This window comes from Phasianus colchicus, chromosome 7 (assembly GCF_987193195.1).
Source record: "Phasianus colchicus chromosome 7, bPhaCol1.hap1.1, whole genome shotgun sequence".
Classification (NCBI taxonomy): domain Eukaryota; kingdom Metazoa; phylum Chordata; class Aves; order Galliformes; family Phasianidae; genus Phasianus; species Phasianus colchicus.
In genome coordinates, this window is record NC_143442.1 from 8593418 (window position 1) to 8873815 (window position 280398).

The 280398-nt window shown below is 45.0% G+C and overlaps 13 protein-coding genes and 7 long non-coding RNA genes across 52 annotated transcripts; 11 read left to right on the forward strand and 9 right to left on the reverse strand.

Annotated features, from left to right (window-relative positions):
* The first annotated feature begins 352 nt into the window (after positions 1-352).
* LOC149917208 (uncharacterized) lies at positions 353-3503 on the forward strand. Of its 2 annotated transcripts, XR_016467993.1 has the most exons (5): positions 353-390; positions 825-914; positions 1435-1549; positions 1686-1769; positions 2441-3503. It is a non-coding gene; the product is annotated as an uncharacterized LOC149917208 (long non-coding RNA). The 2 variants fall into 2 exon arrangements; XR_016467992.1 differs by having other exon boundaries at positions 825-1549.
* Positions 3504-4188: 685 nt separating this feature from the next.
* On the reverse strand, positions 4189-6187 carry C1QL2 (complement C1q like 2). The gene is made up of 3 exons (XM_031590487.2): positions 6067-6187; positions 5064-5825; positions 4189-4914 (listed from the first exon to the last, which is right to left on the reverse strand). Exons 2-3 carry the CDS (start codon positions 5700-5702, stop codon positions 4735-4737), a joined length of 819 nt encoding a protein of 272 aa, XP_031446347.1. The 5' UTR covers positions 5703-5825; positions 6067-6187; the 3' UTR covers positions 4189-4734.
* Positions 6188-21946: 15759 nt separating this feature from the next.
* On the forward strand, positions 21947-42670 carry STEAP3 (STEAP3 metalloreductase). Of its 2 annotated transcripts, none has more exons than XM_031590701.2 (5): positions 21947-22088; positions 31359-31842; positions 32300-32827; positions 34002-34166; positions 39368-42670. In XM_031590701.2, the coding sequence occupies exons 2-5, from the start codon at positions 31360-31362 to the stop codon at positions 39656-39658; spliced, it is 1467 nt and encodes a 488-aa protein (XP_031446561.1). In that variant the 5' UTR covers positions 21947-22088; position 31359; the 3' UTR covers positions 39659-42670. The 2 variants fall into 2 exon arrangements, with proteins under 2 accessions (XP_031446561.1, XP_089999737.1); XM_090143611.1 differs by lacking the exon at positions 21947-22088 and adding an exon at positions 22275-22393.
* A 5355-nt stretch (positions 42671-48025) lies between these two features.
* C7H2orf76 (chromosome 7 C2orf76 homolog) lies at positions 48026-58922 on the reverse strand. Of its 4 annotated transcripts, none has more exons than XM_090143613.1 (6): positions 58530-58673; positions 57655-57807; positions 55919-55969; positions 53225-53262; positions 53022-53103; positions 48026-50160 (listed from the first exon to the last, which is right to left on the reverse strand). In XM_090143613.1, the coding sequence occupies exons 2-6, from the start codon at positions 57785-57787 to the stop codon at positions 50084-50086; spliced, it is 381 nt and encodes a 126-aa protein (XP_089999739.1). In that variant the 5' UTR covers positions 57788-57807; positions 58530-58673; the 3' UTR covers positions 48026-50083. The 4 variants fall into 4 exon arrangements, with proteins under 4 accessions (XP_089999739.1, XP_089999740.1, XP_089999741.1 ...); XM_090143614.1 differs by having other exon boundaries at positions 58468-58545; XM_090143615.1 differs by lacking the exon at positions 55919-55969 and having other exon boundaries at positions 58530-58700.
* Positions 58806-62331, forward strand: DBI (diazepam binding inhibitor, acyl-CoA binding protein). The gene is made up of 4 exons (XM_031590700.2): positions 58806-58929; positions 59021-59138; positions 60601-60663; positions 62033-62331. Exons 1-4 carry the CDS (start codon positions 58921-58923, stop codon positions 62104-62106), a joined length of 264 nt encoding a protein of 87 aa, XP_031446560.1. The 5' UTR covers positions 58806-58920; the 3' UTR covers positions 62107-62331.
* A 7476-nt stretch (positions 62332-69807) lies between these two features.
* TMEM37 (transmembrane protein 37) lies at positions 69808-73344 on the forward strand. The gene is made up of 2 exons (XM_031590695.2): positions 69808-69939; positions 70493-73344. Exons 1-2 carry the CDS (start codon positions 69919-69921, stop codon positions 71063-71065), a joined length of 594 nt encoding a protein of 197 aa, XP_031446555.1. The 5' UTR covers positions 69808-69918; the 3' UTR covers positions 71066-73344.
* Positions 73345-76101: 2757 nt separating this feature from the next.
* On the reverse strand, positions 76102-93674 carry SCTR (secretin receptor). Of its 2 annotated transcripts, none has more exons than XM_031590474.2 (13): positions 91102-93674; positions 88385-88511; positions 86463-86573; positions 83406-83509; positions 83020-83117; positions 82156-82288; positions 81320-81473; positions 81168-81228; positions 80574-80643; positions 78649-78740; positions 78414-78552; positions 78194-78235; positions 76102-77182 (listed from the first exon to the last, which is right to left on the reverse strand). In XM_031590474.2, exons 1-13 carry the CDS (start codon positions 91327-91329, stop codon positions 77006-77008), a joined length of 1536 nt encoding a protein of 511 aa, XP_031446334.2. In that variant the 5' UTR covers positions 91330-93674; the 3' UTR covers positions 76102-77005. The 2 variants fall into 2 exon arrangements, with proteins under 2 accessions (XP_031446334.2, XP_089999742.1); XM_090143616.1 differs by having other exon boundaries at positions 88379-88511.
* A 95-nt stretch (positions 93675-93769) lies between these two features.
* On the forward strand, positions 93770-114999 carry CFAP221 (cilia and flagella associated protein 221). Of its 6 annotated transcripts, none has more exons than XM_090143618.1 (24): positions 93770-93824; positions 96359-96522; positions 96964-97064; positions 98006-98092; positions 98180-98275; positions 98763-98863; positions 100863-100969; positions 101522-101681; positions 102206-102329; positions 102416-102527; positions 102747-102855; positions 103401-103488; positions 104605-104694; positions 105920-106015; positions 106874-106964; positions 107737-107864; positions 108290-108370; positions 109385-109492; positions 109637-109783; positions 111157-111315; positions 111611-111705; positions 112429-112518; positions 112703-112819; positions 114537-114999. In XM_090143618.1, the coding sequence occupies exons 2-24, from the start codon at positions 96405-96407 to the stop codon at positions 114658-114660; spliced, it is 2529 nt and encodes an 842-aa protein (XP_089999744.1). In that variant the 5' UTR covers positions 93770-93824; positions 96359-96404; the 3' UTR covers positions 114661-114999. The 6 variants fall into 6 exon arrangements, with proteins under 6 accessions (XP_089999744.1, XP_089999743.1, XP_089999748.1 ...); XM_090143617.1 differs by having other exon boundaries at positions 93808-93858; XM_090143622.1 differs by having other exon boundaries at positions 93808-93858; positions 100863-100966.
* A 13244-nt stretch (positions 115000-128243) lies between these two features.
* On the reverse strand, positions 128244-130559 carry LOC149917209 (uncharacterized). The gene is made up of 3 exons (XR_016468144.1): positions 130483-130559; positions 129892-130001; positions 128244-128460 (listed from the first exon to the last, which is right to left on the reverse strand). It is a non-coding gene; the product is annotated as an uncharacterized LOC149917209 (long non-coding RNA).
* Positions 130254-161102, forward strand: ESYT3 (extended synaptotagmin 3). 6 transcript variants are annotated; one of them, XM_090143624.1, is made up of 24 exons: positions 130254-131099; positions 134216-134357; positions 136028-136069; positions 136904-137038; positions 139304-139380; positions 144432-144498; positions 145061-145150; positions 145956-146011; positions 147960-148080; positions 149044-149217; positions 149747-149829; positions 150807-150855; positions 151494-151583; positions 152070-152132; positions 152232-152300; positions 153567-153632; positions 154403-154489; positions 154799-154948; positions 155444-155886; positions 156496-156585; positions 157007-157138; positions 158586-158691; positions 159308-159357; positions 160241-161098. In XM_090143624.1, exons 4-24 carry the CDS (start codon positions 136940-136942, stop codon positions 160275-160277), a joined length of 2199 nt encoding a protein of 732 aa, XP_089999750.1. In that variant the 5' UTR covers positions 130254-131099; positions 134216-134357; positions 136028-136069; positions 136904-136939; the 3' UTR covers positions 160278-161098. The 6 variants fall into 6 exon arrangements, with proteins under 6 accessions (XP_089999750.1, XP_089999752.1, XP_089999753.1 ...); XM_090143625.1 differs by lacking the exon at positions 130254-131099 and adding an exon at positions 133914-134119; XM_090143626.1 differs by lacking the exon at positions 134216-134357 and having other exon boundaries at positions 130254-131116.
* A 522-nt stretch (positions 161103-161624) lies between these two features.
* CEP70 (centrosomal protein 70) lies at positions 161625-171369 on the reverse strand. Its single transcript, XM_031590689.2, has 15 exons — positions 171225-171369; positions 170951-171074; positions 170444-170624; positions 170006-170175; positions 168862-168921; positions 168062-168161; positions 167605-167693; positions 166970-167044; positions 166167-166266; positions 165366-165536; positions 165041-165187; positions 164406-164574; positions 163269-163383; positions 162245-162324; positions 161625-161839 (listed from the first exon to the last, which is right to left on the reverse strand). Exons 1-15 carry the CDS (start codon positions 171367-171369, stop codon positions 161778-161780), a joined length of 1788 nt encoding a protein of 595 aa, XP_031446549.2. The 3' UTR covers positions 161625-161777.
* Positions 171370-171502: 133 nt separating this feature from the next.
* Positions 171503-177784, forward strand: FAIM (Fas apoptotic inhibitory molecule). 2 transcript variants are annotated; one of them, XM_031590693.2, is made up of 5 exons: positions 171503-171699; positions 172872-173007; positions 173980-174208; positions 175538-175587; positions 176591-177784. In XM_031590693.2, the coding sequence occupies exons 1-5, from the start codon at positions 171503-171505 to the stop codon at positions 176738-176740; spliced, it is 762 nt and encodes a 253-aa protein (XP_031446553.2). In that variant the 3' UTR covers positions 176741-177784. The 2 variants fall into 2 exon arrangements, with proteins under 2 accessions (XP_031446553.2, XP_089999755.1); XM_090143629.1 differs by lacking the exon at positions 171503-171699 and adding an exon at positions 171715-172214.
* A 1510-nt stretch (positions 177785-179294) lies between these two features.
* PARP9 (poly(ADP-ribose) polymerase family member 9) lies at positions 179295-186494 on the reverse strand. 2 transcript variants are annotated; one of them, XM_031590684.2, is made up of 10 exons: positions 186426-186494; positions 186042-186081; positions 184227-185044; positions 183343-183570; positions 183045-183260; positions 182260-182329; positions 181009-181383; positions 180474-180622; positions 180017-180191; positions 179295-179599 (listed from the first exon to the last, which is right to left on the reverse strand). In XM_031590684.2, exons 1-10 carry the CDS (start codon positions 186438-186440, stop codon positions 179295-179297), a joined length of 2391 nt encoding a protein of 796 aa, XP_031446544.2. In that variant the 5' UTR covers positions 186441-186494. The 2 variants fall into 2 exon arrangements, with proteins under 2 accessions (XP_031446544.2, XP_031446546.2); XM_031590686.2 differs by lacking the exon at positions 186426-186494 and having other exon boundaries at positions 186042-186090.
* A 44-nt stretch (positions 186495-186538) lies between these two features.
* On the forward strand, positions 186539-192551 carry DTX3L (deltex E3 ubiquitin ligase 3L). Its single transcript, XM_031590687.2, has 5 exons — positions 186539-186725; positions 186838-187043; positions 187781-189313; positions 189721-189938; positions 191645-192551. The coding sequence occupies exons 1-5, from the start codon at positions 186539-186541 to the stop codon at positions 191712-191714; spliced, it is 2214 nt and encodes a 737-aa protein (XP_031446547.2). The 3' UTR covers positions 191715-192551.
* Positions 192552-194581: 2030 nt separating this feature from the next.
* LOC116227399 (protein mono-ADP-ribosyltransferase PARP14-like) lies at positions 194582-210591 on the forward strand. Of its 3 annotated transcripts, none has more exons than XM_031590680.2 (17): positions 194582-194810; positions 194902-195039; positions 195288-195404; positions 195685-195978; positions 197689-197925; positions 198362-200613; positions 201301-201537; positions 201802-202023; positions 202524-202587; positions 203423-203572; positions 203983-204045; positions 205030-205197; positions 205996-206202; positions 206271-206897; positions 207991-208142; positions 209474-209648; positions 209858-210591. In XM_031590680.2, the coding sequence occupies exons 1-17, from the start codon at positions 194624-194626 to the stop codon at positions 210145-210147; spliced, it is 5580 nt and encodes a 1859-aa protein (XP_031446540.2). In that variant the 5' UTR covers positions 194582-194623; the 3' UTR covers positions 210148-210591. The 3 variants fall into 3 exon arrangements, with proteins under 3 accessions (XP_031446540.2, XP_031446541.2, XP_031446542.2); XM_031590681.2 differs by having other exon boundaries at positions 206283-206897; XM_031590682.2 differs by having other exon boundaries at positions 206304-206897.
* A 4009-nt stretch (positions 210592-214600) lies between these two features.
* On the forward strand, positions 214601-217454 carry LOC149917210 (uncharacterized). The gene is made up of 3 exons (XR_016467994.1): positions 214601-214706; positions 215192-215415; positions 216058-217454. It is a non-coding gene; the product is annotated as an uncharacterized LOC149917210 (long non-coding RNA).
* Positions 217455-219883: 2429 nt separating this feature from the next.
* LOC149917211 (uncharacterized) lies at positions 219884-229836 on the forward strand. 13 transcript variants are annotated; one of them, XR_016468151.1, is made up of 10 exons: positions 219884-221798; positions 222166-222247; positions 223031-223622; positions 223823-223987; positions 224145-224498; positions 226297-226410; positions 226716-226956; positions 227041-227198; positions 227289-227431; positions 227597-229836. It is a non-coding gene; the product is annotated as an uncharacterized LOC149917211 (long non-coding RNA). The 13 variants fall into 13 exon arrangements; XR_016468156.1 differs by having other exon boundaries at positions 226807-226956; XR_016468155.1 differs by having other exon boundaries at positions 226807-226854; positions 226957-227198.
* On the reverse strand, positions 227098-235126 carry LOC149917212 (uncharacterized). Its single transcript, XR_016468158.1, has 2 exons — positions 234290-235126; positions 227098-227805 (listed from the first exon to the last, which is right to left on the reverse strand). It is a non-coding gene; the product is annotated as an uncharacterized LOC149917212 (long non-coding RNA).
* A 13444-nt stretch (positions 235127-248570) lies between these two features.
* LOC149917213 (uncharacterized) lies at positions 248571-252178 on the reverse strand. Its single transcript, XR_016468160.1, has 3 exons — positions 250933-252178; positions 248845-250745; positions 248571-248657 (listed from the first exon to the last, which is right to left on the reverse strand). It is a non-coding gene; the product is annotated as an uncharacterized LOC149917213 (long non-coding RNA).
* Positions 252179-252246: 68 nt separating this feature from the next.
* On the reverse strand, positions 252247-256353 carry LOC149917214 (uncharacterized). Its single transcript, XR_016468159.1, has 3 exons — positions 254608-256353; positions 252521-254418; positions 252247-252333 (listed from the first exon to the last, which is right to left on the reverse strand). It is a non-coding gene; the product is annotated as an uncharacterized LOC149917214 (long non-coding RNA).
* Positions 256354-280398: the final 24045 nt, after the last annotated feature.

Sequence of the window (280398 nt, forward strand, 5' to 3'; positions counted from 1 at the left end):
TATAGCAGTCAGCTCCTTCAGTTTGTGACCTTAAGCACCCAAAGGCTCTAGCTTGAACATGGAGAGAGAAAACACAATCAGGAAATCATAGAATGGTTGGGTTGGAAGGGACCTTAAAGCCCACTCAATCCAACTTCCTGCTGTGGGCTGATTGCCACTGTATGGGAATTGCTAAGTCAGGGCCTGAACCAATGATGGAGCACCTGGTAAAGGGATGCAGCCAGCCCTGGGAGCACAGGTGAATTGCTTCCACCTGTGCAACCAGAAGGGATGGAATCAGGTTCCACCCCTTCCTAAGCCTCATTTAAGGGCTGTCTGCCACAAGGAAAGGATACATACCTGGAGATCTTTTCTTTTGGAGTGTTTAGTAAGTGCTGATCCTTGGGATGGGTAAGTAAATCTTTCTTTCTTTAACTGGATTGTGACTATCACCCTTTTTTGAGTAATTTAGAACTGGCTGTCTGCCATTACCTTTTCCTCTAGCCACTCACTAGCTTAGGCTGCCTGGGGCCCCATCCAACCCAACTTTGAGCACTGCTAGGGATGGGGCACCACAGCTCTCTGGGCAGCCTGTGCCAGTGCCTCACCACCCTCTGATTAAAAAGTTTCTTCCCCACATCTAACCTGAATCTCTTGTTTTTTAGTTCAAAGCCATTCCCCCTTGTCTTATCACTATGAGATTTAAAAAAACAAACAGACAAAAAAACTAGTTTTCCTCCTGTTCGTAAGCTCCCCTCAAGTACTAGGAGGCCACAATGAGATCTCTATTGAGCTTTCTCTTTTCCATGCTGAAGAAGCTCACCTCCCTTCTCCTCTGTTTATAGGAATGGTGCTCCAGCCCTCTGATCATCTTTCTGGTCCTTCTCTGAGCCTGATCAAACAGCCCCTCATCCCTCCTGTGCTGAGAGCCCCAGGTCTGGACATAGTACTCCAGATAGGGCATTACAATAGGTATTCAAGTCTAGGCTACCAAATCGCACAGGGTGTTTGCAGGCAACCAGCATTGCCCTCTACTGGCCACCTCACAATACCTTGATGGCCAGTGACGAAAAAGCTGCCCAAGAGGATCAGGATAGAGCCTTGCATCAGTTCCTCTGGCTCACAGGGGGGAGTGTGGTGACCTCCAGAGAAAACTGAGAGGTGACCAAGGAACACAAATCTGAATCAGCATAGCCCTGGCCTGGAGAAACAGATCTCACTGAGAGAAGTAGACCGTGTTGGCACAGTAACCATAGCTTTCCATGAAGCTGCATATCTTGGAGCTCAGATACGGAACAACTTCAGAGGAGGCTCTCACCACTGTGCCAGTGCCCACGTGCCTGCCATTCATCTCCCATCATCAATCTTCCCCATCTCCATACAGCAGAAAGGCCCAAACCCTTTGGAGCCTCAAAGTCAGAGAAGATGCAGTTAGTCTTTATTTCATTCTGACAGGCTCCTTTATCCCAGAGACAATACAGAGACATGGGATCTTAGCTGGAATTCTTCCCAGAGTTCAATCCAATAAGAGCAAGGGGAAAAAATGTCACGTGTTGCTGAGAAAAAAAAGGTATTTACTAGGAACATAATAAATAGATTTACATGCTGTTTTGTATTAGTCCTACACAGACTTCTTTAATGTGTGAAAAGAAAGAGGCTGTGCAAGGGCTCAACAAACCCAGCCTCCCTGCTTTGTGTACTCACAGATTGAGCCCATCAGGCACTGGAAACCCTGAAGGAGACAAGCAAGGAGATGAGCAAGCATTAAATCACCAAGAAAAATGGCCACGGTGAGTTCCAACAGTGGGAAGCCTGAGAGCAATTTGTGGCTCAGTACATGTGTGTGTAAAGCCAGAAGGCACAAAAAGCAGCACCAGCAAACAGGAGGAAAGAGGAGCTGGATCAGGGGCTCTCCCATTCTGCTCTGCAAGAGGAGGAGGAGGAATCTGGGGAAACCTTCCCTTCCCCAGCTCATGGGCAGGGTAAAGGATTCCCGCCAAGGGTACAAAGATCCAGGATTTGTTGCTGCAATGTGTTGCTGTGAGGGCACAGATACCTACTTTTTTAATATTATCTGAACTGCTTTTATCATTATTTCGAGTACACAGCTGGTTACAAAATGAGAGGTAAGGGCCCCAAGTTATGCCAGGGAGGTTCAGGTAGAATATTAAGAAAAAAATTCTTCTCAGGAGGAGTGTTAAGACACTGGAGCAGGCTGCCCAGGGAGGTGGGGGAGTCACTGTCCCTGGAGGTGTTCAAGAACCGTAGAGATGTGGCACTGAGGGACGTAGCCAGTAGGTATGGTGGGGATGGGTTGAGGTTGGGGTTGAACCAGGTGATCTTGCAGGTCTTTTCCAGCCATAATGATTCTATAATTCTATGGGTGAAGCTGGGGGGGGGGGGGGGGGGAAACAAACAACCTGCACCCCAAGGTGCCATCAGGAGGACTCTGTCCCAACAGCCATGGTGGGAACAGCTCCCACACCCCCCAGCGCCAACTCAGAGCTCAGAGCCAGAAGGAGAGGAGCAGAAAATCACACGAGCAGCCAGGAGACGATCCTTCCATCGATTGTGTAAACTGTCAGTGGAGTGGCAAGGAGCATTTTTTTTGTTTCTATCCCAGGGAATAATCCAGCCCGATAATTAGTACATAAGAGATAAGTGGAAAATGAGACATCTAGCAAGGGTGGTTCGAGGCTCCTCATGACATTGATAATGTGCAGATACATAGATCACTGTCGGGGCAAACCGCCACCACGAGCCTGTGTCTTCCCATTGCCTCATCAATCCATCATCTGCTTAGCTACTGACACCTTGGCAGGCACACACCACCAGCCCCGCATTAGAATTGCAAGGAGCGGGCTCCACCGGGGAATACAGATTTAAAAATCTAAGATTCAAATTTGTTTAAGTATTGTGAACAGCAATTCCCTTGCAAGGCATCTTCATTGCCCTTTTGCCAAGGGGGAACAGTTGGGTCTTTGTTAGAAGTACAAATTGCTTCTTAATGCAAAGGATAAAGCGGAGCCCAGGCACCTCCTTAGAATTCCTCCTGGCTCCTGCTAATGCTGCTGCATGTCAATTTTAATTTTTTGAAATTTAAACCGAGGGCTTTGTGTCTAAGCTCCATTTCGTTGAGAGAGGGGGGGAGGAATAGTCAAAAAGGATTACAGATCCGGAGGGAATTGGGGATCCATAGCAATTATACTTCATTTGGGTCTGAGACACTGCTTTTAATCATATTCTAAATGGTACAAATCGACAAGGCGTTGGAGATTGATAATTGTTGAACGCATGTACCTGGTTATGAACTCTGCTCCCCTTGGCCAGGCGAGGCTGGAGGATGGGATGAAGGCGGGAACTGCCTTCTCCCTCCTGGAACAGGGCACACTGTGGCCCTCTGCACGGCCAATGAGGGGACACATCCCACCAAGGGCTGATAGGGGACAGTGAGAGCACAGCCATCACTGGGCTGCCTAGTGTGGGGCTGGAGTGAGCCCATCCCAGATGTGAGTCTGCACAGGGATGCTGCAGTTGGTGAAAGTGAGAGCAGACAGAGAACCAGCTTCTGTAACTCAATTAACTCCCTCGCAGTCAAGAAATCCCATTTTACCCAAACAGAGCAGTTCACCCATTGCTCATGGAAGAGCTCAGGGCTATGCACACCATCACACACACTTACAAAAACACACTGTGCCTGACATTCACAAAGGTAAGTGGTGTGAATTGGGTCCCATTGAGCTTCTCTTGTCCCTGTCCTGGAGCCGACTGCCAGCTGGAGCTCAGCCCCACATCTGCACTGAGCTGTAGGGGCTCACCTCTGTCCCCACACACTTCTGCACTTGTCTGCCACAGTACTGGAAAACAGGTTTCACTGCTGACAAAATTATTTTTGTGTTCTTCAGCACCTCTGGGTCAGGCTCTGTCCCATGGATGTTCAGGAGATCCACTCTGCACACCTATCTCCACCCCTTGCTGATGCTGTGCCTTCTTTACAAAACCACATAAAGGCAAAGGGCTTTTTCCTCTTCCTGCTTCTTTCCAGACCTCTTGAGCCCCAATCATGTCCTAGATAAGGTGTCCCATCTGAACTTTTAATGTCACTGAAAACCTAAAGGGCTGAAGCAACACCTCCCACCCCCTGCCACCAGCACAGGGCTTCTCTGCAGCACCAGAAGAGACACACAGCGAGAAGCCATTGTCTAAAAACATAATTTAATGTGATATTTTGGTGAGTGTGGTCAACGACTGAATTCTTTCGCAGACAGGAACAGGTTTGACGTTAGTGACATCATCGTTCACACGAGCATCGCATTGCACAGAAAAGTTTACATTTGACCCCATACAAATGAAGCAGCAGAGGAAAAAATATGGTCCAGTGCCACATCATGAATAATCCATCTGAAAATTCATCATTGTAGTTATTATTCATTGACCAAAAAAATAATATTCGAGCAGTTCAAATGCTGTGTATGGCACAGGCTGAACTCTGAATCTCTGATACAGCGCAGGAACCGCTTGGGTTCCTGGTGTGACACAGAACACTGACATGAGGACGGGGCTCAGGAAAAGGGGGCAGCCAGGGAGGGGTCGCGTTGTCCACATGTATTTTGTTTCCACGGGAAAAGAAAAAAAGAAAAACATAGAAACCGATAACGAAGCTGAAGTGACCCGCGGAGAGCAGCAGGGAACCGCGGCACAGCGGGGGTCAGAGGGGAAACGCGGGATCGGCTGGGCCACGTCGCTCACCGCGCTTTAATCGGGGTATAAAAGAAAGCCAGAGAAAGTGCTGTACTTATTGTTGTTGCCCCCGTGCGCCTTGCCTCCGTCCAGCTTGACGTACACCTCGTCGCCGGAGTCCAGGTGCAGCACCACGCTGTTGCTGGCGTAGTCGTAGTTCTGGTCGGCGTCCTGCGCGATGGCGCTGGCCCGCACCTGCGGCACAGCCCTGTCAGCCCCATCCGTGCCTGCACCGCTCCCCGCCCGCTTCCCCCTCCCCGCGATCGCGGTCGTCGGTGCGCGCCGGCTCCGACGGCGGGGGCCGCTCGGTGAGAGCGCGGCGGGGCCGGGACGCGAGCACCCACCTGCCCGTTCTTGCAGAGGTCGGCCCACATGCTGGTGCCGTCGCCGCCCCGCATGAGGATGTGGTAGGTGAAGAAGTAGATGCCGCGCACCTGGCAGGTGAACTTGCCGCTGGCCGGCTCGTAGTGATTGCCCAGGTTGGTCACCACGTCGTCGAACTTGAGCACCTCGTAGCCCTCGTGGGGGCTCTTCAGCCCCACGTAGAAGGCGATGCGCGGCCCCCCGAAGGCAGCGCTCAGCCCGCCCGCCGCCTCGCCGCCCGCCGCCGCTCCGCCGCCGCTGCCGCCGCCGCCCGTCCCCGCCAGCGGCAGCCCCGGCAGCCCCGGCTTCCCCGCGTCCCCCCGCTCCCCCGGCGGCCCCCGAGGGCCCGGCGGGCCCGGCTCCCCGGGGGGGCCGCGGGGTCCCGGCTTGCCCGGCCGGCCCGGCTCCCCCTTGGGTCCCTGCGCGAAGGGCGGCGGGGGGTTGGCCCCCAGGTCCTGCAGGGCCTCCACGGCGGCGGTGCTGCCGGGGCCGGGCGGGCGGGCGCCGCTGTAGGGGTCGCAGATCATGCGGCAGGTGCCCATCATCTCGTAGTGGGCACCGCTCTCGGCGGGCGCCTGCAGCAGCAGCAGGGGCACGGCGACGAGCAGAGCGACGGCCATGGCCAGGGCGAGCCCGGCGGCGGCCAGCAGCCGCCTCCTCCGCTGCCAGAGCCGGGCGGCGAGAGCGAGCAGGTCCTCCTTGCCTCCGTGCGAGGTAATGGTGGCGCGGGGACCGGCCGCTCCCTGCGGGGGGGGACGGCGAGAGAAGGCGGTGAGCCCCCCGCCGCCGGCGCCTCCCCGCTCAGCCCGCTCGCCCCGCCATTCCGAGAGCCGCCGCCCCGCTCCGCTCCGCTCCGTTCCTTCCGAGGGGGCGCGGAGTCCGGGGCGCCCGGCGGGGCAGGGCCGGAGCGGGGGCGTCGCGGAACGGCCGCCCCTCGTCGCTCGTCGCCGCCCCGACGTGCGGGGGGGAGCGGAGCGGACCCACCTGCGGGGCAGCGCCTTTCGCCGGGGCCGCGTGCGGTCAGCTGCCCCCGCGTGGGGCGGGCCGATGCAGGGGAGGGGCGGCGGGACGTTACCCGATGCCCCCCCGATCCCCCCGAATCCCTCTCTCGCCCGTCCCGTCCCGCCCGCCCCTCGCGGCGCGATTCGGGGATTCTCAGGCGCAGCCAACAAGCGGCCGTCTTACGCGCGGTGACATCGTCCCCTCGGCTCCCGCTGCTCCTCCCGTCCGGCCGCGGCCGTGCAGAGCCGCGCGGAGAGTAGCGGAGAGCAGCGCGGCGGCACCGCACGCCCCTTCCAGCTCAGCCCCCCCCCCTCCGGCTGCCAGGTGGGAGAGCGGCGTTGCGAGGAAATACCTTCCACAGAATTCACGTTGTGTGGGTTTCCCTTTGTGTGTTGGCTCCAAACCAAGCGCTCGTGAAATTTTTATTTTTTTTATTCCTCCCCCCATCCCATAAATTGTAATTCGTTGCCTTTGATGTTCCGGTTAAGTGGTGGTAGTGCAGCCGGAGCTCTCGCAGCGTTGTGTTCTTCCAGGGATCTGCCCCCGGAGTATACATTGTGCCCAGCAGCAGGGCTGGGGTGGGGGCACATGGACCGTGCGAGGTCCAGGGAGATCTCTGCACTTGGGTGGGAGATGGAGGAGTTCCGAATGGGTACTGCACAGCTGTACACAGCCCTGGGACCCTTCTGTGGGCTATCCTTGGAGTTAAAGAGGGGACAGCAGGGCTCTCCCAGCAGGCATGCACCTGAGAATCGTGTCTCACTTGCTCCGGTGTTATTCTGGAGTCACTCAGGTTTCGCTGCACTGCTGCTCGGGTCAGGATTCAGCCCAGGCCCTCCAGAACTGTCTGAATCTTTCATGTCTATGTATGTAAAGCTGGGAGGAGAATTAATCCCATAAATGCAAAGCCTTTCCCTGTGCGTCGTACTGGTAGTCACACTGGAGTAAGGGTGTCTATTACTCAGCACAATGCCGCTGAGTGTTTCAAGAGGTAAAGTTGTGACAAAGCTGTAAATCCTCTTCCTCTCTTCTGAATTAACAGTTGCATCCTGCAGTGTTATTATCCAAAGCCTTGTAATGTGCAATTTGTCCAAAGCCTCATAACATGATTTCTAATCACTGTTTCTGTTTCAGCCCTAGTATAATTTTCCATATATTAGCTGCATTAAATACAAATACATCTGCAAATAAATGATGCCACTTTGTTGATCATCCCTACTTACGCATGTGCTAATTTCCCTATTGTTCAGGAATTTGTCACTAGCTTAGCTCTCCCTGTGTATGTGAGTCCTCCCTATCCCCCCCTCTCTCTGCAGCCCTCACCACATCATCTCTAATCTCCTGTTTTCCAAAAGCAGCCACCACACCGTTGCTTTGCTAAACCTTTTTCTGAATAATTAAGTGCCCGTATTATTTGGGCTCTGGTGCAACTTCCCCGTTTCCATCGGCTCCCTCCTCTAATGAGGTGGCCAGTGCTGGGAACTTTATTCCGAGTGGAGCTCACAGGTCCCTCTGCAAAGCCACAGTAATTTGTAGAGCAGCGTCTGCTGTGCCCATGGATCAGCACAGGCAGAAGCAGAAGTGTGCTCCAACTTCCAGCAGAACAGTTCTTAATAAGGGAAGTTAAATGCTCGAACAAGCAGGCAGAGGAGATTACAGAGATATCGGCGCTGAGGTGTCCGATTCCAGCAGTTTTGGTTAGGAATAATTTAATCACTGCTCTGTAATGCAGTGAGAGGGATGGAGCGCCTCGTTAATCCCTCTGTCAGATTGCTTTAAGGTAAACAGAGTGATTTCAGCATTGTCTCCAGAAGGATCCGTGTTTCAGCCCTAACGCAGCGGATGCCCCCAAGGTAGCCCTGTGGTGGTGAGGTGGCTGCTCCCACCGATCCCATGCTGTGATATATCTGGGGCTCTGGGTTAAAGCACTCTGATCTGGAGATCGGGGCTGCTGCTTCATTGGGTTCATGTCCTCACCCCAGCAGCTGGCTTTCTTTGGCCATGATTGATGAAAGTTTTGGGTGGCATTGCCATCTGAGCCCCCGAAGTGCTTTGTTCTACCCCTTTCTCATATCACAAGACTCACAGGTTTTTATTACTGACGGAATAAACTACCTGAAACTTTGCATTCAACAGCTGGTAACACATAACATATGCACTCCTGATGCTAAAGTGCTCAGATCTCACTAAAACTAGGTGATATGATTTCCATTCACAGCATATAGAATATGAAGATACTAATTGTTTCTGCTTGATGACATGAATAAGCTTATCTATCACCTGCCACCCCACGAACATCACTCTCTTGGTTTTGACCCTGGGGTTTCTGGCAGGACTGAATGTGGAGGAACCCTTATGGGAGCTCCCGGTACCCATCCCCAGAGCAGGCTCTCAGAGTGAGGGTGAATCCTGCCCTCCTTCCCCAACCCTCTGCTTCTCAGTGTGCTCTCACAAACTGCTCGAGGAGAAGCAGGTTGGCCCTAGATTTGTCTTGTTCAATTTGTCTCCTTGGATAACTAACGCTTTTCCAGTGTGACTGCTGGGATAACTCCGCACTGGCGATACAACCAAGCATCTGTTTCTGTAATTGAGCTGGGGCCTTCCGTACAACATACAAATGATGAAAGCACATTTCTGTTAAACATCGGATTAACTCCAAGCGGTGAAGACTGACATTTTAGCAGGCAGTTGGATATCAGGAAATTTGGATATCTAGCAGGAGGCAGAGATCCTTCCTGTGCCTTCTGAATGTAACACGTGCACATTTGGTCAGTGTGGATGAGGACCAAACGCTTGGCAGAGTCTCCTGATGAGCACCATCGTTCGTCTCATGAGCCCTCTGCAATGCCTCAACCTCTGTGACTTCTGAAGAGGGAATGGGGAGGCTGGAAGGTCAGAGAGCTAAAATCAGCCCTGTTATGCATATCCCTTATCTTCATTTAGCAATGTTTCCACACCCAACAATTAGGCTAATTATTTCTATTCTGTGAAGGGAAAAATTGCTGCGGGGATTTGATGTGCAAGGGCAGCTGGTTTAACCAGGATGAAAGACAAACATTATAAACACTTCTGAAGTGCATTTGGGCTTCCCTCTGGGAGTCAACTAAACCTGCAGTCAGGTACCAGGGAGAATTCATCCCCTCAAGACAAAGACAAGAATAAAATCAGGAAGGAATAATAGCCAAATCTGCAGGTGTGACAGATGGCATTGAGCAGACATCTGTGGCATCGCAGCCATGATCAATTTTACCATACATGCCTCAAAAATTAAATGCATCCCTTTGTTAATCAGGTAGCATAAAGAGGGAGATGTGATGGTCGGAGAGTCAAAGCTAAGCATGTTGGGGCATATGCCTTTGGGATGCTCAGGCATCAATAACCAGGCTAACAGAGGTGGTTATTTTTGAAAAAGCCTGGTTAACCCAAGAGAAAGATTGACAAAGATGGCTCCGTAAGACTTAAAGAAGGTTTGATTATAACGTGGTAAAATTGTCCCTACATATTGGGACAATTGGTAGTCACCAATGATGATTGATCCAAAATGAACAAATTAAAAGCATGACAATGGGCTTTATTTAGAAGCATTCTGACCTTTCTCGTATGACTCGTGTCCTGCCGTCTCGTTACTTGTCACTCTCAGTCACTGTATCTCGCTTAAATGAGAAGTGTAAGCTCTCCAGGGCATAGGACTGCATCTTTTTTTCATCTGCTCTGTACAACAATGCAGCAGGGAGACTCCTAAAACTGTTACGCAAAACACAAACAAAACATTTTAGATCCAGTTTTGCACTTGAGTGAATTCTTTTGCCAGAAAAGAAAAATACAAATCTCCTGTGTGGATATCAGCAGGAAGTTCTTTGTTCACATAAGCCAAATGTAGACTAAACCACAACCATGGAAAAGCAGAGATCTCCTCAGCGATGAGGTTTATTAGATTGTGGTGTGTTTCCTGGGGGAGAGCAGTGGAGGCTGCAGTGTTTGGGGTTCAGAGGGCGAGGTTGGGCAGAGCCAGTGACTGCACTGCAGGGCTCCGTCCCTGCTGGCAGGAAGATGGATGCAAAGCCCAAACGGTCTTTTCTGTTTTGCTCCTCTATGATCCTTATAAGAGAGATTGATGCTGACAGCATCCAGGTGGCGCGCCCATGACTCAGCTGTCACGTCACCGCTTACAGCTTAAAGCCAGTGAGTCAAGGAATGAAAAACAGGTGGAAGGAGGAGGAGAGCCTTCCTAAAGTGCTCACCTCCAGCCATCTCTCATCGAGTGAACAGAGCCAATTGCAGACCACAGAGGCGAGGAAGAAGGAGAGGCAATGACAGAAGGAGCGGCTGGTCACCTTGCTGCAAGGGCAGCGAGCATCCTCCGTGCCCTGCGTGGTGTGGAAGATAAGCCTGGGGTGAGTTAATGTGCTTCTCTGAACCAGAAGTGTCCAAGTTACGTGGTAGGTCCGGGGCCTGCTGAGACTTGTGAACATGCTGTGGCTGAAACAAGTGTTAAATCCATCAAGTTCAGCTCGTGTTAGGCAGGAAAGGTAACCTCGTGGATGTCTGGCTATGTATCTTCATCAACACAAGGATTAATGCTACAGGTCTGACTTCAAATAACACCCCCAGTCCTTTCTGAGAATGTGTCCTCAATGCACTGGTGATAGCAATGACACTATTTATCCAAAAAGACAGCAACAAGACTAATTGGAAGCAAACTCCTAGTTTCAGGTGTGCTTCTGAGTGATCCTATGCCCAAGATCTATACATGGGCCTGATTTTTCAGTCCTGCCTTGTCTACAAGGCATCCCTCTTGTAATTCACGGCAGCAGAAGGTCATGACATCTCTAGAGGTGGGTACTCCACACTATCACTGCTGTGGGCATAATCAATGACTAACACATAGGAATCTCTGCAGGGATGGAAACTCCACAACTTCCCTAAACCATCTGTCCTCCCTCAAAAAGCCATTTCACAATGTTTGATCTTAATTTCTCCACTGCAGCTCAACCTCTAATTCCTTGTCTTATCTGTTATGGAGAGACAGCACAGGTGATTCCCTTCCTTCTCGTGGCAGACTTTCACATGCTTGACAGCTGCTACCTTGCTTTCCTGTCCTTGTGAAGCTGGGTAACCTCAGACCATTCCACTTTCCTTTATTGCTGGTGTTTTCATAGAATTGTTTGAGTTGGAAGGGACCCCTAAAGGCCACCTGGTCCAACTCCACTGCAATGAACAGGGACACCTACAGCTCCATCAGGTGCTGAGAGGCTCATCCAACCTGACCTCAGGTGTCTCCAGGTATGGGACATCCACTACCTCTCTGGACAATCTATGCCAGTGCTTCACAACCTTGTCATAAAAAAATACAAAAATGACAGCTCCTTCCATATTGAACTTCACGTTGAAGCATTCAGGAAAAGGAAAGTATTCACTCTGCAAACCCCTTTTATCACAAAACAAGGCAACCACTTCTTCCCGAGGAGCTGCAAATAAGTGAAGTATCGGATTCCTGGCATCATCAAGAGTCGTAGCTGCATCTCGATTTAACCACATTAAGCCTTGCTGGAGGCTAAAAGACATCATCTGTCTGCATGCCCCTTGCTGCCTGCTCACTCGCTGTCTGTGCCACCTAGGATGCAAGTCAGGCGGTTCTTTGGTTTTCAAACCTGACTGCTTCCAGTATGAATGACACATCTTGTGGTGACACAACTGCTACAGGGTCTGCAGGAATTGTCTGAAAGCCAAGAGCTCTGTCCAAAGGAAGGAAAAATGGCAAGGATATAGTTATGTGAAGTGAATGTGTAAAAGACATCAACTTCGAGTCTGCAAGGCGCAGGAACTGAAAATGTGTACATTTTGTACTGTCCCTGCCAAGTAAGCCCATTTTAAAAAGTGCTAAATCATGGCACTGGTTGTGGTGAGCAATGAATCTCGATCTTATTGTGCAGAGCTGTGATGTGCAGAGGCACAAGGAGGAGCACTTTCAGGCTCAGCTCAGTTTGCACGGCACTTGGGACAGCAAAATGTGAACCAAGACTTAGCACCAGTGAATGCTGCTTATAAATGCGGAGTGTTTGCAATCAATTACAGCTTCATTTTCTATTAAATGTATTTATAATTACTGTTTATTACCATAAAGTGGACCATCTTCTTTCCAGCAATTCGGAGGACATTCAGAATATCTGGAAACCAAGGTAATTCTTTGAATACAGGCTTATTAATGCAAATGTTAACACTTATAGAGAATATATCCCATGAGCAGCAGAAATATTTCGGGTAATGCCTGAGGCATCCAGCATGAAATGGATGACATGGGGACCTCAGTGCCATGAAAATGGCTTGACATGAACATCTCCCTTCTGCAGGCAGCCATGGTCTGCTGCTTGGCCTCATGTGTTTGCACACAGGTGCCCAGAGGCCCAAGTGGGCTCATGCTGACTGAATCAGGAAGTAAAATTGGATGCCAGTGATTTCTGGGGAGTGCAGGAGACTGCCCACTTTAATATATGGCACATATGGCATGAGAGTGTTAATTGAACATACAGTATAAAAAATTATCTCTGTACAGAGTATGGAATTACCTGAGAGGATTTATGCAACAGACATAAAATCCACTGGAAACAGTCTAACCTTTGTAAGGCTTAATAAGTTTTCTACTTATTTACAGAAATGTCTTAATTTATGCAAAATGAATGCCAGAGAAAATGCTATAGATTTAGTTGGACTCTATCTCTTGTTATTTATAGACCCACATGGCCTTATTCTGCTCTGGTTTACATCAGGAGTAAAATGATTTGATTGGGCCCCATTCAACCTCTTTTATATTCTTCATCCATCCACACATCTTACTTGGTGTGCCTACAACCCACACAACATCATCCTGTAGTTTTCCACAGCTGTATCACTGAAGCATCTCTGTTTCTGCCATACACTCATGAATGCAACCTTAAAATAGCCCCAGGACTCATGGAGGGTTGTTAAATGTAGGTGCTCAATAAATGGACTCCAGCAAATCTTGCTGGACACCTTTCAGATGTTGTCACCCCATTCATCTGCTTCACCCCAGCACCACAGAATCATAGAATCATTTGAGTTGGAAAGGTTAAAGGTCATCTGGTTCAACTCCTACCACACATTTGGCAGAGGGAAAATGGGGCTCCTCCAGTTCCCAGCCCACATCCCCCAAGCAGGCAAAATAACAAAACACCAAATCCTACTGCTTCTCCATAGATGGGTATATCTATTGTGCACCCCCACAGTGACCTGTGATGATGGGGAGGCTCAGGCCTGGCACTCAGGAAGGTCCTGAACCATCCAGCCATTCGCAACTATCTTTTTTGCTCTCCCTTCTTCATTCACTCATCACACACTTCTCAGCTTCCTGCACAAACCAGTGCTGCCGCTGTCTCAAAGGGTGACACAAAGGACTTCAAATGCTCCCTGGCAAGGAACAGCCCTCACTTCATGGGCAAGGAAAAGTACAAGGGTGGGGGCAGTAAGCAGGAGGGTGATTGGAGTTGTGGCCACCCCGGGTGGCAGCCAGCATAAAGCTGTCCTTGTGCAGCCCCTAGAGGGAGTCCCTGTCCCAAGCTTTCTCTGCCAAGAGACTCAAGATCAGCGCCAGTCTTTTGGAGGACTGTCATATACCACATTGTGGACTATCTCCTCACCTTCACCAGCATTTCTGCTTGCCTTTTTTTTTTTTTTTTTTTTTTTTTTTTTGCTGCTGGTGGCATTTTCCCCACCTGAGCTGTGTTTCATTCCTCCTGTCCTCCCTTCTCTCCATTCCCTCTTCCAGCTCCACCTGGGTTCCCTCACATCCTCAGATCCCATTCCTGCACTTCTGGGCACTGCTGAGTCCTCCTGGTGCTCAGCAGTGTGACTGTGATTTACCAGGGCTCAGAACTTGACCCAATCCAACTTTTGAAATAGGGCCTGGAGAGCTCTGCTATCAAATTAGAGCTTCACAATTAGAAGCGTGGTGCTTCTTCCACCCAAAACAATTTCTCTAATATAGAAAAATCATCTGCTTTTCTATAAAATTATTCCCGAGTGTAACTGCTTTCTTTGAGCTGAAAATTTGCATTGGTACATATGAGCAAATCTATGTGACCATCTGTACACATCAGCCACGAGATGGAAATTTTCAAAGCACTAATGTTTGACAAAGTCATCAAGTGAAAACTAGAATCTCATCATGAAAATCCTTCAGAAATCTCAACTGTAGACATCGCAGTCCATATTACTTAGGATGGTAAAAGGACTAATTTTGACATCGTTCTGTATTAGAGAAATTTGAAAACAATATTTCATTTACTCTTTACTCCACCAAAACTCCCTTTCAAAGCCAATCGATGTTGGCTGAAAGCAATATTTTATCACACAGTGAAAAAAAAAAAAAAAAGAAAGAAAAAGGATCTTTGGGTTTGTTCACTCAGCCACGTCCCAAATGGCTGTGTTTGGGAACTTCACCACACCAGAGCCCACCTATGCCCTGTGCAGCACTGGAGGATCACATTGTGCTTATGGGATAGCACCTACTGGGGCTGTATCCAAGTATTCAGGTACTTCCCTGTGCCCTCCTGCCAAACTGGCATTTGGGGACTGCAATATCAAGCTGTTTCAACACCGCCAATTTTATGCAGCATCTCAGTTATCCTTTAATGGTGTACTTACTTTTTCTCAGAAGAGAGTTGTGTCTAATCACGTCAGGATTTTCTTAAGCAATTCTGCCTCAGGGTGAAGACTGTTTTTTTGTACCACAGCAATGGATCTATATGGCTTTAAGAGGCAGATTCTCCCAACACTCAGGGCCTGGCTTAGAGGAGGCTCCTGAACTGATTCTGTCAAGAAGGGTTTGCATTTTCTCCAGGGCTAGTTAGGAAGGGGGAAAATCTAAATGCGTTTTGACATTTGTATTTCGAGTGTTATCTGTCAAATATGCCAAGGCTGGATCACAAATTTCCTGAAGATTGCTGTGGCTCTCCACAATATCAATAGCGACCTGGAGCTCGGGCATGACCCGAGCAGAGGGCACATTTGCAGAGTGCAGGGATGGATGCTCCCTGGATTGAATCCCCCAGGTTTGTTATTGATTCCGCCTGTGACATCAGGCAAAAGTCCTCATCGACCACAGAAGCACGGAGGAGGATTTCTGGTACTCCAGCAGCACCTGCTTAGATCTGCCTCGAGATCTGTCCACTCTGTAACACTGCCATTGCCAAAGCACTGTGCCCTAGCCTTCGGTTTAATGTCATGCAAAGTCCCAGTGTTATATGAAATTAAAATTCGTTGTGTCGGATGCGTTTCTAGGCTTAATGTATTGGCACTGCCAGCAAAGCAGAGAGCTCACTGAACAGAAGATGCGTTTAGCTACATTGTATTAGCTACATTGATTTGTAGACGGGGAGTGCACAAATTGATGGCACACTGTACTTGAGCGTTGTAACTAAAGCACCAATGAAATGTAATGCTGTGCAGAGCTGTGAGTTGTTACCAGTATATTAATAGCCAGGCTGGACTGGGGTGAAGAGGTTTTTGTGCTTGCTGCTGAACACTGTTGGGCTCCTGTGCAGTAAGGTGACACCGCCCTGTCCAACCAGGGGGGACCCAGTCCTCAGCTGATGTCTGCTCATCCCAGGGTTGTCCAAGGATCATCAGTTCCCTGACCCCTGTTGTAAATGCCGTCAGTCATTTAATTAGAGATAATTAGTCACTGCCAGGGGATCAGCCCCTGATCTCCTCTCAGTCTGTGTGGGCAGCAAAACCCATGTTTCCCAGCCTGTGCGGTGAGCTCCTGGGTAGCTTGGATTTCCCATAAAGTTCCCATGCCCAACGAATACCTTCACATCACATCCAGGTCTTCTCCCTCCTTACTTAATTTCAATCAGTCCCAGCACCTCCCACTCCCCAGCCTGTAATTTACCCTGCACACAAGCACTGAGCCGCTGTGATCCTTCCTCTCCAGGGGTCACAGCATTCATCACTGCCACTGCGAGCAGGAGGCATTGGCCACCACAAGATTGATGGAGTCTCTGGAGTGTAGGTGGGACAGTGAGGTGGCACACAGCATGACTCCGAAAACACGACTACCATCCATTTCATGGCACTGATGGATCTGAATACTGGCTGTGTTGCCGTTATGAATAGTTTACTAAATTTATGGGACTTTTAAGATCCATGTTTTAGCTATAATCCCACTTTCCTACCAAAATCAAATGCCTTCTGAATCCTCTGTCATTGCAGACATCACAAATAGCTAAAATAACCCATCAATAATAAGGAAATATAAGGGATAGATTCATTTTTTAGCATCAGCAGATTGCTGGGATGCAGAAGCAGCTGTGAGTGATATGCCATGACCCCATGCCTGCACTGCTGGAGGCTGGATTTCTAAACCCAGGATCAGAGGGTTTGTGCATCCCAGCCACTGCTGATGAGCCAAGAGGGACACAGGGGAGCAAGGGTGCAGGAACGCCCCTTGCAGAGCAGCAGGGATGCTCCTGGAGGCAGATCATCCCAGCATGCAGACCTGAAAATAAAACAAATAGCATTCCTACATCAGAAAGGTTCCAGCACAAGGCAGCACAGTCAGCAGCCCCTGCACAGCCCCATTTTCAGCCCAGGCTCATGAACAGACCTGAGATGGACGCATGTTCACTTCATAGAATCACCAAGTTTGGAAGAGCAGAGAAGTGTCTGCTATGGGGTGTGTACCAATAGACTGAAAGAAAATTAGGGCCAAGGGTTTGGGACTCTCAGTGTCATTGTATCCAAATACCATTTGCAGAAATTAACCTTCATCTGAGATCCTGGAATGCAAACTCTCAACTTCAGGCATTCCCCTCCATCAGGGTGTCCCCAAGCTAAAGTGAAGTCATCATCCCTGGAGGTGTTCAAGAAACCTTAGATGTGGCATTGGGGGACATGGTTAGTGAGCACGGCAGGGATGGGTTGGGGTTGGACTGAATGATCTTACTGGACTTTTCCAACCTTAATGATTCTATAATTCAAGTGCAGCTGGGATTTAACGCCTCCCTGTCAGGGTTTGTTATGCCCAAAGCCACAGTGCCTGGCATGGTGAGGGATGCTCAGCACCACTGGATCATCCCTGAGGGGCAGCTGGGATGTGGCAGGGACAGTTGGTACATGGCTGGGATATGGTGGGACATGATGGGGACATGGCTGGCACACAGCTGGCACACAACTGGGACACAGCTGGGATGTTCTGTGTTGGCTCCTTTGCTTCCACTGGCTACAGCCAGAGACTCACTGAGGAGTTTTGCTGTCTGCCTGTAAATACCTCAAAGCACTTCCCCTTGATGGACGCATTTGCGGTATAAATAGTCATGTCCTCTTTATTTCACTCCAAGGTTTAATTAATATATAAATCAAATGCTTATAAAACTCACAAATGCTCGGGAAGATGTAAAATTTAATTAGTTTGCCCACACAACTCCATATGTCAACTGTTAGCTCAATTACTCTTCGCCATGAAATACTGACTGCACTTTCCCATATTAGTAATTTCCTTCTATCTCAGAGTCATGGTTAATCAACACCCTGAACCCAACACACACACTCCTGTTAAATTAAATATTGAGCACAAGGAGCGAGAGCCTCCTTAATGAAATCACAGCTGGATTTTGCTCTGCAAACCGCTCACAATATTGGAGCAGATCATGGTCCTTAGGGCATAGGGCCTGTCCTCCCCAGCCCCAGCTCAAGTGCTCCCAAAGTCTCTTTCCCCTGAACACCACGGGACACTGTCCCACCTCCTGAGGGGCAAAGGGATGGGGATGGGGACAGACACAGGGATGGGGATGGAGATGGGGTTGAGAATGGGAATGGGAATGCGGATGGAGACAGGGATGGGAACAGATATGGGGATAGGAATGAGGACTGGGATGGGGACAGGGATGAGGATGGGTAGATAGGGACATGCCCATGGCCTTGTGGCCAGCAAGAGACACAGCCTGAGCCACTGGGAGAAGGACACTGGTCAGTGGATGTGCTGTAGAAAAGGGTGAAGCTGCCAAGTGGAAATTAGGAAACCTGGAGAAGGGAAGCACTTTAAGTTAAGCCCTTATATTTCATATGTGTGCTGTATATATGTATATTTCCATTTGTGCTATGAATAAGAACTATTCATTTTCCCTAAAACTATTCCTTTATCAACTGTGCTTTCAGTAGCTGATGCACAAGCTTCCAGCATCACCTGCCCCATGCACAGCACGGCAACCCCAGCCCCAGCCTGCTGCACCAGAACTCCCAATTCTGACACTTTTTGGACAAATCAATGTCCTTCTGTCACCAGCGATGATGCTGGGAATAGAAAAACACTTTATGAAGCTCTGTTTCCTGTACATGGGCTAAATCTCTCCTAAGCTTATCAGATTGTATCAGCACACTGTTTCGCTGTGGTTTGTGACCCTCTTCCAAAAAGGTTATACTTTCAATGGGAAATCATTTGGAGTAGTTGTTACTTTTTTTTTTTTTTAACTGTCCTGATATAAACAGAACTGGAACCCAGATACAAAATAATATGATTTTCATCCTCCAATTTCTTTCTCCAGGCAATCAGCTTGTTTCTTTAATCCAAATTAGCTCTTCATATTCGAGTCTCACTTTATTTAATCTTCTTTTTCAATTAAATTCAATTGTCTGTGATCTTCTTAACTTCCTATGCTTCCCTGCATTTCTAATACAGACAAATTCTGCATTTGTTCCTTTCACTTTCCTTTTTTTTTTTTTTTTTTTTTTTTTGCAGTTTTCTTTTGGCCTGGTGATGTGCTGCTGAACTGCTGAACAACAGCACTACATTACTTCCTCTTCCTGATGCCAGCCAGAGCAATAGCACATCCCACCCATGCCATCCACATGTATGAAATGGCTGCTACAGTGGAGGTGTTTGGAGGTGGAACACCTTTTCCACCAGACAAGCTCGTCTGACCCAACGTGGCACCAACACCAAAGGAGAAGACGTGTCCTACTGCTTCTTGAGGAGTCCCAGGCAAGTCCCCAGACTCAGTTGGTTGGCCAAGGGTGGATAAGGGATAAAATATGAGCTGGCTGCCTCTGTGAAAAGATACTGATGTTCTTTGCCTTTCTAGATGATAAATGGAAGTGTCTTATGTAAAGCATGGTTTGAACCATTGGTTACCAATACTGATGGACTTCAGGCAAGATGATGCTCCTGACCTCGGGTGTCCAATATATAAAGTGCTGCATGCTGAATGCATCACAGCACCTGCAGCAGAGCTCTGGACCATGTGTACTTCTTCTTAAGAAACCCTTTTCTTTGGAGTACTCCATGACAGACAGCACAGCCACCATCCCACATCAGCTCCACACCTCCTGCAACAATACACCACCCTACAGCCCCCAGGGATCCCCACAGCTGGGTCCTACCCTCGGGTGCTCAGGGAAACTATGACTATGACAAAAAGCTAGAAGCATCTCCCATGTGCATTTCAAAGACCAAAAGACAAGAAGGCAAAGAAACAAAGCCCCCAGTTTTATTATTTTGAATAAGCAGAGTTTAATAGGAGAGCAGATTCTGTCCATTGTTTGCTGCCATCAGGGATCCCAGATTTCCAATAAGAAATCCATGGGGGAATCAGACATCACTTTGGTGGTTCACAGGGATGCACCCACAGTCAGACTCATACTCTGAGCCACCACACTGCACAGGGAGCAGGAAATTTGGGTACATTGTGCAAATGTCTGCAAAAACCGGGTCTGCATGGGAAGAATAGCCCATTCATTACTGCAGCACTTTTGGAAACTCTGATAATAAGGAGGTTCTGGTGTTCTGGAAGTCAAAGTGATTTCTTTTCTTTTCTTTAATTAATTCAGGCTTTTATCTATGAAAGTGGAGATGAATCAAGGCTCCGCTCCAGGCAAAGAGCAGCAATGTGCTGTCCTGGGCAAGGGGATCCTGCCATAAAAAGAGCTGGTTCGAACACTGTGGTCCAAGCCATGTATTGCAATTCACCCATATAGATAATGAACCAACCCGACACTGTAGGCAAGGAGCCGCCTGGAAATGATGATCCTGAAAGTAAAGCTCCTTTCAACTTCCCCGTTTTAGTCTCTGTGTTTTCTACTTTCCCTACTAGATGGCGCCTGCAGACAGGCAGCTCCGGACTGAGCATCGCACCTGCTCCCCTCCGAAGAGCTGATTGATTTCATACATTTTTCTCCAAAAAGCCACACAGCTGCAATAGTGATAACTGGAGCGGAGCCGATTAGTGGCAGGAGTCCGTTCTCTGACAGCGCTGTCTTCATTAACTGCGTTCTCCCACTGACCTCTTCAAGAGATGCCAGCAGCCCCTGGCTGAGGATGGAGGGCGACCCAAAGCACAGCAGGGTAGGGATGGTGGCAGCACTTCTTAAGCTACAAAGTGGTGCCAAGGATGAATTAAGGGGCACCTAGGTGTGGGCACTTCTAGTCTAGGTATCCCCCCAGGTACCACTTGGGTGCACTCTGTGACGCTGCACCTCTGGGTGGTTCACCCAGAGGAAAAAGGACACCAAGAGCAAAATGAAGAGTGTGTCCCTGAGCAATGTGTTCATCAGTGCAAGCGCCCCTGGTCCTGGAGGCAGGGAGCAGTGGAGGGGAGGATGAAGCGTGCATTATCTCCTGCACGTGGATTTGGTGAAGGTGGAAAAGTGGATGATACCTGAGGGACATAAAGAAAAGAAAAAAAAAGAAGAAAAGTTTACTGTTTTATGAAAAGGGAGCAAAGTCACAGAAGTCAGCGGATCTCAGCACTTTGGGTAAAGGGATGTCAGAGGGGCGAGTGCTTCTAAAGGCAGAGATGGGAATTCACTGCAGCAGCTCATGGAGACTGCAAGAGCCCTGAGAGTAGAAAGGAACTGAATAAAGGGAATCTCAGTGACTGAGGGAGGGAATAGCATTGAGTGAGGGCTCTGTAAATAAACTAAAAGGGCAGGCAAAAGACAACCGTGTCCTTTACATGATCATAGAATCGTAGAATGGCCTGGGTTGAAAAGGACCATAATGATCAGCTAGTTTCAACCCCCCTACTACATGCAGGGTCACCAACCACCAGACCAGGCTGCCCAGAGCCACATCCAGCCTGGCCTTGAATGCCTCCAGGGATGGGGCATCCACAACCTCCTTGGGCAACCCTTTCCAGTTATGATGCAGGAGGACAGGTAACAAAATCCTGAAAGTGAAACCGAGTTCAGTGATTTCTTCCCTAGACTCCACACAGAACACCGTCTGTGGCACGGAAGTCACTTCACCAAGAAATGCACAGGGTGGCTGGATACCTTTATCAGCTGCTGGAGAGTCCCACAGCCCACACCGTCACCTGTGCCACCGTCCCGAGATCAGTTTGAAAAGCATCAGAGCGGCAGATAAAGCCATTCCCAAAGATGCTTTTGCAAAGAGCCTCCCAGAGAAGGGGTAGATGAGGTTCCAGAGGGGTCAGTGTTAAATCCCCGCGGCTCTGACCGCGTTATTCGCCCTCTCTCTCCCGGCAGCGTGGCACTGCGCTGCCACAGGGAGCTCTGCGCCGTCGGGACGAGGCCGCTTATCTGCCCCGCTCCCCGCTCACAGCCCCGCGAGCAGGTGCACGGCCCCTGATAGCACGGCCACGGCCGCACCGAGCCGCACCCTCCATTAAAACGAAACGCTCGCCGGCTCCGAAACGCCCATATACGTGGAGAATTAAGGGGGGACTTCTGCCCCGAACGGGTCTCACGTCCGCCGCGGTGCCCGGCGCTTAACCTCGGCGCGGGGGCTGCAGCGGGGACGGGGCCGGAGGGTGCGCGTTCCGCATCCCCCGCTGCTGTGCCGTGCTGCGGCACGCCGAGCCGTGCCTCCTGGGTGTGCCGTGCCACGCCGGGCCGGGCCGGGCCGGGCAGGCCGATCCGCGCCGCCGGCAGCACATGGGCAAGGAGGGCGGAGCCGCGGGCTGACATCAGCAAGCCTCGCTCGCCGCCAGCGGCCGCTCCGCTCGCCCTCCCGCTGCCCGCCCGGCGCAGAGGTGAGTGCGGCCGAGGGGCTGCGGCTCCGGGTCCCGCCGTGCGGCTCAGCTCGGCGAAGGGAGGGAGCGGCCCGAGGTCCGCGGGGCCTCCGCCGCTGTCGGTGCCGGAGGCGGGCGCCGGGTCGGGGCGGTGGGGCCGGGCTGGCGGCGTGCCGGGGCGGTGCGGGGCCGGGGGCTGTGCGCGCACAGGAGTGGTTGGGTGGAAGGGAACGGGGCTGCCGGTGGCTGCCAGAGCGGGAGCTTTGCAAACGCTTCGTGGAGATGAGTGATGACTTCTTCCGGCCCGGGAGAAATCGGGCAGTGAGGTATTAAAAGAGAAAACATCCTGGCCGGAGCCACGCGGGCCCGCAGGGGCGAGCAGCAAGCGGCTCTGCTGCTTCAGTGCCCCTGGGGGTTCCTATAAGGAAATAGGGTCGGATGCGCTGCGCTCCGTCTGCTCCGTGTCGCTGTGCCGCACAGTGATAGCTGTGACGGAGTTGGAGGGGTGACTTTGGAGCAGGGCTGCCCCATAGGCGGGGTGGTCCGGCTCGGTCTGTCCCCGTGCTGTGCCCATGGGTGGGACAGCTGCGGGCAGAGCACCGAGTGCCCCACAGCACCAGCCCAGCGCTGCAGGTAGAAGTGGTGCCTTGGAAAGTGCATCCCGGGGAGAGAAACCAGAGACAGCGAGAGGGGAACGTTGCTCCTCCGGTATCAGTGTTCCTGCAGGCTGAGGAGATGGAGGGCTAACAAGATTGAGCTACTTAAAATACTTTAGATTTGAAATCAGGCTTACGTTTTCTCCTCTTTTAAAATCCCATTTGCTATAAAACAAATGTACGGTAATGCAGGATCCAATACTCAGTGCACGGATTCGATTTCCTCCATAATTGTGGAGCTGAAAATGTTGGTGACTCAACAAGTCTTTGTTTAAAAAGAAAACGCAGCAAGCCCCAGGAAAATGTGCTTCTTGAAAGCAAAATTTGTGTTTGCTTTGCTTTTTACTTTTGCTTTTGTTTGGTTTGCATTTTATTATTAGGAGCTCTGCTTTGGCTGCAACCTTGCAGCGCTACACCCATAAATGAAAGCAGCTTCAGATTGAGGGGAAACACATTTTTTCCGGTGGTGGAAGAAGTAGGGCAGTGGAAGAGCTCTCAGGTCTGAGGGATGGCTGTGAGATGTTACATTATGGAATTGAAGCCCACCAATTTGTTATCCAGATGTTTACCATTGCTGATTACAATCAGGTTTCCTGTCAGTGTCACAACAGAGGACAGATTTCCAAACTTTAAGTTACTGCTTCTCCATAGGGTCATTTCCCCTGCGGTGGACTGCAGGGTGCTTCCCATCTTCATCTAAGTGGAATGTAGCTTAGTTGAATGGATAAAACATTTGGAAAGCAGTGATGTGGGAGCCAACATCCCATCTCAAAAGCCCTTGGGTACTCCAGAGCCCAAATCAATGGAAGATTTTTAAAAATTTGGCCAAGGTTTCAGGAATTCCTGAGCTTCTTCCATCTTCTTCCAGGTCCTCAGACTTCCAGCGAGTCTGAAGCCTGGATTTGGTAACACTTGCATTTCAGTTTAGTTCACAGAATCACAGAATGGCCTGGGTTGGAAGGGACCTAAAGGATCATGAATTTCTAAGCCCCTCACCACAGGCAGAGTCTCCAACCTCCAAATTTAATACTAGACCAGGCTGCCCAGGGCCCCATCCCACCTGGCTTTGAACACCTCCAGGGACAGGGCATCCACAACCTCTCTGGGCAGCCTGTTCCAGCAGCTCACCACTTTCACAGTGAAGAACTTATCCTTGATATCCAACCTAAATCTTTCCTTCCACTTAAAACCATTTCGCCTTGTCCTGCTACTGTCTATCCCTGTAAAGAGTTGACTCCCCTCCTGTTTGTAGGCTCCCTTTAGGTACTGAAAGGCTGCAATGAGGTCACCCTGCAGCCTCTTTTCTCCAGGCTGAACAAGCCCAGCTCTCTCAGCCTGTCTTCAAAGAGGAGGTGCTCCAGTCCCCTGATCATCTTTGTGGCCTTCCTCTGGACCCTCTCCAACAGCTTCCTGTATTTCTTGTATTGGAGGCCCCAGACCTGGACGCAGTGCTCTAGATGTGGCCTCTCAAGGGCAGAGTAGGGACAATCACCTCTGCAGCCTTTGCAAAAACTCCTGAGAGTTCCCCACAGACTGTGGTCTGCCAATATGGGTCTGTAGATAATGCACCCACAGCAGTGTGCTGATGTCAACCACTGGCCATCACTAACAGGTACCTGCTTGAGTAGGCAGCATCAATGAGCTCCTTACTGCAGGAATGGGAGACAGCTGGGGCCCTGTGCACACCGTGCATGCCTGGACCAGGTTTCTCTCATGCTGCAGAACTCACCAGGCATTTGTTGTGTGCTGCTGCCTTAACCGAAGGCGTTTCCTCCCAAGATACCTCTGCGCCCATTGCAGCTGCTCGGTAGAGAGGTGTGTCCGTGGCATAGCATGGATGTGCCTGAAGGGCACATAGTGTGTTCAGGCAAAGCAAAGGCTGCACTCACGAGGCAGCATGATGTCTGTAGGCACTGTCCTTCATGCTCCTTTCCCTGTGAAGCTGCTTGCCCTCTTCTCTTGCTTTTCCTTCAGCTCCTCCCAGGTCAGTAACACCTCTTCCGCCTTTCCTGTTGGCCTCAGCACCCACCTGAAGGACTGAGGGAAAATAAATGGAGATGTAAAACAGCTTACTGAAACTGCACGGGCAGCACTGATTCACAGCAGGATGTTAGCACTTCAGTGTCCCTAAAGAAAAAGCACCAAGGGATGACTGGCAAGACCCCACTTGCTTCTCCTGCCATTGCACAGGACAGGCTGTGCTCCCACAGGAGCGAGCTGGCACTGGCCTCATGCTGGAAATGTTCTCTCCCCTCCACCCCAAACCACCCCCTGGGCCACCCTCTGCCCCACAAAGCCCTCTGCATCCTCTGAGTTGCTGCGAGAGGCAAAACCAGAGGGCATGCTGATCTTGGAGGCCCTTCTAACAGGCAGCAGTAGCCAACCCAAATATTTTCATGTGCAGGCAGTGCAATTCCTCTGCGTCCTTATTGGAAAGAAAGAAGATTTTGAACAGCGGGGTCTGGCAGCTCCCTGGGGGGCTGCTGGGCTCAGGGCTCACCCTGCTGCTCTGCTGCAGGAAAGGGAGAGCTCAGAAGTGAGTGAGTGAGTGAGTCACTGTGAGGTAGTTGTTAGTGTGGTAAGAGCAGCAAGCAAGCAAAGATCCCAGAAGAAAGGAATAGAAGCCATGCAGGATTCCGCTATAGCACTTAAAGTTGTTGTCACTTGTCCCTTGATGGAGAAATAACCTTCTTATTCGGAGTCACATCTCTCGGGTAAAGTTGTGTGTGCTGTGTCAGCATCAGCACTGCTCCACCAGCACCTCATGATGCTTCAGGTTTGTGCTCCCCATGGCCTTAGAGTGAGACCTCTAGGCTTCCCAAACCTCAGATTCCTAGTTTATGAAGTTCTGTCCCAATCCAAGTCCCTGTCAGGCCTCTCCACACTGCATCAATGTGGCGGGCACCAGCAGAATGGTCTCTTGTACACCAAAAGTTTGTTTCCCAGTTTTGTCAAGCCCCAGCCAATACTGTGGATGGGTGATTTTTCTGCCCAGCATCAGTTTAACCTTACCAGATGCCCACAGGCTGGTGCATTTCTATAGGAAAACTGTGGCCAAAATGTCTGAGTTGGTGTGGGAAAAGCAGAGCATGGAAAATTCTGGGAAAGCCTCCGCTTTGCCCTGTTTTGAAACATGTTTTTGAGTTCTGGTCACGGTGAAGAACATCCTGTGGTCAGGGACGTGCCTTTGGCTTCCAAACCCAACATCCTCAGTATTTATCAATGATTAAACTGGAGGGGGTATGTAGGTATGTAGCGGAGGGGGTGGAGGAGGCTGGCAGCTGCGTTGTCATCAGCAGGCAGTGATGCAGGGAGGGACGTGCTTGCTTTGTGGGTGACATAGAGGAAATGTTTGAGAGAGGGGCTAATTAAAGAGTGGGACAAATTGGAGGGGAGGTCAGAAAGAGCAGAGCATGTGCTGTGTCCCATGTGGTTGGACTGAGTGACCGCATGGACAGCGGGTGAGGGACCGGCCAGGCAGCACAGGGATGGGGTTAGGGGCACAGCACAGAGAGTCAACAGTGCTGTGTGGTTGTGCAAAAGCAAACAGCGTGCTGGGAGGTGGGAACAGGAAGAGGGATGAGGGTGAAGCACAGTGTGATGGTGGGGGCATGCTGCAGCACTGGGACCCCTCAGCAGCTCTGTTCCCACCATGTGGCCGGGGACAGCCTCAGCACCCAGCAGTGCCCCAGCAGACAGGGATCTGGGGCTTCCTCAGGGCTCTGCTGCTGGCATTTCCTCATTCTCACAGCTTGGCTGGCATCCTGGGGGAGGTTTGCGACATTGCTGTTCTGGCTGAGGCAATACAGACGGTTGGTTTATTGTTTTTGCTGGTTCCTGGTTTGCACTGCTGGGAAGGGTAGCTAGCTCTGTCTGCTTTGGAAGGAGAGAAATGGAAAGAGGTAGCAAGCCTGTTTTCCACTTCTTCACTCATCTGTGAGCTGTCCACAGGGCAGACGTTATTTGCAGTCAGCCTGGACGAGGCTGGGAGAACTCCTGAAGTATGAGCAGAGCTGAGATTGACTGGCTTTGGATAAGCCCTTTTCGTACTTAAATCTGTGCTAATCTCAGCAGGTACGTGGTACTGGCTGTGCTCTTTGGAGGGCCTCTCTGGGTACGGCAGGGACTTACATGCTTTATTTCCCCTGGAAACAAAACAGCTGTAGCCAAGACATGAGTATTTCTATGCACAGCAAGACCTGAACAGAGACTTCAGGTGCTGAATGCATCTTTCCAGCAGCGACTTCTTGGTGCATCAACTCCATGGATAGCACCAGGCTCTGCAGACAGGAGCTGCAGGACTTCAGCATCATGGTCAGCACAGGAAGTGTGAAGGTCCCTGCGTGAAGATAGATGGCCTGGGGACAGAGATCACCCCCATCCCTAGAATACGGGGAGGGGACCATACTCTGTAGCATACAGGAACTGTCTTGGTGCAGACAAAGTGACATTCCCCTCATTCCACCCTGGTGCCCATCAAGGGATGCAGATAATCTTACCATCTATCTCAGATAAACTCCCAACACCGAAACTGAAGCCGTGATGTGGCTCTGTAAGGACGTGCACTGCATCTACTCAAGACTCAGTTGTGGTCAGTCTAACCAAAACCTGACCTCAGGGAAAGACACAGAAGTGGTTATTCGAGCCGAGGTGCTGCCTTCTAAGTCTGTATGTGAGCTGAGCTCAGAGATGAGGTTTTGGACAAACAGGAGCCAGTTTCATTGTGCTGCGCAGCACCATGGCAAGGAGCTCCTTATGAGATTGCTGCCATGTTCTTCAGCACAGTTTGACTCAGTGATATACTTAAGAAACTTCTGTTACTGGAGCTATTACAAAACCAACCTGTCTTTTAATGACAGGACAAGGGGGAATGGTTTTAAACTAAGACAGGAGAGGTTTAGGTTAGATATTAAGGAGAAGTTTTTTCTCTCAGAGGGTGGTGAAGCACTGGAACAGGTTGCCCAAGGAGACTGTGGATGCCCCATCCCTGGAGGCATTGAAGGCCAGGCTGGTTGTGGCTCTGGGCAGCCTGGTCTGGTGGTTGGAGACCCTGCACGTAGTAGGGGGGCTGAAACTAGATAATCATTGTGGTCCTTTTCAACCCAGGCCATTCCATGATTCTATGATTTTATCTGATAAACCTGAATACGAAGGCAGGGAAGTGGATCTTGATTATTTTTCTTTTGGTCCAGAACTGAAGCAGAATGCATGCATTGCCCCTGTAGGTTAGCCTTGTTCTGGGTTTACATGCCAAGCACTGACTGTGGGTTACAGGAACCACGAGGCTGTAGTCCCCTGCCCAGAATAACCGACAGGGTCCTGTAAAGATGGTCTCGTTGTTAAACAAGTGGTCAGGGATATCTGGGTCTTCCCAGGCAAACTTGCTGGAGCCCCGTTATCGCTGGTATCTCAGTCCCCATGTCTGTGGAAGGAGGATAACGATGGCACCAGCTTCCCAGATAATGCAGTGGGGCATTATCTGAGTGCAGATTGACGGCACAGGGAGTGCAGCCACACCTGGAGGGACTCCTGCAGCAGCTCAGCCCAGAACGGCCGTCCTGCTGGAAAGCATTCTGAAAGCTGTGTTTGCCTGGCACCCAGCCTAAGCTAACAGCCTGCCAAGCCTCAGGTGCAAAACATGTAGAGTTATCCCTGCTTTTCTTCTGCAGAGCCCTCCCACCCTCTGCCTGTGCAGCAGAGATTTGACTGCTTCGGTTCACCCAGCTTTTGTCTGTCTGATCCCATTCTGCCTTCTGTCCTGTTCTGGTGCCTGGTGGAGTGGAGCTCCTGATGTTGCTCACTGCTATTGTACTGCAAATAATACAGCCACTGAGATGCAATAGGTGAACCGCACACAACACTCTGGATGTAGGCACAGCATCCCCGTGCAGTGATATAAGGGTGTCATTAACCATCAATCTGTAGGGCAGCTTCACACTGCACTTGGTATTTAATTATGGAACTGCTGCCCTGTTAGGATTGAAGCTAGTTTACTTTCACTGTGCTGGGCTTTAAATCATCATGCTTCCTTGCTAAGACACCGCTCTCCTTGAACTTTGTGTGATGTAACTCAGCAGGGGTACAGTTTCCTTGACAGAGAAGATCAATAAATGAGGTTTATCCAAGACTGCAGTGCTCAGGCTGTGTCTGGCCTCTGCAGCCTTCCCCATGCTGGTGGCTGCTCTGCCTCAGGGTGACATGGCATTAGCATGGCCCCCTGGAGGGGCTGGTGGGGTTGTGGGGAACAAGTGGATGCCTTGGCCCTGGAGATACCCAAGTTGAGGCTGGTTGGGGCTCTGAGCACCTGATACAGCTGTAGGTGTCCCTGCTTATTGCAGGAGGGTTGGACCAGATGGTCTTTAAGGGTCTCTTCCAATGCAAAAGATTCCACGATTCTATGAAGTTCTGTCACCCTGAGCATTGCTTCCTGTTTCAGCGGCCAGGCACCAGAGACATGTCTTTATTGTTGGACAACATTTCATGCATGCAGGTTGCTGAAAAGCAGAGGGTTGCGTAGGCAGGAGAGGTGGTTAAGCTAAACAATAGTGTGAGTCCTAGAACAAATAGTTGTGGGCATGAATACACCTAGGTGGAGCAAGGAGGTTTCTTAAAAGTAGAGCAGTGAGTTTTCGATAAAGTGAGAGATAAGCAGGGGCCAAAAAAGAAAACCCAACATCTCTTGAGACAGCTGGAGTATTTACAGCAGGGTTTTGCAGCCTGGCTCTTCAGCCTGGCTGGGATGAGGGCACAAGGCTTGGCGTGGACCTGAGCTCCACCTGTGGGCTTGCTGCTCACTTCAGGAAATCCCAAGTGATCTCATCTCCAACCTCACCTATGTGTTTCTGTTCTGTGTTCAATTTGTGTGTTTACAGTGCTACACTCATGTTGTTTTGCAGCAACTGAGATCTGTATGGCCTATACCTAATGCAGGGGTGTGTGCACAGGTAGCAGCCTTGATTAGACCACTGACACAGGTGCAGAACAAAGTTTCAGCCTTTGGACACAAGCCCTTCCACAGGTCTGGAGCAGAAGCAGAAACCTTCAGGGTGAAATCTGAGTAATACTCTCTTACCAAGCCCATGAGATGAGTTACAGCTCATTAAAGTGTACTCACAGCACTTCTTTTGCCCATATGCAGCCCTTGGCATGTGCTGGTAGTGAGTTTTGGTGCCCAGGCACTTTGCATGAGGATTGCAAATTGCTTGCAATAAAGCTTGGCTGTCCTAAAGCAGCAGTTATCACACTCAAGCTTGATCTTCTCTTTGTCATTCCCAAATCACTTATGAGCATGTTGGAAAAACACAGATCTGTGGGGAAACCCCATGACAACCCATTCCCATTATGAAAATTACTTATTCTTACCCTTTGTTTCTCATTGGTAACTATTCATGCAGAAGTGCTCTTCCCTTATGCACCATTATTGCTCCAATCCCAGAAAAGCATTGGATAAAGAGCATTTCCAAAAGCCTATGATAAACAAAGCCCAGTGACCAGGTCAACTTGTCTGAATGGTCACCCTCACTCTGAAAGAACCGTGCCAGCTATAAAGCAAGACTGTACTCTGCCAAAACCAACCTCTCTCTTTCGCAAATGTATCACGAGTCTGTTAATTCTGGTCTTTACTACCATTTCTACCAGTGTGCCCAAATCAAAAGCCAAGTGTGCTGGTGTGCGAGCTCCCTGGGCCACCTCCTGAGCCCTTTAAAAGTCTGGTGTCCCTTTGGCCATCTGCATTCTTTAAGCAGGTTTGAGCTGTAGGTGACACGTCATGGGAACAGCCTGGCAGTTCCCTGATTGAGCTTCTCCAGACCTCCAGGCTCAGCTGGTGTGATGCTGTTCATTTTATTGATTTGCTTAAAGCCTCTTCGTGGCCTCAATATCTAATCTGCTATGGAGAGCAGAGTGTTACAAGGCAAAATTCATTAATATTTGTAAAGCTCATCAAGATCATTCATGAGCAAATCCCATCATATTTTAATACTTTTTTTTTTTTTAATGTCACAAGAAAGTTCTCCTTGTTCATTGAAGAAATAGAACAAATAGACCCAAATATTGGAACAGGCAAAGGCCGCAGCTCTCTTTACTTACCACTTGGAGGACACTTTCATTCCACCTCAAACTCTCTGCTTTGCTACTGCTCCCACAAATCAAAAGAAACCCCCGGCTCTCTCAGTTGTGTGCCCGGAGATCCCCATGGACACCAGGGCTTTTCAAACAATCTGCCCTGGTCCTATAGGGCTCCAAGAGCTCCCATTGCTGGCAGCTGTGAGGATTGTTCTGGCTTTGCAGCATGAGATGCAAGTAAGACCAGCAGAGGATGGCTGAGTGCAGGTGTTTGATCACCCAAACCGGGGAAACTTGTTCTTAAAACCATTTGTGTTGATGTCTTGTCCCCCTCCAACGGTGGCTGGATGTTACTGCACTCATGCTGGTGGGTTTAGTAGATGGGTCTGGGCTACAGGGACCCAGCCCTGTACATCTACAGTTAGGCATCAGGGAATCCCTTCCTTCCCAAAACCTCATGCACTTCTATTCATGTGGCATAACTGGCATTTTCCCCATGTCTGCAGATGTGGTCTAAGTTTCTGCGAGAACTTCACAATGAACTTGCATTTCCCCTTGTTTTTCCTGCCAGGATGCCTGGAGGAGACATGGCCAGGCCCCTCCTTGGCCACAGGAGCACAGAGGGTGACCCCAGCGTGGTGCCTGCAGCTGGCCGCACCATCGGCGTGCTGGGGAGCGGGGACTTTGCGCGCTCGTTGGCCATCCGCCTGGTGTGCTCCGGCTTCAAGGTGGTGGTGGGCAGCCGCAATCCAAAGCGCAAAGCCTGCCTCTTCCCTTCTGCAGCAGAGGTCACCTTCCAGGCTGAGGCGGTGAAGAAGACGGATGTCATTTTTGTGGCGGTTTTCAGAGAACATTACTCCACGCTCTGTGACCTGGCTGATGTGCTGGCGGGCAAGATCCTGGTGGATGTCAGTAACAACACTGAAATCAACCACCACAAAGAATCTAACGCTGAATACTTGGCCTCTCTGTTCCCAGCCTGCACTGTGGTCAAGGGCTTTAACGTGGTTTCTGCGTGGACGCTGCAGTCTGGTGCCAGGGATGGCAATAAGCAGGTACTGCTTTCTTCTGATATGTGCCACATCCCAGCTATTTCAGCAGCTGAGGTCTGACATCAGTAAATGGCCTTAGGCACACAGAGAAGGAGCATCAGTACTGGTTTTGGCATTCAGAAACCATCACACAGCTTGCACATTTCTTTGATCAGAAAAGAAATACACTGCTTACTCCATGCTTTGTAGTCCCTGGAGCCTCTGTGTAAGTGAAAAACATCATTTAATTGTCTCTCTATCTAAATACAGCCAGTAAAGCAAACTGGTGGTACACATAAGAAGGAAAACCTGTCCAGGAGAGAGGTCTTTGGCAACCACAGTAAATCCCCATCAGAAAGTCTGCCAGAACACACGATGCTCCATGATAATGTAGGCTTCCTTTAGTGCAGCATCCCTCCTGCCAAGCTCATTCCCACCACTTGATCTCTTTGCCCAATATGTATCTTTCCATTTGTTGCAGGTTCTGATCTGCTCCAATAGCCAAGAAGCCAAGCGTACTGTTGCAGAAATTGCTCAGGTCATGGGCTTCACCCCTGTGGACATGGGCTGCATGTCCTCAGCCTGCGAGATCGAGAACATTCCCCTGCGCCTTTTGCCAGCCTGGAAAATCCCCATCTTTTTGGCTCTGGGGCTTTTTCTTTGCTTTTTCACTTACAACCTGGTGCGGCAGGTCATCCACCCTTACATCAGGGAGCAGAAGAATAAGTTTTACAAGATCCCTGTCGAGGTGGTCAACACTACACTGCCATGCGTGGCCTACGTCATGCTGTCTCTGGTCTACCTGCCTGGTGTGCTGGCAGCCTGCTCGCAGCTCTACTATGGCACCAAATACAGGCGCTTTCCAGACTGGCTTGACCAGTGGCTGCAGCACAGAAAGCAGATCGGCCTCCTCAGCTTCTTCTGTGCAGCCCTGCACGCCGTGTACAGCCTGTGCCTGCCCATGCGCCGCTCCCACCGCTACCAGCTGATTGAGACGGCCGTCAAGCAGGTAATGTTGGCAACCTTCGGTTGGCACCTGTAATGATCTTGCAGGCACATTCAGAAGTTGGGTAAGAGGGCTTCATGGCCTTTGCGTTTGCTTTCCAAAGGATTTGTTTACATAGGAGGTGTGTCCTCATCACAGTGCACCTCCAGTGCTGTAACAAAATAATGCCGAAGAGCTGGGCATAGTCTAGGGGAACAAGGAAATGAGAAAGTACCCTACTGCCCTATCAAGGCTTTCAGCAGTGTTTATCCAGCGATTATATCCTGAGATTGCTACACCTTCAGGCAATTCAGCTCAGCAGTGCCATGGAAGAATGTGATTCTGCCATCCTTTGTCCCTGGCTTCTTGCTGCTCTTCCCTGTCTCCTACTGGGATGGTGCAAGAAGCTCTGTGCAGCTCAGAAGTGAACCAGATCAAGGAATTGCCCCGAAACCTGTCTGTTTTCTGTGCTGGGATGTTTCCCAAGTGCTTCTCACTGCAGCCACCCAAACACTTTGTCCAAGCACAGAGGCATGGAGGCAGCTGGGAGCAGGACAGCTGGTTTTGGGAGCAGTGCCTGCTCAAAGTATCCATCAGGTGACATCTCCAGCCTCTCTGTTCCATCCTGGCACAGCCCCTTTTCAATTGCTACAGTCACACATTAGTCTCGGGCAAGCATCCTGTGTCCATTTCCCCTCTACCTCCTGTTTTCTAGCAACATCTTTGTTTAGTAAATTAAGCCCATTTAATGGGCTAAAGAAGATGGTTCTAAATGTTGTTCTCTGCCATGAAGCATAAAACCCATCTTCCTTTCCATTAGCATGAACAATTTCCCCCACTAAATGCACTTAAAATGAAGGTTATTAGGAGACTACTGCATATTCAAGCATCTGTATTTGTTTTCGTGGCTTTAAACTGACTTCTCATTCCAATTATCTTTCCAAATGCAACTCTGGGGCTTGCTGCTGTGGTTACAGGCTATGGGAGCTGCGAGCATCAAGCAGTTCTTCCCAGCAGGCTGCAGATCTGATCCAACTGGGACAAATGGCAGTGGTACCTCCCACAGGCAGAGGCCAGTGGCACCAGGAACCAGTGTTCATCCAGGAAATCTTCTTCCAAAACCAAAGTGAATACACATAAAATTCAATTCCTCTATTCCTACGTGCTCCATTTTAACAAAACTTCATTGTCATGCCAGGCTATGGAGAAGAAGATGAATATCTGGGTAGAGGAGGAAGTCTGGAGGATGGAGATTTATATCTCTGTTGGAATAATTGCCCTGGGCTTGCTGTCGTTACTTGCCATCACCTCACTTCCATCCATCGCAAACTCTCTCAACTGGAGGGAATTCAGTTTCATCCAGGTAAGGTTGACATGTGACAATGCCGGAGAGTGGTTCTGCAGTCAGCTGGTGTTACGGGTGCTCTGCCACTCACCATAGAGGACATCTCAGGGCAGTGGGACAGTGGTGCTTCCAGGGAGTCATGCAGGACTCATGTGCTCCACTGTGGGTGCTGTGTCTCAGGGAAAGGAAAATGTCATCTGCATCCACGTGGAGCTTAGTGGCAAGTTTTGCATGAATGAGTCTTTAATGTGCTGGTGGAATTTCTTTCTCACCCTGCTTTTAACAGTGCTAGCTAGAGATCCTAAGAAGAATCAGCATGGGTTTGCCTGTGTGATGCCCCCTGCAAAATTCTCTGAGATCTTTCCTCCTCACATTGCACCCATGAGCAGTGCTGCATTCACTCCTGAAGTCACACAAGGTAAAAAGCTTTGCAGACATTTAGAGAAGACAGGGGAATACCCTTCTCTATGTGAATTGCTAAGTCAGGGCCTGAACCAGTGATGGAGCACCTGGAGAAGGGATGCAGCCAGCCCTGGAAGCACAGGTGAATTGCTTCCACCTGTGCAACCAGCAGGGATGGAATCAGGTTCCACCCCTTCCTAAGCCTCATTTAAGGGCTGGCTGCCACAGAGAAAGGATCTCTACCTGGGGATCTCTCCTTTTGGAGTATTTGGCAAGCCCTGCTCCCTGGGATTTTTTTTTATATTGTGAGCAAATTTTTTTTCTTTAACTGGATTGTGACCGTCACCTTTTTTTTAGTAATTTAGAACTGGTTATCTGCTATCGCTTTTCCCTATGCCTTCCATGTTGTGGGAATGCTGTGGGGAGTTTGCAGCAGGCTGCAGATGGATAACCCATAGGGACAGCCAGTGCAGGACACAGATCTGAATGATCAGTGAAGGGCATGTCTTCTAAAAAATGGGTTAGGAGTGTCTGGATAGCTTTTGTTTCTCTCAGGTTGCCCATTGGTTTAGGAGCCTTCTTCCCACTTGCAGGGATGTCCAGGCTCACGAGGCCAGATCTCCACAGTGACCCACGTAGGGATCCCAAACCCTCAACCCAAAGGTTGCCACTCTCAGTGATACAAATAGAGCAAGACTTCAGGCTAACAGGAACAGTAGGGGAAAAAACCTCAAGTAGTCCCTGTACTTCAGAGCTCATTTTAAGGCCAAATTCCCCGAAAGACGCTCACCTGTCGTATCACATAATCCTGAAATCCATCATTAACTGTGCTTCCTACACAGCTGCAGCTTAGCTTGCACCAGCCTCCCAGTGATGCTGCAGTGCCACCCAGCACGCACAAACCCCACAGGTCCCCCTCACACCTCCTTTGCAGAGCCCCTCTGCACACTCAGGGGTTGGAGTATGCAGAGTTAGGGCACGCAAAGGTGGATATCCATCATTCATTCTCCCTTGCTGAAGCTCTTCAGCTGCACATAAATAATTCAGTATTCATTAGAGCAGGAGTTTGAAGCCTGCTCTCCCACAGGTGCCCTGATCTCCAAGCTAGTAAGTCAGTTCATCTCTTTTTCTCCTCTCTTGCTGTGAGCTGTTGAGTAATTATTTACAATGCATAAAGTAGCCTCACCTAGAGAGCCTGACCTCAAGAGATTGTCCCTTGGGGAGAAGGGAGATCTGGCTTTAAATCCCTCTTTCTTATCAGACAGCAGGAGCAAATTAATTCTTAGCACTACATCTCAGGGGAGCACTGCAGCCATTGGGACACTGGATAAACTCTTGTCCTGGCTTAGGCATTTCATACCAGGAATTTGAGATGAAGGGAAATAATTCCTTATAGCCTGGAATGAGGCTCTGAAACCTCCCTGCATCTCCCTCTGCCTCCCTAGGCAGCTCTCCTGGGGTGCTGCTGTTGTGTTATGCAACGTGTACGGTATCTTCTACCAGCACACATTCCACAGCTGTCTCTTCTGCCCTTTGCTATCTTTCCCTGGGTCTTTCCAATGATATGTCAGCTCTGGCACCAGTACGTGATGCTCTGCTCCAAAATAGCTTCTGGCTGCCCCAGGCAGTCACTGGCTGGCTTAGAGCATGGAAAAATCACTCCTACCTATTTCTGTGGATGTGGGGAGAGGCATGGCAGCACGGCACCAGCTCCCAGTTGATGACATGCAGGAGATGTACGAATGGCAATGTGCCTGAGGAGGGGATTAGAGGCTCTTATCATGTTAGCTTCCAGGTTGGGCATTGCTTGTTTGGTTTTTAATGAGGAATGTATAGATGATTTTCTTCAATAAGTTGGTGATACCAACTTGAGGAAATGAGTAGCAGATATATCTGCCGTTCCCAGGTGCTAGAGGGTAACATTCACATACAGCAAGTCAACTCTCCCTATATTAATGCACAGTGACACTGTAATGTAAATACAAGGGGTGAAGAACAAGGCTTTACTCTCAAGCCCTGGGAATGTCCGACACTTGAACCTATTATGGTGCATGAGAGGCATTGTGGCTAGTTGTGAAAAAGGAAAGACCTGGAAAATACAAAGCACAGCAGTCTTTGCTGAGTGTCTCCCCAAAGTTGCAGCCATTTACTGCCATTTCTGTTGAGGTGGCTGCTGTTTTTGATAGGAGTTGCACTCACATTTGAGTGAGGGCTGGGGCTTGCTAAAAGCCAGGATCCACTCTGATCCACTCCTTACTTGGAGTTTCCCACACCTCACATTTTCCAGCAACACTGTGGGTGCCTCTCAGTACCACGGGGTACTGCCATTATCTTAAAATACACATCTGTTGCTTGATAGGCAAAAATCACACTTGGGCTGTTGCTAAGGATTTGGAATAAAATCACAGTCTTTTAGTAACTCCTGCACATACATGACTTTCAGCTAGCAAATACAGCTGCGTTGAATGTACAGCTTCCCTCTATATCCAGTTTTGACTAATAGAAAATATACAGGATCTAGGCACTAGATAACAGGAACAATTCAGATGCAATTCAACTCACAAGAGAGATTGTAAGATTGTAAGAGTGACTTACAAATCAAATCTAATTGGTGGAGAAGTGAAAATGCATATGATTCCCTTTATCTCCCCACCCTGAAAAATCCTCTTGGAATTTGAAGGTTGGGTTGACCTGATTTCCTTCTTAGCTCACATACTGCAGGACGCAAAGAATCTGTCATCAGGTGCCTGTAGCCCTCCTGATGATGAAGTGAGAGCCAGCTTCCACACAGCTAACAACTCTACAGGACTAATGGCAGCAGAAGTCAGAAACCTGTATGTGTTAGGAAGGTGCCTTTTGCCTTGGATGCTGCACAGGCATTTATAAATGATCCACTTGTGACAGAGTCACCTTCACTGATCTCAGCACATCTCCTGAACACTGAAGAGAGGTGGGAGAGAGAAAAATCAATCCAGAATGGGCAGTGCAAGCTAAACCTGCATTAGAAAGATCCCATCTTCTAGAGCCATCTCTCAGGGGGCTTTACCACCTTACCTTTGCAGCAGCCTCGCATTTCCCATGCTGTGACAGTGTAAAAGCTCTGCTGGCCCCAGGGAGCCCTGGTTTGTGTCACTGCTCTGCTCTGAGGAGCTGCCAGCACTGTGTCCAGCTGTCACCTGCTCACCTGCACATTTATTGCTAATTAGCTCTTTGTTCTGTGTGCCCTACTGCTGCGCACAAAGGTGGGTCACTGCACAGCTCTGATGTTTGGTCGTCTTTTGTCCTACTAATTTCCACTTCTGCTTTTCCCTGGTGCCAGCAGCAGTTGAAAGAGAAACTGTAGAGGAACAAACTAATTATCTCCAGCTCTGACACCTCTGCCATCCGTGGAGCCCCATCTGGACTGCACCTGAAGGCACCTTGCACCCAGTGCCAAAAGCACCTGCTGCCCTCAGCCATCACTCCTCACCTTTTTCCCAGCCCTGCCTTACAGCTGTGCTCTGCAGATCAGCCTCCCACTGGCACCTCTGGCCTCCTCCCATCTAGGGATGTTCTGCCTGTTGGAGGGGAGCTAAGATTTGATAAATGATGGGTGAGCCATGGGTCGGTGCCCACTGCTAAGAGCATTATCTCCTTCAGCTGCCTGGTGTATCCCAGCAAACACCTTCATTTTCCAAGTGAGGCAAATTTTGACTCCATTTGGGCTTGGTTTGGACTGAGGAATCAGATATGTGGGCTTCAGCTGATGGGGCTTTTTACAGAGAGAGTGGTGAGGTACTGGAACAGGCTGCCCAGGGAGGTTGTGGATGCCCCGTCCCTGGAGGTGTTCAAGGTCAGATTGGATGGGGCCCTGGGCAGTCTGGTCTAGCATTAGGTGGGATGGTTGGTGGCCCTGCGTGTGGCAGGGAGGTTGGAGATTCATGATCCTTGAGGTCCCTTCCAACCCTGGCAATTCTGTGATTCTGTGGGCTGCTGCTGGATCTGGGAATAACCTCGAGTGGTGCTGGTGCAACACAGAGAGAAGAGCTCCCTAATTTGGCAGGGCTTCCGGACACCCACATGATGGCTGGAGAGGTGCTGTAGAAGTGAAGTGCATAGATATGGGGCATACTTTAGAGATCTTTCAGTGTCTGCCCAGTCCACTCAGCTGCTTCAGTAATTCACTCTGAAGGGTAGAGGAGCCTTGATCTAGTTGTTATTAATGATACAGTACACATTAAAAAGTTATCTGGGTTTTAAAATGATTTGTCAGCCATCAAAACCAGAAAGAGATGTTCTGAAGGAAGTAGTTGTCCAGCTGACAATGTGGATGATAATGTACTACACCCATGCTGTTCTTTGAAAATACAGCTGGTGGCCCTTGGGGAGGGCTCGTGCCTGGGATGAGCTCAGAGCCACCACCTATGAGGCAGGTAGGAAACCACCAGCAAGGGGACTATAGTTTGAAATCCCCCTTGAGAACAATCCTCAGCATTCTTGGAATACTCAGGGAAAATGTTGTCTCTGTGGATGCTTGGGAACCACAGTCTCAGCTGAATATGGGGCATCTTCTGGTCTGCAGAGCAAGGCTACATCCTTGCTGCCTCCCTCAATGGCCAAAGGGCTCTTGACTCCCCATTCCAAGGACTTAGTCCATCATATAGCCTCATCTTGGCACACTGCAGTTTTCCTGTAGGTGACAGCTGGTTTCCAGTTGCATTTTATTCTATCAGAGAAACACAGGAATACTCACTTCTTTCTCTGTGCTGCATATTCTTACAGGGGAAAACAGGCACGAGATCCTCTGCTGACTGCTTTGTGTTTTCTCTTCCTTTTAGTCTACCCTGGGATTTATTGCCTTGGTCATCAGCACCCTGCACACCCTCACATATGGCTGGTCAAGGGCTTTTGATGAGAACCAATATAAGTTCTACCTGCCTCCCACCTATACCCTCACGCTGCTTGTCCCATGTACTGTGATCCTAGCAAAAGTTGCCTTCAGTTTGCCCTGCATCCAGCACAGACTCCTGCGAATCAGAAGAGGCTGGGAGAAGGGGAGGTACGTCAAGTTTGTCCTGCCCAGTGCAACAGGGGAGTATTCGAGTGGGGAGACCTCTAGCAACGTCTGATGGAACCCCAGCGGTGACAGAGGATTTCAAAGCACTATCAACATTTCTATAAAGGTGTTCCTTTTTCTTAAATATATGTATGTTTTGGTATAATTTTATTGTGGGTAAATAATAAAATCTGGTGACTTTAGAAAATGGACTACTATGAAACTAGTTTAGGCAGTGGTATTTAAATTATACTGCTGGTTTGCTAGCACAAATATTGCCTTAAAAATCACCGTGAAAGCTGAGCTAGCAACACTAATATACAGGGGAAAGTGATGGATTCTATCACTGGGGATGCTAGTTGGCAAATCTACAGCAGTACTTCTCTGTTGCTTCCTTATCTACTCTCATAAATGTCAATGTTTTTGTTCTTTTTTTTAAATATGAAGAAGCACAGATTTTCTGGGCTTTTTGATGGCAGAGACATCCTGCTTCTTGAGCGTCTGGATCAACCTAAGCAGTGAGCTTTAGAAACACAACTTGTCACTGGCTTTGGTCTCTTTAATGAAGTAGCCACAAGCAGAACAATATCCCTGTTATGTAGTGTCTGCATATTTTAGTAAAGGTATCCAAACCTGACAGCAAATCCAAGTATCTGCTTTCTCAAATACAGACAGCAGATCTGGTCCTGTAGGCTCTACCTGATGCATGTTTATAGGCCGCAGAAATAAACCAGCTTTGCTACTAGTGTGAAAGCATTTGAAGGGAGGAATGTCCCTAACACCCACACTCCCCATCTGCACTGCTGTCTCTGAGACGACAACTGCTGCTGTATGTTCTCTGTTTTACTAAATCCATTTCAGGCAGTATTTGATGGAAATAGAGTGAAGAAGAAAAATGTGCCGCTTCACAAAATTTCACAAAGAAAACCAAAGCCCTACATCAAATAATAGTTTGAAGCTCTTAGAAATCATTGTCATCTGAACATGCGTGCTTAGACAACAAAACAGCATCTCTAAAACTACTGGCTTCACCAGCAGCGCGATAAGGTCTTCGAACTGTCTTGCAAAGGGACTGGTGAGTCTTGATCACAGCATGAGAATACAGGAATAGCACATGTGGGGCACCATCCTGCACTGCCTTGCTCCCTAAAAAGTCACTTACTAGACCACAAAGCATGTATCAAATGCTTTTCTTTGGACTTCACACACACTTTGGATGAGGTCCAGGGCAAGAATTCTGCCCTACTTTCCTTTGCTACCTTTCACTTTCTGTTCCTTCAAGCTCTTGCTCTTTATCAGAAAAATTATTCAGGTTTTGGAGATCCAAGTCATTCATATAGAGAGTGGATAGCCATTCACAAAAACTCACTTAAAAGCAAGCAATTGAGATGACACAAAGAAGACTACCTCAGCAAGACCAGACACAAGGATGTGAGTGGGATAGCCTAATTTCCTTGCAGTTAAGTAAAAGGCACCACTCAGCATTCCACTTTGCTTTGAAAAACATGTCATGAAATGAGGTGTTCTTTGTGGGACCAGAAAGCAGCTTTTAAAAGACCAGTTAAAACAAATGGGAAAACATGGATCAACTTTGGTGTACTCAAGCCCTTCTATGAGCCAATACTGCTCTTGTAAACTGGATGATTTGTAGGAAGAGGAACTTCAGAATTTTCCCTGTTTAGCCTTAAATGACAATAGTGAGTAATACTCTGCAAGTACTGCTCAAGCTGCCAGTAATGATATCGAGGGGTTTTAGGTTTTGCATAAGGCTTACAGTAAAGTCTCCAACCACCACCTCTTTTCACTAAGCAAAAGGAAATCAACATGAGGGAAATGCCAAGTTTGCATAATCAGCTGATTGGGTTTTTTTTTAGCAACACATGGAAGGGACACTGTGAAAGTGTCCCTTTCAGAAAGCTGCTGTTAGTCAGGTTTACCCATCCACCTCCACAGCCTCACCCAGATCAGCACCTCATCGAATCACTCACCAAGCAGATTGATTGTGCAGTACTACTTAGTTGTGGATGAATGGTAGGCTAAGTTTCCACATGGATTTGAAGCACTTCCACATGAGTATAATTCCACCCACTCCAACATAACTCATGCTTGAGGGAAAATGGGATTCAGCAAGCTTCTGTTTCATCATCAAGCAAAGTCAACATAAAAGCACAAGTACGCACATTTTATGTTTACAATAAAGTGTTCCAATGTCTTTTTTTTTTTTTTTAAGCTAAGCTTTTCACATCCTTAGGTCAGGCAAGACAACTGCCTGTTGGCCAAACATAGAACAGGAAGGAACAAGCATTACACAGGCTTGCAGGCTTTGTATTCAAGGGGGAAGGTGTGGCTTCATTGTGGGATGCTTCAAGGCTAAAGACTCACCATTTTGCCCAGCAGAACAAGGGTTGCACTTTAGGCTTATATACACAACTTTCGCACCCACATGTCCTTCCTATTGATGGCAAAGGGACAATTTTCACAAGCAGAAGTAGAGATGGGCACTGGATATACTCATGAAGCAGCACAGTTCTTTCCAGTTTGATGCCAACCTGTGACAGATGAGCCAGCCCAATATCCCCACAGCTCCACAGCATCTATAAAAAGATCCATCACACTGCTCCAGGCGATGCCTGTGCCAACATACTGGCCAGCCAGTCACTGTATCTTTTGAAGTCTGAAACCAATTCCTCTAAACACAGAATCGCATTTCAGATGGTGCCCTCTGTACACATCTGGTCTCTCAAACCTTTGACATGGGAGTTTGGATCATTTGTTCTGATTCCAGAATACTGAAAAGTAATTTGAGGTGGTTTTGAATGTTCATTTCCCTACACAATTTTGTGGAGAGGGGATTCGGTGTGGTTAGCTTAAAATTTCTCAATGAATTGTTTTTATACTTAGAAATTCTCTGCATATATGCACACACGCAAATGTATATATTATTGCAGAGTATGTAACTGGAATGTAAATTCTTATATTTTTATTTTCTGTATTGCCTACAGTGCGTCTCTGTGATTTGTAAGAACCAATGAAGAGCTGTAAGGCCAGTTTTACTGACCTCTATAGTTACATAAAAGATATTCTGAACAAGCCTATAAAACTGAACTCATTTGGATATTTTCACGCCCTCCAACTAAACAACACTATGATTTCAGTGGCAGAGAATAGGAGGAGTATGTGCAATGTAACAACCCAGAGATAAGACACACCAGCAGGTAGGTTCTTGCTATCAAGCTAAGTGAAGATGATCCTTGCTGTGACCCAGCGTGCCAGGGTCTGTATTATAGAGCTGCTATGCGCATGGGAGGCCACAAGTGCATACATACACAAGGCTAGAGGTATTACACAGCAATTGCAGCACTGGAACAAAAATAACTTCATTCAGTAAACTGAAAGTGCCGTTGATAAAGAGTTCAAGGAAGAGGGAGGTCCCAATGAGGTTTATGGGACTGGAAAGAAAAAAAGGAGTTTTAACACTGTCATTTTGTTCTCCGTTTCTTAAATCACTTCCTCACAGAAGTGGGACGCCAGATCAACCAACTTCTGGATCTGCAGCATTGCATTTTAATGAGCTAATTTGTAAGTTGATTTTAATGAGTTCATTTAAATTCCTGTGCAAAGCTTAACCTCTGCAGGTACAGCTCCCTCACTCCTTCTGGTTTATAATGCAAGGCTTTTAACAGTGCAATTGGTTTCTTGCTCTTCAGGGATTTACTTACAAAGTGATATATCAAACTCCAGCTAAATCTTTAGAGGAATGCAGCTGCTTCAGCACCTCTGTACAATGTGCTTCCTCCAGGATCTCCAAGATGGCTGGCATCCCTGTGTGAGCTGCTATGAGCAGCGGCAAAAGACTGGTAAATCCCTGAGCTGAAAATGACCTGCACTGAGCTAGTGGGATCTGCAGACGGCGCTTCAGCTTTGAGATTTGTTAGAAGGGGGCAATTTTCTTTCACCTTTACTGTACCTTAATAAGAAGCATCAGTTTTTGAGAATTTCTGCACAGGCAGTCAGGTCCACTCTAAAGCTGAGCGGGCAGCGCACAGCAGGAAGGTGCCATCTGTGACAAGAGACAGCTCTTGTTGGCAGAGCGTGCAAAGGAGTTTCTTATTCAAAGCCTAAAAATAACTTGTGTACAGCCAGGCAGAAGGATCACATAATACAAGCCACAGTATTAGAGGAATCTTTCAAAGACTTGAAGTGAAACTACAGCCATTCCCCTAGAAAGATAATCTGCTTTAGATTTAGAAACCTCAGCAGTGGGAGATCTACCACAGCTGCTGTTCAGCTGGTTAGTTATTCTTGTTATCTGTTTCCCGTACGTGATCTGCAATTAGCTAGATTCAGCTGCTGGTGCTGCATGCCAGCCTGCTGGCTCACAGAGCTATCCACAACCAGAAGGTTGCTTTTACATAGGTGTTTCAAAAACAAAGATACTGTGTGAGATTCAAGTCTGAAGACCAGGTTCCTTCAATATGGGGATAGGGAAACATAGAGAAATTGCCATAAAACCGTTAGGATATGTGGCTGCCACTTCTAGATTGCTGCTTTGACTCTAAAAGCAACAGATGTGCTCCAGTTGGGTGGATGCCAAATGCATGCACAGAGCCAAAGGTGTGACCTCAAAGTCTGGTCTAAAACAGATTGTTGCCATACCTTCCACTTAAATCACCTCGATCCATAAAAGAAAAGAGGCTTCCCAAACTGGCCTTAAAGATTATGTTTGAAGCTTAGAAAAGAGAAAAGTAACACACTCTGAACATGATCGTTGGCCCTACTGACTCGCTGGAAAGCAGAATTAAACCTTCCTGTGATGTGAAATGAGAGCAGACAGACGTGCTCTTGCAGTCCTTGCTGACATTCCTAGTACACAGTGCTGTCACCTGCCAGAGGGCAGAATTGGACACACAGATAAATTCTATTCTTAACCTACACTGTCATACTGAGCTCTTGAATGTGTTCACCATCCGCAGAAACTCTCACTTCTGGCTTGCTTTTGGCCTACCAAAAAGAGAACAACCCATTGCTAGCAGAGAAAAAGGAAGTCAGCAAACAAAAAATACAACCCATTATCTGACCAGAAATATCCTACCTACTGGCAGACACGAGTTTTATGCTCCACTCTCGCCCCCTGCTGCTTCACCAGCCCAAACACCCACCCACTTCTGCTCTCAGCCATCTGCCGGGCTTCAGGGAGAGCTCTCAGCAAAGCACAACCAGGTGCTGTGCAGGAGGAGAAGTGGGAACAACACCTCCCAGGCACCCTGCAACGCACACACAGCAGGCACCCTTGCAACCAGGCAGCATCTATGCACACTTCAATCATTCAAAGCATAAAGCTCTGCACAGTGCTTGGGTTTGGGCTCCAAAACTCATCTCCCATCTCAGTTCATCACAGCAGAGAAAGCACAGCACAGTGTAAAGTTCTCTTCCTCCCTTACCTACAAGGAATAGTAGGAGCTTAGAGTCAGAAGCATGGAGGACGCATTTGTTGTGTGCTTAAGCTGTGTTGCTGAAGATTTTTTGGTCTGTTTTGCATGTGTGTCTGTTCCGGGTGGTTTTCCTTGTGTTTAAAAAAAAAAAAAAAATGGCATATTTAAAGTCTACTTTACAAAACCTCAGCAAATTAATGCTGATCTTTTCCAGACAATTCCTCAAATGAATGTTCAGCAAATGTCTCCTCACAGCATGCAAAGATTTAGACACGCTGGAACCGGCTCTGCAAAGGATGCTCTCTAACAAGAGGAATTTAAGCACTGATACCAGTTCAATTTGCCGCTCTTTGATTTTAATATAAAAAGAAACACTTTCCGCAAGGAAAGTCTCAGCTTTCATCACCCGAGCCCTAGCACAGACTTCTGCAGGCTAAACCAATTCACAGATAAGCAACTATTCCTAAATATTCACTATGTCTGGACTTACACAGGTTCTGGAGAATGAAAGAACAGGCTGTGCTGACATCTGGTGGCTTTCCCTGCAGTCAGAGATGGTTTATGGCAACAGCTCCTGGGTTTTCACTGGAGTTTTGCATCTCTCATGCAACCTGTCTCCTCTCTCCTTCTAACGTACAAAGCATTATAATAAAAACGTTTTTGTTTTCACTGACCAGTGGACAGTGCTGTCCTCTGCAAGTCCTTTCATAAGGCAACAAAGATCCTTTGTTGTGCACAATTGGCTACACCACAGAGAAGGACTTTTCTTTATTTCAAAGGATATTCCTTCACTAATTTAAAAATGGACATTCACTTCCACAGAAAACACTGCTATTGCATAGCACTAAACCACTAACATGCTGTAAATAAGCAGAGATGGCAGCACAAAGGAAGGGGATGTGGCAGGGAAAAAAACAAGGTGTGCCTGCTTCTCCAACATCATGGTTGGAAAGTAGATAGCAGGAAAAAAATCAGTGTCTTCTTAAGATGAAGAGTGGCAAAATTATCTGCTGATCATATTTGGTTGATTCATTACTCATTTGCAAATCCTTGCCCTGTAGTACTATGAGAAAGAAATCCTGGAAGGAAGATCTGGTGCCAACTGGTGCCAGTCAGCAAGGCTGAGCTCAGTCCAACAAACTGCTCAATAAGCAGAAGCGTGCACTTGCCTTAAGCATTTTTAATGCCTCCAGCCAGCTGCCAGTGCCTCTAAAGCCAAGATCGTATCAGTCTAACGAGACCAAGAATGAGTTTCAGATGTTCTGTTTTCTCATTCTTGTTCTTTGAACATTCAGGATTTCTTAGCTCCCAAGGACAGAGCCCACAAATGTCCTGTCACCACTGTGTCAAATGATGCGCTGTGACCTGCAAGTTCATTTTTAAGTGAACAATCCATGGGGATGTGCTGAATACTCAGAATGAAAAAGAAACATCACAGCTTACAGCTTATCTCTGGATCAACTCTAAGAACGTTTTCATCAGATAAAGCAGTTCACCAACTTTAATGGTGGTGATCTCTGAGGACTCTTCTGTGTCACTGGCAGCACTTCATTCAGCTGTGCCAACAAGTTCTTAGCTCTTGAATCTTCAAGGAGCAACTTGACTATATTCAGACAGAAAACTACACCAAAGCAGCGGCATGCAGAAATATATCAGAGCCAGAAAAAAAACAGCACACATCATACATCCATTTCTGCATTCAATTATAAAAAACAATTGAAATGCATAACGATATAAAAACACCATTTTTATACCTTACTGGTATAAAAATCAGCACTATTCCAGTGGCATATATAAGCCACTAGAGCTGTACATTCAAGATTTTCTGTGTTTACTCATTCACAGTTACCTCTTATTCCTCCTCATGGTAATTCGTTTCACGATTTCTTCTCATTTAGCAGCTATTCATCCATGCCTCCTAACCAAAACTCCACTCTCTAAAGCAGTTTTCATTCTCTGAGAAGCATTGTAGTTCCCCAACTCCCAGTTTGACCACTTTTCCCTGCTATACTTCTATAACCAAGGAGAAGATGCCTCTTAGTTCAGCATCCACATACTGCTCTTTTTGTTTATAAAAAGGGTGGTGAAATGTTCCAAGGATGTCCCATAGTGAGATGAACCCTTATTAACCCCACATTCTCTAAGAATAAGAGTAAAACCATATGATCTATCCCACTATACATTGCTGAGAAGTCACCTTTTATCAACAGTAATTGTGAACTAACACTGTTTATGGCCTCTGCCAGGTTAACAAAGCGTGGTATCAGCTACGTGGGTGGTTTCCTTTAATATACAGAGGATTTCATAACAACACAGGCAAAGACATCTCAGACTTGAGTAATTTATTAGCCCGTGTTCCCAGATTTCATTCGGTGTACAACAATCTTGGAATCAAACCAATTTTGAAACAAAGACACATATTGCTACACCATATCCCAACCACAGTGTTAGAACAGAATCTATCTTTAAAAGTTCTCTGTTATTATCTATGGTTTTGTGTTGGCTTGAGAGTATTTTGTTTTTGTTTGTTTGTTTATTTTGTAAAAAGTATTGTTAAAAAAAGTAGAAACTCACTTCAGGAAGAATCCAGATTACAAGTATGGTCATGGAGAACATTACAAAAGCTCTACTGTGCTGCTGCAGAAAGGAGCCAGCTAAGTGCCACTGCCAGAGTGAACAGAGCTCAGAGAGCACTGCTTTAACTCTTCCCTTGGAAAAAGAAACTCATCTAGAGCGACAGACACAATTCTTCATTTGCTTTAAGACATTCTTGCTGATGTTGTAGAATTGCTCCTTCACTGCAACATGCTCAGTGTCACACTGAACTCCTTTACTGTACAAACTGTAGCTACAGAAAGGACATTGACATTTGGTAACTTTTAAACATCGGTTCCTTAAAGAGAAGGGATCACAGAACCGATCCAAATCTGTTTGAGAGGGTTGGAGACCAAATTAAAATTCCCACAACAGAAGCAAAGGGTGGCAATCTTCATCAAAGAGCCTGGACATGCTGAAAGCCATCAAGATGCCCCGGTAGGACAGTCCAAGACACTGCTCTCTCTGGTATGCCATCTACTTCCCACACAGCTACAGTCAATACTGTAAATCTGTCAGATCAAAACTCATTAAGGGAGCAGGGACCAGCAAGAGAAAGGAGGCTTGGACTGAAAGATGACAGACGTGCTAAACTTTTTCCATAAATTCATCAGAGCATGCACATCAGCATTTAAATGTCAAGAGAACACAGTAACATAGGTGTGCTTACAAGATAAATATACTATCTCCTTTTTAATAGCAGACCTCTTTCACGGGAGAATAACACTGTTTGAAGCAGTACTGTTGGTTAGTGGAAATGCTAAGTCACAGCCTGAACCAGTGACTGAGCAGCTGGTGGGAAGGCAGGGCTGACCCAGGGGAACTCAGGTGCATGCAATGTACCTGAGTAACTGGAAGGGGTGGATCCTGGCCCCATACCTTCCAAGACGTCATTTAAGGGTTGGCAGAGGGAAAGATAAGTTTTGTCTGAAGATCTCTGCCTGCTTGAGGACCTTACAGACCTTCTGAAGGTAAGCAGCTCCTTTCTCTTATTTTTCTGTGCCCCCTGCTGTCGTGTTTGAGTGCATTGTCGCTTGCTATGGTCTGGGATCTTGCTGCTCTGCTGTCTTGTTGCACTTTCCATTGCTTTATAGTAAGTAATAGTAGCTATCTGAAAGGTCTCCAGTTTAAGCCACAGAGTTGTCAGGAAGGATGGAGAAAATGAGGTGGGAACAATGCATTGGCTCTACATCTAAAGCAAAAAGAACTTTTATTTAGAAGCTTTGGAAATCATACATCTGCTTTCACTATCATGTCAATAAAAAAATAACAATCACAGTTCTAGGAAACTGTAAGTTTACTTCTCTGGAGAGTCTCTAGTGGAGATGGTGTTGTCAGCTCTGACCCAGAACTGAGGGTAGATGTATGGGCCTAAAGCAATTGCACAAGGTCCCATTTGATTTAGCAGAGCAAAGGCAGAGAGCCAGAATCATTTCTATTTCAGTGAAAAAAGGCTTAAAGACACAGTCCCAACTTGGCAAACCCCTAGAAAGCAGTTTTGTAACTGTCTTTCTAAACCAAATGGATGATTATTTCTTCTTGTTCTTAATTTCGTTATTGTTCTTAATTTGGTTAATTCCAGGAAAGTCTGGAATTACCAAGAATTATCAGATAGTAACAGAGCATTTGGTGCTTGTAAAGCAGGAAAGAATCAATCCCAGTCTTACAGACATCTGTTGTGCAGACTGGGCCTCTCCTTGCAAAAATGCAATCATTTGGGTTTTATTCTTAAAACTAAAACCTTGATCCTTGAAGCTACTTGTAACAATGCCCAACTGCTATTTCTGCACAGTGAAGCCCTGGCAGAACTCGGGTTTCTACCTTGGATGAGAAGGTACTCTCACAAAGCAGTGTAGTAACAAGCAAGCTTGTCCTGGAACACAAAAACCTCTAAACAGTTATTTTCTGTTTCAGCATGCTAAAGAGTGCTGAGAGAAAGTATAAAAGAAAGCTTTCACCAGCAGAGAGCCTGAAACACTTGCCAGTCTGCACCATTCAAACAAAAGAGCCTAAACAAAGTGAGTGGAGTAAATCTGTTACTGGAAACACAGAGTTTCTCTTGTCAAGCTCTCTGAAACAGTCATAAAAAGATTCCATTTTCATTACAAGTTACTACTGAGAGGGGTTTTTACTGTGTGGTGTATAATCTGAATATGAAGCTGACATAATACTGCAGGATCATACTGGGAATGTGTGCCACAGGTCAAAGCGTTTGCAGTGCTTCCATTGTGAAAGGCAAGCAAAGGGAAAAGAAATGTGAGAGGAAGGAGGGAAAAAAAGCCATGCACGTCCCCCAGCCTTCCCTCTCTAAATCTCAGCATATTGGCAGAAATTAATTTCTATAGGAAGGGAATTGCACTGTTTGCAAAGCAATCCTCAAGGATTTATTGATCTTTTAAAGAAAAAGTCATTAAGCAGAGCAAGGAAGATTTACAACAAGTATGGGAAAACAAAACAATCTCTTGGGATCTTCACCAGGCCGAAACAGGATTAGCTTTGTAGTTTCTGTAATCTTCCTCACAGAAGAATGCTAATTCGGTCTCATTTGCTAGAACAAATAAAAAATTAAAGATTTAGCACACTGGGTAATGAACCACCACAAACAACAAGCAGCTATTTTGGAGCCTTAGAAGGCAACTGACAACTTGTTGGTCAAAGACAATTATAAATCACCAAACCACCACCTCATGTTTTTACTGAAGAGATTCCAGTACAAAATGCACAGCTTTGCTGTGTTAGAACAAGAACCTGAATACATACAAGTACATAAATAAGATTCCTAAAGATTTGTTTAATGTAGACTATAGAATTGTCTGTTTTGCATTCAGCAAATTAAGTGATTGCATTTCTAATGTCTTCAAATGCCATAAAAATAATGAAGTGTAACTCTCTCTTTTTTGTGCATTTGTCTTTTAGGGAAGAAAAAGAAACTATTTTCTTCCATGAAATTAGCCTGTAGGTATAATAATCTAATACTTAGAGGATCAGTAGAATATTTTACAGATCACTTTACATTCTCCCTCATGACCCATCAAAATATGTGTCTGAAGAAGTTAATTTTTTGCCCTGCTGATGATTAATTCATGAGGCTTCAACAATATGCAAAGTGAAAGACACAAATTGGCTTCTCCAGCAATACCTTCAAATACCTCTAATTATTCACAGGGGATATGGCAGAGCTAAAGGACCCACAAAGGTTCAGAGCAGTCACAATTCTTTCAACCCAGTAGGTCAAGGACTTCCTCTTCTAAAACAATAAGTCAGCAACATTACTAATTCAGAACAGAGACAAATCTGATGGAAAGCCTCCACAATTATTAAACATGGACTTCTTTAAGGTGCTGAGCCAATAAGTTCCATGCTCATTTTTTAAATTAAACCTGAAGTTAATGAAGACTGCTTGTCTTGTGTTTTTTTTTTTTAAAAAGGGGAATAGCAGAAGGGGTTTTAGAATCTCAACTAGAAAATAGACAAGACTGTTAGCAATGAATACTGAATGCTTTATTTACATACACTCTACTTTAAAAAAAAAAAAAAAAACAAATAGGCAAGCGCTAACTTTGCTGACTAGATCATAGCTGTAATAATAACCACAACCACAGAGGCTTTTACAAGAATATTTATCTCATGTCCTCAAACTTACAATTTTTCTAACCTAACCCTGTTAAGTGTCAAGGATGATCAAATGTAGCTTAGAAAAAACATCTGCCAGTCTCCAAACTTCCCAGGTTTTCTAACAAATTGTTTTATTCTAGAAAATCTTATCCAGACTAAATAATGGAAAAAAACATAATATGCCCATAGGAGGTTTCAAGTCTTCCTGATGCAGTGTATGAAATGACAATTAACAGTACATGCTATCATGTTTTACATTGTTGATTTCCCATCTTCCACTTGTCATGGAAGGATTGCTTCAAGATTTTACTACAAAGACTCCATGCCTAACTTGGCTAATTTTCTGGTCAAGACATGCTGGAACATATCAAAATTGTATAATACCCTAAATTAAGAAAAGGAAACAATAATCCACCAAACTCTTTATACATAAGCACAGAGCAGTCAGCTCTCTTCTAACCTCAATTTTCTGATGCTTGTTTTGAGATCATACTGAACTGTTTCAGCGCTGTAGCTACAATCTTAGTTGCAAAGGTGTGTACAAATATTTGTTAATGCCTTTTTGCATGTGGACAGCTCTGGATGATACCAGCTCCAATGTAACACTCAGTGCTGTCATCAGTCTCTCTTCTGAGCTGTATTGACTCTTGCATCTTAGGTAGATGAGAATCGTGCTTAAACAAAGCTCTTGCTAGCTAAGCTACAAATTATAAGGCTTGAGTGCCAATAATCCTCCTTCCTGAGGAATTACTTTTCCCCCACCTGAAAAGGTCTAGGTTAGTTTTAAAAAAGCCGAAGAAGACAATGACTTTTGGGAAAGGCATACTGAGGCAGCTGTGGTACATCCCAGAGAAAAGCAATAAAGAGACCCCTTCCTCCCATATCATCAAAAAGTAAATGGCCAAATGGCAGAAGCTCCACTCCTTGAAACCTTTCAGACTATATGAGACAAAAGAGCCAAGAAACCCATAAGGAAAAAAATATATATATTATTTCTGGGAAGCAATCAGAGGGCTTCAGGAGCAGGAGGGAGCTTTCTTTGACACCTCTGCACTTAGAGTGCAGGGAGTTATGCACCATAGCTAGGCAAAGCACAATCAAATGAGTGTGTGTCCATATCAAGGTGGAATGTGAATACATTCCCTGAAGTGCCCTGCTGCCACAAAGTCATTCAGCCACATTTATGAGAAGCCCAAAGGACATCCAGGGACCATCAATTTCATCATGACAGATATTTCTTTACATTATTACCAAATGACATGCCCTATATGCAATCCCCTGTCAAAATGTGAGAAATCAGGTCAAGCTTCAACTTCATGCTACGTTCAGCACATTCTCTAACTGACATTACTTGAGCTTTTTCATGCAATCTGACTATCAAGAACTGTATGTTGCACACTAAAACAAATCTAATCTTATTATTCCATATTGGTTCCACTACTTGCATTACTAACCAAAACATCCGTTTAAATGTTACTGATAAGACTAAGCAGGCATGGTACTAATAACCTATCTGCCAATCATTTAAAATTGCTCTCTGCAGAATTATAAGCATACCTTCTAAAATCACTATTTGTATTCTGAACATTTGGAGTGCAGATACCTGCTGCCCTCAGTTCAATGATTTGAATGTATATTATCCTGCCTTCTTCCCAGAATAATTATCAAGTAGTGTAAAGAGCATCAGGAATACCATTTACTTTTCAGCAGGCTATCCAAACATAATCAGCCAGTTATCAGTTTAATGACAACCACAATGAACAGCACCTTCAGTCAATACAAGTGTCCTCATACCTACTCCAGCTGCTTTCAATGTGCTGTCTTCTTTCAAAATCAGCTTGTCATCATCTTCCAAACTCACTACTAGATCACCAGTCTACAAATTAGAGAACCAGAACACAAAGAATTTACTGTCTCTGTTCGAGTCCTGTTTTACAGTGCAAAGGTCTGCCTGCATAAAAGCATGTAAAAGGGAAGAAAACAGCAAATAGCCATACCTTAGATTTGTGAGCTTGGTGAATAATCTTCATTGTATCTGAAAGAAAATACAATATTTTTCTAAAATAAGGCTTAATATGCAGGCAATGCTGGAAATTATACTTAGGGAAGAAAAAAGTAACAAAGGGCTATGATTGAAAAATTCTTTATTATTAACAATTGTCTGAAATTGTCTTTATTATTAACAACTCAGTCTGAAAGAGAAAATCTTTTGATTTCCCAATCTTGCAGCCAGCCTTACACCAGCCATTCCAGCATTAAGGCACTACAACTTAAGGAGTTTCTGTCTACTACCTGAATTACAATAACTAAGTAGCCATCCCAACTGCCAGTGAAATATACATATGTCAAAATACCAGTTAGGGTGTTCTAACCAAACTGGTTTTATACATGCAATTGGGGCAAGACAAACAGTATTAATATGCTGGCACCTAGTACAGATAAGTGGATAAGAAGCAAGTGATGAAGACACAGTAACCTGATCGCTTCAGATCATTCCTCAAAATCTTCCTTCCCATGAAGAAAGTACCCATGGTAGAAATTGTTGAGCAAGTTCTTTCTCCATTAACGTGCACAATTTCTCCTTTCTTTCTACACTTTCTTTGTATTTGCCTGTGATATTTTTATGCAGTGTTGCATTAAAGCTTTGGAACAAGACCAAGTAATCACGGCAAAAACATACAGTGATTGTGAAACCATTCTACCACAGCAAACGCAATCCTCCAAGTTTTAAGCTTCTAGGTCTACTTTACCACATTTCCTCTTTTACTGTTATTGGCACAGTTGTCCTCTGATCTATTGACTATATTTTACTTACATCTTTACCACTGGCATCCAATAATTTACTGTGATCTCATTTGAGCTATTAAATGCTTTCTCTAACTCTGTCACCAGAGGTGAAACTGCAGCTTCTTCTCATCATAGCTACGTCCTCTCAATTGCTTTTGCTGTTTCATCTCAATTTAGTTCCACTCATCCACTCATCGTGTTTCCAGGTTTGTTTTTTTTTTTTTTAATCTTTTCTGGTAGTGGATTCTTCGTGGCAATAGATCATAGTGGCTTCCTGTCTCTGAAATATCAACCATACTGTTCCATATTTATGGGAGGAAAAAGTAGAGAAGCTGTCTATGAGACAAGATGGCCCTCAGGCCAGCATTGTCAGCAAAAAGGAGGTAATGGCAGGGTAGAAAGTTGAGAAGATGGCCTAGAATTCTTCTCAGTCTAATGATGTGTAACTGCACTATTCATGCAGAAGTCTTCCTGTCCTTTCATCACCAAAATACAATAGAGATAATAGAACACACAAGAGATGCCAAAATCACAAACCTGGAGGTATGACTCACAGCCTATGGGGAAGGTGAGGAACTTGGGCTTGATTTTTTTTTTTTTTCCTGTGAAAATTTAAGCATAGCTAGCACCATCCCACAGAAATAGGCCTTCTCTGACTTGCCTAACAGGTTGTGAAGTTCTGTAATGTTTTCTACTCACATTATGCACAGTCCTACGCAGCACATTCGGGTGCTCAGCCACAGCATATGCTCTGGGCAAAACTGAAAGCGATGAAAGAACAGCAGGGATAGGCAGCATCAGGCATGTAACTGCAGTCCTAGATGGGACTCCGTCATCCATGCAAAGCAAGAGATATCAGGGGGAGGAAGGGCACCTCCAAATTCAAACTATTAGGACATCAAGTATTACATTAAAAACAATAATCTTCAACTCCTTGTTGCTCACAATTGTAAATCTTAACCCCTAACTTCTTCTGTTTTCATCTCACACCATCAGCTATCAGAATGCTTGGCCTTTTTTTTTTAATAGGCCAATAGAGTCAACTGCTATTTGCGTGTATTAAGTAGGTTTCTCAATCAGTTCTTAGAGTCACTGAAGAGAAAGAAGCCTGTAACTCCAGAACATGGGAAATAGGTGATTACTTACACTTAAGTGATCTCCAAGGGAACTTACAGAATTGTTAAACTGAGGAGAAAGTATGTGACTGACATGTAAGTTACCACACTCCAAGATTTGAAATAATTTAGTTTATTTTGAAAGTATGTTCCATCCCAAACCAATAATAGCACACAATCATGCAAAGCTTCATACAAAGAAACACAAACACTGTTTTACATTAGAAGACAGATTGAGCCTAAATTTGATACCAGGCTATTTCACTCTGTCAGCTGTTATTTAAGAGCTTTCTTACTTTGACTGATCTTCCCCTCCTCTTCTCATATTATGTGAATTATTTAAGAGTATGAGTTTTATGCATTTTCCTTCTACTGCCTTATGCTCCTGCTTCATGATCCTTATTGTCCTCACTATTAGTAAAAAGATACCCAAATACATATGCACAAATGGAACTACAATTTCAAAGTGTTTGAGGTCACAAGCTGTTCTGTAAAGTAAAAATAGAGCTGAAAGGTGCTTATAAAAGTAATAAAAATATCAAAAAATATTGTTACCAATTAGCACAGAACATATAATGTGCAGCCTAATTCAAAGATAAATACAGAAGCTCAAAACAATGGTCAGGTTCTTCAGGTCCTGGAGGTATAATCCCAACTGCAAGAGCTGCAAATATAGGCAGGCACTGCAACCAGCATGATTATGCTAAAAGCTGTCTCCTAAACTGTCTAAATTGGTATGAAAGATTACAGCTGCATTTTGCTAGAGATAAATTAAGAAAAAATACCTACCGTACTTGTAAGCTTTAAAAGGAGGAGGAAGTCCTGTTCTTGAAGGCACATCTGTTAACATAAAATCACAAAGCTAGAATGAAGTTATCTTTCTAAATTTCTAGTAATGCATGTGAGTGCATTGCATACACCCTGGACATCAAAATAAATCCTCGGCACAGGAGAGTCGTTAGAGTATTAAATACTGAAATATAGCCTTTGGCTCAGATTCTGCAGTTAGTCCATATTGGCTTAACATCACTCAAGCATGAAGTCCCTCTGAACTGAATGATCCATGCAGACAGCAATTCAGTGCAATTAGGTTATGATCACAGGAGTCTGATCCTTCAGAAATCTGCCAGAAACATCCTGTTAATGGTTTGTATGGTTCAAAGTTCAGCATCTCTCACTACCTTACACCTCCAGCATCCTAACAACCATCATTACTAACTGAATTGTTCAGTAAACACAGTTTTGCTAACCAGTCACAACAAGGAAGTCAAAAGTAGAAAATTAACTCTTTAGGCATACGCAGTACACAGCCTCCCTGGTGCCAGTGTCCCCAGTATTTTTATCTAGGTATTTACCCAGGCCTTGTTAGGCCCAGCTACTATCAGATACTTGGCAGCAATGTGGCTGAAAGCAAAAATCTAGTTTAGAAACTTATCTCAAACTCCTCCTTCAAAACAGATTACAGGAAAGGAAGTAAACATGGATTTTGGACCAGAACAGTACTACCCATCTGTGAAATACAGCTGGCACCAGTTTTGTCTCAACAATGAATTACAATACTGCACACATCAAAAGCGAGAGGTTTTGTTTGGTTTTTTTTTTTGCATTTTTTTATTTTCTTTTTCATAACTGCAGCTGTACCAGATGTTCTGAAAGTGCTTGTAGTTCTCTAAAAGCATCCTAAGATCTAGCCATGCCAATCACCGTCTACTAGAAAGGAAGTTGCTGAAAACACAGTACAGCTGTGATGCCCAGGGCAATATCCCAGAAGTTGCTCAAATGTGATCAGTTGCAACAGTTCCAGACTTGTTTAAGCTGACATCATGCAAAATAAATAAATCAAAGCCTGTTGATCTGCACACTTTGAATGTCTCTATTTAGATGTGAAGAAATACACCTGCAAGATTAGTTAACGCCCTACCTAATGAGTTGCTACATGGGCTGGTCTGCATCTATTAACCTTTAGATACACTGTCACTTTCAGACAGGTTCTGGAAATGCAAATCTGCACCATAAAGCTCAAGACGAGGACAGAAACTCAGAAGAGAGCAGGCAGATCTCACAGTGTCAAAAACAATTTTTCACAATCCCCTCTCCTTTCACAAATAGCAAACAGACTTTCATTCCCACATTCCACACAGTGGTGCAACTCCTATGGATCAAAAGCTCCTTAAAATCTATTGATTTCCCCCAGTTAATTTCTGAATAGCTGCCTGACAGCACCGCCCAAGGAGCCCGAGGCATGGAGCCAAGTGTAGCAATGCCCTTGTCTGGCAGTCAAAAAGGATGGAGCACTTGGAGGATTTAGGCAGACAGAGCAGTACACTCAAATGCAGGCATGGCACACCTACCATGGAAGCTCTCATTAGGTACAGACCTCTCATCCAAGGGAGGAGAGCACAGGGGACAAAATACAAATCTGGCATCTCTACCAAAGCCACAGAATTCCCACATTTTTTTCCACTTTGCTTTCTAGCGTAGGGATGACAACAAAAAGGACAAGCAAATAAATAACAATCCCTTACCCTTCTGCACAAAAGCAATGAACTGCTTCACTGTCTGATTCAAATTAACTCCATGATAAACCACAGGCCTGAAATTCCGGTGCTCAAAGGAGCGAACAAGGCGAACTGTGATGGTTGAGCTTTCTGCTGTCATGAGAATGAATTTTAAATAACCTGGAAAACATCAAGGAGAGGAACTATTGACTCTCCTCTGTGCATGGGCACAGCTGGAAAACAAGGTGTGGATAAACCTCAGTGATATAGACTCATACACACGGGGAGACATTTCATAGCAGTGTGCCCCTCAGGGCTTTGCTTTTAGTAGTTCTACAGAAGCAGCAATGGAATCACAAGCAGTTACCCAGGGTTTTATTGGCCCTACACATGAAGCAGCCAATGTGTGCACTGTGTACTGCAGCACCCGACTCCGTTAAACAGACAAGAACGTTATGGGTAAATGCAAGTGACCTATTTGTCGTTTGGGTCATTTTACCTGCTGTACCCTTGTGCTCTAAAAGAATGTTCTTGTGTGATCAAAAGCAAACCTTTTCAAATGTATTTACGTTGTACAGAGCCAAAAAAAATCCCAAAAAGGAGCACACAATGCTCCTCCTCACCTCCTTTCAGGGACTGAAAACTCCCCCCCACATACACGCAAATAATTCTCCTGGGATACTACAGCAGAATTAATGGGGTTAATTCGTAATGATATGAATGGAGAATGGCTCTACGTGCTTCACATTCCTTTGACAGAGAGCAGAACTTTCAACGGCTCTGTTTTACGAGCCCAAGCCCCTCTTTAAACAGGCCCACCGCCACCCTCCCTTCACGCACCCACGGACAAATGGCGACTGCCCAGACCCCGGAAGAGGAGCGTGAACAGCTCCCAAGCTTACCGCCAGCCCGCAGCCGTTACTTCCGGGTTTCGTCCCCCGCCCCGCCCCCTTGCACAGTCTCACCAAATCACATCCGAGGGGTGATACAGATCCTGAACAAACCGAGCTGCGGGATTGGCTGCGAGGCACCCTGTCCCCGCCCCTCAATCCTGGCCGCCTCGTTGTCGGGCAATGTCCAAGCCCCGTGCGGAGGTGGGCGGACTCCCCAGTGCGGCGCTGTTTTTCCATTGGCCCTTTGCCCGATTTTTCCCTCCCCCTGCGAGCGCCGATTGGCGCAGCGTTAGCCGCGGCGACGGGATTGGCCAGCGGGCTCGGTGGCGAGGGCTGAGGCGGCAGAGCGGCTGGGGCGGTGCGGCAGAGTTGCGGCGCGCGGCGTTGGGGGTTCGTCGCCATGTCTGAGGTAGGGGCGGCGGCGGGGCCGCGGGTCGGGCGTCCCTCGATCCCCTTCTCGGTGCTGACCCGTGTCCTGCTGTGGGGCCTTTTTCCCCCAGGCCGCGTTCCAGAAGGCAGCTGAGGAGGTGAAGCAGCTCAAGTCGCAGCCTACGGACCAGGAGATGCTCGATGTGTACAGCCACTACAAGCAGGCCACGGTGGGCGACGTGAACACGGGTACGTGCTGGGGGATTGCTGGGCACCTCCGTCGGGAAGGGACTGCTGAGGGCAGGGATGCTGCGTAGTGTGAGCACGTTTAGCCAGGCGCGGGCAGCGCGACACTAGGAGTGCAGGAGGAAGATTGGTAAACTAGAGTGCTGAAAGCAGTGCTGGAAAACTGAAGTGGAAAGATAACACAGGATGTGCATGCGAGGAAGAACGCTTAGAAAAGCTGCAGTTAAATATCAAGCTGCAATCAAATATCATGGAAGAACTGCAGCAGAAATACTTCTGCAGAAGCGCTGTGCCAAATCCCTGCTGCTGCTTGTGATGCCACTAAAGCTCAGACTGTGACCAGCATTTAAAATGAGCCCTGTCTCTGGTGACCTTGTGTAGCACTTGAGAAACCAGAGCTAGGAAGAAAAGGGGTGTTTGGTTGGAGCTCTGGCCTCCTGAACTGGTTGCTTCTGAAGGTTGCTGAGTGTTGATTGAATCCAGAGCAGGCAAGAAAATGTACTGGAAATGATAAGTGTGGGTGTACGTAGTTGTTTATTCCCCTTATGACAGACAGCACTGGGGGGTGAAAGAGCTGAGCTTGATTTCAAGATGTAATCCTTTTGGTGTGGTTGGAGCTCAGTGTTTTTGCTTACCAAAGTGAAGTGGTGCTGTAGAGCTGTTAATATACCAACATGTCTGTAAGTGGTTGCATCGCAGTGAAGCAATAGCTGAGTTGGCTGGGAAAGCAGTCTGAGTAAGAGTAAGCTGATAGGTTTTTGTGCTGGAGGGAAGTACAGCTGCCAGCTATTTCTCTGTGCAGCACAAAAGGACCACTGTGGCTAACGGTTAGGCTACTTACCAATCCTGTTTAATTGATAATCTCAGGAAGTGTATTTATTGAGACAGAGGAAGTAAAAACAGAATAGATGTCAAATGAAGACTGATCATACACACATCCACACCTAACCCTGTTCTCTGTTTGGCTACAGTGTGGCTTGTAATGAAATGAATTAGAATTCAATGCCTATACTCATAGGATGACAGAACAAAGGAAGTACTTCGTTAGAAACATAATATTAACTTGATGATAAGATGTTCTAAGCTGTATATTACTGGCTTTTGATTTCTTGTCTTTGGGCATTTCATGACCTTAGGACATTTCTACTTCACTTTAGAGCTGATGTTCTTTAATCAGCTTGTTTTTGTGCCGCAGTATTCTTTTTGAAAAGTGCAGTGAGAAACCAACTGGCACCATTTGATGCTCTTCTGTTCAAATGCTGCTGTCTTAAGGGAATTTGACAGAGAGCTCTTCTATTACTACCAGTAGCATGTGGGCTTCTGGCTGTAGGTTAGGAAGGGGTAGGCTGCTAAGGTGAACCAGTATTTTATCATGGTTGAGAGCTAAATAGCCTTCAGGAAAAGAGTCAGAATTGTCTACAGCCAGGCCACACAGACTAATTGTGCTGCTTATCCTTTCTCCTAGATCGCCCTGGTATGCTTGACTTCAAAGGCAAAGCAAAGTGGGATGCCTGGAATGCATTGAAAGGTAAGTGTCTTCTTAAAAATTAAAAGTGAATAAATAAAACCAAGGGAAACTACTCAGAAAACCACATGTGGTTCAGCAAGAAATCAAATGGTGTTGTAAGAGCTTTAGAAGTATAAAATCATAATTCTTATTCTCTGCGAGGGAGAAATAGTTCTGAAAAATGTAGATTTTCTACTGTCAGAAAAAGAATTAAGTTATAAATTGCCCAAATAGCTGAAAATGTTACACAAAGGCAAACTGTAGCAGTAGCAGAAACTTAAAACTCCTTTCTGAGTCCCAGCCTAGCAGTACCTCGCAGTGATCTGCCCCTCAAGTTCCTTCCAGTTGTTCTTCTAGAGTTTTTCTAATCGGAATATCTGGGATATTTGCTGAGGAGCATAACAAGTAGTCTAAGCTATGAAAATGAGGTTTTTGTAGTGTTTTAACCAAGCCAGCACTACATCTAAATGCAGTCTGAGCTGTTTGAATAGCTTTTCTACAGTAACTGGGAATTGAGTTAATAGTTAAACCACTGTTTAGTTGTTGTCCATACAAATATAGCTTTGCTGTGAAACACTGTTTTCTCATGACTGCTGAGCAATTTTATTCAAAACTTTGATAGTGGATTCGTAGCCAAGTGACCCTATTAAGCTTCTCTGCTTTGTGTTACTATGCTGTGAAGTAGTGTAGCAGGGAGCTGTGACTTGCATGTAAATAGTATCCCAATGCTGAAGACTATTTTAATTCCAGACTCAGAACTGAGTGACTCTACACTTGTGGAAAGTACTTTAACAAAGACTCAGGGATCTTTTATGTAATGCAATTGTACAGGTACAGGCTGAGATACTGAAAAAATGCCTGCTGAGGGAGTTATTCTATTGCTGATCACGTTTCTTCTGTCCAGCTACAGTAGGGAATTGTTTTATTGAATGTGCAGTACTTGGCAGTGATTCTAGCTGAGAGAAAGGCAAAACAGATGCACTACAGTAAGTAACATGTCAGAAAGTTGTTCCTTTAGTAGTAACTTGGGAATGCATATGTAAATCAGCAACATCCATATAGAACAGAGTCAAAACTGAAAACTGTTCAAAGATCTATCTCTGAATAGTCAACGGAACAGTGCATAAGAGAGCATTAAAACTGTCTGATCAGGCAAATAAACAGTGATGAATGTATTTGTAGATGAGCAGGCTCGTGAATCTTGTAGGGAAGAGGAACAGGAAATACAGCTGTCGTGAATCAAACTCTGAGCTGATGAAGCTGAGACACTGTTGTCACCAGGCTTCAGTTGTCTCTGCATTTGTGTGTCCCTGCTCAAAGAAAAGCTCCCTCAGAGCATTTTGTTTAGCCACTGTATGTATTTTGACTGCTTCCTCTGTTTGTCTTTCAGGAATGTCCAAAGAAGATGCAATGAAAGCTTATGTAGCAAAAGTGGAAGAGCTAAAGGGCAAATATGGTATCTGAGGACTGAATAGAGCGGCCGTTTGCACATCTGAAACATGCCTTATTTCTAATACTGTGGAAAACTGATTTATGATGATGATGGTTTTAAATATGAAGTATACTGTAGCCTGCTCTTGTGATGCCTGTAGTTCTGGGGGAAGTCACATACCTGCGTAATGTACTGACACCATTTGAATTTTGAGAACAAAATAATCTGGAACTCATTAAAGTGCATTTGATACTTTAGCTGTTGTGATGTTCATCCCCTAGGAATTATTCTGAGCTCATTCACGAGTGGCTGTGTCACAGCTTTTAAACTCTAAGGTTAAAGCAGTGGTTAGCGCTCACCTCTCCAGTCTTGCCACCAGGGGGCCTTAGTAATCTGTTTCACTTGTATCCAAACAGTCCGGTGGTGTCCGGTGCTGCTTTGGGAATGTCTTGTGGATAAATTGGAACTGACAAAAGCTGGAGCACAGAGATTATCACTGAGGCTGTGTCTCATGTTTTGTGTGCTTAGAACACGGTGCTTGGTCGTTGTTGCCTGAGGTGTTCAGATTGATTCAACAACTGCCAAATGATCTTTCATACAATGCTTCTTGGAGATGTTATCCCTGAACAGTGGTGTTAGATATGGCAGATTCTCAGGATCTGAACGCAAAGCCTCCTCTGGGAAAGAAAGAGTTCTGCAGACAGGTGAGCTGTTGATGACCTGTATGCCTTACCACTGTAGCTACAGAGCATTAGTGTTGCCATGTACTGCAGCTACAGTGAGGGGTGAATCACTGGTTTAACACTTATGTAGCTCTTCATGAAAAACTTCAAAATCAGCAAAAGTCTACAAAGCCCACAGCTGTAACAATCTGAAGGCTCCATAGCTAGTCTATCTGCATAGCATGATCTGGTGCAGTTGCAGCTGCCAGAAAGGGAGCTTAAAATGTGACAATGAATCACCTCAGCATAGAGCATGTAAGAATGAAGTCTACACCTTGTACAGGAATAAAGCATGTTAATTGCTGCTGTCCTGAATAACATCAGAATGGATGAAGATCTGAAATCATAGCACATTCAGGAAAGTGACTGGGTTTGTTCTCTGTTCTCCTGAGGATCACTCAGTTGAATTCCTGTTGTTGGTTTGTTGGTTTATTTTTCCCTGGGTAAGTGGTATAAACATTTGGGGGTTTTAACAACCTCTTGTATTCTCTGTTAGTTATTTGATGTAAGTGCAATATTCACCTTGCAGAACACAAGTGAAAGCAGACATTCAGCAGAAGAGATTCTTAGCTCCTTGCCAGCCCCGAATTTCACAGCAGGCTCTGTTCTGCAGCTGTATTTTGTCATGCTGGCTAGCAGTGGAAGATTCTGTCAGCTTGTAGCATAATGCAACTCAGAGTGGCAAATACTTTCACTTCTACTTGTTTGCTGGAAGCTTATGTGCTTGAACATGCTTTGCCAACATGTTTTCTATCAAAACTAGGATTTGATTTTTTTGGAAACACTTGACTTTTGAGGACAGTAACATCAGTGGTCTTCATATCTAGCCTGCCCATTGGTAATCAGCTGTACAAGTCTGAGTTGTTATAAAAGCTAGAGCTCTGCAATAAGAGGTGGAAGGTACTGATGACTGTAAGCAGTGTTGGGATGAGAATCAGCAACATAAATATTGATCGCATGGCCTTTAAATTACTGATTAAAGCGCTGAGTGCTGTTTGTGAGCTGACCTCCTGCTGGCGCTCTCTCTCCAGGAATGCTGCATTGTTCATGGATGCTACAGCTTGGAAAAGGCTGTGAACTCAATCAAGGTGCTGGTGGTTTGGCAGCAGGGTGAATGTCTTGTAAACGTGTGGGCTGTGTGGCTGTTCTGAATGTATTGCTGACTTATACAGGTTGCGTAGTGCATGCTGGCAGGGTGGAGTGAGATATAATGCCTTGGCAGTAGCAGTGCCACAGCAGGAGTGATCTCAGGACATTTGAAGACAAATTTGTAGGTAGAGGTAATTGCTTTTACTAAACTGAAAACAGTGGTAAAAATAGACAAGTGTAAAAGAATATAGCCCTTGATATTAAAACAGAAGCAGCAGCAAGTCTCAAACCAAAATATAACTTCAGAATCACTACTCTGCCTGAAATAAGACATGCTTGAAGGAGCAGATTTTTCTGGGCAGTGCTGCAAAACAGGAGGTTGTTCTGACACCCATTCAGGGAGTTGCTGCTATTTCATCTGTGTTAGATGAAAGAAAGGACAGCAACACCCCAATCCTTGCTGTGTTTGTGGAAGGAAAAGACATGCTCTGGAACAAGCCTAACACGCCACAGGTCAGAGGCCAGCTGGCATACATGCTCTCAGATCTGCTTTGCTGAGTTTGCAGTGTGTGCAGAACGGAATCTGGACTTTGGATAAGGCAATAATAAATGCTAACTTGCATGTGTGATAAGACTTCTGTCTATTGCACTTCTACTGTTAGTTCTTGCCTAGACTGGTACCCAGTGCAATTAAAGAAACTATGGCGGGGGGTTGTGTTTGTTTTCCACATTGTTTTTTTTCTCATGGGTTTTCCTTGCTCTTACCAAAAACTTGAAGGTGCAATCCTCCTTCTGTAGCTATAACAAATCCCTATCATTATGCTGCTTTAGGACCATAACAAATTGTTCCATACTGAGAAGCTGTTTCCTATTTGATTAAAAGGCAGTCTGAGGGGAACTGCAGAACGTGACCATCTTTCTATCAAAATTCTCCAGTCCTAAGCTGGAGTGACCATGTTTCCTAATACCACTGTTTTAACCTTTCAACTGATTTGACCCTGATGATAGTGCTTGCTAAAAATAAATGACAATTGTGTTTGCTGTTTAAAATACAGGCATCTATCTACAGAGTGCTCAGAGCTGGCAATACTGGGCAATGCCAGTTTGAAGTGAGTGAGCATCTGAGCTGTGTGGTGCATGTTGGTGGAATTGATTATTAATGGAAGGCTTGGATATGTTTCTGAATGCCACAGCTAATTCCAGAAGTTACTCTGTCTTGCAAGTTGTCAGAGCTGTGAACTAAGATGAGTTGATATCACATAGGCACAGCATGTTTGAAAGAGTTCAGTAATAAACTAGGAAGGGTAGAAGTTGATAGAACAGAATTACATCAAAAGAAGACTGTCTGATTTTTTTTTTTTTTTTCTCGTTCACAAGTATAAGCACCTTTAGACTCAGATAAGTGCTGTATAGATTAACTAGTATTCAGCTGTTGACTTAAAGAGCAAATAATGTCTCTCCATCTTAGGTGTGAGTCTGTCTCCTTTACAAAATGAGCTTATATTTCCACTGGAAGGGGCATATCTGTCAAAACGTTGTCAAAATGTTGAAACACAACATGGGTGGTTTTCTAGAATAGTAACGTAGAGCCTTTGTATGGAGTGTGGTTGCAGTAGCATTTTAGTTTTCATTTCCTTTTCTGTCTGTGGCTTCAGGATGTTTGTTTGTTCCCAGCACTTGTACATTTATTTGTCAAGGTCTGGCTCTCCTGCCACTCCGTAGAACTGATTCATCTCTTACAATCATGTTGCCATCCAGTTTTAGAGCAATCCTTTGTTCTATCAAGAGTACGTGACAGTGTACAGAAGTGTTTTGTAAATTTCAGTGTGTCCTGCCTCTGTTTGCAAACCTTCCAATACTTGAGACTGTTCAGAAAAACGGAGAAGCTGTTGAAAAGTATAGTGTGATCAATAAGCATGGGCCTGAGGAGATGATGAATATCTGAAGACTTGAAGACGCCTTGCAGTCCTGGTACCTCTGGTCCAAATAACCAGAGCTCGAGCTCAATAAGTCTATGAAAGCAGTGATATGAAAAACAGCCTGAACATGGAATTGGTGGCTCCGCAGCTCCCTTCTGCAATATTCCTTGTGTTAGCAAAGATTATTGTAGCTCCAAGTACTGCCACTGCAGTGAGAAGTTCCTTATTGTCATGAAGTAGAGCCCAAAGTCCTGACAAATTGGGATGTTGTATAATCTCTGCCCATTGGATTCTAAGTCACACGCTTTTTCTGTTTGCAAGTCTGGACTGCCTCGGGCAGGTGATTCCACACCCTGACAAGCATCAAAATGGCACTGCTTAGCTGCCATAGCCAGAGACACCTCATTCATCTCCACTCAAGAGTGCAAGACATGGTGTTCCCCACATAGCAGTGCTGGGAGGAGAAGGCACGCTGATCTTCTCAATTGAGCGCTGAATCAGAAACGTATGCCCACTACTTCAATGTACTTGGTATTTATAACTTTGAGTACGTAGCTGCAGTGAATTGAGTTTTGCAATGTGTCCTAAGCCAGCAAGTTCTTGGTAGAGATCCCCACAAAGAGCTGAGCCTTGATGTTGGGTCTTTGTAGTGCAATACTTCAGTAAGTCCAATAACCAATGAAAATGAGAAAAACTTTTTTGTTCCAGAACACAAAATGTACTCCTTCAAGTCTGTCCTTCTCTTTAAAGTATCTCCTCTTACTTTTAGCTAAATTTAGTCTGGGAGGGATGTGGGAGTTGCTGTGACGGGCAGCACACTAACAACATTTTTCTACAAGTTATGAGAACCTCAACAGCTGCTGCATCATTTGGATGAACGATCCCAAAGCTGTGCAGCAGGATATCGGCGATGCGTGATGCCCCTGGCCGAGTGTGTGCAGTAAGGACGTTGGCAGCAGGGAGGCGTGCAGCCAAGAGGCAAAGTGAAACCATCTGGCCCAGGAGCCATCTCCTCTTTACATGCTTCACTACGTCCCTGTGCGTGTAAGGGCTGCCCTGTCAGCTGCAGGGATTTACAGGCATGTGAGGAAAACCGTGAGCTGAAGCGTTTGTGACAAGGGGTTGGTGTGAGCTGTAGGGCCTTGGTACAGCCCCAAACCTCCTTCTGTTACTTCCATAGCCTGGGGCACGTTTTGCTGAGTATAACTGCTGAGTTCCCTGAAGCTGCCAGACTCAAGAACTTCTTGCCAGCATCTAGCTGACTTGTTACCCCATTCCAGAAGCTGGTTTTGCATTGAACCCAGCCTGAGCTGGACACAGCTTCTCAAGCTTGTATTTTCTATCTACTGGAAGGAAAGAAAAAAAAAAAAGAAAACAAAAACACAATGAGGCAAGACAGCTTCTTCCTCCTCATAAAACTGCCTACGTTCACATTTTTGGGCAGATAAAGGAAACCATCTTGTCCTTCATACAGCCCTTTGGCATCTCCCAAAGGGTCAGCCCACGAGGTGCCGAGGATCAGGTTGTCTCCAAGATCAGCTCAAGTTCTGGCTGGGAGCTTACCTTGAGATAGCCATCTGATAGACACAAAGATATAAATTCCCAGCCAGGTCAGTTGCCACCTCAAGAGTTATAAAGACATAATTGGAAAGAGTTTTTCTTTTTAACAGACAAATGAAATCTTAGAAGTAATTTTGAGCTGCAGTGTATGTTCTTTGTTCTTCCGCAGGAGAAAAGCTGGAGAAGGCTCTTCGATGTTGAAGTTATTAAGCTAACGGAGCCAGATAAAGCTATTCCCATGTTTTACAGTGAGCTCTGGTAATTTCCATTATTTATGAACACGTTTCCCTGAAAATTTTCTCTCCAGGGAGAGGATGTGAAATACCCACTCAAACAATGGAGAAATGGGACTTTATAAACAGAATAATGAAACTGGCACTGTCCCAAGCCCAAGTGAATTAACACAGCTGCAACAAAAATACATTGAAAGAGTTTTAAAGGTCGTTTGCCATACTGTTGTGATGTAGTTAACATCTCTGCAGGCAAAAATATCAATTTCTTATTTTTCCTTTTTAGGCATAGATCTCTTGTTATTTAAAACACTTTTCATACAGAACTTTCCAAAATAATCATCCTGAGATACTTTCCCACAATCTGTCTTTTGAGCAGCCCTGATGTTTTATCTGGAAAAGGCAGAAAGTAGAATTGGTTCCCTTTGTTTCAAGGGAAAATTTGTTCTGTGTGAGAAAGATGCACGGTTCCGGCAGGTTTATAAATCCCAATCTCTACCAGCAGGAATCTCCGGCCCAGCAATGAGGAGAGACACTGCTGGTAACTAATTAACACACCACTATTATCTGCGTCCTCCTTTTGGCAACTTCTGCAGAGAGCGAATCCGAAAGGTCGAATTACATCCCGGTGTTAATTGCATTGCAATTTCTGGTTTCCAGCTTGTATTTGGGGGAAACCAAATTAAAGGCAGGACTTGAAACTGACTTTGCGTTTGCACAGATGCCGCCCCCAGCCCATCCTTTTCCCTGCTGAACCAGCACGGCACGTAACTTTGTGTCTGCTCAGGAACCCAAGCGTGCAATGGAGCATTTTGGTTTCCAAAATAGTCACTGTAAGTTCCTCCTTCTGCAAAGCTGATGCACGTGTTTACTCACGTGCGCCTTCCCGCTGCTGCTCCCTGACGTGCCCTTGCTCAGCAGGACGTGCCTCTCATCACAAAATAGATGGCTGAAGCCATTAGGAAAACACAAGTGTTAAAGTTAGATCTACGCTTAATTATTTTGTTAATTAGGAGTCCAAGTGCTTTGCAGAACTGAGCCTATGGTACAGAAGCATCTGTCCTGCGAGGTTTTAGCCACTGAGTGTGGGTGCATTCTGACTGGCTGCACCTTCATGTGCAAGCAGGGTTTGTCCATTTCGTGCAGCAAAGCATGCAATGTCCTGAGTCAGAGGGGGCCCATAAGAATCATTGACTCCAACTCCAGGCTCCAGAATGGACCACCCAAAATTCAGGCCCTATGAGACAGCACAGCCTGTGTGAGATTCCAACCCACAGTAAGCGTTGTTAAATCTAGAACTCTAAAGCTGGAAATACAACTCGCTGTACCAGCGAGTCTCAGTACAGCTGTGGAAATACTGCTTAACTTGTATAACAAACAGCATGCTCATGGTGAACATGAAATGAAAGGGACATAGCAAGCATCAGCTTCGCTTGGAAACAAGTTCAGGAAGCAAAAACTGGCGCAGAACGCAAGGCCACAGAGGAAGCTTTAACAGCAGACCCTGCACAAATCCACCACGTGCTGCAGAAGAGGAAAATCCCAAAGCAGTGTTTGATAGAAATATAATGCAATCGTGTATGGCTTGGAAGAGAAACAAGTTAAAGCTTTTGCAGGACAAGAGGAAGAATAAGGTCAGAATTATCATTAAAATGTGAACTGCAAAACCCAACGTAAACATGTTTTTCAGAATGCTTTTCTCTAGAAGAAAAAATACTAGAAATAATGCTCCAGGAAACAGCCCAAGCCAAATCCTAGCAGTGAGAGATACCTTTTGCCCGTGTCCAGCTGCCATCAGTCTGCATGCAGACCATCAGCACAGGACGGCTGGCTTGCTCCAGCAAGGACCTGGAGCAGGGCTGTGGGCACAATCACTCCTACACCCATCGGTGTCGGAGCGGGCACAGCTGGTGCTATTGCTGCAGAAAGGGACCGGATTAATTCACAAGATAACAAACCACGAGCAAGAAAAAGAGCCAGGGCATAAAACTTTACGAGCAGAGCCTTTTTGCTGACAGCACAGGTGGAGATAGGTAACGAGGAGTGCACCGGGATCCGATAAGAGCGAGCACAGCCCCAGGTTGCGGTGGTGTCGGGGCGGCTCTCCGAGCGGGGACGCGGGACGCAGCCCGGAGCTGCGGTCCCGGAGCCCTGAGCTGAGCTCCGCCCGCCGCTGCCGCGCTGACTCAGCCGCGGGAGGGCCCGGAGGGCGCCCCGGCCCCGCGGGCGTGGCGGAGCGGGCGGGCAGCCCACCGCCCCCGGGGCCATAAAGAGCCGCGGCCGCAGCCCGCCCCAGCGACTTGGCGGCGAGCTGTGCCGGCAGCATGACGGCCATCGGGGCGCAGGTAGGGCAGGTTGGGGTGGAAAGCGGGTGGGCCGGCAGGGTGCTGCACTCGTTGCCCCGACGGGGGACTCTTGCTCCGGGCGGACCTTTCGGTGTTCCCCGGTCTCGGTACTGCTTCCCGTTGGTGCGGCTGCTTGGGGTCTTTAGCGGCGCCGTGGTAAACCCTTGGTGGGATTCGGTGAGCAATACTTTAGAGCAAAGCCCCGAACTCGGGGGTGCAGAGCCAGGCTTAGAGCTGCCAGCTCCAAGCCATCGCTGTCTGTCCTCCCCGAGGTTCTTTGCTCATCCAGTCCTACCGGGAGGCAGCTCAGTGTGGGACAAGGCAGGCAAAGCCGAGCCCTGGCGTGCAAGCACCCTTGGTGATGCCAGGGAGCTTGAAGGGCAATGCTGCCTTCTTATGCCTTAGGCACAACCTGTCACTGCATTGTGGCATGGTGTGGCCAACCTACGGCACTTTGACCATTGGCATCATTCCTATAAATCCCCAAACTTCAGCCTCATTTCAGCTTAACGCAGCTCTCATAACTCCCATTTTGCTCCTTCCTCCCACTCAGGCACAGAGGCTGCTGGCACACAGGAGACCCCAGAAAGCCTTCTTTGAGACCTTCATCCGGAGCCTGATCATCCTGTGCTTGGCCATCGCTGTGGTCCTCTCATCCATCTCTGTCTGTGACGGCCGCTGGCTCTTGGCGAAGGGAGAGCTCTTTGGGCTGTGGCACTTCTGTGCCATCGGCAATGACAGCGCCCCACGGTGCGTCACTGACCTGCGCCTGGCTCGTGTGGAGGGACTCAATGTGGGCATGATCCTCATCCGCAGCATGGTGTCCTCCGCCGTGGCCGTGGCTATCTTTGGCCTGGAGCTCCTGATGGTCTCCCAAGTCTGTGAAGATGCCAGCTCAAGAAGGAAGTGGTCCATGGGCTCGGTGCTCGTCCTCGGCTCGTTTCTGCTGTCGGCCACCGGAGTTCTGAGCTTCCTGATCCTCATGAAGGATCATCTCACCTTCACGGGCTTCACGCTGACGTACTGGTGTGAGTTCATTGCCGCCTTCCTCTTCTTCCTCAACGGGATCAGCGGGCTCCACATCAACAGCATAACGCACCCCCGGAACGGGGCAGGGAAGATTTAGGTGCAAAGGGTGTGCTCTGACTTTGCGTAATCAGCTTTGCCAATTAGACTGGAAGAAAAGGGAGCCTAATGAAGTTTGAAAAGGACACGATGCCTTATGTTGCATGAGCAGCATGGCAGGCACAGACTAGGGCTGGCTGCCGGCAGCACTCCCTGGCTCTCTGGAAGTGTGAACAGAGGAGGAAACCTCCACTGAGCATGCCGAGGGCAGCAGGCTGCAGCCTACACCAACAGGCTCAGCCCTGGGCCTTGCCCAGCCTGTGCTGCAGTGGTGCAGTACTGCTGGGCTTTTCCCCACACTCTGGAGCTCACATGTGATCCAACTCCAGTGTACCTCATGGCTTTCTTATACCTCAGGGATGGGTTACCTGTGCCTGGCTGTGCATACTGGCGCAGCTTACTGAAAATCTTTGCTGGTCCCTGCTCCTTCTTTTCCCTTTTGAAAGAGGAGGCATGCAGACCTCAATCTGATCCCACGTTGTGTTCTGCTGCTGCATTCCCTGCATCTGCCCCATCGTCTGTAGATTGGTGACCACCCCACAGCCTCATACATAGTTTGCTGTGATGGGACTTTGCTCATCCTGGGTTCTTTTCCATCCCCTTGGTTGGGTGGGCACCGTGGCTGGGCAGACCACATCCTGTCACACACTACTTTGCTGGGATGTTTCGATCATCAGAGTCAATGTGCAATGAGCTCATCCTCTAGGTGAGTCTCTTGTCATGTTTCTTCTGGGCAGAGAGAACTGTAGGTCCTCCTGGTCAGAACAAGCCCTTGATTAACCTGGGAGGAAGAGATGCTGGGAGGAGCTCTGACCTGCCACAGCTGGTGGAAGTCCATGGAGGCTGGTCACTCCCTGCCAGTGCCCCAGTTAACCTCTGAAACTTCTGCAGCTTTGAAGTTCCTCATGGTGTCTGATGAAGACCTCAGCAAAAGACCTCGTCGGTTGTTTGCCCTATATGCATCAAGCCCTTCCCACGTACACTGCTGTTGACTCTGAGATAAATGTGCTCAGAGTATTTGAGGGCCTCTGGTTGAATGACTTTTGTATCTGTTGCTAGAACAGCTTGTATTTCATTCTAGGACAAGTGATTCTATGTGTTTCATCTCTCTAGTTTGATAGCTATTGAGCAAGATTCTTACTTTCCATGCAGTTGAACCCATTTTTTTTACCTGAGACGAAAATATTACAGCAGGAAGGCCATGGGGGGCACAAATGAGCAGCTTCAAGCTGGAACTGTTTGTAAGCAGTCCTAAGCCTTAGGGCTCGGTCAGGGTTCTTGCCCCAAAGTTGGCAAGGTAAAGTCCCAGATGGCTGCACCCTGTGGTTATGGAGTGGCTGAGTGCCTGAAGTCACTGTGCACCAGTTCTGGGGTGGCCGTGCTGGGCAGGATAATCCCCCCCTTACCCAGAAACCTGGGTGTTTCCTCACTGAATGCCTTCCTGGTGGAATTTGCTATTGGAACTGAGCTGTCTGTGGGATGCTGCCTGCAGCCCTGATCCTGGGGAAGGGTGCAGTGTGCCCCGGCTGGTGCCTTCTGGCTCAGAGGGGGAGATAGATGTCAATTGGCCATTATGTTCTTGCAAGACTTTTTGCAATTGAGAGTGACTTGAAGATGCCCTCTGCTCCCTGCAGAAGAGCTTTTTTGTTGGGGGTAGGAGTCCTCAAGGGAAAATACCAAAACTTTTTTTCTGACTGGTTTTGTATAGTACTGCTTGACTTACCAATGCGGGGTGAATGTGCATTTTGGTGGCGAAACACTACAAAACAGGGCTGATTGTCTCGGAGCTGTCCTTACACACAGCAACCTGCAGAGCAGTTAGTGACTGTTCGTTTTCTGAAGCCTGTGGAAGCACCGAGCAATAATCCTGAACTTTGTTTAATAAATGTCTTTGAAATAACGGAATTGTCATTCCCTCTTTATAGCTAGAGGTTGGAATGCAGGTTTAAGGGGTTGGAGGGGTGAGCAGGGCTAATGTAGCACCCGGGCACAGTTCTGTGTGTTTACTCAGGAAACATGTCAGCCTGATGCTTTGCTGAGCTCCCCCAGAAGGAGATGTGGCTGCACGGCCATTGAACAGCCCTTTCCATTCCCCTCTGTCTCAAACACCAACCCACGCAGCCTGCTTGCTTGTATTATGAAACAAGGAGAGGTCAACTGTGTTTTGTGGGAAACAGAGATAACCTCACAGGCCTGAATGATTTCCTGCTGCATGTGGTATGTTTACCAGCTAAAGAGCTCCTTCCTGTGTCCTCCGTTTCCCTTTTCCCACACCGCACCCTGTGTCTGGAGCATCCTTCTTCTTTCTCCAGCTGTGCTCATTTGGCCCAGAGAAGTGGTGTCTGAGTACAGATGTATTTACACAGGTTTTATTTAAGGCTTGCAGTGCTACTAGGTTTAGCTAAATGCAAGGAACATAAGTTTCCAGTATCACTGGAACTGCTTTATGTAATCTCAAGCAAGTTAATTATCACCTGGTGCTGTCCTGATGGGAGAGGCCATTGATCTATCTTGTAAGGTTTAGTATCTCTTAAAAGCAAAGCAATGAACACTGCCTCCTGTTAATGAGGTGTTCTAACTTTCTGTGTTTCCAATTTTAATTGGAAACTTGTGCACAAACCATTGCGAATGGATAAGAATGAAGAAATAATGGTCTAGGCCGTACTAGCTAGGAACATATCCTGGACTGCTAGTGCCATTTTAATTTTCAGTTCACATCAGCTTTGTGGGCTGTGCATTGAGGGATGCCTGGTTTGTGGGCTGAGCATTGTTTGGCTTTGTGGCTCTGGAGAACAGCTGCTACCCTTGCCTGGATTTTTCTTTCCAGTGCTGAATAGGTAGAGGTCCTTCTAACCCGCCTCCTTCATGTGGTTTCACTTGTTTTCCAGCCAGGGCTGCAACCCCTGTGAACTAGCACAACCCCTCTTCTGAAACAGTTCACTGCAACTCCCTCAGTGCTCAGCAAAACGTTGTGCAACTCATTGCAAAGCAGTACTGCTTTTTGGCTTCTGACAGTTTTGTTGGGAACTTCCTTGTTTTGCTGTGTTGGGAGAAAAAAAAATCATCAATCACTTCCTCTTAAATTCAGCCTTTCGTTTCCCTGTGCTGCTGTTAGGGCTGAAGGAGCTGCTGTCTGCAGAGCTGCACAGCCTCTTGGGTGACTTGGAGTGAATAACCAGAAGTTGTTACAGGCTTTGCACCGACATCCTAGGAGGATGTTAAACTGCTTGTCTGAAAGAGGACACGCTGATAACAAAGCCTTCTGTGCACTGAATACTGAGGAGCAAGTGTTGAAAAGGGGAAAATTAGTGAATGCTGAATATGGAGTTCATGCTCAGCCTTTGTGTTGTAATTTCAGGGCATTGAATCTGGAGTCTTTGTGTTCTGAACCCAAATGAGTGGTTTTTATCTCTTGGTTTTTGCATTGCTCACTGCAATTTACTTCCCTGTTACTCTTTATTTATGTATAGGCATCTCAGAGATCCCATAGGTCAGTGCCTCTTTTCTTTTCTGTTCATAGAATCAAGGAAACTGGAAGAGACCTCTAAAATCACCCAGTCCAACTGCTGACCCATTGTAGCAGAAATGCTAAGTCACAGTTTGAAGCAGTGATTGAGCACCTGGTGGGAAGGCAGGGCCAACCCAGGGAAGCTCAGGTGCAAGCAATGCACTGAGTGACCAGAAGGGGTGGAGCCAGGATCCATCCCTTCCCAGACCTCATTTAAGGGTTGGCAGCAGAAGTAAGGGTATTTTGCTTTACATCACTGCCTGTTAAAGGCCTTGCAAAAGTAAGCTGATTTTTCTTCCTTTGTTTTTGCAGCTGCTGCATTTGGGTTTGTCCCCACTGGCTGTAGCCTAAGAATGCCACCCTACTATTATTGCTGTGCCTTCCATCACATGATAGCATTACACCCCCCACCCCCCTGCCCACTGACCATATCCCTCAGTGCCACATCTTCATGGTTCTTGAACACCTCCTGGGTCAGTGACTCCCCCACCTCCCTGGGCAGCCTTGTGCCAGTGCATCACCACCCTTTCTGAAAAGAAAGTTTTCCTAATAACCAACTTTGAGATTCTCTGGTACAACTTAAGACCATTACCACTCATCTATTAATGCAGCTCATCACAGAGATACCCAGTATGGGAGAGTGCTTTCACGTTGCCCATGCAGAAGGTTGGTGAGGTGCCACTACCTACCATGTGGTGCCAGGGATGGGGCCACCTGCTTCTGGCTCCTGCCCTCATGGATCTGCTCTTCCCAAAGTTCTGAGGGCTGCCAACGCCAGTTGATATCAGTGAGGTTTTACAGAGCAGCTCAGCTCTGCAGATCAGTCAGGCCTGTTCAGCCCAAGCTCCACCCAACCTTGTGCCATCACTGCTGGGCCAGGCTCTATGATAGCAAATAATTGCATCAGAATTGCTTAATTACACTTGATTAGATCTCTGGATATGTATTTCTTCATTCATTCCAGAAGAAGGCACTTATGTTTAAAATAAGCAGCTGCTTTGGCTTGAGTTGCAAACATTCAATTCTCAGACAGAGAATGTAGAGTTGTTTCACTCTTCTTGGTCATTTAGCAGCTTTTCTGGGCCAGTGAGAAAACAAGGCTAATGGTTGTCTCTTTTTGGACACATCTGTCTTACAAAATGACCTGGGACTGAGTAAAAGCCTCAAAACTTGAAGGGTTTACTTGGTTTCAGAAAGTCAGTGAGAAGAAGGAGCTTTTACCTTTAAATGGGCTCTCACTTCTCACTCACAGGACTGATCTAATTTCTGCTATTCCTTCCACTCATTTTGGCTGAATTTTAAAGGACAAAGTTGACACAAATCCTTGCTGTTTCCAAGCTTAAAATTAATTCCTGGAAACCAGTTCACCCCTTTATATTTGATTTTTTTTTCCCCTCTGCTTCTGAGGACTCAGAAGCTCAGCTCTCCCATTGCTGCAGGTGACCTGTTTTGGCAGAGCAGTTGGGGAATGCCTCTTGTCAGCACTTGGCAGAGCTGTGTCTGTTTTGACGGTGTCTTATGTGTGACCAGGAGCAGGGAGAAAGTGACAGATAGAATTTCGTTCAGTCATCGTTGCCCCCAAGGAATGCCTGGAAAGGACTGCCTCAAAGGGGTAAAAATACAGAAACAAATAGCAGACCTGACTGCATTGCTAGCCAAATTCTTTTATCTTTTTGAGACTCAAACAAGGGCAATTTTCATGGCCACTCTTGGACTTTGCTAAAATAGTTTTTTCTACCTTAAAAAACAAAAACAAACAAACAAACAAAAAACCACTGTATAAAAAAAACAGACAAACTGGACCACTGTTATTTTAAAGATCTCTATTGTTAGAAAAGAAAAAGGAAGAAAACTCCATCACTGGAATGTACCCAAGCAACGCATATGCAGTCACAGCTGAAGCAAAAGCTCGACCATGGTTTGAATTCACTGTGTCTGATATTGTCCACCACAACTGAAGGACTTGGAACCCTGGTAAATTCTAAGCATGAATTGGCTTGCATATCAAACCCATGGGCTTTATCAAAGAATGGTTTGTAACTACCATCTTGCAAAGCTGAATATTCTTCTAGCTTCAACAGCAGAAGAAAGGCAAAACATCTGAAACCCACCAGCCTGGCCTAGGATTGGAAGGGAGCCACACAGAAAATGAGGAGCTACATTTAAGGTACAAATAGCAACTTAAAAATATCAGCGTGGACAGAAACATAAATGACTATGGTCAGAAACCCAAAGAAGAGAATAATGTTTTGGCCCATTTTGCCTTGCAAAATAACTCTGGTGCTACACAAGATATAGGCGAACAGATGTGCTTCAAGAAGTGCTGGTCTACAGCCAAGTCCCGCTTGGGATATATACACAAGGCTCCCAGCACAGTCCATGACGTTTAACCACATGTATCTGAGCATGGAGATGTCCCTTAAGAGTGCAGTATTAAAGCATGCTTGATCTTTGGGAAGTTGCCTTCCTGTCCTGTGGTGGACTCGCTTTGGTCACCTGCATCTCTTGAGTTACACCGCTTCCTCCATTACTTGCTGAGGTGCTGAGCTGCTGGCGCAGGTGTTTGCTTAAGTGCCACTGCCTCCATTTTCTCTGAACTTCCAGCTGAACCTAGGTAGAAAGATCACAAAATGCTTGATTTGGTTGGTTTATCTTGGAGCCCTGCACCGAGGAGAGCAGTATAACAGGAAAGGGAGAGATTGTCACCTTTGCCAAGGTCTGGGTTTGTTTATTTAAGCCCCATTTAAGGGACGAGGGCAGGGCCTGTGTCTTGTCACTTCTGGAGATAGCACTGCTGCAGCTATGCAATTTTCTGTCAACCTTTTTTTCTGTTTAATTATTGGTGAAGCTGTTTACCCAGACTAGCTGGCTTTAGTTAAGTGTCTGGTTTGGATTTGTCAAGGATTCTTGTATTATTTATGAAACAGGACGTTTTGACACTAAGGGTAAAGAATAAGTGGAGATTTTCTTTTCTGAACCACTTTTTCTGAAACCATGTTAAAGCACCATTCAAAGCATTTCAAAGCCCTCATTCCTTTCAAAGAGACTTTTCCTTCTGACCTTCTAGGCACTAACAGTTTGGTTTTTTTCAATTCCCCTCCAACAACCTCAGGATCTCCCAGGTATGGATGACATTTCCCTCTGCCTCTACCAGCACCAGGAGCTGGGAATTTTGCAACTACAAAGGCTTTCTTTTCTCTTCTTCCAAAGGCTTTGCCTTATGAGAGTCCTAATAAATCTAGACCTGATACAGCTTTTTCTAAATTCCCTCCCCAAGGATCAAGCAGAGAAAACATGGTATGACAGATGATGACATCATACATGAGGATTGGGCTCTGATTTTCAGTGTGACAGTGTATGGGGTAGTACTCCCATCCTCCACTACCAGACAGTAATAATACCATCTGATTTAGGAAAGGGCTGCAGTAGTTGGGCAGTGAAGTTTGCATCTGGTATATGATGACCTAAGTTTGTCAGGTCTGGGAGGCATTTCAGGAGTGATGTGAAGTATCTGGGAAGAAAATCCCCAAATAAAATGTGTAACTCATGGAGGATCATATCCTACTAATTCATGAGATATACTTGAGCAACAGAAAAGAATGCTATCTATACAAAACTCACCTCACCATTAAGAAAACAATAAAGTACAGCCACGACAAAACCCTGAAAGATAAAAAGAACTGTGGTCACAGAATTAGAACTGCAGTTTCTGCTTTTAAATTTGGAGGAGATATCTGAAAGGAAATCAGGCAGCTTGTTATTGCCACTAGGGCCCTGTTCTGTGCAGAGCTATGCATTATTCCTCTTATTGCCTTAAAAAGAGTAGCATGTCAAACATTACCTGGAACGATCCAAGAGCCAACTCGAAAAACAGCTGGATTTCCATTGTGCCGCTACTTGCGTCTTCGGGGAAGAAAGCAAAGATGATGTAGTGAACCCCAAAGAGTGGGATGAGGAGAAGTGTTGACTTGGCAAGTCTCCTGAGAGCAGAAACAAAGGGGAAAGCTAGTGTAGAAAGGGGCAGAAGGAGCCAAGGAGGGCTGACATAGTGTAAAGTTGCAGTGTGCAGGACTTACTTGTACTGGTTGAAATCGCTGCTCCGTCCTTCAGGTGAGCTGAGCTTCCTCATCAAGATCCTTAAGATGTCGACAAAGAGAATGAAATTAACCTGGAGGGAAAAAAAAAAAAAAAAAAAAAAAAAACAAAAAAAAAAAACACAGAAGAAGAAAATGAAAGATATTATTAAAAAATCAAGTCAACAGGAATGTCCCATGAGTACAAGTGCAGCTGCCAGGGCTCAGCAGAGCCACTGGGAGTATTGTAGTTGAGCAGGGAGAATGAGGGGCTGGGGCTGACATGTAGGTTAGTAGCTGTCACTGTCTCCATCCTCGTCCCATGTCTCCCAGCCTTCCTGGTCTCTAGGGGCTTTCCTACTGTTTGCTAGCTGTGGCCACGAAGGAAAGGCAGGGTAATATAGTGGGGGTATTACAATAAATGGGGTTCAGGCCTGAGGATTCTGTTGTGTTGTTTGTTATTGGTTTGGTTTTTTTTTTTTTTTGTTTTTGGTTTGTTTTTTTTTTTGTTTGTTTTTGTTTTTTTTTTTAACTCAGAAGATCAGATCTCAGCCGTATCGGCTTTTTACTAATGAAAATCCGCTGGGAATGGGAAGATTCCCACTGGGAGGAATTGCCAGTGAGCAGCACAGCAACACACGTTAGTCAGGGAGCACAAAGGAGCTTATCAGTGTCGATTTTCTGCCCTTTGAACTGCTAAGGACCGTGTGCTGAGAGGAATAAAGAGATTAGATCTGAATTCTCAAGGACTGGCTGTTTGTTTGCCTATGTGGCTTATGGGCTTGAGAAAAGCCTCTGCTAGGTGAGCAGGCAGCAGCATGCAGACGGCTCCGCCCGAGGCAGATCAGGGCTTCCAGGAGATGGGGGTGAACTCTTAAAGATGAACGAGGACTGGGGTTTCACCTTGCAATCATTAGGAAAAGTGAATGCCAGCGCTTCTTTGACCCTGAATCCCTGTGTGCTTCGCAGCTTTTGTGAAGGTGAAGGGACTGCTTAGTGGTAAATGAGCGCAGGGTTAAACCTACCACCTCTGTTTGGGTGAGTGTGCAAGTGTTGCAGTTTGTGTTTTGAAAACATAATGGAGCCTGCTGGCAACATGGAAACCTCAGAAAACCCCTGGGTTCTGGCTTGGAGCGCCAGAAGGCTGCTACACTAGCAGCTCTCACCTTCCTCTACTGCAGCTTTAGATGAATCGTTGCAGACCCCCAGGGCACCACACTTGGGTGAACAACTACCTCCAAGCAGCAGTTCCAGGTCCTCGGTACCCGAAGCTACAAAGGTGAGCACAAGCAATTGCTCACACCATAGACGTAAAGTATTATTTGTGCCAAAGTGTTCTTTACATCAGCTCTGCCTTTCACCCAGCAGGTTCACACTGATTTTCAATGCCTATATCTCGTTTCAGTGAGTAATGCCTTAACAGTTTAATTGCAGTCTACTGACCTACAGTGTGTGAAACCTGTGAGCTGCTTTCATGGTTGAAAACAAAAGTTAATGGTCGTGTCAGGCAAGTTGTTTTTGGCTTTGCTAAGAGGGGCAGTGACCAGGAGACACAAAGGCTATTGTACTGAAATGTATAGCATCTCAGTTTCTCCTCCAAAGCCTTCCTTGAAACAGTCCAAAACAAGCTTCCACAAGCCAGCCAAGTTCATATGAAATCAACAGGATGTGGAAACCTGATCTTCAGGCTCTTGCTTCTTGGGAGAACGCTCTAGTGTTCCCTTGCAACTTAGCTTCAGGGCATTGGTTACTGACTAATCCCTGCTGTGCAGAAGTTGCTTAAGCAGTAATTCATGTGTCACACCAGTTCAGGCACATGTCTAAGACTGGTTCATTAACACGCTTCTAAAGTATGTTGAGTAGATAATGTCTAACTTGACAATATTTGGAAATACAGTTTGAATGTGCTTGTTCCAGAAAAGACTTACAAAAATAGACAGAACTACAGGGCCTCTAATGATCCACCAGGTATTGGCATTTGTGTTAATGTCCCAACACCTGCAAAAATAGAAGAGAAGGTGCATTCAGTTATCAAAACACTGGTCTGTTTTCAAAGAGATTTGGTCTGTATTGCACTTCAGGTGGGTCCCTACTTCCTCTTCTACAATATGAATTTCCTGTTCCCACCTATCTGGTGCAACATTTTTAGGAAAGCAGAAAACTGTCCACCTGCACTGGACAAGAAGTCTATGCTGAAGCAGGATGTTTTTCCCTCTTCAAAACTTTTCAAAACTTTGCAAGGGAGAAAAGAACAAAGCTTCACTGATCAAGTGCAGGTGTTTCAAACTTCACAAGATGAATTCATACTTGAAAGTCATCTCCCACCTCTAGAAATGATCAAATGAAATTTGAAGCTCCCTCTCAGCTTGCTTAGCTGGACTTTTCCTCTCCCCCTGTGCTTGGATCCAGTTGTGCACCACAATTAAGTGGCGATTGATTTGCTTGGCTGCCAGTGGTGTGGAATGAGCAGGAGGAAATCCCCGCAGCAATCCGCACAACTTGGCCCTTTCCAAGCAGCTTACCCAACATTTTCACTGAGCTGTCTTGCAGTCGCCCATGCAGCAACAAACACAGTTGGGGCACCTGCAAGTGAAAAACCCAGTTACTGCTCCACAAATCCACCCCAAAGGCACAACAGACTGTCAATTATTCTTACTAAAAGGAGAACCATTACCCCATCCAAGGGCGATGAACCACCAAAGGAACTTCCTTTCTGAGAAGAAGGAAATGACCAGGAGAGAGTGGAGGTACAGTCCCTCCACGAGGAGCCAGCTGTAGTTAGACATGATGCAGTACTGAAAGAAGACCATGGTAAGCTTACAGCCAGCCTGAGGAAACAGAGGGTAATTAACTTTTGCTGTCATCTGTATCTATTTTCAAGAGAGTTTAAAGCATTGAACATGTTTTCCAGGGCCCTGATCCCAAATATCTTCAAGATATTTTGTTGCCAATTAAAAGAAGAGGAAAAAAACGTTTCCAAATTTATGTGGTTCTTTTCCAGATCCTGAGGCTGCAAACTTACATCTTATTAGCAGCTTTCAAACTGTAGTACAAGTCAGCAGTATTTAATGCGTTCTCCTATTTTCCCTCTGAGCACCATTTACCACGATCTATGATTCATGTAAGAATCTTCACCCTGGTGGTTTATCCCATGTTCACAGACTGTGGCAGTCACATTTAGGTGCCTCTATGTCCATGTACTGAACACTGGGTGCCTTCTGTGGACACTAGTCACTGCTGGCCAGCAGATGATGCAGACACCTACTTCTGAGCAATGTGGATGCCCTCTGCTCCAACACTTGGTGGGATCGTAGATGCCTGCAAATGGGTATCTGTAGTCATGAGAAAGCACACCTGAGTTTCTGTGTGTTTGCTCCAGCTTGCTCCTTTATCATCCTCATACCTCCCTCAGTATAATAAATAGAAAGCTAGGACAGAGATTTCCTTCCCTGCACGATAACTTCAGCTGGGAAGCTGAAGCAAGGAGCAAGCTGGAAGGCAGAGGGTTACCGTGTATGCTTCACAGTAGTTTGTGTCTTCAGAGGAAAACAAAACATTATCTTTGATGAAATTTGATGAGGCTCGCAAAATGAATGATGTGAAGAGATGCATGTGGATGTAGTTCCTCGTACAGCGAAGTCTCCTGTAACAAAGACAGAACTCTTATGGAGTAACATTCCTATGAAATAACATTCCTAGACAAAACATGTCAGTTTTTTAATGCTGAGCTGACAAATTAAAACACAGGTTTTCTGTCTCTGGAAAGAAGATTTGTGCATTTCCAAAGAAGGACACCATAAAGAAGGCCTTGAAAAGCTGAAGTCACATCTGTTCCACTCAGATACTAAAAAAAGGCAAACGTTGCCAGAAGAACTAGGATTTCATGCCAATATGCTTGGTCTAGCATATTGGTCACTGAATAAGGACTAAAGTGCAAATTCCAGGTTATAAAGATGCAATAAGATAAGCTGTCTGTCAGGTCACTGCTGTAAACATGCAATGCTTTCCCAGAAGTCAACACAGCGGTGTTTAGAGCAAAGTTTTAGTCTCTAGTCAGGAGAAGAACAGCAGGAGGAAAGGGAGCCTGCCCCAGGGACACTGATCATGTCAAAATCTTAGCATGGAGCGGGTGCAAACCTCAGCCTGCAAACTATGTTTGGCTACATTTTGGAGAAGACAGGAGAACATAATATGAGGAAAATCTCTTACATTTTTGGGGAAACAGAACTCAGCTCATTCCTATCACTGATTTATGTGAAGCTTTTCAGAAATACTTACAATGTTTAACTTGCTGAGAAAGACAGCAGAAGTGTCTGTGTTTGCTGAGATGACCAGAGGTCCTGATCAAACCCAACCAGTGATGCTTCTCCTCACCTTAAAGAGGCCAGGACCACCAAGGCTATTGTTAGCGTCACCAGGGAGGTGCAGTACCCAATGGTGTACATAGTCTTCAGGGTCATGAAATAGGAACGCTGCAGGGGAATAGATATTCTCATCTTCACCTTTGATCATCTGTTAGAAATCAGCCCATAGCAAGAGAAGGCTGTCCCTTGTTTCTTAACAAGTAGATTTTCTTGTAAAATCAGCTGCTGGCGTTTTAATCTCAGCGAGCCTTTGAAGAAACATTTGTGCTGAAGAAAACCTATACACAACCCTGCTTGGGGTAAATCACATTATTCAGTCTCTATTTATCAGATTGAGCACATCCCTCCCCCAGGGCTCTAAAGAAGCAGTGCTAGATCACAGGCACTCAGACTCACTCTCGCCTCGTTTGTTGTGTCATTGACATTGTAGCCACAAGCAATATCTGGTCTTGGATATGGATCGGACCAACCCTCGATGGTGCAGTTTCGATAGACAAAACCTGTATGTTAACAACAACAAAAAGGGCAAAATCAGGTGTAAACATTTTAAATTGTACCTTTGTTAGTCAGTCACAAATGTGTAGGGTTGCTCCAAGAGCAATGGAACACTTTCTCCCCAGGCAGTGCGCTCTGCATAGCTGGAGGTGACATGCAGCTGAGCTGATTATGTTGATACTTGCCCAGTGTGTTTGTGTGGGTCATAATATTGCTTGCCAACTCAGGGATGACTGTGATGGATGTGTTTTTATTAATTGCAACATAAATAATACTGTTCAGTACATCTGGTGTTTCTTGGCCAGTGTTCCAAGATCAGCAAACATACAACTTGTTCAATCAAGGATTCATACTCCATACAAATTACTCAAATGTTCCCAACTCAGGTTTGTACCATGTTTTGTCACAGTCTGAAAAGAATGCAAAATGTTAGACCGGCACAGCTTTTATTGGTAGGTTTTAAATGGAAAATAAAAGGCTTGTCCCCACAGTCAGGTCAAGGCATTGTCTTACACTTATTGGAAATCAGAGGCTAGGCTAACTCAGTTAAGTTAGACTTCTGAAAGCAAAATGCGTAGGTTCATTGAGTCCTTTGTGTCTTCCCAGTCCCTAGAGAAAAAGAGGCTTTTGCAGAATTTATCTCATTTTCACACAGATGTCTACAGAGAGCAGTTTTCTCACCTATTTGGGCATCCAACTCCCCAAGTCAAGTGAGACTTGAGCCATCAAGACGCACATGGTTAAGCAGGACAGGTTTGAATGTGCTGACGTTCATGTCCTGCACTAACTGTGGAAGCAGGCAGTCACATCTTGCAAACATCTTGCAGTCTCACTGGCAGAAAATGGCCCTACCATGCAGGTATAGGCTATCGGCTGAAGAGAAGCTTTCACAAAGAAATAACACCACTGTCTGCTATCCTAATCACGTGCATCTGTCCAGAAGGAGACACCCTTTACAGTGTCCTGTTTCACCGCTGTTTGGAATGAAAACCTGAAATCGGCAGCCTTTCTTAGTGGAAACCTTGACGGAAGATGCTTTAAAAGTCTTCTTTTGTGTACACAACTAGCCACGGGAATTCTGAGGCATCCAGTTTCTGCAAAACATCCCTGCAGTGTTCAGAGAACAGAGGGAGATATGCACACAGTGGTGTCTGACAGTGGTTTACGTTTTCTGGAGCCCTGCTGGGGCTGTCAGGACAGTCAGGGGCTTCTGCTGCCTCTGAACTAATCCTAGTGACCTGAGAACGTGCCCTCACTTGCTTTGCACCCACCTCTGTTCAACTGCAAAGCACTGCAAACATGCTGAGATCGCCATGTGGGAAGAGCTCAGGGTGTGTCAGTACCACACTATTACTCTGATGCTTTTATGAACATCTTGTTCCAGCTTAGCATCACTGGAAGGGCCAGGATTGTTTTCAAACAGGTTTTCTGTACTCTGCTGCAGTACAGCAATAACAAAAGGAAGAGAAAGAGCTCTCCCAAACATCTCTCCTCACTGTTCTGTCTAACGTGGGGCCACAAAGATGATCAAGGGACAGGAGAACTTATTATATGAGAAATCTGGGACTGCTCAGCCGGGAGAAGTTCTGTTTTGAACGCTGTCACTTTGATTAGTGCTTATCAGAAGTGGCTCAGCTCTCAGCTTCTCAGTCAGGAGAGCAACTAAAGTTTAAAGCTGTTAGCCTATCTGTCTCCAAGATAATGCAGTGCTCATTTGACATGTAGCTATGACCTTTGGATGTCCAAATTCCTGTTTTCCTCCCGAGCTGATGCTAGCTGCTCGGGCAGAGGCAGGGAGCGGATCCCTCTAGTGGCTGCACCAGCATGGATTGCACTGCACACATTTAAAGCTCAGCATTGCTATGCTGAAGAATTGTGAGCACGTGCCCGACAGATGATTTTCTCAGCAATCTGTGACTTTGTATCGTGTTTCCTCTGTCCTTACACAAGATTACAGGATTCAGTGGGCAGCTGCTGTCTGTACGTACAGAAAGCGGCGTGGTATTTCTTTTGATGCAAACAGTTTGTGCCCGATTTTATTTAAAGAGTGCTAAATGCTTATCCTCCTAGTTATCTAATCCTTATTAGACAATCTGATATGTTGTCTTCTGTTTCTCCTCCCACAAAATCAATGCCTGCTTTTTTGTAAGCACTGGACCTCATTAATTCACATTCTATAACTAAAGAAAGCCAAGCTCTCCTGATTCGAATCATTAACTCACAGAGAGAAATGGAAGCACATTTCTCAGACATTGTTCAAAAGTAGAAATGAGCAGAAAACAGGTAGAAACTACTACTTAATGGCTCACGATTACTGTACTGTACTGAGAATAAATTTCACTTGATTTCTAACTGATAAATACATTAAATAAATAAATAAATAAATAAAGACAACAGTTGCTTGAGCCCATCTCTTTTTAAGCAAGGAGTTTGGTGAGCCATGGGGATCATGAAATCTGAGTTCTGTGCACTTTTGCCACTTCTATGTATGGAGACTGTCACAGCTAATGGGTGGACCCCAGAGCAGAGTTCCTCTTGAGGAAGGCACAAAAGAGGTCCTTTCCCCCTACGTGGCTGGTTGTTTCTGCCAAAGCACGCATGAGCTTAATGCTGTGTGAATTTTCACTCTCTTGTCAAGCTGGGTTGAGACCAGCCAAAGAGTTATTTGAAAGGAAAGACAGACTGACTGAAGAAAGCTCCTTTTCCTTAAGAAATTAAGTGAAAAAGCTGCTTTACATGACAGCATTTATTTCCTCCACTTTTCTTTGTCTGGCTAAGAAAAACAAACTCTTGAAACATCTTACTACTTTCTCACCTTTAGCTTAGTGATGAAAATGGAGCTGCTAAGAGGCCATTCGGCTTTAAAAGGACAGAATTTCCTTCAAGTTCAGACCTGAGGGTGACATCTCTCTGAACACCACATTGAACAAAAAACACTCAGTGTACTTTTAGTGTTACCTTGTTTCCCAGTCAGCATCTGGAAGAATTTGGGGCAGTGAGCACTGACAGTGTATCCCACAGCAGACGAAGGCCAGCAGCTCATGTTATCCCACATCCCAGCACATCTGCCTGGGGGCAACAACAAAACACCATGGAACTTCTCCCAGCAATGAGACACATATTTCACACCAATGAAACACCATGCAGCATCTCCCAAAAATGAAGCACCACACCACATCTCCCAGCAATGAAGCACTGTGCAGCATCACCCCAGGGGCTAAAGGGATGCTCTGCTGGGTGAGACAGAGCGAGTCCTTCTGGGTGCTGTTGAGAACTAGATGGGACAGAGCAGGTCCTGCTGGCTTCAGACCAACGCCAACATCCCATTCTGGTCCTTGACAGCTCTGATCTCTGGCAGCCACACACAGAGCAAACTGGGCTGTTCTGAGTCTTACATCAGGCCCTCCTCTGCTCCCAGTCCTCCCAGTTTGGGAACTACTGAATGGTGCTGGAAAGATAAAGGAAAGCAGAGGTGAAACATTTAGATCATATTTCAACTTTTCTAAAGCTTCCACTTTGAATCAGCCTGATGTTTTCTTTGCATAATCCTTGCGTAAACACAAAGAAGCACAACGTGACAAAGAGTTTAAATAGCTTCAGAATGATACTGGGAAAAGCTGCTCTCCTTCCCTGCGTGGTACACTGAGGACAGGCATGGGATCCCCAGAGCTTTGTTTTTCTTTTTCAGACTAAAGTCCTGCAGGATTATCTCCACGCAGAACTCAGACATGCAGATAATTAAAGGATGAGGAAATATGCAGACTAAAAGCATTATTTCCCGTAATAAAACCATTATTTTATAATTCACCAAGGTAACAAAACCCTCATTGAATAAAGACCAGCAGAAGGAAATTCCTGTGCTCTCTCTTCAGAAACCATTACGTGAGGACAGCTGTGCACCCTGTCCTTGTTTGTTTTGGAGGAGTTTCTCTGCCAGGAGGTGTGTTTGCAGAGCTACGGTGACATACACAGGCTGAGTCACTCTGCCCACTTTCAGTTTAATGCTTTCTGCTACATGGGTAGCCCTGAACTCACACCACTGTGCCATGTTTTGTCCCCTTTGCACAACAGAGTTTAAAGAGCTATTTTGATGGCAATTGGAAACGCATTCTCAGAGATTTAACACAGTCCTGTTCATTTAGCTTCTTTCTGTGTGGATTTAGGGAGTGCGCACAGAGGGTAGTGGTTTCCATTACAATACCAAGGCGGATACTTAAGATTTGGATACAACTGAAAACTAGATTAAGTCTCTTTTATATGCAATGAGACAGATCTGCATTTTGGAATATCTGCTGAACTGCTCTGAGTACTCCACTATCATCATGCCCCAAGGCAGAGGTCACACCCATCAATCTGCAAGGATCACAGGGATGGATAACACAGAAAAATGCAAGCTAAAAAATATGCAATAGACCTTCCCTTTGAGTCCTGCCTGTGGGCCAGGCGACAGTGAAACTCTCATGTGTCTTAACACCCTCAGCTAGAAAGGAAGGCTTTGAAACTAAGCAAAAGCCTCATGTCTTGCTCCAAACCCTGCGCAGAGCACGTCTCATGGAGCACCGTCACTTCTCGTGCTGATGAGGATCTTGCCACCTCATGGTCTACAGAAGTCATCCAGGATCAGATCAGTCTGCAAGATGTTATGGATGACACAAACCCACCCCCAGCGGTGATGGCTAATCAGACACAGCATCTGTTGCCTCCATCCTGATCCTGAGTGCTATGTGGGCTGCTGACCCAGCTGCTACCAGAGCTAACTCTTCAATAACAGGCAAGTTTAAATAACTGCTTGTGTGCCTCCTATTGGAGGAACATGGGAGTACTGAGCTACCCACCTGACCCGAGAACAGCTTTTAGCTTGCACATTCACCCACCTTCACCTGAGTTTAGGAGGAGATCATTTTCAGGCGTTCTGTTCCTTGCCTCCAGGGACAAAATCTCAGCACAGTTTTCTTCCTCCTTTTTCAAGACACTCAGGAGGTCGCAGACAGGAGGGACAGCCCTGATCTGAAAACAGAAAAGCAGAATTACTTTCCTGTTAAAACTTACTTAGCAGGACTTGCCTTCCTTATGCTCCTATTCTCCATCTGATGCAGTCAATTGGTTGTGGGCAGTATTTCCTTGAAATACAGTCAATTTTCTTAATTAAGTTCTGCTCTTTTCTGATAGCAGTAGGCAAGTACAGACTCAGTTCCTGCTTTCTCCCGTTTGTTGACATTGTTATTGAGAGAAATGAGTCTGTTACTTTGCTAAACAAAGTGCCTGAGCAAGATGCTCCTGGTAAGGACATTCGCAGAAACATTCAGGGCACTGCTGGACTCTCCTGGAGTACTTAATCAGCCACTTCTGGCAGTGTTAATCCACAGACCTTTGCTGTTCATTTTCCTAGGTGACATTCACTTGCACAACCAGCCCAAATATGTCCACTGGCTGCAGCCCACCCAAGCCTGTTCCCCTGCTACCCATCATGGAGCTGTAGGAGCCAAGCCAACAGCAGCACCTCACTGAGATTTCTTGCAAGAAAACTGATTGTAAATCATCCTGAGCTCATTCTTTCACAGCCCTCCTTCCCCATCCTCCTTTCTCACAAGGAAGGGTTAAAACATAAGTTTTAACTCAGTCCTGATGTAGTCATTGAATATGCAGTTTATGTTACATGCAGCTGGGCCAAAATTACCATACAAAACAGCTATCTATCATTAAAATGGCATGTATTGAAAATCATTGTAAGGTGATTTGTAGGACAAGATCCCAGTTTTTTCACCTTGCAGTATGCTTAATGATAACAAATCCTCCCACACAACAACATGATAGTCTGACTCCCATTTGTAACAGACCTGCTTGGTTCCCAGTGAGCAGGAAAATCTACGTGCACCACTTTTGCCTGTTTCCATCATTTTAAACAATGAAAATATTGGCTACACCCAGGTTCCCATTATGACAAATTGCATAGCTCCTTGTGAGCTATGAAATAAATAAAACCGAAATAAATCATTTTTTTGCATAGTGAAATGAATTTTCTTGAATTGCTTGTGCAAAGAATTCAGGTTAAATGAACTGTTCTCTAGTACCAGGATTTAAAAGCATTAAATCCCTTTGATCCTGGAAAAAAATGAGAGACTTCCAAATAGAGTAACACGTCCAAGGAAATGTAATTGCATTTAGCTGTTTCTTTTGCTGGCTGAAGGCTGAATTCGATCATTTCTAAACACTGACAGATCATTTAAACATTATTTACCACTCTCTGTTGCTGAACATTTGATTACCAATAGTAAAGCAATTAATGTTTTCATCACACAGAAGAACAAATGCAACTGTTCAGACCTAAAACTGACTTCTGTTGCATTATTCCCAGAAGCTACCTTGGAAATATGTTAAAAACCATACTGTTGAAGTGTTGAACATTTAAAGAGATCAACAGAACTGGCTTGGTCTGCATGCGGGTGGCTCGTTGCAGTAAAGCACATGTAAAACAAATGTTAGCCATCATGTTAGCTACACTTCTTATTTCATTAAAGAAAATGCAACATGTCAAAACAAATCAAATCATATCAAACCCATTCCAAGCAGAAATAGTTGTTCTAACTCGATGTCCAAAGTGCATTTCTTAACCTGTGAAGGAGTGGATCTAAATGCTATTTAATACAAAGAATATTTGCAGCCACTGAATTCCCAGACAGTTTAATTTGAAAGTAAGTTGTCCAAGCTTCACAAGTGGTTTAAGGGAGAACAGAGGATGCCAGGCTGTATGCCATAAACAAAATTTGTATTCTGAAGGACTGGAAAGAGAGCAAGCAGAAGGAGGTGCTCTCAGCAGCACCCTGAATAAAGACATCCATTTACATTTTGGTGGTACCTAAAAATAAGAAACCCAAATGGCAAGAAAACCAGCATAGTTGATACTTTAGTACAAAACACAATCAAAGCAATGCAGTCTGCATTCCCAATGCAATTAAAACATGTAGGCAGGTTTTATCAGAGAGCGAGCCAGATCCCCTGCTGGGACAAAGAGTGATTTTGCCAATGCAGCAGTGATTCTTCATACGGACTGAGGATTTGTCTCCTAAATTCTCACAACCTGGCTGGACAGATTTCGGCCTCAATTTTCTGTGCTTTTCAGAATTGGAAAGCACCTGAACAGCACTCAGAAATGACACTCCAGGTTCAGCTGTCTTTCTGATGGTGCTGGGTGCTTGGAGCACAGCAGCAATCTGCACATCAATTCCCAGAAAATGGGGAAAGCCAAAAGGAAAAACCAACACGTGTGAGGCAAATATCACTTTATATTCCTTCAGCCCCAGACAAGGGAGGCATTAGCAATGGTGGGCATTTCCCCTGAGGAGATTCCTCCCTGAGTTTATCAAAGCAGTAACACTATCCTCTTTATACAGGTGGGGAAACAGAGGCAGCCAGCATCTGGCTGTCTGAACGCTGTCAATTAGTGTGGGAAGTAGCAGAAGCAAGAATAAAAGAAAATAAATCCCAGATTACACACAGACCTTTAAAGGAAAGACCCGGCGACTTTGTGGGATAGAGGTGCACTTATTCATTCAACACTATTCCATGCAATCAGGAATAAATAGCTCCAAGCACCTACCAGAACAGCTGAAATCCCGAAGATGATCACCGAGATGGTCCACATGTTCAGCCACAGCCCACTTCCCGCATCCCTCATGCACCAGAAGTCACCGGGTGGCTGTCTGTGCTCTCCAGCCTGCCTCTCAGCTCCCCTCACTTTGTCCCTTTCCCTCCTCGCTTTTTCCTTTCCCAGCTTTAACCATCCTGAGCCAATGCTTTTCTTCAGCTGCAGAGCCCCAGCCAGCATCAGCAGTGACAGGACCCCCCCATCCACCCTCCAAGCTCTCCTCCTCCTCCGCAGTAGCCTCCTGTCCCAAGAATAACAGCACCTCTGTGGGGCATGTTCCTGCTATCGTCTGCCTGCCTTCCTGGCTTTTACTCACTGCTATTGATGGGTGTCAGTGGGGAACGATCATTCCTCACGCTCCCATGATAAGGGACCAAGCAGGGCTCCAGTGTAAGAAGTCAGCCCCACAATGGCGAGGGTAATTTATTAAGGGGAAATAGTCATTAGTGTAGAACGCAGCCAGGGGAGGACCCAGCCCTGGAATAAGTGCCCTGCTGGGAAACGGGGTTTGAGGAATGCAATCCAGGCTGGCTGTGCTGCTCCAGCTGCCGGCAGCTCTGCACATGCCTCCTACAGCGAGCATGCAGCCCTCAGCAGTGGGGGTAAAGGGGTGGCAGAGGTTGCTGTGGGGGAGCTGAGGGGCTGGAGGTGAGCTAGGGCTTGGGGTTAGGCATAAGGGAAAGGGCAGGAGGACCTGGTTCTTCCACACCTTCCAAAGAGGACTCTAAATGCTCCACTCCACCCTCTTACATAACATTCAGAGAATCAGCCTGTCTGTCTGCATTTGGTCCTGATGCTACAGAATGCAAGGTGCCACTGCATCTGTATCCTTGTGGTACTTTGTGGTGGGATGTAGATTTCAGCCTCCCTATAAGCATACCTGAGCAGCCCCCTTCCCTGCCAGCCGGCCACACTTTATTTTCACAGGTTTTGTTCCCTTCGCAAAACTATTGAAAAATTCTGCTTACATTGGCTGTGAGCTGAACCTTGGCTTGACAAGTCTCCTTCTAGCACAGTAATGAGCATGGCCTCAAGAAGAGCCAAACTTTGTTCCGTGCAGCAGTGCCCATTCTCAGACAGCTGCAGACCTCAGCTATGGTGAAGTGTCTCAAAACAACTTTTGCTACCTTTTCTGATTTGCCATCTCCCATCACCTAGGCACAGGTTAAACGTGATGAAGTTCTCCCAGACTGGAGGGGGTGCTCTGGATCTACCTGCCAAGACACTGACTGTGACCATGACATACTTTGCTTGTTACTGTGCACTGAAAATTCAGTCATTGTATTGAGCAATCCATCTCCTAAGCAGCATAATGGAGGAATAAGGGTTTCCTAAAGAGTATGGTGCCCTTCCCATGTCTGCTCTGACCACAGTAACTTCAGCTCATGCTTATCTGTGCTCCCTAAGGCAGCCAAATTGCAATGCTCCCTGGTTCTCCTACACACTACACACTACCCTCATCTCTCTCAGTGTCCCCAGGTTAGGAGCTGGGCAAGAAGCACCAAGCTATCGCTGTCCTCCCCAGCAGCTGCCCAGTGGGCATTGCAACAAAGTTACCACATGCTCAGCATTTCCCTTGCAAAGGGCCAATATTTCTGCATTCCTTCCCTCTATCCGCATAAAACTTGTAGGAACTTTTGCATAAGAACTCTGCTTGCTCACAGAATTTGATTGAAACTGGTCGAAGGGTTAAACAAGTTGTTAAAAGGGGGTCTGAGAGGCAGCCAAGCAATGTGGTTGCAGCAGTCTGCAGAAACCACATAGGCAGTGCTGCGTCACCTCAGTGGGAGCAAAGTCATTCTGCCTCTTCCCTTGGCTCAGAGTATTTTATTATTCTGTTCACATTGTCACAGCCTGTCCTGAAAGCCACTGCTCGTGCGTTTGTAGCACCAAGGGAACTTTGCTTCTGGAAGTGCTTCTGGGTGAGGGGTATTTGCTGACACAGGCAGTGGTTGCCCGGGGGGTTTTGGGGAGCTGATGTTGGATTTAGACACTGGTGGGTGAATGAACAACCTGGCACTGTGTGATCCTGGCATTATGTGCAGGCTGAGGGCTCGACAGGAGATGGATGCAAGATAAGACCTGGGAAACCATCACCTGTGCAAACCTTTGCGTCTGATATCCATAACACAGTTATGGAACTGAGGTGAGAATCACCTGTTTAAATCTCAGTTCCCAATCTTTATTTATCTCAACCATCCCAAGGAAGCCCGCAGCTCTGCTGGCCAACAAGCCTCTTTTCAGCCACCCTTTGCGTTTATGCGCTGCCTCTGCGGTAACCTTGCAGAGCGTTTTCCAGCCGTGTGCTGTGCTCAGCCCCTCTGACACGGAGGCAGATTCGCGTTTACACTCCATTAGGACCATGCAAACAGACGCACACACGCACCGCGTTTCCGTGGGAAGAGAACTATGTCAGCACACTGTTTGCCCCGCTATACTCCCACGGCCTTTTGCGTGGAAGCCCGACGTGGCTGAGCCCTACAACGGGCCGTTCCATTTGGGGCGCTAAAGGCGGGTTTTGCAGAAACACCTCCCCCCGCCCAGCCCCGCCAGCCGCCATCCCCTCAGCGCGGCGCCCCACGGAGGCGGGCGCCCCTCTGCCGGGCGGAAGTGGTGCAGCCCGCGTGGATGGATACCCGTTGCCCGGCAACCGGCGCGGGCTGCGCGGCGCGGAGGTGAGCGGGGCTGCGTGAGGGCTGGTGTGCTCGTGTGCGTGCTTCGTCTCGCAGGTTTTCCATTGCGCGTGGAAAGTGTGTGCTCGGGTTCGCGGAAATAACATTGAGGCTAGGGTAGTGGTAATGTGTTGTTAAGCTTCTGTCTTATTTGTTGATTAATACTGAGATTGTAAACCAGAACAACGTTATGAGCTTGGAAAACCACTCAACTTTTGTCTGCAAGACCTAAAGCAGTCTAGAAAAACAGAAAAATGCCAGGCTTGAGCCTACAGAAGTGCTGACCCAGGTGTGTGGGGCATTGCTTTGCCTCTGCCCTCCTTCCCTCACACCTGTATTGATCTGTGTTAATTACATATTGGGGCCCTTTAGGGCCATTCAAGCCTGCATGAGAGTGACAAAGCAAAACAAGAGTAATACTGCTCCTAGGTTTTGATTTTTAGTACTAGCAGTTGAGCTTTGGCAGCACTGGATCTTGAAGTACTGCTGTAGTGTAGATAATATAACCAGCACAGTTGTCCAAGCAGCTAATCGAGCCTCAATTCCTGAGTAAGTTCATAGGCTCATTAAGGTTGGAAGAGACCCCTAAGGTCACCCACCCATGCCCACCGTGCCCACTGACCACATCCCTCAGTGCCACATCTCCATGGTTCTTGAATGCCCCCAGGGATGGTGGCTGCACCACTCCCTGCACAGCTGTGCCACTGCATCACCACTCTTTCAGAGAAGAAAGTTGCCCCATGATGTGAGCCTGGCAGGAGGAGAGTTAGGTATAACAGAGTGCGCTCAGGTGTGCACTGATACTAACGTGGCATCATCCTGAGCTGGGCTCTCAGCTTCCCATTTGTGAAGAGCAGACATAAAATGAAGCATCTCAAAAGATGAAAAATCCATAATGGCTGCTGTTGAACTCAGAAGTATCTTTTCAGGGAGGTGGTGGAGTCACCACCCTTGGTGGTGTTTAGGAACTGTGGAGATAATGATACTGAGGGACATGGTTAGTGGGTGTGGTGGGGATGGGTCAGCAGTTGGACTTGTTTATCTTAGAGGTCTTTTCCAAACTTTATGATTCTCTGATTCTCCTTCTCTCCCTGCAGCTGTTCGCAGCTAAATACCTTAGAAGATCTTTCTTTACTATGAGAGTGGTGAGGTGCTGGAACAAGCTGCCCAAAGAGGCTGTGGATGCCCCATCCCTGGAGATATTCAAGGCCAGATTGGATGTGGCCCTGGGCAGTCTGGTCTAGCATTAAATGAGGAGGTTGGTGGCCCTGCATGTGGCAGGGGGTTGGAGATTCATGATCATTGAGGTCCCTTCCAACCCTGGCCATTCTGTGATTCTGTAGGAGAACCAATGACTGCGTGCTATATTTGGGAAGATAATTTCTTGTGGATGGGTAATATCTGGTGTTCTTATTGTGCAATGTTTGCTCTTTTCATTACATAAGTTTATGTTCTGATAACTGTGCTTACTTAAAACAAGATTTATAATATTCTTGGCCTTCTGGTTTTATAGTTATCATCACTAAAACAAATAACCCAATTGATGCTATCTAAACAAAAGATTCAAATGCCAATTTTCTTATCCCTCATATTAATATTTAAAAATTAAAAATGAATCTGCGAGTTAATAACCCAAACACTCAGGAGAGATTAGAAGAACATCCCTGCACAAGTTGGTTTGGATAGTGGTATCATTAGAAGGACCTTCTAATGTCCTACAGCCAGTGTCCCTTGTAAGGGCCCTAGAAAAGATGAAGTTCTGGAACTTGCCATGGGAGCGAGGCTCCTGGAATCACCCCATCTTGCACACATGCCCTTAGTACATGGTATTTCTGCAGCAGACCTTTTAGGGTGTGCTTTGGGAAGCTGGGATGAACCAAGTTTCCTTAAGTTCAGCTTAGTAGCTCAGAGGTGTCCTGCCCTTATTCCTTTTAGCCATGCTCTCTCCTGCAGTGGGATAGACTTTCTAGCTGTAAGCTTTCTTCAGAAGTAATTGCTGTCTGAAGCTATTATCCTTTGTACTGACTTCTGGAGTTTTGTAGACATGATCGAGCTTCGCGTATCTGACAACAAGACCCATGCATTGTGGCTGAGCATGGGTTCTCCAGTGTTCAGTGACCGTGTAACATCAGCAGTAACGCAGTGCTTGGATTCCTGAGGAGCAAGCCCTTGCCTCTGTACCACATGGACCTAATGTGAATAATCTCAAAATGAATAGCGATGTGAATCTGTTTGATTATTTGACACTTAGCTCTCTGAAGTGATTGGAAATTTACTGTATATTTATGTCCACCTTGGAAGATATTTGGCAATTAGCTATCTGGTATTTATGCTTACCAGTTACAGTCAAGAATGTTAGACAGTAAATCCATTGCTCGTGTAGGGGGAAGGATTTTAACTGGTCTTGGGATTTGTTGTATTCTGTAATCTACTTCAGAAGGAAAATTTAAAAAAAATTCTAAATGGTTTTAGGAGATTTTAGCCAACAGACATTACCAGTGGGAAGTTATCATTACGTTATTTTAATTTGACCCCAGGTGCTGATGAATTTTAGTACCATTCAGATTCCAATTGTGTCCTAAAATGGACGTGGTTGAATCAGCCTCCACAGAAATCTTCAAGAAAATACCCAGCATCCTGGACAGCCTGGTAGAGGAACCTAGAAAGAGACGTGCTGTCCCCAATCACCTGCTGGAATCAAGTAAGTTTGTGTTCTCAGACTGTTCCCCAACCTTCGGGCAATCCTAGAAGTTACTTAGAGGATATTACATTATTTTTCTCAACTCGTATGCCAAGGTCCCATCCTATGTCTCCCTAAGAGCCCAAATCATGAGAGATGGAGTCAGGAAAAAAATAACAGCTGTACTTATCCTGGCTGACCCGAAAGTTTTGTGGTGGCTTATTGAGGAAATAGATGCCATGAGATAAACTGGTGAAAGGATCATGGATCTGTTGGGGTAGTAGATGTCACCTTAACCCTCAACTTAAAAGAGTCATGCCTGCTTACCAAGACAAATAAGCTCTGTTTCCTTTTTCTCTCTTAATACATTGAGTTCAGCATGAATATATTTGCTAAATGTGTCAGTCTGTGTGTGTGTTAGTTGGTTGCCTGTTCTCCATGCTTTACTGTCTTTCTCTGTAGAGGTTTATTCAGAACATAAGAAGAGCAATGTTATGCAGGCAGAACCTGCTGTATTACACTATGGAGGGTATGAAGTTGGAAAACATCACCAGCAGACACTGGTAAGTGTCAGGGTGAGGATCCTCTTGGGGCTCATAAAAGGATAACAGAAGCTGGGCTTATGGTCACGAGGCCATTTGCTCTACAAGTACTCTAAAAGGCAGCACTTAAAATCAGTGGTTCTGCGGTAACAAAACAGACAAGTACCATGCTGTATGCACCACTCTCCTTTAGGGTCTCTGTTTTACTTATTTTTTTTCAATGTGTCTGTGTGTTAGAGTGGTGTATAATCAATGAAAATTATATAAAGGAATATTATATAATCAAATAATATTAAGATGTTATAATAATGAAATAAGCAAGAGAGTTAGGCACAGCGAGACAAAGAGAATAAATAGGATGCTTATCCATGTTGTGGGCTTGCTCAGGAAACTCCAGTGGAGTGGATCTTCCAAAAAGAGAGAGAGACTGACCCTTCCCTACTGGTAGTCAGCTCTTAAATGGGTCTAGGAGAGGTAGAGCCAGGCTCCACCCCTTCCTGCAGCACAGGTGAATTGCGTTCACCTGTTCTCCCAGGGCTGACTCATTGCTCACCTCAGGTGATTAATCAGAGGTTCAGGCCGTGACTCAGCAGTTCCCATACAAGTGGTATGTGAATTGCAAGTCATGGACAAAGAATTCTTGCTTTAACTTTGGAAAGGACTGTTATCAACACATACTTGAACAGACCATCACTGACTGTGTTCTCGGGTGCACGGATGTTTAAAGCAACCCTAGCCTTTCTAGGAGAAATATAATTTAAGAAACAAAAGTCAAGGCATAGATGTATTTTTTTTTTTCCTTTCTTGTGAACAGTTTGAGCATTTCCTCTTCATCTCTCTGCTTTCCCTTTGTCTGTCTCCTTTATTAATGTGCCTGTGGATGGTTTCATAAAATAAACAGTTGGCTTTCTCAGTTGATCTCTTATATTGTAACATCATTTTGGTATTTTTTTGTTTTACAGAAGCTGATAAATATTTCTGGCAACGTAATAAGCCCTCACATTATACCGCCCCAGACAAAGTATTTTCTGATCAAATACAACAAAACAGTAAGTGTCAGAAAGCCTTAACATGGCTGTTTGCAGGCAGCACTGTTTGTTTACACATCTTCTGTCTTATTTTGGGTCATTTTCTAGCATCGACTTGTCCCTGGCTTGTCATATGTGCTTACTGTTGATTTTTGTCCTGATGAGTGGCGTTATTACTATGACTGCATCCGAATTCACTGTCAGGTGAGGATTTATTGTGAGAAAATATGCCTAAAGTTCTAATGAAATGAAGAGACTATTCAAACTTGATGATTACAATAAATGTACAGTTAATCACCTAGAACTGTGTGGGTTTTTTTCCTACTGAGTCAGGATTTTAGTATTTGGGTTTAAAGCATCTATTTTTTTTTCTCTGTAAATATTCCAGAGCTACTGATACAATATAGTCCTTATTCTGTAATTTTTTTTCACCCAGACTTTATGCCACGCTGGTGCAATGTCTTAGCAGAGAAGTACTGGAGGTACTTTAGATAGTTACTGAAAGTGTGGTAAAACAGATGGATACTATGAACAAGCAGAATATCAAGATCCTAAGCATCCACAGAGATGATATTGAATGCCCTCCACGCTCACTTACCTACCAGCTATTACAGAAACTTTTATTTGGCATAACTTTTATTCATTACACTTAATAAATATTCACCCCCTTCTTTTTTTTTTTTTTTTCCAGGGAGAAGATACATTAGTCATTCCTGTGCATGCTTACCCTACTGTGAATGTGTTGGAATTTCCATCATTTATAAATATGTCTGATGTATCAATTGGTCAGAGGTGTGTTAAGGACAGAAGTCCTTACAGATGTTCCACTTCTTGTGGGACGTGCACCAAACCTGAAAAATCTCATTTTCCCCTGTTTGTACATCTTAAGGTCTTAGAAGCTTTAAGGAATTCAGCTACTATCTGGACTGCAAAACAGTTCCATATATGAACTGTTTCAGGCACTCATTCACAAACTAAACGTATACATAGTTGAAATGAGGCTGAGCTAGTCTACACTGATGCTGATTCACTTCATTCATCATATTATGAAGCAATATAACTGTTGTCTATAATCTGTACACTTCCAAGTGCTATGTCTTTTTAGCACTAGTAAACCCTAAAAAGAACAGATCTTCCGTGTCAAGAAGAATGGTTCTGGAAATTAAAGCATGGGTTGGTAATTTTACGTGTAATTCAGAGATAGCAAATAGCTAACCTCAGTCCAAAGATCAGTCAATCATTAGATTTGCTTCTTCTATTTGAAAATGTTTAACATGATCTTCTGATAGCATAGACTTCATCTTACTCTGTCTTTTTGGTAGATGTAACACTGACTGCTCTCATGAACAAATAAGTAGTGATTGTTAACAGAAACTGCAAATGGGAAGAGGAGAAAGGAGAATCTGTTGATTAGTGTCTAGTTGTGCTGTGTTTAAAATTATATTGATTTGTACTAATGTAAAGCTCTCTGAGATATCTGTTACTGTGCAGAATTGCATAGTAACTGTTGAGTCAAAGCCTGAACCACTGATTGAACACCTGGGGAAAGGACCAGGTCAGCCCTGGGAGCACAGGTGAAGGCAATTCAGCTGTGTGACTGGAAGGGGTGGAGCCTGGCTGCACCTCTCTTAGACCTCTTTTAAGGGCTGACTGCGTCTGTAGTAGGGTCTTTGGTTGGAGGTGCCTCCCCTGGGGAGCTTTCCCTGTGAGCCTGAGTCTTCAGAGATGGGTGAGCACTTTTCCTTTTTCTTTGTAACACCATTCCATTGTGCTTGTCCCTTTTGTCATTATGCCTACTGTGTCACCATTCCACATTCCATCTTTCTGATTGTTACAAGAATCCCTGGGACTATGATGTACAGCCCACTGATATCAATGGAAAAAATCTCTTTTACTTCCAGAAGTGGAAAATAAGTCCCACGTTCTACCACCTAGCTTTCTCTGTAGGCCAGAACATCCGTCTTTAGTCCAGAACATCCATTAGGCAAATAAAGGAATGATTGCTGTGATTTTAAAGCACTTTGGTTACTGTAGAAGCTGCACTACACCTTAAAACAACTTGCTTTCCCAATCTGCCATTACAACTTCGTGAACAGGTTATACTAAGACAGAGAAAAAAGACCTTGCTATTATTGTTTATTTCTCTAGCCATTTCAGAATGCACTTTACAAAAGAACACTGTCTATAACATGCATTCTTTGCTAATCAGCAGGGTAGGATTTCAGTCAGTTTACAAAAAACAGGAATAAGCCTGGGTAAATTGGACATAGTTCCTGGGTTGATGGATGGCATTACAACAATGTTTTTGTGTTTCTGTTTGATACTTAAAAACAGATGCACGCAAAAGCAAAGCAACTTGATAAGATATATGGTAATACCCCTCCAACAATCACTGTGAAACATAAAAGGCTTTAATGAAAATGAGGTCTTAGCATGATTATTTCTGGGGTGGTCCAGTCATTCTGATGTACTGGAATACTCAACCCTCTTGAAAACTGCACAGAGTTTCATATTGTTTTCATCTTCTTCCACAGGCAGGGCTATGGGATGAGACTGATTTCTGGTTCTGTATTTATTGTGGCTTCAGTTTGGATAGTTTGTACTGACTAGATATTGCAGAATGTAAGGATACACAAAAATAACTTCTGAAAAGTAAATTGTATGAATTTTTATGTGATCAGATTCTGTGTGGGTCAGAGGAAGTAAGTCAAGATGCAAAATAACGAGCAGGTATATCAAGATGTATATAAACTGTAGTTTAACTTTTATTTCTTTGTTATTCTCTTTTCAGTAAGGAGTATGTTATCCCGTTGCAGTGCAGCTGCCCAATAGATTTTGAATTCCACATTGATTTTATTCAGCCTCACAGAGCATTCACCGTTCAGCCGATATCTGGTAGCTTGCACCTATTTAAAATGGAAAATTATTTGAAATTACTGATGATAAGCTGACAAAGTGCTAAAAGTCAGTGTTCCTGTCCATGCTGACAGCTAAGTTGTTAACATTTAAATTAATATAGTTGCTCAAATAGTCTTCTGAGATTATAAAGCTTCTGATCTATTTCTTTTCCCCAGTGTGGGAAGTTTTTAAGTTTTCTGGTTTTTAGATGTGTCATCCCTCTTCAGAAGTAGTATTTGTACTCTGTCGGATATGTGGTTCACAAAGGTGAACTATGCTACTGCTTTGGTTTGGGGCATTCCTTCAGATTAATATTCCTTCTGACTGTATGTTTTAAATAGTTGCAATAAACCAAGGGAGGACAAGGGGTGGTGGTTTTAAGCTAACTGGTAGTACTGGAAAGACACTTTGAGACCTGAAATATTTTCTAGGTTTACTGCCATCAACTTAAACATTACTATTGTTTTTAAAATGTAGTACAGAATTCATTTGAGCATACTTAAGTGGGCTCATGTTAGATGAGCTCTTACTGTTTTTCTTCTTTAATCACAGGAATCATTCCAGGAAATGGGAAAGAGGAAGTAATTGTGAAATATTCCCCCCTTGAGTATGGAACAGCACAAATGAAAATGCAGTTACTGATCTCACAGTTCCACTCAAAGCCCTATGTATGTGTGTTCACAGGAACATCAACACCTCATCTGGGTCAAATGTATGTGTGGCAGACTGCTCTTTACCCAGTTCTAAAATATACCATGTAATAGGATTTAATGCTGTTGTGATATTATCATTTTAGGCATTTGGTGACTTAAAATGCACTGGTGTCATTTACAAGTTAATGTTAACAAGTGTTAATACTTCTACCTGCTTTCTTACATCATTCACTGAGAATGCACTTCCTCTGAATGAACTCAAACTGTTGCAAAATAATGTTAAATATCCTTAAGCATCTATTCTTAAGCATCTTCAGCTTATGATGCCTGATCTATGTTATTCTTATTGCTGAGGCCTTGCAAGATACAGTTTTGTTTTTTTTTTTAGCAATAAGGTTTTTTGAGTTTTACCTAATCTTTTTTGTGAACTGTGAAATTAGCAAGATTAGGAAGTTTGATTCCACTTGTAACTTTGGAAAGTATTTCCGGTGTCCTTGTATGTCTAGAAGGGATATAGATTCACGCAATAAGGTTAGATACCATTTACAGAGTACTTAGCAATGTTTTTCCTTCTGCTGCCTAGAAAAGAACAATATGAAAAACAACAAAGGCGTCCAGAGAAAAAAGCAGTGTCTGTTGGAAAATCACTGGTGTGGAGAAGAGACAAATTCAGTCTACCACGATCCAAGGCTATTCAAAAAGTAAAGGTGTGAAGAAGTAATAAGTGCAAGTTCTTTCCTGGGCTGAAAATCTTTCTTGCTTCTGTTTCCTCTTATTAATTTATTTCTCTTAGGAAATTGAATACCAGAACCTGAAATTCCCCACAGACTTGTCAAATCCATATGCGGTAGCTACTGTTTTGAATCAAGAACCAGGCAAATTGAAGATTAAGAACTTGAAAGAAGGTAACATAGTTAAGCAGCATAAGCTCTGTCTTATCAGTATTTCTAGGTTTCTGTTTAGAAACTTTTCTTTAGAATTGCTGAGGTTATGTGATTGTTATTTCTGTAAGAAATTCACTTTACCTGAGGTAGACTGTGCATTAATGAATTCAGTTATCACCATGGGTGTTATTTCCCAATTAAAAATTCAATCTAGTATGTGACTTTCTGATATTCTTGCAGTCCTTTGCCAAGGCAATGAGGGAATAAAAACAAGGCAGATGAAGGAAGCCGTGTTTGAGCTAAAAGTCAAACAAAACATTAAGGAAGAGGAAGCAAATAATCTGAAGTGGTAAGTGTTAATTAAAACACTGAGATTTGCTTGACTAAGGCCTCTGTGAATGATGTATGCAATATGCACACTGGTTTGTAATGCTGCCATTTCATGTCCTGGTAGACCTGTTTTACAGTTAAACTGTTGCTTCACTTTTCTTTTCATCCCTTCTGCTTAAGAGCAACACGAGTGTGTACCCAATGATACCTTTAATTTTATTACAGTTGCATTCAGAAACTTCCTGAAAAATTTGTTGATCTCACTTCACACATTCCATCCTGCTTTGTGCCTTTAAAGGTAAAGGGAGATTTTGTTATGGTTGTCAGTAAGTCAAAGCCAAAATATGTAATGGTGTGAATAAAATTGCACATCAAAAGGTGGAAAGCAAAATTCATAATCGTGCATAAGCATACTGAGGTTTCACTTGCAGTCAGATCTGCTCTTAAGCTGAATACTACAGATCCCTAAGTGCCTTAGGAACAGGAGAGTCAGCCTTTTAAATGTGCAATGAAACAAATAGTACATTAAGTAAAACGTTTTTCTTCCTTGTACTGGAAATACAGGCAAGTTCGTAGAGGCAAAGATCCAATATCTGCAGAATTTAAAAGAGAGGTTATTGAAAATCGACAGAGGGAAGAAGAGCAATATAAGGTTAGTCTTTGCTGTCTTTTCCATAAATTCAAAATCAAACTTGTACCTTCAGACTATGTGCAGTGCACTGGTGAATTGTACTATGCTCTCCACGTCTTCAGTTTTTCTTAATACACTGATATGAACCCGTGCTAGTTGAATTTCCTCATGCATTTATATCTTCATTATTTCTTTGTATCAGTGTTACTGAGGTTTTTTTTTCTTGGAGGTGAACAGAGGGAAGGATAAGCCACTAAGTTATTAATGGAAATTTAATTAGATATTTGCTCAACCTGGTAGGTTTCCATCTAGCTACATCACAGTGCAGCATTGCAGTAGTCCTTTCAGCGCTGTGGATGCAGCCAGCCTTCTGTTTATGCTGTACCTTTCTGAATGACTTACTATTGAAGAGATAAACCTAGTCAGTACTCTCATGCAGTGCCATAGGAAGATAATTCAGCATGTTCTTCTGCTATACCTTTGCTCTTATGGCCTTCTGATTTCTTCCAGTCACCCAGACTGCAGTCTGTCTTCTGTGGAGGTGACAGCAACAATAAGTAGTGACAGAAAATATTTGTCCGCATATGGCACGGCCCTCAGGGACTGGTGGGACTTCTCCCTCCTATCTTGCCTTGTAGACATACAGCTAGCTTCTGATTCCCACTGCGTTCCGAGGCACTGGTTATGGCAGTAAAATTATTTATAAACAGGGTCAAGGCTTAATTTATGCACTGAATTAAGCATGAATAAATTCAAACATTATTTTTAATAATAGCAAAGGAGGAAATAAGTAAAAAAAGAAACCCACAATCTAGAATGTTTGCTTGTTGTATCATTGTATTAAATATATATATTATATATATATTTATATGTATAATCATGTTGTTTAGAAACATTTTACATACTTATCTGTTGGCTGTAGTATCTGTGGTTATCTCTTGGTCCTAAAAGAACATTATTTTACTTTGTTTAATTTACTACAAGGTTGTAATAATCACTCACTGAAAGGGAGTGAAGTCTGTGTTTTGTGAAGTACTTGCAGAATGTTACATTGTGAATCTTCACTAATTGTAAATGAGGAAAAAAATCACTGAATACTTTGCACTAATGAGATTATTTTTCCTGGTGACAAATTAGATCCAAAGAGGGGATCCTATCATAGAAAAGGAGTTTCAAAGGAGCAAAGTAGAGGTTTCTTCCAGACGTGTTTTCCGGCTTGTTGAGCAGGTTTGTTTCTATGCTTTTATCATTTGCTAAGCTAAAAAACAGCCATAAATATTCATCACTCAATGCTTTTCCTTTTAATATGGCCATTTCTGAATCAACATCCTGTTTCCCATTTTACTGCCGTAAAGTCAGAAGTGAGCTGCATGCACAACTCATATTCTGATTCTGATGTTCTAATGTGAGAGACAACTAGAAATCTACAGATGTAATCTGAGGTTCATACTTGCTCATTCCTGAAAGCTTTCACAGGAGTAGCATTCTCATATTTTAACATAAAATTAAGCAAATCACAAGTTTCATGACCTTTATCTTGCAGGTTGAATTGACAAGAATTCTGGTAACTAGGGTTTTTTGTTTTTTTTTTTGGTCTCTGTGGTGCATGGTAATTGCTAGGATTCATTTCCTGGAATAACTGGGAACTTTGTTTAATAAATAGTCTGCTAAAGAATAATGGATGAATCATTTCTGCTTGCTTCTTACAGAACATCATAGCTGTGGTAGCTGGTCTGTTTCTGTTCTCTTATGCCTGTTAAGAAGTGTTGAAAATTGTTTGGCAAGTATGGTGTGGGGCTGTGTGCATTTCTGAGCATCTTCCTAATCTAAACTTTGGTTAAGTGGCTGTTCTCCTGTTGAGAAGTACTGTACCACAGCAATGATGGAGTCCCATCTGGTGCTACATTTTTCTGTCACATCAATCTAAAACTGAAAAGACTAATGAGTCAAAAAAAGATGTTGGGGAGTTATTTTGGTGAATTATCACTCTAGTTTTACCGTGATCTTTCACCCTCCTGTAAGTTTGTATTCCAAGCTATTATTGGAGAGAAATGCTGAATTTGCTGGGCCTTCATTCTGACCCCCTACTGTAATTCCAACTTCACGTTTGTGCAGGATGAAGTGTGTACTCACTAGAGACCTGGTCCATTCTTTCTACTATCTATCTGCTCATGTATTGGACTCCACTCTTAGTAGATGGCTGTTCTTTATGTGTGAATGCTACGTTACCTCTGTACTCACCATATTGTATCTGCAGTATTTGATTACCTCCCTTTAAGGCCTGCAGTGAAGAATTCTGCTTAAATGCAAGTAGGGTGACATGGACCTGGAATGAAGTAATTTGATGGAACATTTTTTGCTTAACTTAATTTCAGTATTAGGAGATAACATAGGAATTCTGCCAAGGATAGAGGAAATCCTTTTTTTTTTTTTCTTTTTAAATACCATGCAGCATCCAAATGTCCATCCCACATTTGATTTGCTCCGTAATGACCCTTGGGCTCACAGAAAGAGGATGTTGAGGAAATTCCAACAAGCAGCATACAAGGTAATGTGAACACCTAGAATACAATGTGATAGCATAGTGCCTTGGAAACAGCACAGAAGAGCATGCAAACCAGCACGTAAGAAGACTTCATAGCTAGCTATGGATTTGTTAATTGTCTCTGCTTCACTAGAAAATAAGGATCTGGAGTGATTATTGTCTTTAAGCGTTGGTTAAAGATTTAAAAAAAAAACAACAGCAACAACATTCAATACTAAGGAAATGTGGAAGAATTTAGATTTTTTTTAAGTAAAAAATACTTTTGAACAAAAAGAGAAGACTTCAAAATACATATAGAATACCATGCCCAGTTTTGGGACTCGGTATAAAAAATATATCAGTAAAATGGATTGACTTCAGTGTAAGTCTGTCAAGATGCCTGGAGTCTGGGTAGTGGGGAGACACTGAGATAACTGGACTTACTCAGCTGAAGAGGGAAAGTGATGGGAGTGGGCAGCAACTTTCAACTCCTTTGAGGAGGTTATTAAAGATGGAGCCAGCCTCTTTGCTGTGATGTATGGTGGGAACACAGGAAACAATGGGCATAAATTCTAATAAAAGAGGTATGGGCTGTTCATAAGGAAAGCCTTTTTCACTGAGAGAAGCTCTTAGAAGTAAATGGCCCAGATAGTTTGTACAGTCCATTTCTTCTGTGTAATGTTGCTGTGGAGTTAAATGTCTTTCAAAAGCTATTTTTCTCCATTTTATCCCTCCTGAACAGAAAACTATAGGAAAAATTCTGAAGCAGGTGGTCTGGGTGATGTTTGTTGTATACAGTTGTAATGTATGTGTATTGCTATGACTGTAAATTTTAGAATGTTAAGCTTAATATTATACTTAAATTTAAAATAATTCCTTCAGATTGTGATTCAGTCTCGTCTAAATCATTTACTACTTCTGTTCCGTGGGCTAACGAGGGAAGACAGAGGTTTGGAGGAAGGCTCTATATCTGGTAAGGAGCAGAAGAGAAGTTGATAGCTAGATTGACAATGAATTATTGATAATTTGTGTTAAGCTATGGTAGGTCAGGTGCATCAAATATATACTGATATATATACATAAATAGTCCCTACAAAGGGGTCTTCAAGCAAAAACCAGATGTGCGACACGGTGAAAATGGCTGTTGTAAAAAGACATATTTTTATATGTGCATGTTATACACGTTATTTGTGATATTTAAAAAATCTCGTTTTAAGAGCCTTGCAATTTATTCACTTAATAATAGAGCAGCCACAATTGGTAGTGGTGGAGACTGAAGAGAATTTGTGTTTCTTACGTCACGTCACCCCATACATGCACTGTTTAACAACTGTTGAAACACCTTTCCATGTCAGCCCTTCTGCCTCTGCCAACAGGCACTCTTTAATTCCCCATATGCAAGAGTTGCAGGGGTGCCTGAAGTAGAAGGTATAATGGCAAATAGTGTAATAGAGGTGTTCTCTTATTTCTGCCTTGTTGAGTGAAAATAGAGCACCTTACTTGAATGGGTGGGCTGTAATGTTCTTCTTGAAAGGAGGAAATCAGATCTGTTTATTAATTGAAGGTTTTGTGCACACTATCTTACAGATGGACTTTAGGAAAGATTACCTTGCTTTTTCTATTAAAATGCATAAACATGTCCTGTGTTAGGAAGATCTTAAATATGTTTTGTCTTGATTCTATTTCTGAAGCAGTGTATTGAATTATATTACAAAATCTTAATATTTGCTTTCCATTCTTAACAGAAAATTGGAGTTTCAGACAAACAGACAAGAGTGAAGAATCCAAAGGCATTTCTTCCAGCATATTTGAAGATCAAATGTTACCTTCTCAATTCCCCTTTTACAGTTCCCTCAAATTATGCCGTGATTTGGTAGGTTTAGTAACCAATATGGTGACCACTACTCAAAATTTTGTTGATGACATTGGCCCTAGGCCCAGTACAGCTTTTTTTATCCTTTACAACATAACTAGTGTTGTGGAGTTCCAACAAGTTAGTTCAGGACTTCAGATTTATTGAGAGTGCTGCTGAAAGCAATTAAAATATTTGCATTCTCTCAATTTCATTCTGAAATTATATTTAATATGTTAGTAGCCAAAGTTAGTTAAAATCTGTGATTTTTGCCCAGGAAAACAAATATAATAAGTAACTGAAGTGTCCTAGGAAGGGCAGAGGAAGTATTAAAATGTTTGCATAATTATCTAGTATGTTTTCAGATAGCCAAGCTGATGAATTACTGTCAGTGCAAAACAAAATGTCCACCATATTAAGGGGTTTAAAATACTGTATTCTTCCAGGAACCTGATGCCCTTGGCCCAGTTCCTGTCAAACCTATAGATGTGAAAATGAAACGCTTTCTTCCCTTTTACAGGTTGAAGGTGAGTCAGTACAGCTTCCTGTTTCTCTCTTTCACCAGTCTAGTTAGACGTGTTTTCTACCTGATTCAGTGGCATCAGTGTGCAGCCCAGTAGAAATGTTGCCGTAAGGCTGTGCAATTAGCATGCTTTTTTTTAAAAAAACAAATATCTTCTATTTCCATAAGTAACAACTTTGCAGTCAGCACATCTCTCTCCAGGCAGAGATGAAGGACCTCAGCTGAAATTATTGTATCTCAAGCAACGGAATGCATCTATGAATTAGGATGCTGCAAGCCTTCTGTGACACACAAACTTTCCTTTTATTTCAGAGAGCAAAAATACCATTCATTATAAGAGTGTCCTTCCTTTTAGAAAGTGATTTAAATTGTCTGTTCATTTGGGGTACAGTGCTTTATGCTTAGTTCCTGCATTTCTGCATAGAAAATAAAAACATCTCATTCTTGAAATGTGTAGTACTGTGGGTTTTTCTAACTTTGAGTTCAGGAACAATTTTTTTCCTCCTGACCTCTAAAGCCTTCCCTCTCAGATTTTTGAATAGCATAACTCCAAGTTCCACACCCTATCAAAGTGAAAGTACTTCCTCAGGTTCAAATCAATGTTTTGGCTCAATTTCCCATTCCTTTGCTTTTTTTCCCCCAGTTGTTATAATAAGTATAGAAACTTTATATTAATGTCCTTTCTCTTTGTTAATATATATTCTTCTTCACCTACCAGTGTTAAATTATATTGCTTGATAGAGTTTTTCTCCACCCCATTAAGTTCAGTATATTTGATCACAAAAATGCTAATCCTACAGTCTTTCATAGAAACGTTCCTTAATGCACTCATTCCATTTGCCCTGGTTAAGTATGGCTTCTCAAAATTTTGCTTATATTCTGCGTAGTAGAATGGCAATCTGAATATCTTTTCCCGCAGATATGTGATGTGTCTGTGATAAAGCTTGAAAGTTCCATCTGCGAGTTCATCAAAAGTGGTTGTCATCTCCTGCAGCACATTTTTCTCCTTTGTGCTTAGGTTCCTCAGCATTTCAGCATCATAAAGTATCAGCCATTTCGTGCACGCCGTACGGCTGCAAGTTACAAAACTCGAGAACTTTGCCGAGCTCTGAGACAGGGAGCCCAGGTAACAGATCATCTCTAATACAGACTTTCCTTGCTGAAGTCATTCCCGCTTCTGTATTTCTACAATTACTTGATTAATTTTGTTCCAACATTTTACAACAAAAGACTCCATATGCTCTGAAAACCTTTGTCTGTGTTTTTCAAGGATGAGTTGGTTCAAGTAGATGCTTCTCCTAAAGACTATCACAAGCCATCATCTGAAGAAGTAGCAGAAAGAGATATCAGCCTTTTAAAATTGGTTCCTCCCCAAGCTTTAGTCTACCCTTCAGAGAGCAACCCTCTTCGCATTTTTGTAAGTAGAAGTTGACTTCCACAAAGTAGGAAGGGAGCTGAAAGGGTGTTTATTAGTGGTCAGTTCTCTTATTCAGATTGGTATTTAAAACTACCTGCCAGTGTGAGTAATCCCTAATGGTGCAGGCCCTGGTAGGTGGGAACCACAGAGCTCGTCCTGCAGAGTGACACCATTTCATTTTGAGGTGGAATTTGGATCAATATAGGGGAGAGGGCTGGTAATACAAAATTGCCTGTGAGGGAGGTGAACTGGTCCTGCACTCCACAAATGCTCACTAATCGCAGGATTCTCTGATATACCTTGGGGCCTCTCCTTTCTCCATTTGTTTTTTCATCTGCACAGTAGAAAAGAAGCCATGATCTTGGCATCTCAGCCCTTCTATGATCTCATGGTCTTGCCCAAGTTAGTAGAACAGATTCAGTCTTATCTTCAGTCAGGATACTGTGCTTCTGCCTGATCCTTAAGTAGACTGAGAAAAGTGAAGGTAGGCAGTTTGTTCACACTGCATCCTGCTGCCTTAGTTTCCATTAGTTTTCATAGCATACCAAAGCCACGTTTCCAATTATTAGGCACAGAGATTCAAAAAATCATAGCCAGGTGTGTGGGAGGGTTTTCTCTTACTTACTTTTCATGTAGATTGTACTACTTGGCACCAACTGTAGAAGGTATTTTCCACACAATGCAGCACAGCCTGGGAGGGTCCCTAGGTGATTGTGAGAAGGCAGAGACAGCAGTATGGCTCAGTGAAGTGCTGTACATGGGTACAGGTAGCATCTCCATGGCAGCATGGTGCGTGCTGTGCCTGAGTTGGGTGGCTCAGTCTTTCAGTATTAGTTAGCTAAAATGGCCCAGAGCCCAGTGTGCTAGTCTGGTGGTCTTGACATAACACTTATAACTTGTTCCCGCTGAGTGCAGCCAGGACTCCAGTGGACTTACTGATGAAATCTTCTGTGCATCCCTCATCCCTTTGTCATGTCGGTGTAAGAGCCAGGCCTGATCCCATGTTACCCAGCATTGAACTAAATGCAGAAACAGATGCTAGTGCAGTGAAATAGATGGTAAAATGCTCACAGACTTCCACTACAGCAAGGTCAGCTCCCTTCCTTGGATTCTGAACGGTTCAGAGAACCAACATTAGATTTGGGAGTAAATAAATTGTTGGATTTTTGTCAGCAGAACATGAATAAACAAGGCAGATTATGGGTCTGTGATGCAGGGAAGAGACAGAAAATCAAGGGTCACACTGAACCATAAAATCATAACGAGAATAAGTGTGAGTTCAGGAAGACTATATTAATGTAAGACCTGAATTTTCAGCAATTTAATTTTTTGTTGTGCTCAGAATTTTTTTTTAAATAACCTTCTGTTTTTAGAACCCCACTCCAGGATTGTTTCCACTTTTACCTCCTTTAACTTACTGTGAAACAAATATTGAATATCATCTTTGTCCTCATCCGAAATATACCCTTACCAAGGAATGCCCCAAAGGATCCAGTATTCCAATCACACAAAAAAAGTTTCTGCATCACAAGGTATGGCCTTTGTAGTTTATTGTATGAGTAAAAATTGTGTGCACCTAAATAATCAGTGCATGGATCAGAATAACTTGTTATTATTAGACTATTAGACTAGAGTATTTCTCTGCTCTTTCTTTCTTTTTGCCGCCTATTGTATTTTCATGACCTTGCAGTGGAGGTAGTATCTTTTAAATATGGAGAAATGTGGTCTCCAGATTTGCTTCTCAATCAAGAAGTTAGATGCTCTGTCCTGCAAGCTTCTCTTCCACTGCATGATGTTTTAGAAGGCTAATAGCACTTGTAATTTCAGGAAGTGATTTGTGGAGTAATGGACTGGAGACGATTCTTACCAGTGGTGTATTTGACCTTTCCTAACACTCCCATATCAACAAGTACAACATCTAGGTAAGAAAAACATTGAATAAACAATGGGGACCCTAGGCCCAGTACAGCTTTTTTTTTTTTTATCCTTTACAACATAACTAGTGTTGTGGAGTTCCAACAAGTTAGTTCAGGACTTCAGATTTATTGAGAGTGCTGCTGAAAGCAATTAAAATATTTGCATTCTCTCAATTTCATTCTGAAATTATATTTAATATGTTAATAGCCAAAGTTAGTTAAAATCTGTGATTTTTGCCCAGGGCTTCTCACCTGCAGTTTCTGCTGCTTGAAACTATGTGACTGGTGACCAGTCCCAGAGGTAAAAGTGGGCCTAGGGGTTGACTTGCTTGCTTCTCAGCGATCTAAAATGAATGATAACCCCTACTCATTCTCCTTGGAGGGTGGGTTAAATTTAATGCCTAGCCCTAGATTCAGTCCGGACTTTTGGTAACGTCTGCCCTGAATGCATTTTGATTCAGTACCAGAAGACTCTGAGAAGTACAAACTGTCTTTGTCCTGCAGAACTATGAATAGTAAAACCTTTTAACATGTGGGCACCTGTATGCGTGTTGGTAGCCAGCATCTCCCAGGCTCATACTGCATTCATTTCTGGTGTACTATTTTTGTTCCAGGATAATTTAAAAATAATAATCTTTTCTATAACTACAGCTAATTCTGTGAAGCTTCACAATATAACTATTAACTGCAGTTACTCTCTGCTCATCTTAAATACCACTTCCATCACAGGGATCCTTACAGTTTAGATATGCTACCGAGAGATGTACCACCAGTGCTGTATAACTTGCCTGAGAGAGACAGAGAGAATATAATTGACTTGTAAGTTTCTCCTCTTTTATGTTCAATGTGATTTATTGTCTTAATTGCTTGTGTGGATGTGTCTAAACATTTTCTGAAAGATTATCAAAGGCAAAAGCACAGAGTCTGTCTTATTCCAGTTATTTTTGGTTTTGTTGTCTAACAAATTTTAAGTACTGATTGTTCTTCATATTAATGGTTTTAGTGGGACAGATGAAACTGAATTTGAAGTGCTTCTTACTCCAGAGATGCTGAGTGCTGAATTTCCACAAATTGAGCAGATGATCTCAGAAGAAGGAAAAATAAAATCAGCAAAAGAAAGGTAAGTAGAATTAGAAATTAGAGAAGAGGAATGGAAAGGACTGTGAAGACATCTTCTTCAGAATTATGGGGAAAGCCATACTGAGGTGCTGTAGGGGCTCCATCGCTGAGTGGGTTGCAGTGCTGGCTCTTTGAGCAAATCAGAAGACTCCTGTACTAAATTTTGCACTGTAAGTATGATCTCTGGATTGGACTTATGAAAACAGATATTAAAATGACACCCTGGCCTGGATGTCTCTAACTTCAGTTTTATCGTGAAACTAACCTCTCAAGGGACAAATTCTACCAGCTGCCTCCAGTACTGTCAGGCTGATGTACTCAGTTTGTAGTTCAGCACAGAAATCTTGAGGATTAGGAAAGCTGAGAAAAAGAGAATCTTTAAGGGAGTTGATTATTACCACAGTGGTTTTAGAACAGTGTACGAGGCTGCCCAGCAGTTCTGTAGGGCTGGAAGCAGAAGTGGGTGCAATATGTGAAACTTGGGGGTATGTGATGTTACAGGAAGGATGCAAGGATGCATATCAGCTGGTAAGTGGAACACTGAGAGCACTGGACTTGAATGGTAGGCAGTATAGCTGATAGAAGGGAATGCAGGAGAAGTTGCTGAGGTAGAACCTGGTGTTTTCACAAATACCTTGCATGTCTTTATGGAATTGATGTTTCCATCCAACAGATGCAGTCTCTTGAAAGTGGTCATGACAATGCTTAGATGCCTATCTACTCAGGATGTACGTAATTGCCTGAAACTGAGTTCTCACCAAGAGATTTCAAAGTCTCTTTTTCTTTAATTTTGGAGGGAATGACTGACATCCAGCTTTTCTGCATCTGTCAGCTGTTAAACTTTAAAATAGTGCTGAGTATGAGATCTGACAGAGCGCTGATTGCTGCGTTGTGATTACTTCACCACTGATTGAAAATAATTAGCTGTAAAAACGTGTCTGACCCTGCTGCTTTTTACACTTTATGACACTTTGCTTGTCAGAACATGGGGATTTGATATAGCCTATGTAACAAAAGAATCACCCTTTTTCTCCACAGTCATACAGTGTTGGATGGGCACAGTGTACTTTTTCTGGGGAAATAGTTTTATAATCATAAGGTTCATTCTGCTGATGTTTTCTTCAAAACTGAAAATATTTTTCCATATTAAACACCTCTAGGTATCTATTTTTCAGGTATTCATTTCATTCCATTTTGTCTGTGTCTGAATCATTTGAGCAGTCTGCTTTAGTTGAGGTTCTTCAGTATATGTTATATGTAATAGGATGTGCACCAAAATATTATTAGTGAGCAGTAAAGTCCAAGTCCTTCCTTTTGTCACTGGAAGGTTCTTCATTGTTACTGATGGGGTGGTGTTTCACTATGCTCCTCTACAGCAGTTTCTACACTTTATCCTTAAGGCAAATAAGTTTTTTCTTGTGAATTTTCTTGTTTTGGCCATTGCAATGTGCCTCTTCATAGGGAAAAAAAAAAACATAGAAACTCAACTTAGTATGTGTTTATTTATCAGATGGTTAATTTTTCTAACTGGCCAAACAAAGAGTGAATGCTTTTTTCATAACTTGACTCTCTTTGCAGTTCTGCATAAGTAATGGAAAACTGTCTGTGGTCAATATTAAAAAAGAGAAAATGTGTGTCTCTTCCTTTGTTTTTGCCCACATTGCTAAGTAGCTTCCCTGGCTATTATAAGTACAAATAATCTTTTAAACTTCTTGCAGAGACCCACACAAACATCCTGATGGAAATTTTCAACCCCAAGACAACGGACTCAGAGAAAGGGTTCAAAAACACATGGAGAAGATGAAGATGAAAGCACTAAATAAAGCCCTTATTCTTGAATAAGAATAATTTTATGAAGTCTGTGGTTTGGTACAGTTTACCCTGTAAATATATGAGGCCTCCTATGTCACAGTTATATCTACTTGCGTTCAGTGAGTTCAGCAGCAAATAAAAGAGAACCACCAGCAATGTTAGTTCTACCAAGAACTCTGTGTGATAACTTCCCCAAACACAGCAACTGCTCCTATGACAACCCTCAGCCATGTGCCTGCTTATTTTTTTAATGGTGTGAAGGATCAGAGAACCACAGTATTACCTTGTAAATAGTTTGGTAATTAATCTATAGCTCATTGTTTTTAAATAAAATATGAGAAGCCCTAATGAGCAAATTCTTCAGATTTTTGTTGTTGTTGTTATTGCCTATTCTTTAATTTTTGCAGGTGTCAATCTTGACTCTAAATTATAAACTTGAGGTTCTTAATGAAAGGGAAGACTTGAACACTGTTACTATCCGTAAAGATAATGTCCAAGGAGATTTAATTAGCTTTTCAGGTGTTTGATCAAATGCAAGGTCTTTTGACAAAAGGGGTGTGTGGATTGAAGTGATGAAATCCAGAGCTTCAGAAGAGAATTCTGATGCTCGAGATGTATTCTGTAGGAAAGCAGATTTCTTAGCATATCATTCATCAACTGAGATGACTCCTACTTTCTTGTGGGCAAGCTGAACATAACATAAAATTGTTGGTTGGGTTTTTTTTCCAGTTAGTGGCTCATTTTGAAGAGTGTTCCAGGCTATTTGCTCTAAAAATTATATATCTTCTGTACTAGAAGGGATGGAAAATACAGCAATGCTTACACTTTTCTAAGAAGTATACTTCTTCCAAGAACCCCTAAGAAGAGAAATTTATTTCAGAGAGATCAGTGTAGACAACCTAAAAAGCTGAAGGAAATAGAAAATGGGGAAAAAAAGTGTGAAACTAAAGCTGCAAACTAGTTTGTATTGTACTACATATATACTATCTCTGCTATCTTTAAAGCCTGTTAGAGTAAGTGTTTAGAAATGAGGATGATCAGAGTAACCAGAGTTGTTTGTTTGTTTTTTTTAAACAGTAGTCTCTCCTCCACAGAGTTTCATTGTCATCCCAGTGGAAATTAGTCAAGCTTCTCCATTCTCCACCAGTGGATACCAGCCCTTCAGAGAAATGAAATTCCATTTTATGTAAGTGATTCTCCTTTCTATGTGTTAGTGCTTTTATGGGCCAGGATTCAGCGTACATAGAAAGTAAGAAAAATCTGTTACATTGCTTTAAATCATTTCTGAAGTTCTAAGGGACTGTTTTCACAGCTAGTAGTGCACAGACATATGTCCATGTTTCCTTCCAAGATGACTCATAATGTGAGACTGACTCTTCCCCATTGAAGGTAATAATTAGAGGAAATCCAGGTATGTCTAAAAATGTGGAATTTGGCTAAATAACTAGAAGCCTTAGATTTTCACACAGGAGGCCACTTAAGTGTTCTCCTGGCTGACTACACAGCACTTTCAGAGATGAGATATAAACTATAAGAATTCTAACTTGCAAATAATGGTTATTCACAGTTCTACAGATGTTCAGTGTTTTATGGAAAGGGATGAGGGGTTACAAAAAATAAATGAAAAGAAAAAAGATGTGTGTGAGGAGTGAAGTAATGGAAGTTGTACTTTTGGTGTAACCTTAGTACACTGGAATGTTTTTGACAGTTGTTTTTTATCATTATTATTATTATCTATAATGGATTAAACCAGAGCATGAATTTTGGAGTACATTTCTATGCGTGTATGTGTATAGGTGACTCTAAAAGACTGCTAATTGTTAATAAACACTGACATGCTTTATAGGGTCGTTTTTTAAGCTTTGGCTAGCAGGATTCAGTAACAACAGTGTGAAAGTCAACATTTGTAATCAGTGGCTCGTACAGCAGCACTTGTGCAAACATCAGCCTTAAGGCTATATTTTTTACTAACTGTACAAGACACTTTATTGAGGCATCTTTTAATGTGCTTTCTTATGCTCACATTAAAGATGCAAATCACTTTTCATGGAAATACATTATTTTATATTAATCGCATGAATGTGCAGACTGAGTTCAGTACTTCACATTGCAAATTAAGATCAATTATGTTATATAGCAATATTCTCACCTATTTGAATGTTAATTTGTGAATTGCTTTCTTATGAGAATCAAAGGGCTGTATTCTTGCTGACTGAAATGGTAAAGTAAGAATGTGTAAATTGATGTGCAGGATGTGACAAGTTTATTTCCACCCACTTCAAATAAAAGTGCTACTGCTTCCCTTGTTTGGAAAGGATTACTTGGCTAGATGACAATGCATCTGTTTTACCAATTAAGATATATCCATCCTCTCTCAAAAAGCCTGTCTTATTAGCAAGGTTAATAGCCACCGATTTGTGCTTTAACTCTTTTCCCTTTAAGAAATGAGCATTAACATCTAAATAAAATAAAAGTGGCATTTTACAAATTTTAAAAAAAGAATGTAATTATTTTATATGGAAATGGTCTGCGAGCTTGAGTGCTCAGTAATTGGGTATCAATCTCACTTACTGTTCCATGATGAGAGACAACCCATCAAGGTCTTTAAAATGTAGATTAATTATATTTTACAAAATGGCTGAAAGAAAAATAGCAATCTCTGTATCTGAGGTAAGGAAGTGGATGAAGCTATATTTTCAGCTCACAAAAACAGCTTAATGAGCCTCATCCTAAAGAAACCTTGTGACCTCTGTGTTTGTACCAAAGGCTGAGTCATTCCAAGCTCAGTTTGAAGTTTTTCTTGTGATTTGGGTATTTGGTCTTTCTTCTGCACAGGTTTTTTTGTGTCTAGTAAAAGCTATGCTCACAAGGCAGCCTTTGCCTTGCAAAGGCTTCGATTCAGCTGTTTAATCAACAAGGATTTTAGTTCTCACTGACACCTTCTGTTTGGTTGGAAATAGCTAGCAGGTTTAGAAATTATCAGATGAGATGTACACAAACTGTCATTTCCTCAGGAAGCCAGATAAAGGCAGAAAACCAAGACTTTTCTTTGTGCCAGTGTAGGTAAATTTCTTTGTAAATATTGTTTTTGTGAATTGCTGCTAGGCAATCAGTAAGCGTGTAATTCACTGAGTTTCTAGAGGGACCTCAGACAGCTGATGTTCTGAAGGCTTCTGTGACCTCTGAAAATGGGAGCTGTCACTGATAGGCTTTGGTTTTGCACAGAGGTGATTTTGAGGCAGCGTTTTCTTAAAAATTGTTTTCTTTTCCTCTTTTCCTTTTTTCTTTTTTTGAGCTGTGAGCCTGTGCACTGAATAGCAGCTTTTGAGAATGAGCCCCCTTCAAATAGTTGTGGCTAGCATTATAAAATCTCGTGGTGGTGGTGGTTGTTTTTCCAAATGTAAAAATCCTTCAGAGAACACTTAAAGCAGTGACTAGTGTTTACAGCTGATAGGTCTAGTAGCACAGGAATCAGCTCTCCTTGCCTGCATCTTCTTTCCACAAAAGAGATCCAGAGATCATGATTTGGCCAAAAAGCCCCAAACACATCAGATAAGGCTATCCTGTGCCACTTAATACCTGCAGAAGCTAATTGTTTGTGAGGGACTTTCTGGTTGATTTCTGTATGACCACAGCAGGGATTGAAAATTAAATCAAGCATCTCCTGACAAACTCCAGGTGACTCCAGAACACCTGCAGGAAGTATTTTTCCAAAGCAACGGTATATCAAAAAACATCTTCTGATGAGCTACTTGCTCGTGCCAGGCAGTGTTTAGTTCCAGCACACTCATTTTTTACCATCCAAAGGTTAAGCTGTATCTAAATGAGTGAGAGCTATCCAGGGTGAAGGGCAATAGTGCTTGATTCCATCTTTAAAGAAAATTTCCAGGACCCAATCCTACTCTTTAGTTGAGCAGTTTTTTAAATGCATTCAGTTTTTTGTTTTTTTTTTCCTACTGTTGGAAGACCTTTCCTACTACTTCAGTCAGGTTTTATGAGTTTCTAAGAACATCAGGGACTGAGTTAACAGTGCTTTATTTTTCATAAGCTGATTTTATTTGGCTTCAAAATTCTGAAGCAAATTATGCCTCTCTCACCAGCTAATTACTGGTTTATAATCATTTCACAGTGTGGAGTCTCCAGTTATCCAATATGCATTGCCTGTAAATCAGCAATGCACCTTGTCACCTCAGGGATACTGACTGTATGTATTATTGGCTGAGCTTCAGGGCACCAGATGAAGAAACAAAGGCTTATTTCCCTCGAGTTTGGATTTGCATGATTAGTTCTCCGTGTGTTACTCTGAAAATGGACAAGTATCAAGAGAGAATTGCTTTCAAATACTTCTTTCTTCGCTTCCCTGCCTCAGTAGCCCCCTACTCTTCAAACAGCGTCATCTTTCAACAGACTTACCATTTGGGGTAATATAGCAGGCACAATCACAGTCATTTTATATACTTGAGCAGGAATGCAAAGTGCAGCTCAGAAAGCTGAAAAGTGTTGAAGAGCATTCAGCATCCACCACCACAAAGAGTAGCCCAAAAACTTCTGAGTTCCCTTGTAGTTATTAGACCAGGGACTCGTATTTCTGAAGTTTCTCCTTCTGCTAATAACCCCCCCAGGTCATTGTTGGAGCACTGCATAATTTGCAGTAGCTCTTTGATAATGCTGTAAACAGCTGAAAAGGAGCACAGCAGCTCTGTCTGCTGTAACAGTGATAGACAGCCACCTTAGTTGCTCCTTCATACCTACTGCAGCCACATCTCTGATCGCTTCTATGCGCTCTTACTTCATGAAACATGCCACCTGATCAACAAGTTTTCTTCCAAAGCTACCTGGGACCTAGAACAGCAAGAATCTCCTTTCTGCGGCCTTCCCTGCTCATCCACTGGAAATACCAGTCTATGGCACTGCAGGTACTTCAGTGCTGATTCCAGAGCATCATCTGTCACTTTGCAATCAGTAAATTCACTAGGGTGACGTTCTTGCCTTGTCAAAAGTAAGTTATGTAGAAGTTATAAGCTTGTATTCATGATGTGCTCATGCACACCCCTGTTGAGAGGCATGACTCGAGTTAAACTGCATGGTTCAAATTCAGCAGAAAAAGCAGCATTCCATTCATACTGGTCACCGACATCTGTGTCCAGCAGCCAAGGCAGGCTCACTGTGCCCACATTTAAATCAACCTTGATTAAGACAAGCATGCACAGCTGTTTTGTGATTCAGTCAGACCTCCCATCTTTGCTGAGACCTACTTAAAGACTTGTGTTTCAGAATGCAGCCTTACTTCTGCACAATTAACAGTGAATAAAATAACAATTATGTATAATGAGTGTTCTTGATTACTCAATTAACTAAAAGGAAAAAATAGAATGAAGATCTGAAAGAGCACCCCTGAGTATCAGCGTGAAACTTCAGCTGATGTAAACTGAACCAATTGGAAATGTACAGAACTTTTCTTGTTGTTTGTTGTCTGTATTTGGCATTGAGAGAAGAGGTTTGTATGACTTTGGTGTTACACGATTGCCAGAAGGCAAGACTGCTGGCCAGATTTTCAGCTGGTGTGCTCATTAATGCCAAATACAGATACTTAAAGCTCATCTCCATCATCATACTTAAAGCCAGATCTCCATAATGTCTGAAATACTTCTAAATCAACTTGCCTTTCTTTCTCTTTTTCTTATGGTTTTTGAGCTTCTGGTTATGCTCAAAGTAAATTCTCAAGCTTTTCCTGAACTTAAAAAATATATATGTCTGTTCAATTAGAAACCCTGTTGCTTAATCATCAGTAGCTAAAGGGCTGTTTGTTCTAACAATGCCAGACAGTGTGAGACCTCTGACTGTTTCTGCTGGTTTCTATTGTTGCTAGGAGAGACATACCAGTTTTAAAAGATCCACAAGCTTCACCTGAACATCTGTTTAGGGCCTAGAGCTGTTTCTAGGGGAAGAATCAAGCCTCTAAAAAGCGACTCTATTTCAATGTTATTTGATTCTTCCTGCCTTTTGGTGTTGTCTGAAGTTACTTGGCCATCATTTTCTGGTCTGAAGAAGGTGTAATGTGAGAGAAGCAAGAAAACTTCAACAGACGTTTCTAGGAGAGCAAAACTGGAAACAAACAGTGTTAATGTTAAAGCTAATTTTATTCTTTTTCCTTTGAAATATCAAACACTATGTTGGTCACAAGAAACTTGTGGTTATGCCTGGATTGAGTGAGGATTGTGGCTATATCTAGCTGTTGTTGGATCCTAGAGCAGCAAGACTTTCCTTTTTGCAGCCTTTGCCTGTTAATCCACTGGAAATACTAGTTTATGGAACCATGGGGGGATATATAATGATAATAATAACCATTATAACCATATAATAGATAAATGGAAGGCGGATTTTGCAGAATTGATGTACTGAATTTTGTTCAGAAGTTTTGGATGTTGGCTCTGATCTACACTGTCTGTAAACAAGCATTTTGTCACTGTTATCAGTGCCATTAGTACTAGCTCTTTTAGCCTGTATTGTTTCTTGCCATATTAAATGTTTGCTCCAAAAGCATAATCTTAGATTTATAGTGAGAGATAACTTGGAACTTGGTGCCTGGGGGAGTGCTACATCCTGCTAGACTGGGATGGCACACCAGGGGCCTGACAGTAGCTTGCATTCCTTGAAAAGCCTTCACTTTGTTCCGTTGTTAAATGCTGTTAAATGTTCTCTTTTAAATTCTGTGGGTTTCTAATGGCATCAGATGCCGCTGGGAATCACTCAGGGACCAGATGGCAAGAAATTCAAGTTCCTAACTCCCTCTGGTGCCACTGGCACTGAAGCTTCCAGTATCTTCATAGATTTGAGCAGAAAGCTATGTCAGAATGCAAACAAAGGAATCTTTAACCTCAGACATGGCAGCAGCTTGCTAATTGTGGACAGAGTCCTCTTTTCAGTCTCTCAGGCCCCACAGATTGTTTATTCTTGCTGCTCTGGAGTATGTTACACTGCCAAAGGGACAGAGTGACATTACTAATTTATAATAATCACTAAAAATAACCAGAAAGCTATGGAAAAATATCTGGGAGGAGGCAGTGCGAAAGCACAGCTATCCTGCCTGTTCTCCCAACCTCACAAACATACCAGAGCACAGTGAAAATCTCCTTTTTAATAAAAATAATTTTGTAAGTGCCATAGAAGATGACAAAACTTCCCACCGTGTGCAGTGACAATCTGCCACTGAAGTGAAGCCATTCCTATGCTTTCAAGAAAGATGTCACAAATTATTACTGTGATTATGGTTGTTATTTAAGTGTCCATAGCATCCATTCCAGGAGTTGGAGATTGATATACAATTGAATGTCACTACTAAGGTGGATCTTACATATTAGAATAAAATAAATATTAGAGGTAAAGGGGATAAGGAAATAAAGTATTCCCAAAACCATGAGTTGAGAATAGACAAATTTTATGAGAGTGGTCCAGTTGAAAAGTATTTTCCAAAAGAGCTTCTGCATTAAATCAAAACAGTACAACTCTGATAAAATGTTGATAAAGAAAACCAAAGGAGGCATCTGTGATGGAAAACATGACCGTAGTTGGTCACAGAATTTTTTGGTTCTAAGCAAAAGTTACTGGTTGAGGCTGAACATGTTGTGAATCTATCTTATCATTCGAAGAAGTGAATATATTGGCCTGTCTCTGTTAAAGTATGCAAATGTGAGAAAGTGAAGTTCACAACCTGTTTTCAGGTCCCTGAAAGTAAAGAAACCCAGACACTGCAACAAAAATACTGTTTACATCAACAATTATTTGCTTAACTTGCAGGCATATCTGTTACCAGTTTGAAGTCATTTATATAGAGCTTAACACTCCAAAGTCTTGCATATGCATGGGCTCTAGTTTTGGTAATTTCTATATTTTGCCTATCTCTTATCTTGTTCCCTTTGAGTAACTGTTTTACTTTCTATGTTTAACAGAAAGTGTCTGTAAATACCCAACAGAAGTCTTACAACACAGAGCTTTCCACTGACAGCGATGGGATGATGCCTTCTTGTCATGGAGAAAGTATGGGAAGTCCAGTTAAAGGCAATATCCCTCAGGTGAATTCTTATACAGCCAACAGTAGAATGATCAAGGAGGTTAGATTTGGGTGGAGAAGACCCTGATAATATTTGAATTTTATTACTCAATTTAATCACTAGTCACTTTGTTCTCACTCATGGGAGCCAGCTCTCAGGCAGCTACTTGGCTCTGATGGACTTTCCTTCAGCTGGAAGGATTCTTGGACACTTGTAACACTTGAACCACTGGATGTTTTAAGGAGTACTGCCTTTTACAAACATTCCCCTTTTTCAAACGTTCTTCTGACTGGCATAAAACTTGACAGTTTAACATTTTCTTGTCTTATAGTAGGTACTGCCAGGGGATTTTTAGTTTCTTATAAAATTCTCTTTTCTTTGTTTAAAGATATGATAATATTTCTGGTTTTCTTCAAGAAGGAAGACCTGACCATTTCTCAGGCCCAGCTTGTTTCCAGCTGCTTATCTGAGGACTTGTTAGTATCTTTTCTTTGATGAATTTATCACCAACAGCTCATCTCTAAACACAGTGCTAACCTGTGTCATCACCTTATTCACATCCTTAGGTAAGATTTCAGTTTGTATTGCATAAATCAGATACTAATTCATAAAAAATGGAAGCTGTGTAGGCAAGAAAAGCTACAGATATTTTGTTAGACACCATGAGAGGAATGTGAGATTACGCACTCCACACAAGTACAAGGTGTCTCCAGCCAGGCACTCAGAATTTCTAGTCAACTTCAGAATTTTGGGTTGAGTCATTTCATTAAAAAGCAGTAATTTGTGTCATAGAACTGCTTGACAAAATCTGAGCTATATAGGTAACACATTTTGAAATCTTTTGACAGAATCATAGAATGGTTTGGATTGGAAGGGATCTTCAAGAACATCCAGTTCCAACCCCCCTATTATAGGCAGGGAGGCTTTCCAATAAACTGGGCTGCTTTTCACTTAATCATTTTAGTTTTTCTGCACCTACTTGAGTAATATAAGAGGGAATGCCTTGTTTCCTGTGAGTCACTGATACAAAGAGAAGTTCATTTAATATGCGCTCAGGAAAACTGCAAGGAGAAAACTGAGCTTTCAGTTTGTCTGAAAGAAAACTTTGGGTTTTCAAAATCTGGCAACCTTAAAAATGGGATCTTCAGCTGCCCCATGAAATAACACATTCCTTTCTTTTGCTATGATATGGATGGCATAAAAATCAAAAGATATCTGGATTGTCTAAAGTTTAGCATCTCAAACTTCTTAGCCAAACTCAGTCCCTTCTAGAAATAAGTGCAGTATAAAGTATTTGCTCCAGTCACGTGATTAAGGCAGAGCCATCTATCTCCACAGTGGGAGGGGATCTGGCAATAGAGTGTGGACAGATTGCAAATGCAGGCAGTGGAACATCAGATGCACACCTAGAACTGCCCTTTCTTGTGTGTGCCCAGGGTCTGGTCTGGCTGTGAGGCTGAGGTGGAGCCAGGCTCCACTTTGGCTTGTGCACATCCAATATGCCTTGGGACTGCAGGCACTGTCCTGTGAAGTACCTCTCACCCCAGGAAGCTCAGAGCTTGAATCCTGCACACCCATGCTGAAAGGCAGTGCTGCTCTGAGAACAATAAAACCTGTGGGCCAAGTTCAGTCCTGAAATCCAGCTCCACTGAATTCAGCTGATGATTGATCAACTGAAAGTCCTCCTGGAGTTTGCTGATTTCAACTGACAGATGTCATCATAGGTTTATTTTAGTTATAGTCGAAGTCAGAGACTTCATTTAGAATCATTACTAGATGTGACCAGTTGCAGTCTCAGTTTCTGGACTATGCATCTAAAATTGTGGGACAACTGATTTGGGAAAAAAAACATGTTCCTAATTGTTGAGTCCTGATTGACTCAGGACAGCTTCCATTCAGCAGAACATAATTTTTTTTCTCTCTCCTTCAAGATCTTTTCATCATGATTTGCCAGATTCAGGCCTGCCCTCCAGTGGATATATTTTTTTTACACTTTGATCTGACTTAAATTTTCTATGAGAAGAAAAAGTGTTGCTGAAAGCAAACAACAACAACAGCAAAAACTTCGACAAAGTCAGTTATTGTCAAAGTGCAGTGGAAGATCACCAATTGCCCAGGGAGTAACAAAGAGAATATCTGTTTATAATGATATGGTAACAGTATTCTTTCACCAGCAGCTTAAAGAATTATTCCAGCTTTCCAGCATGAGGAGAGTAAGAAGAAAAGTATAATAAGCAGGAAAGCTGAGTTTACACTGAGTTAGGGAGAACACTAGTAAAGCAGCTCTGTTTGGGGCTGTGGTTGGATAATAGCAGACATATGCTTTCTGCAGTCTTTTTGGCAGGATCTCTCAGCTGAGGTGCGGAGTAATCAAAATGGTATTTTCTGTTTCTCTGAGAGCACTTCTGTTCACACCTTTATCGTAAAACTGCTGTTCTTAGAAGATCACACTGCTCCTAGCCATTCCCAGTCAGTGTCTTCTTTTATGATATTCCCATAGCACTACATAAAGCTGAAGGTTCACCAGATGATTCAGTTTTAAGTCCAAGCACATTCAGAGCTGGACTTAAATGGTTTTCGTTTATACCATTCAAGAATTTTGTTGTCAGAAATATTTAATGTCCAAAATAAGGAGTTATATTGGAACAGTGAACTCTAGAGAGAATTTTCTGCTGCTGTCAGTAGCAAACTTATTAAGTGTATAGGAGCTGTTTATATATAACATCAGCTCTGTGTTCTCTGTGTTTTCTGGCCTAGTTATATACTGTCCTTTTATGCAAAATGCCACACCTGTAAACTTGACATTCTGTCCTATATCTTTACCAAAAATGCCTTTCTTATTTCAATTTATCTCTAACTTTCATTACCATCTACAAGTTCATCTGCTTTTGGAGTAGTTATCCTAGTGTGATCTGAGAGTGAGCCTTGGTGTATTTTGACTCCTGTCTCCCATTGAAATTATGCTTAGTGGGTGAACAGATGTGAAACAATCTGTGAGCATCCATGTTAAAAGTGCTGACGAAAACTTCTTCAGAAATAAAAGATTCTATTCCTTAAATTTTATGTATGTTAAATCTGGCCAGCCCAGTAATGCATGGTTATAAATGAATGTTTTTTGCTTGAAGTTTTAGAAGCAGAGTGGCAGAAGCTAGCAGTTGATGCGACATAGTTTTCCAGATAAATGGTGTATTTAGTGCAAGTACGCAGTGAAAACATATGAATGTGATGTCCAGAGCTCCAAGTGGCCACATTAAAATGCTACTTCCTAAACACTCATTTGTTTGCATTTCAAATACAATACGATTTACCCTGAGAGTGAGCAGTATTGGCCACCTGAAATGAAACCCATACCAGAGCAAGACTAAATCAACAGTTGCCTTCTCCTAAAGCAGGAAATATGGTTTTCATTTGGAATTTCTGTGTCTTTTTTAACATTAGAAGTGTAAGCACTGGAGCAGGAAATGGTAATGCATCCAGTTAATGCAACAGCAGAGGTAATGCTGGCTTCCTTGATTGAATAACGCTGTCTCTCCTGCTTTCTGAATAAGACTGGAGCCACAAACACTGAATACATTGACTTGGAAGCCAATGACCAATTAGGATTCTTCATTATATGAGTGCGGCATTTGTTAACTTCTCTATCCAAGTTTCCATTCTTGGAAATGAGCTTTAATGGCATTAATGTTGTGTATGTTGAACGGCAGGTCAGACAGTCAGCTCCTCTCTATTAATTTGGCTTTGCTAAACTTAATGGAGCCACAGTAATTCAAAACAGTGGATAATCTGTCCCTCAGTGCTGAGTATTTACTTGCTTTTCTATGCACTTATCTTCATATGCATAATGGCATACTTCACGCACTGATCTCAGTATATCACCTATGCCCTTTACTTACACACTTCTACCACTTACAAAAGATTTGGTTGATTTTCTATCCCTTTCTAACCCTTTCTAACCCTTCATTCTGTATTAAGCTCATATTAAGCTACTTTCACAGTATTATGCAATTCCTTCAAGTCTTGTGTTTGTTCACATGCTGCACGTGCTCATGTCAAGCTAAGAAAATTCATCTGAAAACTCACCCAGTGCATGTCTTCAAGTCCAAAACTGCAGCACTGAGCAGAGCTGCCTGCTCAGGGTGGTTTTCAGGGCTCTTAACTATTAGATTCAGCACTGAATCTGGTATGAACAAGCTTTTCATTGAACTTTCTGGAGCTTTGAAGGCAGCACTTTCCAGAATCCAACCCTTCATCTCTTTCTTGAAAGCACACCCTGCAAACAGGTGGTAGGAACTCTTCAGAGGGAGTCAGTCAGGCTGTGCACATTTGTCTTTCCCACAGAAAAGGCTAAACATGCAAAGCAGAAACCCAGCAGAGCTGGGAGGCAATGTGCTGTCATTGCTCCTTGGCAATAACTCGGCTCTAGGAATGTGGCTTCTGTACAACTGAATTTTCAACACTGTGCCAGCCTGGCTGTGCCACTGCAAGCTGTGCCATCTTTGGCAGCCACTCTCCAAGTGGGACACAACAGGCAGGTGTTCCCATGTCAGGATCCATTATGATGAAGGGATTTCTGAGCAGGCAAAAATGTAAATGGCATTCCTGACAGTCTCACGTGTATTTCTGGTGTTGTTAACTCTATATGTGCCAGCGTGATCTGCGTCCCACGCTGTCAAATACACGCTGAAGACATGAAGAGCGCTCAGGCAAATCTTTACTTCAGATGGACTTTACTGAAGGGGCAGTTCTGGCAGCTTTGCAGCAGAAAGAAAGGAGCAGAAAGTGTCAGTGTTTACCTCTATCCTTTCCTTCTAGATGATATATCTATTACTTTTTCAAAGTTTGGGTGCAAAGAAACGTGTTAAAGTGGGTATAGATTATCAGCAAACCCCTTTGTTTTGTGAAACTTCAGATGCTAAAACAACTCTCTATGAAACTCAACAAGAAAGTTTCTCCTTCCTGCTTTCACCTCTGATGGGGAGGTACCAACTCGGGCAGCAGTTCTGTAACTCATAAATTAGCTTCCTCACTGCTTGACACTTTTAATGTGTTTCACAAAGGTTGAGCACTCTAATTCCTTAAAGAAGAGGTTTCTGTGAGCTCAGTCAAGGCCTTTAAGCGCTTGAATACAGCAAAATGTAAGTTCTATAGATTGCAGACTAAGCTATAAATTATTAATAGGGTTGTTCAGTAACTTCATCATGCATTTGAAAGACAATTTTCACAGCCTAACGTCTGTCAGTAGCCTTTACTGATCCTATTGCAGATACAATTGTTCAAACAGGAGGAAAAAAAACCAATAAATCCATGACAGTGGAGAACTTTAGAAGAAAGAGTATGTTTAACAGGCTGTGGTTCTGAGTTTAAAATGTCTTCTACACTAATAGAAATGGTACTCTGCAAAGATGTTTGAAAGTAAACTGAAGCTCCTCAGGCTTATTTCAGATCTCTGCTGATTCTGCTTGTGAAATACAGTCAAATTTCAGTAAGTACAGACTTTTAATTTGATAAATCATTTTTATTTAATCCAGACTGTAAATTATCTTCCAAATCTGGTTTGTGCAATAATGTTAATGGTGGGATGCAAAGCTGCCTTGTGACAACATCCATGGGTCTGTCATGGGCAGACAGATCATAACTGCTCAGACAGCTCCTGCTCTGTTCTCCGAAGCCTTTCTTCCTGAACTAAAAACTGTTATGTTCAGCAGGTGGCAGCAGCTGCTTACGGGTCAGTGTGGGCTCCACAGTAGTAGAAGAGGTGCGCTGATGTCGAGGGTAAATCCTAGAACCAGGAAAATGGTGTGTCTTGTCCCCAGAGCCAAAGTGACAGCTCCAGCTCAAAGTTCATCTCTGGAAACACTGGAAAATACTGTCTTCTCTTTAATGGAAGTCTATTTTTTTTCTCTCCTACCACTGCTGTCACAGACTGTGCTTTCTATTATTTCACTTTATCATCTGTGCGTATATACATATGTATATACATAATATGTATGTATATATGTATATACAGTATGTGTATGTATATATATAGTTTGTGTATAAGAGGCATAGTTTTTCTCCAAATTCTGCTAACCTAGATATCTGCTGTGACTCTTTAATGTCAGAGCAGTGTGGGATTTGCTGGTAGGAAGGACAAGAACACTTTGCCACACCACCCTTTTACCTCCAGTGGTGCTTGCCCTGCATCCCTCTGCTCTGCCTTCATATTAGTGGCCCCTCTGTAGCAAGAGCAAGTGGCTGTGTGAACTAAATTGCTCTTACTTATTTCACTATATTGCAAAAAGTACCAGCTTTCAGTGCTTCTCTGTTATACAAAACCAGAGAGGGAAGCCATGAACCAGGCATATACAAAGCACAGCATGAGGGTGAAAGCATAATGAAACAGACTTTAAAAGTCAGTGTCAGGTGATCTTATTTTGCACGTATTCCCAAGCAGAGCTGTTGGGGAAATGCTCTCCAGGCTCAGCAGAACGTCCATTAAGAGTAGATATAAGGGGTTTGCCCTCTGCTCTGGGATATTGGTTTTGCTCAACATGCATGGATTATGTGCATGGATGCAGAGCGTGAACCCAGAGGAAACTGAGAAATAACTCCTTGTCATATGGCATGGAGTGCCAAAGAGAACAAATGCTTTAATCAGGTCTTGATAAAGAAGTAATTCTGTTAATGCAAGAGATAAGCTTTTATCCTTAAATGAGCGCTTTCTATTTCGCTGTGGGTGCATAGAGAAAAGACAGCTCACCTCTACTATTAGCATTAATGTAGGAATTGGTCACAAGCCCTGTAGATACAAGAAAGTTTGAAAGTCATCTTCACTAAACCCTTTGATATTGCATTACTATGCAGTTAAATAGATATTTTGGATTAATTCCTTTACGTGATCTCCATAGTTAAAAGAAAAGGCGTTGGCAGTGGTTTTTCATAACTCCCCACCTTTAGAGCAGGTTGCCTTAGTTACGATGGCCAGCTGGAGAGGCAGCAAGTTCAGTACTAATGCACTTTGAAAGGCTTGCAGTTTCTGTAAAATCTGTGTCACATTCTGCTACCACATATGCTTTCATCACAACTCTAATGCACTACGGTGCTGATAGTCAAGATCAGAGGTGAAGTCACACATACCAGAGCAAAGCTTTGGGTCATTGCCTTACTGACTGTCCTGCAAACACTGAGAGACACATTGTGAAAATTTCCTTGTGATTGAGAATGAGATCACCTTCAAGTGGCTCCAAAATGTGGTGTGTGGAAGCAATCCGCTCACAGTCTGGGTCATACTTTCTCCAGTAGAAAATGGGTAGGTCTTGGCCTCTTGAATGGTGATTTTTCCTTAAGAAAACAGAAGGAAACAGTTATTCGTTAAAGGGATAGGACACAGAGTTCTGCTTTCACGGAAGCATCTCCTTCACAAAGCAGCAGCTGCTGGCTGCGTTGCAGGACTGGAAATGCTCTTTTCATTTGTACAGAGAGTTCTCTTATTATGCTTTAATTTGAGCACAGTTTTTTGTGATCAACTGGGTGAAGAATAAGAAAAAAAAAAACAAACAAACACCATAGTTTATGAAATTGGCCAGTATGTTTTTCATACTCATAAAGCCACCACCTGCAGGGACATCTCAACTGTTTGTAGCTGAGTTTGGGCTGAATATTTCCAGCTCCCATTTTGAAGCTGCCTCTCCAAGTTGCAAGGCTTTGCTGCCCACTGCACAGAGTACTTGTTTGTTCTGATTTGTCTTTGCAGCATCCCAGGAGGAACGTGTTCCCTCTCATGTTGCAGAGGGGGAAATGAGGGGGCTGTATCTGAAAGTACCTGGCAACAGCAGATGTCATACGTCAGTTTGTCGAATGTAAGGCATTTGAAGCCCGATTTTTTTCAGCTGCCTGAACTGATTTCCATCAGAGATCAGCCATGTGCAATGAGTAATGTACAAACGAGGATCACTTGCAGTACTGCTTGATTTTTAACTGACCCATAATTAACAAATCCTATGGGGGCTGAACCTTGTTCTCCACAGTCATGGTTAGCTTCCTTTTCTCTGAGGTTTGTGTCTGGCTCCTCATTTGTTGCCTTGTGCAGCCGCTGTGAAAAAGGAGACACAATAAAAGCTGGCACCATGCACTGATGTTTCTCGGCTCATCTGCTGACAAAGAGGAGCCTCTGCCTGACGGGGAAAACAGCAATGGAAAACACAATGTGGAATTGTACAGTTACAATGTCTCCTGGAGCCTGTGCAGAAAGATACAGCATCGCTATTCCTGAAAGGAAAAGCATCTGCAAAACTGATGGATGGTTCCCAAACGACACTGCATTCCCTAACGCGTAATTCTCAGTATTTAAACACGCGACATCCCTCACGGCATCTCCATCAGAACGAAAAGAGAGGGAGCACGGAGCGTTCTGACCCTTCCCAGTGACAGAACCAACAGGTCAGAACCAACAACAGGTCAGAACCAACAGGTTGCTCCGCCGCACCGCCGCCTCCCTCACGGAGCATCCAGCGGCGGCGCGCGGTTACGCCAATGGGGGAGAAGAGGCCGGCGGTAGCGGCTCGGGGCAGCTGCGCGGGGCGCCCGCAAGGGGGCGGCACAACGCGGCGCTCCCCGCGGCACCGCGCAGGGGCCGGGCGGGCAGCCGGCGGCACGGGACGCGCCTCCCGCCGGGCGGGGGCAGCCGGCGTTTCGCCGCGGGACCGCCGCACTCGGCCGAGGGACCCCGCGGAGCCGGGGCTCAGCCATGGATCCCGCCGCCTCCCGCCCAGCCGCCCCGCAGCGGGCGCTGCTCTCGTCCGCCGGCCGGGCGCTGCTGTGGCTCGGCCCCGTGTACCTGGCGGGGTACCTGGGGCTGAGCGGCAGCTGGCTGCTGCTGGGGCTGGCGCTGGCGCTGGGCTGGGCGCGCAACCGGCGGGGGAAGCGCGAGCGGCTGGCGGCCGCCTCGGTGCTGCTGGAGGACGAGCGGGAAGCGGTGCGGCGGGGCCTGGCCGCCCGGCACCTGCCGGCATGGGTGAGTGGGGCGGACGGAGGGGAGGGTCGCGTGGTTCCGAGTCCAGCTGGGAAAAGGGAGCGCTGGGCTGGAAGTTGTGCGATCGCTCGTGTAGTATCCCGGAGAAATCTTCCTCCGAAGATGCGCTGTTCCGGCTGTTCTAGCTTAGGTGATGCTTTAGACAAAGTTTTCTCCCTTTTCTCTCTCCTGCCGTTTGGAAAGAAGTAATACGTATATCTACGTGCATAACGCACTCTGCCTTTCTTGCTGGTGCGAAGCAGCCCCTGCTTGTTCCTCGTCGCCGGCCGTCCTCTAGGCTTTAACCCGAGGGATTGTGGCAGCCTGGCAGTGCTTTCCGTGCAGTACCGCTTGCTGGCTGCTCGGTGCCCGGCTGCCTAATAGAAAAGGATCGACCATGTCTCTTAGCCATTCGCTCAGCGTTCAGAAACGTGCCGGGGACTGGTAGGGAAACGGGGAGAGAGTATGAAAGAGCTGTATCTGTCGGGAGCGCTCCGTGGAGGCACTGACAGTCAGCGAAGCGCTTTGCGCATCCTGCAGCCTTCGGTACGCCTTCCTGCGGCCGGCAGCTGCGTGCCCGTGGGATGGAGCTCCCAGCTGAGCCCCCCCCGCTCCCAGCACGGGATGTTTCCTACCACCTGCAGGAGCCCGTCCCGCATGAAGGCTCTGCTGGTTCGCGCCCACAGAGCTTAAAACCTCCCGGAGCAGCAGAGTGCAGTGTGTTGGTTTTGTTTATCAGCGTTGCCGCATCTCCTCCTTTTGCTTTTCATCGTTGATAAGTTCTGCTCAGCATCAGTTTGGCGTTTGCTTGCATAGCGAGCTTAAATTCGGTGCTTTTTTTATATTTCACTTTTAATTTTCCTTCTGTTCCCTCCCTCAGTTCGATTTTCTGCTTCTTTCCCCCCTTGTCAGTCCTGACGGCTGTTCCTCACCTGCTGCCTATTCAACTCATTGTCTGTGGTGTCTTTTTTTTTTTTTTTTTTTTAAATCTTTCATTTTTGCCCTCCAGCATTCAATTGTAACAGCTCTAAAAATGTCCCATCTCTTCTTCTCTCCTGACGTGCAGAGGTGGGAGCAAGAATAAAACTCAGGTGGGAGCGCAGGTTGGAGCTGCATTGTAATCTTAGAAAAGGCACTGCTGGTGTGGAACATTGGCAGCATCTTAGGGGACAGGGGATGGGTAAATAGCTGTTCTTATGGGTGCCCCATTGTACAGTGAGGATGATCCATTCAGGGAGGAATTAAGACCAGTCACTGATTCCAGAGAGGCTGTGTATGCCCCATCCCTGGAGGCACTCAAGGTCAGGCTGGACTGGGCTCTGAGCACCTGATGGAGCTGTAGGTGTGTCCCTGCTCATTGCAGGGGATTTGGACCAGGTGGCCTTTAAAGGTCCCTTCAATTCAAACAGCTCTGTGACTCTATGATTCCACTTGGTTAAAAACTGTACTCTGCAAGAACAGTGCAGGCTCAAGCTCTGTGCAGCATTGGGATCGGTTTTTAGGAGACGTGTTTGTATCACAGCCTTCCCTATGAAGGGGATATGAGGGGGGTTTCCCTCATCTACTCAACCATCTGTTCCAGGGAATTTGCAAGGGTTATTTTCCAGCACCAGTATTTTGGCTGAAAGCAGATGGTGAGTTTGGAGTGGAAGCATTCCTGTGCTATACAGCTTACGTGGGCAGGCTGTGCTTCCATAGGAAATCAGGCTGGAAATTGGCTTGTGTTGAACAGTCTGGTCCCAGTACAACGAGATGTTAAACCGCTTGCGTGAGAAGTTGTTGATATTAGAGGTGAAGAACAGCCTTTTTTTAAAGCGTGGTCTGCCAATTCCTTCCTCGTGCAAAAGGCTTCTTTAGGTGTTCTTTCTTCACCCCTGCAATGGGAGCTGAGAAACCCGTCTCCTTAAAAACGAACAAACAAAGGAAACAGCAAAAGACAAGCAACCCCAATGGATACATTCCAGTGTTGCATTTGAATGGTGCTGTTGTGTCTCACGTGGGTTTTGCTGTTGCTGTGATCGTTGGTGTGGCCTGCTCCAGGGCAAGGTGGAGCCTTGCAGAAACCTACACTTCTCTTACTTGCTGGTAATTGGCCCTCACCTCCTATTTTTGATCTTCAAAGGTCTTTTCAAACGCTAAGTAATTTTTGAAGCATTCCTGAAATATTTGCAAGAAGCATGCCTGCTTTTGTAGGTGAGGAAAACTGATTTTTGATAGCATGACTTACTCAAGGTTATGGAGTAAGGTTTATTTTGGGACCATGTGAACTTGGCAGCTCTTGGTGGCTGGTTTTGGGCTTAACAAGAAGTACTTTGTGCTTCTCTTATCTGTGCTGTACCCATGGCAAACTTGGGAACAAGACCCTGATCATAGAACCATAGAATAGCCTAGGCTGGGAGGGACCTTAAAGATCATCAGTCCTGCAGCAGTGATCCGAGGTGTGACACAGGTGTGTGACTCATGGTGGCTGCTGTTTGGGGTTTACCCTGGGCTATTCAGTTTGGATGTCTGTAGCTCAGTTACTTTTGTTTTGCTTTATCTTAAGGTGAGTCCAGCTGGAACTTCCATCTCGTGGTCGGTGCTCCTGCGTACTGCTCCAGCCTAATGGCCAGTGGCCTCACTTCTTGGATACTTTTTACAGCTGCACCTCTGGTAGCTCTGGCTCCAGTGAATAATTCTAGCAAAGTGTAGGGGTTTGTATTGTACTCCATTTAATGGTGATGGGTCACACAAGTGGGCTGTGACTTCCTTACTGGGATCTGGAGGCTTAAGTGGTGCCCTGAGTCCTGATCTATTCTTTCTTTTGGGCCACCTCCCCTCTTCTGTCTGGAAGGCCGTTTGAAGGATGGCTTGCCACACCACTTCCATCCTTGCTTTGCTCTGCCTGTGACTGATCCAGGACAGTCCTGCAGATGCTGCAGAACACTGTGGGACTTATCAGTGCATTGGAGTTGGAGACCAGCTGCCTTTGGGCCATCCCATATTTGTGTGTGCTGGCACAGGGCCATCTGGTGGGAGATGGAGGGCTGGCAGGTGAATTGGAGGTCCCTGCATTCACATCACCCTCCTGCTTGTGAAATGTCAGCTGCGTTTTATCAGTATTGATTGTCCCTTCTGGTGCAATATTCTCACTTTATCATGCAAATAAAGCTGGGTAGGCTGACATTTCAGTGAGCTTGCATCTTGTTTAATGGAAAAGTTGCTGTTCAGAGCATCAAAGGAAGTTGCTTATAAACAATATGGCAATATCACTTTATTTTTAAATAGAATAATTGGAGATCGTTTGGAACATTATTTGAGAAACAGTTTCTGAAATCACACATCAGGCTGGAAAAAAAGGCAAACTACTGTCAGTTCATAAAATCCTATCATAGAATCACAGAATGGTTGGGTTGGGGGGGGACTGTAAAGCCCACCCAGTCCCACCCCCCTGCAGTGGGCTGGTTGCCACCCAGCAGCTCAGGCTGCACAGGGCCCCATCCAACCTGACCTTGATCATCTTCAGGGATGAGGCACCCACAGCTCCTTTGGACAGCTGTGCCTCATCACCCCGAGTGAAAAATTTCCTCCTAATATCTAAAGCTACATCTGGCCTCCGTTAGTTTAAAACCATTTTCCTTGTCCTGTCATTATCTGTAAATATCTGCTGTTTCATCCAAACATCCCTGCTGCTGAATTATACAAAAAGCCCTTGACTGAAGAGTGTAGCTCTTCAGCTATGTATATGGAGGTAATGTGTTGTCCTGCCCATCAGGCTGGATGATAGTGTAAGGAGTCCCTTTCTGTTGGAGTGTGTCTGTAGAGCTGAGAAGCTGCCATCCTGTCCTTCCCTCCTGCAGTAGCCATCAGCCTGCAGCACTGGCGGAAAATACTACATCCAGAAGGATGAGTTTGTAGTAAGGCAGTTGTGGACCTTTGCTCATGTTTTCAAATTGGATGTCAATTGAATTTTCCAGACAGGTTCTTGTTTTCCAAAGCACGGTGTCCTGATTAGGGTGAGCCCATGCAGGAAACAGAGCTCTCACATCTCATCATCTTGAAGGGAAGCAGTTTCTTGTGGCTTCCCACTGCATGACCAAGAGGGGTGAGAAATCTAATGCTGCTTCACGAGGAACAGGATATGACACTTGCTTTAATCACATAAACATGCCCAGAGGCATACTGGTGCATCAACACACCTGTCTGCTTTTGCCTTTTACAATTCAGTAGTTTTTCAAAGAAACAATAAATTGTAAAAGTTGTGTGTATGAGAGCAGAGGGGTCTCAGATTACCACACTCTGTGGTATCTTTGGCATGTGACACGGTATACCAAAACAGATTACATGTGGCATTCACTTTATTTTTCTCTGCCTCCAGGTCCATTTCCCTGATGTTGAGCGAGTGGAATGGCTGAACAAGGTGAGGAGCTCTGAACTCCAGTCTGTGAGGCTGTGTGCTCTGAGCTGAATCCCAGCACAAACTCTAAGCCTAAGAAGATTGCTAAATCACTACAACAAGGTTCAGTCACAGCAGCGTCTGTATTTAAGTTTTGGAGCTTCTAGAGTTGTTACAAGTCCTGGTGAGAGCCAGATGTGTGTGCCTGGCTGATGTAGATGTGATGAATTTGACCACACAACTTCATTCTGAGGTTTTAAAACCAAAAGTCCATGTGTGTATACACATGCATGTATGTGTGTGTGGCTGTGTTATTATTTTAGCAAAAGCAGTAGTAGTTATTTTCTTTTACCAGCAACGCTCTCAGAGTAGGTGCTCCCATCAGCAGTTAGGATCAGGCTTTCCCTGGAACTGGGCTCTGGAATACAAAGCAAAACAGCTCAACTTACACGTTAGTAACTATCTTGTTTTTGTTTGAGAAACTTTCTTTTGAAGTAAAAGCTCACCTCTCTCCTCTCCAAATAAACCTCCAGGGAACTTTGTGACACTTCCCAGTAATTAGAGACTGCTGTGTTTAGAAACTTTAACCCTGGGCTTTGCTGGCTCAGCCGATGTGGTTAGAAGCAGTCAACAGATTCCGTAGGGTTGAAAACTCAGTATTCACTTCCTGAAGCAGTTTCCTTTTCTGAGGAACTGGGATGGATCTTTCCATAAAGAGTGGAAGAAGAGCACAAATGTGACTTTCTATTTGTTAAGAGCAGGCATGCATTAGTTGTCACGTGTTCTGTAATCTGCATCTATTTCTCAACTAAAGATGTATGAATGACACTTGATATATGATGTTTTGCTGTTCTGTAGGTCCTTGAACAGGCTTGGCCATACTTTGGGACAATCATGGAAAAAACATTTAAAGAAGTTGTGGAACCAAAAATAAGAGCAAAGAGTGTACATCTGAAAACATGCACCTTTACCAAGATCCAGTTTGGTGAGAAGGTAGTGTGAATGCTTTATGTCAGTATTTTCAGAGGCCGATGAGTAGTAACAGAGACTTCCTATTCATCACTCTCTTCTGCATGTCTCTTAGTTTTTCCTTTTGCCTTCCCTGATGATGGTGGTTCTGAGGAGGGCTCCTCTCCTGGTTCTTCCTCCACCTCCTCCTCCTCTTCTTCTTTTTTCCGTTCTAGACATGAGAACACTCGTTTCCATTTCTTGCCTTCCATAGGGGCAACTGATATTGTTACTGGTGTCTCCTATGATTGATCAGATTTGACTTGGAGATTTTCCCTTTTGGCTTGAACCTCAGCTCTGAAACTCTCTCTCTCCAGAACAGTATTATATAGGGCGCGGTAAGCACAAGCCAAACCCCAAATAAGTTGTACCTCCTTAGATTTATGTAAGCCACACCATCCCTGACTCAAATACTGGCTAAGTTTCTCAGGATCCCACAGGTGTTCAAGAGTGAAATCCTATGGCATTGCGGGCCCCCATGCTTCTAAGATTTTTCCTAAACCTCTCCATATTCCCTGCCAGTCAGCATTCTCTGGTTTTGGAGGAGATTCCTTCCCCATTACACGAATGCCTTGGAATACATTCAGGGAGACTGATAACACGCACACCAAAATGAGCATTAATTTGACATTCGAAAAACGTGTGACAAACTGAGAAGAAAGCCTGGAAACTGGTCTGAACATCATGTTGTTTGCAAAATTAGCTATTGCATCTGGGATGTAGTTGTTTGTAAAATTAGCCATTCCATCTGGGATGTAAATGTCAAAATTCAAATCATACCACATCGCATATAGGTACCATACAGGTGTCTCCATCAGTGCCCTAATTTGGTTATATATGAACAAAGTTCTACAACAAGTAATTATGACACTGATAATTGGCCAGTAAGTCACGAGTAACATGATGGCTTTTAATCCCTTACACAGTGCCTCCAGGATAAAGAGTGGGTTCATTGCTGGTAGCTGCCAAAAAGGGGTTAATGAATGGAAGCTAACAAGAGGAGGGGGAAAAAAAGAAAAAAAAAAAGGAAAAAAGCACAGCCCAGACTAAGCAGTGCTCAAAGTTTACAAATATCCCAGAATACTGGCAGTACGCCTGGCCTTTCAAGGTCAAGTTTTCCAGCACAGAAACCTGAACTACTGATAATGCTCCCTAACAAAGCTCTCTGAGAGCAGAGAGAGAGATTCGTTCTAAAAGCTAAAAAGCAGCAGTTGCCTGCATTCTGCACCCAAGACTGTCACAGTGTTAACTAGATCGATCCATGCCCGTGACAGGGAGGCAGTAGGTCCCTACCCTCTCACCCCCCCCGACCCCACAAAATGGGAAAAGGAAAAGGGACAGGGAGATGGGAGCTGGGTTCAAGGAAGGAAGATAAAACAGCGGCAACAATCTATGGAGGAAAACTTATTTTACTAACTATGATGTCGGAATGCAAGATAACACAATATAATACAATCTAATCGAAATTGAGACTAATAAATCAAATAAGATAGGAGAGAGAGTTCCTGAGACTGAGTCAAACCTGAAGAGCTTGGAACGGCTAGGAAAGCACCCTTCAGCACCCACTGCCAGGCAGTAAGAGACCGCCCCACCCGGAAGGATCAGATCCCATGACTTCCGTAATGTACACAGGAATAGGTACCTGGAATTGGAGCATTAACCCTTTAATTCCCAGTGCACTACATGATGTTATGATGGGGAATACTGAAAACCAAAAAACATAAAACCATGACACTTTGCAATACTTGTACTTTGGTTTCCGTAAAGAATTCGGATGAAAAGGGGACAGCATTTGTTTGGGACTCTGACGTTCAGCTCTTTAATAACTCTGTGCGTTTAATAACTGGCATTGTTACAGTACTGCTGCCTCCTTTGTCCTTCCTCATATTGACTTGAGCATCTTCACAGTGAAAGAAAGATAATAGAGGAGGATAGAGGACGTACATCTCTTGTCACTGTCAATGTCATGAAACTGGAAATAGGAAAAAGGGGCACGTCTTCATTTCTCATAGAAGCTTCAGTGCTTCCTATGACTTGTAGCGTGATCCGCTGACAACCAGCCCTATATCTGGGGGCTGTTCACATCTTTAAGACAGAAACTTGTGTGCCTTACTCATGCTTAACATGCAGCTCTTCAAAGTCTTTATTGAACACTACTGTAATTGAACTGAGTGAAGTGGGTAGTACTCTTCACTTGGACCTCACCTAATAGATAATAACTATGTCATATCTTGTCTGTCTTTATTTCAGTGCCCTAGAATCAACGGAGTAAAAGTCTACACCAAAGAAATTGATAGAAGACAAGTTATCCTAGACCTGCAGATATGGTAACATTGCATCATTGAGCATATCTTAATTCACTGTCCATCCAGCACCTGTGCGTGGTTTGTCATGCTGGACTGAACACGTGGTTCTTTAATGTCAGTGTGGAGTTGCTTGCCTTATATCAGCCTAGAGTGATATGAGTGAATCAGTTCCCAGTTGGATGTTATTTGCAGAAGTGAGATGTTGAACGTTAGCCTCTAAGTCAGAGCATGCACAGATACAGGTGTTACCTGTGCTGGCCTACCATTGCTGTCATGAATGTGAAGTTGTGTCCCTTGGTTTTTCCATTCACAGCAGAAAGAAGCCAAGTCTTGGAACTACATTTCTGTCAGTTGCACCGTGTTGTTTCTCTTTGGTCCAACCTCTCCAGTTCTTGCAGAACTACTTGCACTATTTATTTTTTAATTCTTTCCCCTAGATTAGTCCTCTTGTTTTAATCATTATGTGCATGTGCCAACCAGTGTATTTGCTTTTTCTTTTTTTTTAGTTAAAGCTGTTCTTTAGCAGAAAATAGTCTCTAACTCTATTAACAATAACAACAAATTAGATAAAACATTTGTTGATTCCTTACAGGCTGATTTGAATGAGCTTGTGTGTTTCCTTAACATTGAGCAGAGTTAAAGCCTCCTCTGGTTTTGCCTGGAGAATGGAATGAGTGGGAGAATTACCACTTGCATGCTGCTGTAGTTCTGTGGTAGGTGATTGGGCCACCCAATATAAATGGCTTTTCTTCATGGTAGTACCAAGAAAAAGAAGTGTAAAACTGCAGATTGTCTTGGCAGCAGCACAGAGCTGCTCAGAGCTGTGCTGCTGCTTCATATGGCAGTGGCATGGTAGCATCCCCAGCCTTGGCAGGGCCCTGTCTTTCCCTGCAAGACAATGTACTTCATTTTCAGCCGTGTTGTATGTCAGCACAGTCTGCAAAGGGCTCTTTGTAACAGCCAGACCAGTTTTAGGGCCTGTGGCAAATCAATCATGCTTTCCATACAGAGATCGAGGGTTTTGATGCCTTGAAGGCTCTGTGGGAGGTAGATACTGTTCTCTATTAAACTACTTCTCCAGGCTGCTTCTCCCACATCCTCATTTTCACTGCCTTAACAATGAACTGCAGAGGGATTCCCCCACCTCCTCATTCCTGTCCTTTTGGCAGATCCATCAGCATCTCCAGACTGACCTCTGTTCCTCCTTCTGACAGTAATTTAGCCTGAACTATCATCTGATAACCCAGCTATTTCATGTATTCACACAAGAGCCTTCAGCATGCCTTGTCTCTCTGATGGGGAACTCTTCTCTGGGCTGTCCTGAGGACCCAGTTTCTCCTATGTTAATATCCTAACGTCAGCTTCTGCAAGTGAGCAAGGTGCTGTGCATTGTACAGTTGCTGCAGGAGGTCATGCATCACTTGCAGGAATGGTGAGAAGCAAATCCATGGGCAGTGATGGTTATTTACCTGCTTTTTTCCAGGTTACTAAAGGAACAAGTTTGGGATGTGTTTTTCCTTTTTTTTTCCTTCTTTTTTTCTCCTGTCCTTAATCAAAGAAATGGGCAACCTATACTTTTCTGAAGTGAGGCAAACTCCCATTGCAAAACAGTCTCTCTTAGGTATGTGAATAGCTATGTGTGTCTACACTAATGCAGCTGGTGCTGGGAGAAGAGCTGGTTAGAGGAGATGGACTTGAGCTGCCCCAATGGGAGGCTGCAGCCCTTGGCACTACCTTTCCTTGCATGCTGGTGAGTCAGGTTTGGGTGGCTGGTTATACCCACAGCTACCTGGCACGTGTGTCTGTGCAGTCGTGTCTCTGTGGCTGCTCACAGAGGGCTGATGTCTGTGTAAGAGGGTTCCATGAGAATTTCCACATGTCATTGTGACTAGTGCTCAGATTGGAAATAAGCCTCAACAAAAGCAGGAACAGTGTGGATGCTTACAATCAAGATAGATGAGTATTATCTGTACTGATGTGGAAACATGTCTGACTGACTCATTAGTGACCTCAGACACCTGTAGATTAGCTCATGGGATTTGTATTTGTTCAGGCAGCCAGTTTTGCTGGTGACAGTTCTTTTTTGCTGCTCTCTTCCCAATTAATGTTTGATGGGGGGGCATCACAATTTTTCTTAATGAATGCTCCCAGCTCAATAATTAAAATTAAAACTGAATTATGACTTCCCACTGATGAAGTGAAAGCACTTTGTCTTAATTATTTTCTAGGTGAAGGGTGCATGGGGATAAAGTTATACATCAGCGACCTCATTTTCATGTACAGAAGCCTTCTGAGTAGTGCTAACAGCAGAGTTCTCTATTCTCACCTGGACTTGCTTCCTTTCTCATTTTCCCTCTAAGGGCAAAGGTGAGATACAAGTGGCTGGATCTGCCCGCAGAGCTGAGTCCTGGTGTAACACCTCAGGAGGATGGTGTAATTGCTGTGGTGTTGCTGTAGTGCACTTTGCAATGCCGAGACTGAATTCCCTTTTAGGTTTCGGACAAGTGTTGCTGTGTTGCAGTGAACATTAAAGAACTGACGTGTCTGCATATTAGTAACATGACTCCTTGGTGTTTGACGGGTGCAATTTTGTGGGAGTTTCCTCACTAGTGAATCCACGTGAGCTTGGTCTGCTGGCTGGCTCATCGCTGTGTGCAGTGCTGATTGGGGTGGCCGCAATTGGGAAGGCTGAGCTGCTGCATCATAGCGGGTGTTGTTATGTTGCGGGTGGCCTCTCTGCCCTGCTGCGGTGTTGAATAACCCTTTGTGTAGCATCCAGAGATCTCAGCACATTCAATAATTGTAACAGTGTAGGGTCATCTTGTGGCATCCCTGCCTTAAGCCTGTGGGATTACCATTGCATCTCAGGCTGGATATTAGGAAAAATCTCTCCTCTGAAAGAGTGGTTAGGCATTGAATGGGCTGCCCAGGAAGGTGGTGGAGTCACTGTCCCTGGAGGTGTTCAAGAGACATGTGGATGTCTCACTGAGGGACATGGTTAGTGGGCACAGGGGCGATGGGTTGATGGTTGGACCAGATATCTTAGAAGTCTTTTCCAATCACAGTGATTCTATTTTCAGCATTATGGGCCCAGCTTTTCCAGATGGATGCAGGTGAAATATGGATAAGCACACTTCCACAAGTTTATCTTCAGTCTTCATCCATAGCATAGGTGTGTGGTCCATATCTCCTTGTGCAGTAATATGATTTAGGATAGAAACAAGTTCTTTTTCCACCACTGACATGTAGGCAAAGCATGGTCCTGTGGATGCCAGCAGAAGGGCTCAGTTCTATGTGCATATGAGCATAAAGGCTTGGAGCCCAGCAGCTCAGCTCAGGCATTTTCTGTCTAGGGGAGAAGAGCAGAGAGCACAGCAAGCTTACACAGCAGAGGGGCACGTGAAAGCATAAGCAACTCAAACTGGAAATGAGCAGTAGAACTAATGAGGAGTAGAACTAATGAGCAGAGTGCATCCTTTCTACTGGGCAGCCTGGTGTGGGAGTGGTGCTTATATGAAGCAGACCTGAGAGTGATTAAAGACTTGGGCTCTGATAAAAGGGGCAAAGGCAGCTTTGACATCTAGACTTGAAAACAAGATTGCACGTATTGACATGTTACAAGGGAAGGCAGGTATCTAGAACTGGGTGGGAAGAGTTTTTGACTGTGGAGAGGTGTAAGGATTGTAAAATGAGACACCACAAGTGTTTGCTGTGTTGGACACTGGCAACGGCTGAATTAAATCCTCTTGGGCTAATTAATGCGAGGGACTCATTTTGGCTTCTCATTTAGACTTTATTTTTACAAAGCTCTGTTAGCAACCAGTGTAATGAACTGTAAGATAACGTCAAAATTGTAGAGATTAATACATGTTAAAATAAGTTTTCTTAATTATATGTCTAGCCTTTAAGGAAGATTATGTTAATTTTGACATGGCCAGTGAGGTTGGTTACTGAAGAAATGAGAAATGCTCTGACATTAAAGGCTTTAATCTGAGCATTATAAACTTCTTATATTCTGCTAAATGACTCTTAAAAAAAATTCAGGAACTTTGTTTGCAGAAATGGAGACAAATTCAAGTTGTGCATTCTTGGCAAGATTTTTTTGGGGGGGATGGAGGTGATCTGTCTATGTGCAAATTGCAGTGTGAATTAGTGGTAACTACTTTGCTGTTTGTCCATGTACCTGTGGTCAGAGCAAAAACAAATCTTCCTGATTGTGGGCTGAAGGTATGCACAGGGCAGCAAGCACTGCACGTTCACCTTGCTATGGTACCTTCCATTCTGCTTTGCCTGCTTTGCCTGTTTGTGTCTGCACCCAAAAAGAGCTATTTCTCAGAGGACTGGAAGGGAACTTGGTAGCTCTTAATTGTTTTTTGCTAGGGACATCAACAAATCAGTGGGTTCTGCCCAAGGTGAGTGGCTACTGCTTTTAGCATGAGATGATATTTGTACTTAAAAGTCTATAGTGATTTCTAAATTGTGAAAGTGCCACACTTGGCATTCATTTTATTTAAGGCCTGATGTTCTACATGACTAAGATCTCATTGTAAATCATTGATTTTTAATTCAGCTTCAGGGAAACCATACTGTTTTTAGTGATGCATGTGTCCTTCAGATGGGCTTTTTGGCTGTGGGCAAGGGTGAAGTATAACATCCAGCACCCATTTGTGATGGTAAGATGACTCAGGAGATGGGTCACCACATTGTGCTATGGGATCAGGGGAGCACGAGGGCTACTGCCATGGCTTTGAATTTCCAGTGAGCCAGTTGTTTCCCTGCTAGCAGCAAGCATGCCCCAACCAACTGCCATTTTTCAGAATGAGAAAGTAACCTTGAAATACAAATGTCAAAGGCTTTGACATTTGGCAGGCAATCAATATCCTACAGTTTCTGTTGTGAGGATCTTACGCTTGCTTAATGTGCTCAACTTAACCTTTTCAGTTGCTTTACAGTTTCTCTGCCTGGGGTGTCATGTTGCAATTGTTAAGCTCCTATCCTTTCTACTCTGTACAGCCCAAATTTGCTCACTGAACTATTGCAAACTGTGGAATAACGTGAGAACTTTCTTTCAGTTATGTAGGAGACTGCGAGATTCACATGGACATATCAAAATTTAATCTTGGGGTGAAAGGTGTACAGGTGAGTGCAGTGCTGCTCCTGACTTGGGATAGATGGTTTTATCTCCTTGTATTTTGGCTCAGGAAATAATGTCTTCCTGGCAGAGCACCTAAATATTATTTTAAGCTTCTTAGCCCAAGCCTTAGACAGGTTCAGTGCTAGAGCATCAAGCTCATGTGGGCCAGCTTTTGCCACTGGAATTTGGAGGAGCTGCATGTTGGTAGAGAACTTCAAAAGAGAGAGTTCTGCTGGGGCATTTGTGACTGTTTTCTGTTAGACCAACAACCTGTTCTTACAGTACTGAAAGCTAACATGCAGATCACAGAAGCAGCAGTAGGACAGCATTACATGGCAGTCAGGATAGCAGAGAGTCTCTGTGAAATTAGAAAACATTGCCTGGTATCAGTAACAATAGTCTGGAAGGAAAGGAGGTTATTGCTGTTAAATTCTAAGTAATTTGAAGTTATTTGAAGCAAGATTTTAAATATATTTACTTCATTGAAAAACTGAATTTTTAAAACTGTAGCCTGAGCATATCTTCAAAGGGTTTTCCTTGATCTGTTTCCTTGATCTGTATTTGCAGTTGTATGGGACTTTGCGAGTAATATTGGAACCTCTTCTCACTGATGCCCCTTTCATTGGAGCAGTGACCTTGTTTTTTATGCAGAAACCGGTGAGTCAGAAGGGAACTGTGCTCTGTAGCCTTCTTGGCTCTGGGACAGTTTTAATATATGGATTGGCCTGTGGTGAATGCCACGAGCTGTCCATCACCGGTAACCCAGCCTGCATAACTCTGAATATCTTGCAATGCAGGTGTTTGAACAGCAAATTTCTGATTTCTAAATGCTCATCTTCAAATCCAAGGGGAAGGAAATGTGTTTGTCCCACTCTCTTGCAGTAATGTCTAAAGAGTTGTTTGCTTCCATCTGAGAGGGGGAGGAATTTCCAATGGTGACAGCACAGGAGTCATTTCATAGACTTCTAGATGTATTTTAAATCATCCCAGTCATGGATTTTATATGTAGAAGCATTGTTTTCATCATGAAAAACTTGATTTCTCTTCATACAATAAACAAGAGATTCCTGAAATCTGTGTTTGTAAATCCCCCTGCCTGAGAGCACAGACCAACCTCCAAGTGAAAGGGTGAGGAAATAACTTCAAAGTATAGGGAGAGCTGCTGGATTTACTGTGCATGATCTTGGGGCATCTGCCAATGGCCATTGCTGAGGGCTGACTGCTGTGTTTTCCTGTGCTTGCAGGATAAGCCCCAGTGATCCCTTAATTTCAGGTAGGACAGGTGAGGGAATTGCTATCAGCTGTTGATTTTAATGTGTGAATACAGTCATTTACTACTGCAGATATGGCCTTCTTTAAACAGCCAGCTCTGTTTTAGAGGCATTTGCTTCTCCTTTAAAGTCAGCATTTGTCCTGAAATAACTTTTAATGGTCCTGTATCATTCCTCTGCCTTTGTTCCAGCACTTGGAATTCAACTGGGCAGGCATGACCAACCTCCTGGATGTCCCAGGGATTAAGTGAGTGTCTGTTTTCTTTCATTTTATTCCTTTTTGAAAAGCCTTTGGGAATTGGGAAAGCCTTTTCCAGCAATCACCAGAAGTTATTCTCAAGAATGATATGTAAAAGTTGTTATGCTGATATGCCATCATCCTATCTGGCTGTGGGGTTGGCAAATGCTGAGTAGGGTGCTCTTGCATCATGTCAAAATTGATTTAATTACTTCACTTTGGGATCTAGGGTGACAGTAGGCTGCTGTAGTTTGGAAAAAACAAGCTCTTCTGTTTCTATGTGCCAGTTACTTATAAAGGTAGTTGAGCAGATCTGGGTATTGGTTGTCTGTACTTATGTTTGGTTACCATACAATGGAAAAAGGTCAGGTGTTACAGGGCTGCAGCCCTCTGACAAACTGAAATCCAGCCCATGATAGTAAAAACTGCAGCATATCCAAAGGAGAAATATTATTGTACTGTGTAATATCTATTCATCCTTAAGGTTCTTCAAGAAACCCAACTGTTCCCCAGTGCCTCTTGGGTTGACCTTGTAAATAAGGCTTGCACAGCAAGGGTGCAAATCTCATCAGTTTTCAATACTGTAAGCTTTAATCTGCTCCACCAGATTGGAGATCCACTTTTTCCTTGTTTTTCAGTGTAAGAAGAAGATTCTGTTGCACAGGAACAAAATCCACAGTGGTTAATCAGCCACTGCCTTTCTTTCTGTAAAAGTGAATGCAGGCAATAATGTTCTGCTTTCTTCCACCTCATGCTTTGCAGCCACAGGAAGTGGCTGATTGCTTTAGGTGCCAGTTTATGCAATAAAGGATCTCTGAAGACTTTGGATGTTGAGTGAGAGGAAGGGCTTTTTTTTTTTATTTGAGGCCAGAGTGGCTTTTTGCCCTGAAGTTTGCCCTGAGAGCTCCAGTTTTTATCAGAGGAATTAATCTGCTCTTTTCTGATGCAACTTTCCTTAATCCTCACAGAGAAAAAGTATGTAGGTGTTCCTGCCCACAACCTCTCATATAATCAAGTACAAATTTAGTGTCCTAGATCTTCGTTCTCTGGTTCTCTCACAGGGATTTGAACATACAAAACCTTGCTCGTTCATCAACACAGCACATGAAAGCTATGAGCGAATCGTGTCTGCTGTGAACAGGCTAAAATGCAGGTTGAGTAAGAGCTCTCCCTTTCTTTATTCTCCTGCTTAAGAGACCAAAGATGCTGCACACAGACATTTGTCTTCACAGGCTAGCTGTGTGTAGTTTGGTGCTGTACTTTCAGACTCAAGAGAAGGGGCAGTTTGTCACCTTGCCACAGGGAGGATTTTGTCAGGAAGTCCTATGCTCTGGCCAAAGGCTTTCAAGCTTCTGGTTGTGCAGTGGGGTGGGAGAGGCCATTTCTTCTCTATGAATCCAGCTCCTTCTATGAACTGTGGCAATTTCATTGCGTGGTCCTTCCCTGAGAAGTTGCCTTAGAAGCACTAGATTTATCAAGGGAGCAAAAGACTTCCAGATGTTTGGTGCAGCCAGATTTCCCTCTTACTGTTGTCTGCTGCTTCTTCTGAGTTATAGGATAGGTTCAAGTCGTAATCACCCAGAGGGTACTGGAGGTCTGTGATAGCCATGTACTCCTTGCTCAGAAGAAGCAGGGTGAATCAGCTGTCCCTGCTATACAAACATGGGAATTCCAAATAAAAGATTTTAAAATGAAAAGCTAAAAAGGAATAAGTGTTAGATTAGACTGGAAAGTTCCCTAGACTCCAAAATGGACAGCACCCTCAGTTCAGACAACGTAATGAAGGTCCGTCCAGTTACCTGAAATGAGATTTCCCTTCTTAATACAAAGTATATCAGGAGAGTGAATCTCAACTTTTGTTTGGTTCTGTGCCTTATTTTTTCATTCTGACTGGGCTGGTGATTGGTTGTAGAGATTTGTTTTGTTTTTTTTTTTTCCTTTTTTCTCCATCCTGCAGCGTAATGTCTGACTCACTGATTCAAGATTACATTGCTGCACGGCTAGTTCTGCCAAACAGGATTACGGTGCCTTTGAAGAAGAACATGAGCATTGCCCAGTTGAGGTTCCCTATCCCACACGTGAGTTTTTCTTTTTTCATCGAGGATGTTATTCTACCTGAATGTGCATTTGCTGTAGTGCAAGTGCATGTACACCCATGCGTTGGGTTCCTGCACATCCAGTTCTCAGCAGCTGCTTCAGCCTGGATCACAGCCTTTCTGTAGGCAGTGTTTCAGAAATACACAAGTAAATATTGGCTAGCTCTTTATTTTTGAGGGGTGGGAGGTGCTTATATATGGCATAAGTAGTCTGCTTAGACATTGAAACATTTACCAATTTAAACCACTTGTCTCATTAGAATACCACAGGTCTTCAATTAGAGAAATGATCCATAAGAGACAGGCTACTCATTTCTTTAGTAATTCTGTGAACAGATGTAAACACAGAGCTCAGAGGATGACACCTGTATGTTGAAGAAAAGAATTTTGAAAAAATCCCAAACCAGTAAACCCAACCCTAATCTCTGAAATATCTGATACGTCCACATCTCTGGTCTTCTCCTTCTGTTGAATACCTAAGATATATTAATTAATGAAGACATTAATGAATGACTGAGGGCTGTTTCCTGTTGCAAACTTGCATCACTAAATTGAATTTGAATGGCCACTCTTCAGTAAAATAAGAACCTACCACTGGATGCTTAGTTCCTCCTTAAGTCAGTGGAAATTGATTTTGATTCCACCATCAATTTGATTGTGATATATGTTCTTGTGTGTATGTGTATGTTTCTGATTTTAAAATAAATTGAAGACTATTGCCTACCTAGCTATCTGGGTGGGACTGTGTATCTGTGCAAGTTCTCCCCCATGGAAAATGATAGGAAAAGTGATTGTTTTATTACATACTGACTCAAAATGCATATCTTTGCAAACCTGTCATTCTGACTAACCTTGCTGCCTGAAATAACAGTTTTAGGAGGCAGCATATTATTATTATCCAAATACCACATTTTCATGACTGATTTTATATCTTTTCCTATCCAGGGAGTAATAAGGGTTCATCTGTTAGAAGCTGAAAACCTTGTCCAGAAAGATAATTTCCTTGGTGCAATCAGGGGGAAGTCTGACCCATACGCTCTTCTTCGGCTTGGCACGGTGCAGTATCGAAGCAAGACAATTTCCAGAGATCTTAATCCCATCTGGAATGAGACATTTGAGGTACTGAACCTTTTGATCTTTCCATCTCTAGGATGCACAGTTGTTTACATCCTCATACTTGGAGGACCTTCTCTTACCTGACTGCAGTGGAGCAGGTGGAATTCCTTGTTGCTTCATTGATGAGGGCATTCCTGTCCCTTAAACAAGTCAAATTTACATTGCAAACATGAAATGGCACTGAGGGTTGATCTGATTTACATATGTGGGTGTTTGGAGGAGGTGCAAAGCATTGCTTTAAATATCAATCAGTGCAGCAATCTGATCGTGCAAGTGCCTTCTACTCTAGAATTGGTTTTACTTTGTATGTGGGATATTTGTAGCTTTTTCTAATTTTGTGAGCAAAATCAACTGGTGGGTTTAACTTTTAATTCAAAACCAAGCAAACTTGTTTTAAGATAGTTTCATCATAGTCAGTTGCATTTGTTACGTGATCAGCCACAAAACAGCAGGGAATGTCCTTCATATGTTACAGAACTGTGAACCTATGTGAGTGCTTTTAATTTTTAATCAATACCTGCTTCTTCTCCAGTTTGTTGTTCATGAAGTGCTTGGTCAGGACTTAGAAGTGGACTTGTATGATGCAGATCCAGATAAAGATGACTTCATGGGCAGGTAAATCAATGAGATTTTCTTCTTGTTGCTCTTCAAAGGGATGTAGTGATCTGACAGGTCTGCTCAACAGATTTGAGAAAACAGTTCTGAAGATTAAGTCCTTTACTTCTTCATAGCTTTGGTCCCAGTTAAGTGCAGTCTAACTTGAATCCTTTCTCTTTGTTCTGGTCAGGTTTTGTTGTAGTTTTATAATGGAGAAATATCCTCATAACAACATTTGCTATCCATTTTCCATACAGAAAATGCAAATATGAAATGATTGGCAGCCAGGAAACTGCCCTCATCATATCAGATGACAGACAGGAGAGGGGCACTGCTTCTTAAGATATGGTTATCTCAAGTGGAAAAGCTTTGGTGATGTTCTATGGATAAGATTAGCACTTAGGGAAAGGCAGAGTTGGACATGATTTCTTTCCGACTGAGTATATCAGGTCTTGCTTCTTAGGACTTGCTGCTGTGTTTGTATTTATTTGATTTTTAAATAAATAAAACCCCCAAGAAACAAAGAAAACAATACAGGCCTTGCATAGTTATGGCAATCTCTGGAGTAGAACACCCAACTAATTCACATAGGAAGCTTAATGTTGAAGAAGTCTACTTGCTCTTTCTGAATATTGACATCAGGTTACTAGCTCCTAGTGCAACTACCTATGACCAAGGTGGATGGTGGGCTCAGACTCTTGCAGAAAATCTTTGGAAGCCATTAGCAGTGATGATTGCTGTAGGACTCAAGGTCTATTTGAATTATACTTTAGTTTTGGGAGCATTTCAAGAGGGAGAAGGTACTGTAGAAGTGTGTGTTCTGCTGTGTGCCAACAGAGAAAGTGTGGAAATTGCTCTTTGGGACAGATTTGGTTGTGGCTTTTTACTTAGTAGTTGTGGTTTCTTTCTTTTATTTTTTTCCCCCATTTGTCCACTAATCGACAGTACGCTGTGTGCCTGAACATTCACTGAAACATTTGCTTTTTGTCTTCCAGCTTGCTTATAAGCCTGCTGGATATAAAGAATGACAAAACTGTTGATGAGGTAACGATCATGGCTTGTTTTTCGATGTGGTTGTGTTGTATGCTTACATGTATTTATCCATGCTCTGCATATGCTACTACATTGTTTCTGTGTGCTTGAAGCTTCCCTGCCTACTTGCACTGCGGTGGTTTCTTTTTGTGAAGTTTACTGTGCTCAGAAAACTTGAAGTAGCCATTACAGTTGTAGTTAGCATTCAATTTGGCAACCGCAGACAGCCCTGAGCTTATGCTGAACCAGCAGTGGAGTATCTTGTGTTAACAGCATGTACCCTGTGTCTATCACTTATTCCTCCGAGGCTACAGATCAGTTTGGTGAAGCAGTCTGCTGAGGGAACAAATAATCTGGTCTCATTGTGGCTCATTCTGCAGCTCAGTGTTCTGCAAACAGTTCCAGAGTGCCTACCTCATGCTGCTGCTGCTGCAGATATGTGTACTGCATGTTTGTGGGAATCTTGCTCTCAGTGTTTCTGGCTCGTGTTCCCAAGTAGATGGACATTCTGCAATGTATATATCAAAAATGCAAATTAAGAAACTTGAAGTACAATTCATATTGTTTATTGTATTTAAGTCCCAGAGGCTGAAATAAATAGAAATTATCCTGTCTCAGTTTTCAAGTTGTTTTTTATTGTTTCCGCTTAGTGGTTTCCCTTAAGCAAGACAACAAGTGGACACTTGCACTTAAAGCTGGAGTGGCTTTCACTAGTAAATGACCAAGAAAAGCTACATGAGGTGAGTATGCCTAAAGGATCCAGATACTTTGATGCCTGTCCAGCGATCAACAAAGAAGGATGTGAAATTGGGAACCCCAGGCAAATGCATGGGACTTTATTTTGTCTAACAAAGTGTAGACATGTTGGTGGTTTGGTTGTTTTGGTTTCTCCTGGGGTGGAAGGTGTTTACTTGCCTCAGTATAGACTTGAGCACAGGCTTAGATGACTTGCTGTGCTGAGAAATCTGACCAGTTCTGCACTAAATAAACTGAAGGTCATTAAGTGTGATGAACAGAAAAAACCCAGGCCTTTTCTTACTGGTCTGCTTGAAACCATCATGCTGTAGGGTATTGGCTTGTGCTCCTCTAAATTCCAGGAGGAGGGCAAAGAGCTACTTAGCTTACAGAAGCTTTCCTTTGAATTTATCTTGTGCTGTATGTTGTCCTCGGTAAGTGATCGTACCTACTTTGTGTTTTGTTTTCTTCTATGTTCCTGGCCTTGGCAGGATAAGAAGGGCCTATCTACAGCAATTCTGATAGTCTACTTGGACAGCGCTTTCAACCTTCCAGTAAGTACAAACCACATGCAGACAGCCTTCACTCCCACCCCCCTTTTTTAAAAAAAGCACACAAATTAATTGTTTTTAAATACTCTTTTACTAATTCAGAAAAACCACTTCGAGTATTCAAATGGTGAATGTGGAGCAAAGAAGATCAAAAATAACAAGTACCTCAAGGTAAAATTTATGTTCTTCCTCCATGCTTTCAAAACCTCCTTCTGGATTATATTGTATCATAGCAACTGAAAGTAGCTGTTGTTATAAAGAAATAATCTTTCCACTGTCAGAATCTGTGACCACTGGTTCAAGGTAGTGATTGAGAAGCCTTGCACTAATAAAAGGTGATCAAATGGGGAATACAGCACGTAAATATTTGATTGTGTGTGGGATTGTATTAAGTTTGTACAATGGAAAATGAAAGCCTCCAACATCAGACCAAGTCATGCTACCTTTCATGCTGCTTCAAGGGCTCTTCCCATCCCAAGCTGTTTCATTTTGCCCCACTAGGAGTAGAAGGATGCCTTTGTTCAGAATAACCTTCCTGTCCATGGGAGACCAAACCACCAGATTCCTTCTCTTTTCTCTTTGTTTTAACCTCTGAATCCTCAGAGATTCAGAAGTCATTTTGTCATTCATGCCTCCCCTGTAGGTTACTTTTTAATTCCCTAAATACCAGATCTTGCTGCTGTGGTGAAAACTGCAGATATAGGAAAGAATATCTTTCTCCCTGTTTTCTTGAACGAGCTACACACAGCCACAGTTGTGAGCAGTGAATGAAGCTTCCCTCCCTTCCTAAATATGTTCTTTACATTTTCATGAGTTACCTATATCGTGATACACGTGGCATGTGATAATCCTTAATTCTGAATTTTGTTGTATACACTTTTTGTGTTGTTGTGTTTTTGTTTTTTTTTTTTTTTTTTTTAGTGGCAAGACCATCTCCTTGGTTTTAACAAAGCCTCTGTAGCATTAGTGTGAAGGAGCATAGTACTTGAGGTTCAGTATTGATAATTCTGGGAAGGAATTTTTGCCTGGTTCTATAGGCTCTCTTCTAGCTGCTGTACAACATGTCCTGAGCCTAAGGAACCAATTCTGAGAGCCCCGTTTCATCACAGAATGATGAAAACTCCCCAATGGCCAACAAGCCTTCAGCACTTCTGTACGTGTTTCCTTGCAGCTTCTAACAAACGTTTAGTTGCTCACCTATTGAAACCTAAACACGTAGAACTCTGGCTTAAATGTAATCTCTTGATGCCAGAGAGTAAGAGTGCTGTGTTACGGTTGGAGTCTCTCCTGCATGTCATGCTCTTCAGATGTCCTACATATGAAAACTATTGCCAGCTTTCCAGTCATGTATTTCAAGTAAGAGTAGTGCTTTGATACTGCTTTCTGTAATCTATAAATTGTTTCTTCTTCTTTTTTTCTTCTTGTATTAAATGGCAGAAGACAGAACGGGAACCTTCCTCCTTTGTCCTGCTCACAGTAGGAAGCAAGACTCAAAAAAGCAAGGTATGTTTGATTCTTCTGCTTTCCTTAAATACCACCTATTTTTCAGGTGACAAACTCCAAGTAGCTCCTAGAACTGCTACCCTTTTTTGTTTTGTCCACCCAGAAATTGGGTTCTGCTTGCTTTTTTACCTCTTCTGGTTTTCGGTTTTCTCTGCCATGCCTCATGCCTCTTCCTAGCTAGGACAGACTTCCAGCTTCCCCCGCTACTTTCCTCCTGTTGCCAGCACTTGCCACCTGGTAGAAGCAACCTATTGAGCAGCCTCAAGCAGAGCCCCATGGGTGTGCTCCTTTATCTTTTAAGTAGATGGCACAGGAGCTGAAGCTTCCCACTCTTCCTACAAACTCTGCATCCCTCAAACTGCCCCTCTACCTTTCTTATCCTTCCTTGCTGTCATGCTGCAGGTTTGGGAGCTGGCTCTGAGTGTCTGTGGGCTGGAAACATTGCTCTGTCTCTCTGGGTAGAGAGGTGGGAGGAAGGGAGCAGTGCCTTGCTGCAGGTGAGGCAAGCTGCTGGTCCAGCCAACACCATCTGGGGCCAACTGCAGCTTACCTGACTTGTTCTGTGGCATTTCCACATCTCCCAGAGCTTGTTCACTTGTGCACACTTCTGACATGGGAATTTCACTCTCTGTGTATAGTTGGGATGTAACATGACTGAATTAAAATAGATAAATATATCACTGCGATCCTCTCTAGTGATCAATGCCACAGTGTTCCTTGTTGCTCACAGACCATGTTAAAACATACATGCCACAATCTTCTTCTTGCAGACCTGCAATTTCAACAAAGATCCCAAGTGGGGCCAGGCTTTCACCTTCTTTGTCCACAGTGCTCATTCCCAGTCACTGCATGTTGAGGTGAGAGAAAAGCCCTTCCTTTGGAAAGTGGATGTGATTTTGGTGCAGGTTCTTTTTGTCTGCATTTACTGGGGTCCTCCTACTTAAAAGGTGGACAGAGCATCTGTTGTTGCATGGACAGTTCTCTGTTAGGTGATGCTGGTACATACCTTTGTGCTAGAGTCAAGTAATAATAATATCTTGGTACAAAACAAGGGATATTTGTGAAGTAAATAAGCTTATTTTGACCTGTATGGAATGCCTTCTTGTTTTGCTGTTCCTAGTGGTGTGCTTTCCAGTTTGTCACCTAATAGAACCTTTCTTTTCTAGATAAAAGACAAGGATCAGGATAGTTCTCTGGGAACATCGGTGATATGCCTCTCCCACTTACTTAAGGACCCAAACATGACTCTGGATCAGAGATTTCAGCTGGACCATTCCAGTTCAGACAGCTTCATTAAGATTAAACTTGTGCTGCGGGTAAGTTGTTTGCTGTTTTCACTTGATTTTCCCAGCAGAAGCTTCCAAATCTAGCCAAGCAAAAGATGAAATGCAGGAGAGAAGAAATGCAATTTTGCTTCACAATTGAGTAGAAGGTAGAAGTGTGACAAGATCACAAGATCCTTAGCTGCAATTGATGGTGGGGATGAGAACTCTGCCTTGAGGCTTCCCAAAGCTTAGTGCAGCAGCATTGCCAAGAACCTTCTCATGATGTTAAAGAGTGGAACTAAGAAAATCTGATGTGGGAAATCAAAACAGCACAGCAGTGAGAGGCTCTAGTGCTTAAGGATTGTTTTCTCACAGTGTTTAGACAAGTAAATACACAGTGTGACAAAGGAAGACAATGTCATAGCTAGTTCCATAACCTTCTTTCATCTCTAAAAGCAGTCTTCTGCTTTCTAAGTAGTATTGTGATTAAATTTAACACCAGCTTTTGGGCAGCAGTGCTCATTTTTTCTCCCTGGTGATTTTTAGGCCTTGAATGTTGAGGAACCTGATCCACAGAGAGTCAAGGCTGGTATCAGCGCCTCGAAGAAAGGTCCCATGCATGTCATGGAGAAAGGTGGAAACCAGCAGGAGCTTGTCTCTCCACCGAAACCAGAAGTCTCAAAAGTACCTCCTGTGAGCAAAGACACTGCTGTGAGGGAATCTCAGCCAAAAAAAGACAACAGTGAAGACCTGGACACAAGTTACAGTTCAGCAGTGCCTGCAGCAAGTGAAACTGTTGCCAGTCTTGATGAGACAGAGAGTGACCAAGATCTGGAGCATCGTGTGCCATCAGTGTTGCACACCAGGGCAGTAGTAGTGCCCACGTTGCCGGTTGTAGAAGAACTGAGGCTTGCACCCAGTGTTACTTCACTGGGTTCTCTGCCTTCCTCTTGCTTTGAAATCAGTAGCAGCAATCTGGACCTTCATAAGTAGGTGGTTCTTCCAGTTGAATTGTTCTTTTCTTGAGAAAGTTTGTTTTTTATGTGTCTCTTGCATACACGTGAGTTCAAGGCTGCAGAATCAGCTCAATCTAATATTTCATGACTGGTAAATTCTTTAGCTCTGAGCAGGACTTCATTTATAAACCGTTGTTAAGCCATTTTAAAATAATGTATTGAATTTGAAACCGCTTTGGAAACATGCAGAATGAGATGCAGAACAGACCCCATTTTGCATATGTAAGCATCCATTAGTATGCAGTCAACATACAAAACACATGCTGATATGTGCTTTGCTGCTCCATCTATAGCAGGCCAATTGGGTGCTCTTTTCTGGCTACTTATACTTGGGGTCTGAGGACAAGGCTCTGTGCAGAAGGCAGACAGAGCTGGCACCAACAGGAGTGTTGTTTCTGTGCATCCTCTGTGGTCCAACTGCCATGAGATATCATAAAGAGGAGCAGTGCACTGAGAACTGGTTCTAGTTGAAAATCCATCACCAACTTGTGGAGCTCATGTGTTGTTTCACGCTGCAAGGTTTCTGCGTATGATCTATTAGATATCTGTATTTAAAGCTTTTGCTGTGTACCTGTCTTACAGTGGGACAGAAATGCCTCTGGGAGAGATTCAGCTCACAGTGCGCTATGCTTCCATACGGCAGAGCCTTGTTGTGCTGGTGAATGGCTGCAGGTAATGCTGGCAATTTCTTGCCTCTGTATGCATGGAAGAGGGAAGGAGCTCTCTGAGCTTGTGTCAGATATTCAGCAAAGCTGGAGCAGAACCACATGAAGCATAAGCTGCCTGGCCAAGGTGAATGCTATTGAGAACTGACACATGTCTTGGGATGTCTGAAGGAGATTTAAGTGTCGTGACAAGGACTGACACCTCTGACTGATGTTGTAAATGCCAATTTAGGAACCCATGAGTTCAGTAGTGGAATTTATCTTCTCATCCATAAGATTTTAATTTGCTTATGTTTTAGCTCCCGTGATAAATGCTTTTAGCTCATGAATCCATGAAGGGTGGGTCTGATTTTCAGACAGACAGGGGATTAAAATGCATACAGTGGGAGAAGCTGCCTTGCTTGTCAACACTGTTTTTCTTTTAACAGAAACTTAATACCCTCTTCCAATCGTGGAGTGGATCCATATGTCCGTATATATCTGCTTCCAGATAGAAGATGGACAAGTAGGAAGAAGACTTCCGTTAAGAAAAAAACTCTGAACCCCCAGTATGATGAAAAGTAAGAAAACATTAATTATAATTCATAAATTATGTTACAATTTCTGTGTAGTGCAAGGGCTCACATAAGGTGTGCACCTGTTGCACTTGAACAATTGGTTTGTGAACATTTGCAGGTCTTGGGAGAGAAATGGCACTGTATCTGTGGTGTGCAAGTCCTTAAAAATGGACTTTGCTCTGCATACAGTACTGTCAGATCTTCCTTCCTCATTTCCTGACCTTAGCAGATGCATACTGCACTTTCTTCTTTGCACACAGACATTCCCTTCAACACATTTGACTCTATGTCACTGCAGAGGCAATCTTTCCATGTGAGTACCTCCATAGCCTACTTCTCTGTTCATACTTTGCCTGATGTTTCATCTGAAGTCTTTTCAAAAGTCAAAGGCAGGCATATACAAAGCATTTTGAGACAGATGGATGCCATCACTGAGTGCTGCTGGGAGCAACTTAATGTGTTGCCACCTCTTTGCTGATAGCTGACACTTGTACAGGTTTGCCACTGAAGAGGAATATATTCTGTATAAAACTAATGGCAGTAGCACTTAATTAGAAGTAGAGTTTGTCTGAGAGTCAGTTCTAGTCCAATATGTAAATGAAGGTACACACTTGAATGTTGGGTGATCCTGGGTAATTCAGCCTGTTCTCATCAACTGTACAGACTTAGTGCCAGCACTGGTGTTGGGAACAGGATCTTCCTCCTCGTCCCCAGTATTGGCACGTCCTGTGCATCCTCAATTAAGTGTAATAGGTTGAGCAATACTTAGCTCCAAAACACATTACCTGTTTTACAACTCTGACTTGAGGAGGAACTATTCAGGTGGGCAGAACCTGAATAATTTAACATGGATAGAATTGACATGACATTGGATGATGTGTGCCAGAGCCATGACTCAGAGCCATTAAGAATTTAATTGCTACAGGTTTATTTCTTTGTTTTCTCTTAATGTGGTATAAGCTTACTTTGTAAACTTGGGGGATTGGCGTAGCTATTTCCTCTGAGTAATAAAAGTTGCATGGAAAACACGCTGATCTCCCATGAAGGGTAAAAATGGTTGTTAAACAGCATTTCATCATGGGTGCACGCTTTCCTTCATCCCCCTGGCATGGTCTGACCAGCAGGCTGTCATGGAAGAAGCTGGCTTGGAAGAAATTTCTTAGTGTTAATAAAACCTAAATTATTGCCTTTTTTGTTTCATGGGGAGTTGGCTGTGATCACATGTGTTTTGTAGTCAGCCCTCAAACTCTACTAAAGCTGTGGTTGGCACCAATGTTCTCAAGGTTTATAATGGACACTAAAATCTTTTCAAACTTTGGCTGTGATTCATTGGTTGTAAAGGTCATTGCATGAAGTTGTGTTCCTTCTCTGTTAAAACTGCTGTATTTTGACCACTGATACTTACAGGACTTCAGTTTTTTACTTAAGTAACTCCTTTTAAAATTTTCAGGTTTGAATTTTTTGAATCTTTGGAAGAAGTCAAGAGAAGGACACTCGATGTTGCAGTGAAAAACAGCAGGCCATTCATTTCACAAGAAAAAAAGGAGCTGGGAAAAGTAAGTTTAATCAAGTTATGCTACCGGTTTAAATAGAGTTGCAGAGTTTGAGAGAATCCTGTAATCCTGAACTGTAACTCTGGTAGCTAAAACTGAATAATAAAACTAGCAACCTGGAAACATTAGTCTGAAATTGGGCTTTATCACTTTGGAATCTCACGTGGGCTGCTTCATTTCAAAGGAGCCATCCTGAAATTGAAATGTGTTTCTTGGTATGTCCGGCTGTCTGTTTGGGGATAGCTCCAGTAGTGCAAATGTGGAACTGAGAGAGATGTCATTAAAACCCAGAATTTGCCAACAGTACATGAATTTTTCTGTGACTAGCAAACATGAATCCTGTGTTTAGTGACAGATGAATCTCCAAGCAGTGCTGTTAAGAAACTGAGTTTTAGCGTTGACGCTAAATGCCTTTATCCTGGGAATGCCTGAGTCTCATCTCCCTTGAGCCTCAGCTGTAGTCTTAGAGCTTGAAAGTTGATGTGGAAGAGTGCTAACTTAGCTCATCAACGTATACATCATTTATATTAAAAAAAAAAATATATATATATATATAAATATATATATATAAAAAATATGTATATATATATATATACAAATAAAAATTTGTTTTCTAAAGGTGCGGATTGATTTGTCACAGGAGGATTTAATCAAGGGTTTTACACAGTGGTAAGTTTGTTTCATCTTCTAACCTGCTAATAATGGCTTTGCTGAGAGTTTGTATGGGTGTTGTTGGGGTAATGGCAGAAAGGCTGTGTCTTTTGGTAAGCAACAATAATGTTTTACCTCCAAGTGCAGGACTAACTTGAATTAATCTGGTAGTTTTATCTAAGCTTTATGTTAATCTGGTTAATAGCATGATACTTATCCTGTGAAACGGTTTTAATAAGAGGCCTCCTTGTCAATTATTCTGTCTTCAGCATATTTTAAATTACATAAAAACCACTGGGTTACATAAATAAAGAATTATGTTTATTAAAGTAAATTTGCAACAAATAACTTCGATAAAGATCTTAGCTAAATTAATACTCTGATCAGCAATATATATGTATGATAAAAAGCTAATTACAAAGCATTTTCAGAAGCTATTTTAATAAGCCACTCACAGTTCTGCTAGTATGTTCATTGTGGTTCAGACGTCACCTTAAGTATTGGTCTGAGGCAAAGATTAAGAACCATTTCTTTTTTCTTCTTCTCAATCTCAGGTTAATAGCAGTCATTCTTCCTTCATCCTTCAGTGAAGGAGGTGGAGGAATGCAGTGAGTGTAGCTCAGCAGCTTCCCAGTAGTGTGGTCAGCAGTGTAGGGAAACCAAGTTCCCCATGCCCAGCTTTTGTGTGTCTCGTGGAAGTATATAGCAATTATAGCAGTAGGAGAAAAATGACTCATTCAGAGTTCCTGGTAAAGGGCTGAAGATTGAGGCCATATCTGAAGCTTCCTTCGCCATCCTCCTGCCTACAAAGCACAGGCAATAAAGCAGCCCAAGTTCTCTGTTATGACAGTTTAAACTCTTTAAGGAGAGTCTTAAACTGCTTCCTGTATCTGTCTTGCAGGTATGAGCTGACAAGAAGTAGACGCAAGAAAAACTGATTTCTTCTCATGTACATAAGTTATTAATTTTTAAGCTTTGTATTGACTGTATATATCTCTTTTGTAATTGAAGTGTTTTGAAACATTCACTGCAAACTTGAAGCCATCTGCTGCTCAGGACACGTACGCTGAATGATCCTACTGACATGAGTTCTCAATGAAGTAAAACAAAAAGAAAGGAAACAAATCAGAAAACTGTGGGAATAATTTCTCTCTAAAAACAAATCATTTATTCTTGATGTTTCTGGTGTATCTCCTTCCCAGGAATCCTTACATATGAATACACTCTTAAGGAAGTGTTGGACCTGGAGATATTTTTAGATTGCCAGCTATGTGTGATTACTTTGTTCTCAGTTTCATTTCCCTAAGAGCCTATTCATGTTATTTTAATGATATATGAAAGCATTACACTTCTAAAAGAATCAATTTTTAAACAGTATCTTTCATCTGTAAGGCTACAGAACCCATTAAAATAAACTGTAAGACTAACAGCAGTTCTTGAGAAACAAAGAAATTGATATTCTGCTTCTGAAAAGCATCTTAGCAGATTGTGGCTGCAGGTCTGCATATGATGAGATTCCAAAAGCAGGGAGATTAGTTTGCCAGGATGTCATTAAGGTTTTAGTTTGTAATGCCTTAACATGTTTTGTTCTTTGTTACAACATTTCAGCATCTCATAAGCCTTGATAGTAAATCGTTCTGCCTGAGGAACAGCAGAGTTTTGGACTAAGCTTTATTAATACTGGAATGAAATATACCAAAATATTTTTGGAAGCTTGGTGTACCTGTTTGTTTACAATAAACTTTGACATGTCTTGCTTAAGGAATTTAATCTATGCCCTTCTAAAAGTGACAGTAGAATATGAGTGTGGTAAATTAAATCCCTTCTAGGCAAAAAGCAATAAGCCACTTTCTGAAGTAGACTTACAATATTTTCAGCCTAGATTACATTAACCCACTGTATTTAAATCCATAACCAGAAAAAAAATAGTTCACTGAGCAACAGTTTACAGCACAAAGCAGGAAGCATGAAATTATGTAGTTCTTGAACAGAGAACAGTCACTAACTCAAATCCCAACCCTCGTTGAAGATGTAAACAGCGTTTTAAAATAGGTTCTCAAAACAACCAAAGTAATAATGGAAGTATTACATTTATAAGGCAGTTTGAGCAATGCCATCTCATACTTGCTGATGAGCAACATTCAGAAAGGTAAGTGGTTTTTACTTTTGTGCTGGCTTCAGTTTCCTAGATGAATACAGTATGTATTGGTTCTCTCTCCAGGACAGGACAAGTTATCGTGGTTATTTTTCTTGTTTCACGTTCAGTGTAAGAATGCAGAGAAACTAAAAGAATGCAGTGGCAAAACCAAACTTTTATTTATATCAAAAAGTCTGAAACTGTTCATTAGATAACAGAGATTAGAGGTAGCTGTAATGGCATGTCAATCAACAGGCCACCTCACAGGTTAAAGTCTTCCCAGGATAGACCAAACTAACTCTTAACTAGCTACCAACTTCAGCTTTTGTACAGCAGGTAAAATATCATCCAGGTTATTGATCTCTGAAACAGAATGAAAAGCAAATATGTATGAGATGTATATAGAACACCTCTAAGTTCAACCAAAATTCTAGCTTAAATGTTAGAAATACGTAGAATAGAAATGTTAGAAATGTGAGCAAAAACTACTATAGAGAATAAATTCCTCAAACCTTTTAATGCTTTTAGGGGAAGAAAAAAGTTATTTTAGCTTATAAATTTTATGGTTGAATGTAATTGACTCTATTTTTAATGAAAACATAATTATTTCAGACACTTTCTTAGAAGAGGAGAGTAAGGCAAGGATAAGCACCTTTTTTCACACATGTTGTTTTTGCACACAATGAGTAAACAAAGTGTGTTAGCTATTTAAAGTCCTGGCAGGGAACTTTGTCATGAAGATAATTACAACTTGCAAATGTTACTCACCTAGAAGAGAGAGCAAATCTTGAATGAGAGCTTGAAACGGTGGAAAGAAGCATTCGTGTTCTTCTAGCTTATTGATGATCCTGAAATTTGTAAGTAAGACCATTATCTCAAAAATGTAAGAACATATTAAGTTCATTTTCTTGTCTGTTTTGCCATACAGTGTCACTGCTTTCTGAAAATACTGTTACTTAGTATATAGAAATGCAGCTGCACCAAAAATGCATTCTCACATTCTGAAACCTGCAGCCAACAACTGTTAAAAGTCAAAAGAATATCTCTGATTTCACTGTTTCTGCCCGATATACATCCTTCCATTCCTACTTGTGTTGTGTCATGTAATTTTTGGACTGGAGCAGCAGCCTAAATATGATAAATATATCAGCCACCCCAGGCAGTATAACTGTTACGGAGGTGGAGGCAAGAACATTTTAAGCAGCTTGTCTATAGTTAAAACTGCAAGGAGCACAGAAAGGTTGATGGTGTCAGTGTTGTTAACTTTGCCTGTTATAAATTTACTGCTGCAGTTAATCTCTTTGTACATTTGTACAGCACATTCTGAATGCAAGCTCTTAAAGCTTGCTACCGCCTCTATGTTCTCATCAGTTGCTGACAAGAACAAGATTTGTCCAGCACCCAAAAGATTTGTAGGAAGCTTGGGGTGTACGTTTTCTCAGCAACTAATACATTTAAATCCTGCAACCTTGAAGTAGTTTCACATCCCCACCAACATGCAGCACATGCTCTGTCTCCTTATGAAAGCTTAAGAGGCCTTTTTGATCACTGTATCCATGAAAATCAACAAGGTAGTGCTAAGGGAACCTTAATGTTTTCTATTTACCGCAATACCCTTTTGAAAGTGTTCAAGATTTGTTCCATATAGGATAGTAGTAATTCTTTTACTGTCACAGCTAGCTGACTGTGTAGCAAATGATTGAAGTCTCTTCCAGTATCAATCTTACGCAGCTCTTTCAATTTGTAAGATTCATGTTTGCAGAATTGTTGTCAATGGGACAGATCTAAATACCTGTGGATGTCTTGGGTCCCCAGAAGCCGCTGTAGTTGTTCAGTCACATTCTCATTAATTATGTCACACAGTTTCCCAACAGTATCCACTACCACTGTGGGTGGAACTGAATTATCTGGAAAACAAAGACTTCATGCTTCTGGTAAGAGTAACAACAGGAAAAGAAGACATAATTCAATTCTTACAAGTGCCTAGAATTTATTCAACTTTCATGTATCTAGGCATGCAAGTTTCTTCATTCACAGAAAACAGAATACCTATGTTGAGAAATACACTGATACTACTGGGAGGAAGGAAACTCTCATTAATTCTTCAGTAGCTAAAAACATGACAGAGCTATTTTCTTGACTGAAATGGTACTACTAAACTGTCACTGGAAAGCAGTCAACTGCCACTGTATACAGAGAAGGGTATTCATTGGCTTCCTGTAACACAACAGAAGTACTTCATAGAGTGAACCTGCTCTCTTATATTTTGTTAGCAGCAAGAACTTATTCTGTTTGCTTGTTTTAACCTGCTTTGGCTACTGTGATGAAAGGTAAAAAGGTATTAGCTTCTTTGTCCTTTCCTCACTCAGTTTCAGAGGAACTATTTGTGGAGAAGGTGACTGAACTTCATTGCTTTGTAATTACTAGGGAGATGGGAAGCTTCTTCACCTCCTGTTGTTGGTGGCAGGCAGGAAGTCTGCTTCCCTATTTGAATGAAGCTTCAAAGGGCTCAGTAGTTCAGGAGCCTTTCCCTCTGGCTGTACCCTGCAGCACAGCCAAGCCTCTAAACCCAAGAGCTCAGGGAAGATTACCAGCTGCTGTTCTTCAGAAGTGCAAAACCAGAAGAGAATGAAACTACGCAGGCCTCTGACTACTGGCGGCACTTAGTTCTTGACACTGAATAGTTAAAAAATGAGTAAGCCTTTAGGATTGTAAGAGGGAAGTTCTTCAGGACTGGACATACCTTTGAATGAGTTACTGAGGAGAAATCTAGAGAAAAGATTATTTGTTATTCAAAAACGATTTAAAACAAACAAACAAAACCTTACGTTTCAAATAGAGCATGAAACTTGACTAGTAAGTCAGTGCTCATAAAGCAAAGCTTTCCCTTTGGAAATAGCCAAACAAGTGCTAGGTGATAAGCCTGTACCTAGTTCCAGAAGTTCATGGAGATTTCTCATAGCATTGGTCAGTTCCCCAAGTTTTGTGTACACCTCATTCATTCGTGGGTAAATGCCGTTCAGAGAATTCACATCAAACAACTTCTGGAAGTGAGAGACCATTGCAAACAGTGTTGGTAAGGACGGTGTCTGGCTATTCTGCAGAAAACAGAAGAGATAACTTTTCTAAATTGTTGCTTAGCAAAGCAAGGATTCTTTTAAACCATGAGACATTTTTAAAACTAGTCTACAAAGAAAAACAAGTGTAACTTCCATTATTCAAAGCATTTCAAATATTCTTAAATCTCAAAAGATATATCCAGCAAACCAAAAATACTGTTATGAAAAAATATTCTTTTGGAAGCTTTGCTTTCTGTTGTTTATTAAGTCTGTTTATGTATTCTGAGTGCTGACTGAGAAAAAGATGGAATGGATAATATCTAGCATGACAGGGCAATGCAAATTCATGGTTGGTCAAAAGACCGTGATTAAAGCAGTCTTCCCCAGGGTGAATTTATCCATTATGTGAAAGTAGTCTTGGAGTACTGGACCTCTTCACACAGCTACTACTTAAACCCCAAAAGGCTTTGAAATGCAGAAGTCTAATCAGCGTGTGAAGAATTACCTTTTCCTTGTTTTCTATTTCTTCTAACACTGTATCTACTATGAACTGAAGGTCTTGAACTTGTATGGATTCTCTGTTATCTTGTGGATCCGTACTGTGCCAAGGCACCAATTCCATAGACAGTTTTTTCAACGACCTGTACAAATCCTTTTAAAACAGAGGGTACACAACTTATTGTAGTAACTACTTATTCTGTCCATTTAACATCAGATCAGACAACAAAACAAACTAAAACACAAGAACACTCCGCAATGGATAAAGAAGCACTGTGAGGTTTTCAACAGATTAAAAGAGGAATAGAAAGTCAAGCATGAGAGTGCATTACCTTTAGGGCCACTAGCTGATCTGCCCACATTTCTATAGTGAGTGGGAGGTGCTCAAATCCACATCCCTGTCCATTCTCCTTAATATAATTTTGCACTGGCCCTTTACTGCGCCTGTATATCAATGGAGGAGCTCTTGGACTTCGTATAATAGAGTCAATATTGGACAATACCTTCAATAACATAGAAAAAAAAAGTATTGCTCAAACTAAGCATTTTATTATAAATTCCCCCACCACCAGTCACAATCATCTAAACAATAAATCATAAATATCTCCAGTAAGTTACTATCAATGACTTTTTTAGATACACTCAATATGTCATAGATTTAAAGATTTAAAAATACACTAAGTAGATGAAAAGTAAAAGTAATGCAAGTAGACTTCCCACTGGGGGAATATTTTGTTTATCTACTCACAACTTTGTTACTTCCACAGTTTATATTTTGCTAAGCTTTACTGTATTTGTTCCTTTTTTACTTAAAGAAAAATAAAAAGTTACTATCTCCTCAGTAGTTCTTAAAACTGTAACAGAAAGGTATGCCTTGCACAGGACCCTGATCTTTGTCCTCTATCTAAATCACCGTTTGGAGATATGCCAAGCTAGTCTCTGCTCTATTGTAACTTCAGGTAGTTTACATTAAGGTAGCCTACATCAACTGCCATAACCAAGAACATAACATGTTATGTTCAGGGCTTTCCTCCAAGATTCAAAAGATCATACTTCAGTTTACACTATTAAGCAAAACTCATATTTTGTAATGAAAGTGCTATATCAACACAGTACCAATTAAGTTGGCATACCTGTAAGTACTGCTGGCAAACTGTGCGCAGCTGATCTTCTGCAGTACACTCAGGTTCTTTCTTTTCTTCTGTTCCTGCTCTGGTACTGCTCCCTGAAGACCTGCATGCCAAATATATACAGTAGGTCATCAGTAGGCCAAATACATACAGTAGGATGGCTTTCAGTCTGAAACTATTGAATGGTACCCACTCAATATTTAAATAGACAACGTAAAATGAAGAACTAAACATTTTTAAAGTAGATAATGTACAGTGCTAAAAATATGTAGTATTCAGTACACACGTACACAATTAAGTGAAATTCCAGACTGACACTTCATCAGTAGTAGATTTCTGTTATCTTTAAAGTATTTTCTAAGCAATGATCCAGAAGAAAATAAAAAAAGTAAATTTCTAAGGATAATATGGACATAACCTTAGGTATCTTCAACAGTTCACCGACTCTCATAATACTCTCAATCCACAATGCAGCTAATAGCTTGCTTTATAGCTCACAGAAGGGGCAGACAACAGAGTTTGGTCCTGCCCATACTTCCCACGGTAACGCTCCCATCCCAAAAGACAAAATGGAACTACTAAGAGACAGTGCTGTGCACCAATTTGGACGCCATGCTACCACTTCAGAGATTCACAGGGTGTCTTTGGAGATGCAGAAGCATTTGCTGCCCACGAACCAGGCTCTAAGGGACAGTGGTGATAAGGTACATGCTTTGTAAGCTGCTATCTATGTGATTGGTAGCAGAGCATCTTTGCTTTTATATAGTTCAGAGAATTCATGAAAGTTACTGAAGAAAAATAGTTACTGGATAGTTTTCTTTAAAGTTTTCTCTAGTTTCTTCACTCGGTGCTTGTAAAGTTTTAATTCCTGTGCAGTTGGTCTGTTGGGAAGAAAACATACTATATTATCTATTTTGCATTGAAAGACAGCTATAAAATTCAGCCAAGTGAAAAAGAAAGCTTTACCAGTGCCGTAACTTCATTCTGGAAATGAAATTCTACATTTCTGTGTGGCAATATCTGTAATACAGATATAGTATAGCACCCAAACCAATTTTGCTGGCTCAGGCTTTCTTACTAAAACCATCTGCTTCCCTACCCTGTCCAGCAGGTTTTAAGTGGAAATCAGGCTTGGCAGTAATGCTGCCAGTGAAAAGAACAATTGTGCCCCCATGCATTTTTTACTGCTTTAGCTGAATGAAGTGCAAATATCAATGCAGTTGTCCAATATGATGTACTGTACAGTAATAGGTGTTATTATTAGCAGTGTAGGGAAGAAAGGTTGATGGTTGCTACCCTATTAAAATACTAATTATGTTATGAATGGATTTTAAAGACAGATTTCACTCAACACTTTCACATTTGCTGTGCTTTCAGTTTCCTTCTTTGTACAGCAAAGCCTAGTGATGTGCTTTTAAAAATGATATTTATCCTTTCTCACCTTGTTTCCAAATCTTTCTTGAGATTTGTATTTTCAAGCAAAAGCTGTTCATTCCTGGCTTTTGTTTCAGCAAGCTGATTCTGAAAAGACTGCAACATACACTGTGTTACTTCTTTTATTTCATTCATTCAGTCAGCAAGCTTGAACACTTTCAAGCATGTCAGGTGTTAAGAAAATTCCCATTTGCTCTGTATAGTAAGACAGAATAGGTGAGGAAACAAACCTCTTTAAGATCAAGAGGCTGCTATACTAGCCCACAGGCAGAGAAGCAGAGAACTCACAGCAAAGTACTGAATCTTTGCATAATGAGATGAAGACAGTAAATGCTGCCCAGTGAGTTTACAAACTTTGAAGATAAAAACAAGCAGACAGAAACCAAACACACATGCATTTTTATGCGGCTCTTCAGGGGTTACCATTTAGTGATCTGCATGGACTTATTCTTAGCATTCCATACCGTGAGCAGCGCTCTGTAATTCGGAGTAGCATCTAGATTTAAGAATTTTTCTTTGCTTTTTACTTCTCTCTGTATATGATCTTCAGCTTTTTTATACTGCCTATTAGGAAAAATAAATTGCTTCAGGTTATTGCAGTTCAATTGCCACAAAGATCTAAGGCTGTTTAGTTTGCAGGTACATGTGACAAAATTTCCATAAATTGAACTATGATCAGAATAGAAACATTGTCACTGGTCTTCTCTATTATTCTGGAAAGATGTTTCATATACTAATTAAATACATTTATCCCTCAAAAGAAATTACAGTGCAAGCAAATCCAATTTCAGCTTTCTAGATAATAATCTCAAATTATGGGAATGTCTCTCAGGTGTCTGATTGTTGCTCTGCATCATGTAAGCAACATGATGGAGCAGAGAAGCTGGTATTCCTTTTTTTTTTTTTTTTTTCCTTCTTTCTTTTTAGGAAAACAATAAATTGAGCATAGCTAATGCAGTAGTGCTGCCTGTAAACTACTACAAAAGGAAAAGTGCAAAAACAAACAAAGGATTATAGCTCATGTGTCTAAATACAACGCCCTCCTGGCTGCACTGGCCTGACTGAGCAGCTGCTCAGACTGACTGAGAGCTATTTCCAGGATTAACCCAAACTTCCAAGACCATTACAGTCCTTGCCTGTTTAGTTTTTTTTTTTTTTATTATTTTAGTGACATCTAGAAAACAGAACATTTGCCATTCTAAGTTTTAAGAACAGCAAGGAAAACTTTGAGCAGTAGGACCATGAGGCATTAGATGAGACTCACCTTAGCTCCTTTTTCATTTGATTAATTTGAGATTCATAATAATCAATTAGACAAAGAAACCTGAAAAAGGAAAAATGGTATTTTGAATTTAAGATATTGTTACTGACCTATTGGAATAGGATAGATTATACAGCTGCACTGTATTTTAAAAGTGCCTGTTTCATATCAGTCACAGTTTTCCAAAAAAGAAATGTGGAGACATTAACCGTCTATTACATTAAAAGTCGCAAAATGACTCAAGAGGAGACCAAAGCTAAATCCTTCTGACAGCCCCTACATCTCGTGGGTATGTTCACCCAGCAAGCTTACCAAGCTTGTACATTCTTGAGCTGTAGGGCTGCAGGGACCATTGGAGGTGATATAAGAGCACAGGTCAGACACAGCCTAAGAACTTCCACTTCCAGAGAAACTACAAGTGCTTTCTAAGGAAGTGGCTGCAAGGAAATAAAGCCATAGAAAATTGTACAGGTGAAAAACTGCATTTCCTTTCGAACCACTTTGAGATTTTTTGTTTTGAATATACAAGTGAGAAATGCCAGGGAACCAATCTCAGTGCTTCTTTTTTGTTGTTGTTTAATGAGGGCACAAGAAACAGTCAGAGGCACACATATAAACCCTCTAAAATTTCTCCTAAGTAAACATCCTAGGCAGATCTGGACAGACCAAGCTACAACAGCACAATAAGACAACAGCCACCTGAGGCCTAGAAATTGTCAAATCTCTGACTGTAGCTGAAGGACAGAGATTTTCTTGCAGAAGACGTAGACTTAGAATACTTTCAGAACTTGCACAAAATGCCTGGAAACCATGCTTGTAGTTAGCAGTCACAAAAGCTGTTTTCCAACTGACTTTGTTGTTGTTGCTTTTTGCTCTGTTATTTAAATTTACATTCTAAAATGTTACAAGTCCCAAAACAAAATCACCTTAGCAGATGCAGTTTCCAGAATAAACCATTCCACTCTCTTTGCTGACACCTAGTGGATACAGAGGCTGAGATTTTTAACTTCTGCTAGGCACTTATTCAGCTTGCACTCCTAAGTAAATCTCCAACTTTTTTTCCATGTAAGGATCAAGAACAGTCACTTCAAATCCATTTATTCATTTAATGTTACAAGTCATTCACCAATATAACAAAATTTCTTACTGCTGATCTAGAAGGGACTTGGGTGCTCTCTTGCAAAACCGGCAGAACATTTTGGTTTGAGTGGCAACACGCTGCTGCTCCTCCACCCCAGCTTTGCACAGCTCCCTCTGCAAACGAGCAATAATCTCCTCCTGTTCTTGCAGCTTTTCCTGCTGCTGTTGGTATTTTGCCTGCGAAGAGATAACGGAGCATTCTGAAATTATTCTAACAAGCTGGAGATGGTGCTCTACCTGCCCACACAAGCACTTGGTTAAGGAAGCTTAACCAAACAGCCAGTGGAAGAAAGGTTCATATATTTCAGAAAATTATTCATGAAATGTAAAATCTTAGCTAAAAATAGTGTACTAACTTTGACACGAGACTCGTGTTTATTTGGACCAACGTGTACACTTCCACAGCTTTCAAAACAGGTCAAAAGTTGAGTGCTGTCTGAGTTACCTGGGAAACCAGCTGATCTTTTTGAAGTTCTTCGACCTGATTCTGTTGCCGGCAAACTTTAGCTATTGTCTCATCTTCCAGCTGACGGATTTTTGATTTAATGTTTTCCACCACGTTTTCCAATTCATTAGCCCTTTTCTCTTGTCGAGATGCACGACCTCGTTCCTGTCGTACCTCATCTCTAGAAACATAAATCTTTGATTTAAATTACACTCATTTCACTAAATGCAATGAAAGAAGCACAGGCCTGGCAAACGTTATCTGATGGTGCCCAGGACAGCCTGCACCAGCAGGCATGGGAAATATGCCGCTATGGGAAGTGGCAGTAGATGGAGTTAAGACAACAGCTCAAGCAGATCCTTTATGCAGATATTTAAGCGGAATATTGCTGCATATTGGGCAAAAATCTCCAAAAAAAAGGTGTTTGGCCTTGGATATGACAGTAAACAGGCAGTGACAGTGCTGTTTGTTTTGCATTACCTGTAAATACCCTTCACAGCACCTTACCTAAGATTACGATTCGTCTCCATAAGCCCGTACATCATCTTCTGTTGTCGGTCAGTGTCTTCCAACAACGTTTTTAATGCAAGTCTGATTCCTAGAGAGGCCTGACCATCCAAAACAATCACATCTGGAAGCACACATCACAAACAAAGCCTTAACCAAAGGCTTTCGGTACCTGAAGATCGCATCTCCATTACCGTTTGGAACCGATGGCTTCAGCAGTGCCTCGTGACTTCAGGTCTGCTGCCCAGGAACCCCCACCATCAGCACTCCTTACCCGGAGCGCCGCCGCTGCCCGGGGACGCCGCGATGCTCAGGGGCTGCATCCCATGGCGCAGCAGCAGCGTGTTGACGGTCTGCCATTCCGCTTCCTCCTGCCGCAGCTGGGAAGAGGCAGAATCCTGAGCGCTGAGGGTCGGCATGCAAACAGCACGCAGACGCTCCGGTCGTACCGATCGCCGTTAGAAGGGTGCCAGCGAGCCGGATTTGTGCTTTCTAAAGAACCGAGCGCGGCGAGGCAAGCGCCGGGTGCCCGCTTTGCCTCGGCGCCACGTTATGTCACTGCCGCGGTACCTCCGTTATAACGAGCCGCCGGTAGAAAGAGCGAGCAGGAATGGAAAGGAAACGGGCGAACGGGAGCGGAGGGCGGGCTCTGAGCTCTGTGGCGGTAACGGTCATCTCCGGGAGGCGGGCAGGAGGGCGGCCGCCATCTTGAGGCGGAGGGGAGGAGGGACCCGCGCGGCCGGAGCGGGGTAGGCGGGGGTGCGGGCGTGGGAGCTGCGTGCGGGAGCTGCGTGCGGGTGTGGGGGCTGTGTGAGGGGTTGTGGGGGCTGCGGGCGAGCGTGTGACGGCGTAATGCCGAAATAAAAGCTGTGTGTGTAAGCTCGCTCCATGCAGCGCGGTGCGGGATGAGCTCCGGGCCCTGAGTGGATGTCGGAGGCGGTTTGAGTCCCGGTGGCGGTTTTGGCGTTGATGCTGAGGCTGATGGATCGCGGCTGTGCGGTTCCCTCGCAGCTGAAGGGAGTTCTGTGAGAGCGGCGTCGTTGTAGGGCAGCCGAATCCTTCGTGCTCTTACACACAGCCGTCTGTGTAGGGAAAATGACGTTTGTATTACAGCAGACAAAGCCAGTAGCCATAACTCCATCCATTCTCAGCACTCCCTGCTGCTATCCTGCTTTTCTTCTTTTCTTGCTGCTGATTGGATTAAAAGCGCTTTGGTTACTATGGCGTCCCGTGAGGAGGTTACCCTCAGTGAAGAAGAAGTAAGGTAAAACAGCAGAGCTGCAGCACATATCGTTGGAAAGATATCCCCCACTGCAGCGGTCACTTATGGCTGTACCAAACATGAAACGTGTCCTAAATGGAAGGATATCTTTTCCAGTCTCCTTCCCTGTGCGTGTTTGTGTGTGCAGTGTTGCGTTCCCAAATGACAGGTAGTATTTCTGTTGATGTCAATGGATGTTAGTATTTCTAACAGTATTTCTGTTAGAATCAATGGATGGTGAGCTTATGTGTTACAACTGCTTCTCAAGTTCAGAAGGCTGAAGCAGTTGTTCAGGGAGCAAATGAAATGTTGCACTTTAAAGCCTGCCAAAAAATAACTGCAAGGAACATCTGAGTTCTAAGGACAGTTTTTAATTATACTGCCCCCTGACCTGGGAGCTATAGAGGTTGGATGGGTATGTATCTTTTTATGGTGCTTGTTAGAGTGAGCCTGCATACCTACCTGTTTTTGTGATGTTTTGTCATATTTTGATGTTTTTAAAGCAGGAACGTGCAAGTAATTGTGTAAGCTTATTCTCTCATGTCTTGTTTTGCAGTTGTAAAAGGTAACTTGCCCTAAAGCAGTAACACTTTGAGCTGTAGTCGTCAGTATTTGAATTCTTTCAATGACGATTAATTGACTTTATTGGTATTTCCATAGGTCTCGGTACGGCCACTTAGAGAAGATGACAGATTTGGTAGCTGTTTGGGAAGTAGCTTTAAGTGATGGTGTTCATAAAATTGAATTTGAGCATGGGACCACTTCAGGAAAACGTGTCGTCTATGTTGATGGAAAGGTGAAATTGCTATATGCTCAACATTCACTATAATACAATTATATAAGTCCATTTCCATACAGAAAGTCATCAGAACAGACAAAAGACTACTACGTGCAAGTGAGGTGTATTCTGTTGGCTAACTTTGCCTCGTGTAATGAACAACATTCCATCAGAAGAGGGCTGGCCAGCAGGGATAGGGAGGTGATTGTCCCCCTCTACTCTGCTCTTGTGAGGCCCCATCTGGAGTGCTGTGTCCAGGTCTGGAGCCCCCAGTACAAGAAAGACAGAGAGCTGTTGGAGAGGGTCTAAAGGAGAGCCACAAAGATGATCAAGGAACTGGAGCACCTCCACTACAAAGACAGGCTGAGGGAGCTGGGCTTGTTCAGCCTGGAGAAAAGAAGGCTGCGAGGTGACCTCATTGCAGCATTTCAGTACCTAAAGGGAGCCTACAGAGGGGAGGGGAATCAACTGTTTGAAAGGGTAGATAACTGCAGGACAAGGGGAAATAGTTTTAAGGTAAGGGAGGGGAGATTTAGGTTGGACGTCAGGGGGAAGTTCTTTAGAGAGAGAGTGGTGAGGTACTGGAACAGGCTGCCCAGAGAGGTTGTGGATGCCCCATCCCTAGAGGTGTTCAAGGCCAGGTTGGATGGGGCCCTGGGCACCCTGGTCTAGTATTAAATGGAGAAATCGGTGGCCCTGCATGTGGCAGGGGGTCAGAGTTTCATGATCCTCGAGGTCCCTTCCATCCTTGGCGATTCTGTGAACATCATTCTTGTCTCAGTTACAGTTAAGCTGTGACTATCATGAAGTGCTTTGCCATCCTTGGGCAGAAGTGCTCTGTATTTATAAAGTATTGCATGCTTGTACCTTGAGGAAAAAGGACAGTTAAGTACTGAGCTGTTTCCTGAGTTCTGGTGCACTTTTCTGAAATACTAAAACACGTTCTCAGGTTTGTCAGTTAATACCTATTGTTTGTGTGTTCTTCTACAGGAAGAAATACGAAAAGAATGGATGTTTAAATTGGTGGGTAAAGAAACATTCACTGTTGGAGCATCCAAAACAAGAGCTACTATTAACATTGATGCAGTCAGTGGCTTTGCATATGAGTATACTTTGGAGATCAATGGAAAAAGCCTCAAGAAATATATGGAGAACAGGTCAAAAACAACTAATACTTGGGTACTAAGCTTGGGTGGTACAGACTATAGAGTTGTTCTGGGTAAGTAAATATGGAATGACTTGACATTGCTGCTTTCAGAAAAGCCTGTATGCATTTAGCAATTGGTAATTAAGAGAAAGCATAGTTCAGTGGTGTATGGGAACTGTTCAGTCATGGCCTGAACCACTGAGCACTTGGGGAAAGGACCTGGTCAGCTCTGGGAGCACAGGTGAAGGCAATTCAGCTGTGCGACTGGAAGGGGTGGAGTCTGGCTGCACCTCTCTTAGACCTCATTTAAGGGCTGACTGCCACTGGGGAAGGATCCCTTTCTGGAAATTCCTCTTTGGTGAAGATTTTCCCTGTGAACCTGTCTTCTGATATGGGCGAGCAGTCTTTTTCCCTTCCTTTATAGCACCTTTCTATTTTGCTGGTTTTTCTGTCGTCTCACCTTTGTTGTAATGCCTTTCCTACTGTACTGATCTGTCCAATTGCTACAAGCAGCTAGTAGTATTGCAGTGTAAAACCTTGCTGCACTAAGGTCTGGAGAATGTTGGAAGTATATACCAAAGACGGGCAGAAGAATGGTAATCTTGTTATATCTGTGTGTAGTTTTATACAGCACTGTTGTTTGTTAACTCTGTTGTAATGGGGATTTTCCTTAGAAACTATAAACCGAAGTTAAAGAGTCGTGAAAAGAAGTGTGTCAGTGTTACTCATTGTTTTTTTGATAGATTAATCAGCATGCTGTTTTCTGCACTGCTTCTTAACTATGAACTTAATCCATAACCTTCAGATAATGTTTTTATACTTTCTTGATTGCAAGATTATACTTTTTTTTTTTTTTTCCTTTGCCCCCTTTCCCAAAGTATGTTAGAAGATGAGAGGAAGGGATCCACTGAGGAATTTGTCTGTGGCATCTAGTGGTAAAACTTCCACTTAAGTATTGCTGTATGGTTATACGTGGGCACAAGATTGTGCTGGACTGTGGTTTCTTTTTGAGCCTAAGGACAGAATGAACTGCCCTGAGATGAAGATGCAGGGGGGAAAGAAAGGCAGTTCCAGTGCAAAGAGATAGCCTGGTATCCTTCTCTCCATAATTACTTAAAAGACAAGCAGTACTCTGCTCTTTGTTATGTCACAAGGACAACATTTTCTCTAATGTTAATTTTAGAGTTGAGTATATATCCATAGCAAAAATTGTTTGCGCACGGATGGCAGAGCCTTCTGTCTCTCCAATATAAGAACAAACTACTAGCTGAGATTAATTAGGACCTTCTCCAGGGAATTAAATATAACATGAAAGAGTAAACTTGTAAAATCCTTAGATTGTTCTGTCTGTAGAAGGAGGGAGAGTCCTTTCTACTTTTTTTTTTTTCCTTTCATTCACAGAAAAAGATACTATGGACGTGTGGTGCAACGGTAAAAAAATGGAGACAGCGGTACGTAATCACTTCCACAGGTTTTTCATAGACTGTGGCTCTAATATAACCAAAGTAAGTCACAGTGCTTATCTGTTCACTAAGTGGCATGCTCACTAAGCCGTGGCAAGGAGTATGTTGCTTCACTTGGGTGTGGAGTGTGGGTATACCTCTAGACTTGCATGCTGATGATCTGTTCTTTGCTGTATTTATTAACAGAATACTTTGTCTCCTGGATTACCTCTTAAGATGCCAAAAGTCTGTCTGTATAAGAATATACAGTGCTATGATTTTTGGACAAATGAATCTTTTGGGTCAATTGTCCAGGGTTTCTAGTGAGAGAATGCTCAGGAGGGACTTAAATTTGATGCGGCCTGTAGAGCCATCTCATCCAGACCTGCTCACATTAGTGGTAACTGAAAGCTGAACCCCTGTGCTCTTTAATGGGTGGTGATTTTTGTCCATTTAGAGACGATCCCTAAGCACCTCAGGCTTAGTTCATCTTGCTGGAACGAGTAAAATCTTTGTCACATCTGCATTAACATGCATAGCAGATAGATACTTAAAAATCTTAATATATTTGATGTCTTTTCATTTTATGGAGGTTTTTATTATGCATGTTATGTAGGCTTCCCCAGCCCTGAAGGGTGCATTTTCTCACCAGAACTGGCACTATGGTGGATGCATACTCCAAAATGAGAAGCTAGGTAACTGCATCTACAAACTACAAAGGGGAGGTTAGGAACTGTGCATCTAAACTGGATAGCATGTACTCAATTCAGGGATCTGTCCCTCCTGTTGCAGAGGGCACCAACAAACTGATGATGTGAAATGTTGGTTGTCATTTGAAAACCCAAATTCTTTAACTGGCAGCCTGCAGCTCTGCAGCATTGTTCAGCAGCAGCCTATGGCTGCAGTAATTATGAGAGCTACAAGTGACCGTGACCTGGAAACAGTGTGATGCTTTGAATGGTTATTTTACTGAAAAGGGCATCTGTTTTTATTCTTGTCTCCTTTCTTCTAGGGTGAATTCGTAGAAGATGGGACTGAAACTCACTTCAGTGTTGGTGATCACAGCTGTTACATTAAGGCTGTCAGTAGTGGAAAACGAAAGGAAGGAATTATTCACACTCTTATTGTGGATGACAGAGAAATTCCAGAGGCTGTGGAATAGCTTCTAGTTAACCGATTGTTTTAGGACTCAGATCAGGTACTTTTAATTACTGTGGTAATTATTTAAATAAGAGGCATTTGGATAATGCCCTCAATAACACACTTCAGCTTTCAGTTAGCCGTGCAATGGTCAGGCAGTTGGACATACTGATCATTGTAGGTTCCTTCTAGCTGAACAATTCTACTACATGTAGAACACACGGTAGATCTGGTTTGTGCTGGGTTCACTTCCTAGCTTCTGTACATGAAATTCATCTTTTTGAGGACCAAACATAACTATATGCAACACTATACATTACCAGTTCTTAAAAAGCTACATAGAGAAATAAGTATTATATCGCTAAGTAGAGAGGGCAGGTGAACTTAAGTAGAAATTATATGGTAGAAAAAAAACTCAAAATATTCAATAATACTGAGTACTTTATATGGAGGGAGAGAGCACATACTGAGCACTGGAGAAAGCTGTTGAAATTCTCCATGTTTTTTCTTTTAAATGTACTTCCAATGTTCTTCAAATGCAGTTAGGAAAATAGTTACATAAACTAATAAAAAAGGTTATTAAGCAAATATATTTTTACCAGTCCTTGTGTAACTATTAGAATTTTACTTAGCTATGAAGACTGTTGTTTATTCACAGTAGGAGGAAAGGTGATATGTATGCTATGCCAAAGAAATCCTGAAGGTGTTTTCTAAAATGATGCTTGTTCTGAAGTTTTGTACTGATTTTTAAACACCCTCCCACCCAACCGAACAAGAAACCTCTTGAAGCAAGCTGAAATAAGAACCTATTTTATGTAGCCTAACCTTCAATCTATAGCTGTCTGTCAGTAATTATGTGTGGCAATTCCGGCAATAACGTGTGAATAAGGAAACGAGGAAATGCAGGACAGAACTGGAGAAGAACTTATTGCTTTAATGGGAAAGTTAAGACAGGAACAGAATATTCTCACATTCCAGCTTCCTCAGGTGGTTTTTAGAAGCTTGTGGGGGGGGAGACATATTGCCCACTTAACATTACCTTAGGCTCACCTTACAAAAGGGACCTGTTTTGTGACAGTGCAGACATAAATCACTTTTAAAAAATAATTTATTTAAGAGTATCATTTTGCAGTGATCCAAAAATCTTTTTCCACTTAAGACCTTAAGACTTCTTCCCTTAAGACTTCAGAATTAGACTTTTATAACTTATTTTTTTGTGGTTTGTGGCCATTATGGATGCTATTTTAAGAACTGCAAGTAAAATACAGATGTACTAGGAACTTATCAGCAGTTTTTTTTTTTTTTTAAATCTTATTTAAGCATGGATCACATCCATGTTTTAGGGCTCAGAAGCTCTGTTAGCACAGTCTCATGGTTTTTTTTTTAATAGTTTTGTGCAGGCCCTTCTCCCCAGATAATTACAGTTTTAACCATATGTGACTTTTCAGTCTAAAAGCAGACCTGATGTTGACTGACAAGTCCTTATTTCTGCATTACACCACTGCTACAACCAGATGAGGTGTTCAGCTGCAGCTGTAGGTTTAAATTCTCTGGATTGTACAAATCACAGAATCGTGGAATGGCAAATCTGCTAATAGCTTTTAGTTTCAGACAGTGGATTTGTTTTAAACTCTCCTAACGCCGGACATAATTTCAGGCTTTACTGCAGAAAGCTTTAAAATAATTGAGAACTGGACTGAATCCTTTAAAATTGAAATTAGTATAATAGCTCTTGGGCATTTACTGCGTTCAAGTTGCTGTGGAAGTAGTGCAGATATACGTGGCTACAGTAAGGTTGAAATAATCTCTACAACTGAATCATTATCATGTATCAGTAAAGGCACCTTATTGGAGAGCAGTCTGAAGTTGTGGCTTGAACTAGTTCTCTACCTGCATGGTAGCCATTCAAAAAGATTGAACAGCACTGGGAAATCTCAACCTCAAATATGGTTCAAGTCCCATCTTTAAATACTATGAGGAAACATAACAGATAAGCTGATAGTATTATTTGTACTCTTTATTTTGAATACACGAATCTATAATGCTTCAAAATCTCTTAACTAATAAAAACTAATAGCAACTACAGTTAGAAATCTTGAACTGCCTCATGTCTGTCATAACCTTACTGAACAACAAATCCTGAGGTGGAAAACAGCATTCACCTGATGCTTTCACACATCATGGTGCATTCCCAAATATAAGAATCAAACCAACCTTGATTTCTTGGGTTTCAAAACTGTGTGCAATACCTTTAGATTAAGACAGTGAAATGAAAGAAAGAAAATGCAAACCTAAAACGTATAGTCACATGCTAAGAATACTATAAGACATAAACTATTTTAAACTAGTTTATGATGTTTTCCATTCATTTTTAATTCTAGATCACTTTGTTCTAATCTCCTTAATGTTATCAGCTTGCTTTTCCTCAAGGCTGTTTCAGAGCTGCCAAGAGGCCCTTAGATCACAGTGTGAGTAGGCAGAGCGCCCTCTAGATATCTAAGCAGTAGAGTTCGTTCTGAGGGGGGCTTCCCAAGAGGTACAGTGACTAATTTCTCCTCAGGTCGCTGTTGGTTTCCTCAGAGGTCCATGGGACTCTCCTTCACCTGGGTGCAAGTCAGCAAATAACATGGAAGGGCTTGAAGAGTGTTGCAAATGACAAAGGTGTCAGGATTGCTTATATCATCTACTAAGCTGTCATAAAACATACTGGCATCTCCTTCCACTGCTGGTGGCATAATGTAAGACTGCTTGCCTTTGGTGTATAACCCTGTTAGTACATCAGCCTCAAACACATAGATTTTAGAGTCTGTTTCCTTCCTGTCATCCTCAATTAGGCTGTTTGGGTTCCTTTTAAAGTAGATGCCAGCTCCGTATCTTTGGTCTGGAAAAGAAACAAAAAAATATTAAGGAAAAAAAGTCTTTAACAACTGGTTCTTTTTGGGGTGGTAGTACTGAAAGTTTGCTTTTCATCAGGCTGCTGAATATGTGCATGTGCAGCAAGTAAATACAGATTTGGACCTTCTTTAAGGACCGCTGCAACAAAGTAAAACTTGGCCATGGTATTATGTCTACATTAACAATTTTGTGAACAGTGGTTGGGTTAGAAAGGAATCCAGGTTTATCTTCCCAGAGCTTTGCTGACTGCAGTGTCTGGACAGAAAGCAGTAAGCTCATAAGACTCTTGATGCTGGTAAGAAGCACTTCTTGTGTAGCATAGTCGTTATTTCTGATTTTAATCCAACTTCAGTTGTCAGTCACTGTTTGTTTTGATTAAAGATGTCAAGGCAAATTATATTACCTGTTGGTGGAGAATATATCCTGTGAAATCCAGTTTGGCATATCAAAGTACAGAACTGAGCAGGAACACGCTGGTATAACTTGTGGGATCCTTTGGAGGTAACTCCTTTTTCTTCTAGATTTTTTTTCATTTGTTGAAATGCAGCAGATAGAAGGGGATTGTGTATTTTTTCAATCTGTAACACAAATAAGCAAACAGACAATTACCCATGAAATGTGCAAGTGCTCTTGTTCAGACTGTGCACTTCAATGTAAGAAACTTTGATTTGGGTTATATGCATTGAGCACCAAGCAGGTAAGGTATCTGAAGTGTGCGGCCAATCCCCAGAAAGAACCATGCTACTATCCAACACCTCTGACTGAAGTCAGTTGAAAGCAGTTAATGCATGTTTTAAGAACTTGCATTAAGTTCAGATATATCACTTGAGATTTAATTTTGCCACATATACCTTATTTACCTTAAGGATGTGAAGCCCAGTCCTTTCAAACTGTTTCTGTCTGTCCTTAAATCCCTGAAGGTGTGAGTCTACCTGTAACATTTGGAATTGTTTGGTAGAGTTTGTCTTGTCAAGGTGTCCTTCTGAAAGCTGATCTGTGTCTGGTTGGCCTGGAAACAAATAAAGAAGTAAAACTGTTAGATATGGTAATAGCTGAAGCAAAGGCAAGGTGAAAGGTTCCCATTCTCCTTTTGGTAGTTTAGTGAAGGAATGTTAAATATTCTTCAAAGTAATGCCAGAGATTAATTAACATTGAGAGGAGACTGTGTACACTCCTGATGTTGTTGCTGGGAGTTGCTGAAGGGAAAAAGCTAACAACTGGGCTTTCAAGGGCTCATATGACGGAAGTATGGTATTATCAGCAATTGAACTAGTGCTCAGTGTATGTGAACTGAACGCATGCTTGTCCACTCTCAGCAATACACAGGTATATGCTGCTGCTTAATTTACCTTATTTGTGTGCTTATTTACTTGATCACTTTTTGACTTTACGCACCCATTAGTTGCAGCAGTTCCTCTTGTTTGGCTGTAGTATGCTCTTGCATAGAAAGCAGTAGTTTTTCAGTTGCAAGCACTGCATCAATCACAGCATCTGGGGGTCCATGGAATTCCAGGCTTGCTTTCCCATCTTTCACTTTTTCTGACACAGACACACTGGAATGTTTCACTCGAGATAGTTCTGCATATTCCTTTGTACCAAGGCTAAAAATGTAGTTGTTTTCAATGACAGCAGAGTGACTTTCCTGAGTTTGTATCAAGCTTTGAATCCATAATTCTGCTGCTTTCAATGCAAAATGTGTCCTCCCCTTTAGTTCAATGGCCAGTTTATTATCTGTAGTCTCCTTTATACCTTGACTGCTTGATGCTGTACCTGGAACAAGAGTGAAGAACTTTCAAATGCTGTCATCACAAATTCTTATACATAATCCAAAGTGTGCAGTCAAGAAACATTCTGCTCTTCTGATCTGCTCAAAAAGGTGGTTAAATACCAGAAGGTATTCAAAACAACAAAAAAACAACACACAGAATTTTTTTTTTTTTTTGCCTTCCTTTAAATGAATCCAACAGGGTTGGCTTGGGCTGATGGTTTTTTTTTTTTTTTTTTTGCTTGAAAGACTTCTAAAGAAGTGACCAGCTTCATTCCTGTCAATGTAAAAATGACATGTCTCTTAAGTGATACTGACAAGTAATGCCAAAATTAGCAGTGACAGCATATGCTTCTGAAATTTTGCTTTGGAACAGTAAGATATCTGGTATATATATATATATTTTTTCCTAAGCTGAAAGTAAATCTGTGCTGTATTCTTTTTATTCATACGTATCCTATATCATCATGTTTGAAGTGACTGCATGACTTCTCTGTTCAAACTTTTCCTACAGCAGTTACATCACTTTGATTACTATGTATTACTTCTTTGTCTGGCACATTGGTGACTTCTTCTCAAACAGAAAGGAACAACTTCACTTCCCTGAACTGAAAATTTAGCCATAAGGTGATCCATCACATGCAGTCATCAACTCCACTGACTGCCAGCAAGGTCCTAGCCAAAAGCAGGGCTATAATGGAAACCTAGTGGTAGTAAGCCAAAGGACTTGTGTCTTGGCACTGTTTCTCACATGCTTTCATCTTCTCCTTTGCTTGTGACAATTAATGCAGTTACTAAGTTATTTGTAAAGGAATGTGATTGCAGATCCTTAGATCTGGTCTGCTCATTCACTTGAAATGCCCCCTCTGTTCATTACTTACTCAAATAATCACTTCTGTTGTTATTCTTTTCCAGTTTGCTTGCTGCTAAATTCATTTTTTCCTGGAAAATCTTGAAAGAGAAAAGTTTAGGAGCAGTTTGCAACCTATCAGTCCCTTCAAAAATCTGTTAGATAAGCAGTTTGCAGTTGTAGGGAAATCTGAAGTTACAGCTAATGTTTGTCAGCTTTGGCCAAAATTTTTTTTCTGACTATTCAAATGCATTGCTGCTATTTCAGTTCCCCTACAGTAAGACACATACACATTAAACAGCACCTTTCCCAATCCCACATGGCTCTGGTGTACACGGAGCTCACAAAACCACAGCAGATATGATTACATTATTTGCAGGTTAATGTTAATGAATCTTTACTCAGCTTTAAAACACGGAGTCTCCTCCCTTCCTTTGCCCCAACACTCCTTGTTATGGAAGTTTCTGAGAAGCCGTACTCTGATAGAGACTTCATACAAAAATATTCTTCATCATTTCTTTATATGCTTACTCCCTAACTAGCGTAGTTAAGAGTAGACTCTGCCGTAAAACTGCTGGCAGATGTGATAAATTCAGTACTCTCTCTCCCTACTCTCAGGTCACAGGGTGATGACAGGTTAGTGAGGAAAAAATATTTGTGAAGAATAATATCTTATGCTGAGAGGCAAGTAGTTTGAGGAAATAGCCACTCATAAGTGTTATAAATAGCATGAAATTCACATTATTTTAGCTTGTTGGAATATTTTTACAGTTATTTTTGGTTCAACTTATTGGTAATTAGCAACAACTGTATTACCTGATAGATAGCGTTGTCATCTGGGTGAAGGACAAACTGCACATCTATTTTCTTCTCAGGATATTTCCTGGCAAAATCTAACACCTCTTCAATCATGGTCTCTGCCACTGTAGCCTCAGGCAGCATTATTGACCAATTCTTTTCTGGAAAGGAAATTGAGGGCGATGGATAATCCCGAACAAAACACAGGCAATTGTTAACTGCCTCCTTCAGTTGCTGCAGGAAAAATAAGTGGTTTAGTCCTCGCATCACTCAATGTTAAAATCTTCAATTAAAATCCAGTCTAACGGATCCTCACCTCACACAGTAGTACCACGTGGTTAAATTGTGGCCATATGACATGAAGTACAAACTCACAGGGTAGATTATACCCTTTTGTTATTATTAACTCCTTATAATAGCAGAAATGCTTCAGCTGAGACAGAATTTCCTCCCGAAGAGCTGGACCTGCTTTTTGCAGCATTGGTGTTGAGATCTGAGAGCAAAACTTGCCATCCAAAGACACAGAGCTAACAATAGCTGTAGCCTAGAAGGAAAGAATTCAAAGTTTCAGGAAACTTCAAGTTTACTACTTGTAAGCTTGGAATAAAGGTACTACTTTTACATTAAAGTTATGTTTACTAAAAACAAATGCTCTTCCTGTGATGCAGCTGTCAGTCCAATACCTCTGTTGGAATACTGTGACTAAGCTCACATCTTTTGCATCACATTTTCTGTCCAGGAAATTAAATGATTCAATTTAAATGATGCACTGTTTAAAGGTAAGGTGCACATCATTGCCTCTGCAAGTTATTTTCAGCTGACAGCTATAAGAATGTAAAAGACAGAAGACAAGACAGAATTGCCTTCTAGGGAATGTGTGGTAAAATGCGAACTCCTACAATGTTATTAGAAGATTAAACATAAGAATATATTATTACTAATCATTCAGTATTTTGCTGCTTACTGTAATCCTGTAGTAGCATGTATGCAAGAAAGAAACAAGAACTTTCTAATGCTCAGTACCCATTTAAAATAATAACTGTTTGTGGACAGCATTTATTTACCCTTTTAAATTCTCATCAAGCTGAGAAAATAACAACTGAGTGGGCCAGTACAACATGTGTTCTGTCCTCTGAAGTTCCAAAGCCTGCAAAGACTTGGAGGCAGCTCTGTGTTCATCATGTTACAGGACAGACTTACCCTTTGCTCTTCAATGTGTCCCTTTATGATATGCAGTTGAGTATTTCCATGTTTGATGACAGGTACAGGCAGGCTTAATGAAGCTGGAACAGTCTCCTGCAGCAAGCTGCCTTCACCCAGAAACATCTCACATGCCCTTTTTATTTCTGCTACCGTATGCTCACAAATGTTCACCAGATGGATCTCCTTGAGGCAGCTTGGTGTGGTCTCAACAAATAGCTTTATAGACATCACAATCACCTGAGCACACAAATTAAGTGGGAAGCCAAAAACCCCTGAGCTCATTGCTGGGATAGCCACAGACTTGATGTTGTTTTTTGGGTCACTGGCGTATTTCAGAACATTCACAACAGCTTCCTCAAGTAGAACGCAACATTTATCCTTTTCAGATGGGTACCACCTTGGACCAACGGCATGGATAATTTTCTTACACGGAAGTTTCCCTCCACCTGTCACTGCTATTTTGCCAGTTGCGACTTTTCCATATTTTCTAATAAGACTTCTGCTTTCCTCTACTATTTCTGGCCCTCCGGCAGTCACAAGAGCTAAAGCAAGACCTCCTAAATGGTCTAGGCTTTCACTGGCTGCATTCACCACAGCGTCAGCCTTGTGACTTGTAAGATCACCCTTATAGACCGACAGGTGAATTCCCTGCATTAATACTTTTCTGTATACTTCAGCAGCACATTTTGTACAGGTCATTGTACAGGCAAACTTTTTGTAAACGAGATTACGTAGACTGTTCTCTCTTTTCTTAAGAACTTCATAAGTGTCTTTATTGATGGGGATCATCACGCTGCCCTCATCCATTCTTGGCCCTAGGATATAGAATAATATAAAGTCAGATCCAATAAACCACTGACAAAACTTTTTATACATATATGAAAGCGTTTTAGAGCTCCACATTTTATCTTATTGTCGCTGCATACTAGGATTTTTTTATAGTATGATCTTTTGTCTCCCTTTTTCAAAGGCTTTGAAAGCACAACCAAGCAATCAAAATACACAAGTTGAAGACCCTGTTGTATGGGAAGGACTACACTAATAAGGCTATGCTTGCTCCACTTGGGTACCAATTCCTTTTGTTCACTATTCCATCCATGTCAGCCACCCCATCTGGTAGCTCCGCCTTTCCTCTAAAGATTCTGCACAAGTGAAGAAACTTTTATATCTCGTCTAAATCTCTTCTTTAGTTTGAAGCCCTTTTCTTTTATCCTATCACCACAGACCCTGCTGAAGAGTCTGTCCCCTTCTTTCTTACAACCCCCCTTTAGATACTGAAAGGCTGCTCTCAGGTTCCCTGTAGCCTTCTCTCCTCCAGGCTGAACAGCCCCAGCTCTCAGCCTGTCCTCACAGTGAGGTGTTCCATCCCTGGGATCATTTCTGTGGCCCTCCTCTGGATGCGCTCCAGCAGCTCCATGTCTCTCCTGTACTGGGGACTCCACCTCTGGACACGGTGCTCCAGGTGAGCTCTCACAGCACAGAGCAGAGGGGCAGGATCCCCTCCCTCGCCCTGCTGGCTGCACTGCTTTTGAAGCAGCCCAGGACGCGGTTGGCTTTCTGGGGCATGAGGGCACATTGCTGGCTCACGTCCAGCTGCCATCCACCGGTACCCCAGGTCCCTTTCAGCAGGGCTGTGCTCTGTCCTTTCATTCCCCAGCTGGTATCGGCCCTTAGCTTTGTTGAACCTCGTGCAGTTCTCCTGGGCCCACTGCTCCAACCTGCCTACGTCTCTCCGTGCTGCTTTCAGCTGTCCCGTGACAGTTGCAGTTTTCAGTGAAACACAGCTGCCAGGTAGCGAAGGGAGAGGCTTACCTGGGCCGCTCTTGTCTTCTGGGGTCTCTGCCCGTTGACTCTGGCAGAAAAACAGCACAGAGAAAATACGTTACCGCGTAACGCTGCAGCTCCCCGTCCTCACCGCCCGCAGCCGGGCGGCTTCACCTCCCCAGGGCAGCGGCGCTGCTCCGCGGCCCGAAGCCCACGCGTTCCATGGGGCGCGGGGTAACGTGGAGCCGGGCCGAGGAGGCGGAACCGCCTCTCACCCGCAGGTGAAGCTCCTCGGGCTGCGCCCCCCAGGCGGAAGCGGCCTCGGATGGCCGTTCTGCAGCCCGGCCGTGCCCCCGGCCGCCGCCCCGCACCCGGCTCTGCCCGCTCGGCCCTCACCGTGCGGGCCGCGCGGCTCCCCGGCCGCTCTCCTACCTGGCAGATGCCCATTACCTCAGCGTCGCCGCCGCCGCTCTCCGGAGGAACGGGGCCCGGGGCGGGGAACCGAGGGAAGCGAAAGCGAAAGCGGGCGTCGGTCGGGAGGCACCATGGCGGGACCGGCAGCTGGCGGTACGCTGCTGGTGCGGCTCTGCCCCGCGCCCGACGGCGGAGAAAAGGCGATGCTGAAGCTGCAGAGCTACTTCCAGTCACCCAAGCGCTCGGGGGGCGGCGAGTGCGAGGTGCGGGCTGGCCCCGAACCCGGCACCTACTGGGTGTACTTCCAGCACGAGCGAGGTACGGCCGGGCGGGGGTGCGGCATGGCCGCCGAGCGGCACCATCTTGTGGGTGGGCGAAGGGGCACCGCCGCCCTCCTCACCGGGCTTTATCGCACCTCCACCGCCCGCAGATAGGAAGAGAGTGGAGTCCCGCGCGGATCACGTCTTGGAGCTGGGGGGCAAAGCGCTGAAGGTCGTCCTGCAGCCCTTGGAAGGGGCTCGGAGCAAGGTACAGGCAGACCGCGGCCAAGCCCAGCACCCCTCCCCGCCGGGACGTGCGGAGCTGCGGGCGGCCCAGGAACACCGGAATGGAGCGGGAGAAGTGCTGACCAAAAAGGTACGTCGGGGAGAGCTGTGCCGCTGGTGTCCTGCACGGCATGGAGCGAACGCCGAGCGGCGCTGCTCTCCATCGCACTTCGGTGTATCAGACCACAGCTCCGTCGTGCTGGCTGTGTCAATACAGCGGGAGCGGGCAGCGACTTTGGAGCGCTCTGCCACAACCCATCCGCACATCAACACAAAGCGTGTTCCCCAGCGTGGTTTTGGCACTGTCAGATTTGGTACAGCAGAGACCGCTCCCGGCAGTGAGACCTCTAACGTTATGGTAGAGTACCTCAGTCTTACAAAAAACCTGCTCTCGTAGCACAGCGAATGGCCTTTCAGACCCTTTGAACTAAAAGTCATGCAGAAGAGATCAGCTGTGTCCTGGGGTAAGCCATAGGGCTGTGCTCTGTGCTATGTGAGGCTGCCGTGGCTCTGCCAAGACAGATATCTGGCCCACAGAGCTTGTCTTGCTCTGCACAGCAGCACAGATGTAGCTTTTGGGGTGTGGTGTGTAGAGCGTATCGTGTCCTAACTACTTACATGTACATCATTTTTGTATACTGACATCAAAAAAACACTGTACAAGTTTGTCAGTATCCCATGCAAAGTTGCATCAAGCCTTTCCTTACTCAGAACATAGAAGCACCAAGCTGAGAACCTTAGGAAATGTGTGTGTGTGTGTATATATGTGTGTATATATATATATATATATATATAATATAGATAGATATCTTCTTGTCTTCTCTTTAGATTTTTCTTACAGTGTCTGCGGTGTTGAATACCAGTATGTTCACTGAACAGCAGAGGGAGAAAATTGCTACTATTTGTCCAAACTTAAGAAGAGAAGGAAATCCTGACGTTGACGGCTCTGAGAAACTAATAGGAGATTATGCAGATATTGAAAAAGCTTACTGTTACTTTAAAGACGTCCTTGCAGGCAATGACCAACACTATGATTTCCTGCATTCTGAAAGTAAGAAAATTTTGGAAGATGAGAATGGTCTGAATACCAAAGAAATGAATACACTTACAGTTCCATCAGCTATCTATGAATATTTCTGTCATACCTGCAAAGAACAGATTAAAGAAATGCATAAACGTTTTGGAGTGTGTGTAAAAAGTAAAGATTGTTACAATGGGAACACATCAATATCCTTCCTTTCTGATACAAGTCCCACGTCAATACGAAGAGCTATTGATTTTTTTACCAGTGCTTTTCAGAAGGTTGCCAAAGATGTGGCACAGGAAGACATTCCCATAGCAAACAGTTATCAGTTAGATGAGACAATAATGAAATTAAATGCTAAATTTACTAATCTTCTCATCAAACAGAAAGATAATCAGTTGCTCCTCCGTGGTCCAAGAAATGATATTTTAGCTGCCAAAATATTTCTATTTGAAAAAGGAGAGAACAACAAAGATGAAAAGGATACCAAAATACCTGAACTGGCCACCTACAGGAACAGAATTGAAGTTGATGCTTCTGTGTTTAAGCTGTTGGCACCTGTGTTAAGAAAAGAAATTGAAGACATTGAAGGAAGCTTTAATGTTGTAATAGAAAAGGTAGACAGCTCAGGTGGCCAGAAGATGCTCTTAATATTTAAGCCTAGGAACAAAACTTCTGATATGCTTTTACATTCTATTGAAAGTTTTATCAATGGATTTCAGAATGCCTTTGCAATGCTAAGAGAAAAACTCATCAGCTGGAAGCTTTCAGAACACCAGAAAAGGAAATTAAATATGCTTCTGGATGAAAAGCAGTTGGAAAGCATGTATGTAAAGCTTAAGAAGAAGGAAGACAAATTAATTTTGTATGGTTTACCAAACCATGTTCGTGCTGCTGAAAAGCACATTATGTACCTTCTTAATGCTGAAGAGCCTTCAGAAACTAAAAAAAGGACACCACTGTCCTCTGATCTCAACAACCAAGAAGCTTCAGGAGCTCGGGAGAAATACGGTGCCAGGGAAAAGAGTAATTATTCTTCCATGGAACAGGCTAAGGCAAAGACAGAAGACAACGATGATACGTGCCCTATTTGCATGGAGAAAATTAATGATAAAGAGATGCTGACAAAATGCAAGCATGCGTTTTGCAAAAGTTGCATCAAAATGGCTTTGGAATACAAGCAAACTTGTCCTGTTTGTAATACTGTCTATGGAGTCATGCAAGGAGATCAACCAGAGGGAAGAATGCATTTTAAAAGGATTTCTGCACCTCTCCCTGGCTATCCCGGTTATGGTACTATTGAGATTGAATACATTATGGAAAGCGGTATTCAAACTGTAAGTATATTTGAAGATTCATGAAATATACTTTCCCTTCAGCAAAACCAGTGCTGAATGCAAAATTCAGTGTTTTTCCAACATATATGGGCTGGAGAGACATTATTGTCTTCTGTACAAGTCTGCAAGTGTTTAGTTCTGTAATTTTGAGTGCAGTGAAGTAATGTAGGGATCAAACTGGTAGCCCTCCATTTAGTATGTGGCAGGAATTAGATACCTGTCTGAAAACTGTATATTCAGAATAACTGCACTGAAATCTGTGGAGCAGTATCATGTAAGTCATGTTGTGTCCTGAACGGATCAAAGATGGAGATAGAAAGTGCTAGAAAAGCTGGGATTGTGACTTCCACACTTACAGAGAATTTGTGATATATGAAGTGTTTTTCTTTTGTTTTTTTACAAAACAGCAGAACCATCCAAACCCAGGGAAACCTTATTGTGGAATTGTTCGGAAGGCATATTTGCCTGACAATGAGGAAGGGGTGGAAGTTCTGCAGCTCCTCAGAAGAGCCTTTAACCAAAAACTGATTTTCACAGTGGGGAATTCACGTACTACTGGTGCAGAAGATGTTATCACATGGAATGATATTCACCACAAAACCTCCATGTATGGTGGACCTATGAAGTAAGTAGTCTTCTTATTCAGTTATTATACAGTCGTCAGTGGTAGCAGGAAGGCTTCCCTGTATATTTTCCACATTAGACCTTTCAGATTGCCAATGGCACTGCAAGCCACTAGCAAATCTTATCGGTTGTGTATTATTACTTACACAGTGATTGTGGAAGGTACTGTGGATCCAGACTTGAGCCATTTTCATAGCCTTTATAATGGTTTGTCAATGATTTACAGCTCAGTTCTGTGACTAATTGGGGTGGGGGACCCACAGACCCATGCCCCAGGAGAAGGGGAAAGGGAAGAAGGGGAAAAGGTATGAAGATGGGCCTGAAAACAAAACAGTGGCAACGATCTAAGGGAAAAAAACTAATTTACTGAATATGATAGCAGAATGCAAGATAACACAATAATACAATATAATTGGAATTGAGGTTAATAAATCAAATAAAATGAGGGAGTGTCCAAAACCGAAGGCTTTACTGTAATGCTGAAGGCAAGATGGCTAAGGGAGCACACACTGCAGAGAAGAGCAGTAACAGACGTCCTGTGACTTGTGGGCAGTTTTACCTTTCCCTCTCAATGGAAAAAGGAACAGTGAAAGGCTTCTGGGAGATGTAATTCTTCTCTTCTGAGAACCAAGTGCCCAGAAATACCAACAGTCCATGGAACTGGAGCATTAGCTCGCAGTGCTCTACGTGATGTTACAGCATGGAATACTGATAACAAAAAATCATAAAACCGTGATGTGCTTCTAGTTTAGTTTAATTCTGTTGCTTATAAAAACAGGAATTGGAGCACAGCTGTCTGTTGAACCTGGCAGTGGTGAGAAAGCACAGGAACAAATTATCTCTGGAAGGAAAATAGATATAACAATCCTGTGTCCCTCAAGCATGTCTCAGAAAGAACCATTCCTTGATGGTACTTTCTGCCTTTAAGTCTTCCTGTCTTAACCATTTCCTTGGAGAGAAATATTGACAGTGTAGTATTTGGTGCTTTTATGTGTACAACAGTGAACATTTTGGTTAAATATTGGTTCATTGTGTAGTAATACACAAACCTGTGTGTCAAAACTGGTCGTGTTTTAGTACTGAGAGCATAAATATGTTGCTTTCACATCTCAGGCTCCAGCCTGGAGATGAGAGGGAGTCTTGGAACAGTCTCTTCAGGTTTGTCACAGCCTCTCAGAGCCAGGTGTTTTCATGCAAGATCTAAAGGTTTGTGCTTGGAGTTACATTCTCCCTCCTGGGTGAGGATCATTAAAGAACAATGAGTTTTGCTTTATCTGCTCATTGCTCTCTTCCTTCTTATCACTTGCTTCATACACACTTTTGCTGATAAGCCATCTGAAAAACAGAGGTGCCATTATGCTTGCCTTTTGAAGGCTTACCTGGAGACCCCTTCTGTTAAAATCTGTTTTTAAGAAAGGTGCATACCAAAATGCCCAGTCATTTGCTAGCGAGACAGCTGGCAGCTTAGAAAATGAGGTTCCTAGTGCCAGCTTGGGCAGCCGAATTCAGCAGCTGTTTTGTCTTTAGTAAGTTTTTAGCTTTACCCTTTCTGTACCATTTATCTCGCCTGTAACATGGAGTCTGTCTTCTCTACAGTGAGAAGCACATGCATAAAACTTGTGAATTATTTTAAGACATTCTGATGAGCAAGTCTTGTAGAACTGCCCCACTGTACAAGTAGCCTAAATTATTCTTTTCTTCTTCTAGCTTTGGTTACCCTGACCCTGATTATCTGAAGAGAGTTCGATTGGAACTGAAAGCAAGAGGAATTGAGTAAGGAAATGTACCAGCTGTCAACTCTGAAGTGTGATAACTCAACATGCAGCAGTTCTTTTATTTTTCTGGCACTACAAAGAGAGAAGTTGATCTGTTCAACTGCTACACTTAAGTTACTTGTATTTCCCTGTGAGCTAAGAAAAGTAATCTTTTCTGGTCAAACTATGTTCATTCCCTTTGCACTACTTGCTTCTGTGAACGCTTCCCTATATACTTCCTTCCTTACAGAATTTGGGACCTGTGAGTCCAGCATCTGTACTTGCACTCATCAGACAGCAGATTGTGTGTTGTCTTCTCATTTTACCAGCGAATCTGATCTGCTGTTTTTCCCACAAGTCTTCAGCCTGTGTGCTGGAGGATTTTTATGTGTGTGATGCAATATCAGCTGTATATGGCCATCATCTTTTGCTGCTTTTTCTTTCCAGGGAAGAAATGGCATAAGTGGTGTGGAACTGAGAATGGTGTGTGATAGGCTTTGTGGTTGCTGCTGTGTTGTTAACTGTGTCCAGAAATGCTGAGTACTTGGAGAGCCTCCTTGGGACAAAAGGAAAGTGACAGCGCTTATGGCCACCTCTGCTAATGAGGTTCTGACTTCGTGCCTCTTGTTGTATTTAAGCTTAAATATCGCTTTTAAGTCAGCTTTGCCTGTAACAACACTGTTCTTCCCATTGCTTCCAGGTTTAAATTCTGTAATAAAAATATAATGCTATTATTGTTGCTGTTTGAGTAGGCTGCCAATTGCCTTTGTGCTTGTGGAAGACAGATTTTACCTGATGTAGCTGTAGTTTTTAATGAATCTAACTAGGCCATTGTGTATAATAAATAAAATTGCCACCTGCTCACGGTTACATTCTTCAGTAGAATATATCCCTCCTGTTTTAGAGGCACTTTGTTCTGTAAGTTTTTATTTATTTATTTATTTAGGAGCTTCCTAGCAAACAAAGTGGTTTGGACCTCCATTTTGTCTGTGGCTGAGAGCCAGCAGAGGAGGAATAGTGCTCTCAGAGAAAGCTGCCAGAATCAGTCAGTTGGGCTGTGTTCAGCACCACTGAATTGGGCGAAGAACATTCAGAAATGGAGCAGTCAGATTTGAAACAGATCCCCGAATGTTCTCCTTGGGGATGCATTTTAAAACACTGGAAAGTGTCTGGAGGAGGTCTGCTTATGTATAGAAAATTGAGTACTGTAATCATTGGTGGATGGCGTATAGGCTTGAAGATGAGGAAAAACAGCCCACTCATGGGTTGATTAATGATAACACAGCGTTGCAGTTGATGCTATTCTGTACAAGGGAAGGGAAATGGGACGAGGTGCCCTACATGGATTTATTCTTTGAATTAAGAAATTACATGAAGGCTCTCAAGGGTTGTGGGTTACTTTCAAGAGGCCCTTCAGCAGCAGCCTGGGAGAAGGAGCAGCCGAGGGCTCTGAGGAAACGCTGTTCTGCACGTAGTGTTGGGGAAACGTGTATTAACGGGCACCCAGCGAAGAGTTGGAATTGCTGCTGAGTCCATCCAGAGTAACTTCGAGGGAAATGGAGGGGAGGTGTCAGCAGCCGAGAGGCCGAGGACGGGTCGGGGAAATGCGCCATCGTGCGGGGAGGCGGAGGAACTGCGCCTCCAGCGGCGCTGAAATGCAATACCCCAAAAGCTGGACGTCTGGACAACGCTAAACATGTGGAAGTTATACCAAGCAGAACGAGGTAAAGACGGAACCCCTCTGCATTTTATCATGGATTGATAACCGTAGCTAGAAAACATACCGATTTGGATCCAGAAGCAGAGGGGGGTGCTATGCAATTGGCATGAATTTTTATTAGTCATATTAAGCAAAAATTACATTAAAAGGAGGGGGAGGACTATCCATAAATAAACTACTAGAAGCTGCCTGGAAGGTGCGTCACAACAGAGAGAAGGTGGAGAAGGCTAAGGAAAGGAAGGAGAAAGGAAGTTGCTAGTGGGGCCATAGCACAGAGGTCAAGGAAGGTGAGAAGGGATCAGTGTTTTAGGAGGCAGCCTGGACTTGGGGTGAGGAAGCCGGGTCCTCAATGTGTGTGTTTGGAATATGGATACTGGAAAACGGAGTGCCCAGAGCAGGCACTGCTAGGGCAGGGCACCCAGGGTCCTGAGCACGTCCTCACCCTACAGTTTAACTCGATGATTCAGAGTGAGAATTGGTGGGGATTGAGGGTTTAAAAATTGCCCAGCTATTTTTGGGAACCAATTAGCGAAAGAATTGGAGGCCTGGCAGGAGGAACACGAGGCAGTGACCCTCTTGGAGTAGTATGTGGGATCTGCATACTCCCTATGGACCGCAGTTTAACGGGAGGGTAGAGAGGAATAATCAGAGTTTGAAAATGCACTTGACACCCCTTGTCTTACTGTAAGGGCAAAGATGTCATTAGGAAGGGTTCTATCTTCTCACTGCAGGTTTGGACAACACACAGAGCTATGCAAATGGCCGGGGTGGAATTGTGGATTCCTTACACAAGGGTAAAGAAGGTAGCTAGCTCACAGAGGCAAGTGGAACAGCCCACATTGCTGAGGCTTACACGCAGATGAACATGCTTTGCCACCGAATGATGGGAATCAAGATTACCTTTCTTTAGTTTGTGATCTTGTCTTTGAATATAATCGCTTGTTGGAAATCTGGATTGTGATTGTAAATATGATGTGTGACAATATCCATTAGCAGGGCTCCCTATTTCCTCCGGGATGCCTCCGGGAATAAAGTGTGAGGAAACCCCGCTGATAGACGACGCTGGGGTTGTCTACTAAAAATAAGGTCCAAAAAAACAAAATTTGCTTGAGTGTCGGGATGAAACCCGCGGGATGGGCGGAGCGGGGCGGTTCCGCTCTGCCCGGCGGAGAAACGAAAGCGAAAGAGGCGCAGCGGAGGGGCAGCGCAGCCATGGCGGGGCCGCGGCCGGGCTCCTTCCCGCTGCTGGTGCGCGGCGACTGGGGCACCGCGGAGCCGCCGGCCGCGCTGCGCAAGAAGCTGCTGCTTTACTTCCAGAGCCCGAAGCGCTCGGGCGGCGGGGAGTGCGAGCTGCGGTGCGGACCCGGGCAGCTGCTCGTCTGCTTCGCTCAACCCGACGGTGAGCCAGGGCGGAAGGGGGGGCTGTGGCCGCAGCGATGCCGGCCGTGTGGCGGCAGCCCCCCACTGACGGGTGCGTGCGGTGTCCGCAGTGATGCGCCGGGTGCTGGACCGGCCGGCGCACGAACTCGAGTGGGGGCCTCGCGGGAAGCTGTCGCTGCTCGTCACCGCGCCGCCGCAGGAGGGCGCCCGTTCCCCGCAGCAGCCGCCCGCTCAGCCCGAGGCGCCAGGTAAGCGGCGGGGCGGGGGTCCCTCGGAGCTGCGTGACGGAACTCTCGCCGCCACCCCCTCCTTCCTGCCGGGGCTTCGCGAGCTCCTGCAGCCGCGTGGTTGGAAAAAAGGCAAAATATTTCAGCCTGTGACTTTGCCTGCGTAAAATAAAGCGAAATTCACGCCGTGCTAGCTCTGGAGTACGCGCCCTGGGCTTTGTCTTCGTCACTTACGCAGCGGCTGAGAGTGCACTGTCGTTTATCTGCAGCTGACGAACCCGTGCCGTCTGTACCCACTCTCGCGGAGCACGATGCCGCCGCGGCCGCAGTAACGGGGCTGTCCCCGCAGCGCCCACCGCCCCAGGAAGCGCCTCCGGAGGTGCACGGTGAGTGCTAAGGATGCCCCTACAAGGACCTTCCCAGCTGCCACCAGCAGCACCTCCTCCGCGGGGCAGCTTAAGGACTCTGTCTCACCTTGGTTTGTTATTTAGGGGAGGCTGAGCCACGTAGATCGCAGAGTTGCTTTCATCCTGACACAAACTTTTGATGTAATTTTGCCTCATTTGTGTTTCTTCTTCCATATGAGGAAAATATCTCATGTTAAAGTTTCCCACCCAGGGTGGGAAGAAGGGGAAAATGGCATTTTTCTTGTTTGTTTCCACACAGAGCTAGGTGCCCAAGAAGCCTTGCAATGGGAGCGTCCATCAGCTGAGAGAACCAAGCTGGCTGTGAAGTCTGGTGAGATGGAGACTGCCCCAGAGCCATGCCAAATGGAAAGCTCTGAAGTATCCCTTTCTCCCCCCTTAATTGTGCTTGAAAATGTGCGGGAAACCATAAGCAGTTATATGTTAACCATGCTGGTGGAGAACATCAGTGACTTGTCAGAGGAAGATGGGGACTTCAGTGTGGAAATGATACCCGAACTGCGGGCTGCTGTTGTTGCTTTTACTGGAAATGCTGGTAAGGAGGAATCTGGATTATGATTAATTAGGAGTTTTTCTTCCCTTGCTGCTTTTGTTTTCGTGGGAGGAAGTCCAAGTGAGAAGTGAACAATGTGTCCTCTCGTGGGTTTAAGGAAAAGTCTCATATTATTATAGATCCAGCCCTCATTTCAAAGGCTGCAATCAATGAGGTCTTTTATCTGTAAGGTATAAAGGCCAGTGAAAATCAAAATAATGAATAGAATATGGGTGGGGCTGAAAGTCAGCTGTGTACAAGCCATTAGAGGATACGGTGGGTCATAGAACAGAACAGTGATAAAGGTTCTACTTGCCATGTGTGTAATAAGTTTGCATGGATTAGAGGGAAAACTGAACTGGTTAGGACAGAACCTTCTAAGGTGATTAAACACCACATCAGGCCTGGGGAACCTACTGTACTAAAAATTGGTTGAAGGTTCGGAGAGAATTAGGGAAGCAGTTGCATCTTAAAGCTGTTCCCCAGATGCCTGCTGTGGAATTAATACCACATACTCACCTGATGCTGCAACACCAACTAGTTGTGGAGCAACTGCGTGCTCATCGTGATTTCTTATTGTGGATTTGTTTTCTTTTTTCTGCTTTATTGGTGATCGATGACACAGGCATCATCCAGGTGATAGAGGGATTTGTCTGCTTCAGCTTCTCACCAATGAGAAGCTGAGGAGGTGTCCTGGTTCCTGCCAAGTCTTATGGGTGATTTTATTAATATGGGCTTCAGTAAGTGGTACAGCAAGACTCAGAAAAGCTGTAAGCCAGCACCATGGCTGATGATGATGTGGAGGAAACAGAGCTTTGTTTTCAGAAGAAACTGATTAAATTGACAGCAGGAAACTGATTGCATCTGTGACTGATGCTCTGCTTCATCCCTTAGAGGAACACAGTGATTTGGGTTGAGGAGAGGTGAGGGTGGAAAGAAAGAAAGAAAGAACATTTTTCTGTGGAGGAAAAACTGAATGTCTCTTTAGAAGGTAGGATGTGATGAAAAGAAATGATAGGCGAGTCTAAATCAATTTTGTGGGAATAACTGTAGTACTAGTAACACGTAAGAATGGAGTTGCTCTGAAATCTTGAAATTATCAAAGAATTAGTCAGTGGCATAACCAACCAAATAAGCTTTTCATCTTTGAGAAGCTCATAAAGTTTTCTGTTTTAGAAGATGGAAAGGATTTGCCTGTTTTCCTGGCGCAGTCCCAAATTTCTGGTGTAGCCCTGAGGAGGAAATATGTGGATCCTTTAAATGCTTAGATGCGTGTTTGCCTGAAGGCTAGAAGTGGCTAGCCTTGTTTTTAGCATTATGATAACAGGGTGGGAAATAGCAAAAACATAGAATGAATTTATCATAAAACTAAAAGAACCCATATTTAAACCTAACTTCCTTCTGACTGTGTATTAATGAATCTGTATTTTATTTTCTTATGGGGTTGAAGAGATCAAGTGCTACTGAACAAAGTCTGAGAGAACTTCTGGCTGTGGCAGATGTGCCTCAGTAATTGTGACCAACCATTTGGTGACTGATAGATAACAAAAACTGTTATCCATCCACACGCTGGATGTGTGGCAAGATGTAGCTGTATGGGCACCACTGTGTTGACAGATGGCTTGTAATACAGTGACAGCCCATTTATATCATAGCAGAGAATGAGCTGCTGATTCAATCTTGAGTTGGTTTTTCCTTTGTTTCTCTTTCTAGCTACAGCGGACATTGTTAAGAAGCTAAATCGAAGCGAAAGAGCAAATAAGCAAAACTTAAGTGCACGTCTCCTCGAGTTAACAAACTGTATTAGAGCTGAAAATATACCACCTAACACACCCAATGACTATATATCTATCTACTTTGAGAACAAGAAGAATGGAGGTGCGCAAGTGGTGGATGTTCTTCAACTGTGTGATGAAGGTGCAGCTATCATTACGTTCAAGAACCATCAAGGTAATGCAGGGATGTGCAGCCCTTATTTTTTGTGGTCCTTTCACCAAAAGACGCAAGTGTGAGTTTTCTGAAGAAATGTCTGTTTTGCTCTGATGGACCAGCATAGAGGAACTGTGACTTGATAAAACTGAGTAGTAGCCCAGGCAACTGAGTTAGGCAGTTTGAGTAGAGTACAACAGGGATGGGGACAGAGGCAGTGCTGTGCTGTACATATTTTATCCTGGAGGTAGGCAGTCTTAGTTCTTAGCTGCTTCTTCCTAATTTAGCTTTTGGCATTTGATACTAGTAACTCTTCAGTAATTTGGAGTTACTGCTGTTTGAAAAGGGGGGAGGATTCACGTAAAACTCTTCTTGTATGTAAACATTATAGTAAGCAAATATTTTTAAAGATCTTTGGGTTTACATGTTGGCAATAATAATGTTTTGTTTGTTATAGATGTAAACAATGTCTTGTCAAAGCAGCACTCTCTCAACAAAAGACCGATATCTGTCTATCCTTACTATGTCTCACTGGGAACAGCTCTATATGGAAAGGAAGGGCCACAAATAAAGAAACCAGATCCAGTTACACTGCCGCTGGACCCCTTTATCTGGCAGTTCTTACGGAAAAAGAATAGCCTCATCGAAGCGATATGTTCTGAGATGGCAAATTGTCATTGTGAGATAACATGGCCTAAAGGCAACTGTGCAGAGCCAAAAGTTATTCTGCATCCTTCAGCTGCTTTGTCCGAGAGGAAGAGATCAGTGGCTCAATTGATCAGGACATGGAATGCAGTGGCTTCCACAACATTTTCATATAGCATATCAAAGTACAAAGTAGAGAAGCTTAAAGTAAGTGCAGAGGTGTGGGAAGTCATTAGAACCAGCATTAACCACAATGAACGTTTGATGATCTCATTTCTTCCGAAGGATTTACTTGTTGTAGTAGGCCACAAAGACATTCTGAAGGATGTTGTCCGAGAACTGAATTTGCAGATAGAAAAAGTCACCAGAGAAATTGAAAGAGAAAAGCAAACGACTGAAGAAATAGTGATTCTGAGTCCAGGGGATTTTGCAATTTTGCAGAATGTTGGTCTTGAAGAAAGAATTTGCATGGAATTCCCAACTCTGAAGCTAACTTACGATCCTGTGCAGAAGATAATTAACCTATATGGACTGCGTGAGGAAGTTTATAAAGTGAAAGGGGAGATATTGGTTAATATGCAAAAAATGACAAAGAAAACTGTTACTCTCCACCCTTTTGTGTTCCAGTTTTTACAAAGTATTGATAATGAAACCCTGTCACAGAGCCTGTTTTTGTCAAAACACATTAGTGCCTTTTATGAGCTTGGCCCAGATGCTGTCCTCCTGAAAGGAAATGATGGCGAAACTCTCCTGAAAGCAGAAGAAGAGCTAAAGAAGGAACTGGACTACAAAAGCATTACTTTAGAAGATGAGTCCATCCTCCAGAAGGAGGAATGGAGAGTGCTTACTGAGGAGAACTGCTGTAATGGAGCTGTAACAGTCACTCAGAAAGAGGCTGAGATCATTGTTGCTGGTTTTTCTCAAGCAGTAGCAAAAGCTTTTGAAGAACTTTTTAACTTTGTAGATGAGAACACGCAAGTACAGAAAGTCATTGGAGGAAAGCCCACCGTAGTCCTAATGTACATCGAGAAAGAGAGGGCCTCTGTCTTGGATGACTTAAAGAATAAAGGTGTGAAAATTGACTTTAGTAAAGTTATATCCTTGAGCGGACCGAGAAGAGAGGTGCTGAAGGGAACTACCCTAATTGAGGAAATGCTGTCCGGGCTGCATTACAAGCGTGTGGTAATTAGCGAGCCAGGAGCCAGGTCGTATTTCAAAGAAAGAGAACGCTTTTTTGCTGCCAGTGTGAAACATGAGTGTAACTGTCTAATCAGACTGGAAGAGCAGCCAGAAGAGTATCCAGAAGAGCAACAAGTACACAGTAACGTAGGCAAGCGCTATACACAGATGACCGTGCAAGGAGTTCTACTAGCGGTTTATAAAGCCGACTTGTGCACTCATCACGTTGATGTTGTGGTGAATGCATCAAATGAAGACTTGAAACACATTGGTGGCCTTGCTTGGGCACTGCTCCAAGCAGCTGGTCCAGAGCTGCAGGCTGAGTGTGATGAGGTGGTGAGGAAGAGCGGGAGTCTGCAGGCTGGGTGTGCCGTGATCACGGGAGCGGGGAAGCTCCCCTGCAAACAGGTCATCCATGCTGTTGGGCCCCGGTGGAAGGAGCAGGATGCAGGAAAGTGTATGCACTTGTTAAAAAAGACCATTAAAATGAGCCTGCAGCTGGCTGAAACATACAATCATCGCTCCATTGCTTTCCCTTCTGTAAGCGGAGGGATTTTTGGCTTCCCGCTGCACAAGTGTGTAAATGCAATTGTGTCAGCCATCAAGAAAACCCTGGAAGACTTCAACGGGAAAAGCAGCTTGAAGGAGATTCATCTTGTGGATGTCATAGAGGACAACGTTCAGGCTTTCATCAAGGCACTGAAAGAAGAGTTTTCAGATGATGTACCTCTTAACAACCCGGTGCGATCTCTTAACAGTCAGACCAACATTGTTCATCAGCCTAGCAAAAGGACAGCTTCTCAAAGCAGCATGAACTTTGCAGTGGTAACAACTGAGGAAGGCCTTGACATCATGCTGAAAAAAGGAAACATTGAAGATGTCACAGTAAGTGTTTTGAGTGGCTGTTTGTCTGGGCTGAAGTGAAGCACGTTTTTTAAAATATGAAAAGGGGAAAAAACAGAAACAAAACTTTAAAAAGAAAATACAGCAAACAAAATCCCCTGTGTCCGTCATCTGGATGTCCTGATTGCAAGAATGCAGCCAAAATACGGCACTTGTGCAGAGACAAAAGCAGGTACCCAGTGGCAATTAATGAGTGTCCTGCCACAGGAGAGCAGCTTGGCTGCTCTTGGACCCACCATGTCCCGTAGCAGCACAGCTGATCCATGCCTGTACTGCTGAGTCCTTGGCCCAAAGCTGCCCGGCTCGCCCTGTGCCTGTAAGGTACTGACCTGGGCAATGGGGAATGCACAATTTTAACTTTTTTTTTTTTTTAAGGTTGAAATTTATTCCTCTATTAACTCAGCTTCTATACTGCTTCAAGCAGGCTCATGGTACTAGAACAAAGAATATGACTTCTCTGTTTTATTCCAAAGCCTTGTTAACTGTTTATGGTTGGACTGGATGATCTTATAGGTCTTTTCCAACCTTAGTGATTCTGTGATTCTCTGATTCTGTAACTCCAATTGTGCCCTAGAACTTTACTTGCAAATCAGCAGATAGGCCCTATTTGATGAATCGATGCAAACCTTCTTTACTTAAAGCTGAAGTCCTTGCTTGTGTGTTTTTCAGACAGATGGTGTTGTCATCAGTGTTGGTGGAGATCTGCAGCTTGAGAAAGGACAACTCGCCAAAGCTTTGCTAAGCAAGGCAGGGCCAAGGCTTCAGGCAGACTTAAATGACGAAGGCCTGGGGAAGTCACCTGGTGAAGGATCTGTGTTCACAACAAAAGGTTACAATCTGAGCTGCAGTTATGTGTTTCATGCTGTCACACCTAGATGGTCAGAGGGAGGTGAATCTTCAGTGAAGGTACAAGAGTTTTTATTTACTTAAACTCTTAATTTGAATGGGCTTTATAGAAAATTTAATGCAACTTCTTGGAAATGAGGGAGGCTATATGAGTGAGTTTGGGCTATTTATTTAGCTGTGTTGCTCGCACCTTGTTGACTATCATATTCTTTCTGATGTGCATAATTCCATGCTAAGAGATAGTACTTTCCCTTTTAGCTGAATTGCATGTTCCAGAAAAACTAACTTTCAGTAATGGAAAAAAATACTTTCTGTGCTTTACAGATCTTGGGCAGGATCGTCACAAAATGCCTGCAGTCTGCTGAGGAACTATCTTTAAAGTCCATTACTTTCCCAGCGATTGGAACAGGGATCTTAGGGTTCCCAGGTTCTGTTGTTGCTAAATTGCTGTTTGACAAGGTGTATGAATACAGTAGTAAAAAGAAAACCAATTCTCTTCGGGAAGTTCACTTTCTGTTGCATCCAAAAGACATAAATATTCTTCAGGTGAGTTACCGTGCTTTTCTCTCTTAGTTACATGCTATTCTGTTTGGACCTATCTCGTGGTATGTGGCTATGTATTGCTCTCCAGAGAATCTGCAGGCTGCTTGTTATCATATAAAGCATAGAGCAGTCTCTTTTGCACATAGCTTGTCCTGTACAGCCCTGCTTGCTTCCTGTCCTTTTCTATTCCCTGGCAATAATGCAGATGAAAGTTTAATTACTCTTTTAGTTTATGAACTTGCTTGATTCTTCAATATGTAGGGCTCACCTACAGTCAGACTTGCTGCAATTTCAACATAGATGTCTTTGCTCTTAGAAAAGGAATACTTTTCGTGGGTTTAGATGAAGTCTAAGAAGAATAATTATGTTAGGATGCTGGTAAAATTCTCCAGTGGAAAACAAACCAGTGTTCTGCATCCCACTTTTTTCAGTGTCACTTTAGAACAGGTTTCTGTGCTTTTACTCAAGTTACTACAAGGATTGACTGTAGTTTCCTTTTCTAGGCATTTTCAAATGAATTTGAGAGACGGTGTGGCAATGATGTAGATGAGGCTAGCGAAGGCACGGGTAAGTTTATTTTACAGAGGCTATGCTCGTGGTGGTGTAGGGTTTTCTATTATTATTTTTATTATTATTATTATTAGCTTTTAAATTTTCCAGGTAGCATATTCATGATAGATACTTAGGTAAGTGGTAAACATGCTATTCCCAAAGTCCAAGTGCACGTTGTAAAGGCTGTATGTAGTATTTTCAGGATGAGCATAACGTCTGAAACGGTGCTGGAGATGCTAAGGGAAAAACATTCTTACGATTCATGATCTGGATGTAGCATCCACACAGTAAGGATAGAAGAAGGCAGAAGTGAGGTTCTTTTTTTTTCCTGCTGCAGTCTTCCCTTTTCGTCTGGGAAGAACAAGTCAGTTCCTGGTTATGTGTCTTAACGGGGCCTCTTTGGAGTGCTCTCAAAGCTACATTCAGATCAACAGCAAAACCAACAGCAAAACCAACCTTCAGTGCTGTCCAGTCTAATGGGACTGCAGAGTGTGAAAAATGAGTATTTTCTGAAAACTCGATCAAGTTTTTAGAAATAGTGCGTAGACAAAAAGTTGCTGTCGTGTGGTAGAGAACCTGCCCAAAAACTCCCTTTGAGACAGGAGCAAAGGAATGAAATTTCTATAGCAGGTATGTGGTAAACATGTTTGATTTTTCCTACTATTTCAGCATAAATAGCAATGATGGGAGTAAGTGAATGTTCGTCTGAGACTCCCATGAGAAGGAATGATTTTCAGTTACTGATGTAGGCAGTGTTCTCACAGGTAGAGTCCAGAGATGAAGTGTGGTCTCTGCAGACATTGTACCCATGAATGCTTCTCTGCTCAGTGTCTGTATTTCTGTCCTGCAGCTTTCTTTGGTCCCATTTCAAACCCAACACAGGATGTATATGAAATGACAATTGGCTCCATTAAGTTCCAGGTGGCTGCTGGTGATATTACCAAGGAAACTGGAGATGTCATTGTAAACATATCAAACAAAAGTTTCAATCTCAAAACAGGTATTTCAGTTGGCATTATGTGTGGATATAGTGTATGTGGTTGGGAGGACTGGATAAGGTGAGTGGGAAGCTTTCTTGATATTCTGAGCTACTGGATAATGTGTTTTAAGACTTGCAGAAAAGTGAAATTAATAACTTTAATTTTTCGATAGAATCTTTTCACAGATCATCTCTTAGATTAAAAAAGATGAATCTTATTGTGGTTTTTACCTCAGTGAAACTTTTTAGGTTTCTCAAGATGTCTTTTTTTGTCTTGAAAAGCATAAGCCTGAAATTTAAATTATACTATCTAATTATAACCTGTGCTTTTACTAAAAAAGAGAGTGTGGAATATCTGATTCTGCCTTAGGCAGGACTTCAATAGAATTAACAGTAGTAACCGTGGAATCATATTCTTCTTCTCATTTAAGGTGTCTCTAAAGCAATTTTGGAAGGTGCTGGGAAAGAGGTTGAAGATGAATGTGCTGCACTAGGTATGGTGCAACTTTTCTGTCCTTTCTGAAGGCTAGCTTGCATGACGGGGAGTTGGTTGGAGTTCTTTCTCAGTGCCTGCTGTACGCCTATCCGTCTTATGCACTGTGTTACATCAACTAGTCTTTAATCAGTTAATGTGATATATGTAAAACATCTAACAAGGAAAGGAAGAGGTATTTTCAAGACAAAAGAGCACCTAAACCTTTGTAAAGGACAAGATCTATCTATGATTGCATCCTCTAATTCCAGTAAAGCTTTTGAGTGATATTAGACAAGTCCACAGAGAAGACAGGTGTGAGTTGGGGTTGATGTTAGCAGAACTCTTAATAGAGAAGCTGTGTTTCATTGGGAGTAACTCTCTACCTGCAACTTCTTTTCTTATCCCTGAATTAAAAAATGTTTGCCGTTGTCTTCAGTAGCAACCTACTACTGTACCCTCTGCATGACTAAGAGGGAAAATCTTTGCATCTGGGTTCCTGCCTTAAAAGTGGCATTTGTAGACCAAATTGAGCTAGTGAATGGCAAATACAATGAATGGGGGAGTAAGGATGGAAAAGTATTTGGCTTAAAAGCCTGTTAGCAAGCTTCCCTTATTTTGGTAACAGAAGTGAGAAAGTCTCTGGTGTGGAGGTCAGCTCACAAGACCAACGAAAGGAAAGAATTATGTGGAGGAGATGAGCAGTCTCATGTAAAGACTGATTGTAGTACTTAGTCTGGATGAAGTTTTCTTCAGCTGCAGAGCAAACTTGGAAAAGGACGGCGTACAAAACTTTATTTGGCAAACAAGGCAAATAATTCATAATAATAAAATGAATCCCAGGAAGTAAAAATAAAGAGAAGGGGTATTTATCAGCATGGGGAAAGAGATTTGGAGCTTATCCTGGGATGTTCTTGTCATCGTTTATTATTTCCCAATGACAATTACTACATATATATGTTGTAAATAATTGTTGATTGTTTATTTACTCCTGCTTACATTTCAGCTTTGCAGCCTAATGATGGCTATATAACCACCAAAGCAGGAAGCTTGCCGTGCAAAAAAATAATCCATTTTGTTGCCCAAGATGATGTTAAAGTGCCAGTCTCCAAAGTGCTTCAGGAATGTGAATTACAGCACTACACCTCTGTTACCTTTCCGGCTATTGGAACAGGTTTGTCTCTTCTTTTTGAACTGGTTCACTACATGCAATTCTGCAGATCTCAGAGCTGAAACAATTCATTTGTCTGGAAGGGTAGTTCTTTAATGAAAATATATTCAGAAACTGCAAACTTCAAAACTGTCACTGGAAACTTACGAAGAGACTGGAAAGCTTCATCTTTGCAGTTAGATAGTAGGTAATGAGTATAAGTGCTCTAAAGCTGACTCTTTCTTGATAACAGGGGTTCAAATTTATTTATAATATATGCATATGTTTATGGAGAAACATAAATATTTGTTACCACAGCATGGTATGTGAAGCAACTCATTGTTTAAACCCAGGGAGCTAATTCTCTGTTGCTAAAATTAGTAGATGATGGAATTCTATCTAGCAGAAACACAAGTGGGTTTGACATGGATGGAATGTGAACACGTCAAAAATGTCAGATTAGCCATTTTTGCTTCCATGTTTTTCATTAGATCAGCAAAATTCCTTATACTAAGAGAATTCAGATTTAGAGTTTCAACGTGAAGAAACCTCTTATGTAAATAAAACTAGAGTTGTTTTAGGAGTAAAGAGCTCCCTAGTGGCCTATTGAGAGCCAGTCCTGTGGCTTGTAGGTACCCAGGCCATATTATCAATGTCATTACCTTATCAATTGCTGTGTCAGCAAGAGTAAGCTTCCATTTCTAAATTGCCAACCTGAAGTTAGTTGAGTCATTTGTGACCCTTGTGATTACGGGAATCATAACTATTCTGTTAAAGCTGTTATAATCCTTGTCAAGGCTAACTATCTGTAACTTGTTCCAGGTCAGGCAGGCCGTTTTCCAGAGGCAGTAGCTGATGAGATGATGGATGCAATAACTGACTTTGCAAGGAGGAACTCTACTCCATCTGTGAAAACTATTAAAATCGTCATTTTTCAGTCATATCTGCTGAACGTGTTCCACACAAGCATGAAAAAAAGAGAAAATCCTGGTAAAACAAAATCAAAATCATTTCTTTCCAGGATGGCATGTAAGTAGATACCACTTTTAAATAGGGGCAGTAAATCAGTCCAGTTTATATTGTATGTTCTCAGCTAGTGCTACTTACAGCATTTGTGTCTCTCATTGTAGCATACCTGATCCCTGAGAAACATCCTCCAAAGGAAAAACGCAAAGCAGTTTTGGAAAATAAAGTTGATCAGGCTGTTGTTCAGATTTGCGGTGAAAATGAGAAACAAGTGGAAGAAGCAGAAACCTTGCTGAAAAGTACAATTCTGAAGGAACAGTTTCAAAGAGAAATCAAGGATGATTCCATCTTGGATTTTGATGAGGCAGAGAATGAGGAACTGCGTGACCTACAAAAGAGATTAAATATTGCTCTGTTCTTGGGAGACAACTTTATTCGAATTACAGGATTTAGCCAAGATGTCTGGTTTGCTTACTCAAGTATCCAAGAAATGATCCACAAGGTTAAAACCGCTAAATACGAAGCGATCAAGGCAGAACTTTATCAAAACTTAATTGAGTGGAAATATTTGGAAAAAGATTCCTATGTGTCCTTTGACAGTATGACAAATATGTGCTTGGAAAATGCTTTTATAAGAAAGCAGAAAGATGTTTCAGTCGTCATTAATAGGAAAAAGTACATGGTGAATATAGAAGGTAGATATGCTACAGATGGGGAAGGACAACGTATAACACTGACACGTACTGATAAATCTGCAGGTTAGTAAAAGCGTCTTGATGAGTTGGGTTGATATTCACACACAAAGCAAGGTTGCATCTAGCTGAGTCAGAGTAAGAAATAGGAAGAATCTGTAGAATATTGTGAGATGCTTTTTGTCCATTTCTGGAGAAGGTGTTAGAGTGGGAAATGACAATAAAAGAATTGTGCAGTTATTTAAAACTGTTGGAAATATAGATAACATATTCAGAGGTTCTTAACAGGCTTGCTAGCAGTGATTAGACGTGCTTGTAGCAGTTGTCATTCTAAAGCATTTGTATTCTCAAGACGGCCCCTCTTCTATTTATTTCAGTGATTTCCATCACAAAGAGCTATTTCTCCTGTCTTTATAGGACTCTTCCTGGTGGATTACTTTTCTTCACTCTGCTGTCATCCAGTTGTACAGGGGCTCATTTTATGTTTTAATGGGATCAATTTATTTTCCATTTAACACTTGGAAACAGAAGTCAACAGATTTAAGTAGTTGTGCACCTCTCAGTGCCTCACATATTCTGTTTATTTTTGCTTTATTACCAAAAAAGATGTTGCTTTTGAGAAGATGACACCATCTTGATTTGACGGAACCTAACATGCTAGATGTGCTTAGTGAATGTGTCAGCCATTGTCAGTGTTCAACAACAGAGCTCAATATGAAATAAGAGGAAGGAACACCTCTGCTTTTCATGCGAAGAGTACATTATTGGAGCTCCAAACTTCATCTTCCTTTTTCAGATCCTTTGCTCCTAGTTGTTCAGAATTAAGTGTCTGTCCCCTCTCCAGTGTGGGAAGAAGACAATTGAAGACATTGCTCCTTCTTCAGTGGTGAAGGAGAACAGATTTGTCTAGGAGCTACCCGTTCCAGGACATCAGTTGTCAGTGCAATGACATAAAAACTAAAGCATCTTCTGGGTTTTGTTTGGATCGTTGGTTGGTTTTGTTTCTTTGTTTTTAAAAGATAGACTCTTGGCTGACAGTAAATGAACAGGCAGTAATGATAAGCTATAATAAGTATAGGCTTTCAGAGGAGTTTGTAGCAGGGCATATTTCACTTTAAGCTGTGGATTTGGGTAAATGATTGGTGTGCTTCTTCTGCAGATCAGGAATCAACAGCACTCCCCGAAAAATGGGAAGATATGCAAAATCAGCAGCTCAGAATAGTGGAATTGAAACCAGATACAAAAGACTACAAACACGTGAAGGAAAGGTTTCTGACGACCGCTCCATCACTAAATCTGAAAATTGAAAAGGTAAAAGCATGTAATGATTTCTAAGCATAAATACTGCTAATGAATAATGACTAGTAAACAGTGGAAAAAATAAATTCCATCGGAATGTATTGAACAAGTCTTTACAGCAAAAGAAAGGGACACAGTTTTTATCTGCTTTCCTAATTGACTTAAAGAGTGTGTATGTGTGTGTATTTAAGTAATTGTCTGAAAAGGTTGCACACAACCATCAATAACCACACAGTTGTTCAGTGCCTGTGATCCTTATGACCTTCAAACCTGGTGTAAAATATCTCTGCTCCCATTAAGAAACGACTTATGAAATCAAGTTTTATGATGCTGAGAAAATGCAGAATATGGCAATTGTAGTTAAAGTGCCAATGTGTATTGTCTCTATTCATGTAGCTACTATGCATTCTTCTCTTCTGCTTATTAACAGAATGGCTTTGGTTGGAAAGGGCATGTAAGACCATTTAGTTCCAACCCCTCTGCAGTGGGAAGGGCCACAGAATCAGATACTGGATCAGATAGCAAAACTCAGCAAGCAGAGGGGATTCAATATCCAGAAACAAATGTAAAACAACTTGCCAGTGAAGGTTGATACTACTAATGTCTTCATGAATATTTGTTGTTACAGATCTATGAACTGCTCACTTCTGGCAGAGTAGAAGCATATACCAGATTGCTTGCTAACATGTTAGTCCTCAATGGGGTAGCTCTGATTTGAGCTGATTTGGTTATATGTAGCCAGTTTTGATGTCATCTAGTTCCCCACTAAATTTTTCAGGCTGAAGCTGTGAGTTTCAAGCGTTATCTACTCCTGCAGTGACAGGGGACTAAGTACATCTGCGTGTAAGTGTCTCTTCTGCAGAGCAGCCAACTGCTCAACCGTCAAGTTGCATGGGAAATTACTTAGGATGTTCCCCCAAAGAGCAGGAGATTAGTAACAGCAGTATCATCTGATTAACTGATTTAAATGAGCGTTGGTTTGATGTTGCAGTTGAGGTATTTGGTACAAGTCTTCTAAAGCACCTGGTGAGCATGCTCTTTTCTTCAGTAGAGCAGAACACTTTTTCCCTTAAGCCATGTGTGCTCAGCAAGCAGATGTTTTGTGCCTGACCCAGAAGCCTGCAAGACTATCTCGTATAGTTTCCTATGGATTGTTTCTCTTGCATTCTGGGTTGGGTTCTGCTGTTTGCCGTGCTGAAGTCTGGAGCCACGTGCCCAAGGTGTTTTATAATCTAGTATCCATGTGTTGTAGCTGGGAGGAGAATCTTGGAGCACTGAGTGGTTGATACACTGATGTTTTTCATAACAAGAAAAAATGAATGTCTTCTGTTCAAACTTTGCAGATTGAAAGGGTACAGAACCCATCTTTGTGGAAAGTCTACCAAATAAAAAAGTGTCAAATGGATGACAAAAATGGCAACAACAATAATGAGAAGTTTCTGTTCCATGGGACTAGTGCAGAGTCGTTAACCTTCATTAACAACTATGGATTTAACCGCAGCTATGCTGGAAGGCACGGTAATGTGAATTTCAGAACTACTCGTTTTCCTGGATAGGGCTAGGAATAATTTGCCACGCTACCCGTGTAGTGCTGACATGTATGCAAAATTGTTTGATTTCTTAAATCTCTCTGTTGCAAATAGAAAACAAAATTGCCACCTTCAGAGCTTGTGGATATCTTCAGAGTGGTTGCTATTAATTTCTTTTTGTTTGTTTTTGGTCTACAGCTGCGCAGTTTGGAAATGGAACTTACTTTGCTGTTAATGCCAGCTATTCTGCCAGTGACACCTACTCAAAACCAGATGCAAATGGGAAGAAGCACATGTACCTGGCTCGAGTCCTTGTTGGACAGTATTCCCAGGGGACACAAGGAGCAATTACTCCAGCAGCAAAGAGTGTTGGCAACAGTGTGGATCTGTTTGACAGTTCAACCGATAATGTGAACAATCCGTCCATGTTTATCATATTTAGTGATATTCAAGCTTACCCGGAGTACCTTATCACTTTCACTAGATGAGCCTTTTGATTGCGGCCATGATTGCATGTCTCTTAGCTTTTATTTTATAAATCAGTCCTACAGATCAACCAAATCACGCAGTGAGAACTGTTTGTAGTTTTGTCAAATTAATTTCTAAGGCCTGTTTACGTTTAAGCGGCCTCTGGTTCTTTTTGATATCGTGAGCATAGACTAACATTTTTCCTCTCAGAGTAGTAGCTGAACGCATTTAAGACAAGTTTAATCTGGCGTGAAATCTAACAGCAGTTTTCAGTAGATGTCCCACGCCTCCCCTGTCGTGATCCTCCACGCTGTATTCTGGCCATCCTAGCTGCAGCAGTGTTGGTGGGGGAGAGTGGAAGACTGAGTGCTTGGTCTCACACTTCTGAAAGAGTGAGAAGCTGTCGTCAACCGTGATGCAGACTGCCGTGCACAGTTCTCAATAAATGAACTATCTGTACTTAATGGCCCGCGTTTGTCTGACATGATCTCCGGACGTTTAGCGTTTGTTTTCAACGGGTCAGTTGCTGAGTGCTTGGAGACTGGCCTCTCTAATGTGGATTTACTTGCTTTTAATACAAGAGGTAGGTCAGTAAGAGGTTCTGTCGATGTGACCTAACTTGCTACCAGCATTTAGTGCCCGAGCTATACCTAGGTATAGCCTAAGAGAGCGCCAGGGAAGTGAAAGTTGGGAAGGTGTTTCCGTTGTTATGCACCAGCTGTAGTGTCCTAGTGTCCTTCCTCTGATCTTAAGCAGGAAAGAACAGGGCAAAGGTGTGTTTTTGTGGGTGTTTTTTTTATTTTTTTTTGGGGGGGGGGGGGGGGGGGGAGGTTGGGTGGAGGATGTGGGTCTTTTTTAAGACCATTTCAATTCTTCCTATATTGTCGGCCCGCGATATCGGAGGGGGATGTTGGTTAGGCAGTAGAAGCTGAATCTTCCATAGTTTTCTGTTACCCTTTGTGCTGGGTGACAGATGGCAGCAGAGGGGTAGTCTGACTTGAAAGTGTGGAATTTAATTCTTCCACATGGTGAAAATGTACAGCTAATGGTGGTGGCTAAGTTGAACAACAGTCCTTTGTAGCTGAAAACTTGCCCTATCCAATAGCGTTGGATAGACTGGATTGGCTCTTTGCATCTGTAGTAGTTTCTTGGGAAAAGAATACGTGTCACTTTTGGAGCAACCTACGTATCAGCTTGCTACTAGTTGAATGTATTACACTAACATTGTTTTCACGTATCCCGTGCAATCCTTTTAAAATGAGACTTCATGAAAGGTTCTGAAAACAAATACCTTTTTCCACCCTTACTAAGTGTTTATTATGCGGAGAGAAAACTAAGCAAAAACCCAGCTGGAACTTAATCTGCCCCCTGTTGTAGCTCACTAACCTGCCTCAAATGTCAACTGACGCATCTTCTCACAGGGCACAGTTATTTTGACACGCCGCAAGCAAGCTAGACAAATATTTTGGAGACGGGGGTGTTCAAACATTTCCCTCTGGGTCTCTTCAAAAGTTCTCGCGAATACCTCACCTGTAAGCTTCAGAACTGATTTGTCTTACTGTGCTTGTTAGCAGAACGTATCTGACTTTTTGGGGGCAGGAAGTGGATGCCTTTCATGACCAGTCTGATTTTCGTGAGCCAGAAACATGGGCAATTGCAATGGTGTAGGGGCTTGTTTAGTTTTGAACTCTATATCCAAGTTACTCTTGTAACTTATCTCAACACCAGTAGACAGCAAGAGGTTCGTTCTTCCCTTGCAAAAGGGGAAGACTACACCCTTCTGCATAACACCCTCTTGGAACAGGCGATATTGTTTTGTTCAGCAAATAAGAAAAAATTAGAAGTACCTGTGCAGCTGCTTGTTCCTATTTAAATTAAATAATGGAGAGGGCAGAAGAGAGTCAGTCTCACATGGTGCTACGTAGGGAAAAGCATTCTGTGGCATCACAGGTGTGCTTTTAATTAACGTTTATCTGAGTGATTATAATTAAAGATTTTACCACAGATGTTCCTGGAATAATTACTTTCTACTTCCTTGCGCAGTGCACGTTTTAGGAAATGGAGGCTATTTCTCCCTTCAAATACTTTCTCAGTTATTTTAGAATTTCTTGCTCTTCAGTGGCTTTGCTATCGAGGTTTTCCTAATAGCTTTTCTTTTTCAGATTCCCACTGGGTTTTCCAGGACCTCAGAAAAGGCATTTAATAAAATACAGGTTGCATTTTATTATGCTTGCGTCTAGGGAAACCAGTATCAGCGGAGTTCCAAATTTATCTTTGGAGTTGAGAATGAATTGCTCGTTTTTTGTTTCTGGCGCTCCTCACTGGTTCTACTTTCTTCAGTTTTGTTCTGCGTCTTTGAAGATAGAGATCTGATTTGTTATTGCACTTGTACACGCAGGTCTTAGCTGATGGTTTTATTGCACGTCGACTGTTGTGAGGTGTACCGGATACGAAAGACTGAGCAGCTATCCTGATTTACGTGAAGACTGATTGTGCCTCTCTGCACGTTAGCTAGCATTTCCTTGGTTTCCTGTTGACATTTTTGCCAATAACATAACATCATATTGTGAAGTGGCAATTAGAAAACACAGGTGAAGAGAAGCAGGCTCTGTTTCGCTTGGGGTTCTGAGATGCATGGGATCACGTTCTTCCTTTGAGTTTTAATAAAAGAAACTGAACTACGAATTTAGAACAGAATGACAGATCTGAAGGTAAGATTTAATGAAGGGTCCTGCCCTCTCTCACATTAGATCCTGCCAGGTCCACAGCAGTTTTTAGAATGTAAGATGATGGGCTGACATTTTTCTTAACTGTATGTCATAGCCTAGGATAAAAAATAATAATAACCCAAGAATGAACAGCGTCATTCCTCTTTCTCATACGTTTATCTATCATAATGTGATCTTTATACTGTAATGGTGTTCCGGTCGAAACTAGTTAGGGGAAACCAAGAGGCTTCTGTAAGTAGCACCTTTTGAATCAAAGCAACAGTTTCAAATAGCACGTGTGTTGGTTTCGGAAGCTAAGGTGCTAACAGCATACCTGCAGGGGGGCTGGTGTTCTCTCTGGCTGTGAAATCGTTAGGGGAGAGAGTTTCCCATTCTCCTCCGTGAGTACATCAGGGCAGAAACGGCCAGATGGGGGCACGGGGGAGTGTGTTCACCTGCACATGCTGGGAGACCAGAGACACAGACCTTCTGGCCGTGAAGTCTCATTTAATACACGTTTGACTTAAGTGTACGAGAACAGTTGCAAAGGACATTGTCGGAATTATGACGGAGCAAATCTAATGTCACTGAGTGCCTCCACTTCTCCAGCAAGTCCCAAACCGCTTAGGCAACGTCTGACCACTTAGGACAATTCAGATGCCCCAGTGGCAAAATTAAAATAACTTTAATATCAATAGATGCTAGAAATCCAATTATTGTTGAGTAAGTTACCTTATACCTTCTAGTTTTGTCTCTTTCTTGTAAGGAAATTGGTGAAGGATTGAGGGGGGGAAAAAAAAAGCGTTTCCATGCTGTCAGTATTTAGAGGTAAATAAGGAACAGGAAGACTGCTCCCTAAGTTTCCATTTGGGACTCCAAATTCTCCCTTATTTCATGAGACTAATGCCTTACTATCTCCAAATTGAGCGTCTTGCTGTAACTAGGGAAAGGAAAAGGAAAAAAAAAAACAAAAAAAAAACCCCACACACTTTTCTGAAATAATCTTTGAGATTTCTGTGTATCAGCTTTCGAAGGCAGGCAGAAACATTCAGTGTCTGTTTATTTAAACTTCGGTCCAAAATAAGGCCTCGTCACTGTTGGCTCTTATCAAGCAAGCCTGGAGCATAAAGCAGCTTTTGCAAAAAAAACAAAAACAAAAACCAACAACAACAACAAAAAAAACACAGTGGGATTCTTCCTTGCAGAGCAGTTCCCAAGCTCCTAGTTGTTTTGTTCCCACAGTGCTTCGTTAGCTAGAGAACTGAGGAGAATGGATTCAGTGTACGTAGGTGTCATGGTTTTGGTTTTTGCTTATTTGATTTTCAATATTCCACGTCAAAACATCATGTACTGGAAGTGTTAATGCTCTAATTCTACGTACCTATCCCTATACATTACGGAAGTCATGGGATCTGACCCTTCCGGGGGGGGGGCGGTCTCTTACTGCCTGGCAGTGGGTGCTGGAGGGTGCTTTCCTAGCCGTTCCAAGCTTTTTTTCAGGTTTGACTCGGTCTCGGGAACTCTCTCTCATATCTTATGTGATTTATTAGTCTCAATTTCGATTAGATTGTATTATATTGTATTATTTTGCATTCCGACATCACAGTTAGTAAAATAAGTTTACCTCCATAGATTGTTGCCGCTGTTTTTTTCCTTTTCCCCCTTCCTTCCCATTTTGTGGGCCCAGGTGGGGGGTGGGGAGGGCAGAGGCCTACTGCCCCCTGTCACGGGCATAAACTGATCTAGTTAATTCCGTGACAGTAGGAACGGATATCAGTGGAGTCCACGGTCACTTCTGTTGTATGCCATACGAGGACATGCAAACTGACCGACGTAACTGGCACGTTTCATTTTCCTAAGCGGTCGCTGAGGTAAGCAGGGATAAGACAGAAAACAGAAATTTTTCTGGTGATTAATTTTGTGGTCGCAAAAGTGGGGGCTGATGAGATGGAAATCCCATTAAAAGTAATCGCTGCATCTCTATTTCAAGAATTTTGAAATTTTAGGCTTACACGGGTTCATACATTTGACACGCGTTTTAGCGGCGTTCCCTTCCATCTTGCTCAGAGTGCTAGATGACTGCTGTAGTGGGGTTGCCAAACAGGAAAGCGGTACGGAACTCCAGAGCGGGCCTGCTGAATGGCTTGTCCTATCTGGTTCTCCCCGTTCCCTGGGCATCTCCTTATTTCAACGAGGGTATTTGCCATTTGGGGGTACGTATGAACGATTTGACCAGTTCTCTTACCTAAAATCCTTTTTGTGGCCGCTCTTTCTTATGCTAAGAAAAGGGGAAGAAAGAGGAATCAAAGCTTAAAGTAAATTACAACGTTTCCTCTTTCCGCTGTCTGCTAAGCAGCCTGGTTCAAACGCAGTTCCTGACTTCTGCCAGCAGCTAGCGCTGTTTGACTTCCTCGCACCCAGAAACACAAGACTTCCGACAGAAATCTTTCCGGAGCTGCGCTAGAGCTGGTCTGACAGGCGAGAGGGACGGCACGAAGGCTGTAAAGGAGAAGCATCCCTACTTCTGATCTGGGTCACGCATAAGGGCAAAACGTGAAGGGAAGGCAGGAGATGTACAGTGTAAGCACCTCTGCTTCTAGTGAGAATAAGAGGATATAAATCAATCTCTGAGCCAGTATTACCACTGGCATGGGGACACCCCGGGAAAGAAATACTGCCCTGGAGGCGTCTGTACTATTTGCCGTGTCTTATCCACTACATACGAGCAAAGCAGAGCTTAAAAAAGAGAGCTTAACATTAGAGGTGGAAATACGTGCAATACTTTTGCTCTTCCTCCCGTTGTGATGTGTTATTCTTCCCTCTTTTTGTGCAGGAGAACAATGGGGCATTGCTTTTTACGAAGGTCAGAACTTAGATCCATCGAGCATGATGCTAACTAGCTATGATCTAGTCCACCTCCACGTAGAGAACGTAGAACAGGATCAGAAGAACAATGTATTTTCGCTGGCAGCAGCGTTACGCTGAGAGCCAGGTCAGGAAACAGGTCTGAGATGGGGTTGTGCTAGCTGAATGAGAGAGGTCCTCAATCTAGTTTTAATGAGCAATTCGACTGGGGACCGAAAAATAAAAAAATACTTCAGAGAAAAGTCTTACTGAACTTTATGTGTAGCTATATTCGGTTTCAACTTTGATAACTGGATGTTTCTGACCTAAAACCAGGCCTGCCCAAAAAACTGCCTATCTTTGATTCACACCAACCAGGTAAAAACTATGAAGGGCGCTGAGAGATTGCAAGCTTACAAGAGCTATTAGCAGTGACAGCTGTGCACTTCCATGTCCGTTTCACAAAAGCAGAAGTGGAAGAGACTCTTGCAGCTCCTCCGGTGACACTGAAGGCTAGAAAACATCAAATACAGCCACGGCAAAGAAAATCCATCTCTGTGCTATCGATATGTGTTAGATCTTTACTGACTCGTAAGGGAAAACCTGAAAAAGAATATGGAAATGTGGTAGCTCCGTAAGTAATGCCTCCTATTTATTTCCATGGGAATTACAGCAGAGTAGAATAACGCTAATTGAGAGAGCAAATTCTCAGCTACGAAGTACTCTTTTTCAGCTTACTCGCTGCCAGCAGCTGTTGGTTTTTGCCACCTATGAACAGGAGTCTGCATGCCACACTCACAGAAATCTGCATCTGTGGAGGTGATCCGCTATGGTGGTTGCCGCGTGCTGGAACGCAGCACCCGCCTCCTCACCGTGCTCACGTCCGCTGGCTGGTCTCCAGAAACGTTCAGCAAGTGCCAATCAATGTCCACGGGTGCTAATGTTCTGCAGGGAGGAATGTAATTCTACCTCTCTGCCTCACCCTCGCTTCTGCGTTGGACGCCATTTTGTCAGACCGCCCCTCTGCTGCTGTCTATTGCACAGCAACAAAATGTAAATGCTGGTGGGAGGGTTCAGCCTCTATTGCCACGCCATCAACATCTGCCTCTGACGTCGCTGGCCAACGTCATAAAATAGGAGGCGTTGCTTTAGGGTCAGCCTTCTTATGAGAAAGATGCATGCATCGGATTGAGCCATTAATTCAGCTCCTCCTGCAACGTGCTTTCATCTGTCAGTGCTGCAGTTAATAGAGAGTCTATGAAACTCGGAATGCAATTTAGTCTTGGCAGAACTGCAGTTGGAGGCTATTGGCAGATTCTATAGCAACCTGAAAGGCTCAAGACTAGTAACGGGAGATTCACTTTAAGGCAAGATAAGCACATAAAAATAGTTCTCATTTACCATTTCCTTTGCTTCCTTAAGGGCGACATGTTCTCCATCTCAACAAGACAGAGATAGTCGGATGTCCAACTCGTTATTAACCAGAGTAAAAATAATTTTTACAAACATTCTGCTAGTAAAATTCTAACAATTTCGCAGTCGGGAGAATCGTCAGAATTTCTCCAGTTAACTCAGTCAAAATGGAAAGCACCAAACTTGAATGCTGCCATTCAAGACTTAGAACGAGGCTCCAAAACATGTGGCACGAAAATCATAATAAGAGAGCGCTGATGCCGACGCACTGTACGCTTATGAACAAATTATCTCAACACATTTGTTGAGACTATGCTTCAGATCAAGTTTTAAGTCTCCAGAAGGTGAAATAAAGAATTTTTGTAAGCATCATTGACTGTGATTTTTGATTTTTTTTTTTTTTTTTTTTTTTTTAATTCTCTCTGTTCAGTAAGAAAGACAATACTGAAGAAACTTCCTCCAGTGTTTTCCCTGGCACTTAAAAGCTGTTATTCAAAAGCTCGGTTGAGACTGCAGTCGTTCTTTCTGGACTCCTATCCGCTTTACGTAACAAGCCCATAAAATACAAACAAACACGAAACTCTGTTGTTCCGATTGCTCTGAACTTGTTTTATTTCATAGTTTAAAAGCAAACGATAAATGCAAAAGTTGTTCGGGTAACACAAAGCTCACTCCTGTACTGCCTACGTTCCCTTCTGAAGTGTATTAGGCAGAGCTAACTCAAACACCTTTGCACTGCATTGGCTTTTCCTTCATACTGTTTGCTAGCATCAGGCTAATAATGAAAGAAAAATATTACTGTGCCACCAGTGAAATAATTAGGCACATGGTTAATTTACAGTGTGTTCCAAGACTTACAGTGGCTTATCTATCTCAGGTGACCCAGATTCCCAAGTGCTGACCAAAGAGTCAAAACCGTGCTTTCTATAGAATTTGTTATACAAACAACTATTTCCTAGTTATTATTTTTTAGCTCTTTTTTCGGCCTCGAATAACGACAAGGCTCAATCAACAGATGAAATGGGGAGAGCGACACTTACTTTCTGGAAAACTCTGGATGTACTACTCGTAGCCTGATTCAGCACAGCGTCTGCTTCGATGTGGAGAGTTGGGGACCACCCAGCCTCGCCTGAGCACAAAGTAAATGTGCTCGATGGGTCAGGAAAGATATTCGGACTTAGATGAGGTTGCGCCAACCTTTTTCTCTCTATTCTGTTCTATAAAAAGGATGTCAGAACCGTGGGGGAAGACCTGACTGTGAGTGAGTCACCAAAGAGCTTATCAGACCCTTTAGCAGACCTCATCACTGTAAAGCCTTGGGAGACCGGAGTGTAAGACAGAGAGCGAACAGTCTAATGGTAAACAGGAGGTTCTTTTGTATGCGTTGTCAATCTTGTCACACTGGAGAAACCTTTCATCCTTCATCGCTGTTGTTTGAGAGGAGCTAGGGCCAATTAACTGATTAGAGGAACTATTGGAGGAACGCGAACTTCTTCTTTGTAAGTGAGTGGTGTATAAGATGTATGTTGAATACAATAAAGAACTATTCCGAGGCTACAAGAAACTGAGAGAGCTCTCTGACTCGACTGAGCACCCACAAAAAAAACCACTTTCCCTGTAAGGATCTCCCACCGTTACCGTTTGCCTGAGGGTTTATAACGCGTGCTATTAGACAGTTCTTCCTGGGGTTCACTTTGCATCTCAGACGATATTTCTTCGAGATGTTCAGGTCCTCCTAGAAAAGCTAGCAAAAATGTAGCTCGGTTCGCAGGCTTCATCACCAAAAGCAGCTTTTATCTCCACTTCCAGCAGTCTTTACTAGCCAGACATCCACTTCGAACACCCAGCAATTACGCCTTCAAAATATATGTGTTTCACATATACATATGTGTATATGTGAAGTTTTTGTTTGAAATGTGGTGCGTTGTTGCCTTTTTGAGTAAAAACTGAAGATTCTCATGAAAATGTCAAGAAGCCATTCTTGTGCAATTCGGAACGCTTATTCCGCTTCACATAAGATACTCTGAAGCTCCCGTGATTACATCCAAGCACCACCTAGAGCAGAGATTGGCATAGCAGTAGAGTTCTCTTCTCCTGTGGTGGGAGATCACCAATCATAGATGTGGAACATAAGAAACCAATCGGCTGGTATTTTTTCTCAAAAGCACAATATCTTCTCGCCACAAGTAAAATATCTCATCTTGCAAAATGTCGTGAAAGCACTGCAGCTCAGAAATAGCATTCTCTTCTCCACAAAATCAGTCCAAGCTTCAAAGGTCTGCCACACCAATTATACAAACCAAAATAGAGGTGACACAGGAATAACCTGTTCATTGACAAAGCTGGGCACTGATCCATTGAAGGCTTCTAACACTTGGGTTAAGGTTTTCATTCTCTATCCGAAGTAACTGACAAGCAGTGAAGAGTCTGAAACGTGCTAGAATTTCATCCAGTACTTTCCCTTCCTAAGAAAAAGCCTCTGCAACAAGAGCCATGCTACCAGACTGTTGGCTGAAGAATCTGCTCGAAAGTCTGGCAGTCGCTCGGGAAAGGCTCTGGCTCAAAGCCCCCTTTGGGTGTTCTTTGAAGCATTTTGAGAGGCACTGACAGCTGTCAGCCCACAGTGCTGTCTAGGCTCCGCTGCTCTGGGGTCACGGTGGCAGTGGGCTGCAGCTCCTGGGCCATGGGGAAGGTCTCCCTGTTAATGACTGGGAAGCTGCAGCTCCGATCTTCATGGCAGAGGCTGTGTTGTTCTTCTCATTATGAAGAGATCTGTCTGCTCCTTCCTCTCCTGACTCCCACCACAGCAGCCCCATCCACACGCTAGATCCTACGAGCAGTTATTTCTCTTAGCGCTGCGTCTGTGCCTTCTCAGTCAGTACGCTAAACTTCAGTGTGTCGAGTTTAGGTACAATAAAGTTCATCAGGAAAGTTGCTTTATAAGCTAAAGCCAGAAACTCTGACATTTTGTTCTCCCACAGGACTCATCAGAATGCATCAGATGAAGAGGGAGCCCCAGGTGTAACAAGGCAAACTTTGCTGAGGCTTGTCCCCTGGTAGGACAGACTGACCCTGAAAGAGGGATGAGACAGACGGAAGGCAGCCACAGATAAACCGGCCTGCACTGCAGCTGATTAACTCATGTTGTTGTGGAGGAAGGTTGCTTGTGGTGACTTAGGTTCTCAGACAAAGGATAAAAGCCACCAGCCTACCCAGAAAGATCTCTCAAGCACGAGCCTCATGCTCTCTCAAGCAGAGTCAGCGTTCCCTTCAGCTGTCTGTTTTCGCCTGGGTAGTTGAACTACAAATAAAAGCAAACTACTGGAGGGGTGCAGAAAAGCTGGAGTTTGTCCAGGTAAATATCGGCACATAACATTTGCAAGTGATCTTGTGTTTCTTTCTCTGGGAATGGTTCACAAAGTGTGTTTGCAGGCTTCACCTCACTCACCTCTTAAATGCAGCTGTCTGCCGAATGCAAAACGTGAGGATTGGTTCATAGATCCGGTTTGGGATAAAGTAGCTGTCTCATCATCCAGTGGGAACCCATCCCAGACCTGCCTGGTTCTCCTCAGTATGGGGCTATCTGCACAAGCTGAAGGAGGATGCCCTAAGATCACATCTCTGGCCTTTTTCGTCCCATTAGCACATGAAGGCCCACAGGCCCCTTCTGTACTTTCTCAATAGCTTGCCTGTTCCGTTTTATGCACCACAGCTTTCAGCAGCTTTAGATCCCCAGTGATTTGTAGGCACAAAGGTTTGAGAGGAACCCACCGGCAACTTCTTCGGGCCTCTCGGTCAGATTCGATACCTGGGACCTCTTTCCTTTGAGTGCCCATCCACAGACAGCAGGTTCTCAAAGCGAGGGACGTGTGTAAATAATTGCTTTATAAGCCGAGGAGTTGTACTGTACAGAACCATTTGTGAAGCTCCGCTTCCAATTTCACTGGTCGGCAATTTTCTCGCGTGCATCATTCACCCATTTGGGTGTTTGTCACATCGCCACTCCCACATTTCCACTGCCACCTTCAGTCACGTGTTCTCCATCAGGTACAAAGGTTTTACAGGTTTAACAAACTTTTTTTTTCCTTTTTTTTTTTTTCCTTTTCTTTTTTTGGACGAGGGGAGAGGGAAAGCAGAGCAGAGACAGCACACAGCAGGGGCCTCTGGAAACTGTTAAGGCTGGAGACGTTCTTCAAAAGGGTGTCGTGTGAGATGCAAAGCGATCCGTTTGAATTAGGCACAATTATTTAACGTATTAGTGAATCCCGCAATGAGGCGAGGAGAAGCGCGTAACAAACTTTAATTGAAAGTGCAGTTTAAGTCCTTAATTCAGATCTAGAGCCCACGTGTCCAACTGTCAGATTCCCGGCCGGCCCTAACGAGCCCCACCGGCGCTAACGAGGCAACGACTCCCAGCTGCCGAGGGGCGCGGCCGCCCGGGCACAGCTGCGCCTCGTCCGCAGCGCGGGGCGGGTCCGGCCCAAAGCCTCTTAAGCTTCTCCGGAGGCCGCTGGGAGTCACGGCAGAGCTGCCGGAGCTCATTGCCTGCGGAGCCGGAGCGGGCTCCGCTTCTTTGTCCGGTCCTTGCGCCGCCGGGGCTGCTCTTAAAACGAGACCTTGGGATTCTTTGTAACGTTCTCTGCGTGTTGTGTTGTTTTGTTTCAGGTTGTGGCGAGACGTCTCCCGAGGAAGATCAGCCCGAACCGGTGAGTCGTTCTGGTGTCGACGGGACCGCGGAGGCGGCCAGCGCTCGGGTCCGTCCGCCCTCCGCGGCAGGAGGCCGCCGGGCTCCGTTCGGGGCCGGCGCGGGGCTCCCAGCGGGCTGCCTCGGCTTCTCGGAGCCGGTGTAACGTCGCTGCCCGGCTGCCATTGCGTTTTCGGAGGGGACTGCCGCTCGGTTTCCCGAGCGCTAACGCGGTCCTGAGGGCTCTCGGTCCCTCCCTCCGGGGCTTTAGTTTCTCCCGGTCGCATCGGTAGGAGCGAGCGGGGATGGGCCGTTCCTACCAGCCTCTGTGCTGCTGGGAATGAGAAGCAATGCAAGGGGCTGCTGAAACAAGTTTTCTCCTATTGCAGGCTGAGCGAAGACTGCAGCAGAGCCTCTCATCATCCCGACCCGGTGAGATGGTGAAAGCGGTGAGCGTTTGGGAGTCTCTAGGTAAGCTTTCTATTGTTGGGGCTCGTGTAGGGCTGCTGCTTGGATACTTCTTTGGGATCAGCACGGTGCTGCTGCTGAAGTGCCTGAGAAGGGTTTTGCAGGTGCTTCAGCTCCTTCTGCTTCTAGTGGTGGGAGTGAGCTGGATGAGATGGCCAGTGGCATTCTGGGGTGCATTAAAAAGAGTGTGGCCAGCAGGTGGAGGGAGGTGATCCTCCCCCTCTACTCTGCCCTGGTAAGGCCTCATCTGGAGTACTGTGTCCAGTTCTGAGCTCCCCGGTACAAAAAAGACTGACGGGGATCTCTGGGAAAGTGTCCAGCGGAGAGCCACAAAGATGGTGAAGGGCCTGGAGCATTCCCCTATGAAGAAAGGCTAAGTGAACTGGGTCTGTTTAGCCTTGAGAAGAGAAGACTGAGAGGGGACCTGATCCAGGTCTGTAAGTATCTAAGGTGTGGGGGGCAGAGTGGCGAGGCCAGACTCTTTTCAGCAGTGTGCAGGAAGGGGACAAGGGGAAATGGCCAGAAGCTGGAGCATGGGAAGTTCCGCACCAATGTGTGTAAGAACTTCTTTACGGTGAGGTGATGGAGCACTGGAGCAGGCTGCCCAGGGAGGTGGTGGAGTCTCCTTCTCTGGAGATATTTGAGACCCGCCTGGACGCCTACCTGTGCGACCTGGTGTAGGGATCCTGCTTTGGCAGGGGGGTTGGACTCTGATCTCTGGAGGTCCCTTCCAACCCCTACGGTTCTGTGAGATGACATTTTTCCCCCTCTTATTTTTAACCTCAGGAGCGTGATCTTGTTCCTATTGTGGAGATGTGGTGGGACAGCTTGCGTGACTGGAATGTGGTTGTGGATGGCTGCGTTCCTTGTAGGAGAGACGGACATCTGAGGTGGTGAAGTTTCTCTTCTGGTGGGAGAACTGGAATGTGCCGAGCCTCACCTCCCTCCACAGCAAGGTGATGGGACAGCTGTAAGTGACCTGGTGAGCAAAAATTTCTAAGTAGTCACGGTGGGTTTGGTGAGGGGAAATGATGCTGGACCAAGGCTGTAGCCTTCTGTGTTGTGACTAGTTAGATGAGAGAAGGGCAGTGGATGGTATGGGGGGAATATCTTACTGTCACTAATTATCTGAAGTGCAGGAGTTTTGTTGATGATGTGCTTGTTCAGGCATTGATGGGGGGTGTGAGGTGGAAACATTCACAGACTGGAATGTTAGTGCTTGTTGTGAGTGATGGAATAGGCTGTGGAGTTGCTTTCTCTGGGGGTCTGTGGGTTGTGTCTGGATATGTTGTTGCAGGGTGAGTGCTGCAATGGAGCATTTAGCAGTGAGGATCTGCCTGAGCGTGGGAGTGGTTTCATTGAAGGTGAGATGAAGGAGGTGAGTGACCTGAGGGCTGCCCACCCTGTGTCCTCTGAGAAGTGGTTTGTGGAGCTCTTCTGCAGGTCCAGGGCTGGAGTGGGGATTGTGCTGTCCTTTGGTCCCTGAACTGTGTGTGTGCTGCCCCTGGGCTGGAGTTTCCATTTGGGATTGGGTGCCAGGGGACACAAGTTGTTTTTGAGGGTGATGGTGTGTGGCAGGTCTGCTCCTGGAAGAATGGAATTGACAGTGTGAGGGGAGAAGTGCAGCCTGCAGGACTGGCAACCAGACAGCCTGTGAGCCTGGGACTTGGGTTCCTCCATCTCAAGGTGAAGCTTTACTGCAGTATGTGGATGCCATGGAAACAAAAGAGGACTGTTTGGACTGTGAGTTTGCTGAATTTCTTGGTTTAAATGATCAAGTTTCTCAATGGAAATCCAAAGAAGAAAGCAATTTGAATGCCTGGAAAACCAACATGGATATATCTCTTCCTGGGGGGACCTTGGTGAGGTCCAGCCTGGCCAAGGTATGTTCTTACTTTAGGTTGTGGTGTGGCTGGCATCCTGAGGGGAAAGTCCTCATCCTAGGCTTGTGGGTGTGCTGAATCCATGGAAGAAGCAGAAGAGAGCTCCAGGTAGGCATGTGTCTGGTGTAGTCCTTTGACCTGGGATCCTCTTAGTGGGTGTAGAGGTTGGTTAGTGCATGGGAACTGCTCAATCAGCCTGAGCTTCTGATTGACCACCTGAGGTGAGCAATGTATCCCCTGGGGTCACAGGTGAAGGTAATTTACCTGTCCTACTGGAAGGGGTGGAGTCTGACTCTACCTCTCTGGTTTCCTGTTTAAGAGCTGACTAGTGGGGAAGGATCTCTTGGAGTCTTAGTGAGCCTGGAACAAGGGTAAGTTGTTTTTTAGCTATTCATCTTTTGGTATGATAACTTGTCTGGCCTAAGTTTCCTGTATATTTCTTAATTATGGCTTGTTAGTATGGGGGGCTGTGTGTGGTTGCTTGGCTTAGAGGTTTTTGAGGGGGAAGAGGTGGCCTCTGCACTGAGTGCAGAGGCTACCTCTTCCCCCTTGGTGTGGGGCTGTTGTCTGGGTTTTGCACTATCTCGAAGAGATTATTTTTTTTTGGTGGGGGGGGTGGGTGCAGGTCAGTAACGGATTTTTTTTCTCTCTTGCTGGAGTGTGGCCCCCCTGAGGGAGGGGGTGTGGAGGTGCCCTCCTGCCTATTGGCTCCCTCTGGGGAGGGGCAGAGAGGCCTCCCTGGTGAAGGGGGCTTGTCCCTGGGTCCTGGTGTGGGTCCTATGTGGTGATGGCTGCTCTGTGGTGGTGCTCCCAGTCCTGAAAGTAGGAAATGGAGTTGGGTTCTGTGTTCTACTGAAGGAGAAAACTCAGTTTATTTCAAATCTCAGGTGAAGCTTGTTTGAAGCTCTGGCATGAGGGTGCTTGCTCTATGTTAATTTAATGTGTCTGGGGGGTGTGGGGGCAACTCCACCTCCATCCACTTACCCAAACCCTATAAGAGGAAGTGGTCCTGTGGTGTCTCAAATATGCTCTGCATATGCTATGGCTGGCCTACAGTATCAACAAGCTAAATAGGCTGAGGTGGTTAGGAAGGAGGAAGGTTGCTGTTCTGTGACTTCTTTGCTATCTCTTCCTGGGGGAAATGAATTGGTCTAAAAGGAAAATAAAAAATGGAGTTGCTTGTGAAAGCTCTTTTTGTGAGAGATCTGAGGTTGACTTTATATGAGTAAATGTAGAAAACTTTCTTGTGGGTAAGGTTTTACTCAGTACTTAGCAGCATGCCTCTTGTATAATGTGCCCCACTGAATCACTGGACAGGCGACTTTAATTTGTCTCCTGCTTTGAGAAGTCTATCACTTCAGTTTCACTTTGGAAAGAATTGAGATCTTTTAGATATAATTCTGTTCTCATTTCAACATGTGCCCCCAAAATGCTGGTAACTAAACTTGCTTCTGTGAGTTGGGAAGCTGGTGATAATTCTTCCACAAAAGGAAGTTATTGGCTTCTAATGGCTTTTTGCAAAGACTTTCTACCACAGGTGTGAATGCCCTGTGTTGTGGGCAAGAACTGGAATGCTTATGAATGTCTGTACTAAAATGGAATGGCTAGGCTCAGCTAGATCAAGCTTTTTGTGGTGAAGTGGATACTTGCCTGTCTCTGACTTAAAACAACAGTAAATCCTTGCTTACCCCCCAAAAAGATATGGTGTCTATTTCTGTGCTTGAGCCTCATTCCCTTGTTGCTGATGTTATTTCTTGGGTAACACAAGAAGAGAGAGAGAAATGATCCCATAAGCAGTCAGCTGGTTGTATGGCATGCTCTGAAAGAAAAAGTGGGACTAACAAATACTTAAGTCATTTACTGCAAAACTGTAAATGTAGGAAATATCCAAACAATTTTCTAGGATGGTATCTCTAAAGCAGATTTTATTCACAATTGCAATGGTGGGCCTCCTGCAAGCAGGAGGGCATGCAGAAAACAGTTACATCTTTTATTCCCTGTTCCTTGATGCTTCTCTCTTACTCCCCTGGTTCCTCATTGTGAACCTGAAGTACTCAGCCAATCTTCTTGATGCTTCACTAAACATGGAAGCACTGGACAACATAAATTTTTGCTGCATAAGCAAAAACCTGTAGTTAATTAACTATTCCACATCTGATCATTTTGCAGATATCTGCTCGTCCTTCTTTCTACAAAGATAAGCTTGGGAGAGAGGCAGGGGAGGATCCTAGTGCCTGCCTTCACACCCCGATCTTCTCATGGACTGAGACAGTTCAGCCTTGTGTAGAGGCCCTAACTTCTTTGTTTGCTAAATCTGTCTTTCTTTTGCTGAGAGTTTCTTACCCTAACAGAACAGCTCTACAATGTGTTTTCCAATCCTTAGCATGCTATACTTGCATTGTTTGGAACATTTAACAACTATTACAGTTTTGCAAGAAAGAATCATTCAGAAATAATGTTTCTAAAACATGCCACTAACACACTCTATTTTAGTACTTAGATTAACTATTTCTAAGAATAAGTTACAAAATACAAATGCATTATGTTCTACTTCTTCAAACCAATTGCTACTTTAATATCAAATGCAGAAGCAACATTCCATTACCACATAAGTGTCAGACTTACTTTACACACTGAATGAGATCACCTGCTGTGTTGCCAGTGTTTGTATCTTTGCAGCTGTACTTCTGGATAGAAGTTTTTTGAGCTTCCTGAGCTCAAAGGCAGGTGAGCTGGCTGGAGAGCAGAGTGGCAGCAACTGTCTTGCAGGGGAAAGCAAGCCTCCTTTCCTTCAAGATAAGTTCACCGAGAACTCTGGTTTCTTCCAAGGTAACCTGAAGCATGCTTCTTGGCAAAGCCCTTTTGTGTTGACTCTTGGGAAGCTAGTTACTATGAACCTTTGTCACCTTTGAGGCTGAGCTCTAACGCAAATGACATGCTTTGCTCGCTGCTTGAACTTGCCTGGGTCTCTTTGGGTCGCATCCTGTCCCTCAAATGCGCTGACTGCATCAGACACCATGGTGTCATCCTCAAGCTTGCTCAGGATATAATTGAGCCCGTTGCTGATGGAGGTATTAAGAGCATTAGTCCCAGTACTGACCCCTGAGGGACCCCAGTCATCACTGATCAGCTTTCAGACATGCATCTGTTTTCCTCTTCAGCAAAAAACCTGGCTGTTGCGGAGGACAGTGTTAAAAGCCTCACTGAAATCCAGACAGCAGCAGCTCTTGCCCGGTCCATTCATGCCATCGTAGAAAGAAAGGCCAGTAGGTTGTTCAGATGGGATCCACCCTTGTTGAAGCAGGTTGGTTGTCTCATTTCACTTCTCTCTTCCATGTGCCCCAGCACAGCTTCCAGGAAGATCTGTTCCACAGCCTCCTTCAGCACAAAGCTGAGGCTGGCAGGTTGGCAGCTTAAGTCATCCTTTATACTCTTCTTTAAAATCAGCATGTCCTCACCCTCTTTCCAGCCACCATAGAGTTTCACTCGAGTGCCCGGGCTTCTGGAATATCAACAAGAATGGCTTGGCAGCTCTATACGCCAATTCCCTCAAAGCTCTGGGCTGTGTTTCACTGGGGCCCACCAGGTTCCTCAAGTGCCTGCAAACCTGATCTTTGCTTTCAGCAGGAGGGATGCAGTCCTCACCTTTCCACCACTCAGGGGGTGGGTGAAGAGCAGCTGACAAGAAAGAACGAGGCAGAAGTGTTAAGTACCTCAGCCTTCTCTCCCATTATTAACAGCCTGCCTGTACCACTCGCTGGGGCTGGGGTGTGGTACGCCTGCTTGGACTTTTCTTTTTCTGTCTCATTTACCTGTGTTTTTCTTGGCACTCCAAGTACCACTGCAAGTTTGTCAGGGCCTATTGAGGTAATACAAGGCTCTATGAGCAATGAAAGCAGCAGTGACTGAGGGATAAACAGTTACCGGCATTCGAGAAATGGCAAAGCACTGGAGCAAGTTACCAGTCCTGCAGTTCTTCAGGTGCTAAGATTTAAACCTCTGATAGGAAAAAATCCAATAATTAAAGAGTCACCATTAACCATGCCTGTGACACTGTAGATTGTGGCATTTGCTTAAAACAAGGTGTGTCATATAAAACACAGAACTGTACATAAATGCTGAAAAGAATGTCAGTATTAAAAAAAAAATAAAAATGGTGGTTCAGTGCTGAGTGCTAGTGTTTTTCTGCTGCTCAGACTATGGTTATACAGCAGTGCTCCATTCTTCCAGGAGCTGCAAAAAGCAGCAGCTCCAACTGAATTTCAGAGATATTAATAATTAAATTTCACTCTCCTCAGAAGGAGGCGTGGTGCATGCTTAAGAAGAAGGCTGTGCCACTTTGCGTGCTGTAAAGAGTCCTCTGTACAACAAAGCAGAAGATCAACCAGCAATTCAACACGGTCAAGGACAAAATGAAAAGGAAGTCTTTCCAGCTGGATGCCAAGAAAAATAAATAAAAAGCCACCGCAAGCCCAGTACCAAAAGCTGCCTTTAAGCAGTTAGTTGAAAAGTGACAGTGACATGTTACTCCAAGCTTAAACCCACAAAAAGCAATTTCACATATTTGTGCCATAGAGTGCTTTTTAAATACTGGCTTGTGACCTGAAGGAATGAACAGCATCACATAAAATGTAGTACAGGTGAGGGCAAGGCAAAACATACTTGTAGAACAATGTCAACCTTTTACATAGATTAAACTAGGTGAAGCATTGCCTGTGGCACATAAAGCCAAATGATATTTTCATAAAAATCACTGAGTGCTGCCCATTGGTTATGGGCAGGATTTCATGTAACATTCACGTCAAAATTAATACGTTGCTTGAGTAACCTCAGTTCTTGTGATCATGTATTTCTGATTGAATAACTGACCTTAAGCATTTGATTAGCAACAAGAGCTAATTCAAGGTCTACATATACTTGAGATTACTGCAGTGCCCAAGCAGCAGACAGGCTTCCTCGGTGCCAGGACACTTGCATATGGGACACCTGCATACAATCTGTACTTCAAATAAAACCTTAGACACAAAATTCCATGAGGGATGAGCCTTCTTGCTGTGTGCGCTCTGGGTTAAATTACGCATTCCTTGTAAACATCCACATCGCTACCAGAGATGAATAGTTCAGGTTGGTGTTTGCAAAAGTATACTTTTCAGATAAGCTGTCACAACATACAAAAAAAAAAAAAAATCCCCCCTAAGATGGAATTTCCATAAATCCCACAGTACTCCGTACTTATCCATTAGTTTATATAAACTTCAGATATGCCAGTAGAGCACAACGTATTTTGGAGTCTATAGCATAGCAGAGTCGGACATTTTCCTGGCTCAGGCAGTATTAAGAGAGAAGGCAGATTATATTGCTTAATACAATTATTATTTATTGCAATTACAATGTTATTATTCCATAATAAAAGGTGGGTTTCTTGGTGCCTTATCCATTGGATTTTCTGCATCTGCCCTTCAGAGTAACTTTATTTCTGCCCTTAGCATTTTTTCTTTTTTTGCATAATCTTGGGCACTTTTATCTTAAAAACAAACAAACAAAAAACAAACAAACAAACAAAAAAACACATAGAAGGCATTTAATGCTTGACACCCAGTTGTACCCAGCTTAACCCTCGTTAAAAATATAATCCTTTATGTCCTTAAGCCACAGTATTGCAAACAGAAAAAATAAATACCATTTTAGTAGCCGTGACGCTGATGTGAAGTTATCTTTATTTACTGTTTTATCTAATAACATAACACTCGCAATATTATGCTTGCACTCATACGGGTCTTGCACACTTCTCGACTTCACTGACACGTTTAATCAACCTCAATGAATGCCTTAATGCTTCTTTTTCCTACCATAAATATTATAAACTTCAAAGCTGGTAGTTCAGCTTTTTCCTCTCTACTGCTCCGTTATCTGAAATAAGCCTCACCTGAAAATGGAGTAAGAGATTTTCCCCGCTGGTGCTCGCAACACGTTCCTTGTGCTCACTCCATTGTTTCTTTGCATTTGTTGTTGGTTTTCTGAAGCGTACTTTTTGTTATTCCCCACACCCACAGTCCAGAGCAACGTCACCACATATTGTGCAAATTCAGTGGCCAGTTTGGGTTTTCAAGATACACACGACAACGGAAGTATAGTGAAAGATGAAGGTGGGACTAATGATGCAGTTGGAATTAAAGCCCACACTCCGTCTCTAATTTACTGATACCAAACTTCGTTTGCACTGGAAAGCATGCAGAGCTACGCGCACTCTTTTGAACTCCTTACGCTAGTAGGCTGTAGGAAAGGCAAGGCTGCTGTGGCTACTTGTGAAATCCATCAGTTTTAACGTCCTGAAGTTCTCCAAGAGACCGGCACCATCTTCTCAACAGAAGAGCAGCCAAAACTCCCGTCAGTGGATTTGTGTTAGGATGACTGTGTTAAAGACACGAGGACAATTACTGTTGCTCATTTTCAGCCTTGCATATGTATTAGTATTATTTCAGGAGAAGCCTATAAATTCATACTATTGAAGTAAAGACAGTGAACGAGAAAGCTGAGTTAAAAAAATGAGCAACATTCCCATTACTGAGAAGGGAAAAACTCCTCAGAAAAATCCTAGTTGCTTTCTAAGTACTATCTCTGCCAACTCAGACCACCCCTAGTATAGGCTGCATTACATGAAGAATTGCCTTCAGCATCTACTCATTTCCCAGCTTGTCTTCTGAAGCTGCTCCTAACCATGCAGAGTCTAGAAACTAATGCTTTTCAACCTCTGCCTGTATCCTTCTTGCTGGCCTTGAAACTTCAATGACTGAAGCGTTGATCTTTGCTCTGTTGAACTGCTGATCGCTTGCTTTCTTGAACTCAATAAACATTTCTCACAGTGCTCTCCTTGTAGCTTCATCTAGTACAGCATTGACTGATCTAGTTCATTCTAATGGGTTTTATTCACCCCTTACGTGCAGTATGGGGTCTGTGTGCTATGCTAGATGACGTTGGTCTCCTCCTCAAGTCACAAGTGTGTGGTTTGTTGAATTTCACTGTATACCAACTACTGCGTAGTTGTGCTACTGATTTGCATTAAAAAAAAAAAAATGTGAAAATGAGCCACGTGTAGAAGAGCTCAACATAAAGTTAATTCGTAAGTTTGAATAAAACGTTATTTTTCAAACACAGGTAATCACTTCCCGTATTATCTAGGATGTATGAAAGCAAAGTCCATAGGAAAAGATAATAGGCCTACTTAAACAGCACTTACCTTCAAGATTTTGGCAATTTTCTCTGAGGGACATATTTTTTCCTAATTTAGAAAGGAGGCTCAAACAATCCAAACAAAATACAAGTAACATAAAAAAACACACACACACAGAAACAACAAAAAAAAAACCAACCTTAAAATATTACGTAATCCAGGCTGAAACACCCGTAACTCTGTAAACGGGATGTGGCTTCCCTAGAAAGACAATCTGGATTCCCTCTGCGCCCTCTCAGCCAACAAGCGAGTTCTACAGCAGGCAGCCCCTTCCTACCTCAGTCATTTTATGCTTGCAGTTGAGGTAAAGATCCCGTCAACTGCTAATCTTAACTGAAGGTAGCAATCCCTCTGTTGTCTTCGACTATTTTTCCTCTCAAGGAAATTGTTCTGTCAAAGACAAACTGAAGACTCAGTTTGGACTATCCAAATCTGAGTACACCCATGCTCCAGTTGCAGGACTTGTATGTTTGTCTCTAAGGTGACTTTCAGTTTGGAAGGTGGATAACAAATCAGTACCTTCCATTTGTAGAAGGCAGTCTATACATAAACCTTGCCTGCTGATTTGCTTCACTCTCTGAATATCCCTATGCTTTTGCTGTTCTAGCAATGACATGGATATTAAATCATTGTCAAAACTCCGGGGAAGCTTGCAGTATTTGAACGATCAGCTTGCTAAAAGATGCAAACAAGTTTATCCTTCTCTTCTATGAAAAAGAGACAGAAGAAGTGGCATGAATGCGTGCCCGGGGCTGATGCTTCTGGGGTTCTAATAAGTTTTAGCTGGCACAGCTGAAAAGTATAGAACCCAAGAAACAGGCAGCTAGTAGTACGCATTCATCATTCTGCAACAACCAAACCACCTGTATTCTGCTCATACTGTCTCAGCTAGCATTGCAATTGTTGTTTACTAACGTCATAATCGAAACGTATAGAAAGAAAATTCAATGCAAAATAGCATAACTGATATCTACATCTCAACTCGAGTTCTCCTTTCTCTTTTGAAATGAAGATATGCATGCTTACCTGCAGAAGGCCAGTAAGGTCTTGAGACAAGCAGGGATCTCTGCGTTAGAAACCCTCACCTCCCCTGCCAACCCTTAAATGAAATCTGGTTTGTTGGTTGCACCTGAGCTCCTCTGGGTTGGCCCTGCCTTCCCAGCCGGTGTTTCATCACTGGCTCAGGCTGTGACTCAGCATTTCCACTGCAACTACATTATTTCAGGCAGTAAGCAGTAAAATGTGCGTGACTTGAACACACTGACTCCCAGAACTGAAACACTAGCGACTTCGAAGAATCCGTCTGTCTGTCTGAAATATCCATAGGCTGCTCTAAAAGTAATGCTTCCTACTTATTGCCATGGGAACTTGTATAATCAATGAAAGTTATATAAAGGAATATCATACAATCAAATAATATTAAGACATCATAAGAACGAAATAAGCAAGAGAGTTAGGCACAGCGACACAAAGAGAATAAATAGGATGCTTACCTGTGTCGCGGGCTCCCTCAGGAAAGACCAGTGGAGTGGATCTTCCAAAGACAGAGAGACCCTTCTTCCCCACTGGTAGTCAGCTCTCAAATGGGTCTAGGAGAGGGGGAGCCAGGCTCCACCCCTTCCTGCAGCACAGGTGAATTGCTTTCACCTGTGCTCCCAGGGCTGACTCATTGCTCGCCTCAGGTGATTAATCAGAGGTTCAGGCCGTGACTCAGCAGTTCCCATACAGAACTGCAGTGGATACAAACACAGTAACACTATTTGATAGAGCGCATTCTCAGCTACAAAACCCTATTTTTTAACATAGCCGCCACCATTAGCTGAGCATTTTCACCAGCAATGAGCAAGAGCCTGTGTCCCACGCTAGTCAAAATCTGCACCAGCACATTCCAGAGCAGGCCTTGCGTGTTAATATGCACACATGAACTCACAGTATCACACTCTGCAGCAATCAGAGACAATCGCTACTTGCACAAACATTTTTTAAGTTCGCCAGTGCCAGAAGCCACAAACAAGTCTCTTTGATTGACTGGCCCCTCCTTCATAGGAATATTTGATGCAGACACTTACCCGGCTAGAACAAGTTAACACAGGAAATAAATTGCTGACCACCTCAGTAAAAGACAAAGCCAACAGAGCAGAGGATGCATATGCAACTTATGCCTTCTGAGGTAGATACAAAAATTAAAAGACAGTATTTTTTATATTTTAAAGCGTGGCATTCTGCTAGGCTTTCACTGCTATTTCTCTTAACCTTCATCAAATATACTTGCAGTGCAGGATTACTTTCAATGTACTGGTGGATTTATACCAAACACTTCCTGCCCTTTGAACGCCAGTAACGTTTCCACTGGCAACAACTCACCAAGTGGAAAAGAATCCATCCTAGAGGAAAAACAGAGAAGAAAAAAACTAACAACATATTGAGAAAAGCAGAGCTATTAACTGAACATATTAAGATTACGCAGAAACGTGCTATTAAAGCACTAAAGCGTAGGACGAATACGTCTGCAATCTTTGCCAATCTTTCCTCCTTGAAAATCATTTTCTACAATGGATTATTTGGACATTTTGAGTGACATCGTGAGTTTTAGGTGGGCGGAAAAGAAAGGGTAAATGTGCTCAAGACAGCTGACTTAGCAAACACTTCCATCACGTGAAGATAAATGAGATGAAAAAAAAAAAAAAAAAAAAAAGACAAACAGGACATTAAGGAGCCAGAAATGATACTGTATTACGCTGATTTCTGATGAGTGGCAAACAGTAATTAGCAATGCTGAAAACAGATCAACCTGAGACACGCTAACTTCAGAACCCCCACTTCAGGTATGTGCTTTCTTCTTGGAAGAGATGGCAAAATCAGAGTATGGAACCCTCCGCTGTGTCATGGTTAATTCAAATTATTTTACTACTAAATTCAAGAGCTCAGTACCTTAAAAAGAAAACAAATATATTTTCGTACGACACAGCTCTACCGCACAGTCAGCACCTAGTTGTTCTGCTGTGGTTTTCTATCTTTGAGAGATCACTTGGCAAGAAAATTTCCTAAAAAAAGAGAAAGGAGACAGGTTTTAAGTTGGCTTGGGTTGATTTCCTGGCTAAAATACATTTATGTTTAGGATTTAAACGGAGCTATGTGTACCACTGAAATATAATAGTCACTATGCAGGATGTTATTGTGTAAATATAGGCACTGAAAAGACACCTTAAAAATAGTAATTGAGAGAGGAACTCTTCTCAACAACAAATAATTAACTGGAAAAGCCAGTGAAGAAAAGTATGACCTGATAATGAGATCACAGAAGCATATAATCATAGGATTGTTTGGGTTGAAAGGGATCTCAAGGATCATCGAGCTCCAATCCCCCTGCTGAAGCCTGTTAATGGAAAGTTTACCGTGAGCACTGTGTAATGCTCACTGTAAATGTCTTCAGAAAGACAGTACCCTACTAATAAAAGTAGAAAATGAACAAGAGGAAAGAAAGCCGCAAAGGAATGAAAAGTAGTGGACTTTACGCACTAGAACATAACGGAAGTTCCCTAGCAGACTGACATCCTCTTTAAAATTGGTTAGTTTTCTCTGCACTTGCATATGCTAAGCATTTTTCAGTATTAAAGATGATCGCGCTTTTGATGGGGAATAAAAATCACCAGCAGAATCAAAACATTTTAGGTGCTTCTAACAACGATACCACATGTCTCCGTTTCCTTTAGAAATGCTAAGAAAATGGATACCTTTGAAATACGTTAATAAAAATTAACTTACGTGCTTGTCACGGAGTTAACTAGATCAATCTATGCCTGTGACTGGGGGACAGTAGGCCCCCGCCCCCCACTCCTCCCAGACCAAAAAAATGCGAAGGAAGGAAGGGAGGGAAAAAACAAACAAACAAACAGCAGCAACAATCTACGGAGGAAAACTTATTTTACTAACTGTGATGTCGGAATGCAAGATAACACAATATAATACAATCTAATCAAAACTGAGACTAATAAATCAAATAAGATAGGAGAAAGAGAGTTCCTGAGACCGAGTCAAACCTGAAAAAAAGCTTGGAACGGCTAGGAAAGCACCCTCCAGCACCCACTGCCAGGCAGTAAGAGACCGCCCCACCCGGAAGGATCAGATCCCATGACTTCCGTAATGTACAGGGGACAGGTCCCTGGAATTGGAGCATTAACACTTTAACTCCCAGTGCACTACATGATGTTATGATGCGGAATACTGAAAACCAAAAAAATTAAAACCGTGACAGTGCTGACGTGAATGGTTTCGACTTTTTTTTTTTCTCCCCCATTTAAATAGCTCAGGACTGAGATTCAGTAATCACTGCAGAGGAATGAGTGGTGACTTTTACTACTCAGAAAAGAAAACTGTATTTCAAAGCACTGAATGGAGCAGGGAAAACTTTTCCAAAGGCACTGTTTCAAGAACTGTCATGGATTTTTCTGCATGAAAATATATAGGATGGATAAGATAACCAGACTTGGTCAGAGCAAAAGTAGAAAAGATTCCTAAATGATGAGAAACCTTGAGAATAACCAGCAGAATAACTGCGTTTTAAGAGATGGGATCTAAGTGGTCTTACAGAAGACGATAAATTACAAGTCACAAATTTGCAAACCGCTCTAAATTTTTTGTTTAGTTTTAACATTTCAGTTCAAAACTTCAGAACTCCAGAAGGCTACCTCCAGTGAAACTAGCAGAGAATAATATTAAAACAAAGCGGTTATCAGCATGAACCTAATTAGCTTTTGGAAATCTTTTTCAAAAGGTATAACTGAGGCCAAGAGCTTAAAAGGATTACGAGTACTAAAGCAAATGGAAATAGATAATGAATGAATCCAGAATCACGACAGCAAGTTAATTCACGTGGGCTGATTTCATAACTACAAGGAATTTTTCATCTTTTACAAGCGTGTGGCATGGGTCACTTCCTGGCAATCATTTCCACATAAACAGAAAAACATCATTTCTCTTGTTTATGTGATGAAGAAATAGTAAATCCAACATTTGAACTCCAACAAGAAACAACAACAACAACAAAACTATCAATAGCTCTAATTTAGCGATCCATTATGGCTTCATAAATGTATATGGGAGAATGACTGCAAGGATTTTGCCTTCCCAACTCCCAGCACATCTTACTGCAGACGTACAAGGAACAGAGGATTTTTCCTCCTTTCCCTTATCTTTAACTGTATGTATGGGCAGGAGGATGTAAGAGAGAGCTCTTTCTGACTTTCGACAAGCTGTTACTATGGAATGTTTGAGAGGGTATTTGCCAAGTACAGCAACGTTAAAAGAACACTTAACAGGCTTACTTTGGAAAACATACATGTTCCATAAATACATGAGATAAATGAGAAGTGTTAGGCAGTATGAGTCGACATTCTCAGAAGGGACCTATTTTGGAACTTTTTCGGTGTATTTGGCAAACTAACAACCTTTTACTATTATTATTATTATTCTGTTTTAAAACATTGAGAATATTAGGCAACAGTCACAAGCGCTTAGTACTGATGTCTAGACTTCTGCAGCTTTTAATTCAATTTTATTATCTAATAATAGGTACAAGCGAATTTAATCACAGTTCCAAAAATTGAAACAAAGCAGGATGACCCAATGATGAAGAACAGCCAGGTTGCAGCCGCTGCAGTCCTGCGGTTGCTCCAGCAGCTGCAACGGGTTCTGCTTCTGCTCCAACCCTTGCTACACTCCTGTAGCTGCTCCAGTCTCTGCAACAGGCCCTGTAATTGCTTCAGTCCTTATAATGGACCTGTGGGTACCATAACCCTTCTAAAGTGCCCTGCAGCCACCACGACCCTCACAGTGAGCCTTGTGGTCGCTCCAATTCCTATCCTAAGTCCCACAGTTCAACCAAAGAAGCAACCAGTGCCTGTAAGAAAAAATGTCTACAAAAGCCAGAGTGTTTAACAAGGAGAGAAGCTCCTAAGATGAAGGTGGAGCGAGGCCACGACTAAAATGGCAGAAGAAGAAAGAGAAAGAGAAAGAAACTGTCTGACTCCTAACATTAAGTGAACTATGAGATGTGTGAAAAGATTAACAGCTGTTGGCCAGCTGAGCACCACATGCATACAACGGTGGAAGCAACCATCGGATGGCTGGAAACAGACCCCATGCACATTCCTACTGCCCAAAGTACTATCCTGGGCCCTGAAAAGCAAGCCTTCTCGTGACATAGCACCCCAGGAAGAACTGTGTCAGACAACAGGAATCATTTCTGAAGCAATCTCATAATCCCCTGGGCAAAAGAGCACAGCACTGAGTTGGTATATCACATCCCCTACTGTACACAGCATCTGGAAAAATCAGATGATACACTGGCCTGTTAAAGACTACTAAGAGCCATGGGTGCACGCCAGTCAAACGTTGGGACACGCATTTAGCAAAAGCCGCCTGCTCAGTCAACACTCAGGGATCTGCCAGTGGGGGGCTGGTTCTATCCAATCAGACATTCTGTGTACCACAGAAGGGGGATAAAGACCCAGTGGTGCATGTAAAGAACATGCTGAGCAAGACAGTCTGGATTATTCCTGCCTCAAGCAAAGGCAAGCTTATTTGTGGGGTTACTTTTTCTGAAGGATCTGCGGGCACGTGGTGGGTAAAGCAGCATGGTGGGTGTCTGTTGTGTACCTCAAAGGGATTTGATGCTGTGTAAGAATAAACACAGATACATATGGTATATCAGTTGCTACACAATACTGCATGCCATCATCACTACGGTTCTTATAGGCTTCAATAGCACTGCTACAATTAGAACCACCCCAACTAAAGAATGAATTTTGATGAAGTCAGAACTAGCTTAGCAAGCAGAAATCCAACAATGGATCCTCCCTCACGTACTGAAGGACCACTACGACAGATAAGAGCCCAAAATCATGAGTTACTTCATGGACAGACAATTTACAGGGATAGACAATAGGCTATGGGAATTAGATGTGTGTATACATCAAAAAGTGACACAGGAGATAGTATATAGTTAGGATGTATAAGATTATGATGAGACCCCAGCATAAGATGAATGGGACAGGACAAGGGGTGGATGTTGCCTTGGTTTCATCAGGGATAGAGTACTTCTTCAAAGTGGCAGGTACGCTGATATGGTTTGGAGAAGTACAATGCTGATAACACAGCAATGTTTTCAGTTGTTACAGAGTACTTCTGAACAGAATTAAGTGTTTCTTTTCTCAGCTTCTCCTACTGTACAGGAAGAGGGCTAGGAGCAGCACAGGGGGCTGGGACAAAATCAGCATAGCTGACCTAAACCTGGCCAAGGCAATATTCCATACCCGATGCCATAATATGTAAGGAAAGTTTGAAAAACAGGAGGAAGTTCAAGAAGGCAACTGATCTGTGGGGACTGGCTGGGCGTCAGTGGGGCTGAGCAATTGCGTGGGCATCAGTTCTTATTCATAAATACACGAGTGTATGCATCATAGCCCTTATCCACTTTTCCCTTTCTTTTCTCTACATTAGTAAATTGTTTTTAACCTCAGTCCACTACTTCTACTGGATCCCCTCCCACCCCAGTCTCTACTCCTACCCTGTGGGAAGCAGGGGAGGGAGCCAAAAACTGCATAGGGCTAAAGTACCTGCCAAATTAAACCACACTTCAGAGAAGCGAAATTACCAACCGCACTGACCAGGGCCACATTACTGCAGAATGTGCAATAAGATCACTTTCAAAGAAAGTGGAGGGATAGAGCACCAGAGAGACAAACACACTGGTGGGGAACCAGACACATATAACCACCCACGAGCACATCCCAACCATTCCATAAATCAAAAAAAATGCCTAGTATTTCGGAGACACCAATGAAAACATACAAAGGAAAAAGAGCTCAGCACAAGTGTCCCTAGAAGTGAGGCAGCTTGCTTGGCAGAAAACCTAACCCTGAGCCTGCTTGCCATAGGACATGGGCGAGACTAAGGGAAGAGCTGTGCCATATCAATCATACTAAACCCCAAAGAAAGACCACAAAAACCTCAGCTCAGATGAAAGGATTGTCCGTAAGCGTGGAGGAAAGAAACAAATGGCTGGCTAGCAATTCAACCAGTAAGAAGAAGCGTCATGCTAGCAGCGGTATGACGTAACACACAGATACAATGCACACCGGAAATTAAAAGCAGATATCACTGAAACAAAAACAGGCAGCGTTTATTCTCAAAGGCCTATGGAGGAAAAATGTGCTAACAAGAGCAATACAAACATTTCAACTGTGGCTTCAAAAGACAGCTTAATCGAATTAGAAAGACAGTCAACACCACTCTGTCCTTGCTCGCTCCTGCCTCCAGCGTCCCCACGCCGCTTCTTTCTTCTGCAGCAGCTCCTGAAACATCAGCGGGGACACCATTAGACCTGCGGAGCGGCAAGCCCCCCACCTGAACAAAAACGGAAACCCAACATCACAAAGGAACTCGGCACACCACCGCCCAGCCAAGGAAGGCCTTGCACCCCCCCCCCCCACCCCCCAAGTTCAGCCCCGAAAAGTAAAAAAACTTTGAGCAGCTTGTCTCACCTCACTGACGCACGACGCGCGTCCAGCCGGTGCTGCGGGGGATCACAGAGGCGGGCAGACTGGGCAAATGGAGCTGGGCACGCACACAGCAGCGGCCAAAGAGTCAGCTTCCCTGGTTACAGGGGACCCCCAGCCACTGCGTCCATTGCAAAGGGCCTGGGACTCCGGGGCACTGTTGCTCCCTGGCTTACAGGGCAGCCCCCATCCCTAGCGGCCGAGGGAGGCTCCTTCTCTCCCAGTCAGGGGCACCTTGACCCGCACCCCGCTAACGGGGCGCTCACACCACACAGGCTGCCAACCGAGCACAAACGCTCGCGCACCCAGACCCTGATTACAGGCGGGTGGACAACACCCCTGGAGCCACAGAGCTCGGTTTCCCCCCCAGCGGCGGGAGCGACTCTCAGCCGCCAGGCAGCGGGGCGACACGGCCAAATGCCGCGGTCGGGGTCCCAGCCCCGATTCCAGGGAGGGCGCAAGCCCAACCCCGCATCTCGCGGCCCCGTGCCTCTGAAAGGCCAGGGCCACATTCCCGCCTGAGTACAGGGGGTCTCTCAGGACCCAGCTCACCAAGCACACACGGGGGGCACGCACAGCCCTGCCTACAGGACGGTACCCCCACACCCCACCCTCACCAAGAAGCCCCGCGGAGCACGAGGCTCCCGCCAACGCCTGAGCTACAGGCTGGCCCGCCCGGCAGCAGCAGAACATCACCAAACTCTCGTCTTTGGGAACCCAGGGAGCAACCTCGACCCACCGAGCGGGGAGGTCACCCCACACACAAAAGGAGCACCTCAACCTGCACCCTCTGACAGGACAGGGAGGGGTCATTCCCACCAGCTGGATGACTAAAGCAGCCGGCTGCAATGCTGCAGCCTCCCCACACCTGATTACAGGGCGGGCGGGCCGCTTGGGGGACAGAGGGCTCCGCAGCTTGTGACACACGCCCCGAGTACGGGGCTGTCACGCCGCCAGCGGAACAGGCGCCCACGCAAGGACAGGCCCAAGCCCTGGCTACAGGGCGGCCTTGGCCACAGAACTACCACGTGGCTCTGATCAACACTAAATAAAATGGAGGAAGACAGGACACTCGCTGCGCTCGCGGGACTAAGAGGGAACACCCCTGTTGCGGCGTGCACCAAAGTCCTCCGTTCCCCCCAGGGAAGTCGAAGCTAAGCTGCAGCCATCTTTGTGGGGGCCTAAAGGGAAAGCTCAGTCGCTCCGTCACTCCACAAACACAAACAAGGAAAGGAAGGGGAACGCGCACACACAGGCGCGACTTTCCAGAAGGGAAGGACAACGCAGTGCAGCCAAACCCTGGGAATAAACCCGCAACCGCGAGCAACAGACAAGAGCCTGTGACCTGTCCCTAGCCTGCACGGAGGCCACAGACCTCAACGTGCCAAGGGGGATTCCCAGCTAAAGCCAAAGGTCAGATGCCATGACGCACACCCCGAGTACAGGGCCGTCGCATCGACAGGCCACCACCAGGCAACGATGCCGAGGGGCCGGAGGAGGAAGAGGGGCGGGGAAACAGCACTACCCTGCCTACAGGGTGGCCTCGGGGTCCGGCGAGCTCCATTTCCCACTCAGGTGCGGAGAGGTGGCTCTCGCCCTCCGTTACAGGGGGCCACGCTCCCCAGGCAGCCAAAGGAGCAGCAAGGCAAAAGGCCAACTACAGCAAAAGCAAAGACCCGAGCCCTGCTTACAGGGAGGTCGCCCAGCACAAAGCCGGCCTGGTCACCCAAGGCACCGGCAACGCTCAAACTCTAACGGGACTGGGGCTTTGCCCAGGGTGCCTCTCTCCTTCCCCCCCGCATCTGCACGCTTCGGCATCCTCTTCCAGCTCGCTCCTGCCTCCCGCGTTCCCACGCCGCTTCTTCTTCTTTCTTCTGCAGCAGCTCCTGAAACATCAGCGGGGACACCATTAGACCTGCGGAGCGGCAAGCCCCCCACCTGAACAAAAACGGAAACCCAACATCACAAAGGAACTCGGCACACCACCGCCCAGCCAAGGAAGGCCTTGCACCCCCCCGCCACCCCCCGAGTTCAGCCCCGAAAAGTAAAAAAACTTTGAGCAGCTTGTCTCACCTCACTGACGCACGACGCGCGTCCAGCCGGTGCTGCGGGGGATCACAGAGGCGGGCAGACTGGGCAAATGGAGCTGGGCACGCACACAGCAGCGGCCAAAGAGTCAGCTTCCCTGGTTACAGGGGACCCCCAGCCACTGCGTCCATTGCAAAGGGCCTGGGACTCCGGGGCACTGTTGCTCCCTGGCTTACAGGGCAGCCCCCATCCCTAGCGGCCGAGGGAGGCTCCTTCTCTCCCAGTCAGGGACACCTTGACCCGCACCCCGCTAACGGGGCGCTCACACCACACAGGCTGCCAACCGAGCACAAACGCTCGCGCACCCAGACCCTGATTACAGGCGGGTGGACAACACCCCTGGAGCCACAGAGCTCGGTTTCCCCCCCAGCGGCGGGAGCGACTCTCAGCCGCCAGGCAGCGGGGCGACACGGCCAAATGCCGCGGTCGGGGTCCCAGCCCCGATTCCAGGGAGGGCGCAAGCCCAACCCCGCATCTCGCGGCCCCGTGCCTCTGAAAGGCCAGGGCCACATTCCCGCCTGAGTACAGGGGGTCTCTCAGGACCCAGCTCACCAAGCACACACGGGGGGCACGCACAGCCCTGCCTACAGGACGGTACCCCCACACCCCACCCTCACCAAGAAGCCCCGCGGAGCACGAGGCTCCCGCCAACGCCTGAGCTACAGGCTGGCCCGCCCGGCAGCAGCAGAACATCACCAAACTCTCGTCTTTGGGAACCCAGGGAGCAACCTCGACCCACCGAGCGGGGAGGTCACCCCACACACAAAAGGAGCACCTCAACCTGCACCCTCTGACGGGACAGGGAGGGGTCATTCCCACCAGCTGGATGACTAAAGCAGCCGGCTGCAATGCTGCAGCCTCCCCACACCTGATTACAGGGCGGGCGGGCCGCTCGGGGGACAGAGGGCTCCGCAGCTTGGGACACACGCCCCGAGTACGGGGCTGTCACGCCGCCAGCGGAACAGGCGCCCACGCAAGGACAGGCCCAAGCCCTGGCTACAGGGCGGCCTCGGCCACAGAACTACCCTGCCTACAGGGTGGCCTCGGGGTCCGGCGAGCTCCATTTCCCACTCAGGTGCGGAGAGGTGGCTCTCGCCCTCCGTTACAGGGGGCCACGCTCCCCAGGCAGCCAAAGGAGCAGCAAGGCAAAAGGCCAACTACAGCAAAAGCAAAGACCCGAGCCCTGCTTACAGGGAGGTCGCCCAGCACAAAGCCGGCCTGGTCACCCAAGGCACCGGCAACGCTCAAACTCTAACGGGACTGGGGCTTTGCCCAGGGTGCCTCTCTCCTTCCCCCCCGCATCTGCACGCTTCGGCATCCTCTTCCAGCTCGCTCCTGCCTCCCGCGTTCCCACGCCGCTTCTTCTTCTTTCTTCTGCAGCAGCTCCTGAAACATCAGCGGGGACACCATTAGACCTGCGGAGCGGCAAGCCCCCCACCTGAACAAAAACGGAAACCCAACATCACAAAGGAACTCGGCACACCACCGCCCAGCCAAGGAAGGCCTTGCACCCCCCCGCCACCCCCCGAGTTCAGCCCCGAAAAGTAAAAAAACTTTGAGCAGCTTGTCTCACCTCACTGACGCACGACGCGCGTCCAGCCGGTGCTGCGGGGGATCACAGAGGCGGGCAGACTGGGCAAATGGAGCTGGGCACGCACACAGCAGCGGCCAAAGAGTCAGCTTCCCTGGTTACAGGGGACCCCCAGCCACTGCGTCCATTGCAAAGGGCCTGGGACTCCGGGGCACTGTTGCTCCCTGGCTTACAGGGCAGCCCCCATCCCTAGCGGCCGAGGGAGGCTCCTTCTCTCCCAGTCAGGGACACCTTGACCCGCACCCCGCTAACGGGGCGCTCACACCACACAGGCTGCCAACCGAGCACAAACGCTCGCGCACCCAGACCCTGATTACAGGCGGGTGGACAACACCCCTGGAGCCACAGAGCTCGGTTTCCCCCCCAGCGGCGGGAGCGACTCTCAGCCGCCAGGCAGCGGGGCGACACGGCCAAATGCCGCGGTCGGGGTCCCAGCCCCGATTCCAGGGAGGGCGCAAGCCCAACCCCGCATCTCGCGGCCCCGTGCCTCTGAAAGGCCAGGGCCACGTTCCCGCCTGAGTACAGGGGGTCTCTCAGGACCCAGCTCACCAAGCACACACGGGGGGCACGCACAGCCCTGCCTACAGGACGGTACCCCCACACCCCACCCTCACCAAGAAGCCCCGCGGAGCACGAGGCTCCCGCCAACGCCTGAGCTACAGGCTGGCCCGCCCGGCAGCAGCAGAACATCACCAAACTCTCGTCTTTGGGAACCCAGGGAGCAACCTCGACCCACCGAGCGGGGAGGTCACCCCACACACAAAAGGAGCACCTCAACCTGCACCCTCTGACGGGACAGGGAGGGGTCATTCCCACCAGCTGGATGACTAAAGCAGCCGGCTGCAATGCTGCAGCCTCCCCACACCTGATTACAGGGCGGGCGGGCCGCTCGGGGGACAGAGGGCTCCGCAGCTTGGGACACACGCCCCGAGTACGGGGCTGTCACGCCGGCCGGCGGAACAGGCGCCCACGCAAGGACAGGCCCAAGCCCTGGCTACAGGGCGGCCTCGGCCACAGAACTACCCTGCCTACAGGGTGGCCTCGGGGTCCGGCGAGCTCCATTTCCCACTCAGGTGCGGAGAGGTGGCTCTCGCCCTCCGTTACAGGGGGCCACGCTCCCCAGGCAGCCAAAGGAGCAGCAAGGCAAAAGGCCAACTACAGCAAAAGCAAAGACCCGAGCCCTGCTTACAGGGAGGTCGCCCAGCACAAAGCCGGCCTGGTCACCCAAGGCACCGGCAACGCTCAAACTCTAACGGGACTGGGGCTTTGCCCAGGGTGCCTCTCTCCTTCCCCCCCGCATCTGCACGCTTCGGCATCCTCTTCCAGCTCGCTCCTGCCTCCCGCGTTCCCACGCCGCTTCTTCTTCTTTCTTCTGCAGCAGCTCCTGAAACATCAGCGGGGACACCATTAGACCTGCGGAGCGGCAAGCCCCCCACCTGAACAAAAACGGAAACCCAACATCACAAAGGAACTCGGCACACCACCGCCCAGCCAAGGAAGGCCTTGCACCCCCCCCCCCCACCCCCCAAGTTCAGCCCCGAAAAGTAAAAAAACTTTGAGCAGCTTGTCTCACCTCACTGACGCACGACGCGCGTCCAGCCGGTGCTGCGGGGGATCACAGAGGCGGGCAGACTGGGCAAATGGAGCTGGGCACGCACACAGCAGCGGCCAAAGAGTCAGCTTCCCTGCTTACAGGGGACCCCCAGCCACTGCGTCCATTGCAAAGGGCCTGGGACTCCGGGGCACTGTTGCTCCCTGGCTTACAGGGCAGCCCCCATCCCTAGCGGCCGAGGGAGGCTCCTTCTCTCCCAGTCAGGGACACCTTGACCCGCACCCCGCTAACGGGGCGCTCACACCACACAGGCTGCCAACCGAGCACAAACGCTCGCGCACCCAGACCCTGATTACAGGCGGGTGGACAACACCCCTGGAGCCACAGAGCTCGGTTTCCCCCCCAGCGGCAGGAGCGACTCTCAGCCGCCAGGCAGCGGGGCGACACGGCCAAATGCCGCGGTCGGGGTCCCAGCCCCGATTCCAGGGAGGGCGCAAGCCCAACCTCGCATCTCGCGGCCCCGTGCCTCTGAAAGGCCAGGGCCACATTCCCGCCTGAGTACAGGGGGTCTCTCAGGACCCAGCTCACCAAGCACACACGGGGGGCACGCACAGCCCTGCCTACAGGACGGTACCCCCACACCCCACCCTCACCAAGAAGCCCCGCGGAGCACGAGGCTCCCGCCAACGCCTGAGCTACAGGCTGGCCCGCCCGGCAGCAGCAGAACATCACCAAACTCTCGTCTTTGGGAACCCAGGGAGCAACCTCGACCCACCGAGCGGGGAGGTCACCCCACACACAAAAGGAGCACCTCAACCTGCACCCTCTGACGGGACAGGGAGGGGTCATTCCCACCAGCTGGATGACTAAAGCAGCCGGCTGCAATGCTGCAGCCTCCCCACACCTGATTACAGGGCGGGCGGGCCGCTCGGGGGACAGAGGGCTCCGCAGCTTGGGACACACGCCCCGAGTACGGGGCTGTCACGCCGCCAGCGGAACAGGCGCCCACGCAAGGACAGGCCCAAGCCCTGGCTACAGGGCGGCCTCGGCCACAGAACTACCACGTGGCTCTGATCAACACTAAATAATATGGAGGAAGACAGGACACTCGCTGCGCTCGCGGGACTAAGAGGGAACACCCCTTTTGCGGCGTGCACCAAAGTCCTCCGTTCCCCCCAGGGAAGTCGAAGCTAAGCTGCAGCCATCTTTGTGGGGGCCTAAAGGGAAAGCTCAGTCGCTCCGTCACTCCACAAACACAAACAAGGAAAGGAAGGGGAACGCGCACACACAGGCGCGACTTTCCAGAAGGGAAGGACAACGCAGCGCAGCCAAACCCTGGGAATAAACCCGCAACCGCGAGCAACAGACAAGAGCCTGTGACCTGTCCCTAGCCTGCACGGAGGCCACAGACCTCAACGTGCCAAGGGGGATTCCCAGCTAAAGCCAAAGGTCAGATGCCATGACGCACACCCCGAGTACAGGGCCGTCGCATCGACAGGCCACCACCAGGCAACGATGCCGAGGGGCCGGAGGAGGAAGAGGGGCGGGGAAACAGCACTACCCTGCCTACAGGGTGGCCTCGGGGTCCGGCGAGCTCCATTTCCCACTCAGGTGCGGAGAGGTGGCTCTCGCCCTCCGTTACAGGGGGCCACGCTCCCCAGGCAGCCAAAGGAGCAGCAAGGCAAAAGGCCAACTACAGCAAAAGCAAAGACCCGAGCCCTGCTTACAGGGAGGTCGCCCAGCACAAAGCCGGCCTGGTCACCCAAGGCACCGGCAACGCTCAAACTCTAACGGGACTGGGGCTTTGCCCAGGGTGCCTCTCTCCTTCCCCCCCGCATCTGCACGCTTCGGCATCCTCTTCCAGCTCGCTCCTGCCTCCCGCGTTCCCACGCCGCTTCTTCTTCTTTCTTCTGCAGCAGCTCCTGAAACATCAGCGGGGACACCATTAGACCTGCGGAGCGGCAAGCCCCCCACCTGAACAAAAACGGAAACCCAACATCACAAAGGAACTCGGCACACCACCGCCCAGCCAAGGAAGGCCTTGCACCCCCCCGCCACCCCCCGAGTTCAGCCCCGAAAAGTAAAAAAACCTTGAGCAGCTTGTCTCACCTCACTGACGCACGACGTGCGTCCAGCCGGTGCTGCGGGGGATCACAGAGGCGGGCAGACTGGGCAAATGGAGCTGGGCACGCACACAGCAGCGGCCAAAGAGTCAGCTTCCCTGGTTACAGGGGACCCCCAGCCACTGCGTCCATTGCAAAGGGCCTGGGACTCCGGGGCACTGTTGCTCCCTGGCTTACAGGGCAGCCCCCATCCCTAGCGGCCGAGGGAGGCTCCTTCTCTCCCAGTCAGGGGCACCTTGACCCGCACCCCGCTAACGGGGCGCTCACACCACACAGGCTGCCAACCGAGCACAAACGCTCGCGCACCCAGACCCTGATTACAGGCGGGTGGACAACACCCCTGGAGCCACAGAGCTCGGTTTCCCCCCCAGCGGCGGGAGCGACTCTCAGCCGCCAGGCAGCGGGGCGACACGGCCAAATGCCGCGGTCGGGGTCCCAGCCCCGATTCCAGGGAGGGCGCAAGCCCAACCCCGCATCTCGCGGCCCCGTGCCTCTGAAAGGCCAGGGCCACATTCCCGCCTGAGTACAGGGGGTCTCTCAGGACCCAGCTCACCAAGCACACACGGGGGGCACGCACAGCCCTGCCTACAGGACGGTACCCCCACACCCCACCCTCACCAAGAAGCCCCGCGGAGCACGAGGCTCCCGCCAACGCCTGAGCTACAGGCTGGCCCGCCCGGCAGCAGCAGAACATCACCAAACTCTCGTCTTTGGGAACCCAGGGAGCAACCTCGACCCACCGAGCGGGGAGGTCACCCCACACACAAAAGGAGCACCTCAACCTGCACCCTCTGACGGGACAGGGAGGGGTCATTCCCACCAGCTGGATGACTAAAGCAGCCGGCTGCAATGCTGCAGCCTCCCCACACCTGATTACAGGGCGGGCGGGCCGCTCGGGGGACAGAGGGCTCCGCAGCTTGGGACACACGCCCCGAGTACGGGGCTGTCACGCCGCCAGCGGAACAGGCGCCCACGCAAGGACAGGCCCAAGCCCTGGCTACAGGGCGGCCTCGGCCACAGAACTACCCTGCCTACAGGGTGGCCTCGGGGTCCGGCGAGCTCCATTTCCCACTCAGGTGCGGAGAGGTGGCTCTCGCCCTCCGTTACAGGGGGCCACGCTCCCCAGGCAGCCAAAGGAGCAGCAAGGCAAAAGGCCAACTACAGCAAAAGCAAAGACCCGAGCCCTGCTTACAGGGAGGTCGCCCAGCACAAAGCCGGCCTGGTCACCCAAGGCACCGGCAACGCTCAAACTCTAACGGGACTGGGGCTTTGCCCAGGGTGCCTCTCTCCTTCCCCCCCGCATCTGCACGCTTCGGCATCCTCTTCCAGCTCGCTCCTGCCTCCCGCGTTCCCACGCCGCTTCTTCTTCTTTCTTCTGCAGCAGCTCCTGAAACATCAGCGGGGACACCATTAGACCTGCGGAGCGGCAAGCCCCCCACCTGAACAAAAACGGAAACCCAACATCACAAAGGAACTCGGCACACCACCGCCCAGCCAAGGAAGGCCTTGCACCCCCCCGCCACCCCCCGAGTTCAGCCCCGAAAAGTAAAAAAACTTTGAGCAGCTTGTCTCACCTCACTGACGCGCGACGCGCGTCCAGCCGGTGCTGCGGGGGATCACAGAGGCGGGCAGACTGGGCAAATGGAGCTGGGCACGCACACAGCAGCGGCCAAAGAGTCAGCTTCCCTGGTTACAGGGGACCCCCAGCCACTGCGTCCATTGCAAAGGGCCTGGGACTCCGGGGCACTGTTGCTCCCTGGCTTACAGGGCAGCCCCCATCCCTAGCGGCCGAGGGAGGCTCCTTCTCTCCCAGTCAGGGACACCTTGACCCGCACCCCGCTAACGGGGCGCTCACACCACACAGGCTGCCAACCGAGCACAAACGCTCGCGCACCCAGACCCTGATTACAGGCGGGTGGACAACACCCCTGGAGCCACAGAGCTCGGTTTCCCCCCCAGCGGCGGGAGCGACTCTCAGCCGCCAGGCAGCGGGGCGACACGGCCAAATGCCGCGGTCGGGGTCCCAGCCCCGATTCCAGGGAGGGCGCAAGCCCAACCCCGCATCTCGCGGCCCCGTGCCTCTGAAAGGCCAGGGCCACATTCCCGCCTGAGTACAGGGGGTCTCTCAGGACCCAGCTCACCAAGCACACACGGGGGGCACGCACAGCCCTGCCTACAGGACGGTACCCCCACACCCCACCCTCACCAAGAAGCCCTGCGGAGCACGAGGCTCCCGCCAACGCCTGAGCTACAGGCTGGCCCGCCTGGCAGCAGCAGAACATCACCAAACTCTCGTCTTTGGGAACCCAGGGAGCAACCTCGACCCACCGAGCGGGGAGGTCACCCCACACACAAAAGGAGCACCTCAACCTGCACCCTCTGACGGGACAGGGAGGGGTCATTCCCACCAGCTGGATGACTAAAGCAGCCGGCTGCAATGCTGCAGCCTCCCCACACCTGATTACAGGGCGGGCGGGCCGCTCGGGGGACAGAGGGCTCCGCAGCTTGGGACACACGCCCCGAGTACGGGGCTGTCACGCCGCCAGCGGAACAGGCGCCCACGCAAGGACAGGCCCAAGCCCTGGCTACAGGGCGGCCTCGGCCACAGAACTACCACGTGGCTCTGATCAACACTAAATAATATGGAGGAAGACAGGACACTCGCTGCGCTCGCGGGACTAAGAGGGAACACCCCTTTTGCGGCGTGCACCAAAGTCCTCCGTTCCCCCCAGGGAAGTCGAAGCTAAGCTGCAGCCATCTTTGTGGGGGCCTAAAGGGAAAGCTCAGTCGCTCCGTCACTCCACAAACACAAACAAGGAAAGGAAGGGGAACGCGCACACACAGGCGCGACTTTCCAGAAGGGAAGGACAACGCAGCGCAGCCAAACCCTGGGAATAAACCCGCAACCGCGAGCAACAGACAAGAGCCTGTGACCTGTCCCTAGCCTGCACGGAGGCCACAGACCTCAACGTGCCAAGGGGGATTCCCAGCTAAAGCCAAAGGTCAGATGCCATGACGCACACCCCGAGTACGGGGCCGTCGCATCGACAGGCCACCACCAGGCAACGATGCCGAGGGGCCGGAGGAGGAAGAGGGGCGGGGAAACAGCACTACCCTGCCTACAGGGTGGCCTCGGGGTCCGGCGAGCTCCATTTCCCACTCAGGTGCGGAGAGGTGGCTCTCGCCCTCCGTTACAGGGGGCCACGCTCCCCAGGCAGCCAAAGGAGCAGCAAGGCAAAAGGCCAACTACAGCAAAAGCAAAGACCCGAGCCCTGCTTACAGGGAGGTCGCCCAGCACAAAGCCGGCCTGGTCACCCAAGGCACCGGCAACGCTCAAACTCTAATGGGACTGGGGCTTTGCCCAGGGTGCCTCTCTCCTTCCCCCCCGCATCTGCACGCTTCGGCATCCTCTTCCAGCTCGCTCCTGCCTCCCGCGTTCCCACGCCGCTTCTTCTTCTTTCTTCTGCAGCAGCTCCTGAAACATCAGCGGGGACACCATTAGACCTGCGGAGCGGCAAGCCCCCCACCTGAACAAAAACGGAAACCCAACATCACAAAGGAACTCGGCACACCACCGCCCAGCCAAGGAAGGCCTTGCACCCCCCCGCCACCCCGCGAGTTCAGCCCCGAAAAGTAAAAAAACCTTGAGCAGCTTGTCTCACCTCACTGACGCACGACGTGCGTCCAGCCGGTGCTGCGGGGGATCACAGAGGCGGGCAGACTGGGCAAATGGAGCTGGGCACGCACACAGCAGCGGCCAAAGAGTCAGCTTCCCTGGTTACAGGGGACCCCCAGCCACTGCGTCCATTGCAAAGGGCCTGGGACTCCGGGGCACTGTTGCTCCCTGGCTTACAGGGCAGCCCCCATCCCTAGCGGCCGAGGGAGGCTCCTTCTCTCCCAGTCAGGGGCACCTTGACCCGCACCCCGCTAACGGGGCGCTCACACCACACAGGCTGCCAACCGAGCACAAACGCTCGCGCACCCAGACCCTGATTACAGGCGGGTGGACAACACCCCTGGAGCCACAGAGCTCGGTTTCCCCCCCAGCGGCGGGAGCGACTCTCAGCCGCCAGGCAGCGGGGCGACACGGCCAAATGCCGCGGTCGGGGTCCCAGCCCCGATTCCAGGGAGGGCGCAAGCCCAACCCCGCATCTCGCGGCCCCGTGCCTCTGAAAGGCCAGGGCCACATTCCCGCCTGAGTACAGGGGGTCTCTCAGGACCCAGCTCACCAAGCACACACGGGGGGCACGCACAGCCCTGCCTACAGGACGGTACCCCCACACCCCACCCTCACCAAGAAGCCCTGCGGAGCACGAGGCTCCCGCCAACGCCTGAGCTACAGGCTGGCCCGCCCGGCAGCAGCAGAACATCACCAAACTCTCGTCTTTGGGAACCCAGGGAGCAACCTCGACCCACCGAGCGGGGAGGTCACCCCACACACAAAAGGAGCACCTCAACCTGCACCCTCTGACGGGACAGGGAGGGGTCATTCCCACCAGCTGGATGACTAAAGCAGCCGGCTGCAATGCTGCAGCCTCCCCACACCTGATTACAGGGCGGGCGGGCCGCTCGGGGGACAGAGGGCTCCGCAGCTTGGGACACACGCCCCGAGTACGGGGCTGTCACGCCGCCAGCGGAACAGGCGCCCACGCAAGGACAGGCCCAAGCCCTGGCTACAGGGCGGCCTCGGCCACAGAACTACCCTGCCTACAGGGTGGCCTCGGGGTCCGGCGAGCTCCATTTCCCACTCAGGTGCGGAGAGGTGGCTCTCGCCCTCCGTTACAGGGGGCCACGCTCCCCAGGCAGCCAAAGGAGCAGCAAGGCAAAAGGCCAACTACAGCAAAAGCAAAGACCCGAGCCCTGCTTACAGGGAGGTCGCCCAGCACAAAGCCGGCCTGGTCACCCAAGGCACCGGCAACGCTCAAACTCTAACGGGACTGGGGCTTTGCCCAGGGTGCCTCTCTCCTTCCCCCCCGCATCTGCACGCTTCGGCATCCTCTTCCAGCTCGCTCCTGCCTCCCGCGTTCCCACGCCGCTTCTTCTTCTTTCTTCTGCAGCAGCTCCTGAAACATCAGCGGGGACACCATTAGACCTGCGGAGCGGCAAGCCCCCCACCTGAACAAAAACGGAAACCCAACATCACAAAGGAACTCGGCACACCACCGCCCAGCCAAGGAAGGCCTTGCACCCCCCCGCCACCCCCCGAGTTCAGCCCCGAAAAGTAAAAAAACTTTGAGCAGCTTGTCTCACCTCACTGACGCGCGACGCGCGTCCAGCCGGTGCTGCGGGGGATCACAGAGGCGGGCAGACTGGGCAAATGGAGCTGGGCACGCACACAGCAGCGGCCAAAGAGTCAGCTTCCCTGGTTACAGGGGACCCCCAGCCACTGCGTCCATTGCAAAGGGCCTGGGACTCCGGGGCACTGTTGCTCCCTGGCTTACAGGGCAGCCCCCATCCCTAGCGGCCGAGGGAGGCTCCTTCTCTCCCAGTCAGGGACACCTTGACCCGCACCCCGCTAACGGGGCGCTCACACCACACAGGCTGCCAACCGAGCACAAACGCTCGCGCACCCAGACCCTGATTACAGGCGGGTGGACAACACCCCTGGAGCCACAGAGCTCGGTTTCCCCCCCAGCGGCGGGAGCGACTCTCAGCCGCCAGGCAGCGGGGCGACACGGCCAAATGCCGCGGTCGGGGTCCCAGCCCCGATTCCAGGGAGGGCGCAAGCCCAACCCCGCATCTCGCGGCCCCGTGCCTCTGAAAGGCCAGGGCCACATTCCCGCCTGAGTACAGGGGGTCTCTCAGGACCCAGCTCACCAAGCACACACGGGGGGCACGCACAGCCCTGCCTACAGGACGGTACCCCCACACCCCACCCTCACCAAGAAGCCCTGCGGAGCACGAGGCTCCCGCCAACGCCTGAGCTACAGGCTGGCCCGCCTGGCAGCAGCAGAACATCACCAAACTCTCGTCTTTGGGAACCCAGGGAGCAACCTCGACCCACCGAGCGGGGAGGTCACCCCACACACAAAAGGAGCACCTCAACCTGCACCCTCTGACGGGACAGGGAGGGGTCATTCCCACCAGCTGGATGACTAAAGCAGCCGGCTGCAATGCTGCAGCCTCCCCACACCTGATTACAGGGCGGGCGGGCCGCTCGGGGGACAGAGGGCTCCGCAGCTTGGGACACACGCCCCGAGTACGGGGCTGTCACGCCGCCAGCGGAACAGGCGCCCACGCAAGGACAGGCCCAAGCCCTGGCTACAGGGCGGCCTCGGCCACAGAACTACCACGTGGCTCTGATCAACACTAAATAATATGGAGGAAGACAGGACACTCGCTGCGCTCGCGGGACTAAGAGGGAACACCCCTTTTGCGGCGTGCACCAAAGTCCTCCGTTCCCCCCAGGGAAGTCGAAGCTAAGCTGCAGCCATCTTTGTGGGGGCCTAAAGGGAAAGCTCAGTCGCTCCGTCACTCCACAAACACAAACAAGGAAAGGAAGGGGAACGCGCACACACAGGCGCGACTTTCCAGAAGGGAAGGACAACGCAGCGCAGCCAAACCCTGGGAATAAACCCGCAACCGCGAGCAACAGACAAGAGCCTGTGACCTGTCCCTAGCCTGCACGGAGGCCACAGACCTCAACGTGCCAAGGGGGCTTCCCAGCTAAAGCCAAAGGTCAGATGCCATGACGCACACCCCGAGTACGGGGCCGTCGCATCGACAGGCCACCACCAGGCAATGATGCCGAGGGGCCGGAGGAGGAAGAGGGGCGGGGAAACAGCACTACCCTGCCTACAGGGTGGCCTCGGGGTCCGGCGAGCTCCATTTCCCACTCAGGTGCGGAGAGGTGGCTCTCGCCCTCCGTTACAGGGGGCCACGCTCCCCAGGCAGCCAAAGGAGCAGCAAGGCAAAAGGCCAACTACAGCAAAAGCAAAGACCCGAGCCCTGCTTACAGGGAGGTCGCCCAGCACAAAGCCGGCCTGGTCACCCAAGGCACCGGCAACGCTCAAACTCTAATGGGACTGGGGCTTTGCCCAGGGTGCCTCTCTCCTTCCCCCCCGCATCTGCACGCTTCAGCATCCTCTTCCAGCTCGCTCCTGCCTCCCGCGTTCCCACGCCGCTTCTTCTTTCTTCTGCAGCAGCTCCTGAAACATCAGCGGGGACACCATTAGACCTGCGGAGTGGCAAGCCCCCCACCTGAACAAAAACGGAAACCCAACATCACAAAGGAACTCGGCACACCACCGCCCAGCCAAGGAAGGCCTTGCACCCCCCCCCCCCACCCCCCGAGTTCAGCCCCGAAAAGTAAAAAAACCTTGAGCAGCTTGTCTCACCTCACTGACGCACGACGCGCGTCCAGCCGGTGCTGCGGGGGATCACAGAGGCGGGCAGACTGGGCAAATGGAGCTGGGCACGCACACAGCAGCGGCCAAAGAGTCAGCTTCCCTGGTTACAGGGGACCCCCAGCCACTGCGTCCATTGCAAAGGGCCTGGGACTCCGGGGCACTGTTGCTCCCTGGCTTACAGGGCAGCCCCCATCCCTAGCGGCCGAGGGAGGCTCCTTCTCTCCCAGTCAGGGACACCTTGACCCGCACCCCGCTAACGGGGCGCTCACACCACACAGGCTGCCAACCGAGCACAAACGCTCGCGCACCCAGACCCTGATTACAGGCGGGTGGACAACACCCCTGGAGCCACAGAGCTCGGTTTCCCCCCCAGCGGCGGGAGCGACTCTCAGCCGCCAGGCAGCGGGGCGACACGGCCAAATGCCGCGGTCGGGGTCCCAGCCCCGAATCCAGGGAGGGCGCAAGCCCAACCCCGCATCTCGCGGCCCCGTGCCTCTGAAAGGCCAGGGCCACATTCCCGCCTGAGTACAGGGGGTCTCTCAGGACCCAGCTCACCAAGCACACACGGGGGGCACGCACAGCCCTGCCTACAGGACGGTACCCCCACACCCCACCCTCACCAAGAAGCCCCGCGGAGCACGAGGCTCCCGCCAACGCCTGAGCTACAGGCTGGCCCGCCCGGCAGCAGCAGAACATCACCAAACTCTCGTCTTTGGGAACCCAGGGAGCAACCTCGACCCACCGAGCGGGGAGGTCACCCCACACACAAAAGGAGCACCTCAACCTGCACCCTCTGACGGGACAGGGAGGGGTCATTCCCACCAGCTGGATGACTAAAGCAGCCGGCTGCAATGCTGCAGCCTCCCCACACCTGATTACAGGGCGGGCGGGCCGCTCGGGGGACAGAGGGCTCCGCAGCTTGGGACACACGCCCCGAGTACGGGGCTGTCACGCCGCCAGCGGAACAGGCGCCCACGCAAGGACAGGCCCAAGCCCTGGCTACAGGGCGGCCTCGGCCACAGAACTACCACGTGGCTCTGATCAACACTAAATAATATGGAGGAAGACAGGACACTCGCTGCGCTCGCGGGACTAAGAGGGAACACCCCTTTTGCGGCGTGCACCAAAGTCCTCCGTTCCCCCCAGGGAAGTCGAAGCTAAGCTGCAGCCATCTTTGTGGGGGCCTAAAGGGAAAGCTCAGTCGCTCCGTCACTCCACAAACACAAACAAGGAAAGGAAGGGGAACGCGCGCACACAGGCGCGACTTTCCAGAAGGGAAGGACAACGCAGCGCAGCCAAACCCTGGGAATAAACCCGCAACCGCGAGCAACAGACAAGAGCCTGTGACCTGTCCCTAGCCTGCACGGAGGCCACAGACCTCAACGTGCCAAGGGGGCTTCCCAGCTAAAGCCAAAGGTCAGATGCCATGACGCACACCCCGAGTACGGGGCCGTCGCATCGACAGGCCACCACCAGGCAATGATGCCGAGGGGCCGGAGGAGGAAGAGGGGCGGGGAAACAGCACTACCCTGCCTACAGGGTGGCCTCGGGGTCCGGCGAGCTCCATTTCCCACTCAGGTGCGGAGAGGTGGCTCTCGCCCTCCGTTACAGGGGGCCACGCTCCCCAGGCAGCCAAAGGAGCAGCAAGGCAAAAGGCCAACTACAGCAAAAGCAAAGACCCGAGCCCTGCTTACAGGGAGGTCGCCCAGCACAAAGCCGGCCTGGTCACCCAAGGCACCGGCAACGCTCAAACTCTAACGGGACTGGGGCTTTGCCCAGGGTGCCTCTCTCCTTCCCCCCCGCATCTGCACGCTTCGGCATCCTCTTCCAGCTCGCTCCTCTTCTCGTTGATTTAAGATTCTGGTTCATATGAATTCATTTCATTGGTCATTCACCAGTTCATAGCAATAACACAGTGTGAAGTTACAAGACAAATTTCCAACTTGTACCATCTACTCCCATGGATTATCTTGAAGTAGAATACAGAATTTGGCATTGAAGCATAGTTTTTTCTCTTAGCTTCCCCCCTTTCCCTCCTATAGAGCTTCTTTAGCAGTCTTATAGTATTAAACACTACAGCATTGCTTTACTACTTCCCCCTTTTCAGTGCAGTACAACTCTCGTGTCCTCGCCCATTCCGCGCACCCTCTTGGTGAGAAGAGAAAAAAAGCCGCACGTTTCAACACTGCGATAGCCGTTTCTATTGCTTTATTATTGCCGCTCGCTGTTGCCTCGGAGCGTCTTCTTCCACACGTCAACTGCGCTTGTCGCGCCTCCGCCCTCCTCTGGGAGCCCGCTCGGAGCCCCGGCTCCGTCCGCCCGCCATCGGAGCATAAGAGGCGGTTCCAGGCCCGGCTCCCTCCTCCCGCCATCGGAGCGCAACGAGCGGCTCCAGCCCCGGTTCGGTCCGCCCGCTACCGGTGCCCGCGCGGCAGCCCCGGCTTCGGCTGTCATCTGTTGGAGCCCGCGCGGCAGCGGCGGCGTCCCGCGCCGCGCCGCACCCCGCCCCGCACCCCACCCCGCCTCGGCCCCAGCCCCGCCACGCCTTGCCTCGGATCCGTCGCACCCCGGCCCCGCCGCACCTCGGCTCTGGAGACCGCTTGCCGTCGCCATCGTTGTCATCGCCTTTCGCTCACAGCACCCCGCTTCTCCTCACACGCTGTGGAGAACGTCTCACTCACTTACCCGTGCGCGCACCTTTTATAGCTGTCCCTGCAGCCCGCCAGCCAATAGGAGCCTTGAACGCCGCTGTGACTTCCCGCGCTTTTCTTCCCGCCGCTCTCCCTCCAGCCCCCCCAACGTTCCCGCCCTTTCTTCCTAAGGGAGGCCGGGCCGGGGTCATCTGAAGGTCACGGCCGGGGTCACCTGTCGGTCACGGCCCCGCTCACAGGTGTTGCCGGCCGCCCCCTCAGGGCAGAGCCCCCCCACAGGTGATCTCAGCTCGCAGCCCCGGAGCCCAGCAGAGAGGGCTGTGCATAACTCTTTCCTTTTATGTCAGTGTTTCTTTTAACAGTCATATACATATTAGCTGTTCCTTCCTGAGTTACTCATGTCCACAAACATATTTAAAAGTATATATTTATATCTTTTTAAGGAATTCTTCCCAGTGACACCTCCATCTCTGCCCCTACAGCAAAAATCCCTCAGAAATACCATTTCTAAGGGAAAAGGGTGAAAGAAGCTGACAGCTGCTGTATGAAGGATAACATTTATTTGTCAATTCTGGCCACTCTTGTTTTGTAGAGCTGCTTGTATTTGGTAACTCATTGACACACCCTGGTTGCAAATGCTCACCTCATTACTATGCACTGCAGTTTGCTCAGTTCCTTTCCTTCTGTCCTCAGCTACATTCTTTCTCATTGCAGCAATGTTACAAACTAGGACTATGGGAGAGACAAAATGGAGAGTACAGAATATACCTTGCTTCCACCAAAGCCAAAACACAATGTAGCAGCAGCAGTCATGACTCAGCTGTGAGTAAGAGGCTCCCTCCAGGGAATCTTTTCCTGGCATGTAACCCAGGCAAACCGAACACCCTGAAGGAGAAAGGCACCCAGGACCTGAGGGACCTTGTGTATAGCACCACTGTCCAGCCTGTTGGTTTGCCTAGGTCACACTGAGTGAAGGCAAATTGTCCCGGGCCACATATATTTGCTGTAAAAGTAATGCCTCCTATTCATTTTCATGGAAACTGCAACAGGTAAAATGAGCACAGTAACTCTGTTTGATAGGGCAAATCCTCAGCTGCATAGCACCGTTCTCCAACATAGCCACCACCGTTAGCTATGCCTTTTTGCATAGTTGGCAATGAATATGAGACTGCATGTTGTGCTCATCAAAATCTGTGCCAGCACAGGTTACCCACAGTCACTGACATCACTGCTGGCATGCACTGCACACTGCCCCTCTGTAATCACACCACTTAGCATTGCATTGGTTGCATTCAACAAGCGCCTAGTGGGTGCCATTTTCTCCACACAGAGGAATTCAGTGACACACCTTTGCTTCATACAGACTTTCTGGATGTCAGGTGCCATTTTGTCAGAGTGCTTTTCTGCTGCCATCTGTCACATGGCAATAACACGTAATATATACAGTACGGTGTATTTTTCCTCATGTACTTAATTTCATATCCAACTGAAAACATTCACAGAAATTCTGCACAGCTTGAGACAAGAGTGTATATACATAACAGCTAAACATTATTTTGTGTTTGTGAAATAAGTTGTAAAGGAAGGCTTGCAACAGACAGCATTTTACTAGTGCAACATCACTGTTTATAAAGAAATATGGAAGAGGTTTACTTTTTCTCTTCCCCATTTACTGCTGTTGAGATCATTTCTAGAGGTCTGCCTTGCAAAGCAAAAAGCTGAGTGAAGAAAGCATTCAGACCTTTCTCAGTTCTGTGTCACTAGGGCCCCACATCAATTAGTAACAGAGCCGCGTTTCACTTGGTCTTCCCTTTTGGGTCCCTTTTTGGGTCACAGCTTCTTCCTTGACAGGGACACCTGCTCAACAACAAGCATGAGCCGCAGCTGAAACTGCTGCATCTGTCTGGGAACTGCACTGTACACTGTGTTTATGTACAGGCCTCTCTAGCACCAAATGAAAGGCTGCTTGACCCTCCTGAATAAGGGCCAAGCCGTACTGAAAGCTGCAAGCACCCTGGCATCAATGGCAGCTAACCAAACTGTTTGAAGCCTCTAGTGATTCCCTTGGCCCAAAGCCCTGTTTGGTTCCCCCTAACCTTGATCCCTTGATCTTATCTTGCATTAAGGTCAAAAATTATAGAAACTTCCTTGACAATTTATCCTATAGCTTACCTGCTTACAGAAAAAAATATATGTTTAAGTGCCATTTAAAAGTATAGGCTGTATATAAGGCTCCCTGCCCTATGCAAACTGTTTTTCTTCCTTTAAGCAGAGTCTATCATTATAGCACAGAGCATGATTTCAGAAGTGATATTACAAAAGCCAAACCCACTGAAATCCGTGGTGGAAAAGCAATGTACAAATTTGTACAAACAAACCAAAGTTGCAAAGTAGTAGGTGTTTTCTAAATTGTAGCACAGTTATCTCCTGAGAGAGAGAAACACACGCAGAAACATCTCCGGATTTGATGCCTACAAAACTGTAAACAAGTTTTGTTAGGCCATGTTATCCAACTTAAGATAAAGGATGTTGTGCATTTCTAAAGCTTAGCACATGGCAATTCTTATATTATTTTCAAAAGAATGTTGTGCGAATACATCAGCATCCTTTATGCCCAATGAGCATCACCCTCCTGTCATTTTACCTGCAAACTGCAACACTGAGCAGGTTTTCACTGACAATATCAATTCTCCCAGAGGATATAAAAATCACAAAATCATCATTGTCAATGCCACTACTATGCAAAATCCACATAAATGCTTTTATTTTTTCAAGAAAAATAAGAATTGTTCCAACAAATATGCTGACCTTCACTGCTCAAGGGCAATTACAAACCTAAGTAAAACAAGGGGCCAGCAAAAATCACAGTACTCTACAGTCTTAATTTGATTAAAAAAAAAAAAAAAAAAAGCAGAATCCTCTGGAATAGCATGGAATTCAAAAGACTTTTGTTGGACTGGAACATTATGCACTGGCTGGCAAATTTGGGGAAAGATACTAAAATGTAACTCTTGTTGTCCACAGAATTTGCTGTTAAACACTTTCAAGATACAAAGTGACAGCTAGATGAATAGGAAAATGTATGTAAACACCCAGACTCAGGCCAGCACAGCTGGGCTTGGATTAGGCACTGAGAGAAAGTTCAGACAAAGTTTATGCATGCTTTTAGCATTCAAATTAACTGCCATTGATAGTTTGGGGCAAGCACTCCAAGGTGCATATACAGAGGAACATATTCTAGTACAGTATGCATGAGAAGTTTAATATTTTAGTACAGTTCTTTACATTAAGAAGAAATATAGATGATTCTGTTCTTAAAATGGATCTCACTGACACCAGCAGGTTATCCAGCAAGGTCTGTTTCCACTCTGGATGAATATACAGTACTCAAGACCATTCGAGTCTTTAACTGTCATGTAGGTTAGATCAACTCCTGCCCACAAAACTTTTAGAATATGTTGCTGCCTTAATCAGTAACCTAGCTCTTAAAGGTTTGTTTAGACATATTTTGGTAGCATTCATTGCCTACTTACCACAGATACTCTTTGTTAAAGGCATGCCCCAGCCTTATTTCCACTTCAAAGCAGAGAAACCTCTCTCAGAGCTGTAGTATCAATAGTCCAATGACACCTACTTGAGCTCAGGTAGAAGAGTTTTATGGGAAAGTCACAAGAAGAGACTGTACTAACCCCTTTTCATGTACACTTTGATACTGAGGAACAGCAATAATTTCTCCTCCTAGTGTCACCCTATCATTCTTCCTATTCATTTTTTGCTCTTCTCTAGAGATCTGAACTCTGGAAAAGTAGAGAAATAGAACCAATAGAACATAGCTCTTATTCTGGAGGATGATTATCTATGCTAATTACACCATTGGGAAGACAAATGCATGGATTGCCAGGGGAATCATTTGAGTTGGAGGAGATCTTTAAGGGATCCCATGAACAGGGATATCTACAGCTAGATTAGGTTGCTCAGATCCCAGTCCAGCCTGACCCTGAAAGACCCCAGGAATGGGGCACATCCACCACCTCTCTGGATAACCTCTTCCAGTGCCTCACCACCCGAATTTTAAAACACCTTTTTCTTATATCCAACCTACATCCATCTGTTAGTTTCAAACTATTTCCCCTTCTCCTATCACAACAGACCCTACTAAAGAGCCTGTCCCCTTATTTCTCTTTGTCCCACTTTAGATACTGAAAGGCTGCTATCAGGTTACCTGAGAGCTTTCTCTTAACAGCCCCAGCTCTCTCAGCCTGTCACTTGTAGTAGAGGTGTTCCATCCCTCAGATTGTTTCTGTCGTCCTTCTCTGGATGTGCTTCAACAGGTTCATGTCTCTCCTGCACTAAAGATTCCACGTCTGGATGCAGAACTCCAAGTGAGGTCTCACCAGTGCAGAAGGGCAGGACCACCTCCCTTGCCCTGCTGGCCATGTTTCTTTTGATGCAGCCCAAGATACAGTTGGCTTTCTGGGCTGTGAGGGCACATTGCTGGCTCACATTCAGCTTGCTATACAGCAGTACCTCCAAATCCTTTTCACAGGGCTGTGCACAATCCTTTCATCTCCTGGCACATAATGGTAGCAAGAGTTAGCACAACCGTGGTCCAAAACCTTGCACTTGACTTGGCTGAACCTCACAAGGTTCACCCAGTCCTGCTGCTCAAGCTGTTTGTGCCCTGAAATAGAATAGCTGGGTTACTCACCTTTAAGGAGGCTTTCAGTAAATACAAAGTGTCACAAGACATTTGTCCTTCTCCTAAGACCACTTAAATCATGGGCAAGAAGAACAGGCATCCCAAAACCATAGTGCTATTATCTGTTGTGCAACACAAGTACATCTTCAGATGAACCTTCACGGAATAATAAAGTCTTGCTAAGGATAGGATGTATTCCCTTAGGCATAAAAAAAGAGCAATAAAAAATGATATAATCCTTTTAGACCTCTTCTTTGTCCCTTTCCTGTAAACTGTCTGGCTTGCAAGAGTCAAGTAATAAGGGCAGTGTAATCAGGCTTCTTAAATTTGCCATTGGAATCAATGGAGTTTAAAGAGTCTGTCTTAAGATGTTTTATAGCTTCTGACAGCAAAGACTCTCCATGTTTGGCAGGAACAATTTGCTGATGTTTTTCTAACATCTGGAGTCAAAAGTCACATCAGAGTTGCAGTTTCTTCTTTCTTACAGCTAAATGAATAACAGAAAGTAAATGACAAACTGAAGTGCTTAGCTATCATTGCCAATAAGATGATCACAGGTTGAGACAGAAGGTCACTTTCACCTGATTGTTCCCAACACCCTGGCAGACAGTTCTATCTTTGATGTTTGTAAGAAAGAATAACATCTTAATGATTATTGCACTAATGATTAGTTTCAGAGCTCCAGCAATGTCTTTTAGACAATGCCTATATTCAATTGTACAGGTGTCTTTTTGTTGCTGCTGTTTGATTTTGCTTGTTTGCTTTTCAATTCTGCTATGCATTACAGTCAGAAATGAAAAATGCAATATTATTATTTACTCCAAAGTTAACTGCTTCATGCTCTGATGAGACCTGAGAGTGTGCCTTCTAGCTCAAGTTCATCCTAAAGGAATCCAATTCAAGTCATACTGACAAAAGCACAATAACTAAGATAGATTAGGTAGTATTCTGCCTGCTTTTTTTTTTTCCTCTCCAACAATAAAGCTATTTTAAGGTTTAACTATACAAGGAAGCTCTAAGCAATTTCTACAGATGTTAATTCTGTCACACATGACTGTTAGTGCTCATGCAACTTATGTAGTTTTCAGCATCTGCAAACAAAAAAAATCTCATTATTTTTTATTATTTATAAGTCTAAAGGACTTCATAAAGTAATCATAGTGATTGAATAAAGTACCTATATGCACCAGCACAGCAGTAACTCATCAGTTGCAATTCAAGATCATAGCAGGGCACTGAGATAAATTACAAAAACTAAAACTTCCTGAGAATTCTTTGGCAGACTACTAAATTGTAAACAGCCTGTACAAAACCAGTATACTCTAAAACCACTGCTTTAAGGGCATTCCTCTCCGAGAAAATCTGAATGATTCTTAGGATAAAAGTTGCAGTAAGGATATATCCAGCATACTGCATGTACTCAAAATACAGATATTGTGTCTTTAATGTCACTTGTGTGCTGACCTGAGAGCATACTGAGATAAATTTCTTTTGCAAGTTAGTCCTGAAATAAAAAAAAGAGAGCTGCACAATACATAGAATGAGGAAATTATCTATAATGAAAATCAGATCCAAGTTTTAAAATAAAAATTCTACTTGTTTGACGATCTAGTAGGTCCATAACTACCACTGCACACGTGAAGGCAATATGGAAGAAATGCCAAAGAGTCCAGCAGGTCCCAGCCAGCATACAGTCCAGTCAAAACACAGAAAGAGATTTTTCATCACCATACAGAGATTCTTTGTATTGCTACATGGTCCTCTGCTTAGCATTCAAAGTCACGTTTGTCAAGACAAACGCTACATGGTCTAGCACATCTCAATCTCACACATTTGAGTAGGGAGAATTTCTGCATTACCTCAGCAAGTGGTGGTTTGTGCCAATGACAGGTATCCACAACATGCCAGTTCTCAATCAATTTACTAATTTGTAATGACAAATTGGTTGATAAGGAATGCAATGCAGAAAAGTCTAAGCTTCAGCAATAATACTTCAACAGCAGTAAGTAGATAATGTGAAACAGCCTTATGTCAGAATTAGTATAGACAGATTTTATTCAAGCTGATATTGATTGGTTGCAAGTACAGGAGTCTGCTGAAGATTATGCAAACTCATGAAGACTTTATTAACATACACATACAGAAACACGTTGCAAAATACTGGATACATAGGTTCTATTGCAAAATCCAAAGTGACCTCAATTTGGTCTCAGAAACTTCAAACCTACCCTGGGAAGCAGCCTTACACCTTACGCCAATTCAAATATCACTGTCTCACCTAACGTCTACGATCACAGAATATGTAGGGGTTAGAAGAGGCCTCTAGAGATTGTGTCCAAACCCCCTGCCAAAGCAGGATTCCTACAGCAGGCTGCACAGGTAACACCTCCAAAGGACAGTCCACAACCTCCCTGGTTAGCCTGTTCCAGTGCTCCATCACCCTCCATCTTTCACATGCTGGCACAGAACTTCCTATGCTCCAGTTAACAGCTATTTCCCCTATCCACTCCAGGGGAGGCCTCACCAGGGCAGAGTGGAGGGAGAGGATCACCTCTTGACATGCAGGCTATGCTCCTTTTAATGAACCCCAGGATTCCATCATCACTCTTGACCACAAGGACATACTGCTGGCTCATGGCCAACCTTTGGTCCACCGGGACCCCTAGGTCCTTCTCCACAGAGCTCCTCTCTAGGTCATGCAACAACCTGTACTGATAATTGCAGTTATTTCTTCCCAGGTGCAGGACTCTACACATACTTTTGTTAAACCTCCTCTGGTTTCTTACTGCCCAGCTCTCCAGCCTGTCCAGGTCTTGCTGAATGGCAGCACAGCTGTCAGGTGTCAGCCACTCCTCCCAGCTCTGCATCATCAGAATACTTGCTGAGAGTGGACACTACCTCCTCATCAAGGTCATCGATGAAGATATTGAACAAGACCAGACCCATCAGACCCCTGGGAGAACACTGCTAGTCACAGGTCTGCAGCTGAACTCTGCATCACTGATCACCATTCCTTTGAACTCAGCAAGTTCTCAACCCACCTCACTGCCCGTACACCTATCCCACGCTTTCTCAGCTTCATTATCAGGATGACGTGGGAGACAGAATCAAAAGCCTTGCTGACATCAACACAGACAATATCCACAGCCCTCCCCCCATCTACCCAGCCAGAGATGCCATCATAGAAGGCTACAAGGTTGGTAGAGCATGATTTCCCCTTGTCGAATCCATGCCGACTACTCCTTCTATTCCAATTCCTTGGAGGTGCATCCAAAACAAGCCATTCTGTCACTTTCCCAGGGACAGAGGAGAGACTGACTGGCCTGTAGTTTCCCAGATCCTTCTCCTTGCCCTTTCTGAAGTGACACTGGCTATCCTCCAATCTTCAGGCACCTCTTCTGTTCTCCAAGACCTGTCAAAGATGACAGAGAGCAGCTCAGCAATCATCTGTCAGTTCCCTCAGCACACATAAACATGCCCACACCCATGACAGCTCTCTCCTCCCTCAGGACCCAGGGGGAACTCCAGATACCAGAGATCCCCACAGTCAGTCTAGACTGCCCCTTCCCCCCTCAGGATGTCCAGGTGAGCTCTAAGAGGCTGCAACCCCTGACCAAGCACTGCAGCTTTGGGGGTTGGTTCTATTTACCTCTCTGCCAGGATCCCTTGTTGCAGTCAATCCACATGAGGTCCTCACTAAAGCAGCCATTACCTTGCCATTACTTTTGGGGTAGCCCTCGTGTTTTCACAATTCATGTGTAGATTATCAGGAATGTGATTTTGCAACTGAAGAAAAATTGAAAGAGCTATCTTCAATTTGCAGATTTAAGTATCTGTGAATAAGATTTAAGAATAAGTCATCAATTCATTTACTCTATTTCCAGTAATGTCATACGAGGTATCTGTAAAAGGATAAGATGGGACTTGAAATTCTGGATATCTCATCTTATATTCCTTAAAGAAGGCATCAAATTTGTAGTGGCTTTATAAAGGAAAAAAATACCAGAAAAAAATAAGAAATTTGAGTATACACAATAGCCACTCATTTTCTATACGTTGTCTTTGTGTATACAACAAATGAGTAATTAGGGCATTTATATGCCATATACAGAGCCATGCAGAGATTCACATAAGTGTCTGTACAGTGGCAGCAGTTTGATGCTTACAGCACATTAGCTGCTTAGCACTGCAGTTAAACTGAGCACCTCTTGGCAGATATTTTAGTATTGGTTCCAGAGCAGACAACTGGAAACAACTCAGAACTCTCAATACTTAGTCATGACTGAAGTATGGACATCCTTCTTAGCAATGCTTTATCCTTCACTACTGAACGACTCAGAAAATATCGAAGCATTTCTAAAGAGAAAAAAATCCCACCAACACCTACGTGCAAGTAATACTGGAGATTTCAAGAACTGAAGAGAACAACAAAACATTTATAAACCACACAGTAAAAAAAAAAAAAAAAAAAAAAAATCAAAGAAATTCAGAATTAAGGTAGGTCTTCATATGCTGTTGCTAGCTTCACTCTATGAAAATCACATACTACTGCTTAATCTCAATTTTATTATTGTGCTCTGAAAGAGGAAGGTGATTACAATATCGATTTAGGTCTCTCAGGTCAGGCTCATTTTAAAATATTGTTTTCTTTGAATTTTTTCCTCTGAAAATGACCACAATAAAAATATCTGTTCCATTTTTAAATGTTACAGAGAACCAAAAACACCTCCCAAAAGCAGGACTAAGTCCCAGATATCTATCTCCTGTATCACAAGCTTATCCAGTAAGCAAGCAACATTCAGTGAACAAGTTTCATTCTCTCTTGACTGTTCTACCATAAGGATGGCCAATTCTGGTTGTTATATAAACAAGGGATTAATTTATACTTTTCTACAAAACGTCACATTTTCTATGTGCATCACAAAGACATTAGATAGAAAATTCAAAATGAATTAAGGAACATCTTCCTATCTTCAAACAATTTGCAATTAATTTGCCATAGGATTTTATGCTCAATTAAATTTACAGATGTTTAAAAAGAGTTACTACACATGCAGAGGCTGCTAAACACAGGGAGCTGCCTAAGGTTGAGCCAGGCACTGAACTGCAGCTTTTTGATGCCTCTTGAAATGTACACTACAGGTTTGTCTTGTTTGATGAAAGTTTCCTAAGCATTTGCTGTTGGCTGCTGTTAAGACATAGGATACTGGGCTAGCAGAACTTTGGAACTTCATGCGGACAATCTTACATATTAACCTGACATACTTGTAGCACCTGATTTCAGCATTTCAAGTACTCCACCGAGAAGACATCCACACTTGCAAGATAGGAAAAGTTCAAACATTCATATAGACAGGAAACATCACTGTAATGCTTCATTAAAATTGACTTCACTGTACATTAGCACTCAAATCTGCCTCCAGTCAACACTGCAGAATGTGTGCTAAACTGAGGTATAACACTAATATTAATTATAACCACAGCTGAAAATATGACAAGACAGTTTGGAGGTAAAAATTCATCATCTACAGTCTGTACTCTAAGGAATAAGAATGTCCCCTCACATTCCAATAAGATCCCAACAAGTTTATTTTCTCTTTCTGTAACAGTTTCGTAGAATAGCATGATAATCTCTTCTGAGAACTCTGGATTGCAACATAAACATCAGGCATAACAAACTGATCCATGCTCATTCCGGAAAACTATATATTGATGCACCTAGACAGCAGTGCCAACTACTAATCAGTTAAATTAAAACAGACAAAATTAAAGGCATGGGAAGATAAATCGCAAATGTAACAAACAGAGAAAAGTTAACAGATAATTAGAGTTTCTAATTTCTCTTCAAATGACTCTCAGGTTATACACCAGGCAATTAAGACCTCATTGGGTTTCAGTTTACAGCCGGGGACAGCTGAAAGTGTGAGACCTTAGGAAGAGTAAAGGAAACTGTGTTTTTCTTTTAAAGAATATGGTGAAAGTTACTGTGATGTGAACCCAGATTTTAAGGTATAGAGAAAATGACTAGCACTTTGAAGAAATAAAATTTGTAGATCATAGCTTCTCTGAAGTACAGTTCCGTAAAAAAAAAAAAAAAAAAAAAAAGCAATATGTTAAGAAGTCACCACCAAACCAACATCATGTGTCTACCTGGAAGTAACAGTGGAGAACCAGAAAATGCACTAGTATTTTTATTCCATTAATTCCATGAACAGTTACGGGCACGTACAGAGACCTAAAGTCCAACCAGTAGTCGTAACTACTAAATCACACAGAAATCAGTTGCCTTTCATTAGTTAAAGTCAGTTTCTCTATAGTTAGAAATATTTGATTAGTTTATCCTTCGTTAATTTGTCTTTTTTCCCCCAGTATGAGTGCAATACATTAAAAGCTGTATCATCCTGGGTAGGTAAGTTTCATAAATCACAAAGCCGAGCTAGGTTTCCTTTGGACTTAACCCACTCACAACTTCCAAATACTGTGTAGACACCACAGGAGCTGCCATAGCAGTCACTGCCTTAATACGCTACTGCTGAATGGAGAATATCACTGGGGCTACAGTGTATATTTAGCAAGTTTCTAAGTCACAAAACACAACAGAGACTGCCCGGCCATCACCCCAAACACAGAACACTTCCAGAGTAAACAAAAGTAACTTTATTCAGTAACTGCAAACTATTCGTTTTGGACAACTTTCACACATCCCTCTCCCTCAGCAGCTTCTCCACTGAAAGCCAAAACAAAACCGCAGAGAACCATTCATCCTCGGGATAGCTTCAACTTTCAACCCTCTGCTTTTGCAAGCTGCACACCAAGATAGAAATCCCCCATTAGCAGTCTGAAAGCCCCGCGCAAGCAAAGACAACTTCCATTTGCCACTGTATTTGTAGCATTTGCACACTGTAACAGCAACTGGTGACTACAGAAGGAGAAAGCTTTTTAGCCTGCCTTTCAAGCCTCATAGCAGCAAAAGGAAGCTACTGGTTTTCTATAGGCTGTACTCTGCTCACTTCCCACGTGCACACAACACAGCTGCCAGATTCAATAACCACGTCAGCTTGCTTTCCCCATAGAGCAGCAGAGAGATGACAGAATGAAGATATTCCCAGTGTGCTAATCTGTAGCTAGGGCCACATTAAGCTCTGAATGAACATCGTTTTACTGCTCTTTCAGAAAAAAAATAAAATCAGTCAATGCCATTTGTAAAAGAAGCGTGCATAAGGATTTCAGAAATGTGAACCCACACTTGCCTCCAGTGACGTTAAAGTACATTAAAGAAATGGCTCATTTTATCATCAGCTAACAAGTCCTAGGACTCGGGTTAATTCCTTCTCAAAACATCCTGGCCTTCAATTACACATTTTGCCAAGCAACACGTGCTTGTACCCCAAAAGAACAGAATCACGAACTGACCAGTCAGTCCAGAATACTCCTCTCCAGGAGGAATTGTTTCCATAGCTGTCTTTGCTGACTTCTTTCAGAAAAGCAGACTTAACAATAAAAGGGGGAAATTCCCACTTACCATTTCAACCCTCCCACGTACAGCAGTTCCTAGAGCTCCAAGATTCCTTAACAGATGTGGTCACTTCACTGCCAATGCAGAGCATTTCCATACCTCCATCTGCACAACCGGCTCTGTTGGAGGGAGGGGCAGGCAGAATTCACGTGCCAAGAGAAGGTGCCAGTCGTACGGTCCAAATCTACAAACTTAACGTAAGCCCAGAAACATGGGGCTGAATTTGCAACAATGCAGGGATGCTGCAGAGATGATGAGATGACAACCATGTACACCTCTCTCACGTCTACTCCCTTCATTTCACCTGGAGGCACCTGTCTCAGTCGGGAGTGGTTTCTGCAGAAACTACAGACAGTTGGTTTTCCCCTCAAAGAAAGCGTTACTGTATGGGAACTGAAGAGGAAGGAAGGCATTCAGCTGACATTACGACACAGTACAGCAATCAATACTGCACACTGAAGTGCAGAGGGTTTCTCAGTCTATTTATTCTTCCAGTAACAGGGATCTCACTACATCTACTCTGTTCAAAACTGAACCGTCAGCCTCAGTGGTGCTTATCACGTATGAAATGGTGCCACGTGAAAACTTGAGGAAGTGCCTGAAAGGAGCTGTACAAGTCAGTGACACATGGTGTGCAGAGGAGCAAAACCTTAAACAGCAAATTGCTGCCTCTATGGCTTTCCTGTCAGCTCAGAGGAGAAACCTATCCACAACCACAGCAGGGAGAGCAGATCTATCAGATCCTATCTTTTACAAGGGTGGATAGTGATAGGACAAGGGGACATGGCTTTAAACCAAGACAGGGCAGGTCTAGGTTAGATATGGGCAGGAAGTTCTTCCACACAGGTGGTGGTGAAGCACTGGAATAGGTTGCCCAAGGAGGCTGCCAAGTGGGTGCCCCATCCCTGGGGGCATTCAAAGCCAGGCTAGATGTGGCTCTGGGCAGCCCGGTCTGGTGGTTGGTGACCCTGAACATAGCAGGGGGCTGAAACTAGGTGATCGTTGTGGTCCTTTTCAACAGAGACCATTCTATGATTCTATCTGGGAGACGGAAAATGGGGTCCCTGGCACTGGGGCTGTGCAGGCTGAGAAGGGCTTTGCCGGCTGAGAAGGGCTTTGCCTTCTAAGCCAGCAGCTAAAGACACGCGTGACTGGGAATGACGTGAAGTGCTGGTCATGTAACAGAATTAGTGAGCACTGTGAAACAGGTAGGGGCTGTGTGTCTCCTGCCAGCCACACCTGCACGTAGCCTCTTTACTGGCAAGAGAAATCAGAAGTCAAATGGTTAAGAAATCAGAGCTACCTATTTACTCAAAAATCAGCGACTTCAGGTTGAAAAATATTGCTGGGCAAGTGCTGTGGTTTAGTCTTGCAGGTGGCTAAGCACTACACAGTTGCTGCCTCACTCCCTCGCCTCCCAGGGGGTTGGGTGAGAGAATCAGGAAAAAAAAAAAAAAGTAGAACTCACAGGTTGAGATATACCTATTTACTTGGAGAACAGTAATAGGATAAAAATTATGAATATATATATATATATGAATGTATATCACCAGTGATACATAAAGTAATTGCTCACCAGCCCCGAGCCTATACCCAACTAGCCCCTCAAGCAGCAGAAGAGAGCCCAATTAACTGCCATCCCCTTCAAAACTCCTTCCACACGTCACACGATATGGAATACCCCTTTGGCCAATTTCAATCAGCACTCCTAACTGTTCCCTCCCAGCTCCTTGGGCCCTTTGATGAGAACGGCCTTGGCGCTGTACAATGTGGCTTTGCAGCAACGATAAGTATTGGTGTGTTATCAACACCATTTTTCTTCTAGAGCCAAAACATACCAGTATACCAGATACTCTGGAGAAAACAATTGCATCCCAGTTGAAACAAAGACAGGAAATCGAGTACAGCTCTACCCTTGAGGTATCTGTGTTGTGACTCAGTGGATCACTCTCTCTTCAGACCTGCCAGCCTCACAACTTAGATTAGCATAACATGCTAATTAACACGCATCAGCACTGATTTTTCTCTTCTATACGTACTCAAAAGACAAACAAGAGAGAACAGCCTGCCTACAGAATATTTTCCAAAAGCTTAACTAAGATCCTCCTGCACTGCACAAGGGACATTCACTGTAGATGGGCAACGGCAGCAGAAAGCATTGCTTCAAACCACATAGCCTTTCCATTCCCGTCTTGTGTACAAGGACAACTTATGCTGCCTGAAGGCAGGTGTTGACTGCAATGTTGCTTCTCCAAGCGGCTATTCAAGAACCAAGTCCAGGGGGTCACAGAAAAGCAGTAGCTGACTCAAGTGGCCGGAATATGTTCTAAGCCAAGCCCCCCACAACAGGAATTCTCTTAACAGGAAGCTCTTATGTTCTACGCATAGGACATACCCACCACAGCATATTACAAATGATCTTTTGCTTTCTAAAATTAGAAAACCACTTAGAAATAAGTTCTCATCCCCTTCTGAATTAATCCTACCTACAAATTACATAGTAATTAGACACTGTCTACAGAAACACTTGTTCAGCATCCTAGGAAACACAGCATACACAAAAGAAAAGCAATAAAATGAAGAGACTCTGTGACGGGGTTATAAAGAGCTAAGCTGACCCCTAAATCCATGTACTTCTGATATTTGGCTGTGTAAAATCTTGAAATTCACAGAACATTCTACAAAGACAGCAGAAGGGATAAACTGAGAAACGAATATTATAACAAAAGATGGGAAAGAAGTGAAGCTAATAACTTCTCCCTTTTTAAGGCAAACATTTGACATAAAAGGGGAAAGCTCACATCATTCTCATAGCTGTATCAGTTCTCCCAGCACGCATTACCAGCTTAAGCACAGTAAGAGACCAAGTGAAGTAACATCTTCCCAGCTCAGCATGGAAGCAGCATGAACTTGGATCCATCTCCACTTACCTATGCAAGTATTTAATTTGTGGTCACTTGCTGCTTCATCAAGCATATAATAAGGTGAAGGAGCACTAGGCATCTCACTACTACCACTGTACTTCCATTAAGTCAGCCCAAGACTGAGAAGGAACATTACAGCACTTCCATTTCTTAGCCTAAACTCTTTCTTTAGTTACTGGGGGATTTCAAGCTACACAGATTTCTGACCTCACAGGTGAGGTGACTGAGATACTGCTGAGAAGTCAGTTAGGCTAACAAAAGACATTTACAGCAGGAGTCAAGCACACAGATGCAGCTGCTGTAACTTGTGAATCTGCTGTTTCCTTTCAGCACAGGTATCTCATCCCAGGAGTACAAGCTTCACTTGACAGCGCAGCTTGAGCAACGGCGGTCTCTCAGAGAACAAGCCCAGAAAACATGAAATTCAGCTCCTGCGACCTGGATGATGTCAGGCACACGTCACTGAACATGACAGCTATCTGCCAGTCAAGAAAGGCAGACTCCCAGCAGCTATCTAAAAGATTATACCAGCAGACTTCATTCTACATTTCCTGTATCTTTCCCCATGACATTGCAAAGCCCCCTGTTGCAAAGCCCCCTGTTGCAAAGCCCCCTGTTGCAAAGCCCCCTGTTGCAAAGCCCCCTGTTGCAAAGCCCCCTGTTGCAAAGCCCCCTGTTGCAAAGCCCCCTGTTGCAAAGCCCCCTGTTGCAAAGCCCCCTGTTGCAAAGCCCCCTGTTGCAAAGCCCCCTGTTGCAAAGCCCCCTGTTGCAAAGCCCCCTGTTGCAAAGCCCCCTGTTGCAAAGCCCCCTGTTGCAAAGCCCCCTGTTGCAAAGCCCCCTGTTGCAAAGCCCCCTGTTGCAAAGCCCCCTGTTGCAAAGCCCCCTGTTGCAAAGCCCCCTGTTGCAAAGCCCCCTGTTGCAAAGCCCCCTGTTGCAAAGCCCCCTGTTGCAAAGCCCCCTGTTGCAAAGCCCCCTGTTGCAAAGCCCCCTGTTGCAAAGCCCCCTGTTGCAAAGCCCCCTGTTGCAAAGCCCCCTGTTGCAAAGCCCCCTGTTGCAAAGCCCCCTGTTGCAAAGCCCCCTGTTGCAAAGCCCCCTGTTGCAAAGCCCCCTGTTGCAAAGCCCCCTGTTGCAAAGCCCCCTGTTGCAAAGCCCCCTGTTGCAAAGCCCCCTGTTGCAAAGCCCCCTGTTGCAAAGCCCCCTGTTGCAAAGCCCCCTGTTGCAAAGCCCCCTGTTGCAAAGCCCCCTGTTGCAAAGCCCCCTGTTGCAAAGCCCCCTGTTGCAAAGCCCCCTGTTGCAAAGCCCCCTGTTGCAAAGCCCCCTGTTGCAAAGCCCCCTGTTGCAAAGCCCCCTGTTGCAAAGCCCCCTGTTGCAAAGCCCCCTGTTGCAAAGCCCCCTGTTGCAAAGCCCCCTGTTGCAAAGCCCCCTGTTGCAAAGCCCCCTGTTGCAAAGCCCCCTGTTGCAAAGCCCCCTGTTGCAAAGCCCCCTGTTGCAAAGCCCCCTGTTGCAAAGCCCCCTGTTGCAAAGCCCCCTGTTGCAAAGCCCCCTGTTGCAAAGCCCCCTGTTGCAAAGCCCCCTGTTGCAAAGCCCCCTGTTGCAAAGCCCCCTGTTGCAAAGCCCCCTGTTGCAAAGCCCCCTGTTGCAAAGCCCCCTGTTGCAAAGCCCCCTGTTGCAAAGCCCCCTGTTGCAAAGCCCCCTGTTGCAAAGCCCCCTGTTGCAAAGCCCCCTGTTGCAAAGCCCCCTGTTGCAAAGCCCCCTGTTGCAAAGCCCCCTGTTGCAAAGCCCCCTGTTGCAAAGCCCCCTGTTGCAAAGCCCCCTGTTGCAAAGCCCCCTGTTGCAAAGCCCCCTGTTGCAAAGCCCCCTGTTGCAAAGCCCCCTGTTGCAAAGCCCCCTGTTGCAAAGCCCCCTGTTGCAAAGCCCCCTGTTGCAAAGCCCCCTGTTGCAAAGCCCCCTGTTGCAAAGCCCCCTGTTGCAAAGCCCCCTGTTGCAAAGCCCCCTGTTGCAAAGCCCCCTGTTGCAAAGCCCCCTGTTGCAAAGCCCCCTGTTGCAAAGCCCCCTGTTGCAAAGCCCCCTGTTGCAAAGCCCCCTGTTGCAAAGCCCCCTGTTGCAAAGCCCCCTGTTGCAAAGCCCCCTGTTGCAAAGCCCCCTGTTGCAAAGCCCCCTGTTGCAAAGCCCCCTGTTGCAAAGCCCCCTGTTGCAAAGCCCCCTGTTGCAAAGCCCCCTGTTGCAAAGCCCCCTGTTGCAAAGCCCCCTGTTGCAAAGCCCCCTGTTGCAAAGCCCCCTGTTGCAAAGCCCCCTGTTGCAAAGCCCCCTGTTGCAAAGCCCCCTGTTGCAAAGCCCCCTGTTGCAAAGCCCCCTGTTGCAAAGCCCCCTGTTGCAAAGCCCCCTGTTGCAAAGCCCCCTGTTGCAAAGCCCCCTGTTGCAAAGCCCCCTGTTGCAAAGCCCCCTGTTGCAAAGCCCCCTGTTGCAAAGCCCCCTGTTGCAAAGCCCCCTGTTGCAAAGCCCCCTGTTGCAAAGCCCCCTGTTGCAAAGCCCCCTGTTGCAAAGCCCCCTGTTGCAAAGCCCCCTGTTGCAAAGCCCCCTGTTGCAAAGCCCCCTGTTGCAAAGCCCCCTGTTGCAAAGCCCCCTGTTGCAAAGCCCCCTGTTGCAAAGCCCCCTGTTGCAAAGCCCCCTGTTGCAAAGCCCCCTGTTGCAAAGCCCCCTGTTGCAAAGCCCCCTGTTGCAAAGCCCCCTGTTGCAAAGCCCCCTGTTGCAAAGCCCCCTGTTGCAAAGCCCCCTGTTGCAAAGCCCCCTGTTGCAAAGCCCCCTGTTGCAAAGCCCCCTGTTGCAAAGCCCCCTGTTGCAAAGCCCCCTGTTGCAAAGCCCCCTGTTGCAAAGCCCCCTGTTGCAAAGCCCCCTGTTGCAAAGCCCCCTGTTGCAAAGCCCCCTGTTGCAAAGCCCCCTGTTGCAAAGCCCCCTGTTGCAAAGCCCCCTGTTGCAAAGCCCCCTGTTGCAAAGCCCCCTGTTGCAAAGCCCCCTGTTGCAAAGCCCCCTGTTGCAAAGCCCCCTGTTGCAAAGCCCCCTGTTGCAAAGCCCCCTGTTGCAAAGCCCCCTGTTGCAAAGCCCCCTGTTGCAAAGCCCCCTGTTGCAAAGCCCCCTGTTGCAAAGCCCCCTGTTGCAAAGCCCCCTGTTGCAAAGCCCCCTGTTGCAAAGCCCCCTGTTGCAAAGCCCCCTGTTGCAAAGCCCCCTGTTGCAAAGCCCCCTGTTGCAAAGCCCCCTGTTGCAAAGCCCCCTGTTGCAAAGCCCCCTGTTGCAAAGCCCCCTGTTGCAAAGCCCCCTGTTGCAAAGCCCCCTGTTGCAAAGCCCCCTGTTGCAAAGCCCCCTGTTGCAAAGCCCCCTGTTGCAAAGCCCCCTGTTGCAAAGCCCCCTGTTGCAAAGCCCCCTGTTGCAAAGCCCCCTGTTGCAAAGCCCCCTGTTGCAAAGCCCCCTGTTGCAAAGCCCCCTGTTGCAAAGCCCCCTGTTGCAAAGCCCCCTGTTGCAAAGCCCCCTGTTGCAAAGCCCCCTGTTGCAAAGCCCCCTGTTGCAAAGCCCCCTGTTGCAAAGCCCCCTGTTGCAAAGCCCCCTGTTGCAAAGCCCCCTGTTGCAAAGCCCCCTGTTGCAAAGCCCCCTGTTGCAAAGCCCCCTATTGACATGATTTGGATGGGGAAGCAAATCTTAGCGGAAAATAAAGTGAGAGAGAGATTCATGGACTAGATGATCATGTAGATCCTTTCCAACTTTGTAATTCTAAGCAGAGATGTTCAACTGCCCACAGAGTGGAACATGGACCGCTGTGTGAAATTATACATTCCAACAACATGTGAAGTGCTCTCTCTCAACAAGGCTCTTCACCTAAAAAAAAACCCCACAAAAACAGGATTACCTAAATACAAGTTCACCTACTCCTAAAGGAGCTGAATGAGGTAGAAAAGAAGGCACCTGCACAAGTTTTAAGCAAGAACTCATTATCTGAGCTCTGAACTCAAGAGATTTTGCTTTCTTCCCCCAGTACCAAGTCCACGAATCTCATAACGTGAGATTTTTTCCTGCCCAATAAATATTTGAAATCCATCTCCCCCCTTTACTGGATCAAGCAGTGTTATATCAGAATGTCAATAATTAGGTGTCTGATTTCTTTGTTCTTGGTTCAAGACTGTCTTGCCTTGGGCCTAAAACAGCCTTCTAATTCTACTGACTACTTGCAATCGGATGGTTTTTCTTGCTGCACAGGGCAATGGATCCAGAGTTTTTAAATCAAAGGCTGCAGGATAATATTTCCCTTTTCAATTCAGAAGACATTAAAAGCTGCCCATTTTTCCTCTTCTATCACTGGACCAGATAAAAGTTTCCAATCCCAAATATTGCCACTTGACACTGTTCTATCCAAATCAAATGCACGTGGCATCAAGCGTTTTACAATTATTTTTTTTAAAGCCACACAACATCATAAGAAGTATGTTAACTAGCAATCTTGACCCGATTTGTAGGCACAGAATGGATACAGTGGAAAGAGGCTGCACTGAGTTCATGCAACTCAAGCGGAGGAGGCTACATTAAGGTGACAACAAACAGAAGAGTAGAATTGGACATTTACCATCTGAAACTGTAGAGTTCTAGCATTCATCCGTGCTTCGTTAGTTTATCTAGAGAGGCAGGAAGAACAGATACATAACCGTTAACATTATGATTGAAGAGTGGGTAACAGTTATGCAAGATTCCGTGGAAGAGAGGATTCCTAAAGCAGTCAGAATATTGCCCAAGTTCCCTTCTTTCTCTGCTGGGATCTGGATTGTACTGATCAGCAGGAGTTCAGAGGACAAAAAGAACTGTTGATGTCGTCCCACACCCAGAGACCACCACTACCAAAAGGCAGAGCAGAGCTTCTTAGCTGTTCCACTCCTTTAGCCTCATTTAAGACTTGCACTGTTGCAGGTTCTGCCTTTGACAGCCAGTCTTAAACACAGCTGAAAATGTCTTAGCAAGATTACCTCTAGCAAGGAACTCTTGAACACAGCACATGCAGCATCCCATTTGCAGGGGCCTACTCAGCCTTTATTATTGAATAGTGTTTGGTTTGCTTACCATTACTAAATGGTAACTCAGGTAGAACTGAGTTATTAGTGTACACACACTCAGGTGAAACAAGCTGTCCACTCAGGGAGAAGGTCTAGCTTGCCTCAGTCTCTACTGACAAGAGGCCCATAGGACACTAGGTTAAACCAAGAGGAAAAAACAGACCTAGCAGTCTAGCTTCTCATAACACACACACAGCCTCCAAACCCCGTTATGATCACCGTACTTTCTGTAGTATGTTACATGTCAGAAATTATCATAATTTAACAGATGCGATTCCTCCCTTGCGGATACTTAATGCAGTTGTATTTCATTGGATGCAGCACACAGAAATACCTCATTCAGGCTTTTCTGAGTGGCTAGATGTATGTCACATCGTGGGATGAAATCTTACATGTTTTCAAAGAGCAAATTTTAGTCTGCTTATCACCTCAATACTGTCCGTATAGGTGAGAAATGATCTCCCCAGACACTGTAAAACAATTGAACTAGCGGCTAAGATTCACACAAGTCACCTGTCAGCCCTTCCAAGCAAGACTTCTCTCTACAGCAGGTAGCTTCACACCATCCTGACTTGAAATAAGGCTTTGATGCATAGGACAAAGAGAGAAATAAGTCCGTGCAGAAAGGCCCACCTGGAAGTCAGGAAGAAAAGATAAACAGCAAGAAAAAAAAATCCCCAGCCTAGTGATGGTTCTTAGACCTTCATTTACAAAACATTACTGCCTTTGTCCATGAGCCAAGCCCTTTTAGTCCTCCTCCATCCATGAGAAGCTGTTACCCTTTGTCCTCAGAGCTGGAGCTGTGAATATAAGGAGGAGATCAAGTCTCCATAAAGTCCTTCACCCACGCGTGACAGCTTCCCATGACTTCATTCTTCTGTGGGAGCACGGTTATTTTCCTCAAGCAGAAGGCATTTGCCCTCTAGCACTCACCATTATAGTGATCTCTAGTAAAAACAGATGCAAAATATTACAGTACTTGATTAAAAAAACAAAACAAAACAAACCAACACCTCTGCTCTCATTCCATGAAACTGATATATGCTTATCATCTCCCAGGATCTTCAAGAATAATTCAGAATTTCTGATTACAAAGCTTTCAGTTTTGAAGATCCAACAGCACCTCAGTATAGCACAATAGAAAGTACAACAACAACAGCAGAACAGCAAGGCACCAGTGTACAACATGCAAAGATTGACCTAAATACAACAGCCACAGAAACAAAGCAAAGAACCTACTCACCCTCAGAAGACCTCAGCTACACAAGGAACTCCAGAGAGAAACCTTCGCCTCCACTGCCAACCCTTCAATGAGGTCTGGGAAGGGGCTGGATCCTGACTCCATCCCTTCCTGTCACTCAGTGGCATTAAAAGCACCTGAGTTACCCTGAGTCCGTCCTGCCTTCCCACCAGGTGCTCAATCACTGATTCAAGCTGTGAGAATCTAGGCAAAATCCGGCTAAGATAATTAACAGAGGAAGAGTTCACACAGTAAAAAAAAAAAAAAAAAAAACAAAGAAATTCAGAATTAAGGTAGGTCTTAATATGCTGTTGCTAGCTTCACTCTATGAAAATCACATACTACTGCTTAATCTCAATTTTATTATTTTGCTCTGAAAGAGGAAGGTGATTACAATATCGATTTAGGTCTCTCAGGTCAGGCTCATTTTAAAATATTGTTTTCTTTGAATTTTTTCCTCTGAAAATGACCACAATAAGAATATCTGTTCCATTTTTAAATGTTACAGAGAACCAAAAACACCTCCCAAATGCAGGACTAAGTCCCAGATATCTATCTCCTGTATCACAAGCTTATCCAGTAAGCAAGCAACATTCAGTGAACAAGTTTCATTCTCTCTTGACTGTTCTACCATAAGGATGGCCAATTCTGGTTGTTATATAAACAAGGGATTAATTTATACTTTTCTACAAAACGTCACATTTTCTATGTGCATCACAAAGACATTAGATAGAAAATTCAAAATGAATTAAGGAACATCTTCCTATCTTCAAACAATTTGCAATTAATTTGCCATAGGATTTTATGCTCAATTAAATTTACAGATGTTTAAAAAGAGTTACTACACATGCAGAGGCTGCTAAACACAGGGAGCTGCCTAAGGTTGAGCCAGGCACTGAACTGCAGCTTTTTGATGCCTCTTGAAATGTACACTACAGGTTTGTCTTGTTTGATGAAAGTTTCCTAAGCATTTGCTGTTGGCTGCTGTTAAGACATAGGATACTGGGCTAGCAGAACTTTGGAACTTCATGCGGACAATCTTACATATTAACCTGACATACTTGTAGCACCTGATTTCAGCATTTCAAGTACTCCACCGAGAAGACATCCACACTTGCAAGATAGGAAAAGTTCAAACATTCATATAGACAGGAAACATCACTGTAATGCTTCATTAAAATTGACTTCACTGTACATTAGCACTCAAATCTGCCTCCAGTCAACACTGCAGAATGTGTGCTAAACTGAGGTATAACACTAATATTAATTATAACCACAGCTGAAAATATGACAAGACAGTTTGGAGGTAAAAATTCATCATCTACAGTCTGTACTCTAAGGAATAAGAATGTCCCCTCACATTCCAATAAGATCCCAACAAGTTTATTTTCTCTTTCTGTAACAGTTTCGTAGAATAGCATGATAATCTCTTCTGAGAACTCTGGATTGCAACATAAACATCAGGCATAACAAACTGATCCATGCTCATTCCGGAAAACTATATATTGATGCACCTAGACAGCAGTGCCAACTACTAATCAGTTAAATTAAAACAGACAAAATTAAAGGCATGGGAAGATAAATCGCAAATGTAACAAACAGAGAAAAGTTAACAGATAATTAGAGTTTCTAATTTCTCTTCAAATGACTCTCAGGTTA

Coding starts and splice junctions, on each gene's coding strand:
- DTX3L (XM_031590687.2), top strand. CDS start 186,539: ATGGCGGGACCGGCAGCTGGCGGTACGCTGCTGGTGCGGCTCTGCCCC. Junction 189,314..189,720: donor TGGAAAGCGGTATTCAAACT/GTAAGTATATTT, acceptor TTTACAAAACAG/CAGAACCATCCAAACCCAGG. Junction 189,939..191,644: donor ATGTATGGTGGACCTATGAA/GTAAGTAGTCTT, acceptor TTCTTCTTCTAG/CTTTGGTTACCCTGACCCTG.
- PARP9 (XM_031590684.2), bottom strand. Junction 180,623..181,008: donor GGAACTGCTGCAACTAATGG/GTGCGTAAAGTC, acceptor ATTTGTTTCCAG/GCCAACCAGACACAGATCAG. Junction 179,600..180,016: donor GATATATTCTCCACCAACAG/GTAATATAATTT, acceptor TTTCTTTTCCAG/ACCAAAGATACGGAGCTGGC.
- DBI (XM_031590700.2), top strand. Junction 59,139..60,600: donor GGTGGGCGACGTGAACACGG/GTACGTGCTGGG, acceptor CCTTTCTCCTAG/ATCGCCCTGGTATGCTTGAC. Junction 60,664..62,032: donor TGCCTGGAATGCATTGAAAG/GTAAGTGTCTTC, acceptor TTTGTCTTTCAG/GAATGTCCAAAGAAGATGCA.
- CFAP221 (XM_090143618.1), top strand. CDS start 96,405: ATGGACGTGGTTGAATCAGCCTCCACAGAAATCTTCAAGAAAATACCC. Junction 109,493..109,636: donor CTCTGAGACAGGGAGCCCAG/GTAACAGATCAT, acceptor GTGTTTTTCAAG/GATGAGTTGGTTCAAGTAGA. Junction 112,820..114,536: donor ATAAAATCAGCAAAAGAAAG/GTAAGTAGAATT, acceptor AACTTCTTGCAG/AGACCCACACAAACATCCTG.
- FAIM (XM_031590693.2), top strand. CDS start 171,503: ATGTCACTGCCGCGGTACCTCCGTTATAACGAGCCGCCGGTAGAAAGA. Junction 174,209..175,537: donor AGACTATAGAGTTGTTCTGG/GTAAGTAAATAT, acceptor TTTCATTCACAG/AAAAAGATACTATGGACGTG. Junction 175,588..176,590: donor GTAAAAAAATGGAGACAGCG/GTACGTAATCAC, acceptor CCTTTCTTCTAG/GGTGAATTCGTAGAAGATGG.
- ESYT3 (XM_031590683.2), top strand. CDS start 131,407: ATGGATCCCGCCGCCTCCCGCCCAGCCGCCCCGCAGCGGGCGCTGCTC. Junction 144,499..145,060: donor TTGGGGTGAAAGGTGTACAG/GTGAGTGCAGTG, acceptor CTGTATTTGCAG/TTGTATGGGACTTTGCGAGT. Junction 145,151..145,955: donor TGTTTTTTATGCAGAAACCG/GTGAGTCAGAAG, acceptor CCTTTGTTCCAG/CACTTGGAATTCAACTGGGC.
- C7H2orf76 (XM_090143612.1), bottom strand. CDS start 58,922: ATGGCGACGAACCCCCAACGCCGCGCGCCGCAACTCTGCCGCACCGCC. Junction 55,970..58,529: donor GTAACGGCTGCGGGCTGGCG/GTAAGCTTGGGA, acceptor TTATGTTAACAG/ATGTGCCTTCAAGAACAGGA. Junction 53,263..54,713: donor TGCGTAGGACTGTGCATAAT/GTGAGTAGAAAA, acceptor ATTTTCTTTCAG/ATACAATGAAGATTATTCAC.
- C1QL2 (XM_031590487.2), bottom strand. CDS start 5,702: ATGGCCGTCGCTCTGCTCGTCGCCGTGCCCCTGCTGCTGCTGCAGGCG. Junction 4,915..5,063: donor ACCTCTGCAAGAACGGGCAG/GTGGGTGCTCGC, acceptor GCTGTGCCGCAG/GTGCGGGCCAGCGCCATCGC.
- STEAP3 (XM_090143611.1), top strand. CDS start 22,350: ATGAGTGATGACTTCTTCCGGCCCGGGAGAAATCGGGCAGTGAG. Junction 31,843..32,299: donor CCAGGGATGGCAATAAGCAG/GTACTGCTTTCT, acceptor CATTTGTTGCAG/GTTCTGATCTGCTCCAATAG. Junction 34,167..39,367: donor GGGAATTCAGTTTCATCCAG/GTAAGGTTGACA, acceptor TCTTCCTTTTAG/TCTACCCTGGGATTTATTGC.
- TMEM37 (XM_031590695.2), top strand. CDS start 69,919: ATGACGGCCATCGGGGCGCAG. Junction 69,940..70,492: donor TGACGGCCATCGGGGCGCAG/GTAGGGCAGGTT, acceptor CCTCCCACTCAG/GCACAGAGGCTGCTGGCACA.
- CEP70 (XM_031590689.2), bottom strand. CDS start 171,369: ATGCCGACCCTCAGCGCTCAGGATTCTGCCTCTTCCCAGCTGCGGCAG. Junction 170,176..170,443: donor AAGATCAGCTGGTTTCCCAG/GTAACTCAGACA, acceptor ATCTCTTCGCAG/GCAAAATACCAACAGCAGCA. Junction 165,537..166,166: donor TTTGCCAGCAGTACTTACAG/GTATGCCAACTT, acceptor ATGTTATTGAAG/GTATTGTCCAATATTGACTC.
- SCTR (XM_090143616.1), bottom strand. CDS start 91,329: ATGCTGGCTGGGGCTCTGCAGCTGAAGAAAAGCATTGGCTCAGGATGG. Junction 78,741..80,573: donor CTGTAGTTCTGTCTATTTTT/GTAAGTCTTTTC, acceptor TTTTCCCTCCAG/GTTAATTTCATTCTCTTTGT. Junction 78,553..78,648: donor AGCGATTTCAACCAGTACAA/GTAAGTCCTGCA, acceptor TTCTGCTCTCAG/GAGACTTGCCAAGTCAACAC.
- LOC116227399 (XM_031590680.2), top strand. CDS start 194,624: ATGGCGGGGCCGCGGCCGGGCTCCTTCCCGCTGCTGGTGCGCGGCGAC. Junction 206,898..207,990: donor ACGTACTGATAAATCTGCAG/GTTAGTAAAAGC, acceptor CTTCTTCTGCAG/ATCAGGAATCAACAGCACTC. Junction 208,143..209,473: donor TAAATCTGAAAATTGAAAAG/GTAAAAGCATGT, acceptor CAAACTTTGCAG/ATTGAAAGGGTACAGAACCC.